Source organism: Macaca fascicularis, chromosome 7 (genome assembly GCF_037993035.2).
Source record: "Macaca fascicularis isolate 582-1 chromosome 7, T2T-MFA8v1.1".
NCBI lineage: Eukaryota > Metazoa > Chordata > Mammalia > Primates > Cercopithecidae > Macaca > Macaca fascicularis.
Genome location: NC_088381.1, coordinates 156140166 through 156428523, shown reverse-complemented (window position 1 = coordinate 156428523; position 288358 = coordinate 156140166). Strand labels below are relative to the sequence as shown.

At 41.2% G+C, this 288358-nt stretch overlaps 2 protein-coding genes and 1 long non-coding RNA gene across 24 annotated transcripts; 1 reads left to right on the top strand and 2 right to left on the bottom strand.

Moving 5' to 3' along the window:
- Nucleotides 1-10786: 10786 nt before the first annotated feature.
- SPATA7 (spermatogenesis associated 7) lies at nucleotides 10787-74655 on the bottom strand. Of its 19 annotated transcripts, XM_073998000.1 has the most exons (14): nucleotides 74505-74655; nucleotides 68933-69007; nucleotides 68630-68790; nucleotides 66950-67045; nucleotides 63915-63962; nucleotides 38615-38668; nucleotides 34233-34366; nucleotides 22433-22905; nucleotides 21426-21492; nucleotides 19699-19814; nucleotides 17966-18019; nucleotides 15985-16062; nucleotides 11642-11696; nucleotides 10787-11409 (listed from the first exon to the last, which is right to left on the bottom strand). In XM_073998000.1, the coding sequence occupies exons 7-14, from the start codon at nucleotides 34284-34286 to the stop codon at nucleotides 10825-10827; spliced, it is 1482 nt and encodes a 493-aa protein (XP_073854101.1). In that variant the 5' UTR covers nucleotides 34287-34366; nucleotides 38615-38668; nucleotides 63915-63962; nucleotides 66950-67045; nucleotides 68630-68790; nucleotides 68933-69007; nucleotides 74505-74655; the 3' UTR covers nucleotides 10787-10824. The 19 variants fall into 19 exon arrangements, with proteins under 19 accessions (XP_073854101.1, XP_065405257.1, XP_073854097.1 ...); XM_065549185.2 differs by lacking the exon at nucleotides 38615-38668 and having other exon boundaries at nucleotides 21423-21492; nucleotides 74312-74655; XM_073997996.1 differs by lacking the exon at nucleotides 38615-38668 and having other exon boundaries at nucleotides 74312-74655.
- A 14931-nt stretch (nucleotides 74656-89586) lies between these two features.
- On the top strand, nucleotides 89587-273088 carry KCNK10 (potassium two pore domain channel subfamily K member 10). Of its 4 annotated transcripts, XM_045396842.3 has the most exons (10): nucleotides 89587-89631; nucleotides 105102-105169; nucleotides 123622-123826; nucleotides 124115-124264; nucleotides 189739-190088; nucleotides 212652-212769; nucleotides 225899-226059; nucleotides 260324-260510; nucleotides 264626-264768; nucleotides 267008-273088. In XM_045396842.3, the coding sequence occupies exons 4-10, from the start codon at nucleotides 124225-124227 to the stop codon at nucleotides 267626-267628; spliced, it is 1620 nt and encodes a 539-aa protein (XP_045252777.1). In that variant the 5' UTR covers nucleotides 89587-89631; nucleotides 105102-105169; nucleotides 123622-123826; nucleotides 124115-124224; the 3' UTR covers nucleotides 267629-273088. The 4 variants fall into 4 exon arrangements, with proteins under 4 accessions (XP_045252777.1, XP_015309561.1, XP_045252778.1 ...); XM_015454075.4 differs by lacking the exons at nucleotides 89587-89631; nucleotides 105102-105169 and having other exon boundaries at nucleotides 123711-124264; XM_045396843.3 differs by lacking the exons at nucleotides 89587-89631; nucleotides 105102-105169; nucleotides 123622-123826; nucleotides 124115-124264 and adding an exon at nucleotides 126618-127010.
- Nucleotides 126136-127212, bottom strand: LOC141407316 (uncharacterized). The gene is made up of 2 exons (XR_012416048.1): nucleotides 127074-127212; nucleotides 126136-126795 (listed from the first exon to the last, which is right to left on the bottom strand). It is a non-coding gene; the product is annotated as an uncharacterized lncRNA (long non-coding RNA).
- Nucleotides 273089-288358: the final 15270 nt, after the last annotated feature.

Sequence of the window (288358 nt, the reverse complement as noted above, 5' to 3'; positions counted from 1 at the left end):
GCCTAAGGCGCCAGCTGGTCGCTCCGTGTGCCCGGCCGAACCCGCACCCGCGCAGAACCCCTGCCCGTGCCCGCCGGAACTCACACTGGCCTGGGAGCGCTGCGCGCAGCCCGGGTTCCCACCCATGCCTCTCCCTCCGCAACTCCCGGCAAGCAGAGGGAGGTGGCTCTGGCCTCAGCCAGCCCAGAGAGGGGCTCCCACAGTGCCGTGGCAGGCTGAAGGGCTCCTCAAGTGCTGCCAGAGTGGACGCTGAGGCCGAGGAGGCGCCGAGAGCGAGGGCTGCTAGCACGTTGTCACCTCTCAATCCCACCAACAGTGGGCTAAGGACATGAATAGACAATTCTCAAAAGAAGATATACAAATGGCCAACAAACATATGAAAAAATGTTCAACATCACTTATTATCAAGGAAATGCAAATCGAAACCACAATGCGATACCACCTTACTCCTCTAAGAATGGCCATAATCAGAAAATTAAAAAAATAGTGGATATTGGTGTGGGTGTGGTGAAAAGGGAACACTTTTACACTGTTAGTGGGAATGTAAACTAGTGCAACCACTATGGAAAACAGTGTGGAGATTCCTTCAAGAACTAAAGGTAGCATCTGCACCAAGATGGCCAAATAGGAACAGCTCCAGCCTCCAGCTCCCAGTGTGAGCGACACAGAAGACTGGTGATTTCTGCATTTCCAACTGAGGTACCAGGTTCATCTCACTGGGGCGTGTTGGACAGTGGGTGCAGGACAGTGGGTGCAGCCCAATGAGCGAGAGCCGAAGCAGGGCGAGGCATCGCCTTACCCGGGAAGCACAAGGGGGAAGGGAATTCCCTTTCCTAGCCAAGTGAAACCGTGACACACAACACCTGGAAAATTGGGTCACTCCCACTATAATACTGTGCTTTACCAAGGACCTTAGCAAACAGCACACCAGGAGCTTATATCCTGCAGCTGGCTCGGAGGGTCCCATGCCCATGGAGCCTCCATCATTGCTAGCACAGCAGTCTAAGATCTAACTGTAAGGCAGCAGCGAGGCTGGGGGAGGGGCGCCCGCCATTGCTGAGGCTTAAGTAGGTAAACAAAGCGGCCAGGAAGCTCGAACTGGGTGGAGCTCACCACAGCTCAAGGAGGCCTGCCTGCCTCTGTAGACTCCACCTCTGGGGACAGGGCATAGCCAAACAAAAGGCAGCAGAAACCTCTCCAGATGTAAATATCGCTCTCTGACAGTTTTGAAGAGAGTAGTGGTTTTCCCAGCATGGAGTCTGAGATCTGAGAATGGACAGACTGTTTGCTAAAGTGGGTCCCTGACCCCCGAGTAACCTAATTGGGAGACAACCCCCACTAGGGGCAGACTGACACCTCACACCTCACACAGCTGGTACACCTCTGAGACGACGCTTCCAGAGGAATGATCAGACAGAAACATTTACTGTTCAGCAATATTCACTCTTCTGCAGCCTCTGCTACTGATACCAAGGCAAAGAGGGTCTGGAGTGGACCTCTAGTAAACTCCAGCAGACCTGCAGCTGAAGGTCCTGACTATTAGAAGGAAAAATAACAAACAGAAAGGACATCCACACCAAAACCTCATCTGTACGTCACCATCATCAAAGACCAAATGTAGATAAAACCACAAAGATGGGGAAAAAGCAGTACATAAAAGCTGGAAATTCTAAAAATCAGAGCACCTCTCCCCCTCCAAAGGAATGCAGCTCCTCGCCAGCAAGGGAAAAAGCTGGACGGAGAATGACTTTGACGAGCTGAGAGAAGAAGACTTCAATCAAACTTCTCCAAGCTAAAAGAGGAATTACGAAACCAGCGCAAAGAAACTAAAATCCTTGAAAAAAGATTTGACGAATGGCTAACTAGAATAACCAATGCAGAGAAGTCCTTAAACAAATTGATAGAGATGAAAACCATGACACGAGAACTACATAACAAATGCACAAGCTTCAGTAACCAACTCGATCAACTGGAAGAAAGGGTATCAGTGATTGAAGGTCAAATGAATGAAACGAAGCGAGAAGTTTAGAGAAAAAAGAATAACAAGAAATAAACAAAGCCTCCAAGAAATATGGGACTATGTGAAAAAACCAAATCTATGTCTGATTAGTGTACCTGAAAGTGACGGGGAGAATGGAATCAAGTTGGAAAACACTCTGTGGACATTATCCAGGAGAACTTCCCCAACCTAGAAAGGCAGGCCAACATTCAAATTTAGGAAATACAGAGAACGCCACAAAGATACTCCTCGAGAAGAGCAACTCCAAGACACATAATTGTCAGATTCACCAAAGTTGAAATGAAGGCAAAAATGTTAAGGGCAGCCAGAGAGAAAGGTCGGGTTACCCCCAAAGGGAAGCCCATCAGACTAACAGCAGATCTCTCAGCAGAAACTCTACAAGCCAGAAGAGAGTGGGGGCCAATATTCAATATTCTTAAAGAACAGAATTTTCAACCCAGAATTTCTTTTCCAGCCAAACTAAGTTTCATAAGTAAAGGAGAAATAAAATCCTTTACAGACAAGCAAATGCTGAGAGACTGTGTCACCACCAGGCCTGCCCTACAACAGCTCCTGAAGGAAGCACTAAACATGGAAAGGAACAACTGGTACCAGCCACTGCAAAAACATGCCAAATTCTAAAGACCATCGATGCTAGGAAGAAACCACATCAACTAATGAGCAAAATAACCAGCTAACATCATAATGACAGGATCAAGTTCACACATAACAATATTAACCTTAAATGTAAATAGGCTAAATGCTCCAATTAAAAGAAACAGGCTGGCAAATTGGAAAAGAGTCAAGACCCATCAGTTTGCTGTATCCAGGAGACCCATCTCACGTGCAGAGACACACATAGGCTCAAAATAAAGGGATAGAGGAAGATCTACCAAGCAAATGGAAAACAAAAAAAGGCAGGGGTTGCAATCCTAGTCTCTGATAAAACAGACTTTAAACCAACAAAGATCAAAAGAGACAAAGGCGGCCATTACATAATGGTAAAGGGATCAATTCAACAAGAAGAGCTAACTATCCTAACTATATATGCACCCAATACAGGAGCACCTAGATTCATAAAGCAAGTCCTTAGAGACTTACAAAGAGACTTAGACTCCCACACAATAATAATGCAAGACTTTAACACCCCACCATCAACATTAGACAGATCAACGAGACAGAAAGTCAACAAGAATATCTAGGAATTGAACTCAACTCTGCACCAAGTAGACCTAATAGACATCTACAGAACTCTCCACCCCAAATCAACAGAATATACATTCTTCTCAGCACCACATCGCACTTATTCCAAAATTGACCACATAGTTGGAAGTAAAGTACTCCTCAGCAAATGTAAAAGAACAGAAATTATAACAAACTGTCTCTCAGACCACAGTGCAATCAAACTAGAACTCAGGACTAAGAAACTCAATCAAAACCGCTCAACTACATGGAAACTGAACCACCTGCTCCCAAATGACTACTGGGTACATAACGAAATGAAGGCAGAAATAAAGATGTTCTTTGAAACCAATGAGAACAAAGATACAACATACCAGGATCTCTGCGACACATTTAAAGCAGTGTATAGATGGAAATTTATAGCACTAAATGCCCACAAGCGAAAGCAGGAAAGATCTCAAATTGACACCCTAACATCACAATTAAAAGAACTAGAGAAGCAAGAGCAAACACATTCAAAAGCTAGCAGAAGGCAAGAAATAACTAAGATCAGAGCAGAACTGAAGGAGACAGAGACAAAAATCCCTTCAAAAAAATCAATGAATCCAGGAGCTGGTTTTTTGAAAAGATCAACAAAATTGATAGACCGCTAGCAAGACTAATAAAGAAGAGAAGAGAGAAGAATCAAATAGACATGATTAAAAAATGATAAAGGGGATATCACCACTGACCCCACAGAAATATAAACTACCATCAGAGAATACTATAAACACCTCTACGAAAATAAACTAGAAAACCTAGAAGAAATGGATACATTCCTGGACACATACACTCTCCCAAGACTAAACCAGGAAGAAGTTGAATCCCTGAATAGACCAATAACAGGCTCTGAAATTGAGACAATAATTAATAGCCTACCAACCAAAAAAAGTCCAGACCAGACGGATTCACAGCCGAATTCTACCAGAGGTACAAGGAGGAGCTGGTATCATTCCTTCTGAAATTATTCCAAACAACAGAAAAAGAGAGAATCTTCCCTAACTCATTGTATGAGGCCAATTGCATCCTGATACCAAAGCCTGGCAAAGATACAACAAAAAAAAGAGAATTTTAGACCAATATCCCCGATGAACATCGATGCCAAAATCCTCAATAAAATACTGGTAAACTGAATCCAGCAGCACATCAAAAAGCTTATCCACCATGATCAAGTGGGCTTCATCCCTGGGACGTAAGGCTGGTTCAACATATGCAAATCAATAAATGTAATCCAGCATATAAACAGAACCAAAGACAAAAACCACATGATTATCTCAACAGATGCAGAAAAGGCCTTTGACAAAATTCAACAGCCCTTCATGATAAAAACGCTCAATAAATTCGGTATTGATGGAACATATCTTAAAACACTAAGAGTTATTTATGACAAACCCACAGCCAATATCATACTGAATGGGCAAAAACTGAAAGCATTCCCCTTGAAAACTAGACAAGACAGGGATGCCCTCTCTCACCACTCCTATTCAACATAGGAAGTTCTGGCTAGGGCAATCAGGCAAGAGAAAGAAATCAAGGGTATTCAATTAGGAAAAGAGGAAGTCAAATTGTCTCTGTTTGCAGATGACATGATTGTATGTTTAGAAAACCCCATCGTCTCTGCCCAAAATCTCCTTAAGATGATAAGCAACTTCAGCAAAGTCTCAGAATACAAAATCAATGTGCAAAAATCACTAGCATTCTTATATACCAATCAGCCAAATGATGACTGAACTCCCATTCACAATAGCTTCAAAGAGAATAAAATACCTAGGAATCCAACTTACAAGGGATGTGAAGGACCTCTTCAAGGAGAACTACAAACCACTGCTCAACGAAATAAAAGAGGACACAAACAAATGGAAGAACATACCATGCTCATGGATAGGAAGAATCAATATCGTGATAATGGCCATACTGCCCAAGGTAATTTATAGATTCAATGCCATCCCCATTAAGCTACCAATGGCTTTCTTCACAGAATTGGAAAAAACTACTTTAAAGTTCATATGGAACCAAAAAAGAGCCCGCATTGCCAAGACAATCCTAAGTCAAAAGAACAAAGCTGGAGGCATCACGCTACCTGACTTCAAAACATACTACAAGGCTACAGTATCCAAAACAGCATGGTACTGGTACCAAAACAGAGATATAGACCAATGGAACAGAACAGAGCCCTCAGAAATAATACCACACATCTACAACCATCTGATCTTTGACAAACCTGAAAAAAACAAGCAACGGGGAAAGGATTCCCTATTTAATAAATGGTGCTGGGAAAACTGGCTAGCCATAAGTAGAAAGCTGAAACTGGATCCCTTCCTTACACCTTATACAAAAATTAATTCAAGATGGATTAGAGACTTAAATGTTAGACCTAAAACCATAAAAACCCTAGAAGAAAACCTAGGCAATACCATTCAGGACATAGGCATGGGCAAGGACTTCATGTCTAAAACACCAAAAGCAACGGCAACAAAAGCCAAAATTGACAAATGGGATCGAATTAAACTAAAGAGCTTCTGCACAGCAAAAGAAACTACCATCAGAGTGAACAGGCAACCTACAGAATGGGAGAAAATTTTTGCAATCTACTCATCTGACAAAGGGCTAATATCCAGAACCTACAAAGAACTCAAACAAATTTACAAGAAAAAAAAAGCCCAATCAAAAAGTGGACAAAATATATGAGCAGACACTTCTCAAAAGAAGACATTTATGCAGCCAACAGACACATGAAAAAATGCTCATCATCGCTAGCCATCAGAGAAATGCAAATCAAAACCACAATGAGATACCGTCTCACACCAGTTAGAATGGAGATCATTACAAAGTCAGGAAACAACAGGTGCTGGAGAGGATGTGGAGAAATAGGAACACTTTTACACTGTTGGTGGGACTGTAAACTAGTTCAACCATTGTGGAAGACAGTGTGGTGATTCCTCAAAGATCTAGAACTAGAAATACCATTTGACCCAGCCTTCCCATTACAGGGTATATACCCAAAGGATTATAAATCATGCTGCTATAAAGACACTTGCACACGTATGTTTATTGTGGCACTATTCACAATAGCAAAGACTTGGAACCAACCCAAATGTCCATCAATGACAGACTGGATTAAGAAATTGTGGCACATATACACCATGGAATACTATGCAGCCATAAAAAAGGATGAGTTTGTGTCCTTTGTAGGGACATGGATGCAGCTGGAAACCATCATTCTCAGCAAACTATCGCAAGAACAGAAAAGCAAACACCACATGTTCTTACTCATAGGTGGGAACTGAACAATGAGAACACCTGGACACAGGAAGGGGAACATCACACACTGGGGCCTATGGTTGGGAGGGGACTGGGGGGAGGGATAGCATTAGGAGATATACCTAGTGTAAATGACGAGTTAATGGGTACAGCACACCAACATGGCACATGTATACATATGTAACAAACCTGCACGTTGTGCACATGTACCCTAGAACTTAAGTATAATAAAAAATAAAAAAAATAATAAAAAGTTTGAAATATTGCAAGCATTACCAGAATGTGATACAGAGACACAAAGTGAGCATGTACTGTTGGAAAAATGGTGCTGACAGATTTGCTCCAAGGATGCAGGGTTGCCACAAACCTTCAATTTGTAAAACTGTAGTATCTGCAAAGTACAATAAAATAAAACATGATAAAACAAGGTAAAAAAAAAAAAAAAAAAAAAAGAACTAAATGTAGATCTACCATTTGATCCAGCAATCCCACTCCTGGGTATCTACCCAGAGGAAAAGAAGTCATTATACAAAAAATGTAACTTGTACATGCATGTTTATAGCAGTACAATTCACAACTGCAAAAATATGGAACCAGCCCAAATGCCCATTGATGAACGAATGGATAAATAAAATGTGATGTGTATATATACACACATACACACAATTGAATACTACTCAGCCATAAAAAGGAATGAAATAATGGCATTTGCAGCAACCTAGATGGAATTGGAGACCATTATTGTAAGTGAAGTAACTCAGGAATGGAAAACCAAATATTGTATGTTCTCACTCATAAGTGGGAGCTAAGCTATGAGGATGCAAAGGCATAAGAATAATACAATGGACTTTGGGGTTGGGGGTAAAGGGTAGGAGGGGAGTGAGGGATAAAAGACTACACATTGGGTACAGTGTACACACTGCTTAGGTGCTGGGTGCACCAAAATCTCAGAAGTCACCTCTGAAGAACTTAATTCATGTAACCAAACATCACCTGTTCCCAAAATCCTACTGAAATAAAAAATAAATAGTAAGAAAAAAAAAAAAAAGCAGCCTGTATTTAATTCTCATGCAAGCTCATTTAATTCTTGCACTCTATGATAAAGGTTCTATAATTACCCCCATCCGATCGAGAAAATACACACAAGCTCAGTAACCCAGCTCAAAGTCAGCTTAAAAGGAATCAAATCCAGCTTAAAAGGAATCAAACCCAGCTTAAAAGCAATCAAACCCAGGCAACCTGGCTCAGAAGGCACACTACCATTCATCGTGCCTCTCAGCTTCAGTTGATGGGCTGTGTGAGAAGGAAAAGGGGAAGATATAAAGATGTTGCTTGATGTTAACAAGATGTCTTAGGGATAAAAAAAAAAAAAAAAAAAAGATGCTGCTAGAAAGTTTAAGCGCTGTTTCCCAAACTTACCACTCACATCCTACATTCATACTATAATACTTTTTCCACATTCAAGAATCATTTTTTTTTTATTATTATACTTTAAGTTCTAGGGTACATGTGCACAACGTGCAGGTTTGTTACATATGTATACATGTGCCATGTTGGTGTGCTGTACCCATTAACTCGTCATTTACACTAGGTATATCTCCTAATGCTATCCCTCCCCCCAGTCCCCTCCCAACCATAGGCCCTGGTGTGTGATGTTCCCCTTCCTGTGTCCAAGTGTTCTCATTGTTCAATTCCCATCTATAAGTGAGAACATGCGGTGTTTGGTTTTCTGTTCTTGAGATAGTTTGCTAAGAATGATGGTTTCCAGCTGCATCCATGTCCCTACAAAGGACACAAACTCATCCTTTTTTATGGCTGCATAGTATTCCACGGTGTATATGTGTCACATTTTCTTAATCCAGTCTGTCACTGATGGACATATGGGTTGATTCCAAGTCTTTGCTATTGTGAATAGTGCCACAATAAACATACGTGTGCAAGTGTCTTTATAGCAGCATGATTTATAATCCTTTGGGTATATACCCAGTAATGGGATGGCTGGGTCAAATGGTATTTCTAGTTCTAGATCCTTGAGGAATTGCCACACTGTCTTCCACAATGGTTGAACTAGTTTACAGTCCCACCAACAGTGTAAAAGTGTTCCTATTTCTCCACATCCTCTCCAGCACCTGTTGTTTCCTGATTTTTTAATGATTGCCATTCTAACTGGTGTGAGATGGTATCTTATTGTGGTTTTGATTTGCATTACTCTGATGGCGAGTGATGATAAGCATTTTTTCATGTGTCTGTTGGCTGTATGAATGTGTTTTGAGAAGTGTTTGTTCATATCCTTTGCCCACTTTTTGATGGGGTTGTTTGCTTTTTTCAGAATCATTGTTAATATTTAAATTAACTCACCTTTTAAAACTTAAAGGGAAACTAAAGGATAACAACAAATTGTCCTAATAGGTATCCAAGTTAGGATGGGTCATGGCCCCAGAGACAAGAAGCTGTACCCAGAGTCAGAGCATGAAGAAGACTGGACATGTCAAATAGGGCAGGTCTGGGGCCCGGATCAAAGTGTTGGAGAACAACGGCCAGGAGAAAATTTCTGAGAATGCCTCCAGAAAGACAAATAGTAGCTACAACCAAGAAAGGAAAATTTGGGCCAGGCCAGTAGGTCTGGGGTAGTTTCATGGGGACTGGGAAGAGGGTGTTTGTGAAAGAGTGAGTTTGGGACTGAAGAAAGGAACCCTGGGGCTGAGGAACAATATAGCCCAAGAAGCAAATACAGGAGTAAAGATCAAACAGATTGGGAGACCCAGGCTGGGAACCAAGAAGAGAGCTGAGGTTATTTCAGGAGGTTTAGGAGGACTGCAAGAGGGGAGAGATGGTGTTGCTTAGAGGGTTAAAGGGAAGAAGTCCAGAGGTGAGGGCTGAGGGGCAGGTGTGCCAAGGAAGGGTTGCAGCAGGGTGAGTTGGGGATTCTGACAGTGGGGGTGAGAAGTGGGTTGGGTGCTCAGTCCCACCATATTGTGCTTTGCAGGTTGTGCCTGCATCTGAATCCTGAAGACAGTGGTGATGGTCAGCATCCCATGAATGAGATGGACATGTCATCCATATACCACTAAAAATCAACTCTCAGCTCTCCAGGGGTATGTACCACACTTTGGGAAACACTGCTACGGCCAAAGGATGATAAAAGCCTGAGTTAAAGAACAGGATACTTGGAAGTCACTGCTAAGTTTTTAGAAGAATACTTGGGTTGCATTTTTTTAAACATAAAATTAAAATATAGCTTATAAAAACAAAACGGGTTGTTTTTATCCTCCACAGTATCTAGGCATGAAACTTTGTACATAACGGGCACATGAATATTCAATTATATTATTGTAAATAGTTGAAAAGGTATAATTAGAGATGAATCTCCTGGGCCATGTTCTAATAGTAAGGGTCTCATTCATGAGCTACAGGGGAGGGGAGGGCTTCAGACAGGTCTGACTAAATGTTTGCACTCACAAGAAGAGACAACATCTCAGCTAGCTGACAGAATTCCCTGGGTCACTGACAACTGAAAGGTCCTCGAGGCTGTAGATATTGCAGGAAAGCGAGAAAAACGAAATTAAAGATACTGCAGACAAGGTCCAATGCTTCAAGACCCACAGCAGATCACAAACCATTTCCCATAGCCGACAAAACCGCTTATGTCTGGGTAAAAATGTTCCTCTGAGAACATGGGTAAAATATGTTTCCTCTGAAAAGTGATTTTAGAAATTGTGGCCAGCAGGTCCTCAGATGACCCCAGTGATTGCTGTGTTCTGGCATTCACACCCTTGTATATATTCCCAACCCTTAAGTGTGGGCAAGACCTGTGATTTGCTTCTACCCAAAAGAACATGGCAAAGGTGATAGAAAGTCACTCCTGTGATTATGTTACATTATATAAGACTCCATCTTGTTAGCAGAATCTCTCTGGTTTTCCTAATATCCTTAAAAAAGCAAGCAGCCATGTTATAGCTTCCCTAAGGAAAGCACCAAGTGGCAGAGAACTACAGGCAGCCTCTAGCCATTGGTCAGCAAGACAACGAAGCCCTCAAATCTACAGCTGCAAGGAAGATAATTCTGCCAACAAGCCTCTAAATGAGAACACAGCCCTAGTCACTGCCTTGATTGTGGGGTAGCCTTGTGAGACCCAGGGCAGAGGACCCAACTAAGCTGTGCCTACACTCCTGATCCGCAGAAACTGTGGGATAAATAAACATGTGGCATGTTAGGCCACTAGGTTTCTGGTAACTTATTATTGCAGCACAGAAAACTAACAGAGAAATCTTATACACACACTTTAAAAAAGGAAGAAAAGTAATATTGAGTTACTGGCCATTTGAGGTATTTATTAATGAAGATTAAACATCCAAAGGGCAGTCCTCAATGCTCATTTCCATGATTTTAAGAGTTGATAATTCCATGTCATGATTATTATCACCTTTGACACTGGAGAACTGAACAGACTGGGAGAGTGATGTGTTAAGACTGCATGATCCATTTGAAATCTCAACCTTTTCAGGGTCACTGTCACCTTCAATGACATTCACAGAAGTTTCCTGATCTGTTAAACTGTCTGAAATACTTGGATTATTTTCATCCAAAGTTGAAGGTTCAAGATTCGTTTCATCATTCACCTGTTGAATTATAACCCCTTCTGAATGCTTTGATTTATAAAGAGGCAAGAAAAATTCAGTTGGTGAAGAGAATATCTCGTTCTCATCTTTTGGTGCAGACGATAACATATTCAAAGCCTTTTGGTATTCTTGACGTTCCTGCTGAATAGTTACTTCACTTTCATGTTTTAATTCATTTGGTTCTGAATTCCCAGCCTTTTTAAAATCAAATAAATTCAACATATCAACATCATTTTGCTTTACCGAGTTTTCCTCCGACGTGCAGCCTAAGTCTACCTTCAGGACATGCAGCAGGTGGCGCATTTTTTCCTAGGATTAAGAAAAGATGAGAATAATTACATTAATTGAGTCAAATCAAATTTTGACTGCAGTGCTGCAAATCTCACAGGATTAATACTTTTCCTTTCACTTCTCCCACCACCACCCTCAAAAAAGTTCAAGGGAAAAAAAAGCTTTTAATGTATTGTTTGAAGGTATGAAAAAACCGTAAAATTATTTTTACATTAGAATTTTTCTAATGAAGTTATAAGGAAAGACAAACCTCCTCCAAATGTTTATTTTGTTTTATATGTCGCTCGAACAGTCGTTCTAAAAACCTACAAATGATAAACAAAAATGTTAATGTTTCAAAATCAGAAAATCATCTAAATATAAACTAGCCATGTAACACTGAAACTATAAAGGTTGAAAAACGTGTTTTAGATTATTCTTTTTCTCTGTAAAGCTGAAGACTAATGCTTTCCTGTTGTATGTTCTTCCGTTGTGCATTTGCTTCACGTTACATGTTTCTGAAAGACTGTATGCTACTTTTATTTCTTTGAATAAAATTCTCCTTTTTCTCACCCCACCTCCAAAAAGCTGTTTTTCTCACAGACATATGCAAACACCCAAAGCCTCTCTACCCCCAACTTTACACACACACACACACACACAACCAAACCCTAAAGAAAAGCCTTTTACAGAGATATTTTACAATCCTTCCTAAATTATACTTTTAAAAAAATCCTATATTAAAGTATAAAACACCAATGAACAAAATGGAAAAGGACACCAAAAAAAAAAAAAAAAAAAAGGAAAAATATTCCAAATTCATGGATTGGAAGAATCAATATTGTTAAAACATCCACACCATCCAAAGCAATCTACAGAGTCAATGCAATCCATATCAAAATACCAGTGACATTATTCACAGAAATAGAAAAAAAAATCCTAAAATGTATATGAAACCACAAAAGACCCAGAATAGCCAAAGCTATCCTAAGTAAAAAGAACAAAACTGGTGGGATCATATTACCTGACTTCAAATTATACTACAGAGCTATGGTAACCAAAACAGCATGGTCAGGCATAAAAACAGACACACAGACCAAAGGAAGAGAATAGAGAACTCAGAAACAAATCCACACACCCACAGTGAACTCATTTTTGACAAAGTTGCCAAGAACATACACTGGGGAAAAGGCAGTCTCTTCAATAAATGGTGATGGGAAAACTGGATACCCATGTACAAAAGAATGAAACTAGACCCCTATCTCTCACCACATACAAAAACCAAATCAAAATAGATTAAAGGCCAAAATATAAGTTCTGAAACTATGGAACTACTAAATGAAAACATTGGGAGAAAATCTCTAGGGACTAGTCTGGCAAAGACTTCTTGAGTAATATCCCACAAGCACAGGCAAAAAAGCAAACATGGACAAATGGGATCATAAGTTAAAAAGCTTCTGCACAGCAAAGGATATAACCAACAAAGTGAAGAAACAATCCACAGAATGGGATAAAATATTTGCAAACTACCCCTCTGACAAGGAATTAATAACCAGAATATATAAGGAGCTCAAACAACTATTTACTATTAGGTTTATAGCGAAAAATCTAATAATCTCATCAAAAAATGGGCAAAAGATTTGAATAGACAATTCTCAAAAGACATATGAATTGTAAACAGGAATATAAAAAGGTGTTCCACATCACTGATCATCAGAGAAATGCAAATCAAAACTACAATGAGATATCATCTCACTGCAGTTAAAATGGCTTATATGCAAAAACAAGCAATAATAAATGCTGGTGACAATGTGGAGAAAAGGGAATCCTTGCACACTATTAGCAGAATGTAAACTATTAGTTCAACCCCTATGGAGAACAGTTTGGAGGTTCCTCAAAAAACTAGAAATTGAGCTACCATATGCTCCAGCAATCCCAAAAGGAAGGAAGTGGATATCAAAGAGATATCTGCACTTTTATGTTTGTTGTAGCACTGTTCATAATAGCTAAGATTTGGAAGCAGCCTAAGTGTCCATTAACAAATGAATGGATAAAAAAATGTAGGACATATACACCATGGAGTACTATTCAGTCATAAAAAAAAGTAGGATCCTGTCATCTGCAACAATATGGATGGAAATGGAGATCATTATGTTAAGTGAAATAAGCCTGGTACAGAAAGATAAACATTGCATGTTCCACTTATTTGTGGGATCTGAAAATCAAAACAATTGAACTCACAGACATAGAGAGTAGAAGGATGGTTAACAGAGGCTGGGAAGGGTAGTGGAGGGCTGCAGGGGAAGAGGGGTAGTTAATGGGTACAAAAACATAGAAAGAATCAATAAGATCATTTGATAGCACCACAGGGTAACTACAGTCAATAATAACTTAATTGTACATTTAAAATAAAGAATGTAGTCAGATTGTTTGTAACTCAAAAGATAAATGCTTGAGAGGATGGATACCCCATTTTCCGTGACGTCCTTATTTCACAATGCTTGCCTATATCAAAACATCTCATGGACCCTTATATACACCTACTGTGTACGTCACACAATTTTAAAAAATAATGAAAAAATTTAAAAATTCCCACTGATGGTAAATCCACATAATAACTTAAATGTTATCACTTATTAAGTTCCATTAAATGCTACTGTGCTAGCCATAATAATCATTTTACCTCTAATTCTGACCAACGTAGGGAGGGAAAGATAGTGTAAAAACCATTTTAAAGATGAGAAAGCCACATCTCTAAGATGACAATTTCCTCTCCCCTGAGGTCAAAAGCCATTAGGGGAATTTAACCCACATGTGTCTGGCTCCTCATAATTTCTTCATTCTAAAACACCATGCTCACCTCTCTATCACAGGAATGTCCAACAGTTTCTTAAAAAACAACTAATTTCCTTTGTTATCATTTGCTAGCATCAGTGAAGTTATGAGCCAACCTCAGAGTTAGTAGTTCTGAATTATTTCACAATTTTTTTAAAACCCAAGAAATCTGTATTCTACTTTTTACAACTGTTGTTAACATTTTAGAATATTCACTACTAGGCATTTTTTCTATTCATTTGTATTTCTTTACCAAATTGTAATTAAACGATACATACTATTTGGGTATCTATCTTATTTTTTTCTTTTTTCTTTTTCTTTATTTTTTCTGAGACAGAGTCTCGCTCTGTCGCCCAGGCTATAATGTCGAGGCGCGATCTCGGCTCACCGCAAGCTCCACGTCTTGGGTTCACGCCATTCTCCTACCTCAGCCTATAGCTAGGACTACTGGCACCTGCCACCAGGCCTGGCTAAATTTTTGTGTGTTTTTAATAGAGACGGGGTTTCACAGTGTTAGCCAGGATAGCCTCGATCTCCTGACCTCAGGATCCACGCGCCTCGGACTCCCAAAGTGCTGGGATTACAGACGTCAGCCACTGTGCCCAGCCCTATTTTGTTTTTTCTAATCAACGACACATATCTTTAACATCTTTCTGTATCTGTAAATTCACTTCAACATCATTTTTAACCCCTAAACAGACCTTACATTTCACATATATCCCACAGTTTATTCAACCAAACATTTACCATTAAACATTTAGGTTGATTCTGGTTTTTGGTACTATTATAAAAATGCTGTAATAAATAGTCTTACACTTGATAAAAACAAAATTTTAAGCATAAATACGATTTTGTATGTGTATTTTTTTTCTTGTTGTGGCAAAAACCAACAAAACTTATCATCTTCACCATTAAGTGCACGACTGAGTAGTGTTAAGTATATTCATACTGTGATACAGATGGCTAAAACTTTTCATTATGTATCCTGAAACTCTTTACCCATATTATGTGAATATTATTTACCAACTTTTTAAAACGAAAGCGGTCAAAAGAATTAATGTCAAAAATCTTAGGTCTTTTTGATATGCCTTTTTATGCCAATAATGAAAATGTTTGCTTTAATTTTTTAAAAAACTTGATGTAAAGGATAGAAATAATTTATTAGAAATGTCTATGTTTGGCATATTATTACAACAGAGAAAGCAAGTAGTATACATAACAGGGTCCTAGGTTACATAACATAAAGTAGAGCCCAGTGCTCAAAGAATCTTAGATACATAAATGTTCAAGCTAAATTCAGGACACACAGTTTCCTTAAGCTATGCAATAGCTCATCTGGTTTTGCAAACTTTTCATTTAACTTGCGGTGCACAAACCTAGCTCTTAATTTGTTCTCATTTTACTAGATCTAATACTAATAATGGTTGTACCAAAAATGCTTGCCTTTGATTCTCATGACAGTTTTAGATAGTAAAATGGGATTATGAAGCTTTGCAAATAAGTGGTAAAGATCTTCCTTCACGAGTCACTTATAATACAAAGGATATAATATTAAAGTGAATAAAAGCTCTATTCTTTAATTCTCCCAAGTGATGAACTTCCCCTAGAGTATGAATTAAACATTCTTTACAATTACAATAATAAGTTTCCAAGAAAGCAATATATTTTTTCATTTCCTAGTATGGGAAAATAACTTTAAAATTTTAACATCATATGAAGAAATATGAAGAATATTTAACGTACTCCTGAATTGCCATAACACAATTAAAAAAAACTAACCTGTTTGAAAATAAACCAAGTTTCAAAATTTCATCTGTTACATCTTCAATGAAACTCAGATACAACAGTTCTTCTTCGCTGTAAAGGGAAGGCAATATACAGCATAAAAATTATTGCTTACTTATTCTGAAAACTGTAAGAAACATTAGTACCTAATTAGAAATATCTATCTCTACCATTACCAATGTACTTCTATCTCATATTACTAAGGGGAATATTACAAACAAACATGTCTACCTTCTCAAATTATGCAAGGATAAATATTTATTAAAGATAATGACCTAATAGAGTAAAATTTCAAAGATATCTGCAACATCCATAGCAGTAAAAAACAAGCAGAATTAAACAACACAAAAAGAGACCAACGACAAGGGGCAATCAAATGCAATCCACTGGGAACAAGCACCCTCGAGGAATGTTTTAAATTTCCTCTGGCTCCTGATCAGGTCCAGCAGCAGAGGTGCAAGCCCCTCCGCAAAGCATTTGCAAGAAGGAAAAGGAAAGTTGTCCAGAGAAGCAGGAGCTTCAACTAAGAAGTCCTCTCCTAGCCCCAGGCCAGCATCTTCTCATCTTAAGGTTGAGAAATTCACTAAGCAGAAAAATTTATTTTTTCTCTCAAAACGTTTGGAGACAAAATCTCAAAGGAAAATTTGTGATCATAAATATTGTGGTAATTTTTAACTACTTGAACACACCTCCCTATTATAACTATATTTTAGTAGCTATTATAAGAAAGTTAGGATATTATTGTATGTTTGATTTTAATTAGCTGAAATTAGAGAATTAGTACCAAATGTAAGTAGCAAGTAACTAAATTACTGAATAAGCAAATATAAGGGAAGAGTTAATAAGCAAATCAAATAATAGATCTAAATGTTTAATAAAAAGTTATACTTTCAAACTGATTCACAGGGTCTCGCTTGTTTAAAAACAGCATATTTGAAAATAAGTAAAATTTTATAAATTATTTTCCCTAAAAAAAGTAACTTAATTAAAACAACATGAAAATCTACGAGTAAAATATCTGCAAAGAACTGCTGAGATTAGAAACCTCTGGAAAGAGTATCCTGAACTACTAAAAGTCTGTATTTCTCTAAAACTCTTCTTTATTATTTTATTATTTTTACATATAAATAAGAATTATGGATACTAATTATTAAAAAGTATCAGGTATTAGCTTAGGGACAAACTTCTACTGGAGATAAAAACGACGTGATTGACAATTGCTCCAGAAAGTTAAGTTATTATTTCTCAAATAAATTTGAGAAAATTATTCAGGTCATTTTCTCAAATTTAGCATGTATTATATGGTTGATACCCCAAAGCTGGTTGTAAGACAGATTAGCGTTCACAGATGAATGGATAAAGAAAATGTATATATACACAATGAAATACTATTCAGCCATAAAAACAAATAAAATCATGTTATTTGTGGCAACATGGATGGAACACGGATGGATGCTGGTGAAATAAGCCAGCAATAGAAAGTTAAACACCGCATGTTCTCACTCATATGTGGAAGCTAAAAACAGTTGATTTCATAGAAGCAGAGAGTAGAACAGAGGATACTGGAGGCTGGGAAGGGTAGAGGGGAGTGAGGGACAAGGTGAGATTTGTTACAAGATACAAAATTATAGCTAGATAGGCAGAGTAAGTTCTAGTGTTATATACCACTACAGGATGACTACTATGGTTAACAATAATACATAGTTTCAAATAGCTAGAAGAAGGATACTCAATGTTTCCAACACAAAGAAATGATAAAACCTTTGAGATGATGGATACACTAATTAAACTGTTTTAATCACTGTACAGTATAAGTATCAAAACATCACTAGGTACTCCACGAATATGTACATTTATTACTTGCCAGTTTTAAAAAAAGAGATTATTGTTCAATCCTGACTTATTTAATAATGGTTTCTATGATTCTTAATTCTTAATTCCACTATGCAAAATGAAGAGGTAAAAAAGATCTTACTCAGAGTAGATTTTACTAGTTGCTGGGGGCTTCAGGGAATACTGACACACTGCCCTAGAAAGAAAAGTAGTTGAGCAAAACAATGGTTGGCATACAATAAGTATTCAGTAACACTGTATATTAGTACAGACTGAATATCCCTCTTGGAACCGAAGTGTTTCAGATTTTGGATTTTGGAATATTTCCATTATATACTTAGTAGTTGAGCATCTCAATCCAAAACTCTGAAATCCAAAATGTGCAAATGAGCATTTCCTTTGGGTGTCACGTCAGATTTTGGAGTATTGTGACTTACGGATTTTCAAATGTGGGATGTTCAACCTGTAATTACACTTTTCAGCAATTTTTAAAGCACTCTCATATCCATATCTAATTTAATATTCTAAACAACCCAGTCAGGTATGTTGGCTGTGTATTATTTTTACTATTTACTGATGAGTTCACCCAGTGTCAGAAAGGCTAAGTATAACTTTCCAAGGTTAATGTTAGTAAGCAGCAAAGATAGGTTTTTAAACTACTCTTCTACTTATAAATTCACAATTCTTTTCAAAACTACACTATGGCATTTCTCTAGTATAAACAATGACAATTTGACTAAGGTTAATGTATAGATAATGCTAGATATAGATACATTACTATGAAGTATTTTTAAAGCTGGTCATCATGATAAATTTTGTTACTCAGTTATGTTACCAATAATTAATTTGAAGCTAAATTTTATTCAGGTATACTCAATTATACTATTTTACTTTACTTCTTTTAGAAAGTATTAGAAAAGATAAATACTCCTTTCCTTAAGTCATTCTTAATATTCAGTGAAGACTGGCTCAAGAGCAGTTTATATTAATAAATAATAAGTTATATGTGTTGAAACACCAGAAGTTTCAAAGACAGGGAAGTTAACAATGAACTCTCCACGGCCTTAGCAGGTGAGATCTCCCTAGCAAAGGCCTGAGGGAGAAGCCGGAGCCTGAGGGCATTGTGTGTACTTTCCTAGTGATCTGCTACATTAACACCTCATTCTTGCCCTCTTTTTAATCTCTACTCCTTCCTTTCTTCTACCCCCCTCCCCGCCCCACATTTCATATCCATTCTCTGACACTGGAAATACATTTGACAACTGAAACTATCAAGGCATCTTTTAGGTTTTCTACTACCTGCTAATTAATGTATAATATTCCTTAATCACTCAACACGATGAGTAATTTTTAAAGAGTGTCTCCATTGCAGTGAGCTCAGACCGCACCACTGCACTCCAGCCTGGACAACAGAGAGAGACTCTGTCTCATAAATAAATAAATAAATAGTGTCTTCATATAGCACAGATAGGTCAAGCACTAGCATATGATGAATATTCAAAATCACAAATTATGACTCCTCAAATGGTACAGCTCTTCAGCATTATTTGTGGCATGTAAACTGGTTAGCATCACTGTCAGAGGACTTGTCTTGGGGAAAATTATTTTTTTAATGAATAGTGATGACAAATAATACAAGTTGGCGTGGCGTTTTCCTTTACTAATGAATTAGCAAAATTAACTCATTTAAACCTTTACTAAGCACTTAAATTTGTAAAATTTCCTTGGTAAAACTAAAACTGTTATTGAATTACATCACACCAAAATAGACTACAGCATGCAATTAAATAGTACTTATGTGGCAAACACTATATGTCTGTTATACAAGAAGGCAATTAAAGACAGTTGAAATTATTTCTCCTGTGAACTGTGTACCTTGGCGAGGAATGCTGAAGAGCATCATCCTTAATCTCATCCCATGTTAAGTCATGCCCTTGTAAAGGTAAAGGGGCTATTTTTTCTTTGGCATCATATGTCACACAGTTAGATGCCTGGGGATGCAATAAAAAAAACTTCATTTTTGCTTAAAAATACATTATGAAAGCAGAAATATAACAAATTTTAAGTGAACAGAGATATCCAGTAGATAAAAATTATACAGTATGACAAAGAATATTTTAAAATAATTTTTCTATCCATTCAGCACGTTTTTCTTAAAGATAAAATGACTTATTTCTTGTATTTTAATGAGTGGCATTTAAATAACACTAAGAAATTGTCACAAATAAACATATAAAGGGAAAAATGAAGCAAATTTTCAACTTTTAAGTAAATTTGAGGGAACAAAGTCTCATTATTCAGAAATTCAAATAGCTCATCTGTTTTACATGCCAACATGTCAAATATGTAGAAGCAGTGGTAGCGCTGGCAGCATGAACAATAATATTAACAAAAATAATGGCAGCTTACTTTTATAGACTCCTTACTATGCACCACAAACTGTGCCAAGCATTTACTCACATCGTTAGAGTTAATCTTTACCGTGACAATTTATGTACAGTGCTTTACAGTTTTAAAGGTGCTGTTAAAATGTGGATCTACTGCAGTTAATACTGGCTTCTTCAAGTCAAGTACTGATGGCACTGACTGTGGAATATGAGGACACACATTTTCTTGCAGGATTGTAAATAAATACTGTTTCATGTTTATGTAGTTATCTGCAGAGTTAACTCATTCCCAAAATTTCAAGCTAGTCTATTAAGCCCTAGCCCAGGCTAGGTACTTTGCCTACATCATTTACTCCTCCTAATAATCCTGCAAGTTAAGTACAGTTTTTCTAGATGAGGAAATGCAGCTCTCAGAGAATAAGTGATTTGTCCTTGGACCTTAAGTGGCAGGGCCCTGTGTCAAACAGCATTAATGGCTGAGATGGAAAACGACCACCTTCTACCCATTTTCAGAAGGGAAGGAGGAAGTTGAGTATGATTATATTTTATTCTTCTATCTCTGGATCTGTGTTTGACATTTTAATAGACAAACCATTTTTATAAACAACAAATTTAAGTCAGGACACAAGTGCAAGACTGACACTCCAAAAATAAAACAATTTATCTCAAAATCAGACTCAAAGTTGCAATATTTTAAAAGAAATGATGCTAAGAATTCAAAATATAAACCCTGTAATAAACAGCTTTATGGTCTAGAAAAAGTAGAGGCAAACATAGTAACAGCCACTTATTCTTATAAAATGTATACTTTCCAATCATATAATATGTGGCAATTCTTTACAAAAAAAAAAAAAAAGGGATAAAAACTCAACTTCTGCACTACTCTGCTGGCTCCTCTAGTAATCCAGGTCTGCATCTTTGTAAACAATACTTAAGGTATTTTACTGATCCTTCCATCTGTCCAGCCAGCCAACCAATCATCTAGGAAAGATGTTAGTAACAAATGACTTCCCAGATTTGGCAGGATCCACCTGGCCATTCAGAGAGCTATAACCATTTGTAAACAGCCAGACCTTCTGTATACTGGCTATATCATGTATGATAAGTGCTACCAACAGATTATTCTTCACAGTCTAAATAGCTGTACATATTCTATTTACAGAAAAATATCTGTAATTCAAATGTAGCAATACTAAAAGATTTCATACTTATTACCTGCTTTATGTTCATTTCTGATTCTGTCACATTTTTAGTCTCAGCTGTCCCCAACTCAGATTTAAAGCTGTAATAATTTAAAATAAATAACTGTTAATCCTTCAAAATATAAGCACTGTGGTAACAAGGTTTACTGGCTAGAAAAAATAAACTCAAACATAAAAGAATGAGATCCATCTGTTCTTATAAAATACATAATTTTGAATTATTTGATTTTATTTGATAAAATATCTGCAGACTCATCTGATATTACTGTACCTCTTACCTATATCCAAAGAAAAAAAAATACTAATCTTAAATTGTTTTCACTTTCTAAAACAACTAAAACCTAGTGCCGGTTAAATTGTTTATGTAATACTAGAAAAACGATCACAATACAAATCTGCTAAATCTCAAAACTTGACAAGATTTGTTTTTTTCTTCAGTCATTTGGCAAACTTTTATTGAACATTCACCTTGTGCCACACACTATTGTATTTGAAAACATTATTGAGGCAAATTATACTTAATTTCCAGAAATTATCCCAATTTAAAATTATTCTTGGCAGTTGTTGCTATGAAGACTGGCCTGAATATCTGCAGGGAATGGAGCAGAGGGGTAGATGGATAAAGGGTTAGCTTCTTTCCCTCTATAGCCCATATTTTTGCCACTTTTAACATGAATCAATATGCATATTTACACAAATGCTGTCTGATGACATATTTTAAGAACTCTCTGAAAGTATAATATTTAAAAACATACACAATTCTTGAACCATGCTTGAAACAATAAAATATGTAATTCATACTTATAAGGCACTTGACCAGTGTAATATTTTTTGCTATTTTTCAGCAATTACTCTGATAGTTCTAGTGATACACAGAAAAGGAAAAGTCACATTCATCTCATTCCAATCCAAAGGGCACTACCAGATCTTAAGGCTGGCAGCAGCAAACAAGGAATATTAATTCGTTAATTTTCATTTAATTTCCTGAAGGATTTACTATTGGTTGTTGATGTGTCATACCTTAATTCAGTCTGGGTTTCAGCTTCTATCCGTTGATCTGCAAAATCCTTTTTTCTTTTGGCAGGTGTATAGTAGCGATACTGTGACAGGAAAGATTTTGCTTCTGTTTTTAAAGTGCGGGGAGTGAATGGCAATTGTTTGTTAGAAAAGAGTTCAGCATGTTTATCCAAAAGATCCCCACTGGGTGCTTTCGAAATGACTAACTGAAACCGGTGGGAATTTGGGAATGTGCTTCTGGGCCTTCTGCCATACAGGGTTCCAGAGCCCGGTTTCCGGGGCCCGGAGGCTGCATAATCCACGCTGGACGGGGAGGAACTGGAGTTCTTCTCAGGACCATTTGTGATGACTTTATCGGATTTATGTAGGCTTAGGTGTAGTCTCTCAGAAGAGGGTACTAGTGACCTTGCAAAGGATGAAAATCCATTCATTTCTTCTTTTAACATGTCATCCTCAATTTGTGGTTCACCTGAGGGCTAAGAACATTTGACATGACAGTCATCAACTGCATTACAAATTCATGTAATTGGGGATTTTGAGATTATACATTAAAAAAATGATAGCCTCAAGGATTTACAAAATTAACTGATATGTTCCTGAAGATGTTAATATTTTATTTGAAGTTCTAGTCAAGTATTTAAACTAAGATTAAAATTTAATTCCAAATATAAGTAGTAGAGCAATCAATTTCCTTTCTGAAATTAAAAAAAGATAAATAACATACCTATTTTGGGGATCTTAAACTTGCATATTAAGATCTATTGGGAGATCTCAGTTTTATCTGAAAGTTTCCACACAAATTGTGAGCACCAATGCCCTTCTCCACCACTATTAGTGGCATCATCCTCATCGTCCTGTCTTGTCACTATTGGAGAGTACAGTGTAAGCCATCCCTCTGTGATGTCAAGCATTTAAAGAAATGAAAAGGAACTTCTCCTCATAATGTATGGAGCCCTGGCTTAGGTAATTGATAATTTAAATATAATTAATAAATATTTATTTCATAAAAATTTCATATATATTTCTCAACTTATTTTCATTGGGGTGGAGGTAATACTTTGAAAAGGGAGGCATTTTGACTTGCTCCATTTCTTTTTGGCTTAACTTCAGGAAAACCATTTCTATAGGTTATCTGTAAAGTTTAAAAACACAGATAATATTTTATTCTTTTATAAACTGAAAATGTCTAAGAAGCTTTGCCTGTGACTTCAGCCCTTATGGACACATCTGTATATCCTTTGCAAAACTCTGAGGCACTTTCATTAGGTAGAGGGGAAATTACAAGGAGGTTACAGAAATTGAGGTAAAACTCGCTAGGATTTAGCCAGTTATATGTGTCTTATAACCTCATTGGGAGGAATAACAAGGAGAAGATGGACAAGTTGAGTAAGGAAAAAGCCAAGTGCTTCCTGTATGCAAGCTACTGCTCTTGACATTGAATAGAAGAGGAATAATAATAACTTCTGTCACTGCTACTAATACATATGGTGTGCTACTATGTGCAAGGTACTGTACTAGTTAATTTTCTTGTATAGCTCATTTAATCCTAACATCAACTTCTGGGTGGTAATACAATTATTACTCTATTTTACAGATAAAAACACTGCTCTGAGGTGCCGAGTCTCACAGATTTGAACAGAGGCAGAGTCCATGTTCTTTGCCACTTTATCATATTGTCTATTTTAAAACTTATTTGAAAATTATATGATTTTAGATTTTTTTTACAGCATAAAAAATCTTAAACTGATTTTAACTCTTTTTCTGGGAACAAATAAGTCAGCTAACCTAAAGTTCTGATTTATCAAAGCAAAAAACTGCAGATAACTGGACATTGTGACTACTACCTAAAATATGTCAAATCACCTTTCCTTTCCAACTGCTTTACAACCTTATTCCAAATACAAGACAAAAGTACTCAAAGCAAGTAAGTATGCCGACATTAAATGTTGAGTCACTAGGGTACTATTTGGTAAATGACTTCAAGATGTTAGTTTTTATAAATAGTCCTAAATGATACTCACACTACAGCTTATGTACCAGAAGAGTTTAGCTCCCAAAGAAGAAATTTCTAAGTACAGTCTAAAAATATCCTATAGTGCAATTAATTAATAAGCACGGGAATTATTTACACTTAGAAGAACAGCACAAACTGAGATCAGAGGAAGGAGAAAGAAATGCATAAGGCATTATGATTGCCTGTAAAGAAATTTTATCAGTAATGATTATTTAATAAACAAAATGAAACACCAAAGAAAGTCTTTCTAAAGGGTAGAAGCATATGTTAAGCTATCTCTCTGAAATGGGATGGAAAAATTGCTTCTGAACTTATTGGAAGCATGAAATTTTTCTCATTTTTGTATCTTATAATTTCTACCTTATATCCTACTTTTTCTTTCCTTGGAAACCAGTAGACTACAGTATAAAATCCACTGCACCAATCTGCATCTTGTTTCCTTAGTTATGAATATCAGAAAACTGGGATAAAGATATTTGTGCAGAATATATGTTAACACACTGGCAGAATCCCAAAACATGAATAGCAGATCACTGTAAAGAAGTTCTGAAATCAGAAAAGGGTTCATCAATTATATGCCAATGGAGCAGAGTCTGGTGGTACCCTGAACACTCACTTTCTTATGTCATTCTTAGTTTATGAGGTTTGTTGTGCACTGTTTCTGTGATTTCAGGATTTATGTAAAGTAATAGCCATAACGTAGTTTATATACTCATCATACTTTCATGTCAAGAATTTTACAATACAGAACTCAGTCTAAATCAATCTTTTTTAAGGATGTCAGAAGACATAATGTATAATAATTTTCCAATTGTCAGATTTTTAAACAGTTGAAGAGTCAATTCAATTGTAGAACTGGATGGGTATAAATTATTTTAAAATCTAACATTTGTTTGCAAAAAAGTTTCAAATTATATATAAAAGAAACATAACTCTTGATTTTCACTATTTTATATTGTTTTTAAAAAGTTTCCCAGATTCTTTTTTTAAATCGCACTTTGTTGCCCAGGATGGAGTGCAGTGGTCTGATCATGGCTCACTGCAGCCATGACCTCCTGAGTTCAATTAATCTGCCTGCCTCAGCCTCCTGAGTAGCTGGGTCCACAGATGTGCACCATCATGCTTGGCTTTTTTTTTTTTTTTTTTTGGCGGCGGCGGGGGGAGGTATTTTTTGGTAGAGACGGGGTTTTGCCATGTTGTCCAGGCTGGTCTCAAACTCCTGGGCTCAAGTGATCTGTCTATCTCAGTCTCTCAAAGTGTTGGGATCACAGGTGTGAGCCACTGCTCCCGCCTCTTTTCTAGATTTATTCAGAAATATAGATCACACCCACATATTCACTTAATCTTAAAAGCACACGGTAAGTGCTACACCAGTGAAGCAAATGAGTAGTAAGGGAGCACTGACTAAGTAGTGAATGACTCAGAGTTACAGGGTGAAGACTGGAAGGGCTTAGGAGGGTTCTGAGGGTGACAGCATGTGAGTCAGAGTATGAGAGAAGAAAAGTGGCAAGAGGATATGGGCAATTATCATAAAAGGTTTTTGATATAGGGACCTTTATAATACATATAAAGGGCTAATACATTCAGAGGTTAAAGCCAATATTTTAACTATAGCAGCCTTTACAGTGAATACAAATTATAACCATAACAGGTGTCTGTTAACCATAACACCCATTCAATTATCCAAATATACTGCCCAAAATAAGGCTTGTAAGACAATCTGAGTGTATCTAAAATATTTATTATCAGGGCTTATAAAAAATGTAGGCCAACTGCAAGTTACTATGAATTCTAAATGGAGTCAATAAACATATAGATAAAATAATAAATTAACAACTTTATGGAGACAAAAAGTTATAGGGTTATAGTTGCTATTGGAAAAATGAAAACATCTAACATTTACGGAAATATATTAAGATATAAAATATGTAAATAATATGTATTTATATTTTACTTTATTATAAATAAAATATATAAAATACATTAAAAAGATATATTAAAATATATGATTTGTACTTTCAAGAAACCCCATTCTTATCTCAAAATATAATTAGTAATTTATACTCATGCTGAATAATAGAAACAAATTTTAAATTTTCAGTTACAAAGTACAATCGCTAAAAATGAAAATACACCTGTGAGTCAAACATTGAGGAACAGATTCCCAGATAGCAAAGTATAATACAGAGCAGATAACAGATTTATTCTAAAGGAAGCAGCTCTATTCCTAGTCCTTTTATCTACATAATAGCCCTGTGTCTCTCAATCATATTCACTGCTTCCCCTGATGACTCCCAAATCTATTTTCAGCCCAGACCTCTTTGCTGACACAGATACTTATTTCCAAGTGTCTATTAAATATACTAGATGTTCCAAAAGCACCTCAAATCAAACACAGCCAAACAATAAACTCCTATCTTTTATTACCTCCAGCCCCAAAGAAAACCTGCACTTCATCCCATTATATTTCTGTGAATGATGTGCTCTTCACATCATCCACTCAGTCACCAAGCCCTGGAGATTCTACTTTCTTTCTTTTTTTTTTTTTTTGAGATGGAGTCTCGCTCTGTCACCCAGGCTGCAGTGCAGTGGCACGATTTTGGCTCACTGCAACCCCGCCTCCTGGGTTCAAGCGATTCTTCTGCCTCAGCCTCCAGAATAGCTAGGAGTACGGTGCACTCCACCACGCCCACTTACTTTTTGTATTTTTAGTAGAGACAGGGTTTCACCATATTGGCCAGGCTAGTCTCAAACTCCTGACCTCGGGATCCGCCTGCCTCGGCCTCCCAAAGTGCTGGGATTACAGGGGTGAACTATCGTGCCCAGCTGAGATTATACTTTCTAATGATCTCTTAAATGTATTCCATATGCTCTCTCTGCTGTCTTAGAATCATGTCTTAATTACTGCTTCCCCGATTAGTGCAACTGTCTTATAAGTGTCCTCCACTGTTGTCAGTGTAGTCTGTATAGTGTCAGTATGATGACATAACTTCCCAACTAAAAACTGGTCTGTGGCTCCCAGCATTTCTCAAGGAAAAAAATCCAGACTCATTATTATGGCATTGGTATTTGGTAAGCAGAGCAGTCAGTCTGGCTTTTGCCCAATAATCCATAGTTTTGTTTTAAACCACATCATGGGTGCTGAGGCAGAAAACAAAGCTCTAAGAGATCATGCTTGAGAATCTGGGATTCTCTCAATGGCTACTCCTCAACTAGACGACTTGCAAGGAAACTTCCAGGACCTCCTGAACCCTGGCACTGAGCTGAAGGAGACTGCTGGCCTTCTAATACCAATTCTAACAAATTCAAAAAGGAGACAGTGGGGAAATCTAAACATTAGATATTTGTTACTAAAGAACTGTTATTAATTAATTTTTTTTTTTTTTTGAGATGGAGTCTTGCTCTGTCACCAGGCTGGAGTGCAGTGGTACAAATTCGGCTCACAGTAACCGCTGCCTCCTAGGTTCGATTCCCCTGCCTCAGTCTTCCAAGTAGCTGGAACTACAAGCGCACACCACCACTCCTGGCTAATTTTTTTTGTTTTGTATTTTAATAGAGATGGGGTTTCACCATGTTGGCCAGGATGGTCTTGATCTCCCGACCTCGTGATCCGCCCACCTCGGACTCCCAAAGTGCTGGGATTACAGGTGTCAGCCACAGCGCCCAGCCTGTTATTATTTTTTAAAGCATAATAGTATTGTTGTGGTGTTAAAAGTCTATCTTTTAGATACATACTCAAATATTTATGGATAAAATTATATGGTGTCTGGGGTTTGCATCAAAACAACCTAGGAGAGTGAGTGGATATATAGGTGAAATAACACGGGTTCTGAGCTGATGGTTGCTACAGCCTAGGTGATGGGAACATACGGGCTTATTATACTATATTTTTGTAGATGTTAAGGTTTTCAAAATTTAAAAGTTCAAAAAATGAAACCACACATAAAAAGAAAACAAACTTACTGTTTCAGCTGAGAGACAGAGATGGAAAGAACACAGCTCTCACCATTACAAGAAGAAAAAAGCTGAACAATCTGCATATTAATGATTTTTCTTGAACTAATGAGAAAACTGAGGACACAGAGCAAACAACTAACCTGAAATCTGGAGAGAGATAAGTATCTGAGCACTTGCTTACTTGGGAAAGATGCCATGGAATGCCATATAAATTGATAAGATTATGCTATAAATATTTGTTAATTTCCTAAAGACTGAGTGTGGACTAGTGATGTGCTCAGGTCTGTGCTGGACCTGAGGCCCTGGGGAGTTTGTACCTCTTGCAGGCTTTTCCTGTAGGAAACCTACCACAAGCTTATAGGGAAGAGCAGAGAGAATCCCTTTCCTACCTTGGTGTGGCTTGGGGAGAGAAAGAGCAGTCACTGCAGAAAATCTTCCTAGACTTACTTTCCCATTCTCTTTTAAGGAACAAAACCTTAATCTGCAGGGGGAAAATCCCTTCATTTTTGCCATATAACAGAATCACAGAAGTGACATCCTATCATCTTTGCCATATTCTACTGAGTTACAGGTCCTACCTGCACTGAAGAGGAGGGGATTGCTTAAGGGTGTGGGTCACTGTGGGGGTGTCGTCTTCGAATTTTGTCTACCACATTGAGTCAAATAGAAAGTATGAAGTAAGAAGGCAGATTCACTGATTTTTTGGAGGGTTTTTTGTGTCTCTATCTCCTTCAGTTCTGCTCTGATCTTAGTTATTTCTTCCCTTCTGCTAGCTTTTGAATGTGTTTGCTATTGCTTCTCTAGTTCTTTTAACTGTGATGTTAGAGTGTCAATTTGAGATCTTTCCGGCTTTCTCTTGTGGGCATTTAGTGCTATAAATTTCCCTTTACACACTGCTTTAAATGTGTCCCAGAGATTCTGGTATGTTGTATCTTTGTTCTCATTGGTTTCAAAGAACATCTTTATTTCTGCCTTCATTTCGTTATGTACCCAGTAGTCATTCGGGAGCAGGTTGTTCAGTTTCCATGTAGTTGAGCGGTTTTGATTGAGCTTCTTAGTCCTGAGTTCTAGTTTGATTGCACTGTGGTCTGAGAGACAGTCATCTCACCCCAAAATCTCCTTAAGCTGATAAGCAACTTCAGCAAAGTCTCAGGATACAAAATTAATGTGCAAAAATCACAAGCATTCTTATACACCAGTAACAGACAAACAAAGAGCTATATCATGAATGAACTTCAATTCACAATTGCTTCAAAGAGAATAAAATACCTAGGAATCCAACTTACAAGGGATGTAAAGGACCTCTTCAAGGAGAACTACAAACCACTGCTCAGTGAAATAAAAGAGGACACAAACAAATGGAAGAACATACCATGCTCATGGATAGGAAGAATCAATATCGTGAAAATGGCCATACTGCCCAAGGTAATTTATAGATTCAATGCCATCCCCATGAAGCTACCAATGAGTTTCTTCACAGAATTAGAAAAAACTGCTTTAAAGTTCATATGGAACCAAGAAGAGCCCACATCTCCAAGACAATCCTAAGTCAAATGAACAAAGCTGGAGGCATCACGCTACCTGACTTCAAACCATACTACAAGGCTACAGTAACCAAAACAGCATGGTACTTGTACCAAAACAGAGATATAGACCAATGGAACAGAACAGAGTCCTCAGAAATAATACCACACATCTACAGCCATCTGATCTATGACAAACCTGAGAAAAACAAGAAATGGGGAAAGGATTCCCTATTTAATAAATGCTGCTAGGAAAATTGGCTAGCCATAAGTAGAAAGCTGAAACTGGATCCATTCCTTACTCCTCATACAAAAATTAATTCAAGATGGATTAGAGACTTAAATGTTAGACCTAATACCATAAAAACCCTAGAAGAAAACCTAGGTAATACCATTCAGGACATAGGCATGGGCAAGGACTTCATGTCTAAAACACCAAAAGCAACGGCAACAAAAGCCAAAATTGACAAATGGGATCGAATTAAACTAAAGAGCTTCTGCACAGCAAAAGAAACTACCATCAGAGTGAACAGGCAACCTACAGAATGGGAGAAAATTTTTGCAATCTACTCATCTGACAAAGGGCTAATATCCAGAACCTACAAAGAACTCAAACAAATTTACAAGAAAAAAAAACAAACAACCCCATCAAAAAGTGGGCAAAGGATATGAACAGACATTTCTCAAAAGAAGACATGCATACAGCCAACAGACACATGAAAAAATGCTCGTCATCACTGGCCATCAGAGAAATGCAAATCAAAACCACAATGAGATACCATCTCACACCAGTTAGAATGGCAATCATTAAAACGTCAGGAAACAACAGGTACTGGAGAGGATGTGGAGATATAGGAACACTTTTACACTGTCGGTGGGATTGTAAACTAGTTCAACCATTATGGAAAACAGTATGGCGATTCCTCAAGGATCTAGAACTAGAAGTACCATATGACCCAGCCATCCCATTACAGGGTATATACCCAAAGGATTATAAATCATGCTGCTATAAAGACACATGCACATGTATGTTCATTGCGGCACTATTCACAATAGCAAAGACTTGGAATCAACCCAAATGTCCATCAGTGACAGACTGGATTAAGAAAATGTGGCATATATACACCATGGAATACTATGCAGCCATAAAAAAGGATGAGTTTGTGTCCTTTGTAGGGATATAGATGCAGTTGGAAACCATCATTCTCAGCAAACTATCGCAAGAACAGAAAACCAAACACCACATGTTCTCACTCATAGGTGGGAACCGAACAGTGCGATCACTTGGACTCAGGAAGGAGAACATCACACACCGGGGCCTATTATGGGCGGGTGCAGGGAGGGATTGCATTGGGAGTTAAACTTGACGTAAATGACGAGTTGATGGGTGCAGCACACCAACATGGCACACGTATACATATGTAACAAACCTGCACGTTGTGCACATGTACCCTAGAACTTAAAGTATAATAAAAAAAAAAAAGAAAAAAAAAAGAAGGCAGAAATAAAAACATATTAAATGCCCCATTAAAAAGACAAGGATTATCAGATTGAATAATCTGACCCACCAAATACTAACCTAAAACATTAAGATTGGCAGGTGATACTTAAAAAAAAAAAGAAGAAAACATTAAGATTAAAAAACAGAAAATGATATACCAAGTAAATACTAGTCAAAATAAAGCTAATTTAATTATATCAGTATCAGAAAACATTAATAGAAAAACCATTAAGGTAAAGAAATTCAAAGCACAGTGCTAACAGGTTCAGTTCACCAAGAAACTACCTCCTTCAGGTTTTTCTAAATCTGTATTATGTATCTCTAATATCTCTAAATCTGTATTATGTAATAACATGCATTCAAAATATATAAATCAAAAATTAATAGTACCACAAGGAGAAATAGCTAAATACATAATTACGTGGAAGATTTCTCTCAATAACTGATAGATTAACCAGACAAAAATAATCAATATGTTATAAAAGATTTGAACATCTGGAAAATACAAAGTTTAATAATATACTATATATTAAATACTACATGCAAAAACTATAGAATATATTTTATTTTCAAACATATAATGACACAGTACATTTAAAAAAAATTGTCCACCTACTGTGACATAAAACAAGTGCTCAATAAATTTCAAGAAATGGATATAATACAGATGTTTCCTAACCACAATACAATAAGGCTAGAAATCTGTAACAAACAGTTACTAAGGAAAAAATAGATATAGAGATTAAGAAACAGTTCTAAATGACTTCTGGGTTAAATAAAAAAATCATAATGAAAATTGTAGGCTGGACATGTTGGTTCACGCCTGTAATTCCAGCACTTTGGGAGGCCGAGGTGGGCAGATCACTTGAGGTCAGGAGTTAGAGACCAACCTGGCCAACATGGTGAAACTTGACTCCACTAAAAATACAAAAATTAGCTGGGCATGGTGGCAGGCACCTGTAGTCCCAGCTACTTGGGAGGCTGAGGCACGAGAACTGCTTGAACCCAGGAAGTGGAGGCTGCAGTGAGCCGAGATCACACTACTGCATGCCAGCCTGGGCAACAGAGCAAGACATTGCCTCGAAAAACAAAACAAAAAAAACAAAAAAAAGAAAATTGTAAAATACTTTGAATTGAAACATAATAAAAATATCACATATCAAAACTTGTGGGATGCAGCTAAAGCTGTACTTGGTGGAAAATTTATAGCGTTAAAAATGCTTACACTAGCAAAGAAGTAAGGCTGAGAATTAGTAACTTAAATAAAATTAGAGATAGTACAGCAAAATAAACCCAGAGAAAGTCAAAGAGGGAAATAAAGAAAAAGGCAGATATTAACAAAACAGAAAACAAATACAATAGAGAAGATTAACACAATAAAAAATGTGTCCTTTAAAAAAATTGACTCAATCTCTGATGAGAATGACGAAGAAGAATGAAGGTACAAATAAACTACCTTAGGAATAACAAGGGGAAATAATACATATTCAGGAGAGATTAAGAGAATAGTATGAACAATTCTCTGCCAAAAATTTACATAAAATGAACAACTTCCTACATAAATATAACACTGAATTCATTCTATAATGACCTAAAAAATGAATCAGTAGTCAAAAATTTTCTCATTAAAAAAACACTTTAGGCCCAGACAATTTTAATGTTGAGTTCCATCGAATTTAAGGAACAAATAAACCCAAATGTACACAAGCTAGTCTAGAGTACAGAAAGAAGAAACAGTACCCAGTATATTTTATGAGGTTAGCATAACCAGACACAAGGAGTAGAAAAAATGAAAATGACAGGCCAGTATCAATAATGGATAGATGCCAAATTTCTAAACAAAATGTTAGTAACTAAATCTAGCAATGAATAAAAAAGGTAATGTACCACGACTAAGTTCTGTTTACAACTGGAATGCAAAGTTGGTTTAACATTGAAGTCAATTGTTGTAATTCATTACATTAACAGATTAAAAGAGGCTCAGCACGGTGCCTCATGCTTGTAATCCCAGCACTTTTTGGGAAGCCAAGGTCGGTGAATCACTGGAGGTCAGGAGTTTGGGACCAACCTGGCCAACATGGCGAGACCCCATCTCTACTAAAAATAAAAACATTAGCTGGAAGTCGTGGTGGGTGCCTGTAATCCCAGCTACTCGGGAGGCTGAGGCAGGAGAATTATTTCAACCCAGGAAGTGGAGGTTGTAGTGAGCCAAGATCATGCCACTGCACTCCAGCCTGGGCAACAGAATGAGACTGTATCAGAAAAAAAACAAACAAGCAAAACAAAACAAAACAAAAAAACCACAGATTAAAAAGAGAAAAATTATATCATAATATCATCATTCCAAGAGATGCAAAAAAGCATCTCATAAAATTAATATCCATTCAGCAGAAAGGGGGAAAAAAAACTTCACAAACTAGGAATAGAACTTATTTAACCAGATGTTTGAAGGTATCACAAAAAACCTATAACTGGAGTCTGCAAACTATAACCTTCAGGCCAAATCTGACCCAATGTCTTCAGTTAATAAAGTTTCAGCAGAACATAGTTACGCCCATTTATTTATGTACTGTCTATGTCGCCTTCCAATGGCAGAGTAGTTGTGACAGAAACTGTATGGCCCCCCGCCCTTTTAAAATATTAACTATCTGGATCTTCACAGGAAAAATTTGCTGACCCTAAACTATAGTAAACAAAGTCAGACTGTATCACTAATGAAGTACCATAGAAACATTTGCTTTAAAAAAATAAAAATACAAAAAAAAAATAAATAAATAAATAAAAATAAAAATAAAAATACTATCTTACCTTTTGTAAGGTGTTAAAAAGTGACTTGGAATTATTTTTAGAATTGGCTCGCATTGCAGTTTTAGTTAATTTGAACTCTTTTTCACATCGTGCTAATTCCTTTTTGAGTTTCTCTCTTCGTTGTTGGTCTGCATCTAAAAGGGAAAACAAATCTTTCAAAATATGGAACAAAATAGAAAATTTTTTTTCCGTCTTGTTAGAATAATAAATGGAACATTTTTCTTGTTAAAATGTTATGATATGCAAATAGAAATCCATATACTTTCCTATATAAAGAGTTACACATTTTAAAAATTATTTATTTCACATGTGCCTCTAGATATTAACTAACATTTAATTTATAGAAATTCTAAATGGATTAACTATTTAAATAACACAAACAATGTAGTGAGATTTGTGTAGTTACCAAAAGAAAAAAAAAAAAGAACGCCAACAAGATATGACAAACTGGCTAAGCCTAAGGGCATAAGAAAGCAATTCTTAGCAGTTATTCACAAAGATATGAAGGTTACAAATGCTTAACCATGTTATTTGTGACTATGTAATCACCAAATACATAAGTTTGTACTAGTCTACAGACTTATTCTCCAAATGAAATATTATTAATACCATCACATTCCATTAAAGTATTAAATTTATATGACTTCAAAAGGTGATGTTACATTTTAAAAACATTAGTGTGATCAGGGCAACTGACTTCTATTTCTCTTAACTGCTATTCATTTGGAAACACAAACAAAAAAGTGCTTTCACACTTTAGTGTGCTTTATGTCAGGCACTGACTAGTTATCAAAGACTAATCATTATATAAAGATTAAAAATAATGAAATGAAAGCTAGCCAAATTTCAGAATTAAGTAGAAGGTTCACTATCAGTAAAACGACTTGTCTTTTCATACAAAATTAAAAATCTATTGGAATTGATTCCAACTTAGTGGACAAGATAGTATCAAGTCTAAAATCACTTTTATTTGAATCAGAATTTATAAAAATGTCTACAAGCTTAAAAAACTAAGGTAATTTATATGTACATATAGCTTTAGTATAATTGTTAAACAAGATTATAAGCATGTTAAAGTAAATAGGTCTATTTGTCATTTAAAATGACTGAAATATTACTTTAAGGCTATTCTATCCTCGAATACTTGCCTAATGAATGTATTAGCTAAATTATAATGCTTGTGGAGTGAATTAAATAGTACCTTCTCAGTTGGATCTGTTATCTTACTTATAGGTAAAATAGGTGAGTAAAAAAAGAAGAGTCCTCAGACACTAACATTAGAAAAATGTTCTTTTGTATTGTCAAATCTACCTATTCATTTATAAGTAAAACTTCCTCACACCATCTATAAAAATCAACTCCAAATGAATCACATTCCTAAATTTAAGAGCTGAAACTATAAAATTCTTAAATTAGACAATCAAAATTGAAAGATGCTGGCTGGGCCCAGTGGCTCATGCCTGTAATCCCAGCACTTTGGGAGGCTGAGGTGGGCAGATCACTTGAGGTCAGGAGTTCAAAACCAACCTGGACAACATGGTAAAACCTCCTCTCTACTGAAAAAAGAAAAAAAAATACAAAAATTAGCCGGACATGATAGTGTGTGCCTCTAGTCCCAGCTACTTAGGAGGCTGAGGCAGGAGAATTGCTTGAAACCAGGAGGTGGAGGTTTCAGTGAGCTGAGATCGAGCCACTGCACTCCAGCCTGGGTGAGAAGAGTGAGATTCTATCTCAAAATAAAAAAATTAAAAACGTTTACACTTTTTCAAAAGCCACACGTGTGAGAAAAAAGCAAGTCACATATGGGGAAAATATATTTTCAAATCATGTATCTAATAAAGAACTTGTATTTAGAAAACAAAAATAACTTACAAATCAATAATAATAAGAAAACCCAATTTAAAAATAGGCAAAAGATTTAAATAGGTATTTCACCAAAGATATATAAATGGCCCATATGCACACAAAAGAAAATGCTCTACATCATTAGTTATGAAAGAAATACAAATTAAAACCACAATGAGATACCACGTCAATCTCACTACAATAGCTATAGTTAAACAGGGTCAATAACAAGTGTTAGCAAGGATATACAGAAACTGAAACCCTAATATATTGGAGGTAGAATACAAATTGGTACAGCCACTTTAGAAAAGTTTGACAGTTTCTTAAAAAGTTAAACATAATATTACAATATGACCCAGCAATTCCATTCTCAGGTATATGCTCAAGAGAAATGAAAACATGTCCACACAAAAGACTTGTATATGGATGTTTGTAACAGCACTATTCATAATGGCCAGAAAAATACAAGCAATACAAATGTTCATCAATTGATTAACAGACAAAACGTGGCATTATTCATGTAACAATTCTATTTTGCAGTGAAAAGAAATGAAGTACTGACACAGGCTACAACATGGACAAATCTCTGAAAACCATTATGCAAAATGAAAAGACTAATGCAAAAGGCCATATAAATAATTCCATTTAAGTGAAATGTTCAGAAAAGGCAGATCTGTAGAGAAAGTAAGTAGGATACAACTAATACAGTTGTATAGATGCAGCTTGGAAATGCCTCTCCCACCAAGATGAGCTAAAATATTGAGTAAACCATCCCACTGAACAGAACTTTTGAGAGGAAATGCTGCAAATTGAGAGAGTTGACACAGAGATCACGGTGAAGAGGGAGGAAGCTGGGAAACCTGCACAGAGTCGCTGAGAGCCAGAACTAGCTCCTGGTTCTAAGGAAGCGGTAAGTAAAGGAACTCTGGGATCCTAGCTACAAGAGATCCCACGACCCCCATAGCCATCTGAATTGGAGGGGGAACTCTCTGGAGATCAGCAGAGATCTGCTCAAACCCGAACAGAGCCCAGGATTCCTGACGCACAGTGCAGCTGTGGCAAAATGCGACCATAGGCACCCATCCCCCAAGGCCCTCCATTTTGCTCTGCGTGACTATAGCTCCTGCTGTCTGCCAGACCAAGAGAAAGCAAAGGTTGCCTTTTCTGGGAGACTGGGTCCATCTGAACTACATGCCCCCATTGCTTACTAGCCCTTCCCACGACCACTGCCTGGTTGCTCCCACAACAGGGTGCCCATAGCACAGCCTTCACTGCCCTACGTGATTGTTTTACTGGTGGTCTGGGAACAGTTTAGCTCCCGTGCACAGTTGTTGCTTCAACCTGAGGGGCTAGAGAACAAAATCATGGGCTGGCCCAGTCCCAATTCCCCAGGATTCAACTACACCACCCAGGGGTATAAAGCTGAGATCTGTGACCTGAGCTTGAGCAGAGCCAGAGCCCTCATGCTTAGAACACTGAGAAAAACATGGCGCAGGTTCATCATGTGATGGCATGGGAGTTGGGCATCCGCTACTCCAGAAGATGGATCTGGCAAGGGTGTGGTCTGTTAGCCAGCTACAGCCTCTTCCTCAGGGACTCCTATGGTAGAGAATAACTGGAACAGCCCAATGATCTGGGTGCAGAAGTCTTGGGACAAGCCTAGCTGGTCAGGCTTGTTCCTGGGGCAGATGCTGGAATGCTGGAAAGAGACCCACCAGGTCAAGGGACCATGAGCTAGGCAGGCCCCACAGCCAACTGCTGGGCTAAAAAGCTCAAGCTGTGTGTGCCACACAAGCTGCACATTTGTGGTACCACTGCTATGCCTGGGGATCCCCCACCTTTGACCCACTCCATCACAAAACCACAACAGACAAATCCCAAAACACGCTCTGACTCTGCCAAACTCAGAGGACCAATAAGTGTGCAGAAAGTTGTGGGTCCCCTGGTGACCTAACCTTCAGCTTGAACTGCCCCTAAGTGAGGGAGGAGTGCAGCTCACCAAAGCCCCCGCTGGGGCTAATGAAATGCAGGTATGGCTCCAGTAATTGTAGGGGGCTCCACCAAGGCCTGAGAACAGACCTGGTGAGGGAGTCATCTTTCACTGCCCATCTTCCCTCTCCAGAACACTGCTGCTTACACACTGAAATACAAACAGGTACATGGCTGAGAGACTATGTGTTGGTCCTTACTTTTAAGTGCCATCTACTGGATCACAGCCTGAATTACAACACAAACAAAAATAAATTTCTTCAACACATAATGCCTGTGAAACCCAATGCAGGAAACTAAGGAACCCATACAGAGCCTTAGCTTTCTGAAATCACCCAGAAATGAAGCCAATCAACTACACACCACATACATCACAGTCAAACTCTCAAGGGAAAAAAAAGAATATAGAAACAAAAAGCCCTAACCAAATGACAGTGAATTCAATAAAAAGAAAGATAAGAAAGAAATACCAGCCCCCTCAGATGAGAAGGTATTAGCACAAGAACTCCAGCAATTCAAAAAGTCAAAAGTCAAGAGTGTTTCCTTACCTCCAAAAGATCACATTGGTTCTCCAGCAGTGAATCCTAGCCAGATTGAAATGTCTGAAATAACAGACATAATTTCAGAATCTAGATGGTAAGGAAGCTCAACAAGATCCAAAAGAAAATTGAAATCCAATCCAAGGAAGCAAGAAAAATGATCCAAGAAATGAAAGACAACATAACCATATTAAGAAAGAACCAAAATGAATTTCTGGAATTGAAAAATTCACTATATAGTTTCACACTACAATTGAAAGCCTTATTAACAGACTAGACCAAGCTGATGAAAGAATTTCAGAGTGTGAAGACCAGTCCTTTGAATCAACTCACTCAGAAATTTAAAAAAAAAAAAAAAAGAATTTAAAAAATGCAGAAAGCCTCTGAAAAATACAGACCAAACCTATGACTCACTGACATGCATGAGAGAGGAGAGAATAAGCAACTTGGAAAACATATTAGAGGATATAATCCATGAAAATGTCCCCAATCTCGCTAGAGATGTCAACATACAAATTCAAGAAATTCAGAGAACCCTTGTGAAATACTATACAAAATGACCATCCCCAAGACACAGAGTCACCAGGCTTTCTAAGGTTAACGTGGAAAAAAAAAAATCTTAAAGACAGCTAGAGAAGCCGGGCGCGGTGGCTCAAGCCTGTAATCCCAGCACTTTGGGAGGCCGAGACGGGCGGATCACAAGGTCAGGAGATCGAGACCATCCTGGCTAACATGGTGAAACCCCGTCTCTACTAAAAATACAAAAAAACTAGCCGGGCGAGGTGGCGGGCGCCTGTAGTCCCAGCTACTCGGGAGGCTGAGGCAGGAGAATGGCGTAAACCCGGGGGGCGGAGCTTGCAGTGAGCTGAGATCTGGCCACTGTACTCCAGCCTGGGCGACAGAGCGAGACTCCGTCTCAAAAAAAAAAAATAAAAAAATAAAGACAGCTAGAGAAAAAGGAACACCAATAACAGGCTAACAATGGACTCAGCAGAAATGTTACAAGCCAGAATAATTTGGCGACCTATTTTTAACCTTCTTAAAGAAAAAAAAAATGCCAGCCCCAAATTTTATATTCTGACAAACTAAGCTTCAGAAACAAAGAAGAAATAAAGTCTTTCCTGACAAGCAAAAGCTAAAGGAATTTGGTATACCTAGACCTAATGTGTTAGGCTGTTCTTGAATTGCTATTAGAAATACCCAAGACTGGGTAATTTATAAGGAAAGAGGTTTAATTGGCTCATTATTCTGCAGGCTGTACTGGCAGCATAATGCCAGCATCTGCTTCAGGGGAGGCCATATGAACCTTCTGCTCATGGTGGAAGGCAAAGAGGGAATGTGCATTTCATATGGCAAGAATGAGAGGGGAAGGCAGTAGGGGCATACACGTTTAAACAACCAGATCTTGCAAGAACCCACTCGCTATCAAAAGGACAGCATCAAGCGGGTGGTGCTAAGCCATTCATGAGAAATCCACAGACATGATCCAATCACCTCCCAATAGGGGCCAATCCCAACACTAGGAGTTACATTTCAATGTGACATTTGAGTGGGGACAAATACCCAAACTACATCACCGAGCCTACAAGAAATGCTCAAGGAAGTTCTAAACATGCACACATAAGAATGATACTCACTACCATAAAAGAATACGTAAATACAGAGGTTCACAGACCCTATAAAGCAATTACACAATCAAGACTACAAAGCAACCAGCAAACACCACCATGACAGGTTCAAACCTCACACATCAATAGTAACCTTGAATGTAAGTGGTCTAAATGTACCCATTTAAAAGGCACAAGGTGGCAAGAACCACTTTTTATTTATATTTATTTAAAAATAAAATAATTTTTTATTTAAAAAATAAAAAAACAACCTTCTACTATCTTCAAGAGGCCCATCACACATGTAATGACACCTACAGGCTTGAAGTAAAGTGATGAAGAAAACCTATCATGCAAATAGTAAATAGAAGAGCAGGGGTTGCTATTCTTGTATCAGATAAAACAGACTTTAAACCAACAGCAATAAGGACAAAGATGGGCATTACACAATGATGAAGAGTTCAATTCAACAAGACTTACCTATGCTAGATATATTTGCACCCAACACTGGAGCACCCAGATTCATACAACAAGTACTTCTAGACCTATGAAAGGATTTAGACAGCCACACATTAATAGTGGGGGACTTCAACATCCCACTAGCAGTGTTAGATAGACCCTCAAGGCAGAAAACTGATAAAGAAATTCTGGATTTAAATTTGACACTTGACCAATTGGACCTAATAGACATCTACAGAAGAATACTCCACCCAACAACCACAGAATAAACATTCTTCTCATCTGCATGTGGAACATACTCTAAGATCAACCATATGCTCGATGATAAGGCAAGTTTCAATAAATTTAAAAAAACTGAAACAACACCAAGTATATTTTTGGATCCCAGTGGAAAAAAAGGTAGAAATCAACACCAAGAGGATTCCTCAAAACCACATAATTTTACATGGAAATTAAACCAACTTGCTCCTGAATGACTTTTGGGTAAAACAACACAAGGTGAAATTTAAAAAAAAAACAAACAACTCCTCGAAATAAAAAAAAACAGAAACACAACATACCAAAATTCCTGAGATGCAGCAAAAGCAGTGTTAAGAGGCAAGTTTACAGTGCTAAATGCCTACATCAAGAAGATAGAAAGATCTCAAGTTAACAATCTAACATTGCAACTTGAGGAAGTAGAATAACAAGAACTAATCCCAAAGCTAGTAGTAGAAAAGAATTATCTAAAAGCAGAAATACTTGAAATTGAGATTCCAAAATCCATATAAATGTTCAATGAAATAAAAAGTTGGTTTTTTGAAAGGATAAACAAGATCAATAGACTGTTAGTGAGATTAACAAAGAAAAAAGAGAAGATCCAAATAAGCACAACCAGATATGACAAAGGCAATGTTACAACAGATCCTACAGAAATAGAAAAGATCCTTAGAGACTATTAAGAACATTTCTATGCATGGAAACTATGAAATCTAGAGGAAATGGATAAATTTCTGGAAACATACAATTTCCCAATATTGAATCAGGAAGAAATTGAAACCCTGAAGAGACCAATACTGAGTTCCAAAATCGAACCAGTAATAAAAAAAACCCTACCAACCATAAAAAGCCTTGGACCAGATAGATTCACAGCCAGATTCTACCAGATATACCAATAGTTGGTATTAGTCCTACTGAAACTTTTCCAAAAAATTGAGAAAAGACTCTTCCCTAACTCATTCTATGAAACCCAATCTATGAAACCAGCATAATGATAACACCAAAATCTGGCAAAGACACACCAAAACTGAAAGCTATAGACCAATATTCCTGATGAACATAGACACAAAAATGCTCAACAAATAGTAGCAAACCGAATCCAACAGCACATCAAAAAGTTAATAAACCACAATCAAGTAGGCTTCATTCCTGGAATGAAAGGCTGGTTCAACATATGCAAATCAATAAATGTGATTCACCATATAAACAGAATTAAAAACGAAAACCTTATGATCATCTCAACACATGTAGCAAAAACCTTTAAAAAATCTAGCAATCCTTCATGATTAAAAAAAAATAAAAACCCCAACAAATTAGACATCGAAAGAACATACCTCAAAATAATAAGAGCCATCTATGACAAGCCCACAGCCCACATCATATTGAATGGGCAAAAGCTGGAAGCATTCCTCTTTTGAACTGGAATGGCATAAGGATGTCCACTATCACCACTCTTATTCAACATACTACTGGAGTCCTAGCCAGAGCAATTAGGCAAGAGAAAGAAATAAAATGCATCCAAATTGGAAAAGTAGTAGTCAAATTATCTCTTTCCTGATATGATTCTATAATTAGAAAACCCTAAAGATGCTGCCAAAAGGCTTCTTGAACTAATAAACAACTCCAGTAAAGTTTTAGGATACAAAATCAATGTGCAAAAATCAGTAGCATTTCTATACACCAATGACATTCAAGCTGAGAGCCAAATCAAGAACACAATCTCATTTACAATAGCTGCACACACACACAAAATGAAATACCTATGAAAATATCTAAGGAGGTGAAGGATATCTAAAAGAACTACAAAATACTGCTGAAAGAAATCAGAGGCGACACACACAAATGGAAAAACATTCCATGTTCATGGATTGGAAGAGTCAATATCATTAAAATGTCCATACTGCCTAAAGCAATCTAGAGATTCAACACTATTCCTATCAAACTACTAACATCATTTTTCACAGAAATTGAAAATACTATTCTAAAATTTATATGGAACCAAAAAAGAGCAGTCCTAAGCAAAAAGAACAAAACTGGAGGCATCACATTATCCGACTTCAAACTATACTAGAAGGCTACAGTAACCAAAACAGCATGGTACTGGTACAAAAACAGATACATAGACCAGTGGAACAGACAGAGAACCCAGAAATAAAGCTGCACACATAACTGATCTTCAATAAAGTCTACAAAAATAAGCAATGGAGAAAAGACTCCTTATTCAATAAATGGTGCCAGGATAGGTTGCTAAATCATATTCTGAAGAATGAAACTAGACCCCTACCTATCACCATATATTAAAATTAACTCAAGATGGATTAAAGATTTAAATGTAAGACCTAAAACTATAAAAGTCCTATAAGAAAACCTAGGATATACTCTGCTAGACATTGGCCTTAGCAAAGAATTTGTGACCAAGTCCTCAAAAGCAATTGCAACAAAAACAAAAATTGACAAGTGAGACCTAATTAAATTAAAGAGCTTGTGCAATGCAAAAGAAACTATCAACAGAGTAAACAGACAACCAACAGAATGGGGGAATATATTTGTAAACTATGCATCTGACAAAAAACTAATATCAAGAATTGTGATGGCTAATACTGAATGTCAACTTGATTGGACTGAAGGATGCAAAGCATTGATACTGGGTGTATCTGTGAGGGTGCTGCCAAAGGAGATTAACATTTGAGTCAGTGGGCTGGGGAAGGCAGACCCACCCTTAATCTGGGTGGGCACCATCTAATCAGCTGCCATTGAATATAAAGCAGGCAGAAAAACGTAACGGACTGAGGCTGATCTAGCCTCCCAGCCTACATCCTGGAGTCTTCCCGTCCTCGAACATCGGACTCCAAATTCTTTAGTTTTGGAACTCGGACTGGCTCTCCTTGCTCCTCAGCCTGCAGAACGCTTATTGTGGGACCTTGTGATCATGTAAGTTAATACTTAATAAACTCCCCTTTATATATATATATATATTTTCCATTAGTTCTGTCCCTCTAGAGAACCCTAATACAAGAATCTATGAAGAACTAAAAGAAAAAAAAAATAATCAAGAAGAAAAACAACCCCATTAAAAAGTGAGAAAAGGACATACTTATCAAAAGAAGACATACAAGCAGCCAACACATAAAAAAGTACTCAATATCACTAATCATCAGAGAAATGCAAATCAAAATCACAATGAGATACTATTTCATACCAGCCAGAATGGCTACTATTAAGAAGTCAAAAAATAATAGATGTTGGCAAGGCTGCGGGGAAAAAGGAATTACACACTGTTGTTGGGAATGTGAGTTCAGCGACTGCGGAAAGTAGTTTGAAGACTTCTCAAAGAACTAAAAATAGACCTACCATTCAACCCAGCAATCCCACTACTGTGTATAAACCCAAAGAAAAATAAGTCATTCCACCAAAAAGACACAAGCCCTCATATCTACCACAGCACTATCCACATTAGCAAAGATATGGAATCAACCTGGGTGCCCATTAATGGTGGATTGGATAAAGAAAATATGGTACATATGCAGGATGAAATACTACATACCCATGAAAAAGAACAAATCATGTCCTTTGCAGCAACATGGATGTTGCTGGAGGCCATTATTCTAAGTGAATTAATACAGAAACAGAAAACCAAATACTGTATGTTCTCACTTATAAGTGGGAGCTAAACATTGGGTACGCATGAACATAAAGGTGGGAACAACAGACATTAGAGACTAGAAGAAGGGGGAGGGAGAGGAGGTGTGGGCTCAAAAAGTATTGGGTACTATACTCACTATCTGGGTGACGGGTTCATTTGTATCTCAAACCTCAGCATCACATAACATATCTTTGTAACAAACCTGTAGCCCCTTAATCTAAAGTTAAAAGTAAGAAAAGACGAAGAGGATAGTAGCAGAAAGAGAAGAAAAACAGAAGGTTGATGTCTAAAGTGTCAGCACTGTTTGTCATAATTCTTCTGCCAGAATGCTTTCTCCTTGATCAAAGTAGCTGTTCAGGATGAAGTGAAGGGAAATGGGAGTTAATGGAATATTATAAGAATTGTTTAATGACTTTACTGCTGGAAAAAATGTTAACAGTTATTTGGAGTACACCACTGTTATATATGAATTTCTCTGCAAGTATGGTAGGATAAAGAATACCTGGAAGAAATATAGGATGGCTGGCAAGATGGCCAAATAGGAAGAGCTCCAGTCTGCAGCTCCCAGCGAGATCAGTGCAGAAGGCAGGTGATTTCTGCATTTCCAACTGAGGTACGCAGCTCATCTCATTGGGACTGGTTAGACAGTGGGTGCAGCTCACAGAGGGCGAGCTGAAGCAGGGTGTGGCACTGCCTCAGCCAGGAAGCGCAAGGGGTCGGGCAACTCCCTCCCCTAGCCAAGGGAAGCCATGAGGGACTTTCCTGTGAGGAACGGCACACTCTGGCCCAGATACTATCCTTTACCTGTGGTCTTCGCAACCCGCGGACCAGGAGATTCCCTCAGATGCCTATGCCACCAAGGCCCTGGGTTTCAAGCACAAAACTGGGTGGCCATTTGGGCAGACACTGAGCTAGCTGCAGTTTTCTTTCATACCCTAGTGGCAACTGGAATGCCAGTGAGACAGAACCATTCACTCCCTAGGAAAGGGGGCTGAGGCCAGGGAGGCAAATGGTCTAGCTCAGCGGATCCCACCCCATGGAACCCAGCTAGCTAAGCTCCACTGGCTTGAAATTCTCCCTGCCAGCACAGCAGTCTGAAGACGACCTGGGATGCTAGAGCTTGGTGGAGGGAGGGGCGTCCACCCTTACTGAGGCTTCAGTAGGCGGTTTTTCCCTCATGGTGTAAACAAAGCCGCCAGGAAGTTCAGACTGGGCGGAGCCCACCGCAGCTCCGCAAGGCTGCTGTAGCCAGACTGCCTCTCTAGAATCCTCCTCTCTTGGCAGGGCATATCTGAAAGAAAGGAAGCAGCCTCAGTCAGGGGCTTATAGATAAAACTCCCATCTCCCTGGGACAGAGCACCTGGGGGAAGGGGTGGCTGTGGGCGCAGCTTTAGCCAACTTAAATATTCCTGCCTGCTGGCTCTGAAGAGAGCAACGGCTCTCCCAGCACAGCATGTGAGCTCTAAGAGACAGACTGCCTCCTCAAGTGGGTCCCTGACCCCTGTGCCTCCTGATGGAGAGATACCTCCCAGCAGGGGTCGACAGACATCTCATACAGGGGAGCTCCGGCTGGCATCTGGTGGGTACTCCTCTGGGACGAAGTTTCCAGAGGGAAAAACAGGAAGCAATCTTTGCTGTTCTGCAGCCTCCACTGGTGATACCTAGGCAAACAGGGTCTGGAGTGGACCTCCAGCAAACTCCAGCAGACCTACAGCAGAGAAGCCTGACTGTTAGAAGGAAAACTAACAAACAGAAAGGAATAGCATCAACGTCAACAAAAAGGACATACACACAAAGACCCCATCCAAAGATCACCAACAGCAAAGACCAAAGGTAGATAAATCCACAAAGACGAGGAAAAACCAGTGCAACAAGGCTGAAAATTCCAAAAACCAGAATGCCTCTTCTCCTCCAAAGGATCACAACTTCTCGCCAGCAAGGGAACAAAATTGGACAGAGAATGAGTTTGAGGAATTGACAGAAATAAGCTCCAGAAGGTGGGTAATAACAAACTCTTCTGAGATAAAGGAACATAGTCTAACCCAATGCAAGGAAGCTAAGAACCCTGATTTAAAAATTAGAGGAATTGCTAACTAGAATTACCAGTTTAGAGAAAAACATAAATGACCTGAAGGAGCTGAAAAACACAGCTCGAGAACTTTGTGAAACATACACAAGTATCAATAGCTGAAGCAATCAAGTGGAAGAAAGGATATCAGAGATTGAATATCAACTTAATGAAATAAAGCATGAAGACAAGATTAGAGAAAAAAGAATGAAAAGGAATGAACAAAGCCTCCAAGAAATATGGGACTATGTGAAAAGAGCAAGCCTACGTTTGATTGATGTACCTCAAAGTGACCAGGAGAATAGAATAAAGCTGGAAAACACGATTCAGGGTATTATCCAGAAGAATTTCCCCAACCTAGCAAGACAGGCCAACATTCAAATTCAAGAAATACAGAGCACACCATGAAGATACTCCTTGAGAAGAGCAACCCCAAGACACATAATCTTCAGATTCACCAAGGTTGAAATGAAGGAAAGAATATTAAGGGCAGCCAGAGAGAAAGGTCGGGTTACTCACAAAGGGAAGCCCATCAGATTAACAGCGGGTCTCTCTGCAGAAACCGTACAAGCCAGAAGAGAGTGGGGGCCAATATTCAACATTCTTCAACCCAGAATTTCACATCCAGCCAAACTAAGCTTCATATGCGAAGGGAAAATAAAAGCCTTTACAGACAAGTAAATGCTGAGAGATTCTGTCACCACTAGGCCTGCCTTACAGGAGCTCCTGAAGGAAGCACTAAATATCGAAAGAAAAAACTGGTACCAGCCACTGCAAAAACATACCAAATTGTAAAGACCATTGACACTATGAAGAAACTGCGTCAACTAACGGGCAAAATAACCAGCTAGCATCATAATGACAGGATCAAATTCACACATAACAATAGCAACCTTAAATGTAAACGGGCTAAATGCCCCAATTAAAAAACACAGACTGGCAGATTGGATAAAGATTCAAGGCCCTTTTGGTGTGCTGTATTCAGGAGACCCATGTCAGGGCAAAGACACGCATAGCCTCAAAATAAAAGGATGGAGGAATATTTACCAAGAAAAGGGAAAGCCAAAAAAAAAAAAAAAAAAGCAGGGGTTGCAATCCTAGTCTCTGATAAAACAGACTTTAAACCAACAAAGATTTAAAAAAGACAAAGAAGGGCATTACATAATGGTAAAGGGATCAATGCAACAAGAAGACCTAACTATCCTAAATACATATGCACCCAATACAGGAGCACCCAGGTTCATAAACCAAGTTCTTAGAGACCTACAAAGAGACTTAGACTCCCACACAATAATAGTGGGAGACTTTATCACCCCACTGTCAATATTAAAGAGATCAACAAGACAGAAAATTAACAAGGATATTCAAGACTTGAACTCAGCTCTGGACCAAGCAGACTTACTAGACATCTATAGAACTCTCCACCCCAAATCAACAAAATATACATTCTTCTCAGCACCATATCGCATTTATTCCAAAACTGACCACATAATTGGAAGTAAAACACTCCTTAGCAATTGCAAAAGAATGGAAATCATAACAAACAGTCTCTAAGACCACAGTGCAATCAAATTAGAACTCAGGATTAAGAAACTCACTCAAAGTCACACAACTACATGGAAACTGAACAACCTGCTCCTTAATAACTACTGGGTAAATAACGAAATTAAAGTAGAAATAAATAAGTTATTTGAAACCAATGAGAACAAAGACACAACGTACCAGAATCTCTGGGACACAACTAAAGCAGTGTTTAGACGGGGTGTTTATAGCACTAAATGCCCACAGGAGAAAGCGGAAAAGATCTAAAATTGACACCCTAACATCACAATGAAAAGAACTAGAAGGGCGAGAGCAAACAAATTCAAAAGCTAGCAGAAGACAAGAAATAACTAAGATTAGAGCAGAAATGAAGGAGATACAGATGTGAAAAACTCTTCAAAAAAATCAATAAATCCAGGAGCTGGTTTTTTGAAAAGATAAACAAAATAGACCACTAGCCAGACTAATAAAGAAGAAAATAGAGAAGAATCAAAAAGGCACAATAAAAAATGATAAAGGGGATATCACCACTGATCCCACGGAAATATAAACTATCATCATACTATAAACACCTCTGTGCAAATAAATTAGAAAATCTAGAAGAAATGGATAAATTCCTGGACACATACACCCTCCCAAGATTAAACAAGAAGTTCAATCCTTGAGTAGACCCATAACAAGTTCTAAAATTGAGACAGTAATTAATAGCCTACCAACCAAAAAAAGTCCAAAACCAGACGGATTCACAGTCGAATTCTACCAGAGGTACAAAGAGGAGCTGGTACCATTCCTTTTGAAGCTATTCCAAACAACAAAGACAGACTCCTCTTTAACTCATTTTGCATCATCCTGATACCAACCCCTGGCACAGATACAAGAAAAAAAGAAAATTTCAGGCCAATAATCCTGACTAACATTGATGTGAAAATCCTCAATAAAATACTGGCAAATCGAATCCAGCAGCACATCAAAAAGCTTATCCACCACGATCAAGTCGGCTTCATCCCTGGGATGCAAGGCTGGTTCAACATACGCAAATCAATAAATGTAATCCATCACATAAACAGACCCAATGACAAAACCACAGGATTATCTCAATAGACGCAGAAAAGGCCTTTGACAAAATTCAACAGCCCTTCATGCTAAAAACTCTCAATAAACTACATGTTGATGGCATGTATCTCAAAATAATAGCTATTTATGACAAACCCACGGCCAATATCATACCGAATGGGCAAAAGCTGGAAGCATTCCCTTTGAAAACTGGCACAAGGATGCCCTCTCTCATCACTCCTATTCAACATAGTAATGGAAGTTCAGGCCAGGGCAATCAGGCAAGAGAAAGAAATAAAGGGTATTCACATAGGAAGAGAGGAAGTCAAATTGTCTCTGTTTGCAGATGACATGATTATATATTTAGAAACCCCCATCATCTCAGCCCAAAATCTCCTTAAGCTGATAAGCAACTTCAGCAAAGTCTCAGGATACAAAATCAATGTGCAAAAAATCACAAGCATTCCTATATACCAAAAACAGACAAACAGAGAGCCAGATCATGAGTGAACGCCCATTCACAATTGCTACAAAGAGTAATAAAATACCTAGGAATACAACTTACAAGGGATGTGAAGGCCCTCTTCAAGGAGAACTACAAACCACTGCTCAAGGAAATAAGAGAGGACACAAACAAATGGAAAAACATTCCATGCTCATGGATAGGAAGAATCAATATTGTGAAAATGGACATACCGCCCAAAGTAATTTATAGATTCAGTGCCATCCCCATCAAACTACCATTGACTTTCTTCACAGAATTAGAAAAAACTATTTTAAATTTCATATAGAACCAAAAAAAGAGCTGGTATAGCCAAGACAATCCCAAGCAAAAAGAACAAAGCTGGAGGCATCATGCTACCTGACTTCAAAGTATACTACAAGGCTACAGGAATCAAAACAGCATGATCCTGGTACCAAAACAGATATATAGACCAATGGAACAGAACAGAGGCCTCAGAAATAACACCACACATATACAACCATCTGATCTTTGACAAACCTGAGAAAAGTAAGCAATGGGGAAAAAATTTCCTATTTAATAAATGGTGTTGGGAAAACTGGCTAGCCATATGCAGAAAACTGAAACTGGGCCCCTTCCTTATATCTTATGCAAAAATTAACTCAAGATGGATTAAAGACTTAAATGTAAGACCTAAAACCGTAAAAACCCTAGAAGAAAACCTAGGCAATACCGTTCAGGACATAGGCATGGGCAAAGACTTCATGGCTAAAACACCAAAAGCAATGGCAACAAAAGCCAAAACTGACAAACAGGATCTACTAAAGAGCATCTCTACAGCAAAATAAACTATCATCAGAGTCAACAGACAACCTACATATTGGGAGAAAAATTTTGCAATCTAGCCATCTGACAAAGAGCTAATATCCAGACTCCACAAGGAACTTAAACAAATTTACAAGAAAAAAACAACCCCATCAAAAAGTGGGCAAAGGATATGAACAGACACTTTTCAAAAGAAGACATTTATGCAGCCAACAAACATGAAAAAAAGCTCATTATCACTGGTCATTAGAGAAATGCAAATCAAAACCACAATGAGATACCATCTCATGTCAGTTAGAATGGCAATCATTAAAAAGTCAGGAAACAACAGATGCTAGACATGATGTGGAGAAACAGGCATGCTTTTACACTGTTGGTGGGAATGTAAATTAGTTCAACCATTATGGAAGACACTGTGGCAATTCCTCAAGGATCTAGAACCAGAAATACCATTTGACCCAGCAATCACATTACTGGGTATATACCCAAAGGATGATAAATCATTCTACTATAAAGACACATGCACATGTTTGTATATTGGAGCACTATTCACAATAGCTAAGACTTGGAACCAACCCAAATGCCCATCTATGGCAGACTGGATAAAGAAAATGTGGCACATATACACCATAGAATACTATGCAGCCATAAAAAAGGATGAGTTCATGTCCTTTGTAGGGACATGGATGAAGCTGGAAACCATCATTCTCAGCAAACTAACACAGGAACAGAAAACCAAACACTGCATGTTTTCACTCATACGTGGGAGTTGAACAATGAGAACACATGGACACAGGGAGGGGAACATCACACACTGGAGCCTATTGGGGGACTCCAGGAGGGATAGCATTAGGAGAAATACCTAATTTAGATGACAGGTTGATGGGTGCAGCAAACCACCATGGCACATGTATACCTGTGTAACAAACCTGCATCTTCTGCACATGTATCCCAGACATTAAAGTATAATAATAAAAAAGAAAAAGGGAAAAAAAGAACACCTGGATATTTTTTAGTCAATATTTTTCTTCTCTAAAGAAACTATACACAAATGCAATTGTGGAAACTACTTACAAATAGATTAAAGATCATTTTGATCTGTAAATATATTTATTTAATAGAATTTCTTCTTTTTCCAATAACAAAAGATAGAATACTAAAAAAAAATAAAAGTAGATTAGTGGTTACCTGAGGCTAGGGGTAGGAATTTGCAGCGTGGCTGCAAATGGGTGCAAGGGATCTTCATAAACTGATGAAAATGTTCTAAAATTACTTTGTGGTTACACAATTCTGTAAATTTAGTAAAACTCAGTGAATCTTATAGTATGTAAATTATTTTTCAATAAAACTTCTATAAAAATGAAAATATTTAAATAATTCAACAAACTACATTCCAGGTTAGGTACTGATCAAGTTGGTAGTCTGCTATGACAGAAACGTACAGAGTAGCTTATAAAAACAGAGATGGCTCAAATCCAGAGTTCTCTTTTTATGTGTCTAGAAAGCCTGTTTCTAAGCCAAATTCATTATAATGAAAAATCATATATAATGAAGAATGATTATTAATTACACTTAATTTGGTGATTATAATATTTGCAATTACTCTAAGCCATCACAATTTGGTTTATATAGCAAAAAGGAAAAACTCCTGCCTTAACTGACTAAAAGCAGAAAATAGCATGGATAAATAAGCATGGATAAATACCTAAATCTAAATTTTAAAAACAAAAAATGTAAGCAATTCTTTAAATACCCCTTATATGCTGTCGAATCCCAAATTTTTAGCTCTATCCTGAAATTGTCTCTAGAATTCCAGACCTGCACTCCAACTGCTTCCTCAGGGTTGCCAACTGGCTGTGTAATAGGCATTTATTTCAGATGTAATGACCAACACTGAACTACTGATTTGCTTTCTCCTCTCAATCTTTTCCTATGATATTGCTCACTTCAGTAAATCATAACTCCATCCTTTTGGCTGACAGGTTCTAAGTCTTGGAAGTCATTTCTGACTCACTCCTCTTTTTTCCCTCATACTACATCTACATCCAACCCATCAGTAAATACTATTGACATACATTTGAAATGTTTCCAGAATCCAATTATTTCAATCTCTCTCCCCTGCAACCACTCTGGTCCCAGTCACCATTATTTCTCATCTGGATTATTTTTTGTCTTCTAACTAGTCATTCTGCTTCTGTAATTGCCTCTTACAGACTATTCTCAACTATGAAGCCAAAGGGATGATTTTAAAAGTAAAAGTGGTCCTGCTACTCCTCTCTTCAAGACCCTCCAATGGCTTGCAATGTCATTCGGAGTGAAGGCCAAAGTCTGTGCAATGGCCACTGCCTTTTATCATCTGCATCCCTCTGTTCCATCTCAGTGACTTAATCTATTACTCTTCAGTTGGCTTATTTCATACTAGCTATACAGCCCTCCCTGCTGTTTTTTGAAAACACCAATCACGACACCATTTCAAGGCTTTTATACTTGCTGTTTCCTCTGGACTGCTTTTTCACCAGACAGCTACATGCCTCTTCCTTAATTCTTTCAGGTCTCTGCTCAACTGTCACCTTATCAGCAAGGCCTTCTCCTCCAAAGGACTCTCAGTCATTTTTTTCCATTGCATTTATTACCATATGACATATTCTTTATCTATTTATTGGTATTCGCTTATTGTTTGTCTCCTCCAACTACAGTGTGAACTCTACAAAAGCAGGAAATTTGTCTTGTTCACCTCTTTAGTCCCAGCCCTTAGAATAGTGTCTAGCACATAGCAGGGGCCCAAAAAACATATGCTGAATAAATCAATGAACAAACTCTAGCAAACTAAATTAAATGTTATTCAGAATGATTATTTTACATTTGTGATTTTGATTTTCCTTTTTTTTTTTCTTGAGACAGAGTTTCACTCTTGTTGCCCAGGCTGCCCAGGCTGGAGTCCAATGGCGTGATCTTGGCTCACTGCAACCTCCGCCTCCCAGGTTCAAGTGATTCTCGTACCTCAGCCTCCCAAGTAGCTGGGACTACAGGTGCGTGCCACCACACCTGGCTAATTTCTGTATTTTTAGTAGAGAAGGGGGTTTCACCATGTTTCTCTACAGGCTGGTCTCGAACTCCTGACCTCAGGTGATTCTCCCACCTCAGCCTCCCAAAGTGCTGGAATTACAGGCGTGAGCCACCATGCCTGACCTAAAATACTTTTAAATACTTAGTAGGGCTACTCTACTACCCTTTTCTATTCATGTTCAGATTATTTATGGCTATTTTCTCATATATATGTAGGTTACTTTTGGAACATTTTGTCAAGTAGTATATGAACAATATTCATTTTTGGCATCTTAATTGAGCTCACATTGAATTTAGAAATTACTTTAAAAAGTATCAATACTGGCCGGGTGCAGTGGCTCAAGCCTGTAATCCCAGCACTTTGGGAGGCCGAGACGGGTGGATCACGAGGTCAGGAGATCGAGACCATCCTGGCTAACACAGTGAAACCCCGTCTCTACTAAAAAAAAAAATACAAAAAATTAGCTGGGCGCAGTGGTGGGCACCTGTAGTCCCAGCTACTCGGGAGGCTGAGGCAGGAGAATGGCGTAAACCTGGGGGGCGGAGCTTGTAGTGAGCTGAGATCTGGCCACTGCACTCCAGCCTGGGCGACAGAGCGAGACTCTGTCTCAAAAAAAAAAAAAAAAAAGTATCAATACTTTAAAAAGTACGTATCAATATAATACATTTGCATTATATAGAATCTTTTTATCTTATAACAAGATATGCCCTTTCTTTTGGTCCAGTCAATACATTAACCAAATTTATCTGGTTAATATATTATTTCCAGTCATGACCAGGTAGTCATTCTATTTAAGTTTGTATATATTAGATTGTTTAGGTAATAATTTTTTCAGCTTTGTTAAGGTATAGCAGACAAATTATATATGTTTCAGGCATTTAATCTGATATGTTGATATATATTGTGAATAATCATCATAATCAAGATAATTAATGTATCACCTAACATAGTCACCACTTTTTCTTTTTTTGTGGTGAGAACACAGATGTACCGTCTTAGCAAATTTCAAGTATATTATACAGTACTGTTAACTCTAATTAATGTTGTACACTAGATCTCCAGAACTTACTCAACTTGCATAACTAAAACTTTATACTCTTTGACCAACATCTCCCCATTTCCCCCTGGCAATTTCCATTCTACTCTCTGCCTCTTTGAGGGTGCCCACTTTAGACTGCACACATACATGTTTAATAATCCAGACACAGGCAAGTACCACATTACCTCACTTACATGTGGAATCTAAAATGAACCTTCAGGTTCATCTGTGTTGTCACAAATGACAGAAATCACAGGATTTCCTTCTTTTTAAAAGCTGACTATGTGGTGTGGGTTTTGTGTCTGTGTATATGTTATAAATGTGGTGTGGGTTGTGTATATGTGCATGTAATATTTCTTTACACACATACCACATTTTCTTTATCCATTCATCTGTCAACAGACAGGTTGTTTCTATATCTTGACTACTTACTACAATGCTGCAACAAACGTGGGAGAACAGATATCTTCTTGACATACTGACTTCATTTCCTTTGGATATATATTCAGAAGTGGGATTGCTTAATCATATGGTAGTTCTATTTTCAATTTTTTGAGGAGGCTCTATATTGATTTGCCTAATGGCTGTACCAACTTACATTCCTAGCAAGAGTGCACAAGGGTTCCCTTCTCTCCACATCCCTGCGAACACTTGTTATACGTTGTCTTTTTGATAGCCATTCTCACAGGTGTGATTGATATCTCATTAGGGTTTTGATTTGCATTTTCCCTGATAATTAGTAATGTTAAGCATCTTTTCATATACTTGTTGGCCAGTTGTATGTCTTCCTTTGAGAATGCCTACTCAGGTCCTTCATGCATTTTTATAGCAAGGTTTTTTTTTTTTTTTTTTTTTTTTTTGCTATTGAGTTGTACTTATTACTTACATAGTTGGGATATTAACCTCTTATCAGATACATGGTTTGCAAATATTTCCTCCCGTTCTGTAAGTTGCCTATGCATTCTACTCTGTCAATTGTTTCCTTTGCTGTACAAAAGCTTTTGAGTTTGGTGAATTCCATTTGTCTATTTTTGCTCTTGTTGCCTGGCTTTCGGAGTCTTATCCAAAAACATTATTGCCCAGACTAATGCCAAAAAGCTTTTTTTCTATGTTCCCTTCTAGTAGTTTTATGGATTAGGGCCTTATATTTAAGTTTTTTAATCCATTTTGAGCTGATTTTTGTATGAGTTGATTTTTGTTTATGGTTTAAGAGTCCATTTTCATCCTTCTCCGTGGGGCTATCCACTTTTCCCAGAGTCATTTATTGATGACACTATCCTTTCCCCATTGTGTGTTTCCGGTACCCTTTTGAAGATCAGTTTACTATAAATACATGGATTTATTTCTGGGTTCTCCATTCTTTTCCATTGGTCTGATAAGTGTTTTTATGCCAGTTCCATACTGTTTTGATTACTGTAGCTTTGAAATATATTTTGAAATTTAGAAAGTGTGATTTCTCCAACCTTGTTTTTCTTGCTCAAGATTGTTTTGTTTATGGTCTTCAGAAGTGGGATTGCTTAATCATATGGTAGTTCTATTTTCAATTTTTTGAGGAGGCTCTATATTGATTTGCCTAATGGCTGTACCAACTTACATTCCTAGCAAGAGTGCACAAGGGTTCCCTTCTCTCCACATCCCTGCGAACACTTGTTATACGTTGTCTTTTTAGACAATAGGACAAACAATAGGATTGTTTGTTCTATTTCTGTAAAGAATGTCTTTGAGATTTCTATAGGGATTGCAGTAAATTTATAGAACACTTTGGGTAGTACAAAAATTGTAACAATATTGATTATTCCAATTCATAAACATGGATGTCTTCCATTTATCTGTGTCTTTTAAAATTTCCTTTATTGATGTTTAATAGTTTTCAGTGTACAAGTTTTCAACCTTTTTGTTTAAGGTTATTCCTAAGTATTTTACCCTTTCTGTTGCTGTTGCAAATGGCATTGTTTCCTTAATTTCCTTTTCAGACAGTTGTGTACAGAAATGCCACTGGTTTTTGTACATTAATTTTGTATCCTGAAACTATATTAAATTTCTTTATTGCAACAGTTCTTTTTTATTGGGCATTAGGGTATTCTACCTATATTACCATGTCATCACAAACAGAAATTACTTTTTTTTTTTTTTTGAGACAGGGTCTTTCTCTGTTGCCCATGCTGGAGTTCAGTGGCATGGTCAAAGTTCACTGCGACCTTGACTTCCTGGGCTCAAGTGATCCTCCTGCCTCAGCTTCCAATGTAGCTAGGACTACAGGTATGTGTCACCATGCCTGGTTAATTTTTAGTTTTTTTTATTTTGTAGAGACATGGTCTCACTATGTTGCCCAGGCTGGCCACTCCTGGCCTCAAGTGATCTCCCCACATTGGTCCTCCAAAGTATTGTGATTACAGGTGTGAGCCACCACACCTAGTTTTACTTCTCTTTCTTTCTAATTTGTATGCCTTTTATTTTTCTTGTCTAATTGCTCTGGCTAGGACTTCCAGTACTATGTTATATAGAAGTGGCAAAAATGGGGAATCCTTGCCTTATACCAGATCTTAGAGGAAAAGCTTTGTTTTTCTTCATTAAGCATCATGTTACCTGTGGGATTTTCATATATAGCTTTCATGCTGTTGAGGTAAGTTCCTTCTATTCCTATTTTGTTGAGAGAGTTTATCACGAATGGATGCTGAATTTTGTCAAATGGTTTTCCTGCATGTATTGAGATGACTGTGTAGTGTTTAATCTTTCACTATGTTACTGTGGTACATCATACGGGTTGATTTGCATATGTTGAACCACCTTTGTATCCCAGGGATAAATCTGACTTGGTCATGGTGTTTGATTCTTTTAACATGCAGTTGAATTCAGTTTGCTGGTATTTTACTGAAGATTTCTGCACTTAAATTAATCAGATATATTGGCCTGTAGCTTTCTTTTCTTGTGGTGTCTTTGTCTGGTTTTGGCATCAGGGTGGTGTTAGCCTCATAAAATAAGTTTGGAAGTATTCCCACTTCTATTTTTATAAGAGTTTAAGAAGGACTGGTACTAACCTTTCTTCGAATATTTGGTAGATTTACCTATGAAGATATCTGGTCCTGGGTTATTCTTTGTTGGGAAGTTTTTTTTTTTTTAATTTTTAATTTTATTTTCTTGAGATTTTATCCCATTCTGTCGCCCAGGCTGGAGTGCAGTGGCATGATCTGGCTCACTGCAACCTCCACCTCCTGGACTCAAGTGATTCTTCTGCCTCAGCCTCCTGAATAACTGGGATTACAGGTGCACAACACCATGCCTGGCTAATTTTTTTGTATTTTTTCATAGAGTCGGGGATTCACCATGTTGGCCAGAAGTTCTCGAACTCCTAATCTAAAGTGATCTGCCTGCCTTGGCCTCCCAAAGTGCTGGGATTACAGGCATGAGCCACCACATCTGGCTTCTGTTGGAGGTTTTTAATTACTGATTCAATCTCCTTTTTTCTATTGGTCTATTTGGGATATTTCTTCTTGATTCAGTTCTTGTAGGTTGTATGTTTCTAGGGATTTACCCAGGTGGGCTTAGTTTATTTTTCTTCTACTAGTTCCTTGAGGTATACAGTTGAGTCGCTTGAGATCCACTCTTTTAATGTAAGTATTCATCACTATAAACCACTCTCTTAGTAGTAATTTTGCTGCTTTCCATAAGTTTTGGTATATTGTGGTTTTGTTTTCCTTTGCTTCAAGATATAAAAATTCTGTTTTTATTTCTTCTTTGACTCAATGCCTGTTCAAGAATGTGTTGTTTAGTTGCCATGTATTTGTGAATTTCCCATTTTCTTACTGCTATTAATTTTTAGTTTTATTCCATTCTGGTTGAAAAAAGATACTTGGAATGATTTTAAACTTCTTAAATATGTTATGTCTGATTTTGTGGCCTAATATGAGATTTATCCTGAAGAAGGTTTCATGTGCACTTGAGGAATACATATTCTTCCATAGGGTGTAAAGGGCTGTACATATCTGTTAAATTCCTTTGGTCTGTTATGCTGTTCAAGTCAGCTGTTTAAATGATTTCTGTCTGGGTTCTATATCCATTATTGAAAGTGGATTATTGAAGTCTCCTATTATTGTATTAATGTAATTTATCCCTCAGATTTGTACACAATTACTTGATATATTTAGGAGTTCTGATGTTGGGTATGTAGATGATTGTTACATCTTCCTGTTAAGTTGACCCTTTAAAAAATATATAATGGCTGTCATTGTATCTAGAGATCATTTTAAAGCCAGGCGCGGTGGCTCATGCCTGTAATCCCAGCACTTTGGGAGGCCGAGGCAGGTAGATCATGAGCTCAGGAGTTGGAGACCAGCCTGTTAAACGTAGTGAAACCCCGTCTCTACTGAAAATACAAAAATTAGCCTGGCATGGTGGCACACGCCTGTAGTACCAGCTACTTGGGAGGCTGAGGCAGTAGAATCGCTTGAACCTGGGAGGCGGAGGTTGTGGTGAGCCAAGATTGCGCCACTGCACTCCAGCCTGGGCAACAGAGCAAGACTTCATCTCAAAAAGAGAAAAAAAAAAGGAGATAATTTTATGTTTATTTTGTTAAGTATAGCAGCACCTGTTTTTTTTTTGTTGTTGTTATCATCTGCATGGAATATCCTTCATTTTCAGCATATACATTGAGCTACTCTATGCCTTTGATTGAGAAGTTTAAACTATTTACATTTAAAGAAATTTTTGATAAGTGAGAACTTACTATTGCCACTTTGTTAGCTGATTTTGTTTTGCAATTGTTCTGTTCCTCTACTTTTCTCTTTGTTATTTTAAGCTTTTTTGGGAGTGATTTGTTTTGATTCTTTTTTATGTGTCTATTAAGGTTTTTTCTTTCTTGTTACCCTATTTGACAGGGTCTCACTCTGTCGCCCAGTCTGGAATGCAGTGGTGTGATCATGGCTCACTGCAGTCTCGACCTCCCTGGGCTCAGGTGATCTTCCCACCTCCGCCTCCTGAGTTGCTGGGACCACAGGTGCATATCACTATGCCCAGCAAATCTTTCGTATTTTTTGTAGAGACAAGGTTTTACCATGTTGCCCAGGCTAGTCTTGAACTCCTGGGCTCAAGTGATCTGCCTGCCTCAACTTGCCAAGGTGCTAGGATTACAAGCATGAGCCACCATGCCTGGCCAACTCTACACTTTTACTCCCTTTTCCAATACTTTGTATTCTTGTAATGAGGGTTATTTCTTTTTACACTGTGCATCCATTAACTTTTGTGGTTATAGTTATTTTTAATATTGTTGTCTTTTAATTTTTACATTATGTTTTTTTTAAAAAACAAAAATGTTAACTTTTATACATCTACATGTGGGCCCTGCAGAAAATCCTAAACGGGACCCAAACCATATGAAGTTCTCCTTTAAAGGAAAGCAATTATCTCAATATTTAATAAAACAGCATATATTAGAGTTTAACGTGATTTATGCACCACCATTACAGTGTTATGTTATTATATTTACCAGAAAGACTTATGCTTTCATATTGCTGGTCAACATGTTTTTGTTTCAATTTGAAGAAATCCTTTGAGCAATTCTTGAAAGTCAGGTCTAGTAGTGACAAACTTCCTCAGTTTTTGTTAGTTTAAGAAAGACTTTATCTCTTTTTCATTTTAAGAAGGAGTTTTGCTACGTAAAATATTCTTGGCAATTTCTTTTTCTTTCAGTATTTTGACTATATCATCCCACCTTCTCTTGGTTTGCAAGGTTGCTGTGAGAAATTAGTTGATGATCTTGCATAGGATTCTGTATGTGATAAGTTGCCTTTCTCATGCTACACTCAAAATTCTCCCTTTGTCTTTAATTTTTGACAATTTAATTACAATGTGTCTTGGAATAGACCTCTTTATGTTCAATCTATTTGGGATCCTTTGGGCTTTCTGAATCTAATCCATTTCCTTCCCTAGAGTTGGGAAGTTCTCCAGTCGTTATTTCTTTAAACAAACTTTCTGCCAGTCTCTCCTTCTGAAACTCCCATAGTATGCATGGTTTGCTTAATGATATACCCTATATCCCTAGGTTTTTTTCACTCTTTTTCAATTGTTTTTCTTCTCTGACTGAATAATTTCCAATTACCTGTCTTCAAGTTTTCTGATTATTCTACCTTAACATGTCTGCAGTTAAAACCCTCTATTGTATTTTTCGTTTCCTTCAGCTTTATAATTTCTATTTGCTTCTTTAAAAATTTTCTTTGTTGAACTTATCAGTTTGTTCATGTATCGTTTCCTTGATCTCTTTGAGTTGTCTATCAGTGTTCTCTTGCCAAGCTTTTTCAAAACAATTATTTTGAATTTTTGTCAGGCAATTCATAGATCTCTATTTCTTGGGACTTTTTACTAGAAATTTATTGTGTTCCTTTGGTAGTGTCATGTTTCCTATATTTTTCTGTGTTCCATGTAGACCTGCATTTCTGTCTCTACATTTGAAGAAGTACTCACCTCTTCCAGACTTTACATACTGGCTTAAATAGGGAAATTATCCATCATATTACCTGTGGTGGGTATGAGCCCACCAACTTAGTGGGGTGTGCATGAGTGTCAGGTCTGAAGATACGTAGGGGTACTGGGTCTGAGCAGGTGTGTGTGGTGGTGCCAGTCTAAGCTGGGAATGTGAAGGGTAAAAATTTGGATTTTAAACCCAAAAGTGTGGTTGAATAAGAGGATTAATACATATATTCAAGTTTTTTTTTTAAAAAGGGGATAATTTTATTTTATATATCTATTTTTTTAAAAAAATTAATACCAGTATGAAAATTTTGCAAAGCTTTCCTAATTAAAGTTGACACACAGTTAAGGAGGATTATTTGCTCTCATGACAATTAGGTAAAACCAACTTAATTCAAATGATCCAGATATTTAAAGCATGTAAACAATGAACCAGTTTTGTGCTAGAAAAAAGTTACTAATATGATACAGAAGAAAAAAATATAAAGCACAAAAATTAAAAATCTGGAAGGGTCCTTAGAAATCATCTAATTACCTTTCATTTCACAAAAAAGGAAGGTTAGAGGTAAAATGACTTGCCCATATAACTTGTATGTAGTGACCAAACTGGTCTTTAAAAATATGTAGTAAGCAGTCTCTACTCTTGCCTAACATGCCTTTTTTCCTCCTTTAAAATTATTTGAATCTAATTTTCCATAAAAAATGACAGCCTACACAAAGGTTTGTTGCAAACATAAAAAGAATAGAAAAGGGAGAATACAAAGTGTCAAGCACAAGGCCTGAGAAAGACACTGTGTTTGTAGCTATGAACTATAGCTGGTAGCTACTGTCTCCCCTACCTTCTATCTCTTCAACTAAGAAGATATACAAGAAGAGATGAGTTAACCATTCCTACTGTTTCTGATCTTTCCTAGATTGCAACCAAAAGGCACTTCCCTATCTATGTTTTTATTCATTTATCATTTACCATGAACTAACCTTAGGTGAATATTTACTTTTTAATGTAGAAATGTTCTCAAACTCTACATAAATTCAAATATTAACTTAGAAAACTTAGAAACTTAGAAAACACTGAACTTAAAATTTATAACACTGATTTTTATATGATTAATAAGACAATCATAGGCTGTGACAGCCATGTTTTTAAAGTATACACTTTTAAAGTATCCTATTTTTAAAGTATACATTTCTTAATTGAAATCAAACAAAGCCTTCAAATGGTATTCTTCAGAAATTTTTAAACAGGGTTTTCAAATTTTCAGTCGGATGATTTGCTTAGTAAATATTTCTAAAAACGAAGATACTTGGTCAAAGGGTAGCTATATAAGAATTCTATATATACTGTGTCAATATTATGGGTTTTCTTTTTCCTTTTTTTTTTTTTCTTGAGACAGGGTCTCACTCTATCACCTAGGCTGGAGTGCAGTGGCATGATCATGGCTTACTGCAGCCTTGACCTCCCTGGCTCAAGTAATCCTTCCATCTTAGCCTCCTGAGTAGCTGGGACCAGAGTTGCATGCTACCACGTCCAGCTAATTTTTGTATTTTTTGAAGAGACAGGGTTTCATCATGTTGCCTAGGCTACTCTAAAATGCCTGGGCTCAAGTGATCCACATGTCTCTGTCTCCCAAAGTGCTGATTATAGGTGTGAGCCACTGTGCCTGGGTATTTTTGGATAATTTTGAAGTTAGAAATGCTTTCTCAAAAGGCAATGTGTCAACACCTTTTAGTATGGCTACTATTAAACAAATAGAAAAAAGCAAGTGTTGGGGAGGACATGGGGAAATCTGAATACTTGAGCATCATTAGTTGTAATGTAAAATGGTGCAGCTGCTACAGAAAACGATGTGGTCGCTGGGTGCAGTGGCTCACGCGTATAATCCCAGCACTTTGGGGGACTGAGGCAGATGGATCACTTGAGCTCAGGAGTTTGAGACAAGCCTGGGCAACATGGTAAAACCCTGTCTCTACATAAAAAGACAATTACAGGCTGTGACAAAATTAGCTGGGCATGGTGGCTTGCACCTGTAATCCCACCTACTTGGGAGGCTGAGGTGGGAGGATTGCTTGAGCCCAGGAGGATTGCTTGCAGTGAGGTGAGATCACTCCACTGCATTTTAGCCCCAGGACAATAGAATGAGACCCTGTCTCAAAAGAAAAAAAAAAAGAAAAAGAAAATAGTATGCTTTCTCAAAAAATTAAAAATAGAATATATGATTTAGCAATTCCACTTCTGAATATACTCCCAAAATCTTTAAAAGGAGGGTCTTGAAGAGGTATTTGTATACTCATGTCCATAGCAGTATAGTTTATTCACCACAGCCAAAAGGTCAATGTAACCCAAGTGTCCATCAACTGACGAATGCATAAATAAAATGTGGTATATATACAGAATGGAATTTTATTCAGCCTTAAAAAAGGAGATTCTGACGCATTATGATGTGGGTGAACCTTGAGGACATCATGCTAGGTGAAATAAGCCAGTCACAACAGAACAAACACTATATGATTCCACTTATATAAGGTACCTAAAATAGATTCATAGAGATTGTAAGTACAATGGTGACAGTAGTCAAATTCACAGAGATAAAAAGAATGTTGGTTTCCAGGGCCTATGGGAGGAAATTAATGTTTATGTGGCACAGGAATTTCAGTTTTGCAGTATAAAGAGAGTTCTGGAGGTAGTGGTTATTATTGTACCACAATATTCATGTACTTAATATTGAACTGGACACTTAAAAATGGTTAAGACAGTAAATTTTATATGATGTATATTTTATCTTAATTGTTTTTTAATTAAAATAATGTTAAAAAATTACTTACACTTTACGCTGGTACTCATGCTTACTGGAACTGAGCAGTCTACTGCAGCTGAAAGAGAAAGTTAATAGTTTAATAATATTCTCAGTACTTATAAATGACAAATACCAAATGTGGAAGTCACAAAATATTCCAGACCTTGCAGTTGTTTATTGTACTTCTAGAGATGGAAAACACAATACCCTTGATTAAAAATACACTGTTGGGATTAATAAATCATTCAATACTGCAGAAGAAAATACTAGTGAACTTGAAAACACAGCAATATAAACTATTCAGAATGAAACAGACTTAACATACTTATAATGTAGTCCCAAAACAAGCTTGGGGGAAAAAAAGCAAAATGGAAGACTTACACGGCCTGATTTCAAGACTTACTGTAATGCTACAATAATTAAGGCAGTGTGGTATGGGGCTTAAAGACAGACATATAGATCAACAGAACCAAGGAGTTAAGTCCAGAAACAGACCCACGTACATGGTCAACTGACTTTCTTTTTTTTTTTTTTTTTTTTTTGAGACGGAGTCTCGCTCTGTCGCCCAGGCTGGAGTGCAGTGGCACAATCTCGGCTCACTGCAAGCTCCGCTCCGCCTCCCGGGTTCACGCCATTCTCCTGCCTCAGCTTCCCAAGTAGCTGGGACTACAGGCGCACGCCACCACGCCCGGCTAATTTTTTGTAATTTTAGTAGAGACGGGGTTTCACCATGTTAGCCAGGATGGTCTGGAACTCCTGACCTCGTGATCCACCCGCCTCGGCCTCCCAAAGTGCTGGGATTACAGACGTGAGCCACCGCGCCCAGCCTCAACTGACTTTCAAAAAGTACTAGGACAATTAAATAGAGAAAAGATAACCTCTTCAACAAATGGAACTGGGAAATTTGGATATGAAGAGGTAAAAAAACAAAACAAACAAAAAACATCAAAACCCTTATATCATACCATATACAAAAACTAACTCAAAATGGATCGCAAATTTAAATGTAAGGGCTAAAACTTTAAAACTTCTAGAAGAAAACATATTAAGAAAATCTGAGTGACCTAAGGTTAGGCAAATATTTCTTGAACAGATTATGAAAACAAGTATAAAAAACTAAAGATTTCACGATTTTCACATCACAAAATATTTTTCTTTTGATTTTTTTTAGCCATTTAAAAATATAAGCATCATAAAATATAAACTAAAATTTAAAAACTTTAGCTATTTAAATGAGAAAATAAAAATTTAAAAGACAGTCAAAAATTGGTGAAATTCAAATAAGGTCTATAGTTAATGGGATTGCATCAATATTGATTTCCTGGTTTTGATAACTATACTACGGTTTTTAAGATTTTTAACATTAGCAGAAGAGCAGGGTAAAGGTATACCTCTACACCATTTTTAAATGTTTCTGTAAGTCTAAAAAATTTTCCAGAATACAAATTTAAATAAGAAAATGAAAACACCAGCTACAGATTGAGAAAAAAAAAATCTGCAAAACATATATCTGATACAGAATCTGTATATAAAGAAACTCTCACAACTTAATACTAAAGAGACAACTCATTTTTAATAATGGGTAAAAGATCTGAATAGTCATTTGACCAAAGAAGATATACAGATGGGAAATAATAACGTAGCATCACTAGAAATCAGGGAAATGCAAACTAAAACTGTGAAGTTATACTATTTCATAAACTAAAACTGTGAAGTTATACTATTTCATAGAATCGTTAAAAAAGGACCGTCAACACCAAGGGTTGGTAAGGGTGCAGAAGTAATGGAAATGGAAATGGTATATTCCCTCTGGAAAACCGTAGTTTCTTATAAAAGTAAACCTATACTTAATATATTACCTCATAGTTCTACTCCTGACACATAACTTTACCCAAGTGAAATGTAAACACATCTTCCAAAATTGTATGTGAATGTTTATAGCAGCTTTACTCCTAATGGCCCAAAGTGAGTCAAAACAATCCAAATGTTTAACAAATCGTGAATCATAAACAAATTGTGGTCTATTCATTAAATGAAATACTCCTTAACAATACAAAAGAATAAATGGTGGTACACAGAACAGCATGATTAGTCTCAAGATCATTAAGCTAACTGAAAAAAGGCAGACCCAAAACAATACACGATTCCATTTCTATGAACTTATAGAAAAGGTAAAACTACAGGAGAGAGACCAGATCAGTGGTTGCCAGGGATTTGTCAGGAGGAGACTGACTGCAAAGGACTAGGGGGAACTCTTTTGAGGTAATGGATTTTTTCTATATCAAGGGTCGGCAAATTTTTTCTACAACGGGCCAGGTAGTAAATGCTTCAGGCTTTGCAGGGTGATACAGTCTGTCACAAGTGGTCAACTCTGCTTTTTAGTGTAAAAGCTGCCACAGACAATATGTAAAAGATTGAAAATGACTGTTTGTCTATGGATAACTAAATTTGAATTTCATGTCACAAAATATTGTTTTTATTTATTGCTACCATTTAAAAATATGAACACCATTCTTAGTTCATGGGCTGTACAGAAACAGGTGGTAGAGGGTTTGGCCTGAACGGTGTAGTTAGCTGATTCCTGTTTTACAGCATGGTTGTAGTAGTATTTATATAAATGTGTTCATTTTTCAAAGTATTTATCTGTACACATTATAATCAATGCATTTTATAATGTAAGTTTTATCTCAATAAAGCTGATAAAAGAAAAAAAATTAAACAGAAATATAGCTAGCATCTTCTTTGTGCAACTTCCATAGATGTGTAAACAAAAAAGCAGATTATAAATTTTTATATTAAAAGCAATATCTAACAAAATATTATTAGCAATAGAGATAAAATGAAATAAAACAGGCATTATATAGATTTCAAATATAGTTAACAAAAATGGGTGTGAATTTGCTAAGTACCTAGAGTCAATAATTTGTATCACACTAAACCAAACAAATACAAATCCTCTTATATATATATAAGGTTTTCATTTTTGCTATAGATGTATTTTAATGAGAAGTGAAGCTGGAGGTTTAAATTGAGAACAGAGAGTTCACATTTGCACATTTTTACCTTTGGCTGAAAGGATTTTATTATAGTGAACAGCCATGTGATTCTTGACCAGCTGGAGAGTGCTTAGTCTGAGAGAAGAGGAGTCAGTGCAAAAAGCTAAAAATTAAAACATAATCATTATATATTTAAAACTAATATAAAAATCATGAGATAAACAAGGTACTGATTATTTAATTCATTCTTATAAAATGTTCTGAAATTCAACCAGAGATATTGATATGACATTGTGATGTGAATCTTTAATCTTGCACTGATAATGCCAATGAGCTATTGACCATTTGGGTTCAAATCTTCCTGAGAATAAAATTTTACAAGCCTGAGAGTCTGAGGAAGAGATTCTAGGATATGACCTATTATTGCATTTAGAAAACTATTTCTTTTTGGCAGCTCTCAATCTTGTAACTAAGAATGTTTAGCTGCTTGCTTAATTAGTTATCACTGTTAATACTTAAACAATCAATGGAGTTTCAGAAATTCAATGAATACCCAATCCCAAAACTCTACATACAAAAATTATATTCTGAGAAGCAAATTTCTAACTTAAACCTGAAAACAAGATCTACATATCAGTTTACTACATTCTTTTTGAAGTACTAAAACTATCTTATAACAAGTGTAATCGCAAAGAAATTCCATGACATGAAACTCCTTGGTCCTCATTCAAACCATTTAAAAGAAATCTTAGAAATAGTTAAGCACTTACATACAAGTATATAATGTAAATGTAGGCAAAACTTTTTTAAACATTAAAAAGTTTTTGAGAATACATGCAAAATGGTTAAAAAAATTCAGCAGATAAAACGGCATATGGAGATTGAAAAATAAGTGACTTCTCTACCCTGACCTTTAGTCTCTCTTCCCAGAAATACACCGTTACTGTTTAAATGCATCCTTCCAGAGGCTCTGTGCATAATATAAGCCTATGCAATAATTATGAGCTTGATGCTACTACTAAAAATATTTACTGAATAAATGCCATTTACCATGCATTGTTCTAAATTCTTCATAAGTATAAACTTATCTCATCATTATTATCATCATTTATTCAAAGTGAAAACTGAGGCACAGAGATATGAGTTACATCTTCAAGGTTACACTGTTGATAAGGGATGCAGCTTCCATGTGACGCAAGGCAGCCTTATACTTACAACCACCATACCTATACCAGCTCTATACATATATTCTTTAAAAGAAAGTTAGCAAACTTTACATATTGTTCTTTATCCTGATTTCTATGTATGTATATTTTAAATCTAGTTTCAACTTTTTATTTAAAATTTATTTTTTTAAAGTTTATGATTATGGCTGTATATGTATGTATGTATCACACTGTAAGACAAATAAGTGAGGCAACTGAAAATAAGATCCTCCCAACACATTTGGAGGTAACAGTATCAAAGATTTTTCATGTAAATAGGGAAAATAAGGCTTTCAAATATTTTGCCTAAGAATATTCACTTATACTTCTAAGCTATAATTACAAAAATTTATTTTAAAACCTATCTTAAAAATTTACCTTGAAAGTTTTAAAATATAAAAATATCACAGCACCTAGAAATCCAGTTGGATAAAGAGGCCCATAGGCTTTTGCTCCTAATATGAAATGTATTATTCAAGTGCACTTTTTCTTGGCATAGCTTTTCCTTTTCAGTGCTTATGTCTTTAATACCTGCTACTTACCATTTTAACAAGGCAGGCATGCCTTAAATCAGGGTAGTTTCCTGGCAAAAGTAGAGCTGGGCTGCTGTAGCAGCTGGGAGCAGGAGACAGCCAAGTCCACATCCAGGGCACAATAATAGTTTGAAATCATAGACTCCAAAATTCTCTAATCTCAAGAACGCCTATATTTCATTAAAATTAATAATATGAAGTTCAAATATTCGTCAAATGAAATAATTTTTCCATCATGTCATATAATTTGCAAGTAAAGGAAACACTCAGACAATCTTTTAACAAAGTTACCATTTTAAGCACCTCACTTACCATTACTTTTGGTGCTCAAGTGTCCTTTAAATAGGCATGGTGGACCATATCTGGGAAGGACAGAGGTTGCTCTGACTTTTAACAAGAAAAAAAATCATAAATTAGGATAAATGAAACACAACTTTTACAAAAACAACAATATTCAATATTTTTTAAATAATAAATTTATCACAAAATAATTTCTTTCCCAAAAGGTGATTATGTTTTTAGTGGTAATCTCCAAAACAGGAAGTCTGAGTTACGGCATTAAACGTAATTTAATATGTAAAATATAAATGCTATATCCCCCAGAGACGTTTTAAGAGGGTAAGATGGCTAGTTCACTATCAGGTGGGCTGTTAAAAGCTATAACAAGGAGGACACATACGAAGTCTAGAAGATATATGGATGACTAAATGTAGAAAAAAGAAGTATCAAGATAGGAGAACTAAAATCTAGTACCAGAGAACAAAGCTTGTCAGAATAGATTAAAACAGAAAAACAAACTGAGGTCGGAATACCTATGAAGCTCTTTCTATGTCACAGGTCAGAGTGCAGGATGGAAAAAAAATACTTAGGACAATACAAGCCAAGGCAATGCCATCTGAACTGGGAAAAAAGACAGTGATGAAATGAGCATAGCTTCTACCAAGAAAGAAGGAGGGTAGAAAAAATACCAACAAACTCTCAGAAAAGCCTCATTTCTCCAGATAGAAAGAACTGTGACTTTTTTCTTGTCCAGAATTTAATGCCTTTTCACCTGGAAATGACAACTCAACTTTCTTTTGGGCGACTGCTATTCCTTTACTCTTAGCCCAGGTGGTTCAAAGAGAGCTGACCCCACTGTCAGGGTTAGGCATAAAACCCAAATCTGGACAGCTGCGTTGACAGCATCAGCAATGCTATGTGATCCAAGTCCCGCCATGAGATACACAATCCTGGGCCTTTGACTGGAACTATTAGGAAAGGTACTTTCATTTCACTGGGCTTGCTAAACCCAGTGAAGGGTCTAAGCAAGCCCTGTATTGCTGGTGGCCATCCCGAACCATATAAAGGAACCTGTCTGAGAATGAAGCCTACACAGTCAAGTGGAACCAAGATAGAAAGAGATTCCTTGGTGACATCATTTGAGTACCTGAGGCCAACCATATTTGATGCTCTACCTTACCTAGACTTTTCTTTATATTAGCCAAAAAAAAAAAAAAAAAAATCACATTTTAGCTTAAACTAGTATGAGCTGATTTCTTCATTTGTAGTCAAAATGCTAATTAATTTAGTAGTAACCCTGCCAGGCAGTGCTCCAAGCACTTTACTGGTATAAATTCATTTAATCCTTACAATTCTCCCTACTTTATAGATGAGGGTAATTGAAGCACAGAGGTTAAACTCATAATTTGCCAAAGATTACACAAGATTGTGACAGATTTGGGATCTGAGCCCAAGCAGTCTGGTTCCTGGATCTTACTTATTACACTATCTTGACCAATATAAACTGCTCAGTACTTGAACCATGCTCTAAGCTACTAAATCATGTGAAACAGATCAAGAAGATATCTCAACTATATGTAGTTTATTCCCTTCAAATTCCATTCTATTGTATGTATGTTTCACTATAGGTCACAGAAAAAGGAAAAACAGGTATACCCAGAGAAGTGTGAAAGGATGAAAAAAGAATGAAAAAAGGTTGGAACCTAGTGATACTGCCTTGGATAGAAATGCTTCCCCACCCATCTGTAGGTGACAGCTGTGAACAAGGTGGTTAATATTTGGCCCCAGGAATCAAACCAGCTTCTCTTTAGCATAAGATGGTGATAAGAACAAACATGGAATTTAGATGTTCCTTGATGTCTATGTTCCCTTGTCTATTTACTATCAGATGTACACCAAGGCATATACTCCTTGGGTTCTGATATTCCTACATATAAATGTCATATTAAAAGTGACAGAATTAGGGCTGGGCACAACGGCTCATGCTTGTAATCCCAGCACTTTGGGAGACCAAGGCAGGCAGATCACCTAAGCTCAGGAGTTCAAGACCAGCCTGGACAACATGGTGAAACTCTAACTGTACAAAAAAAATACAAAATTAGCTGGGTGTGGTGGTGTGCGCCTGTAGTCCCAGCTACACAGGAGGCAGAGGTGGGAGGATGATTGAGTCCAGGAGGCTGCACTGCACTCCAGTCTGGGTAACAGAATAAGACCCTGTCTCAAAAAAAGAAAAAAAAAACCAAAAACCTAACAGAATTGATGGGAGAAATAGACAACTTAATTCATCTACCCTCTCACAGTTTCTGGGTCCTGCTTTGTGTCCTGTGTATAGGTCACATTGTCCTGTTTTTGTTTTTGTTTTTTTGCATGACTTGTAATTTCTTTTTGTTGAAAAGTTAACATTTTAGGTAACATATTGTAGCAACTCTAGATACAGAATCCTCTCCTGAGCTTGTTTCCATTGTTGTTCACTTGTTTGTTTAGTGACTTGGCTAAGCAATTTATCAGTCTCTTTCCCATGGAATGGGAAGCCTCTGATACCACTCCTCAGTGATGAAGCTTTGGGCACGTGCACAATCACGCCTTCGCTAATGAGGTCTGAACCCCAGTCTTCGGGAGAAAGTCTCTTTCAAATTGTCCTTCCTTGAGTACTTTCCCTTAATTCTAGGTACCAAATACAGTTTTCTTATATCTTTTTAATTAATTCATTAAATTTTTTAAATACTAGAGACAGGGTGTTGCTATGTTACCCAGGCTGTTTACAAACTCCTGGCCTCAGGTGATGCTCCTGCCTCAGCCTCCTAAAATGCTGAGATTACAGGCATGAGCTGACATACCCAGCCTCTTACATCTTATACTCTTTTATGAAAGTATAACAATTCTTTAACTTTTCCTTGTATAAACTAATGTATGTATGGTTTCTATCTCCTGACTGGACCCAGAATGAGCCAAAGGGGCATGAAGAAGTAGCCTAAAAACCAAATGCCAAGGAAAAGAACATCATTCTCTAACTATTAGGACTAACATCCTGTCAATGAGATCGAAGATCTTAGTGGGGAAATTCACGGGTATATGAGAGCAGCCCATTTTCCTACACAATTTGATTAAAATAGCCAGAAGAAAGTCCAGTGAGGAAAGATGAAAGTGTTTCTTGTGGCAGGGTTTCTCCGGAAGACCAAAGGTTTCGGAATCTACCATTGATAAGTGTCTCTATGAGACCAATAGATCAAAATAATTTTTTTTTTTTTGAGATGGAGTCTTGCCTGTTGCCCAGGCTGGAGTGCAGTGGCATGATCTTGGCTCACCGCAACCTCCTCCTCCCAGGTTCAAGTGATTCTCCTGCCTCAGCCTCCCCAGTAGCTGGGACTACAGGCACATGCCACCATGCCTGGCTAATTTTTGTATTTTTTGGTAGAGACGGGGTTTAATTATGTTGCCCAGGCTGGTCTCGAACTCCAGACCTGAAACTCCCAGAGTGCTGGGAAAAAAATTTTTTTCAAGTTACTTTCAGTTACCTATACTAATAGGTTGCCTCCTCTCCTCCCCAAAGGTCATTGATATTAGAGTGAATGGCAATTTGTTATTACCAATCTTTTCTTCATCTTCCCCCATAGGAAGCTGGAAGCCACGCCTTATATATTACCTAGTCCAAGCCCCCATTTGATAAATAACTGAGGCCCAGGGATGTAGAGTGAGGTGAAGATGACCTAGTTAATAGGAAACAAAGATTACAAACAAGACTAACCGTTTTTCAGTCTGTTGCTCTATTATACCACCATTTAGAAGGTTTGCCTTGCAAAAGAATGTCTAAAACGTGATTACAGTAAGAGCATGACAAAACATAATTTTTCTTTAGATATTTTAACATTTTATCATCTGAAATAACTAAAAGCACCTTCTAATGAAATCTAAGAAATTTATTTTCAATTAAGTATTTTAGCTTTGTCTAAAATTATTTATGGTTTCCTATTAATAATAATTTACAGTATATGAAAGCTGACTGCCCCAGTTATTTGCTGATTACATTTATTTTAAAAATTCAAAACTAATAACAATATTTGATATTATCATATATTATATCCTAAATAGGAAGCTAACTAAATTGTGCAAGTTGTAAAAATATTAACTTTTACATTTGGCATGAACCCAATTTTTAAAATAATTCAAAAATCAAATACTGACAACTTACTAAATCTACTATACTCTAAATTTTACATATATCCTTTCCCCCTGCCCATCCCTACCATGGAATAGTAAGTAAACGCATTGGCTTCAGATTTTATATTTTTCACCTAGATTCAAATCCTGTTCTGCCACTGTGACCTTGGCAAATCATTTGTGATCTTTTGCTTTAGTTTCTTCACTATGAAATAAGGCTAATGCCTAACAAGATATTTTTGTACATTAAATGAGATAATTTGGAAATAGTTCCTAGTACATAGTAAGGGTTTAATTTTAGTTTATGTGCAAAATTTCTTAAGATCATAAAGCGTTTTGATTTGCTTTTTCTGAAACCTAGGTTGGTAAAGTGTCAGAATATACAGTTTGCTGATCAATGAATAGTTATCTCCTACAATCAGAGTAGCACTTATTTTGATCAATGACTACATAATAAAGGCAGACTCATTCAAAAAATGACATCCAGGAATCATTTAGCAGTTTGGTTTAAAGGCAGTCTTTTAAATAGATAAAAACACTGTATTAGGAGGGGCGGGGAGTCTAAAGATTGCCTCATTTGACTCGAGGAAAGAATGCTACTCGTTCAGAAAGTGTGAAAATGCAAATTATTTGGTTTGGGCCGATTTGTAGAGATTTAAGGTTATATTTCCCCACCCCCCAACCTCACCCCATGATGTCCACCTGACTTAAGAAATCAGTAGATAACAGGTGTATATAGTGATTACGGATTGCTGCTAAAACTGCAGTCCGCTGACCAGCAACACTGCATTACCTGGAAATTTATTATAAATGCAAAATCTCAGCCACCCCCAAGGGACCTACTGAATCATAATCTGCATTTTAACATGATTCTGAGGGGATTCCTATTTACATAAAGTTACAGAAGCCCTGGGTTACTCAATAGCTTTGGGGGAGGTAGTTACTGAATGGGAGATTTCGTATTTACTGACCACTTAAAATGTGCCAGGATCTTCTCTACATTATCTGCATTTAATCTTCAAGAACTCCATGGCTTGAGTATTTGACCCTCATGTTCAAGAGATGAGAAAACTGAGGGTCGTCTCCATGGAGAGCAGAGGAGTTTGATTTGGGGCCCGGGGCGGTCTGACTCCAAAGACCAAACCTGGTTCCTCTGCCTGGGAGCTACCGAGGTTTTAACGGCTGCACGACCCTGAGTTCAGGAGACAGGGGCCCCTGGTGTCAGGGCGACAAATTCAGGGCAAAGAAGCGGACCTGCGAGGCTGGCAAGCAGTCTCTCCCTCTTCCTTTGCGCGGGCCCGGGCAGCTCCGGGCAACACTGGCGATTCAGCCAGGGGTAGGAAGCGCCCAAGGGGCGGCCTTGCACTCGGCTGCCCGGACCCGAGGCTGGGAGCGCCGGCTGGAGCAAGGGGCGAGGCGGCGGTAGCCCGTGACAGCTGCCCTTTACCTCTCCGGCTGCCATCCATGCTTAGTCCTCTTGCAGCCGCCGTAGGGACACGGGGGATCCCCTTCGGTCCTTCCCCTGGCCGGGCCCAGCCCCGGCAGTGGAGGACTGGAAAGTAAGAGCCTGCGGGGGCGGCAGCAGCAGGGAAACCGTCGCCAGGCCCGTTGCTAAGGGCCGGGTCCAGTGAGTCGCGATTATGACGTCACGGCGCAGAGGACGTGCGCTCCGCCTCCCCGCGCCAGGGGTGCACGGTACTAGAGGGACAGTTGCGGACGGAGAGACCTGGCGGGGAAGGTGCATCGAGCCCCAGTCTGTTGCTCTGGGATCCTGCCAGTTTTCCGCAGAGCGACCTCCTGTCAGGATCCAAGTCACCAGCACCTGGCAGGCTCTGTCCCTGCGGGAAGAGCAGGGAGAGGAGGTGGACTCATCTGGCATCCACGTCCCCTGGGTCCTGGAGAAAAGTCAAACACAAATGTTAGTTGAGGTCAGGGTAACATTTAACCAGTTCCAAATAATTAAATTTCAAAGCAGTCCGTGAACCTTTGGATTAGTGAAAATCCTAGGAGTGAAAAAATCTACATATTTACATCTTAATTCTTAACCTTAATAAGTTTGAATTTCCTTTCTGCTCACCAAGCTTCCCCCGTCCTGACCCTGCCTCCCTTTTATCGTAAGTTTCGATCCATTTTTCTTTATAATGGAAGAGAGCTGCAACATGAATAAGGGGTTGATTTATTTATGGCTTTCTATAATTTGTTTAATTTTGAAGCAGTTACCTTTGAATCCTTGGAAATAACGTCAGAACAGGGTAGGAAGCATTCTGTCACGTAAGATTTCTCAGCCCAAATGTCCATTGACATTTTGGGCTGGTTGTGTAATTCTCTGTGTGGGGGTGCTGTCCCTATGAACTGTTTCGTGTAGCATCCCTGGCCTCTGCTCACTAGAAGCAAGTAGCTTCTCAGAAGCAGACCCCACCCACTCCACCTCCAATCCTGACAGTCGTAAATGTCTCCAGACATTGTGAAATATTCCCTGGGGGGCAAAATCGCAACTCTGTTGAGAACCGCTACTGTGATGAAAAGAATCCTGGTTTGGAAGCCAGATACGCAGAACTTAATTCTGAATTTTCTGCTACTTACCGGCTTGATCTTGAATTAGTTTCTAAAACTTTCTGAGCCTGAGTTTCCTCTTTTCTAATGTAAATTGTGAAAGTCGTCAGCATTAAAATAGAGTCACACGTATTAAAAAAGAAAACCTGACAAGTGGAGCTGAGGAAGGCCATGAAGGAGAGTTGTCATGCATGAATGCCTGATAATAAAAACTATCACAAAATACTGCAAAAACCGCAACCTTGAACAAAGACTCACCTTACCCAAAAAGATACTTCTATGAGGACATCTGCCCAGCAATTGTCTGTCCAACCTTGAACTGACGTCACCCTTGTTATTGATGCTCGGAGCTAAGGCTAATTACCTCAAAACAATTATGTATGTAATCCTCTCCTTTTTTTATTTTTTAAAAAACCTTCATTTTCCTTTAATTCCTTTAATATGCAAACAATTTGCCATGGCACACATATTCCCATTCCAATGCCCTTTCTTGGGTAAATGTCGTTTTCTTCTGGAGATGTGAGGACTAAGCTCTGATTTTTTTATCTTGCCCAAATTCCTATCTAAGGGGTCTAGGGAGTCATGCCCTACAAACCATAAATTCTTACCAGATGAGTTTTATTTGACTCTATATATCATGACTTACTTTCCAATCTGATTCTGGCACAACATTATGAGACCAGGAAAAAAAATTAAAAAAAAAATTTTTTTTTCTTCTTTTTTTTGAGACAGTTTCGCTTTGTCGCCCAGGCTGGAGTGCAGTGGCGCGATCTCGGCTCACTGTAAGCTCCGCCTCCCGGGTTCAAGCTATTCTCCTGCCTCAGCCTCCCCAGTAGCTGGGACTACAGGCGCCCGCCACCCGCCTGGCTAATTTTTTTGTATTTTCAGTAGAGACGGAGTTTCACCGAAATCAAAATATTTAACCCCAAAATATATTTCCTTACCATACCTTGAAACTGCCCTGCAAAGTCTCTTGTGGGGAAAAATCCACATTCTGTAGAGAATCTCTTTTCCCCTTTGTTTTCCTTCTTTCCTTTCCAAATCCAGGAGATAATCAACTGAAAGCCAGGCCTTTTAGGTCCCGACAAGACACATTTTACAACCCGCTGTCTCTTTGAAGTCTGCTATCTGAGAGCCTCCTCTGCACAATAAAACTTGGTCTCCACAATCCTTTATCTTAACCCCAACATTTCCTTTCTATTGATCCCAGGTCTTCAGATAAACTCAACCAATTGTCAACCCGAAAATGTTTAAATTTACATAAGCATTGAGTTGTCCCACCTTTCTGAACCAAACCAATGTATTTCTTAAACGTATCTGATTGATGTCTCATGTCTCCCTAAAATGTATAAAACCAAGCTGCACCCCAACCACCTTGGGCACATGTTCTCAGGACCTCCTGAGGGCTGTGTCATGGGCCATGGTCACTCATATTTGGCTCAGAATAAATCTCTAAAAATATTTTACTAAGTTTGACTCTTTTTGTCAACAGTCTACCTCTCTGTTGCTTAGGATGAAAAAATGATGCTACTAATTTTGTAGTTAAAAGAAGTAACAGTGCCTGGCAAATAAAAGAATGTATTCAAAAAATGTTAGCTTTCTCTCTTCTAAGATTCCTATCTCAGCAGAGCTGGGTATCAGGGAATTCAGGCTTGAGGAAATAAGTCAGAAACCCTATAATAAGGAAGGAGAAATAAATCAGAAACCTGGCTATAGTAACACTTGAACCCCTGTTTTCCTAAAACCCAGGGTAGATAGACAATGATTCAAAATTGGAGGCATCTTGAAGTGTGTGTGTGCTGGCTTTGTGGCCCCAACAAGTCATTTGGAAGGATACAGCAGCAGGGAGTCAGATGTTATGCAGTGTATTAGTTCATTCTCACATTGCTATAAAGAACTACCTGAGACTGGGTGATTTATGAAGAAAAGAGATTTAACTGACTCCCAGTTTCATAGGTTGTACAGGAAGCATGGCTGGGAGGCCTCAGGAAACACAATCATGGCAGAAGGGCAAAGGGGAAGCAAGTAGCTTCTTCACATGGCACAGTAGGAGGGAGAGAGAGTGAACAGGGAAGTGCTACACACGTTTAAACAAACAGATCTCATAAGAACTCAGTATCGTGAGAATGCAAGGGGAAAATTCACCCCTGTGATCCAATTACCTCTCACTAGGTACCTCCCCCAACATTAGGGATTACAGTTCAACATGGAATTTGGAGGTGGACACAGAACCAAATCATATCATGCAGAGAAAAAAAACTCCTTCCTAGGTACTCACTATTGCTCGAAATCCATTTCTAAGATCATGAAGGCCTTTATTTCACTACTTGCAACTGCAAATACTTTGCATATAATAGGCCCCAGTAAGCATTTGTTGAATTGAATTAGAAATAAAGAACCCAAGGCAAACACCCTTGGAATAAGCAACACAGTGACCTGACTCAGGGAAGGTGATACCAGCTCCTCTTAGAAAAGTAGACTCTGGGATGACAAGTAGATTTTGTTTTCAAAGTAGAAAGGGGACTCCGTGATCTAGAGAGGGCAGCAGAATGGGAGAAATTTCTGAAGACCATATTGCCTGGTACCCAACTTTGTCTGAAGCCATCTATTTCATTATTTCTCTTTCAACATTTTGTTCCAATTATTTCAAGAATGTGTACACAATAGGGTCTATTTCTCTCCAATTTTAGCAATGAACATATTATCCTAAGTGCAATTTAATTTGTCCTTTGCTGTGGCTCTATGTATGTAAACATGAGAGAAGATTCTTTCTGGTTGCTAGTCCCAGGAAATAATTCATGATCATGGGTGATGGATACAGCTGGTATGAGTTTATTATAGAGTGAGCTCCCGAGAAACATCCTTCTATTGGGGAAATCATCACCAGCTGCAATGGCCTTAGAGAGTAGGCATTCTGAAGACCTTTTGTTGAATATATATGTTTACACATGAATTTCATGTTCTGAAATTATTCCGATGCTATAATCTTGTTGTTGACATTTAGGAATCTGTGTATGTGTTTTTTGTTTGTTTGTTTGTTTTTTCATAGAGACGGAATCTTGCTCTGTTGCTCAGGCTGGAGTGCAGTGGTATGATCTCGACTCACTGCACCCTCCACCTCCCGGGTTCAAGCAGTCCTCTTGCCTCAGCCTCCTGAGTAGCTGGGACTACAGGTGCATGCCACCGCGTCCGGCTAATTTCTTTTGTATTTTACCAGAGATGGGGTTTCACCGTGTTGCTCAGGCTGTCTTGAACTCCTGAGCACACGCAATCCGCCTGCCTTGGCCTCCCAAAGTGCTGGATTACAGGGGTGAGTCACCGCACCTGGATAATTTTTGTATTTTTAGTAGAGACAGGGTTTCGCTGTGTTGGCCAGGCTGTTCTGAAACTGAAACTCCAGGCCTGAAGTGATCCCCCTGCCTCAGCCTCCTAAAGTTCTGGGAATACAGGCGTGAGTCACTGTGCCTGACCCATATGTGTATTTTAGACGGAAATACTTTGTTTCCCTTAATGAATTTGCATGAACTAGCCAATTATTGGGTTTCTTTTTTAGTATTAGCTTACTGGAACCTCAAAACTAAGATTTGTGCTCAGTTGCAAATAAATATTCATGGACTTTTAAAAATTTATCTCTTTAATTCCCTTTATTAGGAATATGACTTCCATTCTTCTACTCTTCTTTTAATGGTTCAATTAGACCTGTCTTATTGGAAGAGCTTTAAGCCCTTTGGAAATGGGCTTTTATATAATTGAAAATATATATTTCAATTTTATATAAATGAAATAAACTATATATTTTAATACCATAACCTATAGTTATGCAAATAATATATAGTTTATTGTTTATTCTGTTTTATTATATATTATTATTTTAAATATTATGTTATTGTTATACATTTAATCCATGTCTTTATGAATGACCCCTAGTTTCATAATTCAGAGGATTCCTGGAATTTATATTTCTGTGTTTAGAAAATGTTCCAGTAAATACAGTGAAAACAACAAGAAGTCAAAGATCAAAACAACATTTTTCTATTTGTTGAGTTATTGCAAACATATTTTAATCCTTAAAGTTCCTGAAAGACAAAAATGAAGGAAATTTAGGGAATTTTTAAAACTTATATGTATGAGGGCAGAGTAAAATTATAGACTTGAATGTGCACTGTGCTAACCTCAATCTCAAAACAAAATTGCTTAGGTTTTGGGGACTTAAGAATGCTTAAGAATTTGAACTATTAACTATTTCTCAGTCATTCTCTAATTGAAATAATGTAGCAATTGATTCATCTAATAACTGAATGAGGAAATGGAACTTTAGAGCTTGGGGGTATTAGCATGTTATGAAATAATGGATTAATTTGCTGTTTGTCACTAGAGGGGGCTTTAGGAAAGTTTTAAGCTCCATCCCTGTGAGGAAAGCAGCCATGCCAAGGCAGTATTACTTACAAATCTTATTCAAGCAATATGTAATGTGCAACTGACAAACATTTTAAAAAGTGACTCCAGGGGAGGGGTGGAGTGAGATAGCTGAATAGAAGGCTCCACCAGTCATCCCTTCTCAGGAACACCTAGCTTGACAACTGTCTACACAAAGGGAGTAACCTTCCTAGGAATGAAAAATCAAGGGAGCACTCTCAGTGCCTGGCTTTGATTTCACATCACTGACAGAGGCACCAAAGAGGGTAGGAAAGACCGTCTTAAATTGCTGATGCTACCCCTCTCTCCTCCCCCATTCCCCAGCAGCAGCTGCCTGGTACAGACAGTCTCTGTGCTTCAGAGTGGGGGAGCACAGCGATCATGAGGCTTTGCATTAGACTCAGTGCTGCCCCAACACAGCAGAAGGCGAACTGAGCTGTACTCAGCTGATGCCTGCCCATGGAGGGGGCATTTGGACCGGCCCAAGGCAGAGGGTAATTGTCCATTCCAGCAGTTGGAGCTTGAGTTCTGGCAAGCCTTGTCACTGTGGGCTGGAGGCACTGGGGCCCTAAGTGAACTTGAGGGGCAGTTTAGGTCACAAGAACTTCAATTCCTAAGCAAGTCCTAGTGTTGAGCTGGGCGCAGAGCCAGTAGATTGGGTTGGAGGGTGGGACATATGACCTATTAGGACACCAGCTGGGGAAGCTAAGAGCGTGCTTGCACCCCTCCCCGTTTGTCCCCCCTCACCAACCCCAGGCTACACAGCTGATGAAGAATCAGAGTATCTTAACAGCAGAATTGATCAAGCAGAAGAAAGAATTAGAGAGCTTGAAGACAGGCAATTTGAAAATACACAGTCAGAGGAGACAAAAGAAAAAAGAATAAAAAATAATGAAACATGCTTACAAGATCTAGAAAATAGCCTCAAAAGGGAAAATCTAAGAGTTATTGGCCTTAAAGATGAGGTAGAAAAAGAGATAGGGATAGAAAGTTTATTCAAAGAAATAATAAAAGAGAACTTTCGAAACCTAGAGAAAGATGTCACTATCCAAGTACAAGGTACAGGAAGGCCACAGAACACCAAGCAGATTTAATCCAAAGAAAACTACTTCAAGGCATATAATAATCAAACCCCTAAAGGTCAAGGACAAAGAAAGAATCCTAAAAGCAGCAAGAAAAAGAAACAAGTAACATACACTAGAGCTCTAATACATCTGGCAGCCAACTTTTCAGTGGAAACCTTACGGGCCAGGAGAGAGTGGCATGACATATTTAAAGTGCTGAAGAAAAAAAAACTTTTACCCCAGAATCGTATATCTAGTGAAAATATTCTTTAGACATGAAGGAGAAATAAAGACCTTGCCAGATAAACAAAAGCTGAAGGATTTCATTAACACAAGACTTGTCTTACAAGTACTCCCCTAAAGAGAGTACCTCAATCAGAAAGAAATGGGCATTAGTGAGCAATAAGAAATCATCTGAAGGTACAAAACTCACTGGTAGTAGTCAATATACAGGAAAACACAGAAAATTATGACACTGTAACTGTAGAGTGTAAAGTACCCTAAAGTAGAAAGACTAAAAGATGAAATCAAAAATAATAATTACAACTTTCGAAGACATAGACTGTGCAATAAGATATAAATAGATACAACAAAAAGTTAAAAAGCTGGGGGATGAAGTTAAAGTGTAGAATTTTTATTGTTTTGTTTTTTTTTTTTTTGCTTGTTTGTTTATGCAAGCTGTGTTATTAGCTTAAAATAATTAATGATAATAAATACAAGATAGTATTTGCAAGCCTCATGGTAACCTCAAATCAAAAAACATACAACAGATACATAAATCCTCAGAGAAATGCAAGTCAAAATTACAATGAGCTATCATCTTGCCTCAGTTAAAATGGCTTTTATCTGAAAGACAGGCAGTGACGTATGCTGGCAAGGAGGTGGAGTAAAGGGAACATCTGTACCTTGTTGGTGGGAATGTAAATTAGTACAGCCTCTATGGAGAACAGTTTGGACATTCGTCAAAAAACTAAAAATACTGCTACCATATAAATCAGCAATCCAACTGCAGCGTATATACCCAAAACAAGGGAAATCAGGATATTGAAGAGATATCTGCACTCTGAAGTTTGTTGCAGTACTATGTACCATAGCCAAGATTTGGAAGCAACTTAAGTGTCCATCAAAAGATGAATGGATAGGCCGGGCATGGTGGCTCATGCTTGTAATCCTAGCACTTTGCAGTCCTAGGTGGGCAGATCACTTGAGGTCAGGAGTTCAAAACCAACCTGATCAACATGGTGAAACCCTGTCTCTACTAAAAATACACACATACACACACACACACACACACACACACAAATTAGCTGTGCGTGTTGGCAGCGCCTATAATCCCAGCTACTCAGGAGGCTGAGGCAGGAGAATCGCTTGAACCCAGAAGGCAGAGGTTGCAGTGAACCGAGATCGCACTCCTGTACTCCAGCCTGGGTGACGGAGCGAGACTCTGTCTCAACAACAACAACGACAAGATGACTGGATAAAGAAAACGTACATATACACAATGCAGTACTATTCAGTCATAAAAAGGAATGAGATTTTGTTATTTGCAACAACGTGGATAGAACTGGACGTCATTATATTAACTGAAATACGCCAGACATGGAAAGACAAACTTCATATATTTTCACTTATTTGTGATTTAAAAATCAAAACAATTGAACTCATGGAGACAGAGAGTATAACGATGGTTACCAGAGACTGGGAAGGGTAACAGGGTTGAAGGGGGAAATGGGGATGGTTAATGAGTACAAAAAATAGTTAGAATAAATAAGGCCTCATATTTGCTAGCACGAAAGGGTGACTATAGTAAAAAATAATTTAATGGTAAATTTTAAAATAACTATGTGAAAGGAAAATAAATCTCAGGACCCCAAAATCACTAAGCCAAAGGGAAGACTCAAGCTAGGAACTGCATCAGGCAAACCTGCCTCCCAATTTATTCCTAAATAAGACAGCTACAAAGATAAAAAAGCAACACACCTGCCTCACAGTTTGCCCACTGGGAAATTCCTTGTGGGGCCCAAGATCTTTATCCTAAAGTAGCTCTGTTGAATTTTATCCCAACAACGTAAGTAATAGCTTATCTTCACTGGTACAGGACAAAGGACAGAATTCTAAGTCATCTCTCTGCTCCTCTGAGACACATGAATATCTGATTGCTTCCTCTGGTGTAAAAATGCAGATCGCTGAGCTAGAGAAGGCATAAGGGGTTATTCTTCTATCCCCTCTCACATGTACACTTTGTAATTGATGAAAGGCTGATCAAAGATTCAAAAGAATGCAACCACTTGTCTCTTATCTATCTACATTTTTTAAAAATTTCTTCCTCTTTCCCCTTTAGAATATCGAAACCCTCAAAATAATCTTTGGAGAGAAGCACAGATCTGTTTCCCAGGTGCAGCTTCCGAGGCCCATGTCCTTAACCTTGGCAAAATAAACTTTCTAAATTGATTGAGACCTGCCTCAGATACTTTTTGGTTTACAATGAAAAGAGCATAATTGGATTGTGCTTGAGCAGATGTATATCCCATTTACTCTTATGTGATTATTACCAATTACTTGCCTGTATCAAAATATCTCATGTAACTCATAAATACATGTACCTATTATGTACCCACAAAAATTAAAAATTAAAAAACAAACAAACAAAAAAGCTCCACTCCAAGATAGAGCTTCTCCAATTAAATAATATATGTGTACATATATATGTGTGCATACATATATATATGGTAAACCAAAATAATATTCTAAGCCCCCCCAACTGACTGAATGGATCCTCCTCTTAGCCAAGGGGACCCAAAGGAATCTGAAAAACCGGTTCAGGCCATCACGAGAAGGGGAAGGTAGGACAAATCTCATTAAACCCTCTTCCCTTTGAAGTTCAGGCACAACTGACCAGCATTAATATGAAAATAGAAATTCTAAGACTGACAGAACAGGCTCTATAGCAATAAGCCAGCAATTTCCAAACAGACTCTAGTATAACATCACGTGACAGATAGTAGGCCCTGAAGAAATGAAAGTAATTTACCCCCAAATATACTTATTTGATATATTTTGAAATGGTCCTGCAAAGCTGTCTCTTGTGGGGGAAATTTGCATTCTGTAGAGAATCTCCTTCCTTTATTAGGTCTTTCTGAATAGTCTGATGACCTTTAAAGTTCCACAGGAGACATTCACATCTATTGTGTCTCAATTCTCCTACTTGGAGGCTTCACCTACATGACAAAAACTTTGGTTTCCACAACCCACCCCTCTCCAGTTAGCTTCACTCAAGCTGATTTCAACTCTTCAGGCAGAGCTTACCCCTTTCAACCAATTGCCAATCAGGAAAATTTTAAATCCACGTATGACATAGAAGCCTACCCCCCACCTTCAACATGTCCCACCTTTCCCGGCTACACCAATATATACCTTACATGTATTGATTTATGTCTTACCTGTAACTTCCGTCTCCCTAAAATGCATGAAATCAAGCTATAACCCAACCACCTTGGGCACATGTCCTTAGGGTCCTCTGGGGGTGTGTCATAGGTCATGATCCTTAACCTTGGAAAAATAAATCTCTAAATTGATTGAGGCTTATCTCAGATACTTTTTTGTTTCTAATATATAAATACTGAGTTCTTTTTTGAGCATAGGCAAAAAGCACTCTATCGTCTAAAAATCCTTAATGAATAAAAAATGTCATTATCACCAAACTATACCTTGATTTTTCTTAGTCCTTAATGAATGAAAAATGTCATTATTACCAATGTATACCTTGATTTTTCTTAATTTTATTGTTAAAAGCAGGAGAGAGCAGAAGTGACCACAATTCTCTATAAAGCAGTATGTGCCTGATGGTATTAGACCAAAGAGAGTTGTGATAGGATATACTGACCTCAAGTGCTTATTTTGAGTTCTCTTATAGAATAGAACTCTGATATCTGAACACAAATATAATCTTGTCCACAGAAAATGATCACTCTCATAACTATAACACCACACATTTTTCACTGCACTTTTTAATATGTGTAATTCCACACTCTATTTTCATTTTTCCTACAGTTGAAAAGTGCACAAAACAGTGACTCTGTAGGTACCTTCACTGACTTCTTTGTACTAACAGAAGATTCACTCATATTGTGACCATTTGGCTAAGGCTGCTGGGACTACAGATGTCAGGTCCACTAATAATGGCCATGGTCCTCCATCTTTCCATTTCTCCCCAGCTGCGCTCTTTAAATCTTTTCGTCCAATTAAGAGAACAAGTCTCCGTGAACAGAACTTAATCATTTGGTGGTTACTAGGTAACCTGTCCCCATAGCTTAAGAAGAGCATTCCATCTATTCTTCCACTGTCAATCAATCTCCACAACAGTACATTTGGGAGGATGCTCACCCTAAAGCTTTGATAATCTCCACCAAACGCATTCTCTGTTTACAAGTGGCTTCACCATGAAAAACAAAGCGAAACAAAAAGCGTAACCAATCTGTTCATCTATCCTGATAATATCTTTTCCACTTAAAAAAATTGAATCTGAAGTTTTAACAGTTAATGAATTTTTGAAAAGCTCTTATAAGTGCATCTACTATTCACAAACTGCCATGCACAAATGAATTTTTAAAAGCCATGATTTATGTAAGCTACCAATGAAAACCATTCTTTATTGATACTTTGCCTAGTCTTTCTAAGAGATTTCAGCCTCCACTCCAGTCACACTTTAGTTCTTTGTCTTGTTAGATGTCTGCCTGCAATATACAGAAACACTTTAAATTACTGGATTGAATGAGATGAAACTGCTATTTTATACATAAAAAATGGTCAAATAGACAATATCACTTGGTTCTACCTAGTAGTTTGAAGTATTTGAAGAACACTATTAGAAACAGATTTAATTTAGACTACATTAATTATTTCTTTAGAATATTTCAGTAAGTAATCTTAGAAAATGGAGGTAGGAGGGTAGTTCTTGACATCTTTAGACATGTTCAGTCTCTGACTTAATTGAATTAAATGTGAGATTTCTCTTATCCTCTTTGAAGTCTTCCATTTCCTTATCTGCAAACAGTTGCTTAGTGTTCATTATATTTTTAAACAAAATCTAAATTATCCAAAAGTGTAAAAATGTGTTACAAAAACAGCCTATCGTTATGTAACATTAAGTATTCACTGAAGTTTATACCTATAGGCAACCTGAGATTACGATAACATTGAGGTCACAATTAACACAGGAGTATTAATATTTCCCACAGTGAAAGCACAGTCTAGATAGAAATTTTGGTGCTGACCTGGGTACAGAAAGACTGCCTCTGTGTTATTTATAACATGCAGAGTGAATGTTTCTGTACAATATCTGAATAAGGTAGAAGTGATGTTCCGACACTCTTTAATTCAGTTTGTACACAAGGCTGGAAGTAAGCAAACATTTTCCCTTGTTTGTCAGAAAATTTGGGGGCTAGGAGGATGCTGGTGATTGCTAAACAAAAGTTCTAATTTTGCAGAAAAAGCTATGGAACCCAGAAAAGATAAGTAATTAGCCCACACAATTGGGCTTTATGACTCTTAATTTAGTGCTCATTCCACTAAATCAGGAAATAGGCAGCAAGACAATTGTTTCAGTGACTTGTCCTTAGGCAGGTTCACTCTCTTATGCATGTGCTACCTAAAATAATAGAAAAATGATTTTCATATGCAATTATGGACGTATAAAATGGAAAAGATCAATGAGAATTTGCTTCAGTCTTTGGTCTTAGGCAAACCTGTACCTAAGCTCTCCTAGTTAAGTAAGAATATGTATATTTTGAAGTTATACATTTTTTTTTGTAAAAGAGCAACATGTATTATTCTGAACACAGTTGAGTCTAATTTTCTTCTACTCTGGAGATGATTACTTTATCGTAATCCGGGGAGGCTGTGATTTGTATTGATTTAGAAACATTTCACTGGAGAATTATCCCTCAGAAAGCCTTCCCTTTTCAAGGATAGCATAAAGAATAACACTAATGATGTTTTGTAAAGTAAATACTGCCACATGTTATTTCAATAAATATTAATGGGCACCTACTATGTGCAAGGCTACTTGGGTCACGTTTCCCCCACAGATTCTACAGAACAACAGTACTTTCTCCAGTTCATTTACATCCCCTTCAGTGATGCTCTGGGATTTACCTGCTTTGAATAGCATCACTGGAAGCTGGGGGTCTATAGGGATATTGTAAAGTGTCAGGAAACACAGCAGCCATTGTTAAGTGTGTGTTGGATTCAACCTGCTTTGAATTCTAGCTGTGCTTTTCCCCAGCAGTGTGGCCTTTACTAAGGGCCTCATTTCTTTATCTGCAAAATAGCATAATAATAGTGTACTATTCATGTGATTGTTAAGAGAATGACAGGAGGTAATACATTTAAATAGCTTACCACAACGTTTGACTGTCATAGTTTGGGTTCCTCTGGAACAAGAATTCAAGTACAACTAGTTTATTTAGGAGATGGTCCAAATAAACACTAGAAGGGGGACATGGAAGTGAGAAAGAGAAAGGAAGGAAGCCAAAAAAGGAATGTTATCAAGCAAGTTACCACTGTGGGTAAGTGGAACTCAATTCCACCAGGAGGGAGCTGGGAAACAGTACAGAACTCAGCACTTATCCTACCCCAGGGGTGGGGAAGCTAGGGCATTGATCCACCATCTACCAACTGTACTTGTCTAAGGACTGTAAGGGCCTTAGGTGGCTAATTTCCTGGTCTTCTGACCTTCCCTATTGGCATAAAAGGAAGCTGCCACGTTCAGAGAAAGCTCTAAGCAGTAAGGTGCATGCACTGGCTGTTGAAGTTGGCATTGGCGTTCAAGAAAGTGGCGAGGGTTGAGGAGATGGGGGCTGAGCATCAGCAGTGTCTGCTGCCTAGGCAACAGGGGCCATTCAACACGCATTTACTCTTTGTATTTTAAAATCTCATTAAGTGACCTTTTAGGATCTTTTCATATTGGCTATGCCTGGCACAGGGAGGGCGTTTGTTGTGAACACTGGTTTTTGACTGCCTAGCACCTTTTCCCTTTTCTTCCTGTGGGAAATTCATCCCAGGCCTTGATCTTCCCTCCTTCCCAGCCTCTTCTTTTCTAGCCCTCTATTATCACAGGAAATGGGAATGGGATCCAGGAGAGTACTCTCAGCCAGCTGGCTTCAGGTATTGATTCCAGGTGGGTGTGGGGCCCCAGTCAGCACACCATCCTATCGGCAACCTCCCTGGGACATAGCTGCTAGAGATTGTAGTACTTTTTCTGCTGCGTCTGCTAAGCTGGAAGAGAGAGACAAAGAGACTATAGAATACATCCTGAAGACACTATTTTATCACCCAAATACAACTCTGCTTGAAGCGAGCTATGCATCTGGCCCTACCAGTTATACAAGCTGTATTAGTTTGTTCTCATGCTGCTAATAAAGACATACCTGATACTGGATAATTTATAAAGGGAAGAGGTTTAATTGACTCACAGTTCAGCATGGCTGTGGAGGCCTCAGGAAACTTACAATCACAGATGAGGGGGAAGAAAACACGTCCTTCTTCACATGGAGGCAGGAAGGAGAAGAATTAGAGAAATGCAGAGTAAAGGGGGGAAAGTCCATTACGAAACCATCAGATCTATGAGAACTCACTCATTATCATGAGAACAGCACAAAAGAACTCCCCTGGTCAAGTCAGTCACCTCTCACGAGGTCCCTTCCCCAACACGTGGGGATTACAATTTGGATTACAATTCAAGATGAGATTTGAGTGGGGACACAGAGCCAGACCATATCATAAGCCAACAAATTCTTTTCTGTTGCTTGCAATCTAAGAGTCCTACCTGTCAGAGCATTTAATATGTACCCATAGCACTTCATGCCCTCAGATTCTAAGATTTATCTTTTAGCACATCACCTTTCAGTGTAAGTTCCCCGGTAGTTATAAAAGCTGCTTAGCAAGATGCTGGAGGCAGGTATGTATTGCTGGCATCATTATATAGCAGAACATGCTTCCTCTCAGGTGAGGTTTTGGTATTTCATACATTATTGCTCAGTCACAGTGTTAAAAAACTTCGAATTACCCCATAAGAAAGTCATTCACTTCGCAATTCTTTCAACCCTAATTACATCAAGGATAAAGTCTGTTTGTTACTAGTATGTCTTTAGCACCTCTCACCCTTGCTAATCTCCCTTTCTAACAAAGATCAAAGCTTGGGCTCAGGGCACAGTATTTAGATAAGATTTGAGAGTATCATCTTTGTTGTGCTTATTTATGGCAATTTCTACAGTAGTAATTGGGCTTCATTTTCAAGATTTCAGTTACCCATGGTCAACCATGCTCTAGCAATATTAAGTGGAAAATTCCGGAAATAAACACGTTCTAAGTTATAAATTGTGTGCTGTTCTGAAGAGCATGATGAAACCTTGCACTGTCCTGCTTTGTCCCATGTGGGATATGAATCCTCCCTTTGTCCAGTGTCTCCACGCTGTCTCCACTTCCCACTAATGAGTCACTTAGTAGCCCTCTCAATGATCAACTCACATCATCATAAGAAGGGTGAGTACAGTACAATGAGATGTTTACAGAGAGAGAGAGAGAACCTAAATTCATATAACTTTTGTTACTGTATTTTGTCAGGGTTGTCCTATTTTATTATTAGTTATTGTTGTTAATCTAGTCCTGTGTCTAATTTATAAATTAAGCTTCATCATAGGTAGGTATGTATGGGAAGAGACAGTGTGTGTTTAGGGTTTGGTACTATCCATCGTTCCAGGCATCCACTGGGGATCTTGGAATGTATTTTTCATGGTTAAGAAGGGACTGCTGTACTGTTCTTCCAATTATAATTGAGCCAGTTTCTTTTAAAAATATGGTTAAGTTTTAAAGTGAGTAAATTCAAGGGAAAACTATAAAGTAATAATAGTACAGGGGGTATAACAATATGGCAAAAGCCATGTAGGTGGTACTTAGAAGTCTTAGCTTTGGGAATCTCTTGCTTAGTATAGTGGTATCCCTGTTTCCAAACGGAGGAAGGAGGGAGTAGACAAGGATCCATTCAAATTGGCACAGGCTGCTTCACTGGTGTGATTTTCACTAAAGGACAAGTATGGTTCATTGAGGGAGGAGTCTCAATTCATTTGCAGGTAAAAACACAGAACGCTTATTTATCCCAACCACTATTTTCAGCTCTGCTGTAACAAAGTCCCCTCCTCATTGGGTTATAGGGGCTCTTTATAACACTTCAGCCTGATGCTTTAGCTTTTTGTCATTTTCAGTAATTAAAAGTCACTTTCAGTTTTAAAGACACAGCTCTGTTTATTTAAACTTTAATTTTTTTCAGATCCAAAGCTTCTCCCCGACTCCTCCTAGCACTGGCTAGACCAGTGGGCTCCAGGGCTGGCATTTGAAGGAGCATGATCTGCTTTCAGATACCTGCTTCCTCCTACCTCCATGCACCTGCTTCTCTGATGCTGGGCTGGAGAAGGAAAAGGAACAAGAAAGACTCAGCTCCTTATTTGACTTGTCTTTACGTAGCTCTCATGGGTGGTTGACACTGTTGCTGTCTGAGGGTTCAATGTAGACAAGTGGTGGCTCCAGCGTTCCCCTCTGATGACAGCCTCCCCAAGCAGCTTCCCCAGATGTTGGTAATATGTTGTGAGATTTGACTTCCAATGAAGACCCTCTGTCTGCATTTTCCCCCACTGCTTCAGTGTACTTGCTTCCTTGACCCCTGCTGCAGCAATCCCCAGCTAGACTGTAGGCCCCAGACGCATAGACTTACAAGTACCTGTGGGATCTTTTTCTGTACTTCTTGGGATCTGGAACTATGGGAGGGATGCAAAGAATCTTACCATCCTCCATCATGCCTTGTCTTCTTAATTCATTCCCCTCCACCTGGATCACAGGGGCAGATGAGCAGATCCACTGACTAACATAGACATATTAAACCAGGGAGTGGAATCGCATTTCCCCTTTTGTTGGCACCTACAAAAGAATGGTTCTCTTGGGACCTGTCTCCCTTGGTTTTCACACTGCTATAAAGAAATACCTGAGACCGGGTAATTTATTAAAACAAAAAAGAGGTTTAATTTTGACTCACAATTCCACATGGCTGGGGAGGCCTCGGGAAACTTGCAATCATGGCGGAAGGGGAAGCAGGTATGTCTCACGTGGCAGCAGGGGAGAGAGGGAAGTAAGAGCAAAGGGGAAGAGCCCCTTATAAAACCATCAGATCTCATGAGAACTAAATCACTATCATGAGAACAACATGGGGGCCCCCATAATCCAATCACCTCCCTCCCTCCACATATAGGGATTACAGGTCCGTCCCTCAATACATGGGGATTACAGGTCGAGATGAGATTTGGATGGGGGCACAGAACCAAACTACATCAGAACCTGAGTCCCTGATACTATGGAAGTTCATACCAACCTAGAAGGGCTACTATCTTCAGACTTTCAGAAGAGGGAACTAAATGTTCTATTACTTACAGTTAGGCATAATCCTATTCAATCACAGTCAGGCTTTTTGTAGCCTTCAAACTAGACTATGAAAATGGAATCTCCTAGAAATTACCTTTATTGACAACTTGGAATAGTTGTTAATGCAGAACGTACATTACAGACTGCCTGCTTGGATGGGACTGAAAATGTGACAGTATTTCTACTCTTATATGTGGATATTTTTATAGTTTGGAGCAATTGGAAGACTGACTTGAAATGAGCCAAACCCATATCAGATTTTATTAGCGGTTGCCTTTTCCCCATTATATTCTCCGCTCTTGAGATTATCCAGAATAATTGTTCTAACAATACTAAAGGTTTGGCAATTGCATGGACACATTACAGAGTAAAGAATTATAAGATCAAAATTCTTGGCTGGTATGGTGTTAAGTGGTTGTATGAGTTTGAATAGATACATCTCTGAGTCTCAGTTTCCTAACCTTTAAAACAAAAGAGTTAAATTGCAATAAATATTGCTTCCAGTCCTTTATTTCTATGAAAAACTTGGTATTTTTAAGACAGCTTTTTCAGCTACTGTTCTGACAAAGGCCAAATCTCTAAAACTTTGGAGTTATTTTAGGACCTGTGCTATCACAAGCTGCTCTATGAAAGATGGCAGATTTAGTGTTAGTGATTTCACTGATATTTTGCTCTTAGAAAAATTATTCATGGCCTTAAATCATGTTCAAACACTCAAATTATTAACACTATCATTTATAAAAAGTGAAACGTTTCAGGGTGAGGAACCAAGTTATTCTGTCCAGTACCTCCTTCACTGATTGGAATGGGACATCTTGTACTGAACCTATAAGTAGCTTCTTCTGTATGCGCTTTCATTAAACGGGATGTTATTGTTTGTTTGTTTTTTGCAAACTCCTTGGTGTCTTCTAGTGGTTACAGTCTAAAGCAGACATTATAAAAGACTGAAGTGGGTAGGGAGTTGAGATAATTATATCAGGACAATAAGTGCTAAGTCACTAGTATTGTTACCAGGTGTATTCACTGCCCAGGTACTTTGCCTTTTCAATAACAGGCATAATTAAACACACTCCCAGGCTGCACACTGCATATAACACCAAGTGATAACCCATGACCTAAAGGGGCTTGTGGCCAAAACTCATTGCTTGTTAAGAATCTCTGCCGGTTGGGCATGGTCAGGCCTGTAATCCCAGCACTTTGGGAGGCTGAGGCAGGCGGATCACCTGAGGTCAGGAGTTTGAGACCAGCCTGGCTAACACGGTGAAAACCCGTCTCTACTAAAAATACAAAAATTAGCCAGATGTGGTGGTGAGCACCTGTAATCCCAGCTACTTGGGAGGCTGAGGCAGAAAAACTGTTTGAATCCAGGAGGTAAAGGTTGCAGTGAGTGGAGATCGCGTCACTGCACTCCAACCTAGGCAACACAGTGAGACTCCATCTCCCCCACACACCCTCCAAAAAAAAAAAAAAAAAAAGAATCTCCTAGGGTCGGGTGCAGTGGCTCACACCTGTAATCCCAACACTTTGGGAGGCTAAGGCAGGTGGATCACCTGAGGTCTGGAGTTCGAGACCACCCTGGCCAACAAGGTGAAATCCCATCTCTACTAGAAACACAAAAATTAGCTGGGTATGGTGGTACATGCCTGTCATCCCAGGTAGTTGGGAGGCTGAGGCAGAAGAATTGCTTGAACCTGGGAGGCGGAGGTTGCAGTGAGTCTAGATTGCACCATTGCATTCCATCCTGGGCCCCAAGAGCAAAACTCTGTCTCAAAAAAAAAAAAAAAAAAAAAAAAAAAATCTCCTGGAAGGCCAGAGTGGTGGCTCATGGCTGTAATCCCAACACTTTGGGAGGCCGAGGTGGGAGGATCACTTGAGCCCAGGAGTTTGAGACCAGACTGGGCAACATAGTGAGACCCTGTTTCTACTAAAAAAAAATTAGCTAGATGTGGTGTTGTGTGCCTATGGTCCTGGCTACTTCTACTTGGGAGGCTGAGTCAGGAGGATCACTAGAGCCTGGGAGGTTGAGGCTGCAGTGAGCCGTGATTATGCCATTACACTTCAGCTTGGGTGACAAAGTAAGACCCTGTCTCAAAAAATAAATAAATAAATAAATAAATAAATAAAAAGAATTTCCTGGGGAGCTTTTTAAAAGGTACACCTGGGTTTCTCCCACCCCCAGAAATTCTTATTGAATTCATTTTGGGTTGGGCTTGAGCGTTGGCATTTTTTTTCCAGATATCCTCTCCTGATTTTCATGTGGAGCACAGTTAAAAAGCACTGAGGATATACTGTTACAGGTTCCTTATACTACAAATAAAGTGGTGTAATATATTTGTAGGCAGACTGATTAAACACATGTGTTGTAAACCTAGGGTAACCACTAAATATTCTTTAAAAATTCTTATATATATTGTCTGTAGAGGTAATCAAATGGAATCCTAAGATATATTCAATGATTCTGAGAATAGGCAGCAAAAAAGGAGAAAAAATGAGACAAAGAAATGATGAAACAAATAGAAAACAGCTAGTAAGAAAGTAATTTTAATGCATTTTACACATTAATGATATAAACACTAATTGAAAAACATTGTCAGACTGGGTAAAAAACAAGAGTCAACTGTATGCTTCTTTGAAGAAATCAACAAGTTGATTCTGAAATTTATTTGGCAAGGTAAAGAAACCAGAGTAGTCAAAACAATTCTGTAAAATAAGAACAAACTATGTAAATTGTTAACATTAGGGGAAGATGGGTGAAGGAAGGGTAGATGGGAACTCTTGCAGCTCTTCTTTAAGCTTAAAATTATTTCAAAATAAAATGTTAAAAAGCTTAACCCTGTTTATTAGGTGCCTAAGACCATGGGAATCCATCCCTTGCATCAGGGTGACCTTCATGTGAGACATGGAGTCAAAAGAGTGCATTTTGGAGCTTAAAGTTTGACTGCCCGGCTGGATTTTGAACTTGCACGGGGCCTGTAGCCCCTTCATTTTGGCCAATTTCTCCCATTTGGAATGGGTGTATTTACCCAATGCCTCTACCCGCCTTGCATCTAGGAAGTAACTAACTTGCTTTCGATTTTACAGGCGCATAGGCAGAAGGACTTGCTTTGTCTCAGATGAAACTTTGGACTGTGGACTTTTGAGTCGATGCTGAAATGAGTTAAGACTTTGGAGGACTATTGGGAGGGCATGATTGGTTTTGAAATGTGAGGACATGAGATTTGGGAGGGGCCGGGGGCAGAGTGATATAGTTTGGATTTGTCCTCACCCAGATCTCACCTTGAATTGTAATATGTCAAGGGAGGGGCCAGGTGGAGATAATTAAATCATGGGGGTGGTTTCCCCCACATTGTTCTCATGGTAGTGAATAAATCTCACAAGATCTAATGGGAAATTCCCTTGCACAAGGACTTTTGCCTGCTGTCATGTAAGGCTTGATTTTGCTCCTTATTCACCTTCAGTCATGATTGTGAGGTCTCCCCAGCCATGTGAAACTGTGAGTCAATTAAACCTCTTTCCTTTATAAATTACCCAGTCTCAGGTATGTCTTTAATAGCAGCGTGAGAACAGACTAATACATCAGGTATTATATGAGTTTAAAGATGAGGAAACTGAGGTACAATGTGATGAAATAATTTTCCATCTATTTGCTAATACCATATTTGATATTGCAACCTAATTCTGTCTGACTGTAAAGGTTGTCCTCTTTGATTAGTCAACTATCTTTTAAGTTGTGTTTCCCCAAATAGTTTATAAGTTTGAGGAATAGGACAGTATCTTTTTGTTTGTTTGTTTTTGTTTTCATTCTAAGGTGGAGATGAAGGTTCATACCTTTGTATTCCCAGCACCTAGCAGAATGACTGTTTTAGGGAACGTGCCCAACAAGGATTTGTTGGTTGGGATAGCATTTCTGTCCTCAGGAATGTGTGTTCTTTGCCATCCTCACGTTTTCTTTTACAAAGTCATATCAACATGCTAGTATGTAACAACCCAACATGCTTCTCCCCCATCATTCCCCAGCTCAGTATCATTGTTGGAATCAAGTAGAGGGGAACATTAAAAAAAGATAGTCAGAAATGCTGCAAAAGTAGGTGCATTCAGAGAACATCACCTGCTCTTTCTATGGGCACTTGAATGCTGTATGAGTCAGGGTAGGCCAACTGCTGTAACAGACCTCCCCTACTTCCCTGCCCACATTTCAGGGATCTTATATTATAGACAATTATATTTTCTTTATGTAAATTCCAATAGACAGGGGTAGAGGGGTGGATAAGTTGAGTTCCTTGTAATCATTCTAGGATCTGGCTTATGGAGGCTCCACCATCCTTCAAACACAACTTCATGGTTACCTGGGCATGGACATCCAGCTGGCAGATGGGGGAAGAGACAGCAAGGAGAATTAACCATGGAGGTTTTTATGGGCAAGGTCTGGAGGTGGCCCACATCATTTCTGCTCATATTCCATTAGCTATAACCTCAAGAGAGGCTGACAAATAGAGTCTAGCTATGTGCAAAGGAAGAAGAGGTTATGGGATTGGTTGTATACATGGATATTAATGACTGTCTTAGTTCATTTGTGTTGCTATAAAGGAATGCCTGAGGCTGGCAATTTATAAAGAAAAGATGATTATTTGGCCACTGTTCTGCAGGCTGTACAAGAAGCATGGCACCCGCTTCTGCTTCTGGTGAGGGGCCCGGCTGCTTCTACTCATGATGGAAAGTGAAGGAGGGCTGATGTGTGCAGAGATCAGATGACAAGAGAGAAAACAAGAGAGAGAAAGAGTGGGAAGGTGCCACTAACAACCAGCTCTTCCAGGAACTAATAGAGTAAGAACTCACTCATTACCATGAAGACTGTACCAAGCCACTTATGAGGCATCTGCCCCCATGACTCAAACACCTCTCATTAGGCCCCCAACTCTAACATTGGGTATCAAATTTCAACTTGAGATTTGGAGGGAACAAACAAAACCAAACTATAGAAATGCCCAGATGTGGATTCATTTGTAGGGACAGGCTGGACTAGGCACCCTAGAAATCATCACAGCAGCAACCACTAAAAATAGAACTGACAGCGAATCCCTCCTCCTCAGCATTAGTTGGGGAGACTCTCTCACCTCTTTGCTGGTGCTCCATTGTGTAATCTTCTGCTTTGCGCTCTGCATGAGCAGTTTCTGATGACAAATGCATTGGAATAAATGGACATAAAAGAGAACAAAGCTCCACTTGTTCCAATAAACCCCAGCTGTCAGGACACATCTCTTACACCACAAGTACCGATCCCAAGTGTTTCTTGGAAGTGATCTCTTTAAACTGAATCAAGTCAGAATGCACTTAACATTCATCATTTCCTGCTTTTATGTAGCTTTGTAGTATAAGCTCTGTGGGATCTTGTCAGACCCTTTGTTGTTGAGTAATAACACATTTGTTTGGAAAAAAGAAAGACAGCAAATTAGAAAGCATGAGTTTATTGCAGCAAATGTAATAGGGCTGCTTTTCTTCCTGGGAATGGGCTGTCACTGTAGCTCAATGTCCTCACCATGGCCATTCTCTTTAACACAGGGGCTAACCTTATGGTGAGGTAGGCCACAATCAAGGCCTACCTTGATTGGTAAGTGAGCCCTTACCAGCCAACACCTTGATCTCCAGAGCTGTGAGAAATAAATTTGTGTTATTTATAAGCCACCCAGTCCATAGCAGTTTGTTATAGCCCCTATCCAACAGCCTGGAAGAACCATAGGCATTCACCAAAATCAAGATTTTCCCAGCCTAATCAAAGCCCATAGAACACTTCATTATTGCATGGAAATGTGGTCATTTACCAGGTGAGGTTTACATGCATTTTACAATGTAAATCATATGTCTTTCCAGTTGTTTTCAGGGTATTTCGTCTCCAGAAATCATTGAATTGCAGCTTGTCATATATTTACACAAACCAAATTAAAAAGCTATTTTGTACTATGTGAAATATAAAATGAGCATGAAATGATTTATATACAAGAGTGGTTATGTAGAGTCTAGGTCCTACACCATCATGAATGCATACCAACCAATGACATCTTGACCTCTTGGACTACAAGTGAACATAACCATTCAACGCTAACTTCTTGGTCCTGAGCTGTTACATAATGTGTCAGCTCTAACTCTCAGAATGTACTAACTAGAGTACTAGTAGTTTAAAGGATTTTTTTTCAGGTAACATTGAACTACAGAAAATGTGAATTGCTCATTACTATGGTCTAAATGTTTCTAAATGTTTCTGTCTCATTCCTAATGCCAGCACATTGGGCATTAGGATTTAATGTATGAATTTTGGAGGGGACAAAAACAATTATTGAGAGGTATCTCTCCGGGACATGGCATTAGGAATGGGGCCTTTGGGAGGTGATTAGGCGAATGCTTTTGCAAAAGAGGTCTCAGAGAGATACTTCACCTCTTCCTCCATGTGAAGACACAGCAAAGGAACAACAGTTAGTAGAAGACTAACCAGGAAGTGAGCCCTTACCAGCCAACACCTTGATCTCCAGAGCTGTGAGAAATAAATTTGTGTTATTTATAAGCCACCCAGTCCATAACAGTTTGTTGTAATATCCTTAACAGACTAACACGTCCATGGTTAATGATGAATAGTAATGACAATGATGATAATAATCTCAATAAAGTCTGAAGACACTCTAAGAATGTCAAAGGGCAAAAGAGAAAATGTCAAAGATAAAAAATAATAATGATTTAATCAGATTTTACAGAAAAGTCCAAGAAAAACTTTAAAAGTATAATCTGTCTTACTTGTGTCCTGGAACTGAGTGTCTTGCTGTCTCTGGAGTTCAGTCTGTTTCTCTGGGCTCATAGCTCCGAGCCTGGTGAGGCTTGGCTGAGGATGGGGCTATCAGTTAAGTGGTATGTTCAATCCTGAGGCTAAGAGCTTTCTAGCTGCCAGGCTGCTATTACATGGTGCAGGGAGTAGGGACTGCCTTGTCCACAACAAGAAAAATCTCCTCCCCTCAGTCAGACAGGTGGATAGTGAGGAACGTGGACAACATTTCTCAAGCACCTATTAAATATGCAATATTGAATGCTCAAGTGGTAACACAAGATGGTAGTGGGTGGGAGTGGGTGGAGGAAGACAAGAGCCTGAACATAGAAATCAGAAGACGAGACTTGAATTATGTTTATGTGAATATGGTTTTTCCTACAACTCCTACCTTGCCTGTATGTTCCTGAAGGACAGAAGCACCAATGAGGTTCAGCAGGGGATAGGGAGAAAAAAATCTCAGCTTAGATTCTAGTTGAATCAATCTGATCTGATTCCACTCTTATTTAATCCCCATATTTTTCCTGTATACAATGAGCATCAAAACAACTATGTCAAAGGGTTGTTTTCACATTCATTAGGTGTTTGAGGTTAGCTTCTCTTTCTCTGGGGTCTTGCTTGATAGAGAACTGAATTAAGACTATTTTTATAGAATTCCTGAATGTTAAAACTGGAAAAGCCCTTCAAAATCATCTAGGTCAACTATCTCATTGAATTTAATTACACTTCTCCTCATTTTAGGAGTTATAAATTGATGGGAAATAGCTGCTACTATCAAAATATAATGACATCTTGTCTATTAGATGGGAAAAGATGAAAAGTCTGATATAACCAATATCTGTGAAGATGCAGGAAAGCTTTATCTTCACACCTTACTGGTGGATGTATAGATTGGCTTAACTCTTCTAGGGTACAATCTGGGTGATATGGACACCAAATTTAAGTATATATATTTTTTTTATTTAGCAATCTCATATCTAGAAATTTATCCTGTGGAGATAGTTGGACAATTGTACATAACATGCACGTAAAAGAATTTTGTTTGTAGTATTACTCATAATAACAAAATGCTGGAAATACCCTACATATTTCTAAACAGGAGATTAGTTAAATAAATTATGACACACTTATGCAGTAGAGTGTATGACAAATCTATATTGATTGGAATGTAAACACCTTCACAATGAATTGAATGGGAAAAGCAGGTCACAAAACATCATGCAGAGTAGTTTCACGTATATAGTTATTAAGAAATGCATGTGGCCAGGCACTGTGGCTCATGCCTGTAATCCCAACACTTTGGGAGGCTGAGGTGGGTGGATAACCTGAGGTCAGGAGTTTGTGACCAGCCTGACTAACACAGAGAAACGCTGTCTTTACTAAAAATACAAAAATTAGCCAGACGTGGTGATGGGTGCCTGTAGTCCCAGCTGTTCAGGAGGCTAAGGCAGGAGAATCGCTTGAACCTGGGAGGCGGAGGTTGCAGTGAGCTGAGATTGCACCATTGCACTCCAGCCTGGGTGACAAGAGTGAAACTCAGTGTCAAAAAAAACTCAAAAAAACAAAAAAAGAAAACATGCACAGAGTGCTGTTGGGATGATAGTCACCAAGATTTTAACAGTTGCCTTTGCGTGACTTAGGCTGATGTTTGCCTTCTTCTTTATACTCTTCTAAAGTGTCTGGATTGTCTACTTGAACATCTATTAACTTTATAATCAGAAAAAAATCATGAAGCTATTTTCAACTTGAAACAAAAGACAGAAATATCAAAGATCCCTTCATGTTGCCCAGTTTAAGACTGGTGCTCGGGCAGCGTCACTGTATAGACTCCAATTTTACTTTTCTTATTTACCCTGACTGCCAACCTAGTTATTTCTGCAGTCATAACTGCAGAAAGCCCACAACTCAATACTTCCCACTTTCTTCATCTCTCCTTTTGGGATTCTGGGACGTACCACAGATCTTTTTGAAAAAAGGTAGTAAACAAATAAATAATAAAAAGTACTCTTGTCTCTCCCTAATTGTAAAGCTTACACCATCAAATAGGTTTCTATTTTCCTAAATAAAGGCAAGTGTTTGACCATCATGTAACATTAATCTGCCCTTAAGTGACATCCAAACAAAACAGATTTCCTCTCTTGTGATTAAAGAATTTGAAGGACTACCGGGCAAGATGCAGGATGTGTACTGTGTACTGGTTGCCATGGTTTTGACTGAGGATGGGCTATTTAAACTTATCCTTAATTTGGATAGGCATGAGTCTCAGCTTTGCAGGGTTAAAAATGGTGTAAAAGACATGGCTGTTTTTAGACTGAATGGAAGTCTGGCTATAGTAACAGCTAAAATTAGAGGTCCTTATCTTTAATTAACCCTTTGGTTTCCGAAGCAAATAAAGAAATTAATTACAATAGATTCTTTTCAGAAAGTAAGCTGGCATGACAGAAAAAGCTGATTTCTAATTACATAGGCGTTTTTGAACTGACATCCTAATATTCTTTTTTAAAAATCTGAAGTATGTATTGAAAAGGCTTATTTTAGCTTTAAAATCAGCTAGTCAGTTCCCATGGCAGCTTTACTCTGTTGAAGGATTTGATTGTAACCAATTTAATGTTTTTAGCAGCTAATTTATTTTTCCATTTGCAAATAGCACTTTGAAGCAAACAGGAGGTGGGCCCTTAATAGTTTACCCTTGAGTCTATTATCTATATTATTTCATGCAACATGCCACGCATTATTAAAATGCAGATGGTAGACTGAGTTCTGTGAAGAGTGAAAAAAATTTAGAAATATAAAATAAAATAAAATGCAGATGGTCTCTGTATCAAAGACTTCAACACTGAAGGTAAACAAAAATCTATATAAGTTGGATAAATAAGCATTCAATAACATCAAACTCAAGATTTTCAATTCCTTGTTTTGGAACTGCAAGAGCTCTTTGATGGACACATCGTATTTGGAGAAACCATTCAAATTGGAATCAGAAAGTGGAAATTCCAGTTTTAGTCCTGTCCGTGGGTGGCTCTAGGATTTGAGGCAAATCACTTAACCTGCTGAGGCCTCAGTTTCCTTAATTGTACACTTATCAGCTTCGAGGATATTTGGACCAGATGAATTATCTGTTTTATTTATTTTATTTTATTTTTTGAGACAGAGTCTTACTCTGTTACCCAGGCTGGAGTACAATGGCGTGATCTCGGCTCACCGCAACCTCCACCTCCTGGGTTCAAGCGATTCTCCTGCCTCAGCCTCCCGAGTAGCTGGGATTACAGGTGCCTGCCACCACACCTGGCTGATTTTTGTATTTTTAGTAGAGATGGGGTTTCACCATTTTGGCCTGGCTGGTCTCGAACTTGGGACCTCAGGTTATCCACTTGCCTTGGCCTCCCAAAATATTGGGATTACAGGCGTGAGCCACTGTGCCCTGCCTGAATTACCTATTTTAAATTTTTTATTTCTTTTTAAATAGTTGAATGCTTTCTTCAAATAAAGCCCACGTAGAAGCCCATTATGAAAACAGAAGTGGATTTCTACTTCTTAAAGGTGTCCTGGGGTTGGCAGGGTCCTGAGTGCTTCTCTCTTCTCCCTTTTCTAACCCCCTTGAAACACCAAATAAGAGCCCACAGCGCTCCTCAGTGGATAATTTCAGGGCCATTTGTTTACACAAATTTTAATGTCTCATTTTATCTTAAAAGTTGGTCTGTGGTTCTGAGAAATCTCAAAACATAATGCCATAATAATTTTTTTAAAAGATAGAAATTTTCATCCGGGATTGGTGGTTCACACTTGTAATCCCAGCAGTTTGGGAGGCCAAGGCGGGTGGATCATGAGGTCAAGAGATGGAGACCATCCTGGCCAACATGGTGAAACCTCGTCTCTACTAAAAATTAAAAAATTAGCTCGTATGGTGGCGTGCGCCTGTAATCCCAGCTACTCTGGAGGCTGAGGCAGGAGAATCGCTTGAACCAGGGAGGCGAAGGGCGCAGTGAGCTGAGATCGACACCACTGCACTCCAACCTGGCGACAGAGGGAGACTCCATATCAAAAAAAAAAAAAAAAAAAAAAAAGAAAAAGAAATTTTCATACTATACTAATGAAGATAAAGCATAGCAACTTTGAAAACATAGTATTTTTTTTTTCTGACTTTATGGGTTAGAAAAACTGTTGCTTTCCTGATACAAATGCTCCTCAACTTACAATGGGACTATATCCTGATAAACCCATCTTAAGTTGAAAATATTCTAGGTCAAAATGCATTTAATCCCCCTAACCTACCAAACATTACAGCTTAGTCTAGCCTACCTTAAATGTCCTCAGAACACTTACACTAGCCTACAGTTGGGCAAAATCATCTAACACTAAGCCCATTTTATAAAAAAGTGTTGGTTATCTTAGAAACGAATGGTTGCATGAGTACTTGACTACTGAGCACATTGCTTTCACACTGTGGTGAAGTAAAAAAATTAAATAATCATGAGTTGAACCATTGTACAGTTGGGGACTATCTGTATTTTGACATCAAGGGACACTCAATTGAGTCATCTCCCCACTGCCTGTTTGTTATGAGACCTCAGAGTCAAACGATTTACTGCTTGATGCATGCCCTTGGCTGTTTTGTCTTTTTACAAACGTCTACCCATTGACTCATCACTTCATAATTTTTATATTCTTTTGGATTTTTTTTTGTGGCTTTGCACAGTCCACATACTCCATATTCTGAATAATAGAATGCTGCTTATTAGGATAACTTGTCTACCCTCAATGTTAATCTAGCCTCTGCTAGTGTAAAGAAAAGTACAAGAACACTTTAATTTACAGAGGAAACTGCAATATTGAGAAGAGCTCTGGTTGGATTAAGCACTTGTGAGCTCACATGGAGGAAGCTGGTGTTTGGGTTCCAAAATGGAGATTTTTATGAAAACCCGATCACTAGTTATTCTATGTCTACTAAACATAGACTACTCATGGGAAACAGTGATAATATAAGAAAGAATAACAGATATCCTCAGACTTTCTTCATTATTTCAAATAATATTTCAGGATCAACAATGGCAGCTATGCCTGATTCTTGCTTTACTTTAATGTTTTCAATAGCTGTGATCTTCACAGGAATCAATTGTGTTATAATCTGCAGATGGAAATTATGAGTGCTTCCTGGCACTGTGCTACACAGATAAAATAAAGCTGAATAAAAGTACTATGATTTAATAATATAATCTCTAGGAGAAAAAATATTATACACACCCCTAACATTTATGTGTTTCCCAAACCATTATACAAATCATTTATAGAGAAATCACACCAACCACCCACCGCTTGTTAAAACAGAACAAGTATTTTAACATTGAAATGCAACTTTATAAAACAGCAAGGGAATTAGAAATAGAAGGAAATGATAGGCTGGAGACTTAACTGTTTCTTCCTTTTTTATTTTAAACTTTTAAAGTGTAATGCATGTTCAGAAAAATACACACAAGGGCTAGCTAGCTGAATTTTCACCAGCTTAACACATTGGTGTAATTAGCACCCATATCAAGAAACTGATTATCTCCAAACTCCCTAAATTCTGCTCTTGCTTATTCTAATCACTGTCCTTTCACCAGGGTTACCTGGTATCTTGCCTTCTAATAGGATAAATTAGTTCAGTCTGTTTTTAACTTTTCTATAACTGGAATAATACAGTATGTACTCTTTTGTGTCTAGCTTCTTTCATTTAACTTTTATGTTTGTGAGATTCACCTATGTTGTTGTTTGTAATTGTTCATTCTGATCAAGAATATTAAATTGTGCAACTATGCCACAATTTATGGACCATTCTACTGCTGATGTTCATTTTGGTGCTTTTATTGTTTTTAACTGCTACAAATTGTGTTCTAATGAACATTCTTGATCATATTTTTTGATTACATATCTAGGGGTAAAATTGCTGTGTCATACATAGAATAAACATATGTCCAAATTCATAGGGACTGCCAAATAGTTTTCCAAATGGTTGTATCAATTTGCATTCTCAACAGTAGTGGGCAAGAAATCCTGGGAATTTTCTTCCACCTCTGCCATTCCTGAGACAGCAAGAACAACCTCTCCTCTTCCTCCTCCTCCTCAGCCTACTCGTTGTGAAGATGATGAGGGTGAAGACCTTTGTGATAATCCACTTCCACTTACTGAATGTTAAATGTATTTTCTCTATCTTACGATTTTCTTAGTAACACTCCCTCTTCTCTAGCTTACTTTATTGTATTAATAAGAATACAGCACATAATACATATAACATACAAAATATGTGTTAATGAATTGTTTATGTTATTGGTAAGGCTTTCAGTCAACAAGAGGCTGTTTGTAGTTAAGTTTCTGGGGATCCAAGAGTTATATGCATATTTCTGACAGAGCAAGTGGTTGGTACCACTAACCCCCATGTTGTTCAAGGGTCATCTGTACTTGCCAACACTTATTATTTTCTGTTGGATGAATAGTGGTAGCAGATTATGGTTTTCTCATTAGCATTTTCTTGAGGACTAATAAAGTTGAGCACCTTTTCACACCTATACTGTCCATTTTAATAGCCTCTTTTGTGAAATATAATTTCCAGGTTTTTGCCCGATTTTCTGTTTTTTTTTTTTTTTTTTTTCTTATTGATTTACAGGAATTCTTTGTATGTAATGGATAATTTCTTCATTTTCTTATGTATAATGAATATTTAAGTGTTCAGATTTTGCTTGGTATGTTTTTATGTTTTCAGGTATTCTGTTTATTATGCACCTCAGGACTCTGTATATTGAAGTCTGGAAAGCTTCAGATGACACTCAGGTAAAAAAAAGTTTCCTTATTCAAAAGTCAAAATTACTGTATGCAATGTGTCATCATCATTTAATGACATTTTAAATTCACATTCTGTTTTTTTTAGTTTTAGCCTTTTAATATTGTTCGATACATTGTTTAAAACTGGATATAAAAATCAGAAGGACAAAGGGAAAGGAAGAGATAATAAATGTGCTTTGATTTTGTTAGAATAGACCGTAATATCTCATTTTGGGCATATGTATGGTGATGTTCATAAGACGATTGAAAATCCTGGTTTGGATTTCAGTTTTGCAACTTACTAGTGTTTCCTGGTCAAAATAGCCTTGCAATCACCATATACTGGGGAAGACATTGGCCATTTTGGACTACCTAGTGTCGGTTTTTTGGTAGCAGCACCCAGTACCTTTCTGGAGAGCCATCCTAGATCCACAGCTGGTCTATGTGTGTTGACCCCACCCCTATACCTCCAGCAGAGAGTACGAGCTACTAATTCACACCTGGCCAATCAAGCATCATATTCCTTAGGGCACAGTCATTGGTTTAATGTTGGGCATGTGACCCAGTCAGAAGCATTGACATGCAAGAAGACCTGTGTTAGGACCACAGAGGGAGAAAAAGACTCTTCCCTGGTGAATTTGACCTTTGGAAAATGAGACGTAGAACTGTTGCAAAGCACCTTGCAACCTCAAGGGAAGATCTTGTTGAAAACAGAGCCAGCCCAGAAGAGGCGCAGCTGAGAGAGAGAGAATTGAAATATTTTGAGTCTTTTGGATCAAGCCATGGCTGAAACAAATGATACTTGGTCTTTTCAGTAATGTGAGCCTATACATTTCTTGTCTGCTTAATACAGTTTGGGTTGGGTTTTCTGATACTTGAAACTGCAAGAGCCTTAACTTGTGCAAATATCTGTCCCAGATGTTAGTAGCATTGTATGTGATATACAAAGTATGATAATGGTATGGCTTGAAGCAGAGACTTTTTCCTGAAAGGTAAATATTCTTTCAAATAATAGTTTTATAATTTAGGCACCAGGATTTAAAGTTTCTTAAGGGTTTGTGGATGGAATTAAAGATTATGGTAAAAATGTTTGGTTAGGTTTTGTTTAATGGTGATAGGTGGGAAAAGTGAAATGTGTGCTCTGTCTATGGTCAAGAATAACTACTGTGCTTCATAAGAGTGATTCCCTAGTACCTGTTTTTCGACTCTCTCCATCAGAATTGCTTGGGGAGCTCGCCATAAATACGCATTTTAGGCCTCTAACCTTGGAGATCTGGATAACTAAATGTGGGATGATGAGTAGAGTGTGTAATTTTAAACAAACTCCAAGATTTGGGAACCAATGCTTTATTATAGGACTCACTCTCCTAATCGTGCGACACAGATGGCTCCTGCTTAACTTTTTCCAGGAATTTTGAACCAGACAAGGGAATAAAACAAAGAGAAGAAACAGAGAGGTACACATAGGCCATGAGAAAAGCATAACTGCTAAAGGACTGAAGAATACTGGGGTGGAGAGGGGAAGGGAAGAGATTTTACATCAATACTGTTTTTAAAGAATCAGAGTTTTCTAGAAATAAAAATAGGTTAGGTGGTTGGTTATAGAAGAAAAAAATAAAAAATATAAATAAAAATAAATTTATTTGGAAATGCAAAGGTGCATGTATATTCCTCATTTCTACCTGGATGCGTGGGGAAAAGAATGAGGAAGAAGTGATCCCAGTTCTCTTTCCTGTGGCATTGCTGACTCAAAATATATGTCAGTGAGTCGGGCACTGTGGCTCACGCCTGTAATCCCAGCACTTTGGGAGGCTGAGGCGGGCAGATCACTTGAGGTCAGGAGTTTGAGACCAGCCTGGCCAACATGGTAAAACCCCATCTCTACTAAAAATACAAAAATTAGCCGGGTGTGGTGGAATGCACCTGTAATCCCAGATACTTGGGAGGCTGAGGCAGGAGAATTGCTTGAACTGGGGAGGCAGAGGTTGCAGTGAGCTAAGACTGGGTCACTGCACTCCAGCCTGGGAGACAAAGTGAGACTCTGTCTCAATTAAATATATATGTATGTGTGTGTGTGTGTATGTGTGTGTGTGCGTGTATGTGTATGTGTATGTCAGTGTACAGTTGACCCTGCATTGAACACTGCAGGAGTTAGGGGTACCAACTCCCTGTGCAGTCAGTGATCGGTGTTTAACTTTTGACTCCCCCAAAACTTAACTACTAACACTGTTGACTGAAAGTCTTACCAATAACATGAACAGTTGATTAATACATGTTTTGTGTGTTATATTATTATATACTATATTCTTACAATAAATTAAGCTAGAGAAAAGAAAAAGTTATTAAGAAAATCGTAAGTAGAGACAATATATTTACAATTTATTAAGGGGACGTGGATCATCATAAAGGTTTTCATCCCTTTCGTCTTCATGTTGAATAAGCTGAGGAGGAGGAGGAAGAGGAGTTGGTTTTGCTATCTCAGGAATGGCAGAGGTGGAAGAAAATCTGTATGTAAGTGAATTCTTGCAGTTTAGACCCATGTTGTTCAAGATTTTACTGTATTTCACACACATTGGTTTTTGCATGGAGTCACGAAGAAGACATCCATTCCCTTACCTATTTAGTAGTGAGTAAAATTGATGAAAAAACTGTTATTATTAATCATCTCCAAATAAAAATTTTCTAGTTCCTTCAACTCCACTAGCATGCATATCATATATAGTAAAATATAACAGGTTAATTAGAGGACATATGTTGACTTCAAATACAATTTTGTATGTGAAAAGACTCCAGACTTTGTTCTTAAATACTGTAACCGATGCCCAATAATTGATGTTGAAATTACTTTATAAATCCGGCTCTAGGAAAAATAGCTAATGATTCTCTTACAACCCCAGGAGTATCACATTACACTTCACCGTCATTGGCTGTATTTCAGGCAGGAGGGGCATATAGTTTGAACTACATCCTATCCGAATCCCTGTAATAAAGAGCTATGAATATGGGAATTCCGATTTGTATATTACATTGTATGTAATATTGAAAAATTGTTTTAAAAATTTAAATTACTACTTATTTTAAAATAAAAATATTTAAATTTAATAAAATTAAAGCCTTTTAAATTTAATTAGATTAAAATAATTTAATTTAAAATAAAAAATAATTTAAATTTGTTTTAAAATTAAAATTTAAAAATTACTTTCAAACAAATATTTATTTAATTTTAAATACAATTAAAATAGAAATAGAAGCTGAGTAGAACTAACTGTGAGAACCTTTCTTTTAGTCTGGCTATTTCATGTTCTGCTTTAAAATGTAAGCAAAACAGATTCTTTTCAGTGCCAAAGTGTTTTTTTTCCTAACCAAACTCAAATCCTTTGATTTAACAATTGACTCAGATTACTTTTTTGGTGCGTGAATTGTTATTTACAGTTCTTTTGGCCAAACCACAATAAGAAGTACTACCTATAACCACAAGACGTTCAAATTTTACTTTTTTATCTACCAGATGAATATATTTATTACTGCAATTATTGTGGCTACTCTGCATCTGGAAGCAAAATATGTAGCAATCTAAATAGCTTAGCATCTTAGTTAGGTTACAGTTGAAAAGCATGGATTTGGGCTCTTACCTGGATCCTGCTACTAACCACGGGAATGATTTTGGCAAATTATCAGGCCACTCTGACCCTCCGTCTCCTCCTCTCTTTTAACAGGGGCTGGGGCCAATGATCCATGTATAGTTCTAAATGTGAATGGGCTGCTAGACACTGGCTGACATAGACTCTTAGGAGACTCAGCCAAGGAAATAGCATACTGTGTCTTCTGGGCAGAACCCAAAAAATAAGAAATAAAATAATAACCAAAGTAAAATTCATTATTTCCTAATGACGTAAAACAAAACAAATCCTGTTAGTCACCTTTGGAGGATGCTAGGGAACCAACTACTTATTCCGACAACTAGTACATAAAGGGAAAGAACTGAACACTTATCCTATTTGTTGTGGTTGGACTATACCTCAAGGTAATCGAATAGATCATAAAGGAGAGTTCATCATACAATAATTCCAGCTAATAAATGCCAAAAGAGTAGAATTAAAATGTTATCATTTTGCAACCCCCAAAAATGGCTCAAGACGATGATCACAAATAGTTGTAAAATAATTAGGGGAAAAGCAAATGTGGAACTTTGTAGTAGGTAGATCAGGCTGACAACAAATGAAACCATTAGCCAATCTCAGTGTCACACAAAAAGATACCCAGGCATTATGGTGATAAGATGTAAAGTACAAAATCCCACCTACGAAGCATTCTTTCCAAATATATTGAACTTGAATATGCTGTAGATCTAATTTCTCATTTACAGGAAATGCAGGGAAGATAGGAACATACTAAAGATACTCAGAGATAAATTAAAATCTGGAAAGTTTTACAACACAAACAACCTGACCTGGTTTCTTCAACAAATAATTTAGAGGGAAGAAGAAAAGAAGAAATTCATAGAACAAGAGATATGTTACCAGATGCAGCGTATAGACCTGGTTTAAATCTTGTTGCAAGCAAACTAACTCAATAAAGAAAGCAAATATCAGACAATTGGGGGAAATTTGAATACTGAATAGATATCTGCTATTAAAATATTTTGTTAATTTTTTAGGCGATATATCATATTTTGGTTATGTTAAAAAAGGAAACTTTTTTTTTTTTTTTGAGATGGAGTCTTGCTGTGTCACCCAGGCTGGAGTGCAGTGGCATGATCTTGGCTCACTGCAACCTCTGCCTCGGGGTTCAAGTGATTCTCCTGCCTTAGCCTCCCGAGTACCTGGGATTACAGGTGCACACCACCATGCTCAGCTAATTTTTTTGTATTTTTAGTAGAGACAGGGTTTCACCATGTTGGCCAGGCTGGTCTTGAACTCCTGACCTCAAGCGGTCTACCTGCCTTGACCTCCTAAAGTGCTAGGATTACTGGCCAGAGCCACCTTGCCCAGCAGAAAACATTGTTTTCAGAGATGTATTTGAGGTATTTATAGATGGAACAATATGATGTCTGGGATTTGCTTCAAAATAATCCAGTGGCAGGGTGGTGAGTGGGAGTGTAGATAAAACTAGATTGCTCATGTGTTGACAATTGTTGAAAACGGGTTTTGACATCATGGCACATGTATTCCTATGTAACAAACCTGCATGTTCTGCACATGTATACCAGAACTTAAAGTATAATAATAATTTAAAAAAAGAAAATGGGTTTTGGGCACATGAAGATTCATTATATTACTTTTAGTGAATATCACATTATTCATTATATTACTCTCTTTGTTTTTATGTATGTTTGAAAATTTGCCTAATTAATTTTTTTAATGGGAAAAAGTAATAAACACTTTGTGATAATTTATTAAATTGCATACTTAATACTTGGGCAGGTTTTTATATCAATGACTGTATTAGTCTGTTGCTATACAGAACTACCTGAGAACGGGTAATTTATAAAGAAAAGAGATTTAATTGACTCACAGTTCTGCAGGCTGTACAGGAAGCATGGCTGGAAAGGCCTCGGGAAACTTACCATCATGGCAGAAGGCAAGGGGAAGCAGGTACGTCTTACATGGCCAGAGAAGGAGGAAGAGAGAGAAGAGGCTAGTGCTACACACTTTTAAACAACCAGATCTCATGAGAACTCACTGACTTCCATGAGAACAGCAAGGGAGAAATCTGCCTCCATGATCCAATCACCTCCCACTAGGCTCCTACTGCAACATTGGGAATTAAAATTTGACATGAGATTTGGGTGGGGACACAGATCCGAACCATATCAATAGCTGTATTAGTTTCCTGTAGCTTCCATAACAAAGTATCACAAATTGATGGCTTAAAACAACAGAAATGGACTCTCTCAAAGTTCTGGAGGACAGAGGTCTGAAATCCAGCAGAGCTGTGCTGTCTCCTGGGGCTCTAGGGGAGGATCTGTTTTGGGCCTCTTCCAGCTTCTGGTGGCTGTTGGCATTACTTGATTTGTGGCCGTATTACTCCAGTCTCTGCCTCTATGGTCACATTGCTGCCTCCTCTTCTGTCTGTGTACTCTCCTCTTGCCTCTCTTATAAGGATATTTGTCCTCGGATTTAAGGCCTGTCAGATAGTCTAGGATGATCTCCTCATCTCAAAATTCTTAACTCAATGATATCTGCAAACCTTTTTCCAACACGTGGACATATCTTTTGGGAGGCCACCATCCAACCCACGATAATGGCATATTTCAGTAGAAAGATTTGAAAACTAATAACTAACAAGCACAGTTTATCTTTCTCAATTTCACCATAAGGAGTAACTGTCAGAGTTATTTCTGGTACGAATGTGTGAGATATCCTTGATTTTTTTCCTACCTTGTCACATAAGCAAGTCCTGTCATTTTCACTAAAAAAAAAAAGTAAATGAAATCTTTCTACTTCTTTCCAACTACACTCTCAATACTTTAATCTCATCTATCATATTCTATGATGGTCTTACTGATCTTCCTGGCTTCTAATCTTACCTCTCTCCATTCTTCTCTCCACAGAAGCCAAGAATAATTAATTAAAAACAAAACAAAACAAAACAAAAATTTATAATCTAATCACCATCTCTTCCTTGCTCTGTATTGAAATGGTAGTCCATTGCTTCTAGAATAAAATCCAAACACTACCATGGCTTCAAAGGTGGGAATACATAATTTATCGTCCAACTTTGTCTACACTTATCTGGGGCTATTCCCTTTCTTACCCACAACTGCCCAGCCCCACTGGCTTCCCTTCAGTGTCTTAAACACTCCAAAGGCTACTCCAGTAAATACAAACCTGGGAAAAGGAGACACCAGACAGTGTTTACTATGAGAACTCTATTGATAATTGGGCAAATTGTCATTTTTTAAATGGAAATAATAATTCATGATGGAAACAGTAATTTATGTTGGATACAGATACATTAGAAAACATGTAAATAAACTATAAATACTCATCCCTCTTCCTACCCTCTGAGATAATAATATTTTCATATATATCTGTTCAGAATGTATGCTTAAATATTACAAACATATGATTGTATAACTTGGTAACTTTTATTTTATTTTATTTTTTTGAGATGGAGTATTGCTCTGTCACTCAGGCTGGAGTGCAGTGGCATGATCTCGGCTCACTGCAACTTTTGCCTCCCAGGTTCAAGTGATTCTCATGCTTTAGCCTCCTGAGTAGCTAGGATTACAGGTGTGCACCACCATGTCTCGCTAATGGCTAATTTTTGTATTTTTGGTACAGACCGGATTTTGCCATGTTGGCCCGGCTGACCTCAAACTCCTGACATCAAGTGATCCACCTGCCTCGGCCTCCAAAAATGCTGGGATTACAGGCATGAGCCATTGCCCCGGCTGTAACGTTTTTTTTTCCCACTTAGCAATGAACTGAGAGTGTCTTTTCACACTATTACATATACCATTTCATCATTTTCTTAAGGCTTTTGATCCATATGTCCCAATCACCCTCCCCAGGACTTGTGCTAATCTGCATTCCCGCCAGCAGAGCATGAAAGTGCCCATTTCCCCACATCCCTGGACATCTTTTTTAATCTCAGCTGATCTGAGAGATGAAAAACAGCATCCTATTGTTCAATTTGCATTTCTTGGATGGTTGTGACAATGAACTTTTTTTTTCTGGTATTTCTCACCTATAGTTCTTTATAACTGTGTAACGAAGTATTTGGTTATATTTTAAAAAGAAATAGCAAACGAGCTAAAAAAGCATTTGTGAAAGCCACTTAGTGCCAAATTGCAGTAGCCCTGCCACCATGCCTGAAAGCATAGTTGTATCAATGCCTCTAAGTCGTTTGCTCTCCTGGATCTGAGCATACAACCTGGGCTTTATAGCCCTTATTAGGGAAGACTTGATTTTCTTCTTGTAAAATATAAATCACAGAAAACCCTCCATGATCAGTCTTCAAAGTTATTGCTTGCATTCTCTGAAAATACATGTGGTAAAACAAGAAATTATAGATTTAAAATCTAAGTTTCAGAATGGGGCCCAACAACTTGCACTTGCCATTGTCTGGGGTTTTGATCATCTTTAAGTTTCAGCATGGAGTTCACGTAGCTTGATATATTAGCGTAGTCAGCAATACATTTTCCTGTTACATTTATTTTAGAAAGAAGGTCAGATAAATGTGTAGGAAAACCCTCATTTTCCACATTATTTTTGAACAGGCAATTTTATTTTGCTTCATCTGAAAAAAAAATAACAGCAGGATATTTCAGGGCACTGTGTCTTATATAGTACTGCAGATGTAAAAATGTATCACATACTTGCTTGTGAGGCAATACCAGGGATTACAGAGTACTTCTAACTGTCCAAGGTCCTGAAATCTCAAATTTTCCTAGTCTACAATTTTGTGTATTATTTTGAACTCAGAGTGTTTTTCATTGAGCAGACACATTCTATCACTTCATGTTTCTTATACTCTATTTTAATCATTTATGTGTATCTAAAGTTCATCCACATGAAGGTTGCAATGAGATGAGATTGTGCCACTGTACTCCAGCCTAGGTGACAGAGTGAGACTCCATATCAAAAAGAAAGAAAGAAAGAGAGAGAGAGAGAGAGAGAGAGAAAGAAAAAGAAAGAAAGAAAGAAAGAAAGAAAGAAAGAAAGAAAGAAAGAAAGAAACGAAGGAAGGAAGGAAGGAAGAAGGGAAGGAAGGAAGGAAGGAAGGAAGGAAAGAAGGAAGGAAGGAAGAGAAAAAGAAAGGAAGGAAGGAAGAACGAAGGAAGTAAAGAAGAAAAGAAGAAAGAAAGAAAGAGAAAAAGAAAGGAAGGAAGAAAGAAAAGAAAGAGAAAAAGAAAGGAAGAAAGGAAGTCCACTTGAATATGGACAACTGACTGAGTAGACCAATTTTATGTGTGATATAATGTCATATTTTTAAGAGCTATTTTTATTAAAAAACTTAACCAAAACAAATAAATGTAATTATGGTTGTGATTGTGAGACCAAATATTTTCTTAAAAAACTCAAAAACATAAACCAACATGACCTAAATCACAGCTAAATAGAGAGCTCACTGTAAATAGAAATTTTAAAGAGATCTAGTACATCAGAAATAAAATTAAATATTACGATTCAATAAATGCAAGTGCAGGAGTACCAAAAATAAAAAAAAATAACCTGTTAAATAAAAGGGACATGTGGAAACAATGTTTTGTTTTAATGGCAAAAGTGGAGGGCCAAGGAACACAGTGTGCCATTTCATGGGAGGGAATGGTGACACTGGAAAGACACATGGTGAGTATTGCTTTAAAAAAATCTAGTCTTTACCAAAATCAAAGTTCAATGGTGATCAGATATGTGGCTCGTGCACCATCTGTGAGGGGAGCAGGTGGAGAGGGGAAGCCAAACTAGACCAAGAAGGAAGTGTCAGCATTTATCAAGAGAGCACACTAAGTAGCTTTATGAAATAGGCTCAGTGGAAAGAAGACAAATCAGGAAAGATAGTTTCTTCCTTAAAGAAATGAGACAGACACATAGAAGAACTCAGAATCTCAGCGTTTAACCCTTTCATTGAGCAACAAAAGCTCAGACAGGCAAAGTGGCTTCCTCAAGTTCAGACAGCTTATCAGTGGCAGAGCTGAGACTAGAAATTAGTAGTTTCAATTTCTACTAGAGTGGTCTTCCCACTCTAGGACAGCTATCTCATATGTGAAAAACTTAACATTCAAATAAGCAAGCATGCACCACAGTTAAACAAAAAGGGGCTGGGCATGGCAGCTCGTGTCTGTAATCCCAGACCGAGGTGGGTGGATCACCTGAGCCCGGGGGTTCAAGACCAGGCTGGGCAACATGGTGAAGCCCATCTCTACTAAAAACACAAAAATTAGCCAGGTGCGTGTCTGTAATATCAGCCACTTGGGAGGCTGAGGTGAGAATTGCTTGAGCCCTGGAGGTGGAGGCTGCAGTGAACGGAGAGAGCACCACTGCATTCCAGCCTGGGTGAAAGAGTGAGACTTAGTCTAAAAAAAAAAAAAAAAAAAGTTAAACACAAAGGACTTGAGAAGTACAGCAATTAAATGAATGGATGACAAAGCGAACAGTAGAGAAAGGAGCTGTGTAACATGAGTCAAGAGAAAGATGTCTGGCTTTACATGAATTTTAAGGAGGGGGAAGAGCATTGTCCAAGAGGTATGAGAAAGATGGAGGTGTTGATAGGCCCAAAGTTACTAAGGGGAGCCCAGAAAACCATGTGGCTTTTGGGACCAATCAGAGAAAAAGTGGAGAAAAGACTTCAATAGTCCCACCGATAAGGGACAGAGGTGTTATACATGCTTGAGCCCGGGAGTTCAAGACCAGGCTGGGTAACATGGTGAATGGGCAACCCGAATGCATCTGAAATGGAGAGTTTCAGATTACTGAAATTTCTAATTGTGTAATTTTGCTTTTTTCACAACCTCTAACTCCCATTATGCTTGCAAATATTTTTCAAATACATTAGTTCATTTTATGAAGAGTTGAAGCCAGTCAGAATATTTCTGTTCCAGTCTCAATTCTATCACAGACCAGCTGTTTGCCCTCAGGGAAGTCACGTTACCTCTCAGGGCCTCACTGTTATCAGTAAAATAAAGGGCTCTAGTACATTAGAATTTCCCAGACTTTGCATGGAAGAATCACCTGGTGGTCAGGTTTGGTGGTTCATGCCTGTAATCCCAACACTTTTGGAAGCCGAGGTAGGAGGATTGCTTGAGCCTAGGAGTTTGAGGTTGCAGTGGGCTATGAACACAACACTGTACTACAGTCTGAGTGAGAGAGTGAGACTTTGTCTCAAAAAACAACAACAACAACAACAACAACAACAAAAAATCACCTGGGGCTCTGAGGCTCTTGTCAAATAAATGAATCTCCAGGCTCCACCTTAGACCCACTGAAACAGGATCTCAGAGGAAGCACTTGGACCTAGGAATCTGCTTCTTGTCACCGGCAAATTTTGCAAAGCTCCCACTACATAATCTCCACGGTCCCTACTAATGATATTTATGACTCAGTTTTCTCAGTGGAAGCTCAGAATTTCTAAAGCAACTGAATCTCTATTTGATGGACTGAAGGTAACTGCAAATTTGGAAAACATTGTAAGGTTCTCTAACTTTCTATGGGTAAAGGACAAAAGAATGGACACATGCACTGGCTCCAGGTTATTCATTCTTTCTTGAATATAAAATTGAATGGATGGGTCTTTGATGTCAGCTTATAAAATTTATATGCCAGGGCTGGGCATGGTGGCCCACGTCCATAGTCTCAGCTACTTAGGAAACTGAGGCTAGAGGATCACTTGAGTCCAGGAGTTTGAGGCTGCAGTGTGCTTTGATTGCACCTGTGAACAGCCACTGCACTCCAGCCTGGACAGCATAGTGAGGCCTTGTCTCTGAGAAACAAATTCTATATGCCAGAAAAAATATACCATATGCAATGTGCCCATGTTACAAATAAAAGTCTTGTCTCCAAAGACGCAAAATAATAGACGATGCTATCTCCTAGGAGTAGAGTAAAGCGAAGCAAACCATCGCCATGAAAGTATGAGCTTTATGTGGTCGCGGTAGCTTCTTTAATAAAAGAGCAAGTTACCCAGCTACTCAGAGGCAGAGTGTAGATTCCCTACTCCCAATATTTTAGAATTAAACTTATTCTTTTCCTCATGCATGGCTCAATAGCAATGGGGGCATCCCCGTAATATCAAGTTCAAAGTTACTGTGATTTAGAGGAAGAACATTGTTATGATATTGCATAGCCATAATGTTTTGATTTCTTTCCAACGGAGAAAAATAGCACTTAGGAAAACAAGAGAAGCTCAAAATATCCAGAAATGACAAACACAATAATACATTTTCTCCCTCAAAACTAATCTAAACTTAATTTGAATTCATGTATGACATAAAGTACTTAAATATTCTCTTTCCAAAAATTGACCTTGAAGGATTGGAATTCATCATATATTCTTGCTTATTGCATTCATCTGTGTATCTTATCTAAAGGACCAGAGCACACAATTGTTCAGTTTGCACATTGTATACAGGCCCTAGGCTGAGGTTGGTGAGTGGGACTGAAAGCCAGTTCAAGTTCTAGACATACTGCTGTGCTTCCTGATATTGGCACATCCTTCCTGTCTCATACTGCACCCCTTGTCCCCAGGAGATGTCTTCTGAGGTGAACAAAGAACAAATACACTGTCTCAAGTTAAGACAGTGCCATAGTGCGCTGTTTCCCACCAGAGGGGAGTGCCTTTCTCTAACTGCCATCTAGGCTAGCAGTGGCCATCTAGGCTTGCAGTGCTTGACCTTCTCTTCTACGACATTGCTGGAGGTAGATTTAATTGAGTGAGTTCTGATTAGTTGAGATTTTACTACGGTGCATTACATAGTGAGGCAATAATTGATACAGGTTTTCTAAAAATGTTGCATTCCTTCTACCTGAAGATTATAGTCACTTACAATGCTTTGGAACCTGAAGACATCACTCTTTTGAAACTCTTCTTGAAAAATAAGGACTCAAATTTGGAAAAAAAAGAAAAAGAATAGTTTTTCATAAAAGATACCATAAGATTCTTAGAAATTACAGTTGTCAACTGAACTTTGATTCCTGATGAAATTCTTTTGCAGGTCCAAGAGGATCAGCATATCAATGCGTATCAGTAATATTAGATGACTATTAAAAATATAGTACTGGGGCCAGGCACGTGGTTCACACCTGTAATCTTAGCACTTTGGGAGGCTGAGGCAGGTGGATCATTTGAGGTCAGGAGTTCGAGACCAGCCTGGCCAACATGGTGAAACCTCATCTCTACTAAAAAGTACAAAAATTAGCCAGTCATGGTGGCGGGCTCCTGTAGTCCCAGTTACTGGGGAGGCTGAGGCAGGAGAATCGCTTGAGCCCAAGAGACGGAAGTTGCAGTGAGCTGAGATTTCGCCACTGCACTCCAGCCTGGGTGACAGAGGCAAGACTCCATCTAAAAACAAAGAAACAAACAAACACAAACAAACAAAGAAAACCCCTAAATAAAACCATAGTATTGGAATCTAAATATAGAGGCATTATATAAACTGGAAATAGATCCTCTTTCTATACCCCAGCATTATTAACTGACCACCAAAAGAGTGGAGTAGGTTGAGCAACATAATGTGATTGTATATGACACTGAATAAAAGTTGAAGTAATTCCAAGAAGACTGCATATCTGGGTAAATACTTCAGGATGGTCACAAATTTGCCATGATTTCAGGGACGTAACAAAGGTTTTCTCACCTCCCTCTCTACTCACCTCTTCCCCATACTTCTTTGATTTGTTTCATAATGTCTGATGGTCTAAGATTTATTTTTCATTACTTTGGCTTAAATGTTCACCTGGTGCTAAAAATGCAAATACCTCTGGGATAGGAAGAACTTTGTCTTTGAGCATCAGTTCTCTCAAAGAACAAAGACGACACACTTCGATAGGGAGAATAATACAAGGGAATAGTACCCCAGAGTTGGGGAGATAACAATGAAAACGAAAAAGGGTCAAGAGTGTTTCAACAGCAATTGCCAGATATCAAAACTTTGTGTAATCATCTTGGCATTGGGAATGGTAATTTGACTTAGAGATTAGTGGGTCCTCAACTTCAGTCAGGTAGCTCGAGTTTGATTTCTACTTCCATCTCTAACTAGCTTTGCTTATTTGAATAAGCAGTAACCTCTCTAAGCTCCAATGTTCTCCTCAACAAATATTTATGTGCCCAACACATGTCAGGTATTATTTTAAAATAAATCACAATAATATTGTCCATCTTCTAGGATTGTTATGAGAAATAAATGGGATAGTCTTAAAAAGTGGTTCCTATGTGCCTGGTGGATAGTAAGAAAAATCTTATGGAACAAGTAATCCTAAAGATGATTCCTTTAATATGTGAATTCCTACACAGTTTACAAAGCACTTTCACATCTACTGCCTCCTTACAGCAACCCTGTAGGCAGAACTAGCCAGACATTTAGTGCTCCATTTTACAGGTGAGGAAACTGAATGAAGCTTGGCATGATCTACTTGGTTGGCTGTGCAGTGCTCCCTACTGAAAAGAATGGTTGGCTAAAATGTGCGTAAGTTGGCCAAATACTTGTTCTTACTACAGACCCCTATTTTATAGATGCAGAAACTCAGTAAGGCTTAGAAAGACTTTGATTTTCTTTTCTGAAACTTGTAGTGAAAAAGAATGCTTTTAGGAAAAGTATGAGTTGGTCATATTAGCCTCTATATATTGGTAAAGGGGTAAAAAGGGTTATTTGACATGAAGAAGAGGACATTGAACAATTTAATCTTTAATACATAACAGTTATTCAAAAAGACTGGTTTCTCCTCATCTTCTCTTAAGTATTGAAAAATTTAAAGAAGAAAGAGATTTAGACTGGAAATAAGAAAATATTTTTACTTCACTGAAGTTTTTTAAATTTGGAAAAGCCCATCAACAAAGGGTTTGGAATCTTTCACTAACTATATTTAGAAACCTTGAATAGTCATATATATTGGAATCCTATTTAGAAGTAGAAAACTGAACCAGTAATCTTGAAATGACCTCTTTGAAATCTGGTTGCATGATTCAGCAAACATTTAGCTGACTTAGTTGTAGGAGAAGAAAGTTCGTATATTACATTTGTTCCAATGATTTTCAAGCAAACAAATATTAGCTTTAAGAGCAGCAAAAATGAAATGAATTTATTTCACACATTCCCATAGGATGTGGAGACTGTGTCTCACACTTGATCTTCGCTAAAAGGCTGAGAAGCAATGTGAGACTGTGTCTCACTTCCTACTGAACACAATTTTTTCTACTGGCCAGGCTATTCCAAGCCTTTCATAGGCTCTCTGGGAGAAGCATCTGTCCATATGCCCAGACAGTAGGTCCTTCTAAAGAATTTTCAACTCTGCCAAGTTGAAAGACCCTGAGAATAAGACTTGCTCATAAATCAATAGGTTATTGAAAGCACACATGCTTTCTACATGTCTTTAAGTTTGGTTCAAATTAAAACCTTCCTAGAATGACATGAAAATCAGAGCTCATTCATTTTGGTGTGTGACCTTGCTGAGTTCTTATTTTTAAATTCAGTAAAATACCATATGTGCCTGTCAACTTGGTGTATATGTGTGAAAACACTCATCTATCCCTGAAACAAGACCTTTTTTATCCTTTTGGATAAAAAACAAAGATAACTTCTTTGAGTAAAGCAAAGTCTGAGGAGGAGAGAAATTTGAGTGAGTGAAGCTACAACTGTCTTCCATTCTATGGATACTGGCACAGATGCTGAGTTTACAGAAAATGTTAATGTCCTACTAAGACCAGGTAATAATTTTTCCCCTTTGACTCAACTTATCCTTGGCTACATCAGGCCATTAAACATACCAGAAAGCAAAAGAGCTTGGATTGTTTGAAAAAAATCAATGGCATTAGAAAAATATGAAGATGCTTTTCTAGAAAAGAAAGATGCTTTTCTAAATAGAACAAGCAAATTCAGTCTTTGATTGGATCCTGATTGTCTTAGTCTGTTTTTGCTGGTTAGTTTATGAATAATGGAAACTTGCTTCTCACAGTTCTGGAGATTGGGAAGTCCAAAACCAAGGCTTGTTCTCTGCTTCCAAGATAACATCTCCTTGCTGCGTCCTCACATGACAGAAGGGCAATAAGAGACAAGCTCATTCCCTCAAGTCCTTTTATTAAAAGGATGCCATCCCCATAAGCTACCAATGACTTTCTTCACAGAATTGGAAAAAACTACTTTAAACTTCATATGGAACCAAAAAAGAGCCCTCATTGCCAAGACAATCCTAAGCAAAAAGAACAAAGCTGGAGGCATCACGCTACGTGACTTCCAACTACACTACAAGGCTACAGTAACCAAAACAGCATGGTACTGGTGCCAAAACAGCAATATAGACCAATGGAACAGAACAGAGCCCTCAGAAATAATACCACACATCTACAACCATCTGATCTTTGACAAACCTGACAAAAACAAGAAATGGGAAAAGGATTCCCTATTTAATAAATGCTGCTGGGAAAACTGGCTAGCCATATGTAGAAAGCCGAAACTGAATCCCTTCCTTACACCTTATACAAAAATTATTTCAAGATGGACTAAAGACTTAAATGTCAGACCTAAAACCATAGAAACCCTAGAAGAAAACCTAGGCAATACCATTCAGGACATAGGCATGGGCAGGGACTTCATGTCTAAAACACCAAAAGCAATGGCAACAAAAGCCAAAATCGAGAAATGGGATCTAATTAAACTAAAGAGTTTCTGCACAGCAAAAGAAACTACCATCAGAGTGAACTGGCAGGCTACAGAATGGGAGAGCATTTTTGCCATCAATCCATCTGACAAGGGCTAATATCCAGAATCTACAAAGAACTTAAACAAATTTACAGGAAAAAATCAAACAACCCCATCAAAAAGTGGGCAAAGAATATGAACAGACAATTCTCAGAAGAAGACATTTATGCAGCCAACAGACACAAGAAAAAATGCTCATCATCACTGGCCATCAGAGAAATGCAAATCAAAACCACAATGAGATCTCACACCAGTTAGAATGGCGATCATTAAAAAGTCAGGAAACAACAGGTGCTGGAGAGGTTGTGGAGAAACAGGAACACTTTTATACTGTTGGTGGGACTGTAAACTAGTTCAACCATTGTGGAAAACAGTATGGCGATTCCTCAAGGATCTAGAACTAGAAATACCATTTGACCCAGCCATCCCATTACTGGGTATATACCCGAAGGATTATAAATCATGCTGCTATAAAGACACATGCACATGTATGTTTACTGCGGCACTATTCACAATAGCAAAGACTTGGAATCAACCCAAATGTCCATCAACGATAGACTGGATTAAGAAAATGTGGCACATATACACCATGGAATACTCTGCAGCCATAAAAAAGGATGAGTTCATGTCCTTTGTAGGGACATGGATGAAGCTGGAAACCATCATTCTGAGCAAACTATCGCAAGGACAGAAAACCAAACACCGCATGTTCTCACTCATAGGTGGGAACTGAACAATGAGAACACTTGGGCACGGGGTGGGGAACACCACACCTGTGGGGGGGTTTGGGGGGAGGGATAGCATTAGGAGATATACCTAAAGTAAATGACGAGTTAATGAGTGCAGCACACCAACATGGCACATGTATCATATGTAACAAACCTGCACATTGTGCACATGTGCCCTGGAATGTGAAGTATAATAATAAAAAAAAGGCACTAATTCATAAGCGGGGGTAGTCCTCATGACCTCATTATCTCCTAAAAGCCTCACCTCTTAAGACAATTGCATTGGAGAGTGAATTTTAAATGAGTTTTAGAGAAACACATTCAAACTGCAGCACTGGTTTTTACCAAACAACTGTAACTTTTCCGTGTTTGAAAATTTTCAAAGTAAATAGTGGAGGGGAAAAGCAAAAATATTCTAGCTCCATCTCTTTAAAAAATTACCTGGGATTATGGTTTGGTGGTAATCCAGAGAGATAAAAACACTTTAAGACTTGTTGTATAAGAAGCACGATTGTAGCTCTGTATATTTTTGGTAAGATGTTTGGCACAATGCTTTATAGGAGCATAAAAATATTGTCCTAAGGGTTAAGATTTTAAATAGATAACTTATAGGGAAAGAGGACACAGTTCCTGGTTATGAATCATATCCATCAGCCTGACACTTTAATTACAACTTCTTTGGAGTTTATAGTATATTATCCTCATTAATCCCCAATTAGAGGTTTGAGTCATCCAAATAAATCTGCAGGACTTACACATACAGAGTTCGTTATCGAGCGGCCTAGCTTCATGCTTCCAGGTGTATGACACATGACACCTTCTGTCCTTTCACTTGTGATGTGTCTCTAGTTTTCCCAAGCCAAAAGCAGAGCCCAGGATTAGAGCAACATATATTTAAGGGTGTGTTTTTGCAGATGTCGGCTGGGACTAGAAAACAAATGTAGGCATGCTTAAACGCTGAGACCAATGTGGAAACTTCACGAGGTGGGGCTAGGGGGAAGAAAATTTCTGGTGGGGCACGTTCAAGTTAACGTGAGTGTATAACGCTATCAGTTTTACTACCACTGAGTGGGTATATGAAGGGGATGTTTGCGTGCGTGTGTGTGTGTGTGTGTGTGTGTGTGTGGTGGAGGGTGTGTGTGTGGCTGGGGGTATTTTCACAAAATGACATGGAAACCTGACTGCAGTTCTTTTGGGAAGAGGACTTGGAGGTGTCTTGGGGTGGGGAAAAGATGGAAGGCTGAGATTTCTTCTGGACTTCAGGGAAGAGGGATGAAATCAAAGGGAAACAATCCAAGGCAGAGTAATGAATTTAGTCTAATATTCGTGAATTCAAAGTAGATTCTAATCAGACCGTCTCCTCCCTCTTCTGTTTGCAGAACTGGCACTAAACAGGATTCCCCAAGCTGCTTCATCACTCCCTGCCGTTCGCTGTCCCAGGAAATTCTCGTGCCTCGCCCCGGAATCCGTGTTCGACTCTTCTCTGGCTGAGCTGATCATTGCCAGCCACCCCGAGACTCCCCACGCGGCAGGCAGCGTCTCCTCCGGTCTCACAGCCACCCCGGGCTGGAGCGTGGGGAGGGGGTAAGGGAGCCAGCCAACTCGGGGAAACTTCGTCGCCAGAGATGACTGGGGTTTTCGGGCTTTCCCAGCCTTCCCATGCCGGACCACACGGCATTCATTAAAGTGGTGCAGCAACTATTGCTGCGCTTTGGCCGGGCAGGTTTTGAGCTGCAGAGACCCGTGCGCCCGACAGCAGCGCTTTGCCACCCAGTGCACTTAAGACGCGGCGGCCGCCAGGCCGGGTCTTCTGCTGGGGGACGACGAGCGCGGGGAGACTTTGCGCCACGATGTTTTGTTTTCCTGCCGCAGGAAAGCTAGGCAGTCTGTTTCCACCGGACTTAACCCGCCTGAAGCAATAGCCATGGAAGTTGCAGCGGCACAGAGGGAGACGGAACCGCTTGGCGCGGCATCTTTTTTGGATGTTTTTTCTCTACACAGACGACTTCTTTCCTTCCTTGGGTAAGTGAAGGCCAGCCTGTAAATAACCAAAGGGTAGAATCGAAGGGGATGAAAAGGGATTGCAGTAGCCCAAAGGGCTAAGTTTTCTTGGGAGGAGGTCTCCCTCCATCCCCACTCCATACAGCCCATTCCAAATACGCAGTAGAGAAGGAGTTGTGTTTGATTTCAGGCACGTTGTGGGAAACGGTACTGGGATTTATTTACCTAATTTTGGTGGATTTTTTTGGGGGGAGTCACAAACTTGTTTTTGTCTACATTCTGAGAAGGAGAATGAAAGTGGAGGTGAGAGAAAGCTCCAGAGGTTGGAAGTGGGGAAATGAAAGGAGGGGGCGGTATCCAGTGATTAAGCAGAGAGATCATCCTAAGGGCCAATGACTAGTGCACGTCTTCAAGGCAGACCAGGAGCACTAGACACTGATCCTGCTCCCTACCCTAATAAGAGTCTACCCCAACCTCCCCATCCCCAGCCCTCCCCTCATAACCATCCTGCTGTTGCCATTCTGGGGAAGGTCATTATTACCGAGGGCCCCAAATAACTTTTAATGAGGACCTGCAAACTGTCTTGTACCCAAGTGATGCTCAATAAACGTTTGTTGATTGGCTGAATGATGTTGCATTCTAAGGGTGCATTTCTTGCTACAGAAATTTGCCTTGGACACTGAACTAAATCCTGGAAGCAGACCCCAGAACACAACGATAGCTCAATTCATTTTGCAAAGGAAGAGGGCCTGGAGGCTTAGAAAATATCATATTTAGACCTTCATTACCCAAACGAAACCATCAGACAGGTTCAGGGTCAGATTCATGGGTCTGGGGACTGGATGAACTCACAAGGTTCTGGCATGGAGAGCATGGACCTTTGTGTCCTACAAACTTGGGTTTGAATCCCCATATCGTGACCTTGGGAGTCTTTCTTTATCTCTCTGAGCCTTGATCTTCTCATCTGTAAAAGGAGGCCAGTTATAGCTTCTGCAAAATGATGTAACAAAGATGAATGGAGAGGGAATATGAGATGGTGAGGGGGAATTCAGTAAATGTCAATCATGCCTCCCCATGTTCTGATGACTCAGGAGAGGGTATCTTTCTCCGCTGATACCCCTCTCTGGCTCTGATGCAGGCAAAAACACTGTATTGCAGTGTCTGTGCTAGAGTCCAGCTGCCCGTGAACAGTTAAAGAGAAGAGTGCAGAGTGAGGTTCGAAAGCCTTTCTTAGAAGCAGCTCCCTCTGGACTTGAGAACAGAATTTACATACACACTGGTGTCTCCGGGCAGGACTGGGAGAAACAGAGATTCCTTGTTTGTTTGATTTCTATGTCTTAGCCATCCTCCCAGTCCTAGTAGAGAGAGGCAAAGTGTGGTTACAGAGTCCAGGGAAGATGGTTCTGAAGCACCCGGGGAACCTGCCTAAAGGGCTGAAGAGTCAGAGTAGCACCATCAGATTGGTACCGGTTTTGCCTGAATGGGGTTTGCAGAGAATTCAGGGCTCCAGCCTGAGTGACAAAGCACTCACCTTTCCTACAGACCACAGCGGACCTCTGTAGGTCTTGTTCTTGGACCCAGAAACCTTGATGTGATAGTGAGGGATGGATGATGAGAAAGATGCTGCTGACAGAGGGCTCCCCAAAAGCCTCAAGGTGCCCTAGAGTGGCATGCAACTCAGAGATCAGCTGCTAGTGTGGGATTTTAGAACCCCAGCTGGCAGGCATGGGAATGAGCTGGGCAATTTCTATGAGTAAGTAAAGGCAACAACAATCTAACAGGACCTTATGGCACTAAATAGTAAGCCCCATGAAAGCAAGATCTCTATCTTATTCTCTGCCATAAGGCCAGCACATAGCACAGTGATGGCACTTGGAAGGGGTTCAACATATATGTTGAATGAACAACAAATTTTAGTAAGCTTATCTAGAAGCCAGAGTAGGGGTTTAAACTACTTCCTGTTCAACACTGCAGCATGCAATTCATGTCTTCATTTAGCAAGTATTTCTTGAGCATCTACTACGTGTAAGGCTCCGTTGCGAGGCATCCGAAGCAATCTGTCAGCATCATTCATGTTGATACTCAGAGTGACCCATTCAGAGCACCTCAGCACCACCTGGCTTTTCTGGAGACTGAGGCCCCACCACAAACGCCTGTGGGCTTTCAAGCAGGGGCAGTGAGAGGGTATTAGATAAGTGCTCCAGGTTTAGCCCCTTTCCGGGAACAGATCTGGGTCCCTTCGCATCTTCCCGGCTGGGTCCCAGGCTCCCGGGGCCGCCGCTTCCACGAGCTGCCAGGTCTTGGCAACTCCGCTTTCCTCGGGGGCCGCCGTACCTCTCTCAAGCCCCCTTTCCAGCCAACGACCAGCGGCCCCAGTCCGGCTGCAGGTAACTGGGAAAGGGATCAAGCCGCGCCTGGGGAGCGAGCTTCCCCGGGCGGGGAGGGCGCAGCAGACGCGGAGCGGTCCCAGAACAAAAGGCTCATGGCTGGCACGGGCCTCCTCGGAGTGCGGCAGGGACGTGGGTTCGGGACTCAGGCGAGAGAGCCAGGGGCTGGAGGAAAAAAATGAAGTGAGAAAAGAGGAGGGAGACCCCAGGGTGGGAGCGGTGAGAAGAGGTGACCCAGGGGCTGAGGTCTGCGGCGGGGCCGCAGCCTCCCTTCCTCCGCCTCCTGCAGCGCCTTCCAGGCAACCAAGCGTGTCTCCGGCTGCAACTCCAGCAAGCGCGCCGCGGCCGCCTCCACGCCCGCCCGCCGGCCGGCCGAGCCAGTAAGTAGCCGCGCCCCCGCCGCTCGCTCCCCGCCCCTCCGCGGCTTCCCCGCCGCCGCCCACCGCCTCCCGCCGTCCCGCGGGCAAGTCCGCGGCCGCCTCCTGCTGCCCCGGGCCGGGTGCCGGGAGCTCAGCGCGCCTTCCCGACTGGTCGCCTCGGTCCGCTGCTCGCCCTGCTCTCTCCTGCCAGGGCGCGGCGTCTGGGGCGCGCCACGGGGAGGGTAGCCCTCGCCGCGCGCTCCCCGGGCGCCGCGCCACCTCTACATCCAATGGCTTTCGGGGAGCGGGAAGTGGGGGGCGTCGCCGGGGGCGAGGAGCCGCGGCCGGGGTGGGGCGTGTGCGCTCAGCGCGGCCGAGCGAGGCTGACGTGCCCGCCCAAGCGCGCGCCCGGGAGTGTATGTGCGGATGTGTCTGTGTGTGTGTGCGGGAGTGTGTGCGCACACGCCTTCGGGGGCTGGAGTGACACTGCAGTGGGCTTCTCCCTAGCCCCAGTCTTCCGACTGCTTAGCCCCTAACCTGCCGGCACCGCTTTCGGGAAGCAGCTTGGCTCTTCCATCTTCCCAAGCCTTCCTCTCCATCCTTTCATCCACCCCTCGCCAATCTTACTTTTTCATTTACCCACGGGGCCGCGGCCGGCCACCCCCTAGCCGGTGCAAACACCCAAGCCGTCTCCAGTTCTCCCCCAAGCCAGTATTTTCCCACCTGTCTTTTTCTGGGGTTTCTCCACGAGCCAGTCCAAGGCTCCCCCATCCTCGGAAATTGTTTTGTTGGACTGCTAAACCGAGGCGTGTAAAGCTTGAGGACTTTATTATTATTTGGGTTCTTTTCATTTCTTCCCCTTCTGGGCAACGGAGCAATGAAATTTCCAATCGAGACGCCAAGAAAACAGGTGAACTGGGATCCTAAAGGTGGGTATTTCCTACTTTTGGCTGCCCTCGCCCTGCCTCTGTCTCCGGCGTGTGCGCGCTTCCTTGAGTGGAAGCACTCTCTCTTCTGGCAGCGTGTGTCCTGAGGCTGGGAAATGCGCCTGGGAACTGCAGCGCGGGTGGGAGGAGGGCGGAGGCAGCGTGGGTTCCGAACCCAGATAGTGCCTGTCATTACCACATAATCATTGTCCCTCCTGGATTGTCTCCAGATCTATTTAGATAGACCAAGCCGACTGTTTGGTTTGAAATTGCAAGTGTCGGTATTTGCTTTTGACTTTGAGTGTGCGAGTGTGTATGTGTGTGTGTGCGTGTGTCCTTTGTTTCTGGTGATCTTTGTCTCTCTGGCAGATGGGTGGGGTGCCTCCCCCTGGACCTGGAGCTGCGCCGCATGCCCGGGTGTCCTCAGTGGGAAAGGTTTCCTGGCAGCAAGTGGGGCTCGAGTTGCAGCAGCCGTCCCTAGGGGTGGGCCCTTCTCGCAGGGCATGCAGAATAATGGAGCCCACAGGGCCTCCTGAGTCTTCGTTCAATCTTATTACCAAACCTAGCAGCTAGTTAGGCTCAGGTCAGAGTAGAAGCGGAGGAGGGGTGGTTTGTGAGAAGGGTGGGGCTGGCAAGGCATCAGGGAGGGGCACGAAGTGTGCCCGCTCAAGCAGTGGTGTGGTTTGCATGCTTTTACGAATGTTGGATCAGGTTTCATCCACGCAAAAGGGAGCGATTAAGACGGATTTGTGTGTGCCTAGCGTCGGCCACCGTGTCTGTAATTAGCATACAGATGTTAAGGCTCCAAGGGAATGATCAGTATGGGAGCAGAACAAGTTGGAACCGCGTGTCCAGTTGTGACAAGAGTGCTCTTTAGCATTTCTCTTAGCTCATCTGACAACTGTGTCAGGCGAGGCAACGCCTCTGTGTGTATTGGGATCGAAATTTGTTTATTTGGGGTGCGTGTGTGTTTAATGTTCTTTATGAGTGCATTTCTTCTTTTTCTCCAGACTGGAGAGAAGAAACCTTCTTATTTGTTGAGTAAATGTCTTAGGAATTGACTGGCTGTTGAAGAGTGCATGAAGAGATATTGCCTTTTTTTAAACACTGAGGTTGTTACGTCTTAAATACAGCCCAAACCTTTTATTTTGTCTCTACTTGAAATCTCTGGAAATATGGAGGTCTGCCTTTGCTTTTTTGGGGGGAGAATCCCTGAAAAACATATTTGTTAAATGCCTATTGCATACTAAGCACTGTCCTAGGCACTGGAGATACAGTCAGAACAGGAAAGACAAAAGCTCTGTGTTGGAGTTTACAGTGAGGAAGACAGACCTAAATCAGTCATTGCATGGAGGAATGCATACTTCAAAGTTTATGTATGCTCCAAGGAGAGCATCAGAGGTTTAAGAAAGTGTCTGATAGAAGAGATTGACAAGGACCGGAGAAGGCTTCCCTGAGGAGATGACACTTGGACTTAGGCCTGGAGGATGTATGGGAGTTAATTGTCTAAGGGGGAGGGGAATTGTTGCAGAAAAGGGAACAGCAAGTGCAAAGGGCCTGAGGCAGAAGAGGCATGTGTATTTGATGAACTGAAAGAAGGTTCCCATGGCTACTGAAGAGTGAGTGAAGAGGTATTGCCTTTTTTAAACACCCAGACTGTTATACCGCAAACATAGCACAAACCTTTCATTTTGTCTTTATTTGAAATCTCTGGAAATTTGGAAGTGTGCTTTGGCTTTCTTTTGGGAAATCCCTGAAAAACGTATTTATCCCTAGCAGAGAGCAAGAGAGCTTGTGTTTTGAAATATGACTGGGGGATCCACAGGCGAGCCCCCCCCCCCACCAAGCCCTGTGTTGTTGGAGGTGGGGTAGGGTTGTGGGGTTGGAAGAGTAGAGTATTTATCTTAAGCCAATGAGGAATTTCAAGACAAAGAGTGACATGATTTGAACTAAGTTTCAAAACAAGGGCTATGTGCTTTGTGGATATGGGGGACCAGATACAATGGTAGCATGGGCCAGAGTAGTTGCTGTGGGCATGGAGAAGCGGTTGGAGTAGAGAGCTGTGGAGGACATGAAATCAACAGGCTTTGCGTGAATAATGTGTGAAAGTGAAGTGAAGGAATTGGAATGACTGAGATGGCAGCCAGGGTAGGACCAGTCTGGAAGGAAAGCTCATGAGTTCAATCTAGGACTTGTTGAGTGGGACATGTCCCCAAGCCATCCAAGGGGTGTGTTAGGTGGGCAGCTGTCTAAATGCTGGGGTCAGGCTTTTCAAGGAACTTTGGTACAGAGGGAACACTCTGATACTGATTTTGTGAAGCTGGCTTTGGGTTTTAAGGCATATTTCTGTATGATCATCATTCTATATATTCATGTTCCAGTGATGAACACAGATGAATTTTACACATTATACAGCCTGACACAGTGAAGAAAAGCATGCAAATAGCAACTTCAGTTACAACCAATGGTGCTAAAAATGAAAAAACCTCAACAAAATAACAACATTTAATGAGCAACCATTGCATGCCAGGTGCTTTGTGTGTATTATTTCATACAATTATTTTCACAATACTTATCTGATGGTATAAGTGTTATAGTCCCATTTGGCACTTGATTGCCATCATGACACCACTAATCTGCCTTCCAGTGAGTTTCTCTGACCTTGTGCACAGTTGTTCCCAAAGGTAGGGGTGACAGTAGTCTTTTCTAGCCAGGGGATGGAGGCGGGAAGAGAGTGGGGAGTGAGGTGGCATCTCTCTTATCTGTATAGAATTATGTGCTAGGTGCTCTTCTAATGCTTTACAAGTATTTTTTTTTTTTTTTTTGAGACGGAGTCTCGCTTTGTCGCCCAGGCTGGAGTGCAATGGCACCATCTCGGCTCACTGCAAGCTCCGCCTCCTGGGTTCACACCATTCTCCTGCCTCAGCCTCCGAGTAGCTGGGACTACAGGCGTGCACCACCACACCCGGCTAATTTTTTGTATTTTTAGTAGAAACAGGGTTTCACCGTGTTAGCCAGGATGGTCTCGATCTCCTGACCTCGTGATCCACCTGCCTCGGCCTCCCAAAGTGTTGGGATTACAGGCGTGAGCCACCACGCCCGGTGCTTTACAAGTATTAATTTAATCTTCACAAACATTTTAGGAGGAAGGTATTATCCTAATTTTACAGATGAGTTAATTGAGGAACAGAGAGGTTGAGTAACTTGCCCAAGGTTGTACAGCTAGTAGGACAAGATTAGAATCTGGGCTCTTAAACACTCTTCAAGTCGGTGTTTCTTACTGGGCCTTTGGCTTTTGCCTGGTCAGGTTCCCAAAGCTCAGGAAGTGAAGAAGCTTGTTGGGAGGAGGAAAAGAAGAAGAGAGAGGATGAAGAGGAAAAGGGATTGGAATAGAAGGAGGATAAAAGAGAGGAAGAGAGAGGAGGAAGGAGAAAAGGGGACAGTGACTCAACCTTACCCTACTCGTTCTTTTCTCTACTAACCTATTTAGACAATAGTGTTTTCATTTCCATGTCTGATGGGCAAGTCAGTGACTACTGGACGGAGTTTGGGTCTGTATTTTGGAGGCTCTGGATTACACAGACCAAATGTGTTTAGCAGGGAAAAGATGAAGGGGAACCCAGCAGTATTAGGGGAAAGAGGAGAGAGACAGGTCACGCTACTTGGACTGTAGGATTTGTCTATCAACAGACATGACCCTTCAGGCGGAGGTGCTCTCGTGGGTTGTGGAAGGCAGTTGTAATTATAATGTTTTTCTTACAGCCTTATTACCCTACAATTTAATAGCACAAAATGAAGGTAGTTTGAGAATAGATTGGTCTGGATGGCATTTGGGTGGATTAAGCAACGCATTGTCAAGAGGTGTAGGTAAAAACAAGACCCAAATGTAAAATGGTTCTTCTCTGGTGAGCTGTGGCCTTTCTTCCTATTCATGGAACAGAGCCTTCTTCAAAGAGCGTTACTGTTTGTGTAGGACCTACTAAAAGTAGATTGGTTCTAAGTCATAGCTTTCATAGCAGCATTTACGTGCACTTTATTTATTTATTTATTTATTTATTTATTTATTTTGAGATGGAGTTTCGCTCTTTTTGTCCAGGCTGGAGTGCAATGGCATGATCTCGGCTTACCGCAACCTCCGCCTCCTGGGTTCAAGCGATTCTCCTGCCTCAGCCTCCCGAGTAACTGGGATTACAGGCATGAGCCACCATGCCTGGCTAATTTTTGTATTTTTAGTAGAGACGGGGTTTCACCATGTTGGCCAGGCTGGTCTTGAACTCCCGACCTCAGGTGATCCACCCGCCTCAGCATTCCAAAGTGTTGGGATTACGGGCGTGAGCCACTGCGCCCGGCAACGTGCACTTTAAATCATCAGCATCATTTGTTGATGATTTTCTGCTTAGAATTGGTATTTACCTGCTGCTTTTGTGTATTAAGATCTTGTTAAAACAGTAAGATCTGTAAATAGTATTCCTCTCACTAGAGGCAAGCAGATGAATACAGTATAAAAAACTTTGGATTTGGGGGCAAAATAATTAGCTTCTACAAGTAGCTGTAGCAATACTTAGTTGTATGACTTTGGGCTGCTCATTTAGCTTTTCTGGGTTTCCCTTCCCTTCCGTGGAGAAAGGAGTCATTGCCTTTGTCTATCTCTTTGACTTTGTCTCTTCAACTTTCCCCATCTTGATCTGATCTTGGGGCCAGTTGTCTTCCTTTCATTCCTCAAATAGATCACACTTGCATCTGTCTGAGGGCCTTTGCGCTTGGAATTCCCACTGCTTATAATGCATTTCACATAGCTGGTTCCTTTCCGTCATTTGAATCTCAGCTCAAATGTCCTCTTGTCAGGAAGGGATTCCCTGTCCCATCTGAAAGACCTCTCCTCTTGTTCCCCAGCACCATGATTTTCTCTTATGTCATCTGTTCAGCTGTCTTACTGGCACTTGTCATGACTTGAAACCATCTCACTTACTCATGGGCCATATTTGGTGCCAGCCTCCTTTACTAGCATATGAGCTGCATGAGCAGGGACTTTCTCTGTCTTGTTTATTGCCATAACCCCAGTGCCGTGGAAAGTGCCTGGCACTCAGCAACCCTTTGCTGAGTGAATGGAAGGTTGGCAGAATGGATTGGAGAGGACCGAAGGCTTTATGCATCATGGAAATTGCAGGACGCCTCTAAGCTACAAATGGCAAAGTACAAATAAGGAGAAAGGAAGAATATCCCCAAATACCGGCATTATCAGAAAGGACACTGATATTCCCACTCCCTTGCAAGCTCCAGCTCTCCCTAAAGCCTCCAGTGGGCTGTTTTCCTTCTTTTCTTATCTTTGACCAGGCGTAAGAAGGCTGAATAGAAGTGCGGTGAGGGTGGATGGGTGGACTGATCTAGCCTGCTAAAGATATGGTCAGTGTCCAATAAATAATTTGGCTCATATTAGCTATTGGAGTGTGGCTATTTTTAGGTACTTTAATCCGCTTAAGAAAGAAGCAAAGCTATAGGATTGGAGCTGGATTTTTTTAAAAAGCTGCATTTTTAGTGCACACTTTAATGCAAAATTCTGGAGAAGCCCATACCTTATGTGCATAGCACCTTTCAGTTTACAGAACACTTTTTAGGAATAATCTCATTTGTTCTTTAAACAACCCTATTTTTGTAGGAATTAGAGTCTTAGATTTACTGACACATAAAGCAAGATGTAGAAAGGATAAATGATTTATGTGGGAGCCCAAAGCAACAAATAGGCAGAGCTGGGGCTACCCTAGGCCTTTTGATGCTTACGTCCATGACAGTTTCCTTCAAGCTTTCCTTCCTCCCAGCGTCTTTGTTCATTCCACCTTCTCTTGCTCTTTGTTACCCAAAAGTGTATTCAAAGGTTTCTCTGAGAGATTTAGAGGAAGCAGTCTCCCTGTTGATCAGTGAATCTTTAGTCGACGGCTATTTTCAGCAGGTTGTACTTATTGTACAGGTTTACACTTTCATTCTTATGAGCTCAGGTGAAGACCCTTAGATCTTCCTTCTGCTGTACTGGCTAAAAAAATATCTTGGTCTTTCGTGAATGGGGGCCATTTTCAACTTGCTAGGTTGCTTAAGTGCTAGCTTTATTAATGTGTTTCCAAACACACATTTGCATAGCTTAGATTTCCTGGAAAGAAAATAATCTATTTTTTATTTAATATCCAATTTTCAGGAGATCAGTGTTCCAAATGGGATTTAAAATGTGCCAAAATCACCACAATTATCCTCAAAAGTACCAAGGAGCTGTGTTCCAAAAACTGTCTTGGCCAAGATTTAGTTCAGGCTTCTTTTCCAGCAGTATCTAAGGAGCTTCACCATCCTTTTGCCAATCCCGGTGACCACTGGGTTGAATTAAGATTGAGCAGGATAACTTTGCTATTCCATGCCATTTCCAAAACATCTGTACTTTGGCTTCATATGAGCCTCACCTTAAATCTGATGCATTTAAAAAATATAGTCTTTTCCCTCATTAGGAAACTTCAACCACAACTGAGATATGGTGTGAAGTATATTTAATATAGGCACAGTGAGCTAGTGATTTTCTTTCTGCTTTTAGTCTACAGGGAATTAGAGGAAGAGTTTAATGATAAAATAGAAAGAAGCCATTCTACTGATAGCCAGTTAGGAAGTTTCAGTTTGGACAGCTCCCTTGGCTGATGCAGAAAGGTGGATAAAAGTGACAATCTTTTTCTGTACTCTGATTCTTATAAAGGGCACTACTGGACGATCCAGATGAGGTTAGAGTGAGTTAGGGGCTTAGCTCTGCATGGCTTGGTTACAGAATCTACCTAAATGTGGCACTAGGAGTATGGTCACCCTGTTGGTTACACCCACCTGGGTAATTTCTCTCCATAAGTATTATGGAGGTCCAAGGGACCTTCCACTTTTGGGATCTGGTCCTAGGGGTACTCTCAGCAGAGACTTTACAGTTTATCTACGTCTGGATGATTACCATCACCTAGAATGGGGAAATAAGGACCTCATATTTACTTGCTAGAACATTTATTTGTCATTTGCAGCCACAGTTTAAGATTTTTTTTTCTCCCTTGTGAGTGTCTAGGACTGAGTACTCTGAATTGAAAATGAAACCTGACTTCCTAATCCTTAATTTAGGGTTGAAGGGAGGGAGTGAGGGAGGGCCATAGTCACTGGTAGGGGATGGCATGGTCATGAGGGAGCATTGCATTCTTTACCTTTGCCATTCCCAGAGCCAGGGAGGTGGGGAGGGATGGGCATTGGAGGTAGTGGGGATGAGGCTGGGGGGTGGATAGGATTTCAGGAAATTTTACGTTTTGTATTACCAATAGCTTCTAGTCTCATCACTTACCCTTTCCATGGAAGTAACTTTGAAGCAGAGTGGAATGATGGGGAAACAAGATTAGAAAGGAAAACATAGGATTTACTGCCCTACATAAGCCAGGTGATCACAGGGAAATTTTCCTTCATTCCTCCCTTTCTTCTTTTCTTCATTCCTTTATTCCTTCCCCACCCCGCATCCCCAAATCCTGCAGAGTTTGCTTGGGCGCGGGTAGTCCCAGCTACTGGGGAGGCTGAGGCAGGAGAATGGCGTGAACCCGGGAGGTGGAGCTTGCAGTGAGCCGAGATTGCGCCACTGCACTCCAGCCTGGGTGACAGAGCAAGACTCATCCTCAGAAAAAAAAAAGGAGTTCCTTGAATAGAAAATGAAGATTTGGTCAGGTGATGGAGAGTCTGGAAGTCACAGTAACCTTTGTAGATGCCTAAAACACCAATATTCATAATTTTGACATGCAAGCTAGCAAAAATGATACTACCAAGAAAATGAGTTTCTTATGTGCAAGCAGAACTTGAGATCCCCTAAATAATCACACACCAAATATTTAGCATGATAAAGATAAATAGTATAACTTACTAAATTTAACGTGATATGAGCCTGACACGCAGAATAGAGATGCTTGATATTAGGTGTGATAAAATATTTGACATCAAACCTTCACTTACTTTGTCCTCTGAGACAAAAGTCAGGCACCAAGTGTTTAAGAAAAATTGATGGGAGGAAAAGCTTAGAGATGAAAAAAGTCTATTTATTAATTTGCATTTTTCTCTGAAAATTGGGGAATGTTGTTACCCATGTTAACCATGGACCAACCTGGGCCAGCTCCTGGGTTCTGCTGGCTACGAATGTTGCTTTAGGCCAAAGGAATTTATCTGGTTCGGCCTATGCATTATTACGATAACCTGAAAGGAGATTAAATACATGTTATAGTCATTTAACCTAGACTCCGGGCAAAATGTCACTGTCTGTACAGTATAGGAGCTTAGGATAGGAGACCGGGTTTCTAGGACTGGCTCTGACACTCATTTAGAAAAGGAGGGAATTGAGTTTTTGGTTGTTGAGATCCCTTCCTTCCCTGATAGTCTTAGATTGCCTAAGTCCTCATCCAAGCATGATTTACTAGAGGCTGATTTGGGAACATTGCTTCATTTTTCTATGACTTGGTATCTTCATCTGCAAGATAGAGATAATTACAGCCATTACTTCCTTGGTTTGTTATGTGGATTACATAAAGTGATACATGCAAAGCTTGTAGAAGAATGCTGGATCATCATAAAGGCTGCATGAGTGGTACCTGCATTGTGCTGTTCTCACAGTTGCAGTAGACAGCCTGTGAAGTCAGGGCAGCCTCCAGCTCAGCCTCTTGGAAGCATCTGGTTCACTGTCTGGATCATCCAGGAGGTGGTCCATAGCAGAGCACAACCCTCCTGGTACTCTGGTAGACTCTTAGTATTCTTAGTTCAGATTTAAACAACCTAGGCTGTCCTGGTTAAGTCAGAGAAAAGACCAGTGAAAGAACATGGCTTGGAATCACAATATTTGAGTCTGAGTTTAATGTTGTACCAACTTTATTAGCTGTGTATCATTGTCGATTTGGGTTGCTTTAATAAAATTCCACAAACTAGATAGATTATAGACAACAGAGATTTATTTCTTATTGTTCTGGAGGCTGGGAAGTCCAAGATCAAGGCACTGGTAGATTTGGCATCTGGTGAGGGCCCGCTTTTCAGCTCATAGATGGTGCCTTCTTGCTGTGTCCTTTCATGGTGGAAAAAGTGAGGGGTCTTTCTTGGGCCTCTTTTATAAGTACACTAATCCTAATCATGAAGGCTCCATGCACATGACCTAATTACCTTCCAAAGGTCCATTCTTCCAATAACATTACCTTTGGGGTTAGGATTTCAACATATGAATTCTGGGGGGACACATTCAGACCATAACACTATGTGAGCTTGGCCACGTCACTTAACCTTTCTTATCCTTAGTTTTCTTTTGGATAAAATAAAGATCACAATAATAACCACTTCACAGTTGCTGAGATGATCAAATGAGACAAATGTGAACAAACTTCATAAACTGTTAAATTCCAGACCAACATTTCCCGAAGTGTCTTCTATGAGACATAGATTCATCAGATACTCTGAGAAGAAAAGTGGTGTCATGGTAAAGTCAGTTTGCCGTATGATACGTGCTCAGTCATTCCTAGAGAGTCATCATGCACGTTAGCATGTTACTGTATTACTGTGTAACAAATAACCCCAACATTTAGTGGCTTAAATCAATATAAACATTTCTTATCTCATAAGTTCTGCGGATCAATAATTCAGGGATAGCTTAGTTGGGTGGTCTGACTAGGAGTCTGTCATTGGTTAGTCAGATGTTGTCTGGGCTGCTGTCATCTGGTGGCTTGACTGGGGCAGGAGGATCTGTTTCCAAGATGGTGCACTCATGTGACTTGCAAATTGCTGCTGGTTGTTGGGGAGAGGCCTCGTTTCCTGCCAATGTGGGCCTCTCCATGGGATGCTTATGTGTACTCATATGTGACATGGTGTCTGGCTTCCCCAAGAACAAGTGATTCAAGAGAGAACAAGGTGGAATTGGCAACACTTTTTATGACTTAGCTTCAAAAATCACATATTGTTACTACCACTACATTCTTTTTCTTAGATGCCAGTCGCTAAAGTTAGTCCACATCTGGGGAGGAGTGGGGGTGACTACATTCACGTTGGAAGGGAGGCATGTCAAAGAATTTGAGGATATATTGAAAAATCACCATGAGAATCTTTTCCTATTTATTGAATAGGCACTACATGCTAGGCTAAGTGCTTTGTAGTTATTATCTCATATAATCCTATTCATAATCCAAAGAAATAGGTGAAATTATTATCTCTGCTTTCTGAATGAGGAGGCTGAGGCCTATAGAGCTTGCGTAACTTGCCCAAAGTTACCTAGTCGTGCTACGACTTGAACCCGGGTCTGTCTGATTTAATACCTGAACTCTTACCTCTGCCTCATACGCCTCTCTCTGATAATCCTGTAGTTCAGAAGTCTGTTTAATTTTGTTTAAGCCTGCATTTTCTACTTAACCGCAGAATGATGATTCATTTAACTCCATTTTTACCTTTTCATTTACCAATGGCTTGAAACATTATTCTAGAAAGACAGTGAGAATGATGATGATGTATGTATAATATGAACATATGGTCTTATAACAGATCCCAGCATACCTATCAGTCCAAACTTGTTGTATTATTCAAATACTGGAAGTGTCTATTGAGCCTGTGTTGTGTGGGCACCATGCTATGGGTAAATGTGTAAACATTTATTTTAAAAAAATAACCCCACAGTCCACCCTATTTTTTTCTGACTGTGAAACTAGAGGTGGAGTGTGATAACTCATGGTCCCAATTCTCTTACAGAGTCCCTTTCTTTACAATGTCCCTTCTTTTACAGAGTCAGTGACTGACAACTTAACTTCCTTGGGTAAAACCAGAAAAAACAGGATGGCCTCCAGGCCGAGCAGTAGAAATGCTGGGGAATGGGGTGTCTGGTGTGTGTCTGGTGTGTTCCTGCAGTGCCTGCAGGCCATGTGTCTGTATGGTGACTGAAACGCAAGTCGGCATCCCGCCAAGATGGCAGGGACCGTGTGCCTGGGGGTGATGGCAAACACACAGTGAGAAGCTGCTGATGGAGGGAGGACCGTTAGCACTCCTTGTCATATTTTGAGTAAACATTTTTTTGACAATCTTGTTTCTTTTTCTGTACAGTCTTGAGAAAATGATTTCCAGGAAGCAGGATGCATCCGATGCCTTAGAGGTTCCCATGTTTCCAAACATTACATGCCTGGCTTATTCCTGAGGCAATTTTATATTCTGAAGGAGGTTTTGGAGCTTCTGTGTTCTGGGCAGAGGCGAGTGAATATGGTTTCTTTTGAGTTGCACCATGGACTTGAGAATGATCAGGAGCCGGACATTGTTGAATATGTCACTTACTGCTCAAAATGGCAAAGACAGGGTCTGGGACAGGGTGAGAGTGTTGAATGGAGCTGCCTGGGGCCCCAGTCACATTCAGGAGCCAGCACTGATTGCGTCTGTAACCATAGTAACCAAGAGTAGAAAAAGTCTCAGGATGCCAAGATGCCATTGTGCCCCCCTTCTGGTTCTGTTGTTTTCCCTTCTATTCTTTCATCCAGAAATTCCCCCATCCCTGCCCCCAACCACCCTGACAAGAGACTCACTTTCAGGGTGGTTTCTACACTGGCGATTTTAACTTCCTACTAACTGAATACTTCCTGCAGCCCCTTTTTCAATTCTGGGATCCACAAAGATTCATTATGATCCAGACTAAGCCACATGTACCTAATTTCCTCCGCTTTTCGATTTTTACTGTGAAAATTGGTCCTAAGTAATGTAGTATAGATACTCTAAACTTATTTACAGCTGGGCATAACAATGGTGGCTCATGGCACTCAATGTTTCCAGTAACACTCCTGCACTCACAGTCTGGTATAGATTGTGAGGTTTTCAGATGTGTTTTAAATGAACAGAGAAAGGCAATGAGGTGCAGGAAAGAGAGCCCCGGTCTCTTGTTTGGAGATGTGGGTTTGGTACTGGTTGGAAAGTGAGGTGTGGCATGGCGCATGAGGATGGGGAAAGAGGGGGGGTGCTCAGGTCATGTAGGGCATAGTAGGTCTTACTAAGGAGCTCTTTTTTTTTCTGAGAATAACAGGAAGGTCTTGATTGATTTGAAGTGGGAGGATGACACAATCAGATTTTTATTTAAATCGCTAATAAGTCAAATGATTGCTTTAGCGAATGTTTTCAGAGGATACTTACTGTGTGACAGGCATGGTGCTGACCTCACCTGGGGTATCTGTGTATTCTTATAGGAATCCTACATAAAAGCCGGTAAAAAATATTTATGCAGAAAAAAGAGCTTTTCTTGACATCTTTGAATTGTGATAACCAATTCCAAACTTCTGGTTGCAAATGGGAGGTATATCTGAAAGCAATGGCGATTGCATTTTCAATTTCTGTTAATTAAAATGATATTTTCCCTGGCTTTGTTACATGACCCTTGATTCTGTGACAATCTGCATATCTGCAGTCGATGAATCAATAAATGCAAAGCTGGTGCACTCGCTCATATTCTGTTATACTTCATGCGCCTTTTGGAAGCCTGTGGCTTTCAGTTCAGCATAGTGGATCTGATAAAAATTGCCCCTCCATGCCCGCCGTCACTTTGTTCCTGGTGTGTCCAGAGGTATTGTAACATTGGGGTATTTCTCCTTTGACTCTAATGGGACCCCCTGCTAGTTGTGTTCTTGTGGACTTAGCTTGGAAGGCCTCCCCAAAGCCTGAATTAATGAAAGCTTCTGATGTGCCGATCCTTTTCTCTGGCAGGGTGAGAACACAGTTTCTATAGGAGCGTGAATGCCTGCTGGTCAGGCAATAATCTCTGCATTCAGCCTCGGTACTAAAGACAGGCAGAGCGGACAGCCACAGGGGGTGGGATTTGAAGAGCCCTGTAGAGTCCCTCTCCACAGCTGACACACACCACTCCTTCCCATGACTATCAGGATGCCTACAACCTTAACAGTTACTTTATTAATTAGGTGTTGTCACTCATCCATCTGGTTATTCCATAAACACTTAGCGACTGAGTGCTTACAGAAATGGGGCTAGGCATTTGACACAGAAAGATGAAAAAGACCCGAGGCTGTGTACCCAAAGAAGTCACAGTCTAGCTACTGAGACAGGTGCATCATCAAGTAATTATGATACACCACGATAAATGCATTGATAGAGATATGGATTAAAACGTCAGCTCCAGAACACATCCTGTTAAAATGCAAATGTAGTTCCTCAGGGTAACAGACTAATTCTCAATTACCCATGGGTGCAGCCAAATTAATAGTTTCTATGAGAGAACTGGACCAAGAGAGAACAGAACCAGGGACTGATATTTATTGATAGGCTGGTGTCAAGTGGGAAGGGGAGAAGTCAGGTGCTGTGTAGGGAGCAGGCTGAAGGCTCTGGAGGGTGGGAGTGACAGGAAGGTCACTGAAAGCAACTTTTTGTTGTGCAAATGTTGTTCAGAGGTTGCCTTGCTCATGTTAAATTGACTTCATGAATTGGAAGGAACTTTGAGATATCCAAGCCCATTGAGGCTTCTTAAGGCAACACTGAATCTAGATTGGTCAAGTGACTTGTGCTTGCCCAGACAGCAAAGAGGGAATGAAGCATATCTATGAACCTGTAATGCTAACCTTCATTATTCAACAGTGATGCTTATGGCAATGCCAACAGGTGTTGGGGCCTTTTATTAATTTTTAATTTTAGTTTTTTATTTTTTTGAGACAAGATCACTGCTGGAGTGCAGTGGTGCAATCATAGCTCACTGCAGCCTCGACCTCCTGGGCTCAATCAATCCTCCCACCTCAGCCTCCTGGGTAGCGAGGACTATAGGCACATGCCCCCAGACTTGGCAGATTTATGCATTTTTGTAGAGACGGGATTTTGCCATATTGCCCAGGCTGGTCTCGAACTCCTGGGCTCAAGCAATCTGCCTACCTCAGCTTCCCAAATTGCTGGAATTGCTGGTGTGAGCCACCATGCTGTGCCTGCTGGAGACTTTTTTATATTCTCCCTCCTATGGGAAAAAGAATCGAGGAAGAGTGGTAGGCTCTACTAGAGTCTGGAGCATATCGGTTCTGAGATTTCAAATTAAATTCTCTGTGTCTGCAGCAAGTACAAATGTGAGTGTATATTCAGCCTCTTGGAGAAGACATCTATTCATTTCTTCAGTGAATATTTGCCCGGTGTCTTCTTCGTGACAGGCACTGTCGTAGGCCCTGGAGGTACAGCAATAAATAAGATGAGGTCTCTGCCCTCATGAAACTAGCCATTTAGCCAAGGCTTAGCATCTCTTACACTCAGGTCAACTTCTGCATTTTAGAAATCTGTTTCAGGCACACATTTGACAAGTAAAGAGGTTCCAAAAATATGTTAATAAGGATGAAAATGAGGCCATTCTGATATTCCATTGCCAGGCAAAAATGCTTAATATGGGAAGTTAGTATGGAATGAGTACTGATGCTACCGAAGGTGGTGACATTCTGTCAGAAAATTTAGTGATTTCAAAGAAGGCCTCAGAGCTGCCTAGTTTGTAATTAGATTTTGTGAAGAATCTGTGTTAATTAGGACTCCGCGGCTTGTGCATGTATACCGGGACGAGACTGGAGTTTGAGTCTTTTCCATGATGATGGCGTGTAAATTAATCTCCAAGGAATTGCAAGATGCTGAAATGTGAGGTACTCGAGTACAAACTGTGTGAGTGCACACAAGTGTGCATGCACCTGGATGCGTATGCGCACACTCACACACACAATACACTCTAGCAGATAGTAACTTTTTGCTACACGTGATTTCCAAAGTGTCTAATTTACATGTCTTTTGAGTAGGGGGAAATTAGGACTTTTGTCTGTTATATGCCTTGCAGTCTCTTAGCCTTATCTGGGCTGCTGGGGCAGACTGAGGCCAACAGAGAACCAAGGATGCCAGTCTGGGTCACAAGGGCTTAAGGAAGCGGCAGATGGTTGGACTGACTGGGGTGTCCATTAAGAATCCAGGGGTAGTGAGAGTCTCACCTGCAGTTTGAGGCAGGTTGGATGAGGCCGCACTTCCACTGCCAGGACTCTCAGCTGAGTGGCTGGAAGAGACCTGTAGGAGCCATCCTTCCAGTATCTATCAGAGATTTCCGCTCTGTTTTAAGCTCATCCTAGTGATCGAGGGAACCTTGACTGGAGGCGCTGATGGTTGTTGACAGTGGTCATACTCCCACGGCTGCTGCTGGAGATGAAGTGTGTGACGAGAAGATGTGCAAGAGCTCAGGTGTGCCCCACCAGCTCTGCCACTCCCAAGCTTCTGATCTTAGGCACTAACTTACCCCCCTGTGTCTGTTTCCCAACTTGAGAACTGGAAATGATAAAAGTAACTACTCCCTAGGGTAGGTATGGTTAAATGAGATCTCTTAAATGAGACCATGCACACAAAGAGCAGAGCACAATGCCTGGCACACAGGAGGCACCTAATAAACATCAATGATGCTGCTACTGGTAACACCCACTTGCTGAGGGTCTTCAGTGGCTCAGGCGTAGTACTCAGTGCTTAGCATGTAATATGTAATTTACTCTTCACAGTAGCCTGAGTCACTTGCTTGTTCTTCCGGTTAATATCCTAATGTTTAGCCAACCGACTTAGATGCTCATGGCTTCCAAAGGATCTGGATGTAACAAGGACTCCTTATCTATTTTTAAAAAATAAGAGCTTTATTAAGATATAATTTACATACCATAAAATTACCTATTTAAAATGTACAATTCAGTGGTTTTTAGTATATTCACAGAGTTGTGCAATCATCATCACTATCTAATTGTAGAAAATTTTCGTGACTCCAAAAAGAAACTCTGTATCCATTAGCAGTCACTCCCCATTTTATCTCTCCCAGTCCCTGGCAAGCATGAATTTACTTTCTGTCTCTATGGATTTGCCATTTTGAGCATTTCATATAAATGGAATCATACAACATGTAGGGGTGTGTGTGTGTGTGTGTGTGTGTGTGTGAGATCAATTTCTTTCACTTAGCATAATGCTTTCAAGGTTCACTCATGTTGCATCCATATCTATTTTGAATGAAGAATGAAGACAATCATCTGAGACAGTTGTATTAGTCCATTTGGAAGATGAAGAAACTGAGGCTGAGAGTGTGTATGTAATTTGCTCATGGCCACCCATCTTGAAAGCGTTTGAGCTGGGATTTGTGCCCAGGTCCATCTTGGCTCCAAGGCAAGACCTTGGCCTTCTCATCCACTCAAAGGTCTCTGGTTAGACCTCTGCGTCATGCAGAACACCATTTCTATAGAGAGGGGTGTGTCCCACTGGGTGTGGACATCCTGAGGAATTGCTGTAGTTGCAAGAACTCTGATATTTTCCATCTACCTTGAGGAGGATATGGTTTCATGTCTGCATACTCACATAGTGTTGGCCAGTCTAATTCTTTTGTCCATTTCCTAAGGATTATTGTATGAACTTGGATAGTTACAGAAATGAAAGTGATGGGAGAAATATACTTTGTGCGTTGGAAACCCAGCAACCAGTCACTCAATATGATGGAGGAAATGCCATCTTTCTTGTCTTGTCTTCAATAATAGATCGTAATGAAACACTATGGTGTCTTAGGTGGCTCCCCTCCTGCCCCGTGCCCCCTCCACCCACCCCAGTGCTTTTCTGGAGTCATGAGGTGGTGTATCCCTTCCTCAGTTGCTGTGATGGCAGTGGAGATGGTGGGGACAGGTACTCATGGAAGGAAAAGGCCTGGTACTGGCAGGCTCTTGGGCAGGGATGTGTGTCTTCACTTCATCATCAGGGAATGAGCTATCATGATGACAGAGCACATCCTATGAAGTACTAATCTTCCCCCACATTTCCCCAAAATTACTTTTGTCCTGCTCTGTTCTCTCACATGCTATTCTAGGGAAAAGGTCCTATTTTATCATTAAAATGCAAATGAGCTTTCCATCTTGCTTCCACCAACGAAGGAGGAAAATAACCTATATAAACACCATGAAAACTTACTTTGACTTAAAACTAGTGGAAATTGGCCCCTGAATCAGATAATTAGCTGAAATTACGTGAACACTTTAGGCCTCCAGTGGCAGATATGTGCTTGTTGTATAGAAATTTCGTCTACCATGGATTTCTCGTGGCAGTGGCCCCGTTCCTGCTCTGGGTTTATGTAAGACTTTCAGCAGCAGCCCGGTCTGATGTAGCAGATGTTCTAGTGCCTGTCCCTATCCTCCTGCTCGCACCACTTCAGCTCATGCTGGCTCGCTTCTGACTGCCAACTTGGCATTTTTTTTTTGCCTTTTTCTTGACTGAGCCTACTCTGCTGCTCCCATGGAAGGCAGGAAGTGTTGGGGAATTAGTGTACCCCAGGAGGAGCCCTCAACCAATAACTGATGGAAGATGGTGCGTAAACACCCCAATTCCCTCAGCCTTGGGTAGGATAACTCGGGAATATGGTTTACATGGGGTCCCAGTTTCCTCTGTAGGAAAAATTCCACTGGGCGACAGCAGTAGCTAGTTTGATACTACACCTTTTATTGGTTTTCTTGGCTGCCTTCCCAGCCCTTTCTCTTTTCTCCAATTCCCTACTGGCAATTTCCTCACTTCCCAAACAAACCACTTGTGCTCAAATCGTAATTGTAGGATCAGCTTCTGGGGAAACCCAAATGAAGACATATGGTAAAGCTTCCTCCTTTTCTTGCCTCTCTGCCTTCTGCCCCAATCAGTTAGCTTTGATGACACGAGTGAGGGGATGCTCAACCTCTCAGGCAGGCTAATGGCTCTCAGGGGACACAATCCACAGCTGATTGGCAGTTTTCTCCCCAAGACATCTTCAGAACAAATCCTGGTGCTGGTGAGTGATCCATGCAGCATGAAAAGAGAGGGTAAAGCTTGATGAGGCGTGTTCCAGGCTCATCAAACCACTTTGTTTCCATAATTTTCCTTTTCAGAAGAGGGCAGAATCAAGTACAGTTGATTCTCGTCATTTATGGTAATTCTTATGTTTTATAAAGTTGCTGCAAATCCTGAATTAGCAAATAGTGAACCATTGCTTTTAGGGGAAATATAGGGTTAGGTTCCTGTGAGCCTCTAGTCACAACAACTCCTTCTCCTTCTCCTTCTCCTCCTCTTCCTCCTCCTCTTCCTCCTCCTCCTCCTCCTTCTTCTCAGATAGGGTCTTGTTGTATCACCCAGGTGGGAGTGCAATGGTGCAATCTTGACTCACAGCAACCGCTGCCTCCCAGGTTCAAGCGATTCTCCCACTTCAGCCTACCTAGTAGCTGGGACTACAGGCACGCACCACCATATCTGGCTAATTTTTGTATTTTTTGGTAGAGATGGGGTTTCACCACATTGGCCAGGCTGGTCTCGAACTCCTGACCTCAGGTGATCCGCCCGCCTCAGCCTCCCGAAATGCTGGAATTACAGGCATGAGCCATCGCACCCGGTCAGGTCACATTTTCATCAACTAAATACATAACCTTGTTTTATGTGTGTTTCTGTTTAAAGACATCTTATTTCATATATATTGTTGATTTGTTAGTATTGAACTCACAGCTACAGCACTGCGACTCATTTCTGAACAACGTTAGTTATCTAATACACATATTTTCTCCATAAGGCACCTTGCATCTTGCACTTAGGAACATTGGATAGCACTTCAGCGTTGCACTTGGGGGTGATTTTAAACAGTACAAGCACCAACAAAAAAGCACAAAATGTGAAAAACATGGCACTAAATAGATCACAAAATGGACACTTGCTTACAGCATGAGAGCTGGAACAAGAAGGCAGAGTGTAGCCTTGTTCATCCTCAGCTGAGGACATGTGCATCGGGTGACTCAAACTTTTTTAACTGCTCTGCGCGTGACTGCGAATGACTGCAGAACACCATGAATATTGATTGGATTTTGGGGTTACAAATAAATTTTAGCAAGTAGAAGAATTTGCAAATATATATTCAGTGAATAATGAGGGTCAGTTGTTTTTCTTACCTCATTACAGTAAAACTCTACTTCAATTCAGTATTTTTATTTCATTTTATTTTATTTTTGACAGAGGGGATCTTGCTCTGTCACCCAGGCTGGAGTGCAGTGGTGTGATCCTAGCTCACTGCAGCCTCAAACTCCTGGGCTCAAGTGCTCCTCCCGCCTCAGCCTCCCGAATAGCTAGGACTACAGGAACATGCCACCACACCTGGCTAATTTATTTATTTATTTATTTATTTATTTTGTAGAGACGGCCTCACTATGTTGCCCAGGCTGGTCTCCAACTCCTGTTTTCAAGCGATCCCCCTTCTCAATCTCCCAAAGTGCAATCCAGTATATTTATTAAACGTGTGTTCCAGGCTCTTTGATTGCTATTGAGATGATAATGAGATGGTCCCTGTCATTAAAGAGTGTCCATTCTGGTGGCACAAGGAACTCAAATGATAACACAAGACAGAATAGAATACCTACTTCAGAAGAGAGTTCTGTGAAAGCGTGAAGGAGGGACTTTAGTGTGCGATTCAGGAAGGACTTCACATTGGAGGAAGTTTTTTTACATAGGTCTTGAGAAACATTTTACATTTTGAACACCTCATACATCATTGAAAAAAAAAAAAAAAAGAAGCAGCAGTTGGTCGAAACAACCTCATTTCCCCAGATCAAGTCTGCTAGGTTACCTGCATCTGCACCCACCAGTCCCACCTTGATTTCTCTCTGGATGAAGGGTGGCTTTTCCTATCTAAGGCCATCCCTTCTGCTTATGCTGGGGGCTCCTTTGCTCTTTGGGGCATCCTCTCTTCTCCTGGGGAATTGATCTCTCCCTCTCTACTTGGATATTCCTACTAGCATATACATGGGCTTCTGTGTCATCCCCCTTGACTCCACATTGCCACCGGCCACCCCTCATCCCTTTAGGCCTTTCACAGTAAAATTGCTGGAAAGAGTGGTCTGAAGTCACCATCCCCACTTCCTCCCCTCACATTCTTTCTTTCTTTTTTTTTTTTGAGACTGAGTCTGGCTCTGTTGCCCAGGCTGGAGTGCTGTGGCCGGATCTCAGCTCACTGCAAGCTCCGCCTCCCGGGTTTACGCCATTCTCCTGCCTCAGCCTCCGGAGTAGCTGGGACCACAGGCGCCCGCCATCTCGCCCAGCTAGTTTTTTGTATTTTTTAGTAGAGACGGGGTTTCACCGTGTTAGCCAGGATGGTCTCGATCTGCTGACCTTGTGATCCGCCCGTCTCAGCCTCCCAAAGTGCTGGGATTACAGGCTTGAGCCACCGTGCCCGGCTCCCTCACATTCTTTCTAAGCCACCACCACTTTACAGGGGCTGCTCCTTTGGAGGCCACTTATGGACATTGCATCACCTTTCTATCCTTTTATCTTAAGTGCCAATTATGATGCTTTCAGCTGCCTGTTGCAGAATGTCCTGATAACAAGTGGCTTACACAATACAGACGTTGACTGTTAAGAGAGTTACGTCCTCACTGAACAAGGGTGTTCCAGGCTTGGCTTGGCTGTTTCATAACACTTTCAAAGACCCAGACTTCGGTTTCCTGCCCTGCCTCTCTTGATCACATCAGCAGATATGTTATCTAAAAGCAGGGAAGGGAGGGAAGTGACCTCTATGTTTTTCTTTTTATCATGGAGGATGTTTGTTTTACCCTGCGAGCCCCATGCACATTTCTTAAATATCACCCCCCTAAACTCATCACTGGCAAAGGGGGATGGTATTATCCTTATAGGCTTGGACCAATTAAGATTCATCCCCTGAGTCTGTGAATGGGACCCATCTTCTTTGAAATGTTGTCATTTAACCAAAATTGGATCTGTTATCAAGGAAGGGGGGTGCCTAAGATGAAAGTGCTAGGCAGTGTCTGCCACATTTTCCCTGACCCTTCCCAGCAATTTTGACAGCCAGCCACCCCATCCTTCCTGAAGCACTTCACTTCCATCACATGCTTTGTGACATCATTTCCTCTGGGTTTTAAAAATTTACTTATTGATTATTTATTTATTTATTTATTTATTTATTTATATGAGACAGAGTCTCTCTCTGTCGCTCGAGCTGGAGTGCAGTGGCGCGATCTCAACTCACTGCAACCTCTGCCTCCCAGGTTCAAGCGATTCTGCTGCCTCAGCCTCCCAAGTAGCTGGGATTACAGGTGTGTGCCACCACGCCCAGCTAATTTTTGTATTTTTAGTAGAGACAGCATTTCACCATGTTGGCCAGACTGGTCTTGAACTCCTGACCTCAGGTGATCCACCTCCCTCGGCCTCCCAAAGTGCTGGGATTACAGGCATGAGCCACTGTGCCTGGCCGCTCTGGTTTTTCTTTTAACTTTTCTGGCCACTCCTGTTTCCTGTTGATTCCTTCCCCATTGCTCTACTTGTAATTGGTTGAATGCCCAAGTGGTTAGACCTGAGGTCCTTCTCGTCTGGTTCTGTAAGTTCTCCTGAGTGATCTCAGCAGTCACTTTGTATCACATATATGCCAAGTATATCCTAAACGTGCTTCTCTCAAGAGTTTCTCATCTCATTGAATGAGTTTCCCATCTCATTGATGGGCACCACCATCTATCTGTACAGTTGCTTAAAGTCTGGGCATGTCGTGCGAGTCCTCTGTTTCCCACCCCTGCCATTTTGTACTCCACTCACCAGCTAGTCCTGCCTGATACGATATCTAGAACACATCCAGCATCTGTTTGTTTCTTTCCATTTCTGCTCCTGCCACGCTCATTCCATGCGTCTTCCTATGTGGATAGCTGACAGCCATACCTTGCTCCCAATAATTGATCCTCTGTGGAGCAGCCACAGTGATCTTTTAAAAATATGAATCCGATTTCTCTTGACCCTCAGCTTAAAATTCTGTATTGGTGCCTCTTTCCACTTGGTGTAAAATTCTGGTGCTGGCCTGCAGCGCCCTGAGTGCTGGCTGTGCTGACCTCCTTTCCAAGGCTGGTCTTGAGCCGTCTTCCTCTAACCTATGCTGCACTTCTTTCTGCTTTCCTCGAATAAAGCAAGCTCTTCCTGATCTGAGGGTCTTTGCGTGACCTTTTTTTTTTTTTTTTTTCTTCCTCCTAGAATTATCTTCTGCCCAATTTTCATAGGATTGGCTCCTCCTCACCTCTGAAATCTCAGTCCAAATGTCATGTCCTCCAAGAAGCTTTGTCTAAATGCCCACTCCTGCTGGGCACCCTCTGTTGTAGCATACTGTTAGGATTCTCTGCATTATGCCTCTAACTCTTTGAAAAAAAAAAAAAACTTCTATTTGTTAGTTTAATAAACTAAAACTAAAAAATTTATAAACCAAAATTCAAATTTTTAAAAATTAATAAACTAAAAATACTACAGTAATACTCTGTGAAGTCAAGGGAGGAGAGAGTTTTAAGAAGGGGAACTTAATTAGCAGCACTAAAGGCTCTACAACGACTCAATGATAATGATGATGATGATGGTGATAATGACAGTGATATCTAACATTTATTGTTACTATGAACCTGGAAGAGTGCCAGGCATTTTGCATACATTATCATATTTAATCCTGACAGATTAAATGTCCTGACAATGTCTCTACTATCAGGGAATGTTATTCTCATTCTCAGAACACTGAGACTTAAGGAGGTCTGTCAAAGTGCCTGGCACGTGGTAGCTTTTAATTAATGTTTGCTATGTGAGTAAATAAATTTCCACAAGGTCCTGGAGCTGGTGAATACTAGAGCTGAGAGTCTAACTTAGATCTGACTGAATCCAAAGTCTGTATTTGTAACTACTGGTCTATACTTGCTCAGATGAGGACAGAAAACCCCTTAACAGATTGAGAAAAGGAAGTCTAATATAGGATAAATGATTTCTTATTTATTTAAAACATATGATAAAATTAATTTTCAGTCGAAAACCTTCTGAATTTTGGAATTCTGGACTCCATTCATTCAATTCATTTGAAAGCATAGGTGAGTTCTTTAAAAGAAGTGTTAGGAATGAATTCAGATTGAACAATTTCCTTATTAAAATACCCTAAAGATGCATTCTTATGATGAGCCAGGTTCATTGTCCAGGAAAGCTGTTAAAATTCAGTCTTTGTGATGAGTGCAGTAAGAACCCCACTTGAATTATGTAGTGAGCAGGTGCTTCCTAAACCAAGTGTCATGTTTGACAGTCTAGGAGAGCACCCAGTGTTAGATGTTTTCTGGACATGTTGGCCTTTGGTTTCTCATATTATGGGACATATGTTTAGTGCTTGTGGTATATGCTTAGCCTACTCTTGTAGGCTTACTGAGACCTCACACAACATCAAGGACATAGTCTTTGCCCTTGCTGAGTTCACAGTGTAATTGGAGTGATGAAACATACATGTGAATAAATGCAAAGTCACGAGTAAGGACAGTTAATGTGATTGATGAAGAATGTGTGGCACAAGATGAGAAGTAGAAGAAGTGGGTGGTTTTGAACTTTCGTTACTCAGGGAAGGGAATGGATGTGGATTGGTGGAGAAGAAAGGGGAGGAATATGGTTTTAAGCACTGGTAAGATGGTGCATATTTGCAAGTTTTGCTCAAGGGATAGAAAGGGCTGAGACTCAGTGGGGAGGAATCAGAGGGGAATTGGCAAAGAGAATTAGGGAAATGAGAAATGTCAGTCGAGGAAGTGAGATTAGGCTGGCTAGGAACTATTTGGGGTTTCTGAGTACTGATGTTACATGAAGGAATATTTGTGAGGGATACATATTGCACTGGGTGCATTCGAGAGCAAAACCAGATTCAGACTGGACATACCAGTTTCTTAAACTTCAGCCTTTCCTATGCCATCTTCACTTTTTAATTTTTTGGTGGCCGTATTTGGATATCAGCTGTGTCACTGTATACTTAATATTTTTCTATAAGTTGATTTCACTTTTAAAAACTTAAATTTAGCTTTGCCCTATGCAAGAAACTTATCGTTGTTTACTTAATGCTTTTCTTTAAATTTAACCCCTTAAATCTTAAATAAATGTAGCCTTACCCCAAGCACTAGTACCTGTGAAGTCACAGGTATTCTGTGCTAGTTCCATTTTTCCAAATGCACATTAAATTAAACCTGTGGCCATTAAAAAAAGGTTGCATATGTATGTTACCTAATGCTGTGTGTACCTATGGTTCATGTGCTACACTTTTGGGAATACCCAAGGCACTGTTACAGCTTTCTAACTGTGACATGATGAAACTGAATAAATAGGAGTCAGCTACATTTATTAGATACTTACTGTGTGCAAGTCCCGGTGATGGAGGAGATGAAAATATGACGCAGTCCTTACTCTTAATAGATTTGGAGCAAAGCAGGGAGAGAATGGCACACCAATAAGAAGGTGAGATGTAGGTCTGACAGGTCCAATCTCTGCCATGTAAAGCAGCTTTTAGATAAGCCTTCTGGTATCAGCTCTGCCACTGGTCAGCTAAGTGAGCTGCCACTCTGGAACCCAAGGGTAAGCTCTCCTCAAATTCAGTTCACTTCAACGAGTATTCGCCAGATACCATATGATGCTTTTGCAGATATTAAGAAATGAAAGTGCCTTAGAGAGTGTTAAACCAGAAACCAAAGTATGAAGTGGGAGGCAGAGTGGGATAAGGACTGTAAGAGATGCAATGACATGTATTCAGTGCTTACAGGAAGTTCATAGCCAGCTTTGGGGACCAGGGAAGGCTTCCTAGAAGACGTGTCAGTTCAGATAGACTTTAAAAGATGGAATCATGCAAAAGGCAGTGATGGAGGGTGTTCAGCAGAGGGAAAGGCATCATCATGACAACAGAGAGGAAAACTGAGACACCTGTTTGGAGAAGAGCAAGTCTCCAGTTGTTTGGTGGTCATGTTGGGGGCATGAAGGTGGACAGGAAGATTGGGGTCTTATGGATACCTTACGTGCTAGGTTGAACATGGATTTATTTTCACAGATGATCAGGAGTCATGGAAGGCTACACTAGCTGGGTGTACATAATTTAAATCAGAAGGACAAATAACTGCAAGCAGGCCGGGCGCGGTGGCTCAAGCCTGTAATCCCAGCACTTTGGGAGGCCGAGACGGGTGGATCACGAGGTCAGGAGATCGAGACCATCCTGGCTAACATGGTGAAACCCCGTCTCTACTAAAAAATACAAAAAACTAGCCTGGCGAGGTGGCGGGCGCCTGTAGTCCCAGCTACTCGGGAGGCTGAGGCAGGAGAATGGCGGGAACCCGGGAGGCGGAGCTTGCAGTGAGCTGAGATCCGGCCACAGCACTCCAGCCTGGGCGACAGAGCGAGACTCCGTCTCAAAAAAAAACAAAAACAAAAACAAAAACAAAAAACTGCAAGCTAAATACTCTTAGGGAGAAACTGCAGCAATCTGGATGAGAAACAATGAATTTGTGAGTGGTCACCATAACAAAGGTCTGGGTTGGGGGGCACCGGAGGAGTGAAAAAGAAAGGTTTAAATAGTTGGTGAGAGGGATGAGGACCCACTAGCCACTGGTATAGTGGAGTCAATCATTTCTCTCAAATTACCAGGAGGAGAGCTGGGGCATCTCTGAGGCATGGAGCAGTGGAGAATGGTGATTGGATGGTAGGGGAAAGAAGATAATGATTGCAGTTCCAGTAGGTGATGGATGAGGAGGGGAAGGCATTTTACAGATTATTCACTGTGAAAGAACAGAGGCAGTCCACACTGTAGTTAATTCCTTTTATTTTTGTCTTTAAGTATACTCAAGGATAAAGAGCCATACAATTTCTGTTTGCCCTTTCATGCTGGAGAGGTGCAGAGGTTGCACTGAAAATGGACAATATTACTTTTGACTTGTACAAGGGTACTGTGTCCTGGGAACTGGCCAACAATATTCTGTGAAAAGTCATTTGAGTAACTCATCTTTATATATAAAGTAGGTAGTTCCTTTTCAGTTTCCTTATATTTTGGGATACTTACATGCCAGGATTCCTGTATTTCAATCTCTTGTTTTCCACCTGAAATATCTTACTGTTGGTGGCTGTGGATGCAATTCTGCCTTTACACAGAAAGGACTCTCCTGGGCATACCTTTAAGGAAAGAGCAGATGAAGGCATAATGAGCAGCTTTGAGATTTGGTAATCCCACTGCAGAACGAAGGGAAGGGTGGCCCACTGGAAATTTCCCCAGAGAAACATCTAAGTCTGAATCTCCCATATCCATTCATTTTCATGCATAGTTCTTTCATCTGTTGTTTTTTAATTTATCTATTTTTATGTAATGTCTCTCTCTGTAGTACCTGGGATGAACTACACCAATGCTGACTGCAATGAATAGGGCAAAGCAACTCTTGGGTGCTGCTCTGGGCAGGAAGTGGAGGCTGAATTCTTTTAAAGGAAAATTATTTGAGGATCGTGACTCACTGGCCTTCATCCCCATCATCACTGGGATTGGTTAAGTGCCAGGAAGTGGCTGGAAGTCGACAGCCAATTTAGGGTACTAATGAAAGGAGAAGTTACTGTTAAAGTATTCTCTGTTATCAAAAACGCCAACCCTGTCTCCTAGCTAATAGGAACCAAAACTGTGGAGAATGCTGCCAGATGTTTCTGAATAGGCACCTTACGTTTTATGGTCCTGGATGCTGCACTTAAAAATAGCGTCCACTTTCAAACTGGCTATTAAGTAGACACTAAACTTTTGGAATCTATTAATGGATCTAGGTCTGCAACCTAGTGGCAACAAACTGTTTGAAATGAAGTTTATTTTTTTCAGTGAATTTTAGATGTGAAATGATGAGTGTTTAACTTCAATTTTTTGCATGATTTTTCCATTGTGGCAGCTTTCCTTTTTAAATGATAGAATCTCGTGATAATGTGGCTGATAGGAAATCTGTTTATTCATGCATGTATTTATTCATTTACAAATATTTATTTACTACCTGCCAGGCTCTGTGCAGTACTCTCAGAAATTGGAACAAGAGCCATATTTTGTCCATTGTATGTTTGTCCAAGAGAAATGTTCTATTGTACTACATTAATTCTTAGATGCATTTTTGAATTATTTGCCCTTCTGAAATCAGAATGTGTCTTACTAGCAATATGTCATAATTTAATTGGCAATTTAAAATTTCAAGAGGCACATAAAATAATGATGTGTTTTGTAATAGACAATGTCTTGATTTGATAGAAGATATTTGTACAATACTATATTGGTACCATGCTTTGGCCAATGTAATGGTCCCGTTTGGAGTTCACTACTCATGTTAAACCTCTAGTTTTAGGCGTTGATGTTGGTCCAGGGACAGTAGGACTCAAATGCCCAGATATCCAGGTCTTAGAGAGAAGAATCAGAAGGTGGATGCAGAGCCAGTGAGTTCAAGTCATGTAGACAGTAACAGCAGTATGGAGAAACATCATCCGATGCCTCATGTCTCTGCATCTTCTCTCCCTTTCTGGCCTGCCACATAAATTCATTGCAGTGCGACTCTGCCAGACATCAGAACAGAGCAGGAGGAAAGAGAAACAGCTGCAGCATGGGAGATGGGACTCACACCAAGAGAGACTAGGGTTGGTATGTGTACCTAATGATGGTAAAGTGAACAACCAAGTTACAGTGATAGCAGCAACACGCATTTATCGAGTGTCCTATCCACTTCAGAAACACTATTTTTAAATGATAACAATTCCACGGGATAAGTATTCATTGATCATCAACATTATCCTTGTTGCATGTGTAAAACTGGGGCTCAGAGAGGGTAAATAACTTGTCCAAGGTCATACAGTTAGGAAATGGTAGAACCAGGATTCAGGCTTTGCTCCATGGGACATCAAGGTCTACTCTACTTCCAACGTGCTGTGCAGTTTCCCCAAATCTGAGAACATGTGTTTACTTTATGTCCAGTTATATGAGGTCTCAGAGGCCAGACAGGGCCAGAGTATGAAGAATTACATAAAACAACTTCAGAATCTAACATTAGGGTTCCTGAGCAAGATTCTACCAATACCTGGAATAACTTCCTCTGTGTATAGCCCAGGTACGTGGACTGGACCAGATTGGGAGGGGATGGTTGCCCAGCAGGCCCAGAGAAGGAGCTGGTAGCATGGTGAGTTAAGGGCTGAGGATCAAGAATTTGTTAATTTAATTAGACCCCCCAAAGATCAGAAGTGCTGTTGTAGTTAAGACTCTGGAACTCAGTGATAGGATATTTTAGTAAAGCCCATGATCCCAAGAGGAACTTGCTGAACGGATGAGCTCACAGTCCATAGTTGGGAGCTAATGAACAATTTAATTATGTTTCTAATACTAGTGGAGGTGTTCTCCTGTCAATGAATTCCCTTTAGATTTTGATCCCATGTAGATCTCAAGGAAATTTATTTATTTATTTATTTATTTATTTTGAGATGGAGTATAGCTCTGTCACTCAGGCTGGAGTACAATGGCGCGATCTCGGCCCACTGCAACCTCTGCCTCCTGCGTTCAAGCAATTCTCTTGCCCCAGCCTCCCGAGTAGCTGGGACTACAGGCGCCCACCACCATGCCTGGCTAGTTTTTGTATTTTTCGTAGAGACAGGATTTCACCATGTTGGCCAGGCTGGTCTCAAACTCCTGACCTCAGGTGATCTGCCTGCCTCAGCCTCCCAAAGTGCTGGGATTATAGGTGTGAGCCACCATCTCAAGGAAATTTTAAATGTTTGGGTTTGTTACTGAAGTGCCAAGAAGAAATTTACAAATTATGAGAAAGAGCCCAAGCTTTCTTTTTTTTTTTTTTTTTGTAACGGAGCCTCGCTCTGTCACCCAGGGTGGAGTGCAGTGGCGCGATCTTGGCTCACTGCAAACTCCGCCTTCCGGGTTCACACCATTCTCCTGCCTCAGCCTCCCGAGTATCTGGGACTATAGGTGCCTGCCACCATGCCCGGCTAATTTTTTATATTTTAGTAGAGACGGGGTTTCACTGTGTTAGCCAGGATGGTCTTGATCTCCTGACCTTGCGATTTGCCCGCCTCGGCCTCCCGAAGTGCTGGGATTACAGGCGTGAGCCACTGCGCCCGGTGAGCCCAAGCTTTCAAATGTCCAAGGTGGCTATTCATATCTGGGAACTAGGAAGAATTCCAAGTTGTTCACCTACGCCTGTTTCTAATGCCTTCCCACAAGGGTGACAGAACAAAGTTGATTTTTATTAATATAGGGGAAATAATCTCCACTGAATGGCCAGAACAATAACCTTTCTAATGACACATGGAACAAGGCTACTATCACCCTTGTCACGGCTGTATTTGTCATCAATAGGTGTTTATTAGGTACTTAACTACTTGTCTGGCTCAAGATATCTCACAAAGAGGTCATAAAGTCTTGTTTTCTGTCTCTTAGAGTTTCCAGTATAAGAACAAATAGATGAGGAAACACATACAAGAAATACATTGAAGAGAATTAGAATATTTGTGAATGTACAGTGAGAAATTCTTAACCTATACAGGGTCATAGATGACTTCATTTAAATATTTTCTAAGGGTAGAACGCAACATTATTAGAATACCTGAGAGGGGAAGGTTGGGGCCGTGCCCTTGAAGTTGCATATTAAATTTAAGAGAGGAAAGAGAAAGCTGGCGATATTTCAAGTCTGGAATTGATTGTCAAGGCAATACTTTGCTGCTGGAATTGGTATTTTAAAGACCAGGCAGAATCTCTTGTGGTCTTTTGCCCATGTAGCCCTATAAGGACGTTTGTATGTTTGGATTCCTTGAGGCCTGAGTGTCATGGGCGTAGGCAGAGTCATTGGATCAGCCAGTATATCTGTTGCTTGACACTGGATACATTGTACCCAATAAATCAGCCCAAATGGGATCCAGCCCAAAAGAGAATTGTTGATTTTCATAACTGAACAGTCCAGGCAAAGCTCAATCTAGGGCTCAGATCATGCGTCCAGGACTGTATAGTTCTTCATTTATTGATTCGTCTTCTTTGCATTGCTCTCTTCTTAGGCAAGTTCCACCTTGGAAATCCTAAGGTGGCTGCCAAAGGCTGCAGACCCTCCTCTGTCTTCCAGATTTACATCCTTCAGGAGAGCAAAAGCTCAGTTCCCTAAGGCTGAAACAAAAGTCTTGCAATGGCATCTTTTTGGTCCTGATTGGCTTGTCTAGAGTCAGATACTCATCCTTTAATTATCGTGGTGGTGACTGGGGGAATTGAATGTGCTGATTGGCTTACCCTGGGTTGTGTGCTTCACTCACGGAGCCCAAGAGAGAAGCCCAGTGAAGCCCAACTCAAGGGCTGAGAGTGGGCTGTAGTGGTTTCCCTAAACAAAATCGGTACTGTTACCATAACTTGGCATGGTCATGGACGCTGAGAGAATGATGTAGGGAAAGGGTGGACGAGAATGGAAGCAGGGGTAGGCACAGTGGTTCACACTTGTAACTTCAGCTACTTGGGAGGCTGAGGCGGGAGAATCGCTTGTGGCCAGGAGTTAGTGACCAGCCTGAGCAACATGGTGAGACCCTATCTCTAAAAAATTTTATTTTTAAATTAGCCAAGTGTGGTGGTGCACGGCTATGGTCCCAGCTGCTTGGGAGACTGAGGTAGGAGGATTGCTTCAGCCTAGGAGTTCAAAGTTACAGTGAGCTATGATTGCACCATTGCACACTAGCCTGGGTGAACAGAGCAAGACTCTGTCCATAAAAAAGAAGAAGGAGGAGAAGGAGGCAAAGAAGAATGGAAGCGGGTATGTTAGATTGGAGGTATTGAAGTCCAGGCAAGGAATCATGGTGGCTTGGACAAACAGAATGACTTGAGATGGAGAGGGGTGGACAGGTTTGATTTCTAGTTTGGAGATGGAATCCACAGCATTTGCTGATGAAATACATGTTGAGGATGGTAAGGTAAAGAATTAAAAATGATTCTTAGGCTTGTGGACTGAGTAACTTGGGAGGATGGCGGTAGCATTTCTTGAGATAGGTAAGAATGGAGGGTTTTTATTATTTTAAAATCAACTATGCTGTTCTAGCTCTGTGGGATTGAGATGCCTGTTAATATCTGAGTGGGAATGTCAACTGGACAGTTGGAGACAGGAGTCTGGAATTTAGAGGGCAGGGCTGGAAATATATATTTATGGATATATGAATCCATAATGAGAAGGGGTGGCTATAGCAGTTTTTATTTTTACTTTTAAAGCCATTTAACTAGTTTATTAAATTGGCAGGCCTTGTTGAGAGTATAAACCATAAATCGCTTTATTCATCTTCAACTCCTACCTTCACTCTTGCCCTGTAAGGCCAACCCTGGATGATACACCAGAAATACCTCACAGCTTTTCCAGGCACTTTAAAAATCAAATCAAGTAAAATAGAAATAAAAATTGTATGGTTTTTTTTTTTCCAGATATTCAAAAGTCCAGTTTTACATGAACCAAAACATCAACCTCTCATTCAATTCAAAGCTGTCCTTTCAGCCGGGTGAGGTGGCTCATGCCTGTAATCCCAGCACTTTGGGAGACTGAGGCAGGCCATTGCTTGAGCCTGGGAGTTTGAGACCAGCCTGGTGAAACTCTATCTCTACTGAAAATACAAAAACTAACTGGGCATGGTGGTGTGTGACTGTAGTCCCTGCTACTTGGTAGGCTGAGGTACAAGAGTCACTTGAACCAAGGGAGAGAAGTTTGCAGTGAGCAGAGATCGTGCCACTGCATCCCAGCCTCGGTGACAGAGCCAGTCTGTGTCCAAAACAAAACCAAAAAAACCTGTAATCCCAGCACCCTGGGAGGCCGAGGCAGGTGCATCAACTGAGGTCAGGAGTTCAAGACCCACCTGGCCAAAATGGTAAAACCCCGTCTCTACTGAAAATACAAAAAAATTGGCTGGGCATGGTGGCGGGTGCCTATAATCCCAGATACTCAGGAGGCTGAAGCAGGAGAATCATTTGAACCCATGGGTGGAGGTTACATTGAGCTGAGATAGCACCATTGCACTCCAGCCTGGCTGGCAGAGGGAGCTCCACTCCATCTCAAAAAACAGTAACAACAAAGAAACAAAACCACAAAGCTCTCCTTTCCCTGTAGGCCAGGCCTGGCCTGAGACGCTGCAGATTAGCCATGGGAAAGGGAAGGTGGGGGTCATGGCTGTTCCTTTTCCCTCCTCATCCAGACTCCTTTCCTGCTAGCTTTGCTGCTTCTGGCTTCACCAGAGTCAAGCGGCAGGGAGAAGGTGACTAGAAAGCAAGGGTGTTTTACTTAGCTGGTGCTTCTTATGGTTATTTCTAGCCATGAAACAGCCTCTGTCTTGCAGATGTCTAGCTTTTGTGAGTTCTTGGCCACCCAGTGAAGACCCCCAGACTTTCCTCTACAGACATGGATAATGCCTTCCCTGGCTGGCCTCTTATGACACCGCCACCCCCTCAGCTCCTGTCTTGAGTGTACCCTGAATTTTTTTTCTCAAGTAGATGGACTTTCTGGGGGAGGCCTTTGTCTGAAGGCTTTGATGTAGCTTCTGACCGCATCCAGTGCCTACTTGGCCCATGAGAAACCATTAGGCATCTTTGTGCTGCCATCTATGGGGAAAGCAGGCGACCCTACTGCTGCCCACCCTCCTCAGCCTGCATTCAGGCCAAACACTGTGCACCCATGTCTGATTTTCCCAGGGCCATCTCCGTGCACACCTCCAGAGGGCATCGTTCGCATGTGTTCTCCTGGAATTGCATAGTTAATGTGGCAGCCCTGAGTTCAGACAAATCTCTCATGCTCCTACCTGCAGCAGAGCATTCTATGAAGTACGCAGTTCAGGAAGCACCTGGCTTGGGTTCCAGGTGCTGAGACCCCCTTCTGCCAGCCCCTCTGATCTCTGAGCAGTTCTCTTGCTGCTCCTTCATTTGCCATAGTGCTGCAGTGCTGTGTGTTCTTTTCTGCTAAGAAATGATTCTTCTCCAGTGAATTCTCTTATATGGGTTAGAGACCAGTTTAACCTCATCTTAGCAAGCTCTGCATAGATGGATCCTCAGTCTTCAGTTTTGAGAGATCTCAGTATAAACTCCAAGACAACAGGAAAGTGCTCACTTAACATTGCCTTGTAACAGAGAATCCCTTTCTTTGAATGAAAGCTCTCAAGAAAGCTCAATATATAAAGCAGGTGACATGGTGCTCCATTGGGGTAGTGGGGAACGAGGGGCGGGGTGCTCGAGGCTGGCTCTTGTGCACAGTTAGAAAACCCCAGTGCCTGAGAAAGCCAACCATGGTTTCCATGACTGGGAGTTCCCCACTATTTACAGTTCTGCAGTGTTTGGCTTCGTCATGATTTTCTGCTGGTGAAAGCAACAGTTTGTACAAGACGTGTGGGAATAAAAATAGTCCAGGTGCTGCCCTTTTCCACTGCAGAGGGACCACCTGTCAGGGTGCCCTGGTGGGCCTCTTCTCACACCACAGTTCTGCCACATGAATACCTCCCTGCCTATTTCCTGATGCTGACCTAGAAGCTTCTAGTGAATGCTGTGCTTCTGCACAACTTGCATGGTGGGTGCCTTTTTTTTTTTTTTTTTTTTTTTGTGAATGAAAAGATCTTCCTCTGGCTCTGAATATAGCAACTACACGACCTACAGAAATAGTTTTGTTGTTTGCTTGCGGCCATGTTAGCTTAGGCCTTTGTACTTTATAGGGACATTGGCAAGAATTTTCTCGAAAGGTTTTCATCTGTAAGTTTTCATCTTTGCACATAGTGGAGTGCTTAGGACGTCAGTCTCGTTCCATCTGTTACAAGTTTTGAGGCTTTGGGCAAAGTACCTAACTTCCCTGCGCCTCAATTTCTCCATCTGTAACGTTGGAGCAAGAGTAGAACCTCCATCCCGGTCTGTGGTGAGGCTTAGTGAGGGCATTCATGTGAAATGTACACAGTGCCTGGCACAGAGCAAGCACCCAGAACATGTCACTAATTGCATTAGTTTCCTCTTGCTGCTATAACGATTTGCACAAACTGCGTGACTTAAAACAAGTTTATCACTTCGTTATGCATGTTAGACTTCCTAAGTGGGTCATATGGGGCTAAAATCAAGGCATCCACAAGGCTGTTTCCTTCTGGGGGCTTTAGGGAGAATCCTTCCCTTGCCTTTTCCAGCTTCTAAAGGCTGCTCATGTTTCTTGGCTCATGGCTGCACCACTGTAACCTTTGCATCTGTCCTCACATGCCTCCTCTCTCTGGCCCTCCTGCCCCACCCTCACCTTATAAGGAACCTGGTGATTACACTGGACCCACCCAGATAATCCAGGATCATCTCCGGATCTCAAGATCCTTAACTTAATCATATCAGCAAAATCCCTTTGGCGTGTAAAGTAGTAAAGTAATGTGCTCACAGGTTCCAGGGATCAGGACATCTTTGGGGGACTGACCATTATTATGCCGATCCTACCAATTATTTTAAGAGTTGTCCCGTAAGTTTCTACAGTGTGCCTCTGCTTTGTGCTGGGCATACAAGGTGAATAAGACACAATGCTTATGCCAAAATGGATACACGAAGATGATGCCCTTAGTAATAATCACAGTAGTTGACATTTACCGAGTGTTTACTACGTGCCAGGCATTGTGCCAGGCACTTCAAGTGAATTATCTTGCTGAATTCGCACCATGGCACTAAGAGAAAGGTATAATTTCCATTTGAAGGATAAGAACACTGAGGCTTATAGAGGTTAAGTATTTTTTCTCAAGGCCACATAGCTAAGGACATGAGCTCAGGTCTATCTGATTCTAAGCTTGAACAATTAATCACTGCCCCCTTAAAAGATGGGTGGGTGTACCCTCAGGCTCTCTTCTTCACTGTGTGTGTAGCTAAAGATTGGCCAGCTTAAGAGGAGCAGATCACACAAGTGGCTATGCCTAGGGCCAGTGGGCAGAGCTCCCAGAGGAGGCAGATGCAACATTGCTCCCATTCCTGCCATGGCCCAAAGCTGCAAGCCCACGACCCTGACACTTGGGCAAATGTTGCCTTGTCTTCAAGGGAATCTAAAGCACTGTGTGAGGGCGTGATTAATTCCACCGAATTGGATTCTTCCCCAGATCACTTACACCACACTAACGGGGCCCTGCTTCAGCCTGAGGAACTGTGTGAATAAAAGAGAAGAAGCCCAGTGAGATTCCTCTTTCATGATTAATAGAAAAACCACCTGGTGACTTTAAAAGGCAAAGAGGAAGGCACATTCAGATGAGTCAGAAAGAAAAGGCAGCATTTGAATCCTAAAGGCCATGTTACTCTTCATCTTCTCCAGGATTTCCTTTAAGGACATGGAAATTTTTACATGGAGGGCAGAGGTGGGGCGAAGGTTGGACTGTAGACTAAGTGGTGGTGTAATGAGACCAACCAAGGTGCTGGGTTGAGGATGACCGGGAGAGGAGTGGGAAGGTTACAGAGAGGGTCTGCCTAGAGTGTGCCATGAGGCACAAGGGAGTGCCAAAGGAGGAAGTGCTGACTCTTCTTCCGCCACATCCCCTCCCCCTGCACCAGGCTGTGATGGGGCTACACACGCTGGGGCTGCGTGCACGATAGGGTTTGGATTGGTACTTTCTCAATTTTTCCTGGGATAACTTCTCTCTCTCCACCCCTTTGGCTGCACCCCAACCTTAGGAGGCATTACATTTTAGACACACTCACAGATTGGCCACTAGAAAAATATTTGTTCAGTTATGGCAGATAGAGTCAGGGTGTCCATACATCGTGAATATTTTAGAACAGACTTGATTTTGAGTAATTAATTATTTTTAGTAATGATTGATGAAATGCATATTGTGTGTTATTTAATTGCTGGACAGTAGTAAGACTTTACACTTATAAAATCCACAAATCAGAAAAATTCAACATGTCATGGCTGCCCTTCCTTCCTTTCTAGCTCTTCTCTCCCTCCCTCGACCCTCCTCTTTCTTTTCTTTCTTCCTTCTACCTCTCTCCCTCCCTCTCTGCCTCTTTCTTTCTTTCACTACCTACTATGGGGTAGACATTAGTCTTGGAATTTGGGATACAAAGATGAATAATTATTAGTCTCTGACTGTCAGGGATTTGTATTTTGGTAAGAGGAGTCATTAATTTTACTGGACAGATATTTATTGAGCATCTATTAGGTAGTATGCACAGATCAAGGTGCTGGAATGCAGCAACAAAAAAATGGATTAAATCATATATTCTAGATGGGAAGTTTATATTCTAATGAGGGAGACACACAGGGAATGAGCAAATCAGTACAGAATACAATCTCAGCTAGCACTAAGTCGCTTTGAGGAAAATCAAGCCAGGCGGTGGGCTCGGGAGAGACTGGAGGGGAGAATGGCTCTTCTGCAGTAGGGTGGTGAGGAAGGAAGTCCTCGCTGAGAAGGCAACATTGAGCAGAACCCTGAGCACCGAGAGGGAGCTACCCTGCAGGGCTCTGGGCAAGACTGTTCCAGGTTGAGGGAGCAACACATGTGCAGTCCCTGAGACTGGAGCTAACTTGGACAAATGACTGGACGGTGTTGAGGGACAGATGGTAGGAGATGAAGGTGGAGAAGTGGGCAGTGGCCAGAATTTGGAGAGCTAAGAACAGGAGTTTGGAGGTTCCTCAGAGTGTAGCGGGAACCCTCTGGAGGGTTTTCAGCGTGCAGTGGAGGGATTGAATTTACATTTTGGCAGACTGGTTAGTACACTGTTGTGCAAAAACAACAATGGCTAATGGGCTGGTTGAAGTGGGAATGAAAGAAGTGGTGGAATGAAATCAGGATGTGTTTGGAAGGGAGAGTTGGCTGGACTAGCTGTGGGTGTCAGGGCAGGGTGGAGCCACAGACAACTCTGGATTTTCTGTCCAAGCCCTGGATGAATAGCAGTACCATGTATTGAGATACACAAGCCTAGAGGAAGAGGCAGATTTGGGATGTGAATGTGTGTGAGTGAAAACAAGATTTCTCTTTGAATCATGTTCAATGTGCTAATTGGACAAGCAACTAATTGGACAACTAAGTGTAAAAATTAAATAGTGAACAATGAGTGAAACAAAACGTTAGAGCTGTACATTTTGCTTTAGAAGGGGCATACTTTTTGCTTTAGAACTTGTGGCAATCTAATACAAATGACCAAGAAACATATGAAAAAATGCTCAGCCTCACTAATGATCAGGGAAAACCACAAAGTGATACTGCCTTACCCCTGCAAGAATGGCCATAATCAAAAAATCAAAAAATAATAGATGTTGGCAGGGATGCAGTGAAAAGGGAACACTTCTACACTGCTGGTGGAAATGTAAACTAGTACAACCACTGTGGAAAACAGTGTGAAGATTCCTTAAAGAACTAAAAGTAGACCTACCATTTGATCCATCAATCTCACTCCTAGGTGCATACCCAGAGGAAAAGAAGTCATTATACGAAAAAGATGCTCACACACGCATGTTTCTAGCAACACAATTCACAATTGCAAAAATATGGAACCAGCCCAAATGCCCATCAATCAACGAGTGGATAAAGAAATTGTGATACACACACACACCCACCATGGAATACTATTCAGCCATAAAAAGGAATGAAATGATGGCATTTGCCGCAACCTGGATGGAATTGGAGACCATTATTCTAAGTGAAGTAACTCAGGAATGGAAAAACGAAACATCGTGTATTCTCACTTATAAGTGGGAGCTAAGCTATGAGGATGCAAAGGCATATGGATGATACATTGGACTTTGGGGACTTGGGGAAAAGGGTGGGAGGGGATGAGGGATAAAAGACAGCAAATTGGATACAGTGTACACTGCTTGGGTGATGGGTGCACCAAAATTTCACAAGTCCCCACTAAAGAACTTAGTCATGTAACCAAACACTACCTCTTCCCCCAAAACCTATGGAAATAATAAAAAAAGAACTTGTGGCAATCTAATTGATGATAATTGATGGTAGCATCAATGCTGGGGAAGGAAGGAAACATTGCCAAACACTATACTAGCTGCTTCACATGTATTATTTTTCACAGGGTGTAAGGCTTGAGAAGCATCTAGTATCCTGTGCCAGATTATGTACTCTGGAGCCAGATTGCTAGGTTCAAGTCCTGGCCCTGCCTCTTCTTAGTGGCATGTTCTGTGCTCGTTGGCTCATCTGTAAAATGGAGTAATAATAATACCTTGCTCATAAAGTTATTTTGACATTTAAATGAGTTAATGCATGTAAAGCACTTGGAATAGTGCCTATTGTGTAATAAACAATAAATGAACAATTTTCATGTTACTATTATATTTTCTCCATAGGGTGCAGCTCAGTAGATGGAAGAGTAGGGTATGTGAAGAGGTTTGGCTATGTTCTCATCCAAATCTCATTTTGGATTGTAGCTCCCATAATTTTCACATGTTGTGGGAAGGACCTGGTGGGAAATAACTGAATCATGTGGGCAGTTTCCCCATACTGTTCTCGGGGTAGTGAATAAGTCTCATGAGATCTGATGGTTTTATAAGGGATTTTCCCTTTCACCTGACTCTCATTCTGTCTTGCCTACTGCCAAGTAAGACGTGCCTTTCACCTTCTGCCATAATTGTGAGGACTTCCCAGCCACATGGGACTGTGAGTCCATTAAGCCTCTTTTTCTTCATAAATCAATTACCCAATCTCAGGTATGTCTTTATCAGCAGTGTGAAAACAGACTAATACAATGTGTTATAACAAGAGTGTTACTTTAGAATCTTGTTTTAACTTGTGTATTAGTCAGCGTGTAGGACGCTTGGGTTCTGTCCTGGTTTTTGCCATGTTTCCATTTTTTGAGGAATTCCTCTATCACGCTATAGATGAAAGCCTGTTTCTGTTCCTATTGCTGCATAGCCATCCCAACTTATTGGCATAAAACAAGCATTTTATTATGTTCAGATAGATTATGTGCTTCAGGGATTCATGCAGGACACAGAGGGGATGGCTTGTCTCTATTCTGCGATGTCTGGGGCCTCATCTGGGAAGATGAGTCTCACCTGGGAAATCTACAGGTGTTTGTGGGGGTTACGGGATGGGGGCTGAAATCAATTGGAGGTATCTTGGCTCATGTGGCTGGTGGTTGATTCTGGCTCTTGGCTGAGATCTCGGCGTGGCTGTTGGCTGGAACATCTGTACGTGATCACTGTATTTCTCCACATGGGTTAGCTTGAGCTTCCTCACAGCATGGCAGCTGGATCCCAAGAGTGAGCATCCCAAAAGAACCAGGCAGAAGCGGTGTGGCCTTTCATTATTTAGCTTTGGAGGTCACATAGTGTCACTTCTGCTTTAGTCACAAGCCTGTCCAGATTCAAGGAGAGGGAACATAGGTTCTATGTTCTCATGGGGAATATTAAAGTTACATAGTAAGGAGTATATGGGATAAGAGAGATTGTTGTGGCTAGTTTTGGTAAATACAGTCTTCAAGGAGGCTTAACCTATGGGCCACTTATGAGGCTGTCTGGCTTGAAGGATCCAGTATACATCTAAATTTGGACATGCTCTAAAATCAGGATCTCTTTTATTTATTAAAGAACCCGAGTAATCTTAACGTAAGTTGTATTAAAATTCGAAGATTGTCTCCTTAGAACAGCTAAGCTTTTGTTCATTTAATGGGCACGGATTGAATCTTGACTCTGTGTAAGATCCTGTGCTAATAGCTGTGGGGGCATATTGAGATACCGCAAGAAGCTGGCATGCTAAAAGGTGAAGACAAATACAAGTGGCTTTCAATTAACTAGTCTCTGGAGAGACAGAGGCCACTCACAACCCCTAATGATAGTTAAAATAAAACTTATTCAGGCCAGGTGCAGTGGCTCATGCCTGTAATCCCAGCACTTTGGGAGGCCAATGTGGGCGGATCACTTGAGGTCAGGAGTTCTAGACTACCCTGGCCAACATGGCGAAACCCCATCTCTACTAAAAATACAAAAATTAGCCGGGCGTGGTGGTGCACGCCTGTAATCCCAGATACTTGGGAGGCTGAGGCATGAGAATCGCTTGAATCCGGGAGGCAGAGGTTGCAGTGAGCTGAGATCGTGCCACTGCACTCCAGCCTGGGTGACAGAGTGAGACTCCACCTCAAAAACAAACAAACAAACAAACAAACAAACACTATTCAAAACAAGACACAAACTGAGTTTAATGCAAACTTATTTAGTTAGCATTGCATTTAATGTTAGGAACACATGTTCCATTTTGTAGATTTTATTCATTACAACTACCAAGGTTTTTTGTTTTTTTGTTTTTTTTTTTTTTTTTGGGATGGGGTCTGGCTCTGTCGCCCAGGCTGGGGTGCAGTGGCCGGATCTCAGCTCACTGCAAGCTCCACCTCCCGGGTTTACGCCATTCTCCTGCCTCAGCCTCCGGAGTAGCTGGGACTACAGGCGCCTGCCACCTCGCCCAGCTATACAACTACCAATTATTAAGTGCTTACTAGAGACATTCAATATTCTAAGCACCCTATGAGTATTATGTATTTAATTTGCACAATACAGTGAAACAGTTACTTTATCGTACCCATTTTATAGATGAGAGAGTGAACAGTAGAGAGGTTGTCATTGTGATGGTTAATATTGTCAACTTGATTGGATTGAAGGATGCACAGCATTGTTTCTGGGTGTGTCTGTGAGGGTGTTGTAGGGGAGATGAACGTCTGAGCCAGTGGACTGGGAGAGGCAGACCCACCCTTAATCTGAGTGGGCACCATCCCCTCACCGGCCAGCATGGTTAAAAAAGGCAGGTAGAAGAAGGTGGAATGAGCAGACTCGCTGAGTCTTCCGGCTTTCATCTTTCTCCCGTGCTGGATACTTCCTGCCCTCCAACATCAGATTCCAAGTTCTTTAGCTTTTGGACTCTTGGACTTACACCAGTGGTTTGCCAGGGGCTCTCAGGCCTTTGGCCACAGACTGAAGGCTGCACTGTCGGCTTCCCTACTTTTGAAGTTTTGGGACTTGGACTGGCTTCTTTGCTTCTCAGCTTGCAGATGGCCTATTGTGGGACACCTGTGATCGTGTGAGTCAATTCTCCTTAATGAACTCCCTTTCATATATACATCTATCCTATTGGTTCTGTCTTTCTAGAAAGCCCTGACTGATGCAGTCATGCAGGCTGGCATCCGTACCCAGGGTCTCCCAGTCCCCAGGTGCATGCTGAGTGTGACAGGGCTAGTTAGTACAAAGCTGGAACTAGAATCCAGGTTCTGGATTTTCTTGTTGGTGTTCCTTCCTCTAGACTTGAGGTTTCAAATTGTGTCCCTTGAATCTTGGGTCGCAAGAAAGTCTTGGGATCTGATACAGGGATTGAGAAGAGGCAAAGCTCATATGACTCTAAGCCCTTACTCCAAAGTCCAACCAAGTAGCATGTTTTGAGGTAAATTATATTGTATTATACCTAATATATGATACATAGTATAATGCAATACTTAATACATATTTACCATATTTGTAACATATAGCACACAATATCCAAGAGCAGTATGGAACACCAAAAGGTGTTTAGACTTTTAGAATAAAACCCTTCCTTCAAATGGAATTTTATATCTGTGTTTACATTTTCTGCTTAAAGTTTGAATTTTGTTTAATTCAATTGAATTTCTAATTAAAATTTAAACTTTTAAAAACCTTTTTTAAAAGTTTGCACACCTCTGACATATTCCGCACTGCTGCTGGATATTTTTAGTTTAAAGATTTGGCCTGTAAGCAGTAGTGGGGTCATTATTTTAACTTCAGGCTCGAGGTCTCAGTCACTAAAAGTCTTCCCTACCGGCAAATCTGTATTACCATCTCCTGTGGAAGATAACCTTCAAAGTGCCCATGTAAGCACAAATCCATAAAACTAAAAGCCAAATAAAAAAGAGAACGAGTTTATTCCACTTTTTAAAAGTTCGGTTTGATTTAGATCTTATACCTTTTGGGTTTTCTTGACTGATTTTATACATAAATGAGTCCTGGAAAGAGTGATCCTATCGTGACCTTTGTTCCCAGTTTTCCTTTTCCACATCAACTTTTCATGGTGGAAAGTGATTAAAAGAAAAAAAAAACACCTTAAAGTGTGATTATCACTCTCTTTTTTAGTAGGCAGTGGAGCTTAGTAGATGCATACAGCAGTTGTTTACTTGTGATAAAAAGAAATGTGAATTTTCTGGTGAAAGGACATTTCTGGCTCATGTCTAAATTGCAGAGAGACCACAAGTTTGACATAGAGCTGAAGCAGACTTTAAGAGGAAGGGGTACCACATTCGTCTGCACAGGTTGTGCACTGTGCAACTGTAATGGTGTCTTCTGGAATTGTCTATGCAGAAGTACTCTCAAGAGGTGGTGGATTTCAGCCTCTGTTGATTTTTAAGCATGGGAGAGCTTGATATCAAGCCTCAAGGTACTAAGAAAGAAGGTATTACATGCTGTAATTTTCAAGGTAGTGCCTTTCTGTACCTCCATTGCTTTTAGTTTAGGGCATTTCTTCTGCAATCTTTGGAGGGTTCCTAGTAATAAAAAAGTAGCTGGTTTGAGACAGTGTGCAATTGTGCTTAAATGGAGGACCACGGGGATAGATGTAGTTCCCTTCATGCCAGTAGCTAATTGGCTTAGTTTGCTGATTTGTTCCAGGATATTCTCTAAAAGTAGGTGTCTTCCAAGCCTCATCTTTGGGCTTTGAGGTATGGCATGGCTATCTGCTCTCTGCTGCTACTGAACTAAATACAGTCCTGAATGCCAAATATTGAAATTTGGGATTATTGAAGGACTGTTAGTATCAAATTGAGAAACTCAAGTTAAATTTTGTAAATTAATACAAAATCATGACCTAAGCTTCTCTTCCAGAGAACTTCTTGTAACAGAACTTGAAGGTGGCAGGATGTCTTATTAGAGCATGGATTTTAGAGCTGGATGGATGCTGGGCTTATATCCTGGTTCCAGCATTTGCCTTGGGCAAGTTACTTACAACCTCTGGTTGAGGTGGTTGACTGGTTGATATCTATGATTCCTTCTAAGTAAATAACTATACTATTAGTTTTTTCATACAGTATAATTACTGTACAGCAAATGTCTTCTTCTTTGGTTTCATTCATGCATTCAAAGTATTTATTAAATGCCCACCAATGCCGGGTGCCATGCTAGGTATTGGGTATATAAGAGTGAACCAAATGAGCAGGGTTTCTGCCCTCAGGGAGTTGATAGTCTAGGGGGTAAGGTGTTGGGGATGATGGTTCATCAACAGTAAAGATGCAAATAATATCACTACAATCATGATACTTGCTGTAACAGAGAATAATGGGGAGGGCCTATGTGTTAGTGGGGGTACTCTAGAGAAACAGAACCAGTAGGATACACACACACACATACACACAATGTATCTTGCATATATATATATGAGATATATATATGTATATATGTACATCTGTGTGTGTGTATATGTATTATGTATAATATATTATATATATAATATATTACACACACACACACATATATATATATATATATATATATACACACAAATAGAGAGAGAGAGAGAGAGAGAGATTTATTTTAAGAAGTTGACTCAGACAATTATGGACAGGTCCCAAGATCTGCAGGTGAGTCAGCAAGCTGGTGACCCAGGAGAGCTGATAGTTTCATTCCAGTGCAAGTCTGAAAGCTTGAGAACTAGGAAAGCCAACGGTGTAATTCCCATGAAAAGCCGATGTTTCAGTTCAGGTCCAAAGGCAGAAAGAATTCTTTCTTACTTAGGGGAAGGTCAGCCTTTTTGTCCTATTCAGGCCTCCAATAGGATGTGGACCACCCATGTCATGGGAGAAATCTGTTTTACTCACTCTGCTGGCTTAAATATGAATCCCATCAAAAAGCACCCTCACAGCAATACCCAGAATAATGTTTGACCAAATATCTAGGCATACTGTGACATAGTCAAGTTGTCACATAAAATGAACTATCCTAGTCTACTTAGAGTAGTCAGAAAATACCTCTCTGACACGGTGACATTTAAACTGAGACCCAAAGAATGGGAAGGAGCCAGCCATGGAGGAATCGGGGAGAGGCCTTCCAGGCAGAAAGAAACAGTGGAAACCAAGTGGAAAATGAATGGAAACTGGAGTCCAGAGGGAAAAGGGGCATGTTGTGGATGAAATTAGAGAGGAGACAGAGGCTCTACTGTCAGACCTTGGAAGCCATGATAAGGGCTTGCATTTTATTCTAGATACAACAGTGAGAGGCACTGAAAAGTTTGAGCAAGGAGGAGTGTGAGAGGATTCATGTTTCAAAAAGATTTTTCTGACTGCTCTGTGGAAATGGATGGGATTGAGTGAGAGTGGAAAGTGGGGAGACCTGAGAGAAGGCTATGGCTGGAGCCTAGTAGGGAGCAGGTAGCCTGGATGGAGGACCAGGGAGGCAGAGGGAAGTGGATTGTTTCCAGGTCTATTTTGGAGGTAGAAATGAGAGAACTATTGGGGAGGGACAGGACAAGAGAACAGAAAGTAAGGCTGCCTCTCAGGATCCTGCCTATTTGGCTTGAACAGATTGGGTGAACATTACTATCATTCTGGGAGGTGAGACTTCCTTTTTGGTTGGGTCAACTATCAAGTGCAATTTTCACTTACGAAGCATGAGATACACCTGAGGTATCCAAATGAAACTCAATAGTAGGCAATTGGGTATGAGAAGCTAGAGTTCCGAGGACATTTTAGGTCTGGGTGTACAGACCCGGGAGCCATCTGCAAGTGGGTAGGGATTACACAGGGAGAGGATGTAGAACAAAAGGGGTCCAGGAAATAACCCATGAAAGTCCAGTGTTTAGGCAGAAGAAGACGTATCTGCAGAGTGGATTTAAAAAGACCCAACGAGAGAGGGTGGAGGAAAGCCTTGAGGGTGTAATTTAAAAAGACCCAATGAGAGAAGGTGGAGGAAAGCCTTACAGAGGCTGTAAGCAGGGAGCTTTTTAAGAAGGAGCAAGGTCTCCTGTGCAGAATGTTGCTGAGAGGACAAGTGATGCGTGGCCGTGATGGTGTCCCCTGAGTAGGTAGCAGAGATCATTAGCAGAGCACTTTCAGTGGAGTGACAGGAGAGAAGCCCAGTAGATTTTATGCAGTTTTAGGATGGATATCACCCAGTGTATTCGTCCATTTTCACGCTGCTGATAAAGACATACCTGAGACTGGGAAGGAGAGGTTTCACTGGACTTACAGTTCCGCATGGCTGGGGAGGCCTCAGGATCATGGTGGAAGGTGACAGGCACTTCTTACGTGGCAGCAGCGAGAGAAAATGAGGAAGAAGCAAAAGCGGAAACCCCTGATAAACCCATCAGATCTCTTGAAACTTATTCGCTATCATGAGAATATAATGGGAAAGATTGGCCCCCATGATTCAGTTACCTCCCCCGGGTCCCTCCCACAACACGTGGGAATTCTGGGAGATACGGTTCAAGTTGAGATTTGGGTGGTGACACAGCTAAATCATATCACCCAGTTTAGTACTTCACTACGTTTTTGGCTAATTATGTTGGGTGGGTGATGGTTGTGCTCCTCCTGTCCCTTACCTTAGAGCTGGCAGATAAAATACCAGATATCCAGTTAAATTTGAATTTCAGAAAACTTTTTAAAAAAGTATAAGTATATCCCAAATATTACATGGGATATACTTACCCTTTAAAAATTTTTGTTGCTGTTGTTTATCTGCAATTCAGATTTCATTTGGTGTCCTGTATTTTTGTTTCCTGAATCTGGCAGCCCACATTGAATTGCACCCTTTAAAATGGCTAGAATAGGGAATTTTATGTTATGTGCATAGTAACACACACACACACACACACACACAAATCTGGCAATTCTCCCTTAATTAAACTACCACGTAGAAGCTACCATGCAATCTGTTTCTGGGTTTAGCCACAAGGGTCAATAAGAAAATCTGACCTCGAATGAAATTATTTCTGGTGATGGTTAATGCTTCTATTAAATTCCCTTAGAGCATAGGATGCTGGGCCACAGTAGGACCTCATCAAATGCTGGTTTGATAGAAACTGCATTATGTGCTGTGGAGAAAATTAGCAGCTGTTGATAACTGAATGGAAAGAAACAAACTACCCCGGTACTTGTGGTACAACTTAGGGAACACCACGGAATGGGCCTCATGGGAGGTTCTCAATGAATTGAGTGGTGTGGCACTTTTGGGCGTGCTTTTGAAATCAAGTACTTACTCCATGGGCCTGTGAGTTTGGCACCTCTCATGGCAGTCCAAGTGCAACTGGTTTCTGAGGGGCCATTAAAAATCTCCTAATGGCAGAGAACTCTCAGACATGCCCACAAATTCCAAGACAGCCAGGCTGATCATCTGCTACTTTAATCGGTTATGTCAGTTTTTATGCCTTTGTTTCTCCTCCTTTCTGTGAGGTGGAGGAAACATAACCACAAAACTGTTTCCAGTGACCTCTTCAGAGGCAATTTCCAAGCAATTAAGTATGGGTTGAATCCAAAGTACATTAATGAGTTAAATTCTGTTCCTTGGCTGAAGATTCTGTTCCTTGACTGACACCTGAACCCAAAGGTTAGATTGAACTATCTAGGAAAATGGTTTTTCTCTTGTGTTTTCCTGCAAGCTTTGCTGTTTACGAAGATCTTGCATCAACACTTAGCATTCACTCACATGGCAAGCTTGCATGTGGTACCTTCATTCCACATTAATTTAGGGAACTCTACTGTGTGCCAGCATTCAATATCCAATTTGTCTTAGATTTTCGAATAGCATCCCGTGATTTTATAACTGGGGAGTTCCTTGCATGGATATATGTTTACAGGGACTGCTTAATTGTGACTAACCCATCACATAGAGACTCTGCTTTGGTAACAGATTTGGTTCCGAGGGTCTAGGATGAGGGGACACTTCTCATATGGGGAAGACGGGATTAATCCTTGAAAATGATGCTGAAGCCAACTTCTGTACCAGGATAGCAGCTTGGCAGACTTCTATATGATCCATGTAAGGGTCTGTTTGCTCTCTGAGATTTTGGGTGCCTTCTCTAGCCCCTGAGTGCTGGGCCTCTTCTGAATTCCATAGGGGTGGAGGTGAAGGTACTGCCGGCTCTTGCCCACACCCAATTCATCCATTCCTGGACAGCAGGGATTCTGCTCATTACCTTGGTGCCCCGGTGCCTGAAGCACAATAGGCCCTCAGCAAACCTTTGTTGAATTCGTGCCATGAACATTAATTGAGCTCTTTTTATACACTGTGCACTGGGATAGGGACCATGGAAAATTTAGAGATGAAAAGGTCCAGCTTCAAGGGGCATCTGGAGGAACTTACCCTCTAGCAAGAGAAATTGCTAATGAGAAAAGGTATTTTGGGGAGTGGAGTGAGGTGTTGGTCTAGCTGGCAGGTTCAGCCTATGCTCAGTAGCTCTCTGGCATGGAAAATTCCTCAGAATGTTGATTCAGCTGTAGATTTCTCTGGCAGCACTGACTCTTGCCTTCCTTTGGCCACATTTTATTTCCCAAACCTGGGTGTTACTGGGAAGACACTGAGCTGTTTTATTGAAGAGAATCGACTTCCCCAATTTTTAAGTAAGTCTGTTGATTCCTTGAAGACTTCACTAATCAGAGTTATGAATATTTCAAAAACACTTCCCAGTCTTCAGGTGAATGGATTTGTAGGTTTTCTACATTGCTGTCTCCCTAGCCCCATGAGGAATAATGTGGGTATCCTTTTCCCTTTTAGATTTCTCTCTTCCTCTAACCTGCGCCCACTCCCAGCCTCTGATAGACACATTTGCAGTAAATCGCAGAAATGTTGCTGATGTCAGCAGCACTGATATACATTAGAGGAACCACTTCAGAGGAAATTACTCAGAGGGTGATGCTGAAATGCAAAGCTGTTTGGTAGGGTATTTTGTAGAAACTGTTTTCTCCCTTTGATGGATCTTGTTTATTTTTTTTTTTTTGACTTAGTAGGCACAGTGAAGGAAGAACCAGCCAAATGTTTTTTTTTTTTTTTTCCCATTTAAGTTTTGTGTAGGAGGTTTTGGTGACTTTGAAATGAACCAAGAGCACTGAGCAGCTACATTGACAAATGGAGATGGCTGAGGCTGCTTGCAAAGCACAGTGTGTTGGGGTGTGGAGCCTCCATGTAAGTGACCTGGGGAAAGGCAACAGTGAGGGCACACCTCATTCTACAGAAATGGTTTAAAAAATATACATATGATACCTCACTTTTGATGCACACAGACTGTGCTGTTTAAATGCTTTCAGTGGAAAAGCCTTTTGCAAAGTACACATCTATCTTGTAGAGTAGGATTTCTGTATACGATCTCAGGTTCGTTTACAGGGAGGTACCCCTGGATGTCTTCATGACATTTATCATGACACCTGTTGCTGAGCAGAGAAAGAGGGCAGGGCTACCATGGGGCATCAAGGGCCATTTGAAGAAGGAAGTGGTGGACTGAGAGTGATAGCGACCCGTGAGGCTGCGTGGTTTCTGTAGCAGTGTCCAGCAGCTTGTGACTCTGAGCAGAGAGAAGGAATATTATACAGGGATATTTCCAGGTAGCTCCAGGAAAAGACAAAAGAGGAGGAAGTTGAGTCTACTAGCTAAAGAGCAGTGTTGAATATGGGATCCAAGCCGGGTGGAGAAGAGAAAGAGAACACAGGGAGGGTAGGATGACAGGAGAAAGTAGAGGCAGGGCATGATGTGGGAGCAATGAGGGTAGCAAGCTGGAAAGAGAGGATGCTCTAGTCAATGTCTTAGTGTGCCTTAGGGCCGCTATAATGAAATACCATAGAGTGAGTAGCTTTTGCACAACAGAAATTTATTTCTCATGGTTCTGGAGGCTGGGAAGATCAAGATATCAAGGCAGACTCAGTGTCTGGTAAGGATCTGCTGCCTGGTTGACAGACAGCTGTCTTGCTTCTGTGTCCTCACTTGGTGGAAGGACCAAGAGATCTCTCTGGGTTCTCTTTTATAAGGGCATGAATCCAATTCATGAGGGCTCAGCCCTCATCGTCTAATCACCCCCAAAAGCCCCACCTCCTAATCCCATCACATTGGGGGTTAGGTTTCAGTGCGTGAATTTTGGGGGACACAAAAATTCAGACCATAGTAGTCATAGCTTCAACTATTTCTGAGTATTTCTGAGACAGTTTTTGTGATAATAAGGCTTACAGTGTGGCCATAGGGAGACTCAGCTGTAGTGGAGCTGTTGGAGCTGTGCCAAGGTCACCCAGATCTGTTTTGTTCTGTGCACCTGTCCTCTAGCTTCTTGGGGCTTCTCTCTTTCTGGCCTGTACCTACAGCCTTTTTCAGAGAACTCTCCTTGGTCTACTGGAGCCTGTTTTCAGGATGTTTCTAGGAGGTTTTTTTTTTTGTTTTTTTGGAGATGGAGGATGGAGTCTCCCTCTGTCACCCAGGCTGGAGTGCAGTGGCACAATCTCAGCTCACTCCAACCTCCACCTCCTAGGTTAAAGCCATTCTCCAGCCTCAGTCTCCCAAGTAGTTGGGATTACAAGCATGCACCACTGTGCCTGGCTTTTTTTTTTTTTTTTTTTTTTTTTTGTATTTTTAGTAGAACTGGGATTTCACCATGTTGGCCATGCTGGTCTCAAACTCCTGATCTCAGGTGATCCCCTGCCTCGGTCTCACAAAGTGCTGGGATGACAAGCACGAACCACTGCGCCTGGCCATCCTAGTAGTTTGTATCACCCACTCCCTCATGGTTTCTCTGGAAGCATCTCTTAAATAAATAACTCACAAACAAATTCTCATCCAGGATCTGCTTCTGGGATACCTGAGTCAGTGGTTGAGATGGAATGGAGATGATGGCAATGGTGATAAATTCAAGGAAATGGGAGGCTTGGGTCTTGACTGGGTTGTGTGTGGGATGCTGAAGTCACTTAGGAGGGAAACAGGACCCAGAGAGAAGGCTGCGGGAAACCGAGGGAGCAGCCAGGTCTACCACTGATGGCCATGGGGAAGAGTGGGAAGTGGAGGAGCCAGAGGGCTGGGCTCTCAAAGGAACTGCGGGTTTGACACAAGAATGTGGGGTATTGGTTTTCCAGGACAGTGTGACCCTGATGTTGTGAGTGAGGGAGACTGAACAGCCCCTATCCCAGAGTCACACTCAGAACACAGTGTCCTCAGGGAAAGCCCAGGTATCAGGAGAAAAGGCGCAGGAAGGGACCCTGAAGAGACTGGGGACATGTGGGAGTCTTCAGATCTTCAGCAGGGGCCCCTGAGGCATCTCTGGAATGGTTCGTGGTAGGGGTGAGGGGAAGGATGGATCAGAGGGGAGGAGGCTGAGAGCAGAGGAGAGATCAAAGATCAAAGCTCCATCAAGTGACCTCACTGGCCTCACTCACACTTCCCAGAATTGGTCCCTTCAGACCCGGTAGAGGCAGTCTGGATGTGGGGTGTGGAGATTGGTAGTACTCCTGGCCCACAGTGGGCATGCATTGGTTGAGTAAACAAATCAATGACACATCAAGTTTGTAGATGCCCCGCCTTTTCGTCATTCTAAACCATTGTCACTTCCATGTATTTTATGGCCTGATAAATATGGAATTAATCGAAGTACCTCTAGCTACTTGTTATCACCATTACTGGGTGGGACACAGCGAACAGATTTCTAAAGTTAGGGAATTACACAATAGGACATGTTATGGACTTGAGCCATAAGATCAATTTTTTTTTTTTTTTTTTTTTAAGATAGAGTCTCAATCTGTCACCCAGGCTAAAGTGCAGTGGTGCAATGTTGACTCACTGCAACCTCCACCTCCCAGTTCTCCTGCCTTAGCCCCAGAGTGGCTGGGATTACAGTGTGCACCACCATACCTGGCTAATTTTTATATTTTTAGTAGAGACGGGGTTTCGGCATGTTGGCAGGCTGGTCTGGAAAGGATCTTTCTAATAGGTCAAAAAATATTTTTCAGTTTTGCTTTCTACTGAGGATCTGTAGATCCACAGTATAACTACTTATGATCTGTTTGCTTGTGACTGCAGATACTGAAGGAGTTTGCTGGAGCGGGAGAAGAGTGTGTGGAGGAAGAGGGGAGGGCTGGAGAAGTGAGATGAGCCCTGAGCACACGGGACACTGGAGGCCAGGGAAAGAACCATGGTGGTGCTTGTGCGGTTTTAACAGGTGCACGCTGGGAATTTCAGAAGGCTCACCTGGCTGCTGAGTGGAGCCTGGGGTGGGGTGGGGGGAATGAGGAGACCCCTCCAGGAGCCGGTGAGGAGAGATAACTGCTTTTGACAAGACACTTGGGAAAGACATCTGGAAGGAATGGTGCTGACAATAGGATTTAAAACCCTTGGCCCCAGGGAAAGGAGATATTTTGAGAATTATGACTGCTTGTATTATTTTTAATCCCAAGAGGAGGAAAAAGTTCTTTCCTGTATAAAGCGCGCTAGTTAATTTAAATTGTGGAGGAAAAAACTTAGGGCAAGAGACAGAATATGATATTCAGGAAGCATTTTGGAAGAAGACACAAGGACCCCCAGCTGTGGCTGTGTGCATCTTTAGGGCCTTGATCGTGGAGGCAGGATAAAGGAGTCCATCTCGCAACATGGCGGAGTCAGAGTCTATTGGGAGAATCATGAGGTAGGCAGCTGTAATCCCAAAAGATGGTGGTCCAGTGGGATATGCCTGGGCTGCTCTGAGCAGCTCAGCACACACAAGGAATAGCTCTGGTCCTGGGCAATTTGTGCCGTGGGTCGGAGGGTGAGAGTTCATTTTATCGGAACAATAAAGACATCCCACCTGCTACTAGGAGCAACCAAAAATGCTCAGAAGTTCTGGAACAGGGATGCTGCTGAGCAGGGTTTCCTGGCAGCAAGAGAGAGAAAGTGGTAAAAAACAGCAGAACGCTGCTCTGGTATAGTACTGAAGTCATCAGGCACACACTGAGACTACCTGTGAGTGAGGCCTTGTGAATGGTGCTGGAGACGGAGACTGGGATAAGATCTGCCATCTCTGATGCTGACGCCCAGCCCGGTTCTCCCCTTTTCCTCTCTAGTTTTTCTTTCTCTGTCATGCATCCCCCTCCATTTGCTGTCCCTTAAATGTTGCTCCCTTGAGCATCATCTTTTACTCTCTTCTCATTTTACATCTCCCTCCGGACCACTTCATCCAGTCCTGTGGCTTCAGTACCACTTACATACTCATCACTCTTAAATCCAGGGATTCAACTAGATTAGTCCCCTGAGTTCTGGTCCCTTATGCCTCATGTTAACTGGGTAGTTCCACCTGCATGGGCTACAAGAGCTGCAAACCTAACTCTCCTGCATTTTCTGTCTTGGAGAGCACGATACTCTTATAAGCTTCTAAGAGTCATCCCAGACGCCTCCCTTCTTCCTTTGCATCTATCACTAGGCCCTGCACATTTTACTTCCTTAACACCCCTTGTCTCTGACTCCTCCTCTGCTGCTGCCTGAGTTGAGGCCTCATAATACATTCCAGTAAACTCCTACCCACACCCCCCACAGACTATCTCTCACTTCCTCCATGTCTTTTACGCACTGCTGCCAGAGTCAGCTTGCTAAACCCAGGCCTTACCCCATGGCTCTTTTCCCTGTGTTAACCTTGATGGCTTCCCATGTTCATTAATAAGACCAACAAGAGCCACACTCTCTCCTCTGCTTGTCTTTGCAGCTTTATTTTGGTGTAGCCATCTTCACACCCTCTAGTCCTGACACGCAGACCTGGTGTAATTTCCCAAATGCCCCAGGCTGATTCGTGGCTGAGTGTCTTTGTATCTGTTGCCCCCTCTTGCTGCTCTGCCTTCCTCTCCACCTCCTCTGCCCTCTCGCAGACACCTAATGCCCTTTCCACACCAGTAGGCACCTTGTCTTTGCATTCTCGTCTCCTCTTCGGTGGCATTGACACTCCCTCTTCATGTCTTTCTGTCCCCCACAGCTCTGTCAAGCACAGCATCTGCATACTTTGTTGCATTTGCTTGCATAGATCACATCATTTTCTTCACCTCCTAATAATATGGACAGTTCACGTTGATTGAGGACTTGCTTTGAACAAGGCATTGAGCAACATGCCCTACATTTTATGTTAAATCTTCCCAATAGTGCTCCTGCTTCTGTCCCTTTCCAGGGAGGAGGAAGGAGGCTTGGAGAGAGGACTGTCTTTTAGGAGCCCTGCCCAGTGTTTCCTGTGAGGGTGGGGCCATCTTGGAAGGTAAACCTATGGTGGGGATAAGCTGGGTGACTGTTGAAGTCCAACCTTCCCCCTTCTTCCTCTAACCCTGATAACCTTATTCTCTGGGCCCTGTCCGCTGGTGGAGAGGCTTCTGACTTTTTTTTTCCGCGCCTTTGGTTTATAAATACAAGAAGAGATTTGGGGAAAGATCAGAGGAAACTGTCGAGCTTACAAGTCCAGAGAAGGAAGTCACTGCTCCTTTAAGTCTCATGTGAACCCCTTGTTCTCTCCCCAGCTTGTGGGGTGAAAGAAAAGCCCTTTAGTCTTTTGGGTCCTCAAATCCCAGTTTATGCAGTTTGGCCCCAGTCAGAGGGACCCTAGGAAGGCAGACTCAGGGTAAATTCTGCCTGTCTTCCACCAAAGAGGGGACTCACCAAGTGTGACTCATGCCGTTCAATAGAATTTTTAAAATCTAACAAGTATTTTGTACCCCTGAGTGAAAGAGAGGCTTGTAGCTCTTCACGAAGAGAACAAGAAAGGCCAAAACTGAATGTTTGGAGCCCAGTGAAGTAGAATACTGCCCTGTCTCCTGTCTGTCCACTCTAGCACTTGTACAAACCATGAAGAACTCGCCTTGGACTGTTTGCTTTTTGAGAACTTTAAAACCTCGACTCTGGATTTCTGCTTGGGGAAAAAACCACAATAGTGCCAGGGGTGCTTCCATATGCAGGATTAACTCTGCAGTCAAAGTTTTTGTTGGGCAGGTGTGTGAACTTGATATCATAAATACTGGCCCAAAGCAAATGGAAGAATGGATGAATGAGCAAATTCAGGAATGGAACAAACTATAACCGGGGGTCTCCTAGTTGTAGGTTCTCTACTAAACTTAGCATTGAGACACGAAGGAAGGGCATCTTATAATATAATGTTGGGGGATGAGCAGTCAGCTTGGAGGTGGGGGCATGTGAGGTGGGTTTTGACGTTTGCGAAGGAATTGACCGAAAAAAAAAAGAGTCAAGAGGTGAAAATAATCTGGGAATCAAGACCTGTTTCTCCGGGACAGGTGTGAGCAGGTCTGGGTGCTGCTGGGTTTTGTTGGGGCAAAGGTTGCTTGTGGGGGCGTGGCAGTGGGTGAGGCCGGGAGATAGGCAGGAGCCAGGTCCTGGAATGGAGAGTCGGGGAGCAGGGCATGGAGCCTGCACTTTGCTCTGAATCTTGGTGGTACCTTCAGAGGATCGTTAGCAGGGGTCCGGGTGATCACATGGACACCTGAGAGAGCAACACGCCGTGTACGCGGCTGGGATGTGGAGGACGGATTTAAGGGGGACAGGACTGAAGGCTGTCACAATGATTCAGGTGAGAGAAGATGGGGGTCTGGACTAAGGGGACAGGAAAGGACAGATGTGAGATGAGGTGGCAGGCAGTTCTAGCTCCCTCTTCCCCCCAGGCTGCCTTGTTTCCTCTTCTCGTGGCTCCATAGGGTCTCAGTCATTTCATCACAGCTTGATCTCTTCCATCTGGAAGTGCAGCCTGACGTTTCGAAGAGAGCAGGGAGCAATGCTTCACCCAAAGGGAGAGCTTCTCCTCGGGTGGCGTTTTGGGACCATGCCTTGCTCACTTGGTGCATACAGACTTAGTGTTACTGCCATTCTTACTGGGATCAGCTTGATCGCCTTTAAGGTAGGGCTGTCCCGTGGAAACAGGGAAAACGTGATTTGGTTATTGGGGTATCTGGAATCAGAAGCAGGAAAGACTCTGCTGTAACAGCTGCTGGACAGCTGGAGGCCGGTGTGGGTGGAGCACCCGAGGTGGAATCCTGCACTGCTCATCTTTCCTGCCCTCTTCCTAACACCCTCCCTCCCCAGCAGCCTGAAGGCTGCCTATGCCTCTCCAGGCTGAGCTGTAACCTGGGACTCTTCAGAAGCTCTGAGCCATCAGTGCAGGTGGCCCTGGAATGATTCCAGACCTGGAGCAGGGGTGGGAGGTCGGCTCTGGGGCAGCGGCAGGTGAAAGGAGGGTGTCCTTTTCCTCTCGCCAGGGAGTCTGCAGTCACAGTCGCACTTTGCCTGGGTCAGTAGGCAGAGTCATGCTGCTGTGTGACAATGGCACTGAGGCAGCTGCATTTCAGCTTTCCAAGAGACTCTGAACCCTTGGAATGCCATTTGTTTCAGGTGACGTGGAGGAGTGGAGGCACTCGGGTTAGGTGTCTGAAGACGGATTCAAGGATGCCGCTGCTTGTTAGCTTGTCATAGGTTGCTCAGTGTCACTTCTCTGGCCCGTAGTTTCCTCATCTGTCAGTGGGGGCAGATAATGATCATTGCCTTGTACAGAAGGTTTGGTGAAGATAAAAACAGGTTCACTGACTGGGTGCAGTGACTCACACTTGTAATCCCAGCACTTTAGGAGGTTGATGCCAGCAGGTCTCTTGAGGACAGGAGTTTGAGACCAGCCTGGACAATGTAGTGAGACCCCATCTCTACAAAATATTAAAAAAGTAGCTAGGCATGGTGGCATATATCCGTGGTCCTAGCTACTGGGGAGGCTGAGGTGGGAGGATAGCTCGAGCCCAGGAGTTTGAGGTTACAGTGAGCTATAATTGTGCCACTGCACTGCAGCCTGAGTGACAGAGCAAGACTCTGTCTCAAAAAAAAGAAAGCAAAACAAAAACAGCTTCATGCATGTGTAAGATCTTTGTTAATTCTTCCATTAACTCTGAAGGCAGGATGTGTCTTATTAATTTATGTAGCTCCAGCGCCAAACGCAGTGCCAGGCAAACTCAGTTGTTTGTTGATTGAACAAATGAATGGATGGTGCAGTAATATCTGTGGGGCCTGAGAAAGCCTGAGTAATGTAAACTTATTAAGAGCTTGTTCAACCATGAAAAAGCCGATTTCTACATGTGCCCTTCCGTATAACCCACATTTAGATGAAAATGAAATATGTGCCGATATTCTTTTTTTTTTTTTTCTTTTTGAGACAGAATTTCACTCTAGTCACCCAGGCTGGAGTGCAATGGCACGATCTTGGTTCACTGCAACCTCCACCTTCCTGGTTCAAGTGATTCTTCTGCCTCAGCCTCCCAAGTAGCTGGGACTACAGGTGCACATCACCATGCCTGGCTAATTTTTGTATTTTTAGTAGAGCCGGGGCTTCACCATGTTGGCCAGGTTGGTCTCGAACTCCCAGCGTCCCAAAGTGCTGAGATTACAGGCGTGAGCCACTGCGCCCAGCCAGGCAGATATTCTCGAGGAAACATTTTAAAATGAAAACTAGCAGAAAGGATGTTATCTTTCAACATTTCCTTTCTCATCACTTCTTGGCGGCACTTTTGCTGCCCAGTAGTCTTCTGTTGGAGCTGTGAAGTGTGATAGGCCATTACTTTATAGTTCCATTCATTATTGATACGTTGTGAAGGAAAGAGCTCCACCGCCATTCAGAAACTGAAGTAGTCAATCTCGTAGACTGGAAAACATTTTTATGCCTATTTGAAACAAATGTCATTCCTATTTTTTGGGATAAAAGGGCCCTTTCCCCCTGGAATTGCTGTGTTTCCTCTTCCTGTTCCTGCACTCTGCAGAACTGACTTCGAAGTCAGATGATTCCCTTCTTAATCTGGCTTCTCTCTTTTGGGCCGCTTAACCTTGACTTAGCCATTGAACCTGTCTGGGTCTCAGTTTCTTTGTCTGTGAAGTGGGGCTGTGTTGGGCATGAACATGCACCTACAGGCCTCTAACTGGAGGGAGTGTTGGTGATCAGGGCCCTGGCTGCTGCCCTGAAGTCCACGGCTGGGCTTGCACCGCGGGTCCATTGTTCCAGTCTCCTGCCAGCCAGTGTCTGTGCTCAGCAAGGATACCATGGTAGGATTGTTTCTGGGAGACGCAGGACTCCTCAGACAGCTGACTTCAGCTCGAGAACTCCTTGATGGGCTTGCTAAACTTCCTTAGGCTGGAGGATGCTTACCTCCTCCTTCCTTCTTTGCTTCTTTTTCCAGGGGTCAGACTTACATAGAATCTAGTGGCTGCTCTAGCCTCCCCAGCTCCCTCTCATTTTCTCTCACACATGCATTCCCCCTAATCAAATTCATGCACATTTAATCCCTTCTTGGCATCTGCTTCTGGGGGGACCTAGCTGGACTCATGCAATGTGATAATTCCTTGTAGTGAGGACCGAATGCAGTGATGGAAGCGGAATGTTTGTCAGAGTGACAGCATGAGTAAGTGCACAGTAGGTCATCAGGGCTCCTGTCAACTTCACCACCATCAGCACCACCATCCTCATCACCATCTGGCCAAGTTTGCTTCTTTGTTGGTTCCAGGCACAGAGACCTCCAGTGGTTCATTCCAGGTCACAAGGCAACTTTGTATTAGGGTGAGAACAACTGTGGCTTCTAAGGAGAAGAAATGGATTAATGAAAATACCATTTAAAAATGTATCCAACTTGGCTGGGTACAGTGGCTCACATCTGTAATCCCAGCACTTTGGGAGGCTGAGGCAGGCAGATCACTTGAGGTCAGGAGTTCAAGATCAGCCTGGCCAGCATGATGAAACCCCGTCTCTACTAAAAATACAAAAATCAGCTGGGCATGGTGGTGCACACCTGTAGTCCCAGCTACTTGAGAGGCTGAGGCACGAGAGTAGCTTGAACCTGGGAGGTGGAGGTTGCAATGAGCCGAGATCATGCCACCACTGCACTCCAGCCTGGGTGACAGAGCAAGACTCCATCTCAAAAAAAAAAAAAACAATAGGAAGGAAAAGAAAAAAATTTATCCAACTTAAGCACAATCCAGATCCATTTGTAGCCATTGAGATGTGCAGTCTTCTTTGCCAAAACAACCAACTCGATCTTTAGTGAAATGCACAAAAGGTTTTGTAATATTCTGAGATCTCTGCCTGTACTCTTGATATCTACAAATACACTCCAGCCAGTAGACCATTTGCTTTCCTGAGAACCCTGTGGATGTTTAGAAAAAAAGGTGATTGCTATTATTCACATGTCACAGTAAGCAAACAGAGAAACTAAGTGACGGTTTCGAGGTCATGCAGTCACTGATGAGTTTGGGACTAAAACTCTGGTTTTTGCTCTGATGTTTTGGAAGCTCAGGAATGGGTGGATTCTGTTCAGACTCTGCCCTCATGAACAGTCTTTTAGCAAACTGGCACCAGGACCTGGCCTGAAGAGACCTTTCTCAACCCCAATTCTGCCCAGCTTCAGGGGTGCTAGAAGCTTGGGAAGCATCCATGATGCAGGCCAGTGGAGGAGACCAGCCTCCACTCACCTCCATGCTTATGCCATTGCATATCGGCTGATGTAGCTTTCAGCTAATGTTGGTTACCTGGTGCTGTGGAGCACATTCCTTAAGCTGACTGGCAAGCCCCTGAGGCTGGGAGGGACTGTGCCTTATCCCAACCATACCACACCCCTTTGTGCCCATTCAGCATTAAATAAATGTATTTATTTATTTGTTTGTTTGTTTGTTTTTGAGACAGAGTCTTACTTGTCGCCCAGGCTGGAGTGCAGTGGCGCGACCTGAGCTCACTGCAAGCTCCGCCTCCCGGGTTCACGCCATTCTCCTGCCTCAGCTTCCGAGTAGCTGGGACTACAGGCGCCCGCCACCACGCCCAGCTAATTTTTTGTATTTTTAGTAGAAACAGGGTTTCACCGTGTTAGCCAGGATGGTCTTGATCTCCTGACCTCGTGATCCGCCCGCCTCGGCCTCCCGAAGTGCTGGGATTATAGGCGTGAGCCACCACCTCCGGCCGCATGAATGTTTGTTTTTGAGAGTGCTGGTGATTCCGATGGGGCTTTTGTGTGAAGGAATTATCACCACCACCAGAAAACAACATTTGCTCTATGCCAGGCACTATGCCAAGAAATTGAGATCCAATGATTAAAAGATGAACTTTCTGACTCCAAGAAGCCGGTAGGCTAGTGGGGAAGACCGGCACGCTGAGCCTGCCTGGAAGAGCCCAGGACGACTTCATAGAGGAGGTGGCTTTTGGCTGAGACTGAAGAGGATGGGAGTTTTCCAGGCAGATGAGGGTGGGGAAGGGGTAACTGGCTGAGAGGACAACACCTGCAAAGGTGTGGCGGTGTGAACGGAGCACTGCTGTGTTTGAGGACCTGCTTTCAGTATTGCTGGAGTGCCAAACTGTTTGCCATTTGACGCTGCTCATCCACGTTGTCTGTGTGGTTTGGATGTGCCAGCATTCCTTCCACCCTTCATTCACTTATTCCACCATCATTGATTGTCTACGCACCATGTGCTAGGCACTGTGCAAAACACTAGGGATGTAGAGGTGAGGGGTAGACAGGGTGCCTGCCCTCATGGAGCTTTCTGTCTAATGGGAGTGCTGGACAAGGGTGCAGGCTCTATTAGCAGCACAGCACAGTGAGTGCTGGGCAAGGGAGAAGTATTAGTGTGTTCTCCTGCTGATAATAAAGACATACCCAAGACTGGGTAATTTATAAAGGAAAGAGGTTTAATGGACTCACAGTTCATATGGCTGGGGAAGCCTCACAATCATGGTGGAGGGCAAATGAGGAGCAAAGTCACATCTTACATGGCAGCAGGCAAGAGAGCATGTGCAAGGGAACTCACCTTTATAAAACCATCAGATCTTATGAGACTTATTCACTATCATGAGAACAGCACAGGGAAAAGCCTGCCCCCATGCTTCAATTACCTCCCACTGGGTCACTCCCCCAACATGTAGGGATTATGGGTATACAATTTAAGGTGAGATTTGGGTGGGGACACAGCCAAACCATATCAGGACACCTGAACTAATGGAGGGAAGATTAGTTTCCTGGGGCTTCCATAGCAAATTGCCACACATATAGTGGCTTAAAGCAACACTAATTTATGATTGTATGGTTCTGGAAGTCAGAAGTTCAAAATCAGCCTCACTTGGCCAAAATCAAAGGGTAAGCAGTACAGGTTCCTTCAGGAGGCTCTAGGGGAGGATCCTTCCCTTGCCTTTTCCAGCTTCTAGAAGGACCACATTTCTGGACTCAAGGCTGCATCACTCCAACCTGTGCTTCTGTCCTCATATCCCCTCTCTCTCGTGTCCTCCTGCTTCCTTCTTATAAGAACTCTTGTCATTATATTGAGCCCAACCATGTAATCCAAGGTCTTCCCCCATCTCAACATTCTTAATCACATCTGCAAAGTCCCTTTTGCCATGTAAGATAACATCCATCTATGTCTTGGGGATTAGGATGTGGACCTCTTTGTGGGCCATTATTCTACCTGCTTCCAAGGCAGGAAGAGAGAAGGTGCTCCCGGAAGTGATATTTAATCTGAGATTTCTGGGTCAGAAACGAGATACACATGGAAGCAGGGAGGCCCCTTGGGAGGCTGCTGGGCTGGTCCAGGCAAGATGTGATGGTGGGCAGGATGAGGCTGGTCCAGGCAAGATGTGATGGAGGCAGGATGATGGTGGGCAGGGGTGGGGGAAGGCCCAAGGGATGAAATACAGTGAGGAGGCAGAATGAATGGGAGATGTGGGCAGTGGTAAAAGAAAGCCACCCAAGGCAAGGCTCACCTCGGCATCAACAGGAGCAAGGGGGAAAGTGAATGCAGCGTCTTTGGGGAAAGGTTAGCAAGAGCATAATGCCCAGGTTGTTGATTCTAACGTATAGCTCTTTCAATCAAGATTCCAGACAATTTTGCGTTTGTGTAAATCCGAGGGAAATTTAACATGGAGTGATTTTATTGGATTGGATCATACGCCATAAAAGACGGACGTTCAGCTCGGTTTCCAAAGAGAGAAACTGATTCCGAGGGCCTAGGAGGAGAGGCAGATGTTTACAAACTTAGATTCTTCTAAGCCACCACCCTTACAGCCAGGTGGTTTGAACGGGGAGTAACATGGCCTGCGTTTTGACTTTTCCAACAGTGATTGATCAGTTCAACTCCCCGCTGGAGTGGAGCTCTTTACCCCACTTAGGTAATTAGGTTTATCATCTCCTAATACCTTCTTTACACAACAGCCAGCCTGCACCATGACAGAGACTATAATAAGAATTGGAATAATAAAGGGAGAAAAACACCGAAGTACGATGGCCGTTCATTGTTGCACGAGACATTTCTGTGACGCCTGATAGCATTGCGTGTGCGTCACAACCCCAAACTTCCTGCCATCGCAGAAAAGCCTCCAGCTGACCCTATTTATTTCCAAAGTAATGAAATTACCCTACCGAGAACAGGGACCTTAGAGAATTCTATGTGTTTCAAAAACCAGGAAACATTTTCTTTCCAATGACATCTTATTGGAAAACAACAGAAGAAAAATTATATTACTAGTAGATCAGGAGTGATTATGCCTAAGTCACATCTTCTATTAAGATATAACAAGCTCATCCTTTTTTCCTTTGTTTTGTGACAAGAGGACTTTTTAAGTCTCTAGACGTTCATCTCTTCTCTGCTCTTGGTATCACCACCCTTTGGTACTTAGATAGAGTAGTTGGGTAGCCCTCTCCTATTTACTTCCTCTCCAAGTTCAACAACATGTTTGTTTTTAAATCTGGTGATTTGTTGTGTTTCTTACACATTGTTTCAACAAGGAAGCTAAGGGAGGAGGTGAATTACAAATGACAGAGAGACAGTTTTCAATTTGGACCCTTGTAGAAAAATGTAAGCATTTCTAACTCAGTTTATACTTTATTATTATTTTTTTAACTGGGACTCCTGGTGCTTATCTTTTAGAACTCAAATGGGTACCTAGCAACTGATCACATTTCCTAACCGCAGGCTTGGTGACCCAGTGTTCCATCCTCACATTTGAAAGCTGGCTCAAAGAAGACATCGGTGCTTTGTTTCTGACATGTTTTGTATTTGTTTATAAACAAACTCTCTTCTTCTTTATCCCCCACCCTGACTCCTCAGTGGCCGTTCCCGCAGCAGCACCGGTGTGCCAGCCCAAGAGTGCCACTAACGGGCAACCCCCGGCTCCGGCTCCAACTCCAACTCCGCGCCTGTCCATTTCCTCCCGAGCCACAGTGGTAGCCAGGATGGAAGGCACCTCCCAGGGGGGCTTGCAGACCGTCATGAAGTGGAAGACGGTGGTTGCCATCTTTGTGGTTGTGGTGGTCTACCTCGTCACTGGCGGTCTTGTCTTCCGGGCATTGGAGCAGCCCTTTGAGAGCAGCCAGAAGAATACCATTGCCTTGGAGAAGGCAGAATTCCTGCGGGATCATGTCTGTGTGAGTCCCCAGGAGCTGGAGACATTGATCCAGGTGAGCAGGGGGTGAGTCGACCTTAGACCAACAGGTGGGGTGGATGGCAGTGTTGGTTTTATCTTCTGGGTCTCAAGTCTTGCTTTCAGTTGAGAGGCTCCTGGTGGTCATGGAAGTTCTCTCCGGGGAGGTGACATGTGAGCTGAGACCTCCAAGAAGCGATAGTGAGGCATGTGACAGTGTGGGGGAAGGAGGGTCTGTGTTCTGCATCTTGTCTTGGATGAGTGGTCAGAGGTGGCAGCAGGACAATGGACTTTGGATTTTCAAGTTCAAGCCCACCTGTGTGTGCTGATTAACTCCTTGGTTCTGAACTCTCTGTGGAATGCTGGGATAGAACCCAAAGAAGGAAAGAATTTTAAATATGCAGATTTAGAATAAGCAGGGATATATTAACCTGTCCAAGGTCCATGAAGATGAGGTAGAGAAGAGGCCACCAGGTGTGTGGGTGAAGAGGCTGTCAGTGGCCTGAGACAGCTGTTATAGTGGATTTATGGGGATGAAATAATATGGATCACAGTAGTAGTAATCATCAGGTTTGCTGTTTTTGAATACTTACTGTGTATCAGGCACTGTACTAAGGCCTTTACGCACCCTGGATATTAAGGAAAAAAGATTCATAGGAAAATGGAAGCAGAGAACTTGAACTGCAGCCTAAAGAAGCAAGGCAACACTTCTGGGCAACGGGTATGGGCTTTACAGGGGTGGCCTGTGGCAGTGAGGAGCTATAGGAAAGCCAGAGAGTCATCTAGAGGGCTGCGGTGCGAGGGACTGGATCAGGACGGTTGAGAAGTCTGGGAAGCCAAAGAGAAAAGCAGTTCCCATGAGGACGAAAGGGAAATGGTGGAGAGACCTGTTGGAGGGCTTCACCTTGGACTTGAAGGAGGAAGGCTGCCTCTGAGGCTGAAGTTGCACTTTCTATCCCAGACACCCTGCTGAACTACAAAGAGTGGGTTAATGTGAGGGAGAGTCTCATCTTTCTGGGGGCTCTAAAGTTTGGAAGGTGGAGGGATGGAAAAGACAGTTTTTACCATTCCTTCTGGCTCTGGGATGATGCACATTAAATTCTAGTGGCTGCAACAATCCAAGATAGTGTAGGATTCACCAGTCTGCGCTGTTTTAGTATTTATTTATTTCCTACCATACCAACAGAGTAGGGGAATTCTGATGCTACTTATGATCTAGCACCTTCATAGCAATCATATTCTTGTCGTTAGTTTTAATAATGACTTGACTCTTAAATAAGTAGAAATACAAATTCTTCCCTTCCTGGGAGTAAATATGATTTCATAACTATGCCCTATAATTCTTCTCAAAAAAATAAAATGTTAAAAATCCAAGAGTAGCATTTCATAGAACTGTTGCATAGGGAGTCAGTTCTCCGAATGGCTTTGTCTTTTGTTTTCTTTTTCTTTTTTGAGACAGGGTCTCATTCTGTCACTTACGCTGGAGTGCAGTGGTGTGATCATGGCCCATTGCAGGTTCAACTTCCTGATCGAGGTCTCAACTGATCCTTCCGCCTCAGTCTCCCGAGTAGCTGGGACTACAGGCATGTGCCACCATGCCTGGCTAATTTTTGTATTTTGTTTGCAGAGACAGGATTTTACTATGTTGCCCAGGCTGGTCTTGAATTCCTAGGCTCAAGTGATCTGCCTGCCTTGGCCTCCTAAAGTGCTGGGATTACAGGTGTGAGTCACCACGCCCATCCCTTTTTTTCTTTCATGGGAAAATGCTACCACATTTGCAGTGATGAGATTTTTGTACTAATCAGTGCCAGATTTAAAGCCTAGCATGCTATAGAGAATGGAAGAAACAATTCTGGAGTAGTTTTAAGTAGGAGTATAATTACACTTATACACATTGTTGTGATATGGGGTAGGATCCTTTTTAATTAGTTGTAAGACATGTAATAATAACCTGATAGGTGATCTGAAGTGAATCTAGTATCGTGCGTGAGTTTTCCTTCTTTAGGCCGTAAGATCTTGAAGAAAAGGAATGCATTGTCTTATCTTTACCTCCATGTGTGACCTATGCTTTGCTTTGCCTCTAATTATTGCCCAATAGATAAATGTTTTTAGAGCAAGATATCAAAGTAAATTGTAGAACACTGGTGATGTCACAACCTATGTGAGCTTATCCATGCATTTGTTGATTAGTTCAACATTTCTGGATTTCCCATTCTTTAACCCTCTTCTTTATGAGAGAGCTCAGAGACCTGAATGAAGGACAGGATCGGGGACCGTGGAGGTCCTAATTCTGATGCTGCCATTAAGACTTGTGCCCTGTTTTGACCTCAAAAGATTTCTCTGTGAAATGAGATAGGTGTGTGCATGTGTGTGTTTGTGTGAATGTGTTTGCACATACACACATGTGTGTGCATTTAAGATAATTTTATAACAATTTAAAAAGCTACTCTTTATTAGGCACCTGTTATGAGCTGGGCATCATATACCCATTATCTCATTTAATCTTATCAACAACACTCTTAAGTTTATATCATGATTCCCATTTTACAGGGGAGGAGACATCAGTTTCCTTAAAGAGGAACTTTCCAACCACCGAAGTGGTAGAGCTGGCAGTCAAGGCAAGGTTGGACTGACTGTACACTCTCTCATCTAAATAGTCTACAGGCCCTTTAAGGAGGTCTTGGTTTATAATAGGCTCCAGTCTCTTTTAAACATGTGCTTTATGTTGAATGCTGTATTAGTCCATTCTCACTATAAAGAACCACCTGAGACTGAGCAATTTATAAAGAAAAGAGGTTTAATTGATGCACAGTTCCACAGGCTGTATAGGAAGCATGGCTTGGGAAGCTTCAGGAAACTTAAAATCATGGCAGAAGAAGAAGGGGAAGCAGGCATGTCCTATATGGCTGGAGCAGGAGGAAGAGAGAGTAAAGGGATGCTACACACTTTTAAACACCCGTATCTTGGCCTGGAGCAGTGACTCACACCTGTAATCCCAGCACTTTGGGAGGCCAAGGTGGGCAGATCACCTGAGGTCAGGAGTTCAAGACAAGCCTGGCCAACATGGTGAAACCCCATCTCTTCTAAAAATACAAAAATTAGCCAGGCGTGGTGGTGTGCGCCTGTGGTCCCAGCTACTAGGGAGGCTGAGACAGGAGAATCTCTTGAACCCTGGAGGCGGAGGTTGCAGTGAGCCGAGATCACACCACTGCACTTCAGCCTAGGCGACAGAGCATGACTCTGTCTCAAAACAAAAACAAAAACAAACAACCAAACAAACAGATCTCATGAGAACGAACTCACCATCACAAGAACAGCAAGGGGGAAATCTGCCCCCACCATGCCCCTCCTCCAACATTGGGGATTACAATTCAACATGAGATTAGGGCAGGGACATAAATCTAAACCATATCCAACACTTTCCAGAATTTTAGTAGTCAAAAAGCATTAGATGGCCAGGTGTGGTGGCTCATGCTGGTAATCCCAGCAGTTTGGGAGGCCAAGGCGGATGGATTGCTTGAGTCCAGGAGTTCGAGGCCAGCCTGTACAATGTGGCAAAACCGTTTTGTACAAAAAAGTACAAAAATTAGATGGGTGTGGTTGCACATGCCTGTAGTCCCAGCTACTTGGGAGGCTGAGGTGGGAGGATCACCTGAGCCCGGCAAGTCGAGGCTGCAGTAAGCCATGATTGTGCCATAGTACTCCAGCCTGGGAAACAGAGTGAGACCTTGTCTCAATAAATAAATCATTAGAGTTCCTGGCTGCCTAACAGGAATCATTTCTGTTTCTTCTCCCTATACACATTGAGCATCAGTCGTGGACCTGGGATGCTTTTAGATTTCCATCTATTATGACTTAAAGACTCATCCTTGTGTTTATCTACAGTTTTTCTCACAATATAAGTTAAGCAGGTTTAACTGCGGAATCTGTGTCAAATCATTGCACCAAATCATTACGTTTTGCCCTTCAGTTCACTGATACCTTCACAAGGATGAAAGTGTCCATTCTTACAGACCAGGGAGCTTTCTCACACTTTATGCCTCTGAGCAGCACTGTAAATAGTGATCACAAGAAACACAGTATTTAAAAATAGTCTCTCTTCACATCTAGAAGGGTTTTCAGTGTGCTGTGTTTTAAGCTGGAAAGATAGTAAGTACTATTGTATCTCACCCAAGTCTGAAAGGAGTGACCGGTGGGTAGAAAGTAGATGGAAAGGATTTATTTTGTCATGTCTCTTGGCTGGATTGAGTGAACCCCTCATAAAGCCAAGCTGGAATGTGTACTTCATAGTATTAATAACCAAAATAGAGTACCCAGAACAGCACGATGCCCTCAAAATGCCTGCATAGCCTAGAAGAGCCGTAGCTCTTAGAGTCATAGTGGGGAGGGATTTTCTGACAAGTAAGACCACTTTATGGGGTACCGTCGGACTCCACAGGACAGTGGTGGGCCACTGTCCCTAAAGGTGAAGAAAGATGGGTTGCTCTTATGAAGGGGACATTCTCATCCATTCATTTAGTCATTCATTCATCCATCCATCCATTCACTCGTTCTCAGAATTGCTGCTGAACTCCTGCTGTATCAGGTAACATGCCGGGTGTTGGGGAGAGAAAGAAGACATGGCCGGGTGCTATGGCTCATGCCTGTAATCCCACCACTGTAGGAGGCCGAGGCGAGCGGATCACGAGGTCAGGAGTTTGAGACCAGCCTGACCAACATGGTGAAACCCTGTCTCTACTAAAAATACAAAAATTAGCCAGGCATGGTGGCAAGTGCCTGTAATCCCAGCTACTCAGGAGGCTGAGGCAGGAGAATCACTTGAACCCAGGAGGCGGAGGTTACAGTGAGCTGAGATCGCACCATTGCACTACAGCCTCAGCAACAGAGTGAGACTCTGTCTCAGAAAAAAAGAAAAAAAGAAAAAAAAAAAGACACACCTTGAGCAAGTGACTCACCTCTTGTTTCTTCACAATAGAATATAGAATGTGGCCTCAGGGTGTTGAGAGGATTAAATGCAGTAATTCATGAGAAAGGCTTTGAACTGTGCTTGGCACATGGTAAGTGCTCACAAAAGGATTATTACTGCTGCTTCTATTGCTGCTACTGTTCTTAGTATTATTCAGGGAGCTCAGAGTTTCAAGCAGTGGTTCTTAATGGGCTGGGGTGGGGCCACTGGGGAGGGGATGTTTGCCTCTAGGGGGCATTTGGCAATGTCTGGAGACATTTTTGGTGGTTACAGCTGGGGAGGTGCTATAGACATCTAGTGGGTAGAGGCCAGGGTTGCTGCTAGACACCCTACAGTGCACAGCATAGACCCCCCTCCCACAAAGAATTATCCAGTTCAACATGCTAATAGGTTGAGAAGCACTGGAGGAAGAGGCATGTAAGCCAATAATTAAAATCTGTTGGAATAGAGCTATCTGACAGATGTCAAAAAAAAAAAATGGAGCCCTAGTGAGGCAAATAGAGCTCAGAGGATATTTTGTGGTTATTTATCTCCTTCAGTCTTCACAGCTATTCTATGAGGATAGTCTTTGGTGCCCACATACAGATGAGGAAGTGAGGCAGCAGGAGCTGAAATGATGGATTAAGGTCACCTGGTTAGAAATGGAGGATCCAGGGTTTACTGCCAGGCAGTCTGACCACATATTCCAGGAGCTGAACCACCATGCATTGGAACAGAAACACAAAATCTGGGAGGGATTCATCGGGTAGGCCATGGTTGGAGGGTATCCCGATGGCTGGCATGTGGCCCATGGGAAAATGCTAACAAGTTTGTGGTGACAAGAATGTTATACTAATCAGTGCCAGATTTGAGGCGTTGCAGGTGGTTAGAATGGCTTGAACTGAGAAGTATGACAGCACGTGGAAATGACACTGGGAAGGGGGTCGTGGGAGCTGGACTGAGGAGGTGCCTAGAGGACCTTTATGCTGTGGAATGTCGAGTCACTGAAAGCTTTAAGCGAGGATTGGAAGGTGGAAATTGGCTGACGAAAAAACCTTTTAGCAATGAGGAAGTTGGGTTGGAAGAAGGAGAAATTAGAGGAAGGAAGACCAGTTAGAATGTTGTAACATCACAGGTGAGAGATGCTGAGAGATAGAGAAAAGGCTATATTTAAAAGAGTTGACAAAGAAAACTTGAAAATTACTCAAACCTCATTCAGCGAAGATTTCTGGGGTGCCTGCTATGTGCTCCATATCCCTGCATGGCCTGTAGCCCCCAAGACCCTGGAGTTAATCTCCCCGCATTAAATGCTATACCACTTAATGAGCTGTGTGACTTGGGCAAATATCACAGTCGCCCCTGGCCTCCACTGCTTTTCTGTGAAATGGAGATTCTGATCATAGTGTCTACCTGTTAGGGTGCTCTGAGGATTGAACAAAAGAAGCTCAGTAACTTTGAGCTCTTGTTATTGCTGCTGCTTATTTGCTAGGGAAGGAAGAAAAAAAGAAACCAGAAAACTCTTAAATGATGAGCATTGTGGAGTTCTGCTGAGGGAAAAGAGAAGAAGGTGTCTGAAATGCCCCTTGGGCTTCAAACCCTACATCTTCCAATAGACAAATTTTATTTCTATTGTTCAAGTGCAGAGTGTCCATCACAGAAGTCGCTCCCTGAGGGCTGGGCTGGGCTGCCTACACCATGATGCTCTGTCTTTGTGGCTGGAGCTGGCTTCAGCACAGCAAGTTTCTATTCCATTGAGAGGGTTTACTGTGGGCATCTAGAATGTCATCTTTATCCTTAGCCTTACCGGAGACTCTCAGTCTCACATTTATTAAGTAGACACTAGGGCCGGCTCCACTGATCTCTGTCCCCCCTGCTTCTCTGATTGGTTTGAGACACAGTTTCAAAGAATCTGAGGGACCCAGTGGGCTCAGGCAGCCTCAAAGGAGCAGGTCACCTGACCAGTGGAGTGACCATTGATTCCAAGGTGTGACCGAGTGAAAGGGCTTAAATCCCCAATGCCTGACTGTGATTAAACCCCAATGAGGTGTGTGGATCTTCTAGGGGAAGGGCCAGGCCCCTTTAATAAGGACGCTTCTGAACAAAGAGACAATGACACTAATCCCAATTCCACTAGGACTGAGTTTGATGTCCTAGGGCAAGCTGCTTAACCCGAGCTGGGGCTCAGCAGTTCAGCTCATAGAGGACACAAAAGATGCATCCATCTCTAGAATCTTACCTCTGAGATGTGAGGGAGTGTGCAGGCGATTGTAACTGGGAAACTTCCTACAGAGCTGGTGTAATAATAAAATAGAGCTACCACTTACTGATTGTTTACTTTCCTCTAGACTCTGTTCTAAGTGCTTGAATCCTCTAGCTCATTTAACTCTTGCAAGAAGCCTACAAAGTAGGTACTGTTTTTATTCCTTTTTTTAAAAACAGGGTCTTTCTCTGTCATCCACACTGGAGTGCAGTGGTGCAATCATGGTTCACTGTATCCTCGAACACCTAGGCTCAAGCAGTTCTTCTGCCTCAGCCTCCTCAGAATGTTTCTGAGGGCAGGTTGGTCCAATCACCTCAGAGTGAGCAGGTTATCTTGCTCCTTGGAAGGCTGGCTTCTTCCCTGCCTCACTTCAGTCCCTGCCTCCAGCAAGTTACTGAAGTCCTCAGAGGCCTCTCCACCGTGAGATGGACACTGTCTGTTTGTGGGACTACAGGTGGATACCACCAGACCCAGCTAATTTTTAATTTTTTTTTTTTTTTTTTTTTTTGTAGAGACAGGGTCTCACTGTGTTGCTCAGGCTGGTCTGAAACTCCTGGCCTCAAGCAATCCTCCCACCTCGGCCTCCCAAAGTGCTGATATTACAGGTTTGAGCCACCATGCTCAGTCCAAAGTAGGTTCTATCATCATCATCTCATTTTATGGATGAGCAAATAAATCCCAAGAAGTTAAATAACTTGTCCAAGTCCAGACAGCCAATAAGCGATTAAACTGGGATTTGAGCCCCAGGAAGCCAGACTCCAGAGCCCACACAACGGAACCCTTGTGCCATATTGCTCACTTGCATCAATGGTGAGTATCCCCTCACTGACATGTAGACCTCTTCGTAAAGCTTTTACTCCAAGGAAAAGGCTGGAGGGAGAAGGAAACGTGATTCAAGAAAACTGGGTTGTCTGGCATGGTGCTATGGCACTCCACATGGGGAATATTGTATTTTCAAAGAAAGGGTGTGTTAGAAAGGGAATGATCATGGACATTACATCAGATAGACTTGGTCCCTTAACGACACTAAACCTAAGGCTCCTCCTCATATTAAAGGGATCACAGTCCTCATTCGGATGATTGTGGGGAGTGAGTGAACCTAGCAGAGTGGCTGGCATGTCACTGGCATTTAGGAAACGCTATTTCCTTCCCCCATCTGTCTTTCTTCTCTCAAGCGAACTGAGTAGACAAAAGATAATTGTACCTGGAGTACTCGCATTTCTTTGGCAGTAGAATAAAGTAAATTAAATGTAGTTTTGAAGTTGAGGTTTCCATGAATTTGATTTGGCGGTCACTCTGTCCCAAGAAAGCCTTTATCTTTGATATCCTCACATGCCACAATTGCTTATCTCCCCGTTCCCAGTGCAATTGTCCTAGAAGCTTCTGTACTGACTAGTCTTGGAGAAAGCCACAAAACATTCATCTTTTGTGATCCTCAAAGAATAAAATCGTGAGGAGCCCTCACTGACTGACGGGGAAGTGAAGAATGAATGCTTCGGTTTGCAGGGATGATGATGTGCAGCAGTCTTTTTTCAGGGTATGAAACAATCCCAGATGTTTTAAGATCTTGAGTGTCTTCAGAGGAGCTCGAGTGGTCTCATGGCTGCCATTTCTTCTGGCCATAGCCTCGCTGAAGGGAGTAGCATTTCACAGGAGTGGGTTTAGGGTTGGATGAGGCCCCCATCGGGAAGGACATGGGATTTTTCATTCTAAGTGCCTTGCCGTAAAGCAAACGACAGGGGTCTATTCCTCTCTCTGGAGAATGTTTCTGGGAGCAGGTTGGTCTAATCCCTTCAGAGTGAGGAGGTTATTTCACTCCCTGGAAGGCTGGCTTCTTCCTTGGCTCACTTCAGTCCTTGCCTCCAGCGAGAGGGGTCTCTCCAACACGAAACTGACACCGTCTGTTCGTGATAGTTTCTCTGAAGAAAGTCCCGGGGCTTTCATCTGCTTGGCTGGAGCTAGGTCTGGAACTGCTTGGAGCATGAGCCTTTTAGGGGGGTCTCTTCCCATCGGTTTTCTCTCTCTCTCTCTCCCCGACTGCTCCAGTGACTCTTTATGTTGGAGAACAGGAACTTGACCATTGGTTTTCGCTTTATGACCTCTCTGGGATTCCCCGCTTCCGCCCCAAGATGGCGTCTCACTCTGTTGCCCAGACTGGAGAGCAGTGGTGAGATCTCAGCTCACTGCAACCTCTGCCTCCCGGATTCAAGTGATTCTCCTGCCTCAGCCTCCCGAGTAGCTGGGATTACCGGCCTGCTTCACCACCCCAGTTAATTTTTGTATTTTTAGTAGAGACAGGGTTTCACCAGGTTGGCCAGGCTGGTCTCAAACTCCTGACCTCAGGTGATCTGCCTGCCTCAGCCTCCCAAAGTGTTGGGATTATAGGCGTGAGCCACCGTGCGCGCTCAGGACTTTTTTTTTTAAACGCTTTCCAAATAGAGCCTCAGATACTTTGCTCAGTATTTAGGCCTTAGACTGTGTTTGATGCGTATTATTTGGCACCATTTATTATTTTTTTCATTAAAAAAATTAAAAAATAACATATAATAATTGTATGTATTTATGAGGTACATAGTGATGTTTCCATACCTACAATGTATGGTGATCAGATCAGGGTAATTAGCATATTCATCATCTCAAACATTTATCATTTCTTTGTGTTGGGAATCTTCAATATCCTCCTTCTAGCTATTTGAAACTTTATACTAGATTGTTGTTAACTGTAGTCATCCTGCATATAGAACACTAGAATTTATTCCTGTTATCTTGCTGTAATTATGTCCCCTTTAACAAATCCTTCCCTATCCCCCCCTCCCCTGACTCTTTCCACTTAGCATCATTTATTAGGCACAGATTCTGTGCGAGCTGGTGCTAGAGAGTTTACATATATTACTTATATTACTTAGCTTCATTTGCCTCTCGCCATTGCACCAAGAGGTGGCCACTGTTGCTGCCCCATTTTACAGAGTGCAAAGTTCTTGTAGCTAGCTAGTGACCAAAGTAGGACTTGAGTCTAGTTAGATCTCTCTGACCCCAGAGGCCACGCTCTCTTAATCATACTCTCCTTGGCTTGACACAGTGGGCTTAGAGAGTACATAAATGAATCAAGACAAATTCGTCTTGATGAAGGGAAAACCCACTTGGATGACATGATGAGAAGGCTCCTTTGTGACAGTTAGTGCTTGCCTTCTAACACAGAGCTCTGTCTCCTGTCCTCTCCCTGTATTTGTAAGCTTTCTGACATACAGAGAGCCTCCATGATGAGGCTAGGGTGCCAGACTGTTGGCCTCTGGCTTACTGACTCATTTTATTGGCTGTGCTCCTTGGGCCTGACTCCACCATGCTTTAGTGGAGAAGGATTTAGTCTAAGATGTGGGCAGTGGCATGTGAGGAGTGGGCACCGTGCTGTGGTCCTGGGTGTGAACCTTTGATGTTGTCATGGCAAACAAAGCTGCTATTCCTCAGATGAGAGGGCAAGAGATTATGAACTGCCAAAATGTCCTCTCCATACCCAAGGAGATGTTGGGTAATTTGCATGACCCATAAACATTTCCCAAGACCGTGGCTCTGCTCTCCTGCCAAGACCGTGGTTCTGCCCTCCTGCCAAGACCCGAGTCACTCACTTGCTCACTCACTTACTCATTTGTTCACTCGCTCATTTATTCTTTCATTCAACAAACTTGATTGCCTACTGTGCTAGATGCGGGGATGTAATAATGGCGAATAAAAGACAGACATGGTCCCTGCCTTCTTGGAGCTTATAGCTAGGAGAACCAAATGTTCCAGGTTTTGTGGTTCTGGAGTAATTGTTAATAGTGCCCCTTTCCCTCTCAAAAGTGTCCTGGGGCTGGGCATGGTGGCTCATGTCTATAATCCTAGCATTTTTGGAGGCTGAGGCAGGCAGACTCTTGAGCTCAGGAGTTTGAGACCAGCCTGGGCAACATGGCAAAATCCCGTCTATATTAAAAACAAAATGTCTTGGTTTGAAAGATAAAATATGGGATTATAAATCATGCTGCTATAAAGACACATGCACACGTATGTTTATTGCGGCACTATTCACAATAGCAAAGTCTTGGAATCAACCCAAATGTCCATCAGTGACAGACTGGATTAAGAAAATGTGGCACATATACACCATGGAATACTATGCAGCCATAAAAAAGGATGAGTTCATGTCCTTTGTAGGGACATGGATGCAGCTGGAAACCATCATTCTCAGCAAACTATCGCAAGAACAGAAAACCAAACACCGGATGTTCTCACTCATAGGTGGGAATTGAACAATGAAATCACTTGGACTCTGGAAGGGGAACATCACACACTGGGGCCTATTATGGGGAGTGGGGAGGGGGGAGGGATGGCATTGGGAGTTATACCTGATGTAAATGACGAGTTGATGGGTGCAGCACACCAACATGGCACAAGTATACATATGTAACAAACCTGCACATTGTGCACATGTACCCTAGAACTTAAAGTATAATAATAAAAAAAAAGAAAGATAAAATATATGGTGACCCTACTTATAGACAGTGGGAGAACCAAACCTTATGCATGTTCTTACACAAGTAATTGCAACTGAAAGCCAGATGAAAGTTGCAAAGGAGAGGGAGCTAGAGCTATGGGATACCCGAAGAGGAGAACTGATTTAATAAGACAAGGATTCCAGGCAGAGGGGGCTGAGTCAAGGCCCTGGATGGGAGGAAGCAACATGCCATGGCTGAAGACTTGAGAGAAGTGAGCAAATGTGGCCAAAGGGCATTTAGCAAAGGGAACTTAGAAAGCAATTTGGCTGGAGACAGGCAGGAGTCAAACCACGCAGGGGTTGATTTTGAATTTTATCTTAAGAGTACTGTGAAGCTTACAGTTATGTTTTCAGCAGCAGAGTGATAGGATCTGGTCAATCAGTACATTGCCATTTTGGTCCTTCATATGGGTTTACCAAAGGGTTTTATGTTATTCATTCGTTAATTCAATGACTCAACTAAATGGAGCGACAACTGTGGCACTCTGCTAAGTGTTTTGCTCTGGACTTCTGAACTGAATTGTCCTCAGTGGTGCCAAAACTCAACTCTTGCAGAAAACCTTTATGGGCCCTTTATGTTGGGTCATGTCCTGCTTGGCCCCATTTGCCCTACACTCGCTAGTTGTCCTACACTCGCTAGACTCTCTTGGGTGACCTTCGCTTTTCTCTGTCCCCTTCCCATGACTGTGAGCTCTTTGAAGTTGAATCTGTGTCTTTTATCACTATATCCCTTCTGCCTCGCACAGTGGCTGGCCAATAGAAGATGCTAAAGGGTTGAGGAATGAAGGAATGGTGGTTTTTGTATCTGGTTTTATTTTTTTATTTTTTTATTTTTAGACAGAGTCTTGTTCTGTCTCCCGGGCTGGAGTGCCTTGGCGTGATCTTGGCTCACTGCATCCTCCACCTCCCAGGTTCAAGCAATTCTTCTGCCTCAGCCTCCCTAGTAGCTAGGACTACAGGCATGCACTACCACACCCAGCTAATTTTTGTATTTTTAGTAGAGATGGAGTTTACGATATTGGCTTGGCTGCTCTCGAACTCTTGACCTCGTGATCTGCCCGCCTCGGGCTCCCAAAGTGCTGGGATTACAGGCATAGGCCACTGTGCCCAGCCTTTGTATCTGTTTTGAAGATCAAGAGACCTTCATTTAGAACCTTCACAGAAGGAAAGCAAAAAATTCTTTTATTACTACGTTAAACAAGTCCTTTCTTTTTGGTCTGGTTGTCAATAGTACTTCTCTGGATCCACCTCCTGGATTCAAGTGATTCTCCCGTTTCAGCCTCCTGAGAAGCTGGGACTACAGGTGCATGCCACCACACCCAGCTAAGACAAAAACTCACCTTTTTGTCATCTTTATGCATGAGCAGATTCTCTTGGTATCTATAGCCGTCAAAACTTTACATATTTCCATATTTAGGGACATAAGAAGTTTTAGGAAAGCAGTGTGTTGGAAAGCACAGCACCTGAGATGTTCATGGAAATCCTTGTTGTGACTTCAGAGTGCAGATCCAGAGCAGCCTTTGTCGGCCCTGGGCCATCCCCTATTTCAAGCAGCCTTTTGTCCAGGAAGTTTAGGTAGCAGCTCAGGCAGCAGGTGAGCTCTGGAGAATGCAGATTCGGGTTCTTTGAGCCCAGGGGCACAACTCTGAGTTGAAGTGACTCCTTTTGGTTGTTGCTTTGAATTCAGTAAGAGCTGCCCTTTCACCAGCAAAGCAGTCACACAAAAGATGCGTCAGTGTGTGCAAGATCAGGCCTGCAGCCTCCAGCCTGTGTCTACAGGCCTCCGAGTCATTATTATTACTGTTTCTATCCCTGGGGTTATTGATTTCATCACTGTTCAGTGAAGGAGATCTAAAGCTTTTAAGCCAGAAATTAAAGAGGTAATGGAAATTGGCATGCCACTGGAAAATGAATTTGCAAATGAGAATTCAAAGTTCTAAAAAAACTCCCATAAAAATAAAACCAAAACCCAGAAGTGAATGCTCCTGTGACTGCATTTTTATACAAATGTGCATGGTTTGTTCTCGTTTAGAGGGTTGCTGTATACATTATGGAATAATGAGATTCTGATGGTATCTGGTTCCTACAATTGCTCTTATTACTTATCACAATAAAATGTATTCATTTATATAACTAATACTTACTTAGTACCTATCATGAAGCAGGTGCTGTGTTTGGCTCTAGTGATTAAAAAATAATAAAAATGCAAGATGCTGCCACCCTCTCCTCAAGGAGCTTGAAGTTCAGTATTAATTATATCACTAGCTAATTCTGGCATAGTGCTTACTGTGGACAGGAACTGCTCTAAATGCTTTATGTGTAGTAACTCATTTAAATATTACAGTGATCCTATGAAGTGGGGTAAGCAACAGAGGAGCAGAGAAGTTAAATAATTTGCCCAAGCTGAAGTGAGAGGTGGAACTGTGATCCAGCCAAGGCAGTCTGGCTCTAGAATCCATGCTTTTTAGCCATGATGCTCTACTCTAGTGGATAGTTACAGCCCAGTATGACTGGTTCTAGAAGACAAGGAATCACTCAGGTCCTTAGTCAGGACAGAGCAGGAGTCTCTGACTCAACTTATGGGACCCCCAAGAGGATCTTCATTGACCTGTGAGTCAACTGCAGAGAGTCATGATTACTTCCTGGTTGTCCTTTAGAGTGACAGGGCTTTGTGTCTTAACATAAGGTGTTGAGGCTGGATCCCTTTTCGATCTAAAACCAATGTCCATGGATTATCATTCAGGTCTACAATTAAGAGAACCTTATCACTTTATATTGGGAACATTTATTTTTCCTTCCTTCTCTTTGGAAATGGGCAGAAGAGATGAAAAGCCTGCTGGTGCAGCTTAGCTTTACTGAGTAAGTGAGTGTTTAATCTTTTGTTTTTTTACAAATGGAGATAAGAAATACAAATGATGACTTCTCTATGCTGTCCTTTGTTTTTAGTTGGAAGAAGGTGACATGACAGATGAGCTTTAGAAAAATGTTTAGAAGCTGAACAGAGCACTATTTGTGGAAGGTAGAAGGCTAGAGTTAAAAGAGAGGACTTTTAACCAGCCTTAGCTCTGACACTTCCTAACTACTATAACCGTGGACAAGTTACTTCTGTTTTTCTGCAGTCTCACTTGTAAAATGGGACTAGTAATAGAATCAGTGATTACAGGATTTTGTGAGGACTAAATAGGATAAGAAGGCAGAGTCTGGCACATTGCAAGTGCTGGCAGCTGTGATTAATTTTAGGAGTATTCTAGAACTTTCCCTGAAGTTTCTAGCGTTGTCTCCACTTCCTTGTTTCTCCCCCTATCAAACTATGCTCACAGGAGATTTGGTGACTCATTCTTAAGGAGGCACAGAGAATGATTTTTTTTTTTTTTGGTACGGAATCTTGTTCTGTAGAGGGCAGTCTTGTTCTGTGGGGGCTGGAGTACAGTAGCACGATCGTGGCTTACTGTAGCCTCTGCCTCCTGGGCTCAAACGATCCTCCCACCTGAGCCTCCTGAGTGGATGGGACTTCAGGCACGCACCACCATACTTGGCTAATTTTTGTATTTTTTGTAGAGATGGGATTTTGCCATGTTGCCCAGGCTGGCCTTGAACTTCTGGGCTCAAGCAATCCTCCTGTCTCAGCCTCCCAAAGTATGGGGATTACTGGCGTGAGCCACTATGCCCAGCTGGAAATGAAATCTTAATTTGTGATTAATATTAATGACTCAAAAGCAACAAAAAGCCCTAAGTAAACAGCTACAATAAAAACAAGATAGCAGAATCTTCTCTTTTTCATGATGTTATTGATCATATAAATATTAGATTTCAGGCTCTGTTCAATGCAATGACAATGGAAGGAATAGTAACCTTCCATTTAGTGCACCGTGTAATGAATCAGAATTCCTGTAGCTACTTTTGTAGTCTAGTACAGTTTGTTTGTTTTTTTAATAGAAATTGGATAGACCCACTTTTAATGGGAATGATCTCAAGTGCAGAGAGAGCAAGGCATATATCAAACACACTCCTCAGGACCAGGGCAATTTTTCAACATCAGTTGGCAAATTTGTTATTCAGCCTGTAGAGCGTGAGTCCAAACTGAGATGAAAGAGTGACAGCTTGTTGGTCTGAAAGTTTATTGATCATATCAAAGTATACACATCTATCCCTGATTCCTTAGTGGACTTGATACTTTCCTTATGGTTTAAAATTTATCTTATTTCTTCCTTCCATATAGTCAGAGAGAGACAGAGGAAATGCATTCTCCATCATAAGGCACAATTTGGAAGGTAAAAGAGTGCCCCCAAATATGGCCTGGTCTCGTAAGATAATATTTAGATAGATTAGTCATTAGTGAATACCCTAGATGCTAATGAATTGAGTCTCAGAAATCCCCATTGTAAGGGAGTAACTGGTGGTAGCAAGGAAAGCTAGTGTGTCTAAGACCATATGCCATGAGCAAGCATGCTAGCCCACCCTGGGTTTCTCTCTCCTCTGCTCCCAACAGACTCTCCACTTGCCCTGTCCTTTCTGCCCATGGCCTTCACTTTAGATTTATAACCAGGCTGTAAAGTTCTGATGAAAACTTACTGCCTGGCTCCCTGAGGACCTGAGGAAAGACTAATATTTGCAGTAGGAAATATTTGGCCAATATTTTTCTAATATACTCCAAAATAATATTTGCAGTAGGTGTATTTTCCTACTTAAGGCAGTAGGAAAATACACGTCATTGTGATATCCACCACAGCACTTAAGGTGCCTCTTTCTTTGCCTTTTTATGGTCTGGTCTGCTTTTTATGAGGGACTCTGAAGTGGTGTGGCAGTTAGGAAGGCCGCTCGATCGTGGTGTGTCCACTCAGGTCAGCTTAGGCCTGACTGCCATGTTGGCTGTCTGTCTGGGTGGGAGGTAAAGGCACACGTGCGTCAGCCTGCATTCTCTTCCCTTCGTCTTATTGCAGATAGTGGGGTGCCCCAGACTGAGTGTGAGCCACCCTGCCCTTTCCAGAGGTGGGAAGCTGTGCGTCTGAGATGGAGAAAGAAAAGAACTCGAGGTGGAGAGAAGTGCCTATGCAGAGTTTAGGATGGTGAACTTCCTGTTGACAATTCTAAGAGCATTGTTTGCTAGCTTTGCTGCGCATCAGATGTGTACTATACACACAGCACTTTACCATTCTCAGTGTCATGAGTCCCCTGGGGGCAGCAGTGTTGCCCACTGTACTAGGCCCTCACCAGGGCTGAGTTAATCTGTACTCTAGGAAGTGCTCCAAAAGGGTTCCTATTACTAATACTCCTGAATAAGAAATGACAAGGCACAGTGCCTGATGTCTTGTGTTCATTTTTAAACAACTCTGACAACAACCTTGCATGGAAGGTATTAGTCCCTCATTTTATAGATGAGAAAACCAAGGTTCAGAGAAGCTGAACAACTTGCAAGGCTGAACGGTTACTACTTTATCCAAGAACTTTCCCTGTTGCAAGAGTGATGTATGAGGTGCTTCCACCGTCTCCCTCTCTGTACTGAATCTAAGACATCTCTGAATCAGCCACAAAAGTGCCTCGCTGGGTGTGGCCCCAGAAATCCTCTCTGAGACCCTCCCATAGTTGTTTGAAATATGAACTCACCTCGCCCTTGGATGTAAAGCTGCCCTTCCCCCAGCCACAGAAGATTCACTTATATGTGAAATACTTCTGAAGCAGGTGAAAGAAAAAGTAATTGTGGCAAGCAAATTAAATATTGTCTTTCCTCTTCAAACCCGAGGCTCTTCCGCCACAAATGTGCGAGGAGGTGGAGAGATGTTGCTGCCCTGCTGCTGGGTTTTGAATCATTAGGGGTATTTATGGGTAGTAATGAATGTGGTCTGCCAATTGCCTTTCTCACAGGGGTTGTGGCTTTCCTTCCAACTGCTAATGGCTGGAATAGGCTCACTTTTAATACACTTTAGGAGCCACTTTCCACACTCATGCCCTCACCCTGCCTCAATCCCTGGCTAAATCTCCAATTCATAATCCATTTGCTGACTGTGCCATTTAGGGAGTAAGAACATTGTGGCCACAGCCACCATTGTAAGATGAAGTCCTTTCTCAAGAGACAAATAATCTGTTAGTAAAATGACCATACATCCTGGGTTGCACCCGTCCCATGGTCCCAGCGTAGTTGTTAACAGAGCTACCTTTTTATTTGCAAGTTCCCTGCTTTGGACAATAGATCAACTGGTTACCCAGCTATTAGCATCCATGCATAAGGCACGAATCTGTTGTATTCTTCAGCCAGTCTGAGACAAGCCAAGAGATTACTGCTGCACCTTTGTTTGTCTTTCTTTTTGGTGGCACATAAGGACACAGAGAAACAGATGATCTCACCGAGTGCACAGATCATAGGAGAAAAGCCACAGACAGTTAGTGGTCCCCTGTGGGTCATCATTCATCCCAGTGCAGCACTAACACTCATGATGGTATCACACGCTGTCTGGAGCAGTGATTCATGTAGCTGGCGTTGCCTGATGGGAGGAAACTGGTGGGGGAAATGTGGTGGGGGGTCCTGTGAGGGGTCCAGTTACCTCCTCCTCCTCTCTTTCTAAGCACATCAGCTACAGATCCGCCTCACTTTGTGAGAGGTTGCCATTTCTCTTTTCTGCCTGTCAGATAGTCCTAATGCATGGTGTGGCGGTGGGGAGGACAAGGGAGAAAGAGGGATATAGAATCTTTTAGATCTTGCCCTCTTTCAAGTCAGCTCTCCACCTCTTTTTAAAAGAAACAAATCATTATTATTTTGGTGTTGTTGTTGAGTTGCTTTTGTGTTTGTCTAATTTTAGAAAGAAGTAAAATGTTTTCCTCTCACACCTCTGGGAAGATAATATACCCAAATTTATTCATTTAGTTTGTTCATTTATTTATTGTTGACTTAAAACATTCACTCCTGGGCCATTTACTCGGTAGCTGAGTGGGTGCTGGAAATGCCAGCTTAGAGGCTAAAAAGGAAATTCAAGGAGGAATGGAATTAAAATGTAAAGTAATACCCTCTTATCTACAGTATCCCCCCCATCTAATTATCTGTCTACCTCTGTTGAATTATCTATCTCTGTGAATTTTTTGATCCTCATAAGATCTCGCTGAACTTGATAATGGTTGAAGTTGTAAGTGAACAAATGATGCTCATTGAGTCTGAAATTATTGCGTAACATTCGTTGAACCTCTACCCTGTAACATTTTTTGAGCTAAACTGTACAGAGCTCAGTCGTGCCATTTCATCATCTGTGTGCTCATACATTCCTAACAGGCTGCCCTCCATTCACTTCTGCAGCCTAAATGCAGAGAAAAATCTTAAAAGCAAATGCATTTAATTTTAAAATGTTTTACTTGAGCTCAAACAATTAAGATCATTAGAAAATACTTTGAAAATTAATAAAAATTAAAACTATACACTCCATTAGAATTATTATTATTGAGTTAAAAATGATGTTGCCAATTCAAGTGGTAACAGTCAGTTATAACCCGAGTTTGCTGATTCACTTGAATTCTGGTTGTTTGCCAGAATTTTTCAGAGCCATAAGATCCAGATAGAAAATCAAACCTCATTCTCAGCATTGGGGCTTTCTAAAGCCTTATCAAAAGTTTGGTGACTCGTAGGAGAGCTTATTTTTCTCCTTTTCATTGAGTCTTGCTCTCAAGGAGTTAGTTCAGATCATCAGTGGCCCTACTTTGCCCATAACAACCCTTATGTATAATTTCCACAAAACTGCTTCCCCAAGGCATTTTGGTGCATTGCCCATTTTACTGAAGATGTGGCAGGGAGAGAGGAATTGACATCACAGATAGAACCCAGCTGAATTGGATACTAGATGGAGTTGCTCTTCAAAGACCTGGGCATTGCCACTATGGAGCCTGAATTTCCCACCTGTCTGTTGACACCCCTTTTTGTCGCCTTATTTCTTCTTGTCCTCCTTTCTCAGGGCTTTTCTGTTTTCTCTGATCCCTCCCTCTTAGGGCATAAAAATCAACCTTATCCCACTTTAATTAATTTATTCTTTAATTTTATTTTAACGCAGAGTGACTCATCTCTAATCAACTTCGACAGCCAAATGAAGTTTGGTGTCTCCATTTGCATGTTCAAGGAAGCTGTCTAATTAGAAATGATCCCTTGTAAGGTCTCTTCTGCCTAAATTCTTGGACAATGGCTGTCCTTCTTCCTCATATGTCTGGAGGTGAAGATGGGAGTTGGGGAGGCGGCATGCATTCTGGGTACCAAAGGTAGAGGAAAGGCAAAACCATCTGCTTTGGGCCAGACAGGGTTGAATCCTGGCCTCTTCACTTCCTGACTGGGTGACCTAGGACAAGTTAATTAAGTTTCCTGAGCCTGTTTCCCCATCTCTAAGGTGGGGGATCATACTACTTTCTTGCAAGTTATGGAAAGGATAGAATGGAATGACACACAAGTTGTAGAAAGGATAAAACATAATGACACTTCCAATGCACCCGGCGAAGGGCAGGCACTTAACAACTGTTAGTTCCCTTTTCCTTTCAGCTGATAAACGCTTTCCTTAAGGGTTACATAGGTAAACACTAAATATTTATAAATTGTGTAATTCAAGAAAAATGAAACTTGAAAAGGATTCTTCAGATTTTTTGATGAAACAAATCATCGTCCCCGTTGTCTTTCATGCAAATCTGTATTTTTGTTTGCAGTGCTGGGTTTGCTTATGACATTTATGTGCAATTCTCAGCACTGTGAGACTTGAGTGAGCCTAACCTCGCTTCACAGCTTGATAGGAGTTGTAAATATTAGGTACTGATGGTATGATTTGAGGCAACCTAAGTGACTGACACCTAGAGCCCTCCCTGCGGTATTATTCCCATCAGAGCTGAGTAGATAATGAAGATATAAACACTAGTGAAGGCTCGGTGGCTTGGTCTGATGGTACTCATATGGCACAGTGAAAATGGAGATGCTATCAGTGGAAAGGACCCACCATCTGTCTCCCCTCTAGAGCAGAGCAGAACATACCTCCGATGATTATGTGACCATTGTCAATTAGGCTGATTTATGCAAAGACAGTCTGTACACATCCCATGCAACCAGATTTTAAATTCTAGGGTGCCAGGGTTTGCTAGAAACAGTGGCCGGCTGCGGCCTTGCATAATATTCCATGTTCTCTTAGAGGGAGAGAAGAATAGAGTCAGCACTTGACAGAAGGTGCTTTTTTTCCCCTGTATCGTCCAGTCAACTGTCTATGAGTCTGCCAAATCTAGCTCGCAGCCTCTTTTTGTACAACCCCTGAGCTGAAAATGGTTTTTGCATATTTAAAAGATTATTTAAAAGAAAGAAAAATATACAACAGAGACCCTATGTGGCCCACTAGGGCTAAAATATTTACTATCAGACCCTTTATGGAAAAGGTTGTTGATCCCTTGTCCAGAGTGAAATAACTCAGATGAAAGAAGGCAAAATGTAATGATGACTGACTTTTCCAGTTGTAATCTGATTTGTGACAACCACTATATGCCTGTTTTAACAAAACTTAATGGGCATTACTTAGGATAAATGTAATTACATTTCAATATTTCTGTCTTGCTCTCCTTACATAGGGTTATTCCAGGTTTGCCCAAGGAACAGAATGTCTGTTTGTTGTTCTAGAAGTAGCTCCTGTGTCTGTCACCTCCTCTCCAAGGCTTCCACCTGTCGCTTTTATATCCCAGCTCACCCGTGTGAACAGCGTGTGTTTGGGCTGCCATGACAGCACATCCTACCTTTTCTCCTGGCTTGAAAGAGGGTGGCAGGGGCCAGCTCAGGAAGAACTGCTGAGGAGTTTTTCACCTTCTCCTGCTCGTGATGAGGCTAGGGAGGGATTTTAAGCAGTATCTTTAATTGTTGCCGAAGTATGAACTCAGGGAAGGGGGCAACTGTGAAGCAGTGATGCATAGACTAAGTCTCCTGGAAGAAACAGGGCTTGAATTAGACCCAGAAGGATGGGCACTGTTTGTGGGAGGGCACAGGTACATAAGTACAGGGAGCATGTCATGGAGTGTCTGCCCAGAGTAGGGAATTTATAGCAGTGTGAGATGAAAATGGGTCATCATTGTGGCCAGTTTGTTGGAAATTTTAAGGTGTATGGAATCCCAAATTCAGTAATCATTGAGGAGTCATTGTAGCTTATTTTGAAAAAGAGAGATGTGTGTGTGTGGTGTGGGGGTGGGTGAGAGTGGAATGACAATCATGAAATTGGTTACTGTTTGTTAAACCCTAACTGGGAGCCAGACATTGGGCTAAGGATGTTACTTGGACCATCTCATTTAATCCTCACAACAACCCTGTGGGGAAGGTTTTATCTCTAGTTTGCAAATGAGGGAACTAGGCTTAGAGAGGTTCAAACAACTTGCCCAAGGTTCTGAAGTTAATAACGGCCACAGCCAGGATGGCTCTTAACTCCTGCCCTGTGGAAACAAGCTCAAGGTAAAACATTCTTACAAGACAGAGAAGAGTGTAAAAGCAACCAAAATCCTGCCTTGCAGAAATGTCCACTTTGGGTGAACATTCTTCTAGGCATTTTTGTGTGTGTATATGCGCAGCAACTTGTATGCATTTTTCATAATCTGGGCCACTCCATGCCTGCAAGCTTTCTATAAATGTCACCATATTCTATATCCTAGTGTTTCCCCCTGACTTAACACTAATTTTCTAATTTTCACAACTGGGTGCACAGCATTTTGCTTTGGGATGGTACCCTCATCCACTTAACCAGTTCTTTCTAGATCATTGCAGGTTCTTGAGCAGGGGAATAATGTATTGGAACCTTTCTTTCTTTCTTTTTCTTTTTTTTTTTTAAAAAAACACAAAAACTAAAAGAACAACTTTTAAACTGAGTCTTATGCTTTTTCCCTTTCTTTGCAGCATGCCCTTGATGCTGACAATGCGGGAGTCAGTCCAATAGGAAACTCCTCCAACAACAGCAGCCACTGGGACCTCGGCAGTGCCTTTTTCTTTGCTGGAACTGTCATCACCACCATAGGTACCCATTCGTTTGCTAATATCTCTTTCTCTGCAGATCATCTTGAGTAAGGGTGCTTAGTCAGTGTTTTGTCCTCATAGCATAAACTATAGTTTGAGGTTCAGAGGAGGCTTACGAAACACTGTCATTTAAATTAATGCAGTCATTGTGCTGGCTTTCAACAAAAGCCAAAGCAGAATGAAGTATCTCTTTTTCCAGAATGAAAGGCTAGCGAACCTAATGAAAAGGTTAGAATGGAAAATATGAGTTGGTCGGTTGAATTCAGATTACTCATTTGAGCTCAACTTCCATTTTAAAAATTGTACTTCTTATTAAAGCTGTATAGTAAGGGACCAAAATGTTCTACAAAATTTGTTATAAAAAACAGTAACATTTTGACCCTCTCACCTTTTCTTACCTTCCCAGAGACCGTCACTTTCATCTGTTTTGATTGTTGATTTGAACATTCATCCCCATGTCTTTAAATATCTTGCTTGTACTTCTTCTGGAATTTTCAGTTTTGGGGATTTTTTTTTTTTTTTTGACTTTGTATTGTGGAAGATGAGGAGTTAGTTCCTTCTTCCTGCCTGCCCCACCACAGAAGGGCTCTTTTCCTGTCCTCCTGTCTTCCCAATATTTAATTAGATAGAAGTGAAACATCTGCATGATTTTGACTAGATAAATGCTTTCTGCAGCTGATCATAGAGTGAACTGCAATGACCTCTTTCCTGTATCAGTTTTTGTCTTATTTTTTGTGTATCTTTTTTTTCTGACACTTGGAGAGTTTCGTATTTTTGTCTTGGGGTTAACTGTATTTATTTATTTATATTTATTTATTTATTTATTGAGACAGAATTTCACTCTTGTCACCCAGGCTGGAGTGCAGTGGTGCAGTCTCAGCTCACTGCAACCTCCGCCTCCCGGATTCAAGCGATTCTCTTGCCTCAGCCTCCCATGTAACTAGGATTACAGGTGCCCACCACCATGCCTGGCTAATTTTGTATCTTTGAGTGGAGATGGGGTTTCACCACGTTGGTCAGGCTGGTCTCGAACTCCTGACCTCAGGTGATCTGCCTGCCTTGGCCTCCCAGGTGATCCACCACACCTGGCCTAGGGGTTAACTTTATAAGTATAATGGCATATAATAATCTTAGTGTTCTATTTGTTAACCAGCATGTATTTGATCCCCATAATGGGTGATGATAACTCTTTTCTTTCTTCTTCCAACACAAAGTTTTGGTGGACATCATCTTTTAAATGATTAAACATGCTTATGTTTCTCTTATATGATTTGCCAGCTTTAAATGATAACTCTTGGCACTCAGCTATTACATATAAGGCAGTCAGTGAACTTAGCATCTCAACTTCCTTTCCCTCTTCCACTATCCACTCTTATTCATGGTATCATTCTATATAAGTTGTATCTCACTTTATTGTGCCTTGCTTTATTGTGTTTTAAGATGCTGAGGGTTTTTTTTTACTTTTTTTTTTTTTTTTTTTTTTAACAAATTTAAGCCGTGTGGCAATCCCACATTGAACAAGTCTATTGGTGCCATTTTTCCAACATCGTGTGCTCCATTCTGTGTCTCTGTCACATTTTGGTAATTTTCACAATAGTTTCAACCTGTTTCATTTTTTATTATATCTGTTAAGGAGATCTGTGGTCAGTGATCTTTGATGTGACAATTGTCATTGTTTTGGGGTGCCACAAACCATGCCCTTTGAAGATGGTGAACTTCATCAATGAATGCTGTATGTTCTGACTGTTCCAGCAGCTGGCCATTCAGGCATCCCAGATCCCTGAGGCACAACGGTATTGAAATTTGGCCAACTAATAACCCGCAGTGGCCTCTCAGTGTTCTAGTGAAAAGAAGAGTCAGTCGCATGTCTCTCATTTTAAATGTAAATCTAGAAATAATTAAGCTTGGTGAGGAAGGCACATTGAACTCTGAAACAGGCCAGCAGCTAGGTCTCTTCTGCCAAACAGTTAACAAAGTTGTGAGTGTAAAGGAAATTCTGTGTGTGTGTGTTTTTTTTTTTTGAGAGAAGATCTCTCTGCGTCACCCACCCAGGAGTGCAGTGGTGCGATCATGGTTCACTGCAGCCTTGATTCCTGGGCTCAAGGGATCCTCCCACCTCAGCCCCCTAAGTAGCTCAGACTACTAGTGTGCATCACCATTCCTGGTTATTTTTTTAAACATTTTTTCTAGAGATGGGGTTTCACTACGTTGCCGAGGCTGGTCTTGAACTCCTGGGCTCAAGCGATCCACCCGCCTTGGCCTCCCAAAGTGCTGGGATTACAGGCATGAGCTGCTGTTCCTGGCCAGTAAAAATTCCTGAAAGAAATTAAAAGTGCTCCTCCAGTGAGTGAGCACACTAATGATAAGAAAGTGAACCAGCCTTATTGCTGATATGGAGAAAATTGTAGTGGTCTGGATAGAAGATCAAACCAGCCACAACATTCCCTTAAGCCAAAATCTAAATCAGAGCAAGAGGGCTCTTTTCAATTCTATGAAGGCTAAGAGAGGTAAGGCGGCTTCAGAAGAAAGTTTGAAGCTAGCAGAGGTTGGCTTATGACATTTAAGGGAAGAAAGCCTTTTGATAACATAAAAGTGCAGGTTAAAGGGCAAGTGCTAATGGAGAAGCTACAGCAAGTTATCCAGAAAGTCTAGCTAAGAAAGTGGATATACTAAACAACAGATTTTCATTATAGACAAAACAGCCTTATATTACAAGGTGCCATCTAGGACTTTGATAGCTACAGAAGAGAAGTCAATGCCTGGCTTCAAAGCTTCAAATGATAGGCTGATTCTCTTGCTAGGGGCTAATGCAGCTGGTGACTTTATGTTGAAGCCAGTGCTCATTTACTATCCAGAAAATCCTAAGGCCCTTAAGGATTATGCTAAGTCTATTCTGCCTGCCTTCTATAAATGGAACTTCAAAGCCTAGATGACGGCACATCTGTTTACAGCATGGTTTACTGAAGAGTTTAACCTCACTGTTGAGATCCACTTCTCAGAAGAAAGATTCCTTTCAAAATAGTACTGTTCACTGACAATGCACCTAACCACCCAAGAGCTCTGATGGAAATGTGCAAGGAGATAAATGTTGTTTTCATGCTTGCTAACACCACATCCATTCTTTAGCCCATGGGTGGAATAATTTTGACTTTGAACTCTTATTGTTTAAGAAATACATTTCATAAGGCTGTAGCTGCCATACGTAATGATTCCTCTGATGGCTCTGAGCAAAGTAAATTGAACATCTTCTGGAAAGGAGTCATCATTGTAGATGCCATTAAGAACATTTGTGATGAATTGGAAGAGGTCAAAATATCAACCTTAACAAGAGTTTGGAAGAAACTCCAAGCCTCATGGAGGACTTTGAGAGGTTCAAGACTTCACTAGAGGAAGCCACTGCTGATGTGTTGGAATTAGAAGCAGAGCCTGAAGATGTGACTGAAATGCTGTATCTCATGATAAAACTTGAATGAATTAGGAGCTTATTCTTATGGATGAACAAAGAAAGTGATTTCTTGAGATGGAATCTGCTCCTGCCTGGTAAAGATACTGTGAACATTGTTGAAATGACAACAGAGAATTTAGAGTATTATGTCAACTTAGTTGATAAAGCAGTGGCAAGGTTTGAGAGGATTGATTCCAATTTGAAAAAAATTCTACTGTGGGTAAAATGCTATCAAACAGCATTGCATGTTACAGAGAAATTGTGAACGGAAGAATCAATGAATGCAGCCAACTTCTTTGTTGTCTTATTTCAAGAAATTGTCACAGCCGCCCCAGACTTCAACAGTCACCATCCTGATCAGTCAGTAGTCATCAACATCAAAGGAAGACCCTCCGCCAGCAAAAACGTTATGACTTGTTGAAAACTCAGATTATTATTAGAATTTTTGGCAATAAAGTATTTTCAAGTTAAGGCACATCTATTGCTTTTTTAGACCTAATGCTATTGAACGCTTAATAGACTATAGTAGAATGTAAACATAACTTTTATATGCTTTGGGAAACAAAAAAAATTGTGTGATTCACTTTATCATGGTGGTCTGAAGCCTAACTCACAATGTCTCTGAGGTATGCCTGTATAACCTCAGGGTATGTAATTTACATTTTAATTTGTTATCCTGATATTTGCATTTGTTTTAGTCATAGCTCTATAGTTAGATATCACTAATGTTTATCTCTATTCCTTTTGCTGTGGTTTATCTCATGATCACTTACTTGGCTGAAAGTGATCTTCAAGTAGTTGCCATAAGAATGGCTCAGGGGAGCAATATTCTGTGAGATCTTGCATTTTTCACAGTTGTAGCTTAACATTTGAAGGATAGTTGAAACAAAATGAAATCCATTTTGTTGACTCATATTTTCTTTTCCTTTTTTTTTTTTTTGAGACTGGGTCTTGCTCTGTTGTCCAGGCTGGAGTGCACTGGTGCAAACATAGCTCACTGCAGTCTCCAACTCCTGGGCCAAGTGATTGTTCTGCTTCAGCCTCCTAAGTGGCATATACCACCAGGGCTAGCTAATTTTAAAAATATTTTGTAGAAGCCAGGTCTTGCTGTGTTGCCCAGACTGGTCTCAGACTCCTGGCTTCAAAGGATCCTCCTGCCTTGGCCTCCCAGAGTGCTAGGATTACATGTGTGAGCCACCACGCCTGACTTCACATTTTCTTTTTAACTGGTCTTACCGGTGTTGCTCTTGTTTCCCAGTTTTCATGCAGCTGTTGGGGGATACCTGATGCCAGCCTATTTTTTTCCACTTTTATAGGTGGCTTCATCCTTTTGTTCAGTGACTTCAAATATTATTTCTCTATCTTTCGTCTGATAACATTACTAGGTTTTGACTGTTTTATTGTGGTAAAGTTTTCTTGATTGACATCTTTAAACATTTTATTTGCTGTGTGGTTTTGGTTTTGTTTTTTGGACGATTACAGCTATATATATATTGTAACTTCTTTGCTCATCTTCTATGTCTCTCATTTCTCTTCTACTTTTTAACTCTTAAAATTTAGTTTTCATTTTGTTTATTTTATTCTCCCTATTCCTTTTGTTTGTATGTTTTCCACAATGCCTATGCTGCCCTGTACTCCTTCCAATTTTATTTTTTGTTTTTTTTTGTGATCAGTAGGGAATTTTTTCCTTTTCCTGTTTCTTTCCTGAATTTCATAGCTCACATTTCATTTTCACTTGTTCAATTTTCCACGGATTTCTTGAATTTCTGCTTTTTGGCTTCCCTGTGAAGATTCTTAGAGATAATTATTTCATACTTGGTCACAATTTTTGTCTGATTTTGGAAACATTTTTCTGGTGAGCATCTCCATCCATTGGTAAGTTTTGTTACTCTTTTCACATTTTTTTCTTATGGAAGTTTTATATTTATGTTGTTCAACTTCTTTTTAAAATACCTGGCCCCAAGCAAATTGGATATTCCTGGACCAGCTTTCTGCCAAATGATTTCATGGAGTCGGGGAGAGGAGAGCAGTGTGAGTCAGGATACCACCTTTCAGATAGGACATCCTAACTCTCTTCATTTCTGTGACAGAGTGTTTCCTGCAAATAGGGTCCATCTGTATTATTTCTGTCCTACCTCTCCTGTTTTCTGAACCAGATCAAGTTCAGGGTGGCTTCTGCTGCTATCCCTCTTTATCTTATGTTTCATACTTGGTAAAAACAGGGACCTCTCTTTTGAAGTTCAGAGTGAGGTCCTCACTTTTATACTTGGATATTTTCTGATACTTTCTGAAATTTACCACTTTAGGGCCCTGTCATCATTTTCCGAGCTTCTTTTTATTTTTTGTTCATATGGCTTCCGTCCAATCTCTGCTTCTTTTGGTAGTTCTTACACATATGCTGGAATGTCTGGATTATATCCTTTTTCCAGCTCTGCTGAAAATGAGTTTGAGGGTTTTCTGCCCACATACGATTGTGAAGTAGCACTGCAATAAAAATCTTCATTCAGAAGCAGGAGAGACACCCAGCAGTTACTGGTCCACAGCAATGATGGACAGGCATTGAGAGGCTCCCCCGCCCTCCTGCTGGGGGAAATTCCTTCGTTAAAACTTGTTTATACTCTCCAGGAGGAACTCCCTGACTTACTGCTCTTTGAGGCCCAGCTGTGCCTTTTGAGAGGTTCTTTCCTCTAAGGCACGGTTTTGACAATCAACTTCCTACAGGCAAAAATTTCAGAGGCTAACGGTTGGTTTAGAGGCACAGGATTTTGCCTTGGTTTTAAGATCTAGCCTTCATGACCTAGGTTGTTTCTAGGTGAAATCCAGAAAGTTATATGCAACAAGAACATTTTGGATGAAGGAAAATTGCCATTCTTATTTAGAAAGGCTCTTAATCTAATTATATGACATGCTAGGTTTACACTTGCAAATCTGCAAATATATTGATGTTAGCTATTAAAAGTATTCAAATGCCCATGACACAGTGGGTCTGGGACTTAGAAGCCTTTTCTGGCACTCTAGGCCAGGTTGAGTCAGCTTAATCCACAGACTCACAGCATCCAACAAAGGAAGCTGGGTGGCCTGACATCATTTGGTATAAGGGGAAAAGCATTAGAAACCTGAACAACACCAGAGGGCATTGCTGTAGTAGATCTAAGAAGAACAATGTCAGATTTCATTGTGTTCAGCAGATTGTTAACCTGAGGAAAAGCGTCATGCATTGTAGGAGGATTTATTGTAAACCAATTAAAATTGAGAAAGTCTGGGCCACTTCAAGAAGTACATTTTGGAAAACGCTCTCTGGTACCCAGTATTGGATTCATGAGACATTAGTGTATATTGAAGGAAACTCCTAATTTTCTTGTTTCAGGACATGGCTAAATGAATGATCTGTCTGCTGCATTGAAAAACACTATAGCTACATTGGAAGGCGCATTAATGGTGTTTATTGTGTTATCTTGTTAGGAATCCAGGAACTCGGTTTATTGAACAGCTATGTTTATTGATCCACACAATATTATGCGACTGAGGAATGGTGGCTCTATCTGCCTAATGAAGAATGTTTGATATGCAACAGTTTTGCCCTTTTTTGTGTGTGTACTTACACTGGAATCTTTGAGTTTGAGCAAATGGCTCTTAGCCCTTGGATTCTGTTGCCTGGCTTCCATACACTTACTCACCCATGTCCTCGTTGTCATATCCCCAGTGATTCCCTTCCCCACGCTTGGTCCCCAGGCCTCAGGTGAACAATCACCTTGTCTAGACTAAGAAATCCAGTGCTTGGCCACAATTATTAGTTCAAAGATGGACATATGATTTGGATTAGGGGCTTTTGCTGGAGCTTTGGAGGAAATGACCTCCCTTTCTTACTAAAGGTAAGTCTGGAAAGAGACAGGCCTAAGGCACTGCCAGTCATTTTTTTTCCCCTTAGGTTGTTCTGCCTAGAATTCTTCAAGCACTAAAGAAGCAGAGTGAAAAAGAGGAGTGGTTAATGGGGTCTCGCTTACATCATTTGAGCTCTGGATAGAGCTACCCAGAAAGTGTTAAGAAATAAATGTTAAACCTCCTTCTATTTACTGGGGTCAACATATTTTCTTTCATTGTTTAAGCGACTATGCATTGAGCTTTCTATTACCTGCAACTGAGAACATTCCAATACACACTTTGGATCAGAGCTCATGCAGGGCCAGTGAATATCCTCTGACCTCCACAGCTAGTGACTGAGCCTGCTGGCTGCTGCAGCTGCCATCTGCCATCATCTTTGAGCCATGGACTCTTGATTTAAAGTCTTAGGCAGAACCATCCTATTTGTTCATGTGCACACATCCTGGCTGCCTAGGAGGCTGTTTCCTCTGTGGTGGGAGGCAGGACACTGTGTCATACCAATTATGCACAGGAAAGGGGTCTTTCCCAAAAATCAGAAGGAAGGTGGATGCTCAACAGGAAACTACTGCAAAACAAATATGCATCAAAACCAAAAGTAAAATGCAAAGTCCACTTCAGTATCAAGGTACAGTGTTAACACAAGAGATAGGGTCCTTGTTCTATTTAATTTAGAAAACACGGTTTTCTCTCTCACTCTTTCTTTCTTTTAATTGAAAAATAATGCATTGTAAGTTGAACACCATTTCCCTGGCTAAATTTTAACTCCAGAGTAGAGGATCTTGATAGAGTCATACAGTTAGAGAATTCCAAAGAAACCCTTAATACAATGTAAGTAAGAATAATGAGGTGCAGAAATAATTGTTTTTCCAGTTACTTAGTGGTAAATTCATTTGTTGCATGTGGTCACAAGGTTTATAAGAACACTCAGAGCCCAGCAATTCTTCCAGTTCTTCCTGAGCAATTTTCCACTAGTTAGGAGTCAGGAAAGAGGAACCATGAGAGCTGAGGAGCTGTGTTTTCATTAATTGTGAAATACACAAATATTGGCCTATTTCCTTGCGATCATAAAATTTACAACATAATATTGCAGACATTTTTGCATATTACTAAAGTTCTTTGAAAAGCGTATTATTTGATGGTTTCTATTGGATCCACTATTCACACTATAATTACATATTGCTGGAAGTTTAAGCTGTTTCTACTTTTGTAATAGTGTAACACCATAGTGTTACGTTGTGAAGTGTGGTCTTCATCTCTGGTTGTTTCCTTGGAAAGATTACCAAGGGTTTGCTCTGTCAAAGGAAATGACCTTTTTAAAGCCTTGTCAAATTTCTTTCCAGAAAGGCTCTCATGAGCAGCTTAAGGTTATGTACTTTTCAGACGTAAAAAATGTGTTCATTAGGTAGAATGTGTATAGAGACACTTTGGGAATAATAGAATCTTTCTTCTTTTTGAAGAAGGTTTTTCTTGTGCTGAGATATATGGAAAGATTTACAAGTGTATAGCAAACAGAATACCTTCAGGCACTTCTCCAGACCAGTAGCCACACCAGAAGAAGAGCAGACTCTGCTCAGTCAATGTCAGGGATGCACCTGCACCCTAGTCCCTTTCTCAGTAACTAATTCAATGTGAGAAAGTCCCACCTGCCTTTGATTATTGGCTCTGCTGGTGGGTCCCCCATAACTAGCTTTTCTAAGCTGGATCAATGATGCTCACTTCTATGTGCAGATGCTTTTCACAAGCTGTGATTGTAGAAGGGCAGCGAGGGATCAGGTTCTTACCAATACCTGTGAAATGCGATTAGATTTTAGTCTGTGAGGCATTTTCAGATTGAGCCACCGGACTCTACCCACATCAGAGAGACAGCCTCTGGTCAGGACCCAGGTGGTAGCCAGTCACTGCATCACTTGCCTGGCAGCCTCATTTAAGGGTTGTCCCTATCAAGCTATCAAGGCACCTGTTGGTACTTACCCAGCACTTGGATTGGATGTTTATTTTTATTTTTATTTTTCAGAGAAGATGTATTGCTTTGTTGCCTGGGCTGGAGTGCAGTGATGTGATCATAGTTTACTGTAACCTCAAACTCCTGGCTCAAACTGTCCTTACGCCTCAGCCAACCAAGTAGCTGGGACTACAGTGTGCACCACTATGCCAGGCTAATTAAAACATTTTTTTTTTTTTTTTGTGGAGACAAGGGCTCACAATATAGTTCAGGCTGGTCTCAAACTCCTGGCCTCAAGTGATCCTTCCACCTTGGCCTCCCAAAGTGCTGAGATTATGAGTGTGAGCCCCCACACTTGATTTAGATGGGATGTTTAACCCGTGGCTTTGGAAAGAGAAATCACCATGGCTAACATTCACTGAGTTCTTACTAGTTAGCATGCATTGTGCTCCACATACATTATCTCATTTAATCCTGCATAACCACACAGAGTGGGTACTGTTATTAACCTCATTTTATCTATGAGAAGACTGAGACCCAGAGAAGTTAAATAACTTGCCCAATATTTCATAGTTAGTAAGCAATGGAGTCCAGTTAGATTCACCAGGACTGGCTACATAATTTGTGACACCCACTACAAATTGAAGTTGGGTCCCTTGCTAAAACATCAAAATGGTAAGCTTAGAGCACTAATGCAAGCCCTGGATCCATCTAAGTGTGGGCCCCATGGGACTGCACAGGGTGCACATCCACAAAGCAGCCCTGCCTGCGCAGACAGACTGGTGACCATAATAAGAAGCACACTCTCAACTAAACAAGTAGGGCTGCACAACACACAGTTGGGCAAAGATTTGACTGTAGCACGTAAACAGCAAATGGAAGCCTTTGTGTGCGCTCCTCAGGCACAACTCCTCTTTAAATGCCAGCTTTCTCTTCATGAAAAACATGGAACTTTTTTCTAGCCAGAGGTGAACAGATCTGAGCTAATTTTGGTACTGTGCATTCATTACAGCCTCTCCTTGGCTGTTTGCCCTTGTGGAGCTGGTTGTCTTCTGCTGAAAGTCACCACCTGGTGCTGTGGGTGCCATGGGAGGACAGTGAAGTTTCTGGAGGGAAAATAGGAATCAACCGTCTGTTTTCTCTGGGACTGAGTTTTCCTGGAGACATATTGCTCAGAAACAATTCCTTCCCACAGTAAAGCACAAGGCAAACTGGTAATTGCTACCACTGGGTGCTTAGTTTGCACTATATTTCACAGGTATTTAATCTTAACATGTAACTCTTGCTTTGCATGTGACTCATTTAATCTTTAATAGCTATAGGTAGGCATTTTAATAGCCTTGTCTTTTAGATGAAGAAAGTGAGGGAGAGAGATTAAGAATGTGCTATGACCTGAGAGTTAGTAAATAGAAGAATCAGAACAGAAATCTGTGTAGTCTCTAGTTCTAGAGCCTACAGACAACTGTCGCACCTTACTTCAAAGTTTTACCCAAGCATTCTGGAAGGATGGGCAGGGCAGTCAGACAGGCGGGATGTAACTCAATCCCCAGATCCAGAAATGTGGTCTTCCCACTGCCTCAGAGCAAAGCTCCAAAGTGTAAGTGCTGGAATTTTCCCAGAGTGACAGGGTTGAGGGTCAAACAGTCTCTCCTTATAGTTCACCAAAGGCATGGAGCACAAAAACACTCGCACACGCACCCATGCATGAGATACGGCATCACTCAAGCATGATGACTTTCTATCCGCTCGGCAGTGCGTCACCAAAGAAAGATGACTGTGAATATATTTAAAGGCTTGTTTGAGTATTGAATCACTCATGCTCTTACCCAAGAACTTAGCTTTAATTTTATTTTTGTGTTCTAGTCAACAAAACACTGAACAAATAAGGAACCAATTGTGATAATAATAACAATAATAATAATAATACTTTGCATTGGTAAAGTACTTTACAGTCCATTGATTTTTCCCCCCTGCATTTTCCTTGAGTACCTCTGACGCTAGGATTTGTAGAGATTAAGTGGGCCTAAAGAGAACCAGGTAGTGTGAGGTGGAATTGGATCGGGTCTTTCATCTCCTCACTTCTCCCTGACGCTCCATGGTAAGCCACAGCGTCTTACCCAGGAGGTGGGGGTTGCCATCTCTGAAAGCTGGAGGAAGGGGGTGTAGCACTTGTCAGGATTAATGAGATGCCTATTCATCCAGTTCCAAGCCTCCATTTGTTTGCCTATGTCTGCAATATATTTCTTTCTGAGACACTTGGACAACCTACATTCCCCGAAGTTAGGCTATTGTGAGTCAGTCAAGCTGGGATCTTCAGTGTTTTCACAAGTTACTTGGAAGTTTCCAAGAGTCACCATAAACCTGCGTGAAGTGAAACTGTAGAGGCTCATTTGTTTCCTTTTCAATAGGGCTAGCTTAATGTCAGCTCGACCATTCTAGAGGAAAATGCTTGGAAAAATGATTTTGCCCAAGTTCCTGAAAATACCTGAGAAAAGTTCTGAGAGCTTTTTTGGATATTTAAATCAAAATCCTGGTGAGTAAAAGAAGTTCAAGATGAGGAAGCCTAGCCTGAACACTCGTTTTAGAAATGGAAGCTGTCGTTTAGATTATTATAAGAGGTTTGAATGATTCAGAACAGAAGATTGCCAAGGAAAGTATCCAGGTGACTCATTCCTGAAGGCAGAAAGCAACCGTGAGTTCTGTAGGCCTGTGGGTGGCTGAATGATGGACTAACCATCAACATTATTTTTTATCATGTTGCTTTCCCAACCTATCAATAACCATGGACCCAATAACTCGCTCATTGAATGGATTCAGAAACAGGCCCCACATAAGTTACCCAGATTTGGGAGAATGGTTAGATTACTGTCTAGATACTTTTTTAACATAAGATTGTAATATCAATTGTCACAAAATGAATATTAATTAATTTAGACTTTCATCTCCATATAAAGTGTGCTAATGCTATAGGCCTTTTTCTTCCAGCAATACTTTCTTTAGCCTCATCCATATAGGGTAAGCCCAGTACTCATTGTACGTAAGTTACTTATGTAATTGCAGTACTCTTAAGAATGCAGATGTGGGTATATTCAAAGCACTATTTGAAATACATATTAGTAGACTGGACTATAAAAAGATTCTCTTGTATTTAAACATCCATCAATAAACTTTTAGCACCTTATTACCCTCAATGCAAGAGGTGGTTGGGAGGAGAGGCAGGACTCAGAGATGAGGTGGAGTTCCCAGTAAAGAGAAAAAAAGAACCAGATGGGGCTAAACTTCACTGGCAGTGGGGAGAGACAGCACAAAGCCTTCCCTTCCCTATTCTTTCCTGTTTTCAGACTTCCCAGGGTAGGGCTGGACAATTCATGAGTCCTTTCTAACTTTGTACTAGATCACATTTCCTCTTTAATATGGAGTACCCATCACCCTTGAAGACAGCCAGAATCTGTCCAGGTGGAGCCTATGGGTAAGACTGTGAAAAAGAAGCTCTTGTCAAGTCTAAGAAGTGCAATGGTGATTCCTTCCCACACATTCAGGTCTCACTAAACTAGACATGCCCATGATGCTTGGTGTTTCCGAAAAAGGTGGTATTACCTTTTGTCAGAAATGAAAATGAAAGTTCTGAGTGACCATGAATTTCCTAAAATGTGTTAATATCCAAGAAACCTTAAAACTGTTTATAAGGGGAGAAGGAAGAGAAGCAACGGAACAATGTTGCGAATTGTATAGGGACTTTGAAATGAAGTTCTACTCCCTAAAGCTTGTAAGGTGGGGGAAACTTTTTAAAAAGTCTGTGAGTTCTTTGGTCAGTATGCTAATGTCTCTGCCACTCTCCCTCTTTTTAATATTTCTTACCAGGGTATGGGAATATTGCTCCGAGCACTGAAGGAGGCAAAATCTTTTGTATTTTATATGCCATCTTTGGAATTCCACTCTTTGGTTTCTTATTGGCTGGAATTGGAGACCAACTTGGAACCATCTTTGGGAAAAGCATTGCAAGAGTGGAGAAGGTCTTTCGAGTGAGTACTGCATCATATTTAAATTATAACCACTGCGATCCAGTTGGCTTTAGCCTGACAGGATCCAGGAGGCAGTAAAGGGGCATTATCTGCTTTTAATGGAATAATTTTAATGTTATGATTGTATTTTCTGTTTTGGCCAATGGAAGTCAAAGATCTTGCACCTAAACTTCCTTCTTTGAGTAGCTTCCTATTTTAGAGTGGTATTTCTGCAATCACAACACAAGAGGGTTAAGTATGGATTTGCCAACACAGATTTTTTGAAGAGGTGGAACAAGCTTAGTTTCTCCTTAAAGATGGAAGATGGGGTTCCTCATTGTGTTTGTAATGAAGTAGAAAACTGTAAATCCATCCATTTTGTTGTTGGAACTCCCTCACTCCATTTTATTTTCAAGCACAGTGTCTTTAGGCTAATCCTGCTTCTTCCAGACGCCTAACTTCTCCAGACACTGCTCTGTGCTTTGCACCTGTCTCCTAATGGTCTGTCTCTCTCCCACCTCTCACTGCTCAGTGCTCCCTCAGAAATGGCATCCTGATGTACTACTTCCTACTGAACTGTCGATGATTGCTATTGCCTTAGTGGGTTTTTCCTTTCTGGAATATTTATCTTTAAACAAGAAACAACTATCTCAACTCAAGGAATTTATTTACTAAAATTAAAATTAATAAATTATTCCTGGCGTCGGTTGCAGGCATGAGTGGCTGAGTGATTAAACTGGGGTTCCCAGTGCCCTTTAACTCACACTCATTCGTATGGTTTCACAGAACACTTGTTTTGCTCAGGCGTAAGGTCATTTCTGCTCTCTTACTCAGTACTGACCTGATTCTCAAGTCTTTCAAACCTTCCTCAGGGAATGCTTTCTTATGATGACTTAATATTTAAAAATGACATTTTGAGGTCTTTTCTAGGATCTAGGAATGGTGGCCAAAGACAAGATCAGCTGGAAGCTCTAAAGCTGTGCTTTTTCACCCTGTAAGAACTCTCAAACTTTGAGTTCAAGGCTGTCTCTGCAATAATGGCTTATACTTCTCTTTAGAAGAATGCAAGAGAGCTTTCAGATGAGCAGTTTCAGAGGCTTTTTAAAAAGAGTAAAATGGGAGGAATGAGTCACCATGGCTGGGTGAGCCATTTATAATCTCACTCATTCTGGTCAGCTGCCTCAGTTTACTCATCCACAAAAGGGGATACAATTTGAATCTACTTTGTCAGGTTTTGGTGATGATTAAATGAAATAATGTGTGGAAAAGAACTTGTCATAGAGCAGACGTAGAGAGCCCAGAGCTTCAGCGTGTCTCTGCAAGAGAAGCCCTCATGGGCAAGCTAGACACTCATTCGGGTTTCATCTGAGGAGCTCTGTGGTGTGTGAGTTTTACTGGAATGTCCCACAACCTTTGCTCCTTAATGCTGGCTGGCCGGTGGTCTCATTAGATTGTGCACCTGGGCTCCCCAGTAGTCTCCATGGAAACCATCAGTGCTCAGCTTCCCTGCTTTTCAGATGTTTAGGTCTTCGTAAACCAGACACGGCAGCCCTGTCTCCAAGAACTGTTTTGAACTGCTTGGAAGTACCCTCTTAGCTGCTGCCTCATGGCCCTGTGATAGAGAAAAAAGAATCTGGTGGATTGAACACTCAGAACAGGATTCAGTTGGGGAAATGACTGATCTGGCATTTTTATTTTTACGTAGCTTCTTTAGAGCTCTGTTTCCTTATTTGTAGAGGAAAGGATTGGACTAAAAGTTTTTGAAATCCTCCTTAGCAGAAAAAATTCTAGTTACTATATTCGAAATGACGGAAGAGGTTGCAATCATTTGGACATCTGCTACTAAATTTAGGGACTTAGTTTCCCCTAATGAATTTCAGACTACAAATAGAGTGTACGGTTCTCCTTCCCCTTGAAACTGCCTCTCAAATGCATCATCAACAGATTCCGATACAGAGCCTTAGAAACCTCACATTTCATCTTTTTTGCTGATTGTCCGCTCAGCTCCTTGCAGCACCATCAAAGATCAGGATTCTTTTAGGAAGGCGAGACAGTTGCATATTAGTGAATTGGCAGCGCACAATGAATGCATTTGTTAAGTGTTGGAGGGATGCTATTGGAAAGGGTGACCGAATTCCAGGGGGAATGTAAGTACACTTCCTAAATATACAAACAACTGATCCTGCAGCAGTTTGCTTGCTGCATATAAAGTTTTGGTAGAAAATCTCAAAGTTTTCTGCCACTGATTTAAACTACATTTAAAAGTCCAATTATGTTTAGGTGGTTATTTGAGAAGTGAAAATTGTATAAACTAACAAAGCTTGGGGTTGTGAATTTTTAGTTCTCATGGGGGAAGGTTTATGTATTTCATCTGCTCAATGAGTGTTAAGCCCTTCTCTTGATCTGTTATGCTTTCCCTCAGCTCTTGGGAAGACAGGATTTACTGTGGAGTAAAAATAAAATCTAAAGTTGGCCTTCTGCCAGGCATGGTGGCTCACACCTGTAATCCTAGCACTTTGGGAGGCTGAGGTGGGTGGATCACCTGAGGTCAGGAGTTCAAGAGCATCCAGGCCAAGATGGTGAAACCCTGTCTGTACTAAAAATACAAAAATTAGCAAGGCATGGTGGTGCGTGCCTGTAATCCCAGCTACTCGGGAGGTGGAGGCATGAGAATTGCTTGAACCCAGGAGGTGGAGGTTGCAGTGAGTTGAGATTGTGCCACTGCACTCCATCCTGGATGACAGAGTGAGACCCTGTATCAATCAATCAATCAATAAAATAAATATAAAGTTGGTCTTCTAGATGCCTGAACCCTGAGGTGACCCTGGTTTGGGTCCTTCCAACACATCCCAGGTCTGATCCTCATTTTAAAGAATTGCTGAGGGGTATTGGATTACTTAGAAATGCTTTTGGTTGTGGAGTAATAAAATGCCTGACTATTGGAGTTTTTATGACATGAATAAATAAAAATTCTTTCTTCTCCTCTGGAGTTCAGAACTAACTGTGAAATGGAGGAGTCAGATGGAGATCAAATTACTAGCTTTATTGCTCATAAGCTGATCAGAGAATATAGCTTTAGCTTTGTTTCCGAAAGGGCTTATAGTCACTTTACCCTGATTTAGGACTTTGCTGCTGCATTAGTTTTTCTATTGCTGTGTAATATATGACTACAAACATAGAAGCTTAAAACAACACTTTTAAATGGCCTTCTTGCACCACCACTTAGAATTTTAGTTTATTAAAATTAAACTTAGTTTAATTTTGCTCTCAGATGATGTTCAGAAACAAAGAAAAGGTAAAAGTAAAGGTGCCAAATTATTTGCAGATGTGTGTAATAACCAAACCTCAGGCAATCCGCCCTCCTTGGCCTCCCAAAGTGCTGGGATTATAGGCGTGACCCACCATGCCAGGCCACACAAATTTTTTAAGCCAGGTGTGCAGACCAAATAAAATATTAAGCTAGATGTACAGAAAGAACCAAAAGTGAATTCACCAGAAAAGACATGCCACTAAGACAGAATGTAAATTCTGTAGAAACCAGAGTACTCAATGCAGAAGGATATTTTTCTACCAGAAAGTGCTTGCCAACAAATAAAAACCCCTCGTATAGACCAAAGAGGGATGAAAAATTCTTTACTTAAGGCACCTTTCAGCCAAATCAAATCACATGTAAAGTCAAAAAGAACTCACCAAAGGGAGGGAGTCTGAGAATCTGAGAGGAGAGTCACCCAGACAGAAGCAGCAGTGGACAGAAGCAGAGAGCAGAAAGGGCTCAGTCAGTACTGCACTCAGTTCCAGGGACCTCTCATTCCTCTAAGGTGCACTCACTTTGATCCCACTTCTGACACCATTTATGTCACCCTAAATAACATACAGAGAGAGGCTCATTGAAAGAAAATGATATTTACTTAGGAATGGGTGTTGCAGTGGTAACATACATGCCAGTTTAAACTATGTGTGCATTCAGGGAGGTAAAGCAAAAAAAAAAAAAAAAAAAAAAAAAAGAAAATAAAATAAAGGGGTTTTTTAAAGGAAAAATGAGGAGGATTACATAATTGTTTTGAGCTAATTATCCTTGAGTACAAGGATCAATAACAAGGGTGATGCCAGTCCAAGGTTGGACAGGCAGTTGCTGGGTAGATGTCTTCGCAGACATACTTTTCTGCATAAGGCGGTGATGGGTTTTGTGCAAGGTTGTAGTTTTTGCAGTCTTTTATGATAGCTCTTGTAATCAGGCATTTGTGCATGAGAACCCTTCCTTCCTGGCTTTCCCAGACTCTGTTTGTCAGGGTTTTAAACACAAGTAACCTCATTTTGGTTCTGACAATTTTCACAGTCCCAACACTGATTAACAATGGGTTAAGAATTTGGACCCTATCTCACATAGCAAGAAGCCTGGAGGTACATTGACTCAGGCTTGTGCTATCAACTCCACAATGTCAGGTGTATCCAGATTTGTTACCTCTTTCTGCTCTGTTTTCTTTGGCATGGTGACTCTTCATCCTCAGACTTGTCACTCACATTGCAGGATGGCTGCTTCATGACCAAATAGCACGTTTTCACCCAACCTCATATCAGGAAATACAAAAGGAACTCCCTTAAAATTTTTCTATTTTAGAGCAGTTGCATATTCACAGCAAAATAGAGAGGAACGTACAGAGATCTCTTAACCGCTTGCCCCCACACATGCACAGTCTCCCTCATTATCAGTATCCCCCACCAGACTAGCACATTTGTTACAATTTATGAACCTACATTGATGCATCATTATCACCTAGAGTCCATAGTTTACATTAGGGTTCACTCTTGGTGTTGTAGAGTCTATACATTTGGACAAATTTATAATGACATGCATCTACCATTATAGTATCATACATAATATTTCCCTCTCCTAAAAATCCTCTGTACCCTGCTTGTTCTTCAATCCTGCTCTCCTAACCTTCGACAACTGCTCATGTTTTTATTATAGTTTTGCCTTTTCCAGAATATCATTGATATACTTTGGCTGTGTCCCCACCCAAATCTCAACTTGTATCTCTCTGAATTCCCATGTGTTGTGGGAGGGACCCAGGGGAAGGTAATTGAATCATGGGGCCCAGTCTTTCCTGTGCTATTCTCATGATAGTGAATAAGCCTCATGAGATTTGATAGGTTTATCAGGGGTTTCTGCTTTTGCTTCTTCCTCATTTTTCTCTTGCTGCCACCATGTAAGAAGTGCCTTTCACCTCCCGCCATGACTCTGAGGCCTCCCCAGCCATGTGGAGCTGTAAGTCCAATTAAACCTCTTTTTGTTCCCAGTTTTGGGTATGTCTTTATCAGCAGCAAGAAAATGAACTAATACAGTCGTGTAATTGAAATCATACTGTATGTAGCCTTTTCAGACTGGCTTCTTTCACTTAAATATGGATTAAAATTTCCTCTGTGTCTTTTCATGGCTTGTAGCCCATTTCTTCTGGGTGCTGAATAATATTCCATTTTCTGGGTGTATCACAGTTTATGTATCCATTCACCTAATGAAGGACATCTTGTTTGCTTCCAAGTTTTAGTAATTATGAATTACACCTGTGCACAGGTTATTTGGTTGAACGTAAGTTTTCAACTCCTTTGGTTAAATACCAAGATGTGTGATAACTGGATTGCATGGCAAGAATATTGCCACACTGTCTTCCAAAGTGGCTATACAATTTTGTACTTCCACCAACAATGAATGACAGTTCCGTTGCTCTACATCCTCATCAGCATTTGCTGTTGTCAGTCTTTCGAATTTTCTCCATTCTAAGTGTGTAGTGGTATCTTGCTTTCATTTGCATTTCTCTGATGATGTATAATGTGGAGCATCTTTTCAGATGCTTACTTGTCATCTTTATATCTTCTTTGGTGACGTGTCTGTTAAAGTCTTGGGCCTAGTTTTTAATTGGGCTATTTGTTTCCTTGTTGTTGAGTTTTAATGTATAGCGTATTATTATTATTGTTGTTGTTATTATTATTTTTGAGACAGAGCCTTGCTCTGTCGTCTAGGCTGGAGTGCAGTGGCGTGATCTTGGCTCACTGCAACCTCCGCCTTCCAGGTTCAGGTGATTCTCCTGCCTCAGCCTCCCAAGTAGCTGGGATTACAGGCATGTGCCACCATGTCGGGCTAATTTTTTTATTTTTAGTAGAGACGGGGTTTCACTATGTTGGCCAAGCTGATCTTGAACTCCTGACCTCAGATGATTTACCCACCTCTGCTTCCCACAGTGCTGGGATTACAGGAGTGAGTCACTGTGCCCGGCCGTATTGTGTATATTTTGAATTACAGTCCTTTATCAAGTATATCCTTTGTATCCTTTATCAAGTATATCCTTTGCAAATATTTTCTCCCAGTCTGTGGGTTATCTTTTCATTCTCTTGGTAATGTCTTTAACAGAGGAGAGGTTTTAATTTTAATGAAGTCCAGCTTATCAATTATTTCTTTCATGGAGCATGTGTTTGTTGTTGTATCTAAAAAGTAATTGGCACACCCAAAGTCATGTAGATTTCTTCCTATGTTACCTTCTAGGAGTTTTATACTTTTGCATTTTACATGTAGGTATGTGATCATTTTTAAGCTGATTTTTGTGAAAGGTGTAAACTTTGTGTCTGCAGCCATATTTTTTGCATGTGTATGTTCAGTTGTTCCTGTGCCATTTGTTGAAAACACTATTTTTTTCTCCATGTTATTGCCTTTGCTCCTTTGTCAAAGATAAGTTGACTATATTTATGTGGTTCTATTTTGGGCTCTCTATTCTAGTTCATTGATCTATTTGTCTATTCTTTCTCCAATATCATACTGTCTTGATTAATGTAACTCTATAATAAGTCTTAAAGCCAGTTAGTGTCAGTCCTCCAGATTTTTTCTTCTTTTTCAATATTGTGTTGACATCAGCTCCTTTTATGGAAGAAAAATCTTTCCCAGAAGTTACCCTGTCGATTTCCCCTTCTGTCTCATTGACCAGAATGAGATCACATCAGCATCTGCAGGGGAGGATAGGAAAGGAAGTATCAGACAAAGGACGATGGTATTGCCATGATGGACTTAAACCAGTGATTCTCAAAGTTTGGTCCCTCAACCTTAGGCCTCAGTATCCCTTGGGCCATCAGTATCAGCATCCACTGGAAACCCGTTAGAAATGAAAATTCTTTGAAAGTTGTGGTGGTGGCAGGAGCTCAGCAATCTGTGTTTACCAAGCTCTACAGGTGATTCCAATGCTTAAGGAGCAGAGGAATCATGTTTCATCTCTTGGGGCTGAACACATTGCTGTGATGAACAAAATTAGAATTCCGTTAGCAAAGAGGTTGGAGTAAGCAAATGACAATGTCTCACATAGATGTCAATTAACTGCTAGCCACAGAGACCACTCATAGAGAAGATGTCTTCTCTCTTCCTTGTCATAAATTAGGTGGCTGTTGGGATCCTTGAATCAATCAGGATAAGCCAGCCTATCACAAACAGCTTACTCCCACTCCTGCCAGATCTGCTGCAACCCAGGCAGCTTCTCAGGCTCAGGGGTTAGTAGGGCAGGGGAAAGAACTGAGCGCTGCATGCTGGCTCTTCAGAGTGTTGTCCTTCAGGTAGAGCCCATTGGCCGGATCTAGTTACCAGGCCCTGTTCGTAACTGCAAAGGGGGTTTGGAATGCATTCTTTTATCTCCAAGAATAGTAGTAGATGTTAAAATTGGTGAGCACTAATATAGTCATGTACATATGCTCTAAGATGCACTCCTGGGTCCCACTCTAGGGTGACCAGCATTTCAGGAATTTAGTTCCAGGTCGTTTGTGCATCACTCTTTGGGGGGAATACTACTATTGTGAGACTCATAGATTTCACACCTGAGAAAATGCAGCCCATGATGTGACTTGCCTGGATTCACACAGTGAATTGGTGGTAGGACCTGGATTAGAACCACTAATCCTGCCTTAACCTCTTCTAGGTGGGCTGAAAATATTAATGTCAGATTAATCTACACTATGAAACCAATGCGGAGTTTAGAATATTTTAGTATACCATGCCAATCAAAGTAAAAATAATTCTTCCTGAGTTCCCAGGGAAATATCTGGGCAGTTAGTATCCTAAATATCTGCTTATTTGGGATGAAGGAGGGCTGACATTGGATTCTGAAGCAGGTTTGGGAAGCAGGCAGCCTCTTTGTCCCCTGCTGTGGGCTAGCTGTCTTGCTGGGCCAGGCTGACTGTCACTTGATAGGATGCTGTAGGAAAACCAGTCAAATTTTGGACTGGTTCTCATTTTCTTGGCTCCAAGCTGGACTTTGGACTCTGGTAGGAAGTACCTGCTTGTTTTTATCTGGCTCGGATCAGCAGGCTTTCTGATATTTCCTGTAAAACCAAGGGACACCTTTTTCTTTTTTTGGCTTTTTTTTCCCGCCAAGGATATGGCAGAAATGTTTATTTGCTTATGGATCCAAATGATTCTGGGTGTCACTGACAAGTAATAAAACATTACCCTAGACTTATGAGTGCCAAAATTACTTGGACAATTTAGAACAGGCCACATGTTTAAGATGGAAGTGATGACAATCTCAAAGTGCTAATAAGGTTAAATTAGTGGACTGATCAACCACTTTAGATTCCAGGAAGGGGCATGTGGCAGAAGCCAAAGACTCCTGCAGGCATCTGCCATGTGCCTGGCATGGATCAAGGAGAGGCTTTTAAGAACACAATTGGCAGGAAGCTTCTGTTTCTGCCAGCGCATCTTTGAGCTCGCATTCAGCAGTAAAAGGGTTAACTTAAAATAATTATTATTTCAAGGGTCAGGCACAGTGGTCCATGTCTGTAATCACAGCTCTTTGGGGGGCCAAGACGGAAGGATTACTTAAGCCCAGGAGTTCAAGACCAGCCTGGGCAACATAGTGAGACCCCCATCTCTGAAAAAAAAAAAATCGAGCTGGGTGCGATGGCTTACACCTGTAATCCCAGCACTTTGGGAGGACGAGGCAGGCAGATCACTTGAGGTCAGGAGTTTGAGACCAGCCTGGCCAACATGATGAAACCCTGTTCCTACTAAAAATACAAAAGTTAGCCTGGCATGGTGGTGTGTGCCTATAGTTCTAGCTACTTGGGAGGCTGAGGCAGGAGAATCGCTTGAACCGGGGAGGCAGAGGTTGTGGTGAGCCGAGATTGTGTCACTGCACTCCAGCCTGGGTGACCAAGTGAAACTCTGTCTCAAAAAAAAAAAAAAAAATCAAATTACTTGGGTGTGGTGGTGAGTGCCTGTAGTCCTAGACACTCAGCAGGCTGAGGAGTGAGGATTGCTTGGGTCTAGGAGGTTGACACTGCAGTGAGCTAGGATCACGTCACTGTACTCTAGTTTGGGCAACAGAATGAGGCCCTGTCTCTACAACTTTTTTTAAGTAAAATAAAAAAATAAAAATTATTATTTCAAACAGATCAAAATCCCTATTTTGGAAACTGGGTGTTATTTTCAGCATTGTAGGTTCAGCTACAGTTTCCAATACCTGTTGGTTCAAGGGTCTTGACTATGCACATCAGCATTGCGCCCAGAGAGGCAGGGGAGGAGGGCAGAGTGGTAGGCTGAGGCTTTAGGTTAAGAAATGGCTGTCTTTCAGTAGTGTAGAAAAGACACAATATTGGTGAACTTCAGTTTACGAGTGCCCATATGTCTCTCGAGTATCTGCTTCTATGTCATGCCTGCCCTAGTACTTACCATATTATAAGTTCCTAACAAATAACTCAGTAGGATTAATGTTACTTGATAATGTGAGTTTATTTATTCATTTATTGAGACAGAGTCTCACTCTGTTGCCCAGACTGGAGGGCAGTGGCACAATCTCGGCTTACTGCGACCTCCGCCTCTCAGGTTCAAGTGACTCTCCTGCCTCAGCCTCCTGAGTAGCTGCAGCTACAGGCGCATGCCACCATGCCTGGCTAATTTTTATATATTTTTAGTAGAGATGAGGTTTCACCATATTGGCCGGGCTGGTCTCGAACTTCTTACCTTGTGATCTGCCCACTGGCCTCCCAAAGTGCTGGGATCACAGGCGTGAGCCACCACGCCCTGCCGTGAGTTTATTTTTTATCAGAGAAAAGACCCTGGTTTTAATGTGAACAATTGCTTTCTTCCTTTTCCTAAGAGGCAAGAAGGTAGGAAGTAATTATTTTAAAATGCAAATAATTTTAAAGCTTTATCAACCAGGTCTGTTCCAAATTAGTTTAAGATTTTGTGTAGCTTTAATGATAGGGCCAGAATGTACATTTGGGGTGACCTACGTATGTGACATCCACAAAACAGACTACACAACATTTCTTAATGACAGCCCATGACAGTTTTTCCATGGACGGCTCCTTCTTTCCTCCCTTCATGTAATGTAGGGTTGCTCAGCCTCGATACTATTGACATTTTGGTCTGGATAATTCTTTATCGTGGGAGTTGTCCTGCGAATTGTGAGATGTGTAGTGGCATCCCTGGGCCTCTACCCACTTGATGCCAGCATCATCACCGCCCACAGTTATGACAGCCAAAATGTCTCCAGACATTACTAAATGTGCCCTCAGGGGCAAAATTGCCCTAGTTAATTTGATCACAGCTATACTGGGATATAAGGGGACAATCGCCCCAAAGACTACCAGGTGCATGCCCTGGTCCCCTGTCCAAATCTTTCACACGTGCCCTGGTGACTCCACCAATGGTCCTAATCAGTTTTTCAGTGCTAGTGCCATTCCGACTCAGAACTCTCCTCTCTCAGATGGGTCCTTAAAGAGGGCTTTGGAGATTTTATACTCTGGGAATCGGATCATTTCTCACCAATAAGGCAAAAATGCTTGGAGACTTGACGCTGATGAGTCCACATAGTGATAAATTGTTCTGCTCTTATTCTTCACTAGGCAAACCATCTCAGCACTAACTTTAACTGACCCATAGGGACTTACCTAATGTATGGTTCTTCTTTCTTGGCTTACCTTTAATAATTGGCCAGTATCCCTTTGGTGTTTCCTGTTGTCTTCTGAGGTCACTATAGAACGTTCCAGTGGCTTTAAAGTGCATCTTCACTCTTTTCTATGCCCAGTAAAGATGTCAAACATTGCCTAAAATAGAACTACTTAAAATACTGCCTGGATAGCATTTAACATTGAAACATTTTCCAGGTAGCTTTAACAGAGTCTCTCTTGCTCTCTCTTTCTCTCTCTCTCTCTCTCTCTCTCTCTCTCTCTCTTTTCCCCCTGGCAAACTTTCATCACAGGTAAGTTCTGGGAATCTGATTGTTATTTTGGGGTAGGAAATTATTCATGAACATCTGCATGCCGGAACCTTTGTAGGGAGCCTTGGGTCTGTCATTTGTCTGAGAGGATTTTGTTGAGATAATACTGAGTATTATGGCCTGTGGTACCAAAGTCTAGATATAGGTCGCTGATATATATGGTTTGGCTGTGTCCCCACACAAATCTCATCTTGAATTGTAGTTCCCATAATCCTCATGTGTTGTGGGAGGGACCCAGTGGGAGGTAATTGAATCATGGGGGAGATTATTCCCATGCTGCTCTTGTGATAGTGAGTGAGTTCTCATGAGACCTGATGGTTTTATAAGAGGCTTTTCTCCCTTTGCTTGACACTCATTCTCTCTCCTGCCATCCTGTGAAGAGGTGCCTTGCACCATGATTGTAAGTTTCCTGAGGCTTCCTTGGCCATGCGGAACTGAGTCAATTAAACCCCTTTTCTTTATAAATTACCCAGTCTCGAGTATTTCTTCGTAGCAGCGTGAGAATGGACTAATAGAGTCGCTCATCTGTTTTGAGGGTTTATTGTGCCAGATGCTGGGCTATCTGGGCTTTTCCTAGAGTAAGCTATACAGTAAATCTGCCAAAGAGATCATTATTGTTTCTTAATTTTATGAGATGGGAATGCTTAGACTGGTTCTGTGACTTGTCCAAGGTCACACAGCCATAAATGACAGAGCTAGAATTCCAAACCTGGTCTCCCTGCCCCAGAGTGCATGAATAGACTTAATCATTCCACTATACATCCTTTCTTCTTTCTCTTGCAATGTAGGCATAGCATGTGATGGCTCAGAGGAGCCTTCACAAAAGGTTTAGTAAGACCTGGGGATAGATAAAAATGGCTAGTTGAGAGAAAGATATTGGGCCTGTCTTTATCTGCTTTAAAAGGATTTTAGTTTTCCGACTTTATGCCCTCTCGCAGTGTGTTGAATTGCATCATAGCCTCTGATTCTTTATGTACCTGCTTTAGCTCCCTAATACCAGCTCATTATTAGCTAACATCTCTTTCTTTGTGTTCTCTTCTTTTGGAGGTTAATCTAAGATTTAGGTGTCCCCTTGCTCATGTCTGCTGCTATGTGACTAATACAAAGATGGGTTTATAATCTGAGATCACTATAGGACATTAAAAGTAATGGCAAAAACCACAATTACTTTTGCACCAACCTAATAAAAGAGAGGCCTGTACTGTACCAATAACTGACTTGTTTTGACCCACCTCTGCGAGAGCAGTTGCCAGGCAAAGATAGTCTCCACTCTGTTCTTCCACCATTGCTCCACTTTGTACAACCTGCTTAATGTTAAAAACAGGAGGAAATGCACAGCTCTAAGCCAAGCCTCTTGGTGCCCTGAGATAGCTGGCCTTTTCCTCCAAAACATTCTTCTTTTTCTGAATTCATCAGAGTGCCTCAGTGCTCTGCTTTGATGGTTTTAAGAGCATAGAATGGCTTGGTGTGGTGACTCATGCCTGTAATCCCAGCACTTTGGGAGGTTGAGACGGGAGGATCACCTGAGGTCAGGAGTTCAAGACCAGCCTGATCAACATGGAGAAACCCCGTCTCTACTAAAAATACAAAATTACCCAGGTGTGATGGTGCATGCCTGTAATCCCAGCTACTTGGGAAGGCTGTGGCAGGAGCCTTCATCACTTGAACCCGGGAGGCAGAGGTTGTGGTGAGCTGAGATTGACGCCATTGCACTCCAGCCTGGGCAACGAGAGTAAAACTCTGTCTCAAAATAAAACAAAACAAAACAAAATAAAATAAAGTAAAATAAAAAGAGCACAGAGTTTGAGAACATCACCACCAAGATTTTAATTCCCACTGGGGGTTTAACTCAGTCCCAAACTCAAGGTCTGCTATGTTAAGGAGTCTTAAATATCTCTTCCTTTTAAGAGCCATTTAGCTATTTCCTCATATCTTTCAGATTTTGCTGGTATTCCCTAAGGCTTCTGAAACTCTTAAAACGTCTCTGATAGAGGAAACTATCTAGAAAATTTTATGGGTATTCATTATCAGTGAGGTCTTGCTCATTGAAGAGATAGTCACTTCTTAGAATCCCAGGGGTTTTATTAAGTATTAATAAAAGGTTTTATATTTTTGCATTTTGGGGCTAGTGAAAGTCTAGTGATGCTTTAGGTCTACAACATGGTAAACTGTATCTAAAGATTCCAGGTGCTTTTGAGTTATGAATTTAATGCAAGAATTCTATTAGCAATCACATTTTTATTAGTGTTATAAAATCAGTATAATAGGTGGATGATTTCCTGTGTTCTTGCTTTATCACCAATTTTCCCAGGTGAGTTTGGTTCCTCTGGAATGCACTGATTTAATAAAAGATTAATTTTTTGCTCTGATAGAGAACTCTTTTTAAGGAATTATCAGCGTAATTTTTTTTTTCTTTTTACCTTTAGCCTCATGTTACTTCTGTGAGCCAAGCAAGCAATGAACTTAACAAATTAGGTTCCTGAAAATTGAGAGGTGCCCTTATTGAATTGAGTGTTCTCATCACGGAGCTGGCTGTGTGATCTATGTGTTCACTGCAGGATAAGTTTTAGATGACTGGCATGTCAGTAGTCATTGATACTTTCTAGATAGCTTTATGACTTTTTGCCTTAGGGAAGGGAAAATGTTTAGAATACACATCATTATTGAGAGGTGTGCCAGAGTTCTGAACCATCACCCCAAAGAGCCAACTCCCCTGGGAGGTGACAGTGTGACAAGCATGTGCAGGCCCATGCTGAGCAGGCTCTGATGACTTCGTGTAGGGAAGGGCTGCCAACAAACTGCACTCTCCTGAACTGTATCCAGCCCAGGAAATGTGCATTCCTGTTAGGAATGTACTTTGTATTTCTGGGGGAGACTGCATTGCTTTGTATTTTCTGAGAGGAGCTGCATTCGTGCATCATAACGGTTTTGATCTAATGGTTTTGCACTATGTCTTGGAAGTTTACTGCTGAGTTTTAGGCTCCTGTTCATAGACAGCTGTAGTTTTCATCCTGTAGGTGGTGGGCCCCTAGGAGCCTGAGGTGTTGTTTTAAAGGATCAGAGAATCCTTTTGTGCTTTAAGCATTGCCAGTGGACAAAATGAACAATATGTCTCCTTAACATGTGGGCTGCCCTTTCCCAAAAGTATGTGGAGGGCTTGGTTGCCATCAATGATTCATTTCACTTCATTTTGAAGGGTGATTGCTGAATTCATAGTATCTTTATATATATATATGTATATATGTATGTATTTCTCACTATCAGTTAGTACCAAAAGTTCTATTGTTGTGTGGGGATCGAGGAATTTTTTTTAACCTTCAGAAGGGATTCCCATACTCACAGAAGTTGAGTTCACTGGCCTTTCAAGTTAGCATCAATTTCCATGTCATTCTGGGCTTTCTTTTTTCTGTAGATTTAATATTTTCATCCTGGCCACAATCACTGTTACAAAGTTCTCTTTTCCTATAAGATACTCCCAGGGGCTAGTAGGATACTTTAGAGCCTACTTCAAGGTTTCCTTTATTCCTTTATGCCTGTTTTTTTTTTTTTTTTTTTATTGTGATAAAGTACACACAACATAATATTTACCATCCTAACTTTTTTTTTTTTTTTTGAGACGGAGTCTTGCTCTGTTGCCAGGCTGGAGTACAGTGGCGCCATCTTGGCTCACTGCAATCTCTGCCTCCTGGGTTCAGGTGATTCCCCTGCCTCAGTCTCCCAAGTAGCTGGGACTACAGGTGTGTGCCACCGTGCCCGGCTAATTTTTCGTATTTTGATAGAGACGGGGTTTCACCATGTTGGCCAGGATGGTCTCGATCTGCTGACCTCATGATTTGCCTGCCTCGGCCTCCCAAAGTGCTGGGATTATAGGCGTGAGCCACCACGCCTGTTCCATCCTAACTGTTTTTAAGTGTACAGTTCAGTGGCATTAAGTACATTAACATTGTTATGCAACCATCACTACCATCATCTCTAGAACTTTTCCATCTTCCCAAAGGGAGACTCTGAGCCTGTTAAATGATAACTTCTCATTTCCTCTCCCCTAGCCCCTGGTGACCACCATTCTACTTTCTGTGTCTATGAATTTCACCACTTTGGGAACCTCATGTCAATGGAGTCATAGAGTATTTGTCCTTTTGTGTCTGGCCTGTTTCACTTAGCACAGTGTCTTTAAGGCTTCACGAATGTTGCACATGTGTCAAAATTTCCTTCCTTTCAAGGCTAAGTAATACTCCCCTGTATGTATATACCACATTTTGTTTATTTGCTTATCTGTTGATGGACTTTTGGGCAGTTTCCACCTTTTGGTTTTTATGAAAGTGCTGCTATGAACATTGGTATATAAACATCTGTTCGAGTCCCTGTTTTTAACTATTTTGGACAATATACCCAGCAGTGGAATTGCTGAGTTACATGGTAATTACAGATTTAATTTTTCTGCGGAACTGTCACACTGTTTTCTACAGTGGCTGCACTATTTCACATTTCCACCAGCAATGCACAGAGGTTCTGTCTTTCCACTTCCTCACCAACACTTGCTTTTTTCTGTTTTTTTTTTTTTTCTTTAACTTTTATAGGCCCAAATGACAGTGTTTGGTAAATTGCTGTCTGACTGCCTCTAAGTCCTGGCTGCTGCCATAGCTGCTGTTCTGTCACTTTGGGGTCTAAGTGGAGATGCTGTGCCTTCAGCCTCACTTCCCTCCTGCACTTGCCCTCCCTTCCTCCCAGCCCTAACCTACAGCTGTGTCTCTGTGCATCTTTCCTTCCCACTCATCAGCTTGGGCCCTGTGCGCAGAGCTGGTGGGAGGGCGGGTGGCTCAGTGCCAGGCCGCCTAGGGCCTCTGCATATGGATGACATCGTTTCCACCAGACCTTTTTTCTACTCTGAAATCCTTTTATTCACCCAATCATGATTCACTTTTCTGTTCTTCACTGTGGCTGTTACTTCATGCTCCTCGTTAGGTCAATTTAATAAATAATTATCAAATAACACTTTTTCGTGTTCTCAACACTATGGGGGTATGTGCCAATAAACAAGGGATAGTCCTTTCTCTTAAGGAGAAAACAGCCATGCATCAAGACCAGTGTCCATAATATTGTGCAGAATGATACGAGGGCTCGGGCAGGCAGGCTCTGAAGTCACACCAGCTTGGTGAATGGTCCGTGTGATCTGTCCACTGCTTGTCAGCTACGTGACCTCAGGCTGTGCCTCAGTTTTCTTATTTGAAAAAATCAGGATAATAGTGGTTCCTGTGTGTTTTGGCACTTAGTTGATACTTGAGAGCAGTGCCTACCGCATAGCCTCAATCAATGCTATCCACTATTATAGATCACTGTTAGCTATGGGAGTCCAGAGAGGGACTTGTGAATTCTAGCTTGTACATTTCACATCACGCAAGCACCTGTCTTGTCTTGCCAATGGATTATTCTGCCCAAGGAAAGCCTAAGGGCCTTGAAACTAAATGTTACTGTGCCTTTCTAGGCTTCTGTCTTTGTAGGACCTGCTCAGTGCTAAGTGCTTTGTAGGTGTTCAGTAAATACTTATTGATTGTGAATTGATTGGAGAGGAGAGAGACATGAACCAGGTCTTTTTCCAAGCTCTGCTCCTCTTACACCCAGGATGTGTAAGCTTCACAAATGAAGGAGAGATGCTTGCTGATGCTACCCTCTGTCCTACCCTTCCCGGAAATGGGCATGGAGATGGGTGGGGCTGGAGAAGTAGAGGGGGCCCCAGAAAGGGTAGCGACAGAAAGAAACCCATTGGCAACAGGGTCTATATGTGGGACAGGACCTCAGCCATCAAGCATGGCCTTGGGAGGAGAAGATGCATTGGCCGCGATGCAGTGAGCCCTTTCGAAACGCAAACAGCACAAGTGCAGACGGCAGGTTGGTTGGCTCCTCTGGGGCTCCCCCAGGGGGTGCCCTTGCCAATCGGTCTGCGTGAAGGAGGCAGGTTGTCTTCTTTGTCCTCGACCGCACTTCACTGGCTGCAACTGTTCACACAGATGTGCCCATGTGATCTTACCACATACGTAGATTCTAGTAAAAAAAGAACAAAAAATCCAAGAATGAATAAGAATTTATTTTAGCTACATGCTGACTGCCTCTCAGCTTGCCCGTGCTCTTACTAGATCTCGAACACAAGGGCCAGTTTGTATTTTTATAAAAATGCATCAAAGTGTTACTAAAAGATCCTAAAGGAAGACTAAAGTTTCCTCCCAAAAGATGCCTGGCCTTGCAAATACCAACAAGGGATCCTCGGAAGATGGGTTTTACTGAGCTCAAACGCTGTCTCTTCTGTTTAGATACCGTGTTATTACACCATTTCCCGTCTCAGACTGAGTGATGTTTCCTCCATTACTTTTTTCCATTCCTTGGCAGGAATGAATTTCACCATGAATAACATCCATAGTCTTTCTATATGAGTCTGGGGAATGCTTGAAAGAACTAATGCTAAATTATTAGTATTAATATTTGTTTGTCTACCTATCCACTCCCCACCCCCAGGTCCCCTCTCACTCCCGAGTAGTCACAAATGAGTGTATCGGGCATCTCGTCTCAGTTGTCAGCACTGTCCCTTCTCATTCTAAACTGTTTTGCAGATTAGTTTGAGCAATTAGAATCAGGAATAAATATCCTGTGGTTAAAATAAAACAGAATTTATGTACAATTTGAAGAATAGGTTACAGAGAACTTCCATGTGATTTTTACAAAAAAATAAACTTTGCTATGTACTGTAACAGAGTTGGCACCAGAGCTAACAAAAAAAGCAAGCATCAACATTTAAAATGCAGTACATGACATGTAAATGCCACATGGTGTTCTTGCAGTGTTATTACCACTTTCTTTCTGGCATCCTTTTCCTGACATTGCTGTATGCTTCTTGACTCTGCTGCTCTTCAGAAAGTCTCAATTGTCCTGAGCCCTTTAATTCTGTATTTATATTAGGTGTCTCTCTCTTTTATCTACCCTTTGGAGGATTATCAACCTTTTCCCCAAGGAAGAGGAAGAAGAGGACCTGTCCAGATGGCTGTATAAATATGTGACACCTGCTTCCGTGAGCCACTATGGGAAGAGTTTAAGAGTTGATGGGATTGTCCCCTGCCTAGAAGATGGGCACACATTTGCTTCCCTTCTCCTTTCTATTTTTAAAAAATGATCATGTGCCTTTAATGATATTTCTAGAAATGTCTTGAATTCAAATTATTTTCTATTTTTAGGGAAATAAAAAAGGAACCCAGCAACCACATTTTCTGAAAAGATTTTATGGGTCAAAATGTTAAAAGTTTGTCATAGTTAATATTTCCTGACGTAAGAGACTTGATGATCGTGTTTGGGGAGAAATCTCTGCTTCACCATGGGAAAGCAGTGGACCTCCACGTTTGCACTGAATGTGCCACATTCTTTCATCTCCAGACTTTTGCGTGTGATATTTATGGTGTTTCAAACAATGTCTGTACCCTCCTCCTGGTCTCAGCTCAAATGTCAGTTCCTTGGGGAGTTTTTCCTGACTTCTAAATGAGGTCAACACCACCCCCCGCCCCCCGCCGATAGCATCTTGTGGACCCCTAGAGTAACGTTCATCTCACTGTATTAATGCCAGGCATCCCCAGCAGCCTCTGAGCTGTGTGAGGTCAGGTCCCATCTGCCTGTTCACCACTGCATCTGCAGGTGCTAGCACAGGGCCTGGCACCCAGAGAGCACTTAATCCATACTTGATGAATCAATGAATGAACATTGCTAGACGTGACCTTATACATCTTGATATAGAAAATGACCTTGAAGCTGGACTAGGTCCCAGTTACTTGAGAGGCTGAGGCAGGAGGATCAGCCCAGTTTGGGCAGCATAGTGAGACATCCCCTATCCCTCCTGCTCTCCTAATTCAGCACAACCCCCTCTAAAAAAAGATAAAGAGAGTGACCTTGAAAACGAAAGCAGTATTGTATGCAAACAAATGGCAATGGGAAAAAAAGTTTTTAGTCTTTGATGTACAATTGTTTTGAATAAAGGATGGGTCTATAGGGGAGCTGCTCCCTGATAATGCTTATTGTGAATGGTATTCATATGCACAGACACTTTGACCTCATCAGGCTATACCTAGAAGTGTAATTCTACAGACTTAGCAAGTCAACCTTCTTAAATACAGTATACAATTTACCTTCACCCAGTGGTTCTGAACCCTGTAATGTCCAATATCCTTTTATAGCATGTATTTATGAATACTCCTTTACTACATTGAAATGAATTTCAGAGACAGTGCACCTTGCCAATACAGGTAATTTTGAAAAATTCAATGCAAATTTTCTAGCTATAATATAAAGGAGAAATAAATGGAAAGTAATGTTTCAATAATAGGTGCTCAGTTATGAAACCCTAGGAGACCTACTGGAGTAGTGAGTCTTGGCCTCTCTATGTAGACTGTAGTATCTCCAAATGCAGATTGGTTCAGATATGTTGTGTTGATGACTAAGATGTCACAAAGGACTTTTTCTCCAGTGGTGTGGTTTTCCAAAATAGAGAACAACTCTTGGCAAGGTTCCAGCTAATCTATTTACGTTAGATTCAGATTCTTATAAAATTTGGTCAACTTTGAAAAGATGCAAACAATTTGTGTGTGTGTCTTCACATGTAAAAGGGAATTAGGTTCTTGGCTCAGATAATTGTAGACATGAGTTTTTCTCAGTGGGACATTCAAAACTCATGATAAATGTGGGATGGTTCTGTGATTTGTGGCACTGATTGTTGTATTGCAGGATGTCTGAACGTCTTTGGCCTTCTCCCAGTACATGCCCAACGTGCCCCTCCAGTTGTGACAACCACAAACACCCTGAAAAGCTTACAGACCACCTCCTAGGGTGTTATAATCTAAACAGGGTTATAAACAAAGCTTCCAGGGAGCTCCCATGTTACTTTCAATAATTTACATATTTAATTTCTATTCTCATGAAAATGGCCATGTTCCAATAGTTAAGCCTCTTCCCTTAATGTATTTCCCGTGCTATTAATATTCAATTCTATTCCACAAATATTTATTATATATGTGTGTGTGTACATCCATCTGACAATACCTTTCTGTGTTGTGTACCTTTACTAGCATTCCAAATTATAAAATTATAAAATCCTGTCAGTTTATCTCTGGCTGGATGAATGGTTTTATTGTTTTTATAGAATATGTGCCTTAAATAATACTCTCATATTTTCTCAAGGTGCTAAAATAGAGGAGGCAGCTATAGAAAAATGCACTGTGGGCCAGATGCGGTGGCTCATGACTGTAATCCCAGCACTTTGGGAGGCCAAGGCGGGCAGATCATGAGGTCAAGAGATCGAGACCATCCTGGCCAACATAGTGAAACTCCATCTTTACTGAAAAAACAAAAATTAGCTGGGCATGGTGGCATACACCTGTAGTTTCAGCTACTCAGGAGGCTGAGGAAGGAGAATCGCTTAAACCCAGGAGGCGGAGGTTGCAGTGAGCCCAGATCGCACTACTGCACTCCAGCCTGTGTGAAAGACCAAGACTCCGTCTCAAAAAAAAAAAAAAAGAAAGGAAAGAAAATTGCGCACTGTGCTGGGCACTTAGGGCATTGAAGTGAAGGAGCACACTGTGTAATAGGGAGACACACAGATGGATGGACAGACAGCGCTGCAGGTTGAGCAGCTCTAGGGACCGGGGACTGTGCAAGGGTGAAGGAACATGGACAGCAGAGAGGAAGAAGTGGTAGCTCTAACCAGAACTGGAGTGGGCTTCCCGCAGGAGGTAATGTCAGAATTGTGTGTGAGGAATGAACAGGAGTCCAACAAGCATTAAAAAGGGGGAAGAACATCCTAACAGATGGAGCAGCCCTTAAAAGGGCACAGAAGCTAAAAAGAAATGAGCTATGAAGCCATGAGAAGATGCGGAGGAATGCTAAATGCATATTGCTGCGTGGAAGAAGCCAATCTGAAAAGGCTACATGCAGTATGAGTCCAACTACATGACATTCTGGAAAAGGCAAAACTATGGAGACAGTTACAAAGATCCATGATTGCCAGGAGTTTGGGGGAAGAGAGGGATGAATCGGTGGAGCAGAGAGGATTTTTAGGCCAGGGAAACTATTGTGTATGATTCTATAATGGTGGATACATGTCATCAGACATTTGTCCAGACCCATAGAATGTACAGCGCCAAGAGTGAACCCTAATGTATACTGTGGATTCTGGGTGATATTGTCCGTACAGGCTCATCACTTGTAACCAGTGCACCACTCTGGCGTGGGATGTTGATAGTGGGAAAGGCTGCGCATGTGTGGGGCGGGGGCTATATGGGAGATCTCTGTACCTTCCTCTCAATTTTGCTGTGAAGCTAAAATGATTCTAAAAAGATCAAGTCTTAGGAAAGGCACCGAAGTATGAAATGGAGCAGTACTAGGGCACCAATTAACCATCTAGTCGCTCCAGAACTGCAAACTACCTGCTACTACAGCAAGAGAGAGGGGTCAGCAACTGCGTGCCTGCAGTGGGGGTAGGGAGCAGTTGGGGGAAGTGCGGGTGGGTAGGGGTCCCTGACAGCTTCCTCAGAAAGTGGGTTGCCACATTCTGGAAGGGGAGGAGGCGGCATGAGGCAGCAGGCAGGATGCATTTCTTGAACTGGATCACGGCCAGGTCCTTACAGCTCTCCCACTGCCACCTTTGGCAAACATTCCTGGGATCCTGAAGGCTCAGACAAGGCCCATCTCTCTTCCATTACCATGGGGATTACCTCTTCCTCTTTTCTCTTTTGGTTTTCCCTCCAAGGAAGGGTTGTCACTCCTTTTCCAAAAGGAAGAAAGACCAAGTGAATGATTTTCAAGGGCACCGTGCTGTTATTTCTCGAGGGAATCACCGCCACGTTCATGAGCATGTTGCTCATTTTCTCCTTCCCTTCTCTTCTCCTTAGCCCTCTCCCTCACGCTCTCTCCCACCTCTCCCTCTTTTCCTTTTCTTTCATTACAAAGACTGCAAAGAGAACACATGGTCACCATAGAGGCCTTGGAAAATGCAGAGGAATACAAAGAAGAAAGTAAAATCATGTAAATATCCTTTGTCCAAAGAGATCCACCATTAACATATTGATAATTGTACTTCTGAATCTTTTCTCTGGATCTATATTTGGCCCCAATGCCTGGTGCTCCACTGGCCCCACAGTACCCCTCCCGCCTGCTACCTACCGTGTCCAAGTTTCCCTGCCCTCTGGTGCTGGCAGGGGTTGTCACCATGTCCTGGTCACAGCCTGTGCCTTCCCTGTGTTACTCCATCAGCTTCTTCTGGATTGCTGACCTCTGCTCTAATCACTGATCATTCATGACAGTGTTGCTACCCACCTTCGGCAGGTGATAGATCCTTCTGCCTCAGAAGCAGGAGTGCTATTGTCCTGCTGTCCTGGAGCTGAGGGAGATGGACACCACTTTCCCCAGTAATACTAGATTCTCAGGAATAGATACAACACCTTCCAAACTGTAGCTGACACCAGCTGTACATTTTAACAAGACTTTTAAGATTCAGGAATGTCAGAGAGATATTACCCACAGCAGTTACATCACATCTGCTTACAGTTCTGGCAGTTCTTGGAGCCCAGAATTCCAGGTCTGTTCCAGGGTGTCCAGCTGGGCTGTGTCCTTAACCTGCCTCCAAGTGGCTGAAGCCAGCTTTACCTGACCTCCGGGAGTAGTTGTTACAGGCAGGTAGCGGAGCTCAAAATGAGAGAAACTATGGCTAATTTAAACAGAAATGAAAACAATTTCAAAAAGGATATTGGATAGCTACCAAATCCTTCGGATGGTTGGAAACCCAAACTTGGAAGGTACCTTGTTAAGAACAGTGACCAAATCACACCATGGAACTGGTCCTAGAAGAAGCCACTGCTGTGTCTGCCTGAGCACATACAGGGCAGTGGCCCCTAGACGCTGCCACTAGAACCATCCTTGTGGCTGCTCCTGGAGTGGGGCATACTACCAGCATTGGTGCCACCATCCCTGGAATGACTTCCACAGGGTCCCCGTTTCTTTATGTAACATCCAAGATACGTCTGCTCCTGCCTGCCACCCCGCCTCCCATGGAAGCTCCCTGCTGATGCTTTCACTTCCACCTTGATCAAGGGCGAGGTTTACCTTCCATGTCCATCCCACTCAGGGTTCCAGTCCCTCACCCTCTGTCGAAGGACCTAGGAGGATCCAGGACTCTTGAGAGGTGGGCGGTGCACAGGTGGTGAATCATTGAGAGGTGGGCTGTGCACAGGTGGTGAATCACCAGCAGAAAGCTCTGTATCTGATCTCTTCCTCTTGGCCTCCAGACGGGACATTTTGCTTCCCCCCCCCCACCCCAGGAAGACCCTAGGAAGACCTCGTCCCTCCCAGTGTACTTTTGCTCCAGGCTGAGTGGCCATTCCACCTTCTCCCTGTCTCTGTTCCTAACGTGGTCTTGCCTACTGTCTGGGAGAGGAGAAAGTGGTTCTGTAAGGGTGCCTCTGAGAATTTCCACACCTCTTTTCAGAATGGTCTGGTGGGGGGTGGGTGCCAGTGAGAAGAAAGAGGAGGAGGAAAACACAGAGGACTCTCAGATGACTACTTCAAGGTTTAACCCCGTTACATCTGCATGGGTGTGGTTCAAAGTCTGAACCACATAAGTCTTTATGACTGTGAAAGCCTGGGTCACGTGCTTGTATCCTCATAGCAGGAGAGGCTGGGAAAGTCAGTAGGTGGTACATTGCAGCTTCTATACTGGGAGGAGATCTGTCTTTCACCAAACTAAAGAAGGATGTTCAAATTATTGATGGACAAAAAGAAAGACGAGGATCCTCGAACGTGGTCATGCCCTGTGATCACATTAGCTCTGTTCGATCACAGCATGACAGTGGGAGTGGCTTGCGAGACCTATGGCAGTATCGTTGATAATCATTTACCATACGCCACAGGCTGAGCATCACCAGGGTTGGTCCAATTCCATTTTCTAATCTTTCTTGTAGCGTGGGGTGAACATCAGGAGGTCTAGAGATCTTGTTTTGTTGCTTTTAGATTCTCAGTTTCTGGTCCTCTGAGAACTGTTCAAACTGTTCATGCATATCTCTGCTAAACAATTTGCAGGAGCAATGTAATCTAGAACTGCATTTTAAAGAGCACTCTTGTAAAAGAAATATTATCTACAGAGATGCAACCCTACCTAAGGGTGGGGCACTGTTGACTACTTTATCTTATGGAACACGTGTCCCCTAGAGTCACAGCCTTGGGATGCCTACGTCTGCTTTCATTTGCATAGTTAAACAGCCCAGCCTCTTCATGAAAGGTAAAAGTCTATTTAATTCACGACACACGACATTAAGCTCCATGAAAGAGTTTGCGTATAACTTAATTCTTTTAAGAGGAAAAAAATGTACTAATTAAAAGCCAGGACATTATTGTGCATTTCAGCAATCAGAATAGGCTTCAGTGTAGTCCTTTTTTTTTTTTTTCTTTTTCTTTTTTTTTTGAGACAGAGTCTCACTCTGTTGCCCAGGCTGAAGTGCAGTCACATGATCTCAACTCACTACAAGCTCTGCCTCCCGGGTTCAAGCAATTCCCCTGCCTCAGCCTCCCGTGTAGCTGGGATTACAGGTGCCCGCCACCACACCTCACTGATTTTTGTGTTTTTAGTAGAGACAGGGTTTTTTTGTGTGTTTTTTTTTTTTTTTTTTTTTTTTTTTGAGGCGGAGTCTCACTCTGTTGCCCAGGCTGGAGTGCAGTGGCGCGATCTCGGCTCACTGCAAGCTCCGCCTCCCCGGTTCGTGCCATTCTCCTGCCTCAGCCTCCCGAGTAGCTGGGACTACAGGCGCCCGCCACCGTACCCGGCTAATTTTTTGTAGTTTTAGTAGAGACGGGATTTCACCGTGTTAGCCTGGATGGTCTCGATCTCCTGACCTCGTGATCCGCCTGCCTTGGCCTCCCAAAGTGCAGGGATTACAGGTGTGAGCCACCGCGCCCGGCAAGACAGGGTTTCACCATATTGGTCAGGCTGGTCTTGAACTCCTGACCTCAAATGACCCACCCGCCTCGGCCTCCCAAAGTACTGAGATTACAGGCATGAGCCACTCTGCCCGGCCCAGTGTAGTCCTTCTAAGCAAATCCATCCTAATCAAATGAAAGAGCAATGCTCCTCTTTAATAATCATAAATGAATGATAGATGAATAAGCAAATGATTTGTGTATGCATTTGTTTGTCCACAACACACAATTGGAGCCTGGCATTTCCTGGAGGCATTTGTATAAAACTTAGATGAGATCACGTCCCCTAGGATGTCAAGGTACTCGCCCTGGGTGATTCTGCCATGAGGCTCCAATGGAAACTTTGTCAGGAGTAGAAAACAGCAAATGCATGTGAAGTCCAAGTTCACTGGCACCTCTCTAGCCTCCTTGCAGGGTTATTTCTCTCCATCACTAATCCTCTGTTTTGGATCATTTGCAACAACTCCCTTTACTGCGAAGAGGGAATCTTGAGGTACGGGCAGTAAATATGGAGACTGTGATAGGCAAACAGTTCCACAGTGCCATGAGGTCCCTTTTACACTCTCTCACTCCGTGGGTTTCCCCTTCACAACATGTCTGATTTATCACAAGCTGTGATTAATTATTTCCTTGCGTGATTGTTTAATGCTTGGCTCCACTCCTACTAGCTCTGTGAGACTGGGGCCCGTTTTGTTTTACTCACCAGTGAAGTTAGCTCACTACCTGACAGAGAGTAGGTACATGATCAATACTGATTGAAAAAAGGAATAGAAAAGTTACAGAGTTCAGTTTCATTCATGGCTTGAAAAATATGCTAAAGGAATTTTTTCTTTTGTAGGTGCTTCTGTCCAGTTCCCCCAATGCAGGCCTTTCCAGTGTGGGGCTTATTTCTGCGTGACTTTCTATAAAGCTGTATTTCCTTCTTATCTAACTTCTCATTCCTAGTCTAACTAGAAAGTTCATGCACATCCCTTTCTCCCTTCTCTCCATTTTCTTTTTATCTCTGAAACAATTAGGTAGACGTGTAGCTGGGAAGCCTTCTTATTCCTCCAGAAAACATCTAGATCCCTCAAACTATTGTTCTGTCTCTTCTTTCTATACCCCAAAGTCTTTTTCTCAATTATCCTTCTTAAAGATTTTCTAATTTTGTTTACTTCATGTTGCCTTTTTCTCTTCTAGTTCACATACCTTTCTCTGTAAGATTTCTTAATGCTTATTTTATTATTATTTATAGTTTTATGTGGACAAGCATCCCTAGGTGCTTACATTAAAAGTGTTGGTCAAAAAAGAAAGAAGAAAGGAAGGAAGGGAAGAACTTAGAAAGAAAGAAGAAAGGAAGGAAGAAAGGAAAGAAAGAAAAGAAAGAAAGAAAGATAGAAAGAAAGAAAGAAAAAAAGAAAGAAAGAAAGAAAAAAGAAAGAAAGAGAGAGAGAAAGAAATATAGAAAGAGAGAGAAAAAGGAAGAAAGAGAAAGAAAAGAAAATAAACTGACTATTGGGAAGGGGATTGTTTACTGCTTACCCAGCAATACCCAGGCATTTATATAGGTGTTGACCTAAATCTGTCTGACCTTGAAGGCTGTCTTCAAATCTTCTAACAGGCAAGATAAATAAGGCCACAGAAAATGCATGCCTGTTTGTCATTTACTTTTATTCCTGGACCTATAGGTAGTTCTTCTGTCTAGTAGCCTCTGGGCTACTCATGGGAGTGGGGATAGGGGTCATATGACAGCTTTCTTCTTTTTTACATGTTCTGGGTGCTCTTGGATACTGGTTCCAGGGAACAGTTGCATAGCTAAGAGATGCGTGGGAAGGATGAGAAAGAGTAAAGTGTTCCTAGAGGAGCCAGTGAGGCAAGGGATGTTTTACTGACCTAGTCTGTTTCACGGCTGCATGAGAACCCTGACACTGCTCTCCCCTTGCCCCGGCTGCTGTTCCAGGTTCTTGTCCTTCCCATACAGCTCTAGCCAGAGCTCAGGGTTCCTTAATGGCTGTCCCAATCCACTCTTCTTTTAGCAGAGCACCCTTAGCAGGAAACCCACTGTAATCTCACCCAACTTTTCTGCTTTTACTACATGTCTTCCTTCTGGGTGAACATTCACAATCTAAAGAAGGGAACTCACCTTGTCTTGAAGAGAGCTTGCTGAACACCAGAGGATTTCACCTCTTTCCCCCTTCATAGTAGAATAATCACTGAGCTTTCTGCTATGATAAAAAAAATCATGGGCCGGGCACGGTGGCTCACTCCTGTAATCCCAGCACTTTGGGAGGCCGAGGCGGCTGGATCACTTGAGGTCAGGAGTTCAAGACCAGCCTGGCCAACATGGTGAAACCCCATCTCTACTAAAAATGCAAAAATTGGCTGGGTGTGGTGGTGTGCTTCTGTAATCCCAGCTACTTGGGAGGCTGAGGCAGGAGAATTGCTTGAACCCAGGAGGCAGAGGTTGCGGTGAGCCGAGTTTGCACCACTGCACTCCAGCCTGGGTGACAAAGTGAGACTCTGCCTCAAAATAAATAAATAAATTAATTAATTAATTAAATTAAATTAAATAAGACAAAGGAGATGATAAATTAAAGCCTAACATTACTATATTCCCTTTATACTGAAGAATGTGGTTTATAGCTGTGGAAAGATGAGTTTCCTAATACAACCTCAGAATTAGACAGGAGATCACAAGGAGTACCTCCCAGAAGGAAGGGGAGAGGAAGGGGCTGGGTTAACAAGAATCCCGGGTCAGAATAAGAGTTGAGTGGCCATCTGTATTACAGCAGGTGGAGCTCCCTATACAAGGAAAGAAGCACTGGGGTGGAAAATGAGCATTTATCCTATTAGAGGGGTCTTGTGCCTTCACTCTTGTGCACTGCGTAGCCAGAGAACTGTGACCTTACACCTTGTTAGCCAATGGAAGAAGAGTGAGTCTACCTTTTAGCTGTCTGTAGCCTTGCTACTGTAGTATTATTGTATGCTTCTGCTTGTGATGGTGGAGAGGCTGTTTGAGATGGAAGCATTGTTCATGATGCTGCTGAAATCTGAGTGGGATAAAATCAGAATCTGGATAGGTGAGCAGCTGGGAGGGACATCTTTTGGGATTGTCAGGAGTTACTCAGTTGGTGTGGCTCATCAGCAGGTGTCTCATTCTCCTTACCTTTCCATGGGCTTTCTTTCACACTTCAACCAAAGAGATGGACCCTTCTTCAGTTAAGGATTTGTCTGGATGTTTTCTACATGTGGTGTGATCGCTTATGAATTATTCCTGCCTCTGAGACATATCTTCTGAATGCCCAACTAACAGAGATTTGAAGATCGTCCATTACAGTTGGCATGCTTTTATATTCCACATGCCAGAGCTACAAGAATGTTATTCTTTCCTTTCTTCTCTCCCAGGTGATATATTTGGTCACCCAGGTGTCATTAGGTACTAAGCTTTGCCTTCAATATCTACCAGGGTGGGGCACCATGGACAGTGCCACACAGACTTTTTCAGCCAAAGGCTCAGATCTTCCCTCTGGACTTTGTGTGCAAGAGGAAGGAACTTTTTCTTTTCTTTTTTTCTCCTTTCTACTCTCTTTCTCTTTCTCTTCCCTCTTTCCCTCCTTCTGTTTCTTCCTTCCTTCCCTCCCTCCTTCCCTTGAACTGCCATGTCCCTTGCAACTAGAATGGTCCCTGACATATAAACGTCTTAAATAATTATGTGCAGAATGAATTAAATGCCAAATCTTGTGTTCCAATAGCATATTATCTTCAAATGTTAACAGTCACCAGTTTTTCAGAATAGAAAACTTTTGAAAATTTTAATTAAAGTCTTCTTACAGTGGAACAGTTGATTTTTTTTTTTTTTTTTTTTAAGATGGAGTTTCTCTCTGTTGCCCAGGCTGGAGTGCAATGGCGCAATCTTGGCTCACTGCAACCTCCACCTCCCAGGTTCAAGCAATTCTCCCTGCCTCAGCCTCCTAAGTAGCTGGGATTACAGGCATCTGCCAACATGCCCAGCTAATTTTTGTATTTTTTAGTAGAGATGGGGTTTCCCCATGTTGGCCAGGCAGGTCTTGAACTCCTGAACTTAGCCTTCCGAAGAGCTGGGATTACAGGCGTGAGCCACCACGCCTGGCCTGAGTTTTTATTATTTGTGAATTTTCTTTTTTTCCCATCCCAGATGCACCTATATTGGTAGTCTAGTGATAAAAACAATTTACCCGTATATACCAACATCTTTTTCAAAAACTTTGCATAGTGAAACCAGCAGAGTACTGAACTGGCCAGTCTGTCATAGGTGTCATGCAACATGACTCAGAGTCAGAAGCTGGAGATAAACTTTCTTTGTGTGTGTAGATATGATCCATTTGTGTATTCAGCTTTTGAGTGGGACTTTTTCAGTAGGCTTCATGAAGGTTTCACTTCACTATTCTCACTAATGTGTGCTTACGGCATCTCTACCATGGAGATTTTAGGCAAAGATGTTTAAAAGCTCTACTCATAGTTTATAGAATTGCTAGTGCCACAAGGCCATTCATTGTGATGTTGAAATTATTAGTTGTAAGTGAACCTTCTAAAATAAATCTTGGAAGAAAACATGTTATAAGAAAATGAAGTCAGTCCTCTTACTAGGCAGTTCCCATTATTTTTCCATTTTGAGAAATTATCCTCAGTTCAGTTGTATTACTATGGTGATGTGTTTGCATTTCAACAAACCAAGCCATAAATCGAGTTCTGCATGTTTAGCTTCTGCCTTAGGATTTTTACTGCAGTGTCTTTATTCTTGAGTAAAATCCCCGACATCCTGGCTAGAAATCACAACGAATAAGTAATTTCCCAGCCAGACAAAACAATCTGAATTGTTAATCTCAGAATTCTAAGAAATTACATAAAGATGCAAACAATGGGGATTAAAGAGTGGGTAAAAATTAAATAAAAAAAATAGCCCACAAATGAATGGAAATATACATGCTCTCCAAAATAACATTGTGGAAGTAAACAAAAACAGGCGGAGAATTATGCTTAATGAGAATTGGACATGTGGCTTAGCCCTCTGAGGCCTGAAACAAGTAAACACTTCCCGAATTGTCAGTCCATACATCCCTCTCTCAAAAGAGAGCTCTTAGAACTGGCTCCCTCTCCTCCTGTTTAGAAGCTTACTTGGTCTTTGGAACAATTGCACATATAATTTTAACAACTGAATGAACAACTCTACAGGAGATGGGTTTTGAGTACTTCAGAAATTCCTATAGTTTGTATCAATCAGATATGGGAGATAGTTTTGCAAAATACTGTTTGTGTAAAGAGAAGGGAAGAACACGCGCTCTAGTCTAACCAATCAACAATGTGTGAAAACATGATTTAGACAGAAGTACACAACCATCCTATCAGTTCTACCCAAATGTCATATCAGACCATCTCTTCCCTGATAACAGTTTTGTTAGCCTAAGGACACATTAGCTTAGTTCGATCTGGGCTCTCACAGAGCTTTCTGCTAGCGGCTCTGCTTACTGGTAAGTAAGCAATGCAATTTTGCCTAGCAACCCCACCGTGGAAACACAGCTCCATACTGTAAGTGGCAGGGGGAGTGGCAGGGAGGCAGGGAGAGCGAGGTTTGTGCCTCTCAGAATCCCTCTGCAGCTGGTTCCTAACATTGCAAACATTATCTGCAATTCTTGGCAGTTTCTGAAGGATGATGAAAAATGGGATGGGGAGGTGGCTGAGCCTGGGGTTTTGGAAGTAGGGTGGAATTAATTGGAAGACAAATAAAAAAGCTTCCAAGATTGTGAGCTGAGACTGTCTGAGAGCTCAAAGCAGAGTTGGCAAGAAGAACCAAAGGAGAATGAGGACATTTTTTGTCATTGACAATGAGGTATACAATATATCCAGGAAAAGACAACCAGCAGCAAACTCCTGAAGCTAAACAAAGATGATCTCAAGCCACGTATGAGGGAACATTCCTCAATGGCAAAGAGAAGCATTAAACCTGGGACTGTCTACGTCTAAGGAAAAATTTGAGCATTTACATTAAAATGGCCTGTTAACAAGCATTGAATATTAACCAGGCACTGTGCTAAGTGTTTACACACTTGTTTAATCTTCCAAACAATCTGATAAGGTGGGGTTTCATATCTCCATTTTATAGAGGAAAAAAACCTAATGCACAGAGAGGTTAAGAAACTTGCCTAAGGTCACTCAGCTATTTAGCAATGGGAATGGGATGTGTCTCAGGCAGTCTTTGCCTAGACTCTGTGTTCTTAAACACTATTATGGCTTTTCAGCAGTAGTGAACAGTTACAGGACTAATGGAGATAAGAAAACTGAAGATCATCACACGGTATATGAGATGGTTTGTGATTCCATTGTGAAAGCTGCAATTTAAAATGTTCAATTAAGGCAACTTTTTTTTTTTTTTTTTAATACCTAGAGGGCAGCAAAAACATGAGTATCCAGAATAACAGATATTGCTAAAACCTTACACCCACAGCACTTCTTTTTATAGCGAAGTATGGGTATACACATATTTTCATCCACCTACACACATATACACATGCAAGACACTCATTTCTTAAGTCCCTAAAATACCCTGATAATTAAATGCTCCAAACATTCTCTGAGCATCACCCTTGGATGTCTGGGAGAAGCAGCCCAGGAACACACTTGTTGGCCTGGGCAATGAGTAATGGTGAAGTGTTTATCTTGCTGATAAAGTCTCTGGTAGATGATGCAATTAAGATGCCACGATCTAGCATTTGTTATACACCTCCTTGTCTGCCATCAAACAAATCCACCCCTGTCCTTCCCCATCTTCCCTCCTGCCCATCTCCTGAAGTCCAGGAACGTCTCCAGCTTCCTACGTACTTGCAGTCCTCTTTTGCCAACCTCAACCTCATTTAGATTGAAATTACATTCACATCTTAATTTATGACTTAACAAGCATCTCACAAACATTTAATTCATTTTAATTTCATTATACGTTTGAGGAGGAATATTTGAGGAGGAATAGTGCTCCCATTGCTAGCAATTAGATTGACTTAATGACCTATGGCGAAATCTCCTTTTGGCCTTTGAACTTTTCATACATTTCTGCAAACAAAACTAGGTTAGTTAAAGTATGTTCCTGGATTCTCAGAGGGGCTTACCTGCCTTCACAAAACCCTCGTATAATATCCAACATGGAAATTTATAAAATGGACAAAACTTTCCCTGCAGTTTTCATGTAATGTATCTTGTTATGACACTTTCATGTGTGAAAAAGTCAATATGTTCATATACAGTTTCAACAATATCAATACATTGTATTTTTTTTTTTCAGATGGCTTCTCTGAGATTAGGAGGGTTTCTATATCCAAGCATAGATCAAATTATTTTTCCCTGTTCCCATTTTATATACCAGATACCTTCTTAGGAGTTAGAAAAGTACCTCCTTTTTACAAGGGAGGGTGGCATTTCTTTAGCTTTTCCTGGACGGATCACCCAGTGACCATTTTTTATTTTCAGTCTTCATTCGCAGAAGGGACAGAGGACTGCCCATTTTCAGTAGGAGTTAGTCTGATTTCTTTTGTTAGATGCAGACGACTTTGTTTGACAACTTTCTTTGGGCTGGTGAATTGTTGAATTACTTGAAAAGCTGTTTCCATTGTTAAGCACTGGACTGAGAATTAATTACATCAGAATTCTAATCTCAGCTAATTAGTAGCATCATTTTATGCAAGTCCCTTAACCCCTCTTGGCTTCTGTTTTGCATGTGTAAAATGAAGTGTATAAAGCAAAAGTCTCTCTGTGCTTGGTGCAATGAAGAGGATGCAAGTCTCATGGTACGGATTTCCTATACTGATTGCCCTAAATGTGGTGTACGTTTGCAGAAAATTCATCTAGGCAATGTAGAAAGGCCATACATTCTGGCCATACATTCTGTGTTTAGTAGAAAGGCTAAACACATCGTTCATATATTTATGCTAGTATATGATACCAGGGCCTCCTGGTGACAGTCTCCAGCACCAATTCTGAGAGTTGTGAGGATTTTTCAGCTTAGAGTCAATTCAAGTGTTGCCTTCAGCACATCCAAAGAGAATATCACCGATGCTACCATTCCCACTCCTGGACTCCATTGGTATGATTCCTTTGCCCCAGTATCAGTCTAGTTCCCATTCTAGATGCTTTTTTTTTTTTAATGACCCAAAAACTGACTCCTTCAAGAGCTGGCATGAGATGAGATTTGTCTGCAGAGATGTATAAAAATTTCAAAGCCCCAAAGGAGATTTCACCACAGATCATTAAGTCAATCTAATTGTCATCCTACTACCCATTTAGATGGGGACCCTGTTATGCTAACTCCTGTCCTGTCTCTTGTGAGTGATACAGTCAGCACACATGATGATCACAGCACCAGCTCAAACAGGTGTGTTTTAAAACAAAAGTGTGTTATAAATGTACAGCTTCAGCAGGGAAAAGGTGGGGGTGAAGAAACACACAAATACTTGGCTAGAGTCAGTCACAAGTGAAGATGGGGATGACTGTGTTTTCCGTTTCATCCAAACATTTTGGCCTGACTCGGATAATTTTTTTTCCAGCATATTCTGTTTGACATATTCTGTTTGACACAAGGGAAATGGTGCAAATCCATCACCACCATTGTGGAAAAAGTTCCAAACTCATTCTCACGGATGGAGGATCAGTAATAATACATGACAAATGGCAGCAAGCCCTTTTTGGGAAATCATTATATTTGTACCAGTGAGAAGTTAGAATCAGTATTTGGGCTGCAGTCATGGAACCATGCAAGAAACATTCAAAGCTTCGGCTAAGCAGGATTTTTTGTTTATTTATTTGACCTGTTGTCCAGGAACAGGCTTCAGGAAGCCTGAGAACCTCCTAGACCACTTGAAAACTTCTGTTTGTGCACTTTTCTAGGAAGGAGTTCACAGTGTTCATAAAACTTCCTCCAAGCAGCCAATGACCAGAGAAAAGTTAAAAGTCACTGACACAATACCTTTTTCTGTGCATCTGTATCCTGAATCCAGGGTGATGCCGCTGACTTGCCTATCTTTCTCCTTTGCTCTTCCTAGAAAAAGCAAGTGAGTCAGACCAAGATCCGCGTCATCTCAACCATCCTGTTCATCTTGGCCGGCTGCATTGTGTTTGTGACGATCCCTGCTGTCATCTTTAAGTATATTGAGGGCTGGACGGCCTTGGAGTCCATTTACTTTGTGGTGGTCACTCTGACCACGGTGGGCTTTGGTGATTTTGTGGCAGGTAAGCACCCTTGGCATCCCAGGCACTGGGGTTCTGGCGGGGAAAATAATCTGTTGGCTGTGCTTTTCACAATCGATAAAAGATGTTGCGGGAGAAGCAAATGAAGATGACTCAGTGTCACTACTGCTGTGAAGAGGCTCATTTCAAATCCCTAGTCCTATATAATATAAACACCATAGGTTTTTTCTGCCATGAAAAGAAAGCCAACCCTTTCCTTCTCAGGATGCTTATTTCCCTTATCGTCACACGAATGATGCAAGACTAAAGTGAATTTCTCATTGAATCTTGGACTTCTGAATTTTCTAATCTAATGATAAAGGCTGTGCCAGGAGGTGGCACATAGGAAACTCAGACGAGATTAGCATAGGATTTGGTCTGCAGTGACCTGCGGGTTCAGCTTCCTGACTCCCAGGTGAGAACCATTGTCTCTGCAAACGTTGTCCTGGGCATGACCAGATACGAAGCTAAGGTGTATCTACGGGGAGCTGAGATACACCTGCCCAGAGGGAATATAAGCTCATGGATTCTGCAGGAGTGTGTATACAAGCAAAAGCCTTCCTTGTAAAAATAAATGTGGATGAGCTATGTTTAAGGAAGTGAAAAAAATCACCATCAATTTCATCTAGGGCCAGGGAACTGGCAAATGAAATGAGACTTCGTTTCTTGTGAGCACCAGTTTCCCAAAGTGGTAGAAAGGTACGGATAGAAGGAAGAGGCCATCCTTCTCTTTTTCTAATGGGATGGTTCTAGGTGTTCAGACAAGTGATGGGTTTCTACTACAAGAAGTGAACGCTTTGATCGAACAACTGTATCATCTATCACAAGTTTGAAATGTCTGGGTAGAATGTGTGTGTGTGTGTGTGTGTGTCCTTTACCACTTCCTGGTGAAGTGACAGCCTGACCTGAGCCCTAAGCAGACTGGTTTTTTTTTGTTTTGTTTTGTTTTTTTGTTTTTTTGTGTTTTTTTGAGACAGGGTCTCTCTCTGTTGCCCATGCTGGAGTGCAATGGTGTGATCACGGCTCACCGCAGCCTCGTACCTCTGGGGCTCAAGCAATCTTCCTACCTCAGCCTCCTGAGTAGCTGGGACTACAGGCGTGTGCCATCATGCCTGGCTATTCTTCATTTTTATTTTTTGTATTTTTTGTAGAGATGAGATACTGTCATGTTGCCCAGGCTGGTCTCCATCTCTTGGGCTCATGCGATCAGCCTGCCAAAGTGCTGGGATTACAGGTGTGAGCCACTGCACCTGGCCAGACCATTCTTGTTTGGCGTGTGATCCCAGCAGGGTCTTGATTTATCCATGGAAATACTGTGCACATCAGGAGGAGTGGGTTCTGGTCTCTGGGAGTCTGGCAAACAGGACATTCTGGAAGAGATTGCTGAAGGCTCATCAATAGGGGTGCAAGTGCCTTCCTGTTAATTTTACAATTCAAATAACTGGCAGAGTGATTTTGTAGCTCTTCCAATTGGGCAGACAAAGACTGAATTCCACTTTGTAGAAACAGTAGGGGTTTTTTTTTCCCCCTTCCTTTTTATTGCTTAAGGACTAAGAATTGCAAAGTGACTGAATTTAGTTTTTTTGACTTTTGACAGTTTGACTAAAAATCATTTACAGAAAGCCTGGAGTCTAGCACTCTACCCATTTTTCCTTACGCGCAGTGCTCAACCATGGATATCTAGTTAATGGCCTCAAGCTCCGAAGAGAGACCGCACAGAGAAACTGAGAAAAGTAAGAGGAACAGTTATAGATGTACTCCAGTTAATCCCTTAGCATCATCCGTAGCTGGTCTATGGGAAAACTCAGTAGTGGTTCCAATCTAAGGCAAACACGAGTAGTGGCAGCTGGAACTTTGAACTATTTCACAAACGCCTTTAAGTACCCAAAGCATAATCTGCAGTGTGTAGTGCTTTAGAGCTCTCTGGGATAGCACTGGGCTGTCCCGAGGACTATCTATTATAAGATACTTGTGACAGACACAGATCTCTAACCAATGGCTCAGTTTGGTCTGTTAGTCTGAGGCACAAACAGCAGAGGCCTGGGAGTGAGATTTTTTAAATGATGCTTTTATTATTTATTATTATTTATTATTAATATCTACCATGGACTGAGCACTTCGTACAAACTAGCACTTTACCTTATCTTTACTTACCTAGTAAGGGCACAACCTACACAGTCCTAGGCATGCACAGTTTTATGGCCCTTGTCAGTGATTACAGAGCCATAATTTCCTTTGTCCTGAGGTTTCTGCAGACCATGGTCTCTTAAAAGCCACAGTGCTGACGGCAATTAGGCCAGACCCCTTCCAAGCTCCAGTTTTCCAAGCTTACACACACCAATCTGGAGAATGCATGCCTGAAAAGACTGGAAGTTTGTCTCTATCTTTTGGTAACAGTCTAAGAGTGATAGGGAAGGTTGCCCAATCATTGGAAAAAGATACATTAACCAGACTTGATGGTTGCTGTGATTTGACACAGTACAAACTCTACTAGAAATGTAATCAGAACATTGATCCTGCAGGATTGATTGCTGATTTGTTTTGCAGCGGACTCACTTTAGGACAGCCTTACACTACTTTGCAGCTCTGTCTGGGAGCACACACAGAACTCCGAATCCAGATAAGCAGCTCATAAAGGGATATTTAGAAGGGTGTTGACTGCCTGCTTCTTTGTTCCTTGTTCACTAGCGCACCCTAGTGACCATCTTTGCTGGGTGATAGTGACTTGCAAAGGTAAATATTTACTCCCAGATAGCCCACAGGAGAAAGCTACAGATTTCTCTGGCATAGCACAGAAACCACAGAAATGAAATGAACCTCAAAAACCACTTACTGGTGCAGGAACTCAAATCATATCCTCAAGCTCTAAAGATGCAGGAGAGAGTTGTCTGAAAGGAAAAACCAAAAGCAGCTGGACCAAACTGAAGGGGGCTTGGCACAGAGAAGTTGGAATTCTAACGTTAAGAAGTGGCAGTAGCTGTCAAGACCTCGTGGTCTGCTGGGCTATGTTGCTGATTGGCTTTGGGCTTGTTGAGAGGAGCCACAAGTCACATTTCTTGCCCAGCTGCCTTTGCTGTAAGAGTCAGTGGTGCTAGATGTGGTTACAACCCTGGTCCAGTGGGGAAGTCTCTAATCACTCATCACCTAATACTGTAGTTACCAATCCATTGCTAGTATCTGTCGTCTTAGAAACAGCCACTGCCTGCTTCCTTAGGCAACAGCGTTTCCCAGAGAGAGAGCGAGGCTGATGTCCGTTATTTCCAGAAGCTTCCTCACTTCCTCTTTAGGAGGGTGGGTTGGGCTTGCAACCTGTTTTGCATGGCTGCCTCCAGCAGTGCCTGTAGGAAGGTTAGAATAAATAGGCTAATTATTCAGAATAAATGACTGGTCCTTTCAATGGAACAGCCAATCAATGCAATCAGGCAACTGGCCAATTTGGTTTGATGGATTTTTTTACTGTAATCCTTATTTATAAAATAAAAGGATTGGCCTCAAAGGTCCCTTTTAGTTCTAGCTCATGGTGACTCTAATTACTCAGCCTAATTGACCCTTTGGAGTAGCACTATGTAAACACCATTCCTCAGTTAGCATTAAATCACTATTGCTTGCATCAAAGTCCCAGTAATGCCGTTAAAGCTAATTTTACTTTCACACATCCACTTGTCTCTTAGTAAATGTATGAGTGCTTAAGATGGAAATGGTTCCAAGAATTCCAAACCATAGGGGGCGATATGATATTTGATTTTTATTAAAATAAAATTAGAGAAGTTTAAGAAAAAACAGTGACAGCCAGGCCTGATGTGTTGTGCTGTAGTTCAGAGTCATTCAACGCTCAGGTTCAGCATAAGTAGGTCAGGTTGGCTACTGGCGTGTTTTATTTCTGGTATTAAGGTTAGTGGTCAAGAATTGAGGGAAATAAAGCTTCAAGTTAGGCTCCTGTGGGTAAGGGACGGGTCTCCCCCTTGCCCTCTAACCCCGGTCCACCTTGTACACAGCAGACCTAACAGCTGAGTGCTAGACAATGATGGATGACGTCTTCACTACATAGACTGGAATATGTGTTCTCTGCAAAGACCATATACTAGATCACGGTTAAAGTAACATTTGGTTGTTTTCAGGGGGAAACGCTGGCATCAATTATCGCGAGTGGTATAAGCCCCTAGTGTGGTTTTGGATCCTTGTTGGCCTTGCCTACTTTGCAGCTGTCCTCAGTATGATCGGAGATTGGCTACGGGTTCTGTCCAAAAAGACAAAAGAAGAGGTAAGACCCCTTCCTAACTCTATGAATGTTTCTGAGAACAGATGAGCTTGTGTCCAGAATTGCCTGTCTCTGTCCTGTGGGCTGGAGTGTTTCTGGCTCAGTTGGGAGCGGGGGGGGGCGCTCATAGGCTTCTTCATGTTGAATCATTCCTTCAAAACCAAGGAGAATAGAATACAGTTATTTCTGGATTCTTTTTTTGGCAGGTGAGAAAATATGGTGATTCGTTTACCAGTTCATAAATCCTGGAAAAACTAGTAAACAACAGCTGATTTTTAAAAAATGAAAATGAAAATAAATAGTCAGGAGAGGTAGACTACGGCTGAGGGGGTGTGCAGCCTGTCTTTCCGGCCTTAGGGTCTGTGTGGAAAGGCAGTTGAACACCAAGAATCTTTCCTGATTCAGTAAGAAACTGAAATCATTGAAGAGTGGCCCCCCATGGGGAAGTGAATCCAACGGGTCTTTTTCACTTATATCCCCTCTTGGTTGTTGCATCCATAGAGACAAATACATCCCTGTGGACAGGGCTGTGCATGTAACTTTACATGAAGGGAACATAAGAAGGAAAGACAGATTTTGTGATCAAAAAATAAATATTCGGCCGGGTGTTTTCTGGTGGTGGTGTTGGTGGTGATAATTCCTTCACACAAAAGCCCCATCAGAATCACCAGCACTCTCAAAAATAAACATTTAATGAGGCCGGGCGCGGTGGCCCACGCCTGTAATCCCAGCACTTTGGGAGGCCGAGGCGGGCAGATCACGAGGTCAGGAGATGGAGACCATCCTGGCTAACACGGTGAAAGCCCGTCTCTACTAAAAATACAAAAAGTTAGCTGGGCACGGTGGCGGGCGCCTGAAGTCGCAGCTACGTGGGAGACTGAGGCAGGAGAATGGCGTGAACCCGGGAGGCAGAGCTTGCAGTAAGCGGAGATGTGCCACTGCACTCCAGCCTGGGAGACAGAGTGAGACTCTGTCTCAAAAAAAAAAAAAAAAAAAAAAAAAATATATATATATATATATATATATATATGTATATTCATGTAGCTCTCAAAAATTATATATATATATATAATATATTGTAGCTCTCTTAGGAAGAGAGGAAAAGAAAGGAGAACGGCCAAGGAAGGAGGAAAAAAGAGCTGAAGAAAGGAAGGGAGATAAGAAAAACCAAAGAGATAAAGAAAAGGCCAGCCTCCGTTTGTTTCATTCTGTATAAAGGCCCCAGGAGAAAGTTGCTGAATGGAGAGATTTCCCATATCACTTTCCTTACATAAGTAAGCCAGGAAAGTAAGCAATGCAATTTCCAGACTGATTCCCCAGACAGCTAACTGACCTGCTGAAAATCAGCTGTAACAAAAGAGAAGGGAACAACATGAATATTGACTTTCCTGAATGCACAAATTTGAGTTCCTCATTTGCAGAGGGAAGCGTGGGACTTGTACTGTCTGCCCGGTTCATTAAGAGCCAAGAAATTTGGTGCTGATTCTCAGGCAAAACTCCAGTCTAAGGAGGCCTGTTCTGTGGGCTTTGGCAGAACAGGTCCTCCTCCTGCACCCTGACTGGGGGAAGTGGGTTACCAGGTGCCCTGGAGTATCTTCTTAAACCAGGGAAAGCCCCACAGCACATGGCCATAGCATGGCCCAGATAGGGTGGCCAACCATCCCAGTTTTCCCAGGACTGAGGGAGTTCCTAGGACACAGGACTCTGTTTTGAAACTGGGACAGCCCTGGGCAAACTGGAACAGGTTGGTCACCCTACCTGGATAGCAAACCAGAAAGGCAGGGAGGGCAGAAGGCATGCACAACATCCGCTGTGCCCGGGACTGAGGTGTATTTCCTCATCTCCGATGAGCTAGCTATGGTCACTCAAGTGAATGTTGGGGGAACGAGGCCATGCAGCTGATAAAATATGAGAGCTGGAAGCCAGGCCTGTCCAACTCCACATTTTAACCTCTCCTGCAGAATGCCGTCCCCCTCTCTTTAAGTCACCATCTCCAAATCTCAGGCTTCTTGGGGTTCCCCACCACGTGTGTCTCCCTGAGCCACCTTATTCACTAGCCAATTAGGGATGGGTGCCCGGGTGGCAGAAGTACTAGGTCTGAAGGTAGCATTTGCACGTCTCCCTGGGCACGTGCTCCGCCACCTCCTGGCTTCTCCGTGGGGACACCCGAGGGCTGGGAGCTGGGAGGCCCAAGGCAAATGGCATTTGTCAGCATATTGTTGCTCTTCTGTCTCTTGGCCAGGTGGGTGAAATCAAGGCCCATGCGGCGGAGTGGAAGGCCAACGTCACGGCCGAGTTCCGGGAGACACGGCGAAGGCTCAGCGTGGAGATCCACGATAAGCTGCAGCGGGCAGCCACCATCCGCAGCATGGAGCGCCGGCGGCTGGGCCTGGACCAGCGGGCCCACTCGCTGGACATGCTGTCCCCCGAGAAGCGCTCTGTCTTTGCCGCCCTGGACACTGGTCGCTTCAAGGCCTCATCCCAGGAGAGCATCAACAACCGGCCCAACAACCTGCGTCTGAAGGGACCGGAGCAGTTGAACAAGCATGGGCAGGGCGCGTCTGAGGACAATATCATCAACAAGTTCGGGTCCACCTCCAGACTCACCAAGAGGAAAAACAAGGACCTCAAAAAGACCTTGCCCGAGGACGTTCAGAAAATCTACAAGACCTTCCGGAATTACTCCCTGGACGAGGAGAAGAAAGAGGAGGAGACGGAAAAGATGTGTAACTCGGACAACTCCAGCACAGCCATGCTGACAGACTGTATCCAGCAGCACGCTGAGATGGAGAACGGGATGATACCCACAGACACCAAAGACCGGGAGCTGGAGAACAACTCATTACTTGAAGACAGAAACTAAATGTGAAGGACATTGGTCTTGGACTGAGCAGTGTGTGTGTGTGTGTGTGTGGTGTGTGTGTGTGTGTGTATGTGTTTTTAATATTCACACTGAGACACGTGCCTTAAACAGACTTATTAGTCCAAAATTACATAGCATTGAAGAATATATTTCACTGTGCCATAAACAACTGAAAGCTTGCTCTGCCAAAAGGAATCAGAGAACAAGAACTTCATTTCCGATAGCAACCACGGGACACACCAAGAGTGTCCGTGCACGTAGCCGGTTCTGGCCGTACATGTTAAGGGCATTGCAGTGGCAGTCTGTACCCCTGGGCAGTGCCACCTGGGCACACACGTAGACAAGGGCAGCTATACTTTAGACGAGCCTCCTGAAAGAAACAGTTGTGTCTTTTTAGTGGAGTCGTTAGTAATATGTGCACATGCAGAAGGGGACCTGATTGGGGGTGAACTGGTTATGTGTAACAAGGGCTGGAGTTGACATTTTGGCATGTACTCTGAGCTTGAATTTTGATACAAACCATTCAGTGCATCATACCTAGTCTTTCTATGCTCCAAATGAATGTCTGTGGGGACTTGAGAGCACCTGGAATTTGTTGGAAGCAGATCAGAGCACACGTATTAAAAGGTGCAATTGCTTTTCTCATGACAAAAGAAAAAAAGATAACCACAAACACATCACACTGTGGATACCACCTTAACCAATGACAGAAGCCTGCTGAGTCTGGTCTTTCTCACAGGGGTAGGTAGTCCACATGAACTGGTGAGCAGTGGTGAAATGCGACATCAGCTGCTGTGTGGTTAAAAGCCAATCATGCATTTTCCTCAGTGGGTGCAATGGTGACAATAAACTGATTTGGAAATGTCCACGTACTTTGCTTATAACTTGTTTTGATAAGAAGGGGAGAAATACCAAAACAATTGCCTTGCATGATGCCAGTGGCTTGCTGTTCTGTCTAGCTGATACTACATTTTTATAAAAGTAGACATCCTGCATTTCTGAGACACACTGAGGACCATGGCATCTTTCCATCTCAGGGCTTTTTGTCCCTTGGGTGTCTTAGGGTAGACATAGTGATAAGATCCAATCTCGCTATCTCCAAACAAAGAGAAAATATACCCCTTGTACAGTAAGCTTGAAATGTTTTTATTGCTTGCAGCGTAAGTGCCATTAATTCCGTTTAACAATGATAACTTAGAAATATTTAAAATATTTCATTTTACTTTTATGTTTGGGCATTCCTTTATTCTGAAAATGTCACTTCTTCTCCTTGCTTGTTTCTATATCTCACATCGGTAATTCACTAAAACTGGAACACCTCTAGACTGACTGTTCGCAGGCAAACGATAAGCTAACGCATCGTAATTATGATTGGTCCATGAGGCTAGAACGTCCTGTAGAGGAAAGTCGGTGAATGGCTGGTCATCGGTTGCATGATGATTTTAAATGGGTTTGTATCAGAAAGGGGAAAATACATACTCCTGTGTATGCCTCAGTCTTTATCATAATTGGCTGGTTCACAGCTAGCTCTTTGGGCCACACACGAAAGCATCTGGACCTGGCAACACCAGGCAGTTGCTGGTTATGGGTGTTCTAGGCTCACTGCTACCTTTTAGAGAGTTCACGGGATTTTACATAACTAACCCTCAGTGTGGATTTACCAAAAGATCACAGCACTAACAGAGACTTCCAGAAACTGTCTAGTGCTTTCTGACCTCCAGGGAATGTTGTACCCACGACATCCTCGACTGCTGGTACCATGGAAGACCTGTCCCTGCCCATTTCTCAAAAATTTACAGCTCTCCCCTGCCTGGAGCACAGGCAGTCTCCTCTCCCTGTCCCCAGACCTTTAGGCTCTGTTGAAGTTCTGGCATTGCTTTTGAGAAGGAGCCGGATAAGAATCAACTTTGATGAGACCCTTCCTGTCCAAGGAAGGTCTAAGTCAACTCCTCCATTGGACTGGAGGTGACGCTCACTGGTGACATGCTGTGTCGACACAGTAATAAATAGTCACTTGGGAGGCGATGTTTATGCGGGTGTGGATGTTGAGTTTTACTATGGGAACCATTCCAGCCTGACAAAATGTGTTTTAAGGAATAGGTAGATAACTGGGACTTCCTGTTACTCTAACAAGTCGAAGTTTCCTAATTAAACTTTCCATGGATCTCACCTATTTGGGTTTCCACTCTGTGTTATCTGGTACCTTCTTTGTAGTAGTGTGTTAAAATTCCAGGCCCTATGGCCAAATCTGGCAAAGGCTTCCCTCTCACTTATTCAGTGCTTTCTGTGGGACAGGCACTTTATGAACATCAGCTCAATGAAACCTCACGACACTATGTGGGAAGTATTTGCAAACCCATTATATACACAAGGACAGAGAGGCTCAGGGAAGCTATGTAATTTACCCAATGGCACATAGCAAGGAAGTGGTAGAGCTGGTATTCAAAGTCTGACCAAAGTCTGCTTTCAACTTCACTATAGTGTCTGTGAATGTGTGTGTTTGTGTGTATGTGTGTCTTTCTAGCTTCATGGACACAGCTTACAGATGTGGGGAGCAGATATGGAGGAGTCTCCACCACCAAGAGGGCACAAGGTCTCTGTGTAAACATGGCTCAAAGGGTTGCCCCTGCAGACACCTACTGTACATTTATTTGGTTTTGGTTTTGGAAATTCTGTATGTGGCACCCTTTTAAAAAATGCCCTTTGAAAGCACTCGTTTGCACTTTATTTGCTAACTTTGTAGGAACTCTGCATGCAGCAGGAATAAAATAGTTCAAAGCACTAAGCTGCATACTCTACCAAATGGAACAGGTGCATGTGTTGGTGTGTGCATAGATGCTTCCCCAAACGAGTCAAATCAGTCATACAGAGGGATCAAACATAACCTTGGGCTGGGAGTGGGGAAATTTTCTACATAACCCATTCCCTGGGTACATTTGGCCACGAATCTGATGAACAAAATCAAAGAAGACCCTCTATGGTGACTGATGGATTAAATATGTGTGCAAAGTGTTTAGAAACCTATAAAATACTCTCACAAAGAAGCTGAGAGAGAAAAAGAGGTTGGATTCCTCTTCATATAAACTAAGATTTTTGGAGGAGGTCGGTTGGTGTGAAGTTGCTTGAATGTTACCTTTTGTAGATGGGGCCAAATGGCATGTAGAATACACGTGATAAGTCAAAGCTGCTACACATTCTATACATGCATCAGCACAGCCCTCCGTTTCCAATCTGCACTCCCACTCCACCATAAACCTAGGAGAAATGTGTCAATTTCGCACACGGAAAGAGCACACGTCCACCATCTTTGGTGGGGGGTGTCTTTTGCTTCACTGGCTTCACTGGCAATCGGGCACTGAATTTCTCTTGCATGACAAATCTGGAGGTTTACTGGTGAGAGAGCCAATGGGCATTTTTTCCTGGAAAGAGTACAGCTCCATATGCAGTCCTAACCCAATAGTGATTCCAGGAATTTATCACTTTGGGGCAGGGCTGTATAGAGTGTGTGCGTGTGTGTATGTGTGTGCGTGCGCATGCGCGTGCGTATGTGGGGGTTGGGGTGGTGTTGGGCCATCTCTGGCCTGTTACTAAGGTAACTGGGACTATTTGTGTTCCACTAGTCATAGCCTGTGATTGTGGGCACATCAGTTCCCTGCCTAGATCTCTATTACCTTGTCTGCACATCAAGGGAGTTGAGCACAGATACTTGTCAAGGTCCATTGTAGTTATGCAGTTCTCTAATGAAAGACTCCCTAGTCCATGAGTTCACTAAATTTATTAAGTTATAAGTTGGATTTGTGAATAATGACTAATTAATTGTCTTGCCCATTTTAGGTTAAGGTGAGAGCTTAGTCTCCTGCCCTTTGGGATTTGTCTTTGGGGGATTGATGGAAACCAGATGTACGTGGGAGACTGGTGTCCAAATTCGGATCATGCCCTGTGTAGGCGCTCTCTATCCTCCCTTATAGCTCTTTAGTGTACTGTTACCGGGAGGGCTCATGCTGTGAGGGCATTTTTTGCATGGTGTTAAGACTAGTTAAAGAATTTTAAGCTGTTGCTATTTGCAGTCAATTGTAGTACTTCATGTATCATGAATTCAAGTACTATGATCAGACAGACATCTCTCTCTCTCTCACACACACACATACACACACACACACACACACACACACACCCCTGAGGAAATGGCTGCTTTGGGTTCTATAAGGACCATTCCATGTTTGAAGTCTTAGTTGAGCTAAAAATTAAGAACCCGCCCCCTTGCCTCCCTCTGAGATGATATCATTTCCTGGCTTCGTCAGTGCTGCCTGTCTATTTGCATGCTGGGTTCTGAGGACTAGTGAGAAGGTGACCAGAGTTTGGGTGGGGCTGGTTTTTACCCACTGGATTTGGTGAGAATGTGAAGCATCCAGCGTGTACCAAGGTTTCGGAACCATGGGAAAGGCGTAGGAAAACAAACATTCAGAGCCCCTGTAAAACGAGAAAGGAAAAACCAGCCAGTGTTGCATTCCATATCTCTGCTTGTTGCATTTTGCTAATATGGGGTTATTCTTTCTCACTGTTATGATGCAATTGTGTGCAAAGACAGTGGCTGAGTGAGCAGTAAGAGCTGGCTAGTAATGGCCTTACAAAAGAAAAAGGGTAATTCTCTGAAACAAAGATCACTGTAGTGTAGCACTGTGGATGCTGTTAATTCTGCATAGGGAATCTTTGGAACAGCATGCTAATTACATGGCTGTAAGCAAAGCCCTGACTTCTGTTCCTGCACCATACCTTCATTGGACTTCACCAACCCACCCATACTCTATGTAAACCTCAGTTCTCTCATGCCTGTCATAAGTCACTTGACATCAGTGCAGTGACATTGAGGAGAAACGAGAGGTGTCTCTGATTTTACTGAAAGTGGTGATCATTTTCACAGGTGCCTGAGATTTGGTATCTACTTTGTGTTCCTGATTCTTAGGTGAAAAATCTGAAACAGTTCCCTGTGCATTAAAAGAAATTATTTTGAGAGGACTCCTGTTCCACTGATTCAGCAGACCGATGCTGCAGAAAGTAACTGCGGAACCTCTCCTTTGCTGTCGGGGCTCTGAGCTTGAAGGGAGAAGGTGCAGTGGTGCCTAGAAGCGATACGCAAACCACCTCACATGCCAGCCTCTGGCCTCCTTCCCGTCCCAGAGTCACAGGCAGGGGACCCAGTGACGATGATAAATCCATGTGTGGAGGTGTTTTACTTATTTTTCTCTCTGTAGGATTTCATGGTGCTTAAAAAAAAAAAAAAGGCATTTTACAGAAAATAATGCCGGGGGAGGGGAATTTCGTAATGTTCTTAGGGAAAGTACAAGACAAATTTGCTTGTGACATTTCAATAAGCTGTGCTGCTATTGTCTTTGTTTGATGATGTAATTTTTTTTTCAATGATGGAGAAAAATTGCAACAAAGACCTTCTGGAAGATCCAATCCAATGTCTCTCGTGTTTTCCTTTCTTTTTTGGGGCTAAGCGTGATTCATAGTGGCTGGCTTGGGAGCTCTGCTCTGGACCACAGATATTTTGTCCTGGGCACAGGATAGGCGCTTTCCCAAGCTTGCACTCAGTTATGACATTCGTGGGCCTGTGGAGACTCACCGTCTTGCAGGACGAGGAGCACAAAGCAATCCATGAAGAGAAACCTTTAAAAAACTAGGATTGTCAGTGCACGTTTACTTTCATTTCCCTATTTTAACCTGATCTTGACTGTACATTGCTTGATTGTCACATTTTCTTGGTGAAACACTAAGTTTAGACATCGTGACAGGTCTTCCAGTATAAAATGAACAACTCCTTGGATGCTGACATTTCATGCTGTGTTTGGTTTTGCCCTTGCTATGCGTCTGCCAGCCATGGCCTTATTAATATTGAGTAGAGATAAGATGATGACCATTTTTGAGCACCCGTTATCTACCAGTTTACAAACATCCAATTTACCCTTGCAAATGCAACCATAAGTTGACGGTCTTCATTTTACAGATGAAAACTTCGAGGCTCAAAGAGAATAGGAAATTCCAACCCAAGTTAATCAGTTCCAAACCTGAGTATCTCAATAGGCCATGTGGCTGCAGGGGACATATGCTTTAATGACTTTTCCAGTAAATGTGATGCGATTCTTTCTGACTTGTCCTCACCATCTCTCCTCCTCCTTTTGTGAGGGAGGCATGCCATGGTTTCAAAGGTGCATTCCCAACTGTGGGTCAGAGCAAGCGTAAGTGGTCTACAGTTCTTCTGTCTTCATGTCTTTGCACCTGCTATCCCTCTGGAAGTCCTCCTCACTGATGCACCACTTCCCCTATTCCAATACTACCTGACTCATTCAAGTCCTCAGAACTCAGCTGATGAGATATCTCCAGGAAGTCTTTCCTTACTTCTCTCCACCCCCTTGGAGTTGGCTGCTTTCAACACAGCTTGAGCTCCCCTCAGTGATAGTGCTGCTTATGCTGGTTTTAACTGCTAGTTTCCTTGTCTGTTCCGTGCATATTAGAAGTGCCTCAGGGCAGAGATTGTGCCTTTCATTTCCATCCTCAGCACTCTACAGGGTACCCAATACATTATAGAAACTCAAATTATTGGTGGGGTAATCTTTTTCTTTTTCTGAGACGGAGTTTCACTCTTGTTGCCCAGGCTGTAGTGCAATGGCGCGATCTTGGCTTACTACAACCTCCACCTCCCAGGTTCAAGGGATTCTCCCGCCTCAGCCTCCTGAATAGCTGGGAGTACAGGCATGTGCCATCATGCCTGGCTAACTTTTTTTGTGTTTTTAGTAGAGACAGGGTTTCACCATGTTGGTCAGGCTGGTCTTGAATCTGGTCTTGAATTCCTGACCTCAAGTGACCCATGCAACTTAGTCTCCCAAAGTGCTGGGATTACAGGTGTGAACCACTGCGCCCAGCCTTGGTGGGATAATCTTTTTTTGTTTTTTTTTGAGATGGAGTCTCGCTCTGTCGCCCAGGCTGGAGTGCAGTGGCCAGATCTCAGCTCACTGCAAGCTCCGCCTCCCGGGTTTACGCCATTCTCCTGCCTCAGCCTCCCGAGTAGCTGGGACTACAGGCGCCCGCCACCTGGCCTGGCTAGTTTTTTGTATTTTTTAGTAGAGACGGGGTTTCACCGTGTTAGCCAGGATGGTCTCGATCTCCTGACCTCGTGATCCGCCCATCTCGGCCTCCCAAAGTGCTGGGATTACAGGCTTGAGCCACCGCGCCCGGCCGGTGGGATAATCTTATGACCTTATTAATCACACATTTGCATCCTTCAAGGCTGATTAAATTTGTTCCGAAAGTAGAAGTCATTTGGAGCCAAGACTGGCAGTATAAGTAACTTATCCAACTCCTAAGTATCATTTTGGTCAAAACCAAGTTTGCCTGTAAAGTAAGGAGTTTGATTTGTATTTCAGATTTACAGTGAACTCCAATAGTTTAATCACAGTGATAGTTGTTGAAATAACTAGATTCTAAACATGACTACTATGAAGGACAGCTTTCATTTCTATGCATAGATAATGGAATGCTTATTTAAAAACCAATCTTATTACTGTAGATGGAGTTTGAGTGTCTGTATACTTCACAAATATGAGATTATGCTTTGCTCCTGTGCCCAAGGCAGGCATCATTCATCAATCAAATAATTCCTCCTCTACGAATCCAGGCACATTCTTAAAAATCTATTTTAAGGTTATACTCCCTGTTAGCATTCTCAAAATATGGCCTAGTGATCCAAGTAGGACTCTGAGATTCTTTCAGAGGGTCCATGAAGTCAGAATTATTTTCAGAGTAGTAGTAAGGTATTATTTACCTTTTCACTCTCATTTTCTCATGAGGGTACAGTATTTAGAATTAAGTAGCATTAGTCACTTAGACTAACAGCAGCAAGGTAATCTGATACTTTACTGACCATCAAAAGAATTTCCAAAATAATAGTAAATGGGCCTGTATTTCTTAGAGAACTCAAAAGTACCCAGATATAAAATAATTGTATTTGAAAGGGCTTCTTGTTTATCCTCACAGGAGTGGATCATTACAATGACCATAAAACAATATTTATCTGGCCCTGCCCTAGCAGCTTTGTGGGGCTCCAGCACCTACAGTTTCTCCCCAATTAGTTCTGAGAGTCCCTAGAGGGGTCTCACATGCACTATTTCTTGGCCATTATTCCACAAAGGGATCAACTTTCTAGAAGCCTTTTTGCCACTCCAGCACTGGATTAGATGGCCTTCCAATGATCCCCTGGTAACAGCAGTCACCCAGTTTTTGACATTTGTCATCTTCCCCACAGTGAGAGTTCCTAGAGGGAGCTCTCTTTCTCTTGATTTCATGTAATCTCATGGGCACAGTGCATAGATGTGGCAGGAGCTTGGAAGATAGTCACTGAATACAGAGCAAATCCAAAACTGTGGTGTTGAGCAAAGGGGCTCTGCAGAGAGTGGGAGCAGAAGGCAGCCCAAATTTGGGGTGAGCTAGAGGGGAGGTCGGAGGATGCAGTGTGTAAGAGGAGTCCAGGACAAAGGATAGCAGTCCAGACAAATGGAAACTATGTTGGGAGATTTCTGAAGACAGAATACCACAATGGCAGCTTTTTACCTGGTCACCTCTATGAACTTGCATCAACCAAAGAAGCCAGAGTGGTGCAAATACTCTTCAAACCAAACTATCCAGTTTTAAAATGCTGTGCACACCTGGCTGTATGGATCTGAAGTGGCATACAGGTCAGCATCCATACATGATCTTCGTGTGAAATATTTCAAATTTTGGATGACTTGTTCTTATAAATTTAAAAAGACATAAGAATCTAAAACTAAAAAAAAAATTGTCACACAAGTTATTAGGAAGACACCTGTTTTATTAAATGAATTTTAAAGGTCATTATTCATTATTTGGAATCATGCAGGATAAGTAAGGATTTTTCCTCACTTGGAATGTGGTAATATTAAAATATTTTCCAATAAAATAATTGATGCTGCTGTCTGTAAAATGCCTATATTGATGGCTCTTTGGAATTGTTTTGCAAATGCTTGAAGCAAAAAGTAACCACAGGACCTCAATGATATACAAATTTATTTTGAAATGAAGAACCCTTTTTAACATTCTAACATCAACAGTCTTAGTTGGAAACGTAAGAAATAGAAATATGCATAATGCCAGCATAATTTATGGCTGCACGTTTCAGTATTTTATATAGAACATTAATCAATGCCTTAAAGAACATTTTGTTCTTCAGTTATTTGATTTCATAGAAAAGTAACAGGCCATTTCATTATTTCCATGAGTGAATATGAACCCCCTAAATTTTTTCCCACTGAATTACTGCTGAGGAAAATAGGAGAAATAGCTAAGGGCAATAGCAACTGGTTAAGATTGTATAATCCATTCATTCATTGAATAAATATTTATGGATCCCTATTATGTATGAGACCTTGGGAAAATGATGGAACAACTAGGTCACGATCACTGCCCTCAAAGTTTTGCGCTTATCCTACCTACATAGTTAGGTAGCTCTGAGCAATGTGCTCTAGGGAGGTAAAAAGCTGGCAGTAAGACTGTCTATGATTGGGTTCAAAAGTACAAGAAATTACCACAAAAGTGATAGGAATTAAGAGAGTGTGAGGATCAGTTTGCATTGTGTCAGTCAAGGCAGGCTTCCTGTAAGACAGGGCATCTTAAAGACAGTATAGGACTTGTTAGGTAGCAGAGAAACCTGAAAGGCTCCAAAGCATAATTCTGCCTTAAATATTCTGATCAATATTTAAGATTGATCTGTTTGTCCAGAGAATACTTCAAATATGTCCTCATTTGAGATTACTTTGTTATAAGTAATTTTCTGTGAAGGGGGGAATGCTTTAAAATGACGAAAACAAATTATGAACTCTAAGCCAAACTTAAAACATAAACAGAAAATTGGTGCTACTGGTCACCAGCTTCAACAGGAATTGTAACTCTTTCTGAAAGCAAGTGTGATTGAATAATACACAGTATATTAACTTTTCTCCCCTCTCCCTTTACTTCCCCCTTTCCTCTTATCTTGCATCAAGCAGATCCCAGATTTTGGCTTCATTTCCTCTAGGGAGAAGCACAATGGTAGGAGTATTCCTGATTGTTTCAAAAGTCAGTCTCACAAGATTTCATTTGACAGGGAGCAGAGTGATTTGGAATGCAGTGATGGAAAAGAGAGATTTCCTTTTCAGGTTGGGGACAGGGCAGAGAGAAGTCTGGAGTCCCACACCAGGGGCCTGTGTGTAGCCCCCTGAAAAGAAAGGACAGCACAGTGGGCTTGAGCATAGAAGACCCAGGGCAGCCCTGCCAGAGGGCGAGTGGCAGTGTGGGTAGGTGCAGGGTCCCAAGATCCCAGTCCAAACCTTCTAAGAAAAAATTCCCCATGCTCCCAGTTGGGTGGGTCTTGAAACTGATGTCATGATGATTTACAGAAAATAAAGTGCTTCACCACTTCTTGGAGATCTAAACCTTTTTTTTCTCCTTCTGACCAAAATGGTTCTTCTTCTTGGTTTGAACCTGAATCATGTTGTTTCTTGGGTGGAAACAGAAGATCATTTTTCTCCCTGATTTGTGTAAAGATTCACATCATAGAAACACTTTGTAATTATGCATTGCGCCATGAAATGGGCAGTCTCTTTTTGAGAAAGGGTTGCGGGGAGGGGGGGGGGGGCAGTTTCCTGTAGCTAGAGGCCAGAAGCACCTGCAACTGAGCTCCTGCTTTCCAGCCTCTTTCTGCCTTGGTGGGTGGGTGTGGGAGAGCCAGAGACAAGAGACTCTCAAATGCTGATCTGAATCTGCCTTCCGTTTTAGGAAAAAGGAAAGGGAATGGGGGCAGAACAGTGGGACTGCTGTGGAGAGAGGGATTCAGCTGGTCCCACAGCCAAACCAGCTTCCAGATCCTGGCTCCAGACCCCTCAGGGCCTGGCTGCCCTCTGGGAAGCTAGACATATATTGAATGCCCACTCCTGGGCAGCTTCAATCGCTCAGCCCTGTGGGAGCTGGGATGCAGGACCAATTTTCTGCCCACACGTGGAAGGGCTGGGACAGGGAGGGGACCCTATGAGACCAGCCTTTCCAAAGGGTCAACTGAGTGCTCTAGACAAAATAACTCATCCATGGCATCTGAGGCATGTGTGAAGCCAGCTTGACCAGAGGACCTTTGAAGAAGACTCAAGGCCAGACACTGAAAACATTTGGCTTCAATTCAGTGCATCTCAAACTAGTGCGAGGGCAAAGGGGGTCAGTTGGCACTAAATTATATGCCAAGCCCCAGCAATATGTCAGATTTTGTACCTCTGCCTAAGAAGCTCCCATCTGTTGAAACGGAGACAGACAATGTTTTTTTGCAGTTATGGAATAGGGCGACAAACATATAGAAATATCAGTGACTTTATGAAAGCTACAAAGCAGGTCCTCTGCTCATGTATCTCCCTAGTTTATTTGTTGTTTCATTTAGGTTCAGGGGGTACATACGAAGGTTTGTTACATGGATATGCAGTGAACCCTCCATCCAAGTAATGAACACTGTACCCACTAGGTAACTTTTTAGCCCTCATCCCCCTCCCTCCTTCCCCCATTTTGGAGTCCCCAGTGTCTATTATTTCCATCTCTGTGTTCATGTGTACCTATTGTTTAGCTCCCACTTATCAGTGAGAACATGTGGTATTTGATTTTCTGTTTCTGAGTTAGTTCACTTAAGATAATGGCCTCCATCTCCATCCATGTTGTTGCAAAGGGCATGATTTTGTTCTTTTTTATGGCTACATAGTATTTCTCAGAGAATATATACCACATTTTCTTTATCTAATTATCTGTTGATAGACACGTAGGTTGATTCCATATCTTTCTATTGTGCATAGTGCTGTGATAAACATATGAGTGCAGGTATCTTTTTGATATAATGATTTTTTTTCTTTGTGTAGACACCCAGTGGTGAGATTCCTGGGTCAAATGGTTGTTTTATTTTTCTTTCTTTGAGATATCTCCATACTGTTTTCCATAGGAGTTGAACTAATTTACATTCACACCAACAGTAAGTGCTCCCTTTCTCTGCTTCCTTGCCAACATCTTTTATTTTATGACTTTTTGATAGTAGCCGTTCTGAGTGGTTGTGAAATGATATCTCATTGTGCTTTTAATTTGCATATCTCTGATACTTAGTGATGTTGAACACTTTTTAATATATGTGTTGGCCACTTGTATGTCTTCTCATGGGAAGTGTCTACTATGTCACTTTTTTAATGGGTTTTTTTTTCTTGTTCATTTGAGTTCATTATAGATTCTAGATATTAGTCTTTTGTTGGATGCATACTTTGCAAATATGGTCTCCCTTTTTAACCTAAGACTGTCTGCTTACTTTGTTGACTGTTTCTTTTGCTGTGCAGAAATTCTTTAGTTAATTAAGTTCCATTTGTCTACTTTTGTCTTTGTTGCATTTGTTTTTGAGGTCTTAGTCATAAATTCTTTCTCCAGGACAATGTCCAGAAGAGTTTTTCCTAGGTTTTCTTCTAGGATTTTTATAGTTTTAGGTCTTACATTTAAATCTTTAGTCCATATTGTTACTTTTTGTATATAACAAGAGGTGTGGGGTCCAGTCTCATTCTTCTGCACATAGCTATTTAGTTTTCCCAGTACCATTTGTGTCCTTTCTCTATTACCTGTTTTTATTGACTTTGCCAAAGATAAAGTTGGTTGTAGGTATGTGGCTTTATTTCTGGGTTCTCTATTCTGTTCCATTTGATCTATATGACTATTTTTGTACCAGTACCGTGCTGTTTTGATTGCTATAGCCTTGTAGTATAGTTTGAAGTGAGGTAATGTGATGGCTTCAGTTCCGTTTCTTTTGCTTAGGATTACTTTGGCTATTTGGGCTCTTTTTTTGTTCATATGAACTTTAGGATTGTTTTTTCTAATTCTGTGAAAAATGACATTGTTAATTTGATAGAAATTATGCTGAATCTGTAGATTGCTTTGAGCAGTATGATAGTCACTTTAACGCTATTGATTATTCCAATCCATGCACGTGGGATGTTTTGGATGTTTTTCCATTCGTCTGTGTCATCTACAATTTCTTTCATCAGTTTTATAGTTCTCCTTGTAGAGACCTTCCACATCCTTGGTTAAATGTATTTCTAGGTATTTTATATATTTTCATGGCTATTATAAATGGGATTGAGTTCTTGATTTGGTTTTCAGCTTGAGTGTTTTTGGTGTCCAGAAATGCAACTGATTTTCGGATGTTAATTTTGTATCCTAAAACTTTACTGAAATTGTTTATCAAATCTAAGAGTCTTGAAGGAATCTTTAGGGTTTTCTAGGTATAAAATCATGTCATCAGCAAATAGATAATTTGACTCCCTCTTTTCCAAGTTGGATGCTTTTTATTTCTTTCTCTTGCCTGATTTCTCTGGCTAGGACTTCCAATACTATTTTGAATAGGCAGGGTGGGAGTGGACATCCTTATATTGTTCCAGTTCTTAGGGAAAATAATTTCAACTTTTTTTTATTCTTGATGTTGGCTGGGGGTTTGTCATATATGGGCTCTTACTATTTTGAGGTATATTCCTTTGATGTCTATTTTGTTGAGGATTTTTGTTTTCATGAAAGGATACTAGATTTTATCAAAGGCCTTTTCTGTATCTATTGAGATGATCATATGGTTTTTGTTTTTAATTCTGTTTATGTGGTGAATCACATTTATTTATTTGCATATATTGAACCGTCTTTGTATCCCTAGAATTATCTTTTGATGTGCTATTGGATTCAGTTTGCTGGTATTTTGTTGTGGAACTTTACGTCTATATTTACCAAAGATATTGGCCTGTAGCTTTCTTTCTCTGTTGTGTCCTTGCCAGAGTTTGGTATCAGGATGATGCTGATTTCATAGAGTGAATTAGGAAAGAATCTCCCCTCCTTGATATTTGGGAATGGTTTCAATAATATTGGTACCAGCATTTCTTTTTACATTTGATAAAATTTGGCTGTGAATCCAGCTTGTCTTGGGCTTTTTTTTTTTTTTTCTTTAGGAAAATTTTAAATCACAGAGTCAATTTTATTACTCGTATTGGTCTGTTCAGGATTGCTGTTTTTTCCTGATTCATTCTTGGAAGGTTGCATGTCTCCAGGAATTTATTAATTTCTTCTAGATTTTCTAGTTTGTGTGCCCGGAAATGTTCATAGTAGTTTCTGGTGATCTTTTTTTCTTTCTGTGCAATTGTAATGCCATTTTTATTATTTCTGATTCTGTTTATTTAAATCTTCTCTCTTTTTTAACGTGGTTAATCTAGCTAGTGGTCTATCAATTTTGTTTACCCTTTCAAAGAACCAATTTCATTTCATTGATCCTTGGTATAATTGTTTTTTGTCTCAGTGTCATTAAGTTCTGTTCCAATTTTTGTTAGTTCTTTTATTCTGCTAGCTTTGGGTTTATTCTTATTTTTATAGTTTCTTGATGTGTGATGTTACGTTGCTAATTTGAGATCTTTCTTTTTGATGAAGGCATGAAATGCTATAGTCCTCCCTCTTAATACTGCTTTTTCTGTGTCCCAGAGGTTTTGGTATGTTGTGTCTCTATTTTCATTTGTTTCAAAAATATTTTGATTTCTGTCTTAATTTCATTGTTTACTGAAAACTCTTTCAGGAGCAGTTGCTTAGTTCCCAAGTACTTGTGTGATTTTGAGAATTGCTTTTGGTAATGATATCTGATTTTAATCCATTGTGATCTGAGAAGATACTTGATATGATTTCATTTTTTTGAATTTATTGAGACTTGCTTTATGGCTAAGGATATGGTCAATTTTACAGAATGTTTTATATGCAGATAAGAAAAATATATATTCTTCAGTTGCTGGGTAGTATGTTCTGTAGATGTTTATTAGGTCCATTTGATCAAGAGTCCAGTATAAATCCAGAGTTTGTTTGTTTGTTTTCTGCCTTGATGATCTATCTAGTACTGTCAGTGGAATGTTGAAGTCCTTCACTACTTTTGCATGGCTGTCTATATCTTTTCTTAGGTCTAGTAGAATTTGTTTTATAAATCTGGGTGCTCCAGTGTTGGGTGTGTATATATTTAAGATAGTTAAGTCTTCTTTTCTAGTTAAATTCTGTTTTATCTAAGAATAGCAATTCCCTATTTTTTGTTTTTCATTTGAGTGATAAAACATTTTTCATCCCTTTACTTTGATACTGTGGGTGTCTTTATACATTAAGTGGGTGTCTCGTAGGCAGCAGATGGTTGGGTCTAATTTTTTAATCCAATTTGCCAACGTATATCTTTTTTTTTTTTTTTTTTGAGACAGAGTCTTGCTCTGTCGCCAAGGCTGGAGTGCAGTGGCACGATCTCGGCTCACTGCAAGCTCCGCCTCCCAGGTTCACGCCATTCTCCTGCCTCAGCCTCCTGAGTAGCTGGGACTACAGGCGCCCACCACCTCGCCTGGCTAATTTTTTGTATTTTTAGTAGAGACGGGGTTTCACCGTGTTAGCCAGGATGATCTCAGTCTCCTGACCTCGTGATCTGCCTGCTTTGGCCTCCCAAACCAATGTGTATCTTTTAAGTGGAATAATTAGGCTGTTTACATTCAATGCTAATATTGACCTGTGAGGTTTGTTCCTTTGTAGTGTTGTTAGCTAGTTCCTTTGTAGTCTCAACTGTATAATTGTTTTACAGGATCTGTAAACTTTGCACTTATGTGTGCTTTTATGGTAGTGAGTATTGTCTTGTCTTTTTGTTTCTGTTTAGAACTAATTTGAGCATTTATTGTAGGCTAGGCCTAGTGGTGATGAATTCCCTTAGCATTTACTTGTCTGGGAAAGACTTTATTTCTCTTTTGTTTATGAAACTCAGTTTATTAGGATATGAAATTTTTGATTGGCATTTTTTTTCTTTAAGAAGTCTAAAGATAGGCCCTCAATGTATTCTGATGTGTAAAACTTCTCCTGAGAAGTCTGCTGTTAGTCTGATGGGATTTTCTTTATAGGTGATTTGACCTTTTTATCTAGCTGCCTTTAAGATTTTTTCTTTAGCATTGACCTTGGATGGTCTGATGTCTGTATGCTTTGGTGATATTCATCTTATATAGTATTTGCAGGTGTTTTCTGAAATTCTTAACTGGATGTCTACCTCTCTAGCAAGATCAGATAAATTTTCTTGAATTATTGCCTCAAATATCTTTTCCAAATTGCTTACTTTTTCTTCTTTTCCTGTCTCAGAAATGCCTATAAGTCATAGGTTTGGTCACTTTTACATAATTCCATATTTCTTGAAGGCTTTGTTCATTAATATATATACATATATATATATTTTTTTCTTTATCTGACTGGGTTAATTAAAAGGACTGGTCTTCAAGCTCTGAAATTCTTCTGCTTGATCTAGCCTATTGTTAAAGCTTTCAACTGTATTTTGAAATTACTTTAGCTAATTTTTTATTTCCAGAAATTTTGTTTGTTTTTAGATATAACCACCTCAGTCGGGTATGGTGGCTAATGCCTATAATCCCAGCACTTTGGGGGGCCAAGGCAGGCGGATCAGTTGAGTTTAGGAGTTCGAGACCAGACTGGCCAACATGGTGCAACTCTGTCTCTACTAAACCTACAAAAACTAGTCAGGCATGGTGGCAAGCACCTGTAATCCTAGCTACTGGGGAGGCTGAGACAGGAGAATTGCTTGAATCCAGGAGGCAGAGGTTGCATTGAGCTGAGATCGTGCCACTGCACTCCATCCTGGATGACAGAGCAAGACCCTGTCTCAAATATAAATATATATATGAATATATATGTTGAATTGTTTTTCTGATTTCTTTATGTTTGCTTTCAACTTTCTCTTGGATCTTATTGATCTCATTGAACTCTTCCTTACAGTCCATATGTTGAGTCCTCTATCTGGCATTTCAGAATTTTCATGTTGGTAAGGATCCATTGCTAGAAAGCTAGTGTGATCCTTTGTGTCAGAACTGTCTTTTTGTACTGCTAGAGTTCTTGCGGTGATGCCTTCTCAACTAAAGAAACTGTGGCTTCTTACGTTTGAATTTGCTATTGTTTGGCTAAGACATTTTTTAAAATTTATTTTTCCCTGGAAGGTATGACTGAGTTGTATATTGTGTATGACTGTTTGGTTTCATTTCTGGGTGCTTTCAGGGGACCAAGTCTCTGTATGGGTTCCTTGGTTATGGATAGCTTTTATGCGGTGGTTTTTTCAAATGCTGCTTGTTGGAGTGAGGTGTTGGGTCTATAACACACTCTATTGATGCATGTTGACACATTGTCTTCTGCAGGACTGGGAGTGTGGAGGTCTTAGGAAGCTTGTCTCCTGTGCTAGCGCTGTGCCCTTCTGGAAGGCTTTTTATTTGGTGGTGCAGTTTGGTCTCCAAGCCAGTAGGTGGCACTAAAGAGTAAGAGCTGGCTAGCCCTTGGGTAGCCTGGTGGAGAGTGGAGGAATCTGCCCTTACCGGCAGTGCAGTTGGGGTGAGGGGGTGGGGATGTTGTGTTGGGATATGTTGAGGTCTTGGGGCTAGGGGCAGGAGTAGGGGGCCGCACCAGCTCCTTGCCCTGGACAGGCAAGAACACAATCTGTTTCCCTATCATGCCTCTGTCACAGGGCTCAAGACCTTCCGTTTGTGTAGACATTATCCTTTAGCTTCTGGCTACAGTGTGAGTGAGGTCTGCAGTAATGCTCCTCTGGTGGCTACCACCGAAATGGGCTTGGGACAGAGCCTCTTCCCCCAGTCTAAGGCAGACAGCTCTGCAGCTTGTCTGCCATCCATTTTCGGGATGCTGCCACTCTGTATAGGAAGAAAGAGATAGGTCCCGCCCTTCATGCAAGCCTGGGTATCATGGGCTCACTTTTAACAGGGGTACAGTTGCTGCAAAGAGCCCTGGAAAGGCTCTCTCTAAGTGCACTCACGCCAGTCCCCATCAGGGAAAGCCTCTGCTGTGACTGCAACGGTGGACGGGGGAGCGGAAGATGACTGCCTCTCCATGTTTATCCCTGGTCCCTGGTGCTGCCCCCTTTAGCAACTGGCATCACACCAGTGTGTTCTTGTGTTTGTTTGTTTTTTACCAAGGAGATCTTGTACTTTCCCTTCCCCTCTCCTCCCTGGTTTATTGTGTTATAACATGTAGAGAACTGGCTATCCTTGCAGCAAGACAGCATGATGTGACTCCCATTAAATAAAAACAATGCTTGCTGCTTACAGTGATAGGGGATTCTGGCCACTTCTATACTTTAAGCCCAGGCTTCTGGGTCTTTTCTGACAAAGAGACCCATAGATGTCCCAAAAGTGATTAGAACAAAGTAAGAGGAGGCCTCTTAAAAAGATTTTTTAAAAAATCAAGAGATTAGAATTTTCTGGGTTAGAATCCCCCAAAGATACTGTATATGAAGCCCTTGCCTCTGTGTTAGGTACACACACACACACACACACACACACACGATTAATGACTCTATTCTTAAATATTTAACTATTTATTATTCACTACTAAAGAGTAAACATTTGATTACTTCTAGTATTATTAGTTTTATTCTCTGCTGTTATCTATACAGAAAAGTATAAAGGATCCGGTGGAAAAGCCTCACAACTCATTGTTTGGCCGCTGAAGGCAAATCTGCTTCCTCTAAGAGTACATATCCCTTTTCAACTGGCTTTCTTTTCTTTTTTAACTTGTTTGTTTTTATTTCAAAGAGAAACTGAAGAGCCTTTCAACAGTTGCTGTCCCATCGAGGAGTTTAAGCTTGCCAGTCTGTCATGTGCATCAGAACCAAAATGCAATTACTCTTTGCTGTGTGTGTGTGTGTGTGTGTGTGTTTGTGTGTGTGTGTGTGTGTGTATGTGTGTGGCATCCTAGGTACCAGACAACTTCAGTGATTTGCTCAAGGTCACACCCACCAGCAGTGGGTGATGGGGCTGGGATGTAAAATTAAGACATGTTTAACTCCAGATCTCACATTCTTCTCATTCTTCTTATTGACACTTTGCTGCCATGAAGCCTCTAATCTACTCTGAAAACCACATGGAATAGAAGGAATCGGGGCTCCAGGAGGTACCACCCACTTCTCTGCACCACATGGGGCTAGGTCATCTTATCTCTTCCCCAAGTCACTTGACTTGGATGAGTTTTCTGTGGCCAGACTACTGACTCCAGAGGTTAGGAGTTGTTCTTCCCACGGGTAGAAAATGAGCAGCAAACAACATGGGTGCTATCTGCCAATGGAGACTTACTCCCAAGCTCTCCTTTTGCTGGATCTTGGCTAGAGCATGCAAATAAGAGTCAGGTTCAAGGAAATGGGATGCATGGTAATGATTCATACCTGAACACAAACAGCACTCCCCCCTCCCTCCCGTTGGGTCCACTTTAGGTGAGGAAGCGCATCAGCTCTCAGGTTAAGATCTGGCTATAATACTACAGTGGTGCCAGGGAAAGTCAGAAAATTCCCAGCTAACATGCCAGGAAGCCCAGGATAGGCAGTGTGACTTGCCCAAGGTCGCAAAGGGACACGGCGAGGTAACGTCTTTACTTTCCTCTTATTCTGTCTCCCTCTTTTATTCCCTAAGACCCATCGTTTTAGAAGCAGCAAAGGGCAAGGGTCTGGTAGAGGGAAGTGGGTGGACTTACCCTTTATGTTGACATTTAGAATACCATTCACACTGGACCTCCTAACCACACCAGACCTCCCAACCCTGATGCTTTTTCTTCACTATATGTGGCTCCCAGAGAGAGAAAATGGAGGTGACAGGTTCCTTCTCCACCTCTCCCTCCTTCTTTTTCTCTTTCCTTGCATATTCCTGAGCTCTGTGATTAATCTCCAGCATGCGAAATAACTGACCTTTAGCCAGAGGCTCCTCTTGCAGGTTGAGAGGGTTTGGCTGCAGGTGGTACTGTTGTAGCTATCATCTTCATCTGTTTCATAAAGATCCTTTTAAGTTTTGCATGATTCTATTCAAAAACACCTCTTGGCATTTAGAGATCATTTCACATTGAGAGAGGCCACTTCTCTCTGGTCTTGGGAGGCCAGGAAGACTGGCCTGGGGCAGGTTTGGGAGCTGGGAGTATTAACGGTATTTGTGTGCACTTTGGGATTCAGTCTCTCTATGCCTTGTGAATGTTTACAGTTTTTCTTTCCTTTTTTCCCCCCAAAAGGTCCATCCCATGAGTCTTGCAGGGTATAGGAGGCGTGGGTAGTGATGGTGCAGAAATGGGCTTCACGTGTGATGGGCCTTGAGCAGTGTGCCCTTCTTTAGCAGGGACGTGACAGGCAGTGGCATCAGATCCCATTTTCCGGCCTTGTGCAGAATTTGTGCCGCTGCCCTGCCAAGCCAGGCAAAGGACTCGAAGGCCCTATTTCCTGGGTCCACGTGAGTCAGGAAAACCTTCCTTTGTCAGCCACTGGATAATTACAATAAAAGGGGTCTTGATCCCTTCACTGCTGTCAAACAGCAGGTTCCTCCTTGCCCTCACAGTTGGCCGGGTCACTCCACTGAGAGCCCTGCATCACCAGGGGCAGGCCTCTGCTGTCCTGCTCTCCCAACCGCCCCCGTTCAGGATGTTTTTCTGAGTCCCGAATCACCATTCCTGTTTACTTCCAAACTCCCCCCTCAGCCATCTTCATCCAGTTTGTCTGAATGCGATGAAACAATATACGGAAACCATCCACTTTGCTGTGGCTTACAATCGTGGGAACAGCCACAAAATAATATTTCTCTGGTACTGCCCCCTGCTGCT

What these genes read in the sequence shown, in the direction of transcription:
- KCNK10 (XM_005561969.5), top strand. Translation starts at nt 127,867, where the DNA reads ATGAAATTTCCAATCGAGACGCCAAGAAAACAGGTGAACTGGGATCCT. An exon ending in GGTGAACTGGGATCCTAAAG is followed by an intron (nt 127,919 to 189,738) that starts GTGGGTATTTCC and finishes CTGACTCCTCAG; the next exon opens with TGGCCGTTCCCGCAGCAGCA. An exon ending in AACTGTCATCACCACCATAG is followed by an intron (nt 212,770 to 225,898) that starts GTACCCATTCGT and finishes ATTTCTTACCAG; the next exon opens with GGTATGGGAATATTGCTCCG.
- SPATA7 (XM_015453254.4), bottom strand. Translation starts at nt 74,519, where the DNA reads ATGGCAGCCGGAGAGGTAAAGGGCAGCTGTCACGGGCTACCGCCGCCT. An exon ending in GAAACCCAGACTGAATTAAG is followed by an intron (nt 21,493 to 22,432) that starts GTATGACACATC and finishes AAATTATTACAG; the next exon opens with CTTTAAATCTGAGTTGGGGA. An exon ending in CTTGGTTTATTTTCAAACAG is followed by an intron (nt 11,697 to 15,984) that starts GTTAGTTTTTTT and finishes TATCATTTGTAG; the next exon opens with GTTTTTAGAACGACTGTTCG.